At 48.1% G+C, this 232294-nt stretch overlaps 2 protein-coding genes and 1 long non-coding RNA gene across 8 annotated transcripts; 1 reads left to right on the top strand and 2 right to left on the bottom strand.

The window, feature by feature from the left end:
* Window positions 1-86005: 86005 nt before the first annotated feature.
* Window positions 86006-92764, bottom strand: LOC119870470. Of its 2 annotated transcripts, XM_038531810.1 has the most exons (5): window positions 92224-92764; window positions 91771-91853; window positions 90413-90658; window positions 89171-89333; window positions 86006-88671 (listed from the first exon to the last, which is right to left on the bottom strand). In XM_038531810.1, the coding sequence occupies exons 1-5, from the start codon at window positions 92289-92291 to the stop codon at window positions 88626-88628; spliced, it is 606 nt and encodes a 201-aa protein (XP_038387738.1). In that variant the 5' UTR covers window positions 92292-92764; the 3' UTR covers window positions 86006-88625. The 2 variants fall into 2 exon arrangements, with proteins under 2 accessions (XP_038387738.1, XP_038387739.1); XM_038531811.1 differs by lacking the exon at window positions 89171-89333 and having other exon boundaries at window positions 92224-92755.
* Window positions 92765-96982: 4218 nt separating this feature from the next.
* On the bottom strand, window positions 96983-229426 carry UBR4 (ubiquitin protein ligase E3 component n-recognin 4). 5 transcript variants are annotated; one of them, XM_038531798.1, is made up of 107 exons: window positions 229236-229426; window positions 221810-221907; window positions 220289-220392; window positions 219165-219294; window positions 218911-219050; window positions 218306-218408; window positions 218048-218189; window positions 217755-217879; window positions 214621-214745; window positions 214068-214127; window positions 213791-213981; window positions 209693-209792; window positions 209418-209555; window positions 208848-208965; window positions 207750-207937; window positions 206204-206363; window positions 205997-206082; window positions 199057-199226; window positions 197505-197787; window positions 196725-196860; window positions 195286-195365; window positions 194496-194624; window positions 193591-193773; window positions 193320-193442; window positions 193001-193230; window positions 190794-190915; window positions 189517-189614; window positions 187597-187754; window positions 186454-186663; window positions 185430-185531; window positions 185027-185127; window positions 184589-184787; window positions 183816-184004; window positions 183335-183398; window positions 181193-181384; window positions 180351-180421; window positions 180115-180262; window positions 179451-179678; window positions 178606-178776; window positions 177389-177571; window positions 176147-176305; window positions 175185-175337; window positions 174514-174741; window positions 174057-174214; window positions 172914-173085; window positions 172448-172649; window positions 171004-171167; window positions 170373-170589; window positions 169295-169511; window positions 168490-168522; window positions 167270-167333; window positions 166698-166832; window positions 165353-165527; window positions 164339-164479; window positions 163332-163453; window positions 162518-162629; window positions 160026-160156; window positions 159739-159916; window positions 159173-159277; window positions 157485-157622; window positions 156496-156670; window positions 151800-151896; window positions 151042-151149; window positions 150471-150587; window positions 149328-149537; window positions 146902-147051; window positions 145048-145275; window positions 144253-144331; window positions 143519-143764; window positions 142563-142731; window positions 141959-142103; window positions 141309-141394; window positions 140529-140616; window positions 140081-140274; window positions 137913-138152; window positions 137418-137556; window positions 136552-136677; window positions 136343-136471; window positions 134927-135270; window positions 133285-133375; window positions 132853-132937; window positions 132564-132691; window positions 128876-129005; window positions 128598-128755; window positions 127803-127912; window positions 126982-127123; window positions 126540-126621; window positions 126091-126264; window positions 123588-123709; window positions 122544-122741; window positions 121739-121819; window positions 118924-119011; window positions 118538-118665; window positions 117236-117343; window positions 116620-116739; window positions 115687-115877; window positions 115106-115279; window positions 114634-114733; window positions 110791-111009; window positions 109757-109870; window positions 108502-108644; window positions 107929-108054; window positions 106678-106872; window positions 103666-103890; window positions 100472-100562; window positions 99660-99822; window positions 96983-97368 (listed from the first exon to the last, which is right to left on the bottom strand). In XM_038531798.1, exons 1-107 carry the CDS (start codon window positions 229409-229411, stop codon window positions 97304-97306), a joined length of 15579 nt encoding a protein of 5192 aa, XP_038387726.1. In that variant the 5' UTR covers window positions 229412-229426; the 3' UTR covers window positions 96983-97303. The 5 variants fall into 5 exon arrangements, with proteins under 5 accessions (XP_038387726.1, XP_038387728.1, XP_038387727.1 ...); XM_038531800.1 differs by having other exon boundaries at window positions 157485-157616; XM_038531799.1 differs by having other exon boundaries at window positions 164339-164476.
* LOC102153307 lies at window positions 229414-230583 on the top strand. The gene is made up of 2 exons (XR_005356118.1): window positions 229414-229724; window positions 230247-230583. It is a non-coding gene; the product is annotated as an uncharacterized LOC102153307 (long non-coding RNA).
* The last annotated feature ends 1711 nt before the right edge of the window (window positions 230584-232294 follow it).

The raw sequence follows: 232294 nt of genomic DNA, 5'->3' as shown, positions 1-232294 counted from the left end.
CTAAGACCAGAAAGTCCCAGGTGAACCAAGACAAGTTCACGTAGCTCTGGAGGTTTCTGAGGCCGGAAGTCCTGCTCATCATCAATGTCAGCCAGGTGGAGCTCAGAGAGCACCAAGCCCAGTACTCTTACTTTACAGACAAGAGAATCGAGGTCCAGAGAGGGGGGATTAACCCAGGTCACCCAGTAGATTGGTGGCAAAGCCTGGTCTAGAATTTCGGCCCCACCCCCTGTCTAATGTTCAATCCTGCCCCAAGCTGCTCAGTGAGGTCAATGTTTCCATCGCCTCAGCCCTGGACACCCTCACCAACCTCCGCCCTCCCTGCCCCCGCCCATCCATCATCCAAAGGGAGCACAGGTGAGTCCTCACTGGGTGAGGGATTCACTGGCACAGACAAAGACATATCCCCAAGAGGGATGCCAGCCTCCATCTGCCAAACAAGGATGGATTCTCTCATCAGTGGAAAGGGCAGGGCTTCACCCATGAGCCCACCCTGCCTCCTGTCATGGCCCTCCTGCCTGCTCTGTCAAAGAGTTGGGGGCATATGGTAGGTTCTCGATAAACGGTAGCTGAATGAATGAATAAAAGCATTGATAACGAATGGACAAATAACTTCATTCTCCCCACCCCATTCCCCTGCGATTTTACCCGGTAACTACCCCTCTGCCTGCAGGTGTCAAACTCATGCATAAAACCTCTGCCCACCCCCAGAACCCTCCAAATCTGAGGGTGGAGCGCTTCCTTTAGGCCACATGAGCATGACCCCTACCCCATGACAGCCCCCAGGTACACTCTCTTGCCATTGCTGGCTTTTTCATCCTCATCTCTAACCCCATCCCCACCCCAACCTTCCAACTCTTGCTAGACCGTGATCTCCATCAGGAAAGCGACCTTAAGCCAGAACCAGGCCTAGTTCACTATAAACCCCATATCCAGGCGTGGTGCCTGGCACCTGGTGGCCCATGAAGATGAGTTCAGGTAAACAAAACGAGCTGTTAGGGCTAGAGAAGACTCCTGTCAAGTGCAGAAGAGGTTCTCAGTAAATGTTAGATTTTTCTCACCTTAACAATATGACTTTGGTTTACAACTATATTGAGGCATATTTTGTTGATCGCATGATTCACTCATTCCGGTGGATTTCAGTACATTTACGAAGCTGTGCAACCATCACTATAAATCCGTTTCAGAATATTTCATCTCTCCCAGTAACATCCCTGGTGCCCACCTACTCTTATTCCCTGTTTCCATCCCTTGCCCCAGGCGACCCCTAATCTTTCTATCTCTATGGATTGGCCTTTTCTGGTCAGTTCATATAAATGGAGTCATACAATCCGTGGTCTTTTGTGTCTCACTCCTTCCACTGAGCATGATGTTTTTGTCATGTTGTAGCCTTCGTGAATCATTCCTTTGCTCCTGACAACTTCTTTTTAAATTTTGGTCGTTCGGATTCTTCATTATTACCTTATTTTCTTTTCTGCACTTCAGTTCCTCAACTGAAAATAGGACCTTGCAGGGTGGTTGTCAGGGTTCAATGAGTTAATACATGTCAAATGGGCATGTAGTAAATGCTCAATAAAGATTAGCTATTAGCACCATTGATTGTTTTCCATTCTTTTGCATACGCACCTATAGAAAGCCCACAGATGTGTAAAGAGGCAGGGGAAAAAGCATCTCCCACAATCCCACACCCAGGGACCCTCTCTGGCATCTCCGCAGTGCTGCTGCCAGAGAAAATAAACTGCTCCCTCTCGCCTGCATCCCCACCCACCACCCACCCCCACCCCAGGCTGTAGCTTCTAGAACATTCCTATCTGGTTTCTTCCTGGTAAAATGAAAGGCAGGGCAGTAAATGACGGCACAGAAGAAAGGGAGTGTCTTCAAGCCCTGTATAATGCTACAGGTGAAAATTAATTCTAGCAGCACAGGCAAATTCTTGAGATGTCCCGTCTCTCCTCCTGGAAAACAATGACAACAACAACAGCCCAAAAAAAAAAAAAAAAAAGCTTGGCAGAAGGGCGACTGTGGCTGTGCCCGCAGCAGCAGCGGCAGCAGCAACAGCAATAGCAGCACCTTGCCAGGCCTCATCCCTCCTGGGCACCTCTGGGCTTATACGCGGCTTAAGCTGCATGTTGTGTCGACAATTATTCTGGGTGGGTTTGCCTTCCTCGGAAAGGGCGTGGGTTTCACCACTGCCAGGCGCCAGAGTGTCCCACTGGCTTCCCGGACAGCACCTGATCTTGGTCAGCAGCCTTGGGAGGGGGGAGCCCTGGTTGCTTCCAGCACCTTCTCCAGGCCTGTCTCACAAAGGCCAGCCTGGGCGGCACTGTGTCATCTCACGGTATGGCGGTGTGGTGATGAGGAGGGGATCCAGAGCCAGGCTCCATCGACTGTGCCTGTGAGCCAGTCACTCAGCTGCTCTGTGCCTCAATTTCCCTCACTGTAAAATGGGAGGGTAATCGTTGGTGAGGTTATTATGGGGATTAAGCACATCCACATGTGTGAAGAGCTTAAAGCAGTGCCTGGCATATAGAAGCACTGGCCATCATGAGCCAACATTCCTTGAAGCCCCGCCAGGCGCCATTCTAGGTGGTGATCTGAGCTCCTTATGGCAAGGAATCAAGGGCGGGGTGGGGGGCCAGTTTGCAGAGGCCTAACCGGCGCCAAGCTAGATCACCCTAAGGGGAGCCATGACTTGAGTGGCGCTCGATTCCAGGCTTTATTGACTGACTCCCATATGGCGGACATCTGTTGAGCATCTCCTGTATCCTATTACCAAAACTCCATGTGTTAAAGACCCTTCTTACAGATGGAGAAGCTGAGGCTTGGGGGGATGGTGAAGGGGCCCATCCAAGAACACACAATTCATAGCACCGTTGCGCTTTGAACCCAGCTTTGAACTCCAAGTCCTGCCCATGCTGCTCTGGCTATAGCTCCCTCCTCAACAGCTCGAAGATGGAACATGCTGACGTAGACCAGAATCATGAGCTGTTGAAGGGATTTCTGCCAACCTATTCCACAGTGGAGACCTTCAAATGAGTGGAAAGAGGCACAGAGAATGGAGGTGCAAGGGCATTATTAAATGAGCCCAGAGCCAAGTTGAGAAGCAACACCATGGACTCCTGCCTCGGGGCCTTTGCATATGCCAGCTGCTCTTCCAGGAACACTGTTCCCCTTTCCTCCTGGCCAGTCCTTACTTATCCTTCAGATCTTAGTTTGGTAGCACTTCTCCTCCGTTTGCTGTCTTGTTCTGACTTTGTATTGAGGTATATCTTATGTGCAATAATGTGCATAAATGTTCCACATCCAGCCCAATGCATTTCTTCACGTGCACACCCCTGTGGACCATTCCCCACACACCCGAAGGCTCCCAGAGGTAAATCAGATTCTCACTTTTCTCACCATGGATCCCCTGCCGGCCTCGTGTAAATGGAAGCATGTAGCACTTTTGGGGCTTCTTTTGCTCAGGGTTGTCTGTTTGAGATCCATCCATAGTTCTGTATGTTGTTTTTCCCCTTTGCTGGGTAGTTAATCTGGGATAGGAGCCCATCACTATACCCTTTTTACTGTGGATGGACATGATTCGCTGTTGGGGGTCTTTCAGGGTAAAGCTGCATGAACACTCTCATATGTGTCTTTTGGGGAATGTGAACACTTGCTCCTCTTGGGGATAAAGCAGGGGGTGGGATTGCTGTGCCGTGGGGCGTACGCGTGTTTAGAATTAGTACCGCTGCCAAACAGCCTTCCAAGCTGGCTACGCAACTGACACCCCCATCGGCAGCACATGAGAGTTCTGATTGCTCCATATCCTGGTTAATATTTACTATAATCGGTCCTTTTCATTTTTAAACTTTCTGAGGAATGTGAAAGGTAGCACGGCCCCTGGAAGCCACCCTGCACCCCCCAAGCCAGATTCCGGGCCTCTTGTTCTTCCCCAGTGTGGGTTCATTTGTCTGTGGTGTGGCATTGCCACCAGTTCACTGTCACCCTCATCTCATGGAGGGAGGGCTCCTTAAGGGAGAGGAGGACACCATCTGTCTGACCCATTGCTCCCTTGGGAAGGAGAATCCAGACCCCATCACCCCAGTCCCAGGTCACTCACTATCCTCCAGGGCAGCCAGAAGCCCAGGCCCAAGGACGCAGGGACCCTCTCTCTCAGGGACCCTGATTAATTCTGAGCCCAATGCTCCATGAGACGGCTCCTTAATGGGTACATGAGACCAGACCTTTCTGAGCCTCAGTTTCTCCACCTATAAATGGGAGAAGTACCTCTGCCCCCTAGAGCTGTGGCAAGAGGGAATTGAATTGCCACCTACTGAGTCCTAGGAAGGGTCCCCAGAGGGGGTGACCTCTCCGAGGTCACTCTAAAGCCTGCAGCCTGTCAGAGGAGACACCTCTCCTGGATCTTTCCTCTCATCATCTGAAAGCTCCACTAAGTGCCCAAGGGCACAGAGCGACGGGTCCATCTCTGTGCAAAGAGATGGGTCCCTGATCTCAAGGACCGAGAGCTACTGAGAGCCTTTTCCCTGCTCTCCATGCGGCCTTGTCTTCTTCTATCCCAGCCTCATCTATTTAGGGGAAGGACTGCCATTCCCCTTTTACAGATGGGGAACCGAGACTTGGAGTGGAGAAGCTAGATTCATTCCCCCTTTCCGAGCCCCAGAGATTGTCGGTCTGAAACCTTGGGCAGGGTCCTGCGTGGATACGGTATTGCCCACACTCACGTCAGGGAGCGGGGCCGTGCAGCCACGTGGGGGAACAGGATGCGTGGATTGTTGCAGGGAGGCCCTGGCAGCTCCAGAAAACACAAGGCAGGGCAGGGGAGTCCCCACCCACCCCGGGGTCCCTCCTGTGTTCGCCTCCACCAGCTGCTTTGCCCTCATTAGCAGGCGAGCTAAGTAAACCTGCAATCGGCTGCCTCACGTGGCCGAGAAAGCCCTCAGTGTCAGGCAGGGCAGGTCTTCGGTGGCCTCGTGGACTCATGTCCGCTGAAACAGATGTCCCAGCAATAGGGACACCTCCTCAGACGTAACTGCAAAAATAGGCTGAGTCAAAGGCCTCTTCCCGGAGGACTGCCCCAGTGCCACAAAAGAAGGAATGTGTCTGAGCTCATCCCAAGCCCCGATGACAGGATCAGCTCCCTAATTGTCCTAAGCGCGCAACTTCGAAATGACTCTCTGCAAAAGTCACTGTGTCAGCCTTGGTGACTTCCCGGATGGCTATTTCGTAACTGTAGGGCCTCAGCCAGCCGGAGGCCTCCTTGGTCTGCACCTGCCCTGCACCTTCCAGCCCAACTCAAGGACAACAGAGGACTAAGTAATTCATGGCGCATCCCTAAGAAGAACTATGCAAACAATCCAGAGGACAATACACAGCGACGAGTATCGGCACAGCACGGTAAGGGGTCCACCATTTAGCACTGAAGCGAAGAGGCACATGGTATATAAACCCATTTTAAAAGAATTCATCTTCTGTCTGTGGGGCTGCCTCTGTGTATACACAGAGAAAAAGCCTGTAAGGACATCCCAAAGGTCAGCTGATGGTTCTTACTTCTTTAAAAAATACCATTGTGTGTTTTCTGAATAATATAGCAGTTGTCACCGAGCTCTGCACCAGGGACAGTGGTAAGCACTTCACCAGCATTCTCTCCTTTGATCCTCACATCAAGACGACAAGGTCGGTAAAATTCTTTCCCCATTTTGCAATGAGCACATATTACTCATAAGGAGAAAAATGGAAACCCTATTTTCACTTTGCAATAGGAATTGATTGCATACAGCAACATAAAAGGCACCGGGCCGGGATGCCTGGTGGCTCAGGGGTTGAGTGGCTGCCTTAGGCTCTGGTCATGATCCCAGGGCCCTGGGATCGAGTCCCACATCGGGCTCCCTGCAGGGAGCCTGCTTCTCCCTCTGCCTCTGTCTCTGCCTCTCTCTCTGTCTCTCATGAATAAATAAATAAAATCTTTAAAAAATAACAAAAAATAAAAATAAATAAAAGACACCGGGCCAAGTGAGAAATCTAAAGTTGCGTGGGTCGGTCCTTGACTTTGAGAAAGTTCCAGCCTCCGGTACCTAAATAACTAGAATCCTAGTTCGCATCTGGTAAGCGGGACAGGAGACCCACAGGGCAAAGTGTTAAGAGAATATGGAACAAAAGACATAGCTTTGAGGAAAACGGTATGATTTATTGAGCACCTGCTATGTGCCTTCTGCTCTGAGCCTCTTATCTCATTTCAGGCTCCCAGTAACCCTGGAGATGAGCATAACTCCCTTCATTGCCCTCACAGGAAATCCAGGCTCAACGAGGCTCCAGAATCTTCCCAGAGCCATGCAGCTGGCAGCAGTGGAAACCAGATCTGGACCCCTGTCCCCAAAGCCTGCGCCTTCTCCGCCACTCCTACACCCCCACCAGCCAGCCCCCGGGGCGTGTTCAGGACAAAGCAGCTTCTAAGTCCAGACTGGCTTCCTAAGTAATATTTCCACAGCAGCAGAGGCAACAGAAGGCAGTTCTCTCCGCAGGCCTTTGTTTTCTCACCTTTAAATCAAGGTGATAATACCCACTTCGCAGGGTTGGTGGCACGAGGAAAGGGAAACCCAGTGTATTAAGAAGCAGAGGCGGTTGAGATAATTATGTGTGTAAAGCGTCTTGAAAATACGTCTGGTGTCGGGGGCTCTAGACTCAAGTTGCCTGGGCTTTGTCCCTTCTCTGCCACTTGCTGTGCCAGATGGGACGAGTTACTCAACCCTTCTGTGCCTGACTTCCTTCATCCATAAAGTGTGGGCGATGATAAAAGTCCCAACCTCATGCTTGCATTGGGATAATTAAATAAGAAGTATATGTAAGGGGTCCCAAGCAATGCCTGGCACATGGTAGGCACTTTAAATAAATAGCCGTTATTATTATTGTTGCTGTTTGGTACTCCGAAGACTTCTGAAGTCATCAGACTCCGATCCTTGCTGTTGGGCTTTTAAAGGACTCGTTTAAATGAAAGCACGCCTGGGAAGGTTAGCAGCCACCACTTTCCATCCCGACCTCTTGGAGACGATGGGAGACGGAGGCTGGGGGGCCAGCAGGCCCTTGGAGGGCAGGGGAAGAACCGCTCTGAGGAGAGCATCACTGGGGAGGAAAGACCACCATGTAGCACCTCAGCCAGCCCAATCCCAGCAGCTTGACCTCAGGCAGAAAACAGTAACGACCTTGCCTCGCAGCTGTTAGGGGCCCGGCACATTGCTCTGCTTTTCTCCTGCAGGAAACCTTTTAATCCTCATACTGATGCCATGAGCACGTGCTCGCCTCCCCATTTTACAGACGGGGACACTGAGGCCCAGGAAGCCCAAGCAACTTGTAAACGTGACACAGCTAATTTGTGGCCTGGCCAGGACAGCACCTTGAGCTCTGCAAAGTCCACATTCTCTCTCAAACCCCACACTCTTTCCCTTTGACTTTTCGCCCCGATGCAGTGGGTGGACACTGCAAGGGAGGAGGGACACACCTCCCTTTAGCCTCTGGCTTCTGAAAGTCAGACAGGTCCCCATCTCCCCTGCAGCTGAGACAAACCTGTGCCGTTGGGCTAGAATCCACCCACGGGACCTTCTGGCCTCCTTCGGGGACAACCACTGGGGTTGTCTGGGGCAAAGAGTTAGTCTGGGCAGCTATCAAGAGCCCCTGGATCATGGCCCTCCTCTGGGGGCCCCATTCGAGATTGGCCACCATCCCTACATGTCAGAGGAGATTGAAACCACCAACCCTCAGGCAGGATGGAGACATCTGTTTCGGAGGAGCCGTTGGGGAAGTACAGCTCATCCCCTGTGCCCTGGACACGGGTCAGCGGGCCTGGGATCCGGCCCTGCCTCCCAGTGCCCATCCGTGCTGGGGGTCAGATAAGAGGGTGGCGAGTAGCTGGGGCGGCGCTCAGGAGTCAGGAAGCAGGACGCCTCTGGGAGAGTTGGGGACCCAGCGATGAGGCCTGGGGCTCATGACACCTGCTTCCGCCCTGCTGCTCACTCGGGTGTGCAATTCCACCCCTAGGAATACACCCAAGAATCAAGAGCAGGGACTAAATGCCTGTTGGCACACCCATGTTCACGGCAGCATTGTTCACACCGGCCAAGAGGCGGGAGCAACCCGAGGATCCATCAACAGAGGAACAGATAAACAATGTGGAGTACACGTGCAATGGGGTATCAGTCAGCTTCCAACGGGAAGAAGGATCTGACCCATGCTATACCATAGAAGGACACGCTAGGGAAATAAGAAGAGACAATCAAAAGGGTTGCAAAAGGGTAAACATTGTATGAATCCACTTATGTGAGGGGCTTAGAAGAGGCAAATTCATGGAGACGGGACTGGAGCCAAGGTTACGGGGGGCCTGGAGCGTGGGGACAGGGAAGTGGGGACGTACTGTCTAATGCGTCCAGGGTTTCGGTTTGGGGCAATGAAAAAGTTCTGGAAACGGATAGTGGCGTCATTGTTCCATACTGGAAATGTACTTAAATACCACTGAGTTGTACACTTAAAAATGTTAACAACGATAAATTTTATGTTAGGCATATTTTTCCACGATTAAAAAAAAAAATGTCTTTGGTACCATCGGCAAAAAACTCACGGGAAGGTTACATGAGACAAGGTGTGTACCTGCTTGCCCCAGTTCATTGTCTGGCAAAAGAGATGTTCCTGCACAACTCGTTGCCAAAAAGGGACAAGAGATGCGCTGAAGTCCACCAACAAGAGGCGTGCGCTCTGCTGAGCTCTGTGCCAGGCTCAGGTGGGGGTCTGCAAGGCTCCACTGGACCCCTGCCCTCAAGGAGGCTCTGCTGCCCGGTGCGGGGGACCCAGCAGTCCCTCCAGTGCCACCCACCGCAGATCAAAAATGATGAGTGACAAGGTCCAGGGAGTTCTGGAAAGTCAAAGGTGTTCAGAGTTAGGAGAGAGTACACCGGGCTAGGAGGCGCGGCAGGTGCACGATGGGATGCTGTTCTGTAAACCAAAGTCCCCGGGGATTTAAAAGTAAGGACAAGAACCGTGGGGGCTGCAGGGAATTTTGGGGAGGCCTGCTGGAGGAGATGGGCTTGAATTGGGGGTTCATCCCCATGCTTCATGGGATCCTGGCTTTCTAGCAATCCCTCTGCTGAGGTCAGATGCAGAGGAGAATTATTTATGGAACATCTACCCAATACCTAGCTCGCTCAATCCTAAGAGTGACCCTGCTGTCATTGTGCCCCTGCTATATAGATAAATAGGGAGGCTGAGTCTCAAAAGACTGAGCCACCTATCCGGGGGGGGGGCAGTGTAAAGGTTGAAGCCCAAGCCTATCTGACCCCCTTACCTGTGCCACTCCCCAGGATGAAACTGCTCCCAAAGGGTTAGAGCAGGTCCCACTCCTAATCCCACCTCATGGTCTGGGCTCCTCCATCAGCTTTCTGCCCCACTTGCTACGTCACCTTGGGAAATGTACTCAAATTCTCTTATCAGGGCCCCTGGGGGCTCAGCAGTGGAGCGTCTGCCTTTGGCTCAGGGCGTGATCCTGGGGTCCCGGGATCGAGTCCTGCATTGGGCTCCCAGCAGGAAGCCTGCTTCTCCCTCTGCCTGTGTCTCTGCCTCTCTCTGTGTGCCTCTCATGAATAAATAAATAAAATCTTTAAAAAAATTTTCTGATCCTTTCTTTCCTTATCTGAAAATACCAAGCATAAGAGTCCTTACTTGGAAGGGTTTCTGTGAAGATTAAATGGGATACTGTATCTTATATGCTCAAAATAGTCCACGGCATGTTGTAAATACCCAACAGTTGATGGTTACTTTTATTATTATTATTATTATTATTATTATCATTATTATTATCATTATTTATGATGATGACAACTGTTTCTATTAAGAGAAAAAGCATCTCTAAAGCAGGGATCACCCCTTCAATGCCTGCCGAGGCTGAGCAGGTAACTCGAATCCGTGAACTGGGCTGTACAGATCAACAGGGGGTGGGGGGATCTGCAGCAAAGTGGAGCGTGCGGGCCCCTGCTTAAAGGTGGTCTGTGATCTAATACAAAAGACACAGTTGGTCTTTGTCCCAGGTTCCTGTTTCCTACAACCCTTGGAACTTAACTGTCCCTGTACACGAGTGAGTCATGGGACGGAGGCATGGGGGGGCAAGGTAACTTCACGACAGGGCGGGGTGCTGGTGGCCAGAAGGCCCCAGGCATGAGGTACTGAGAGGTACTGGGAGGGTGGTGCCCCTGACAGGTCCTCCAGGCACTTCTTCCATTTGGCTGTTCCTACGTTACATCCTTTACAACAACCCAGGACACCAAGGAAAGTGTCTTCCTAGTTCTATGAGTCATTCTGGTGACGTATCACACCTAAAGAAGGGGTCCTGGGAACCCTCGATTTAGAGCCAGTTGGCCAGTTGGTGGCCCCCAGGACTCACGACCGATGTCTGAAGTGGGGGGCAGTCCTGGGGACTCAGCCCTGAACTCCAAATACATAGCGTCAGAACTGAACTGAATTGTTGGGTGCTTAGCTGGTGTCAGAGAATTGCAGAACCCGTGCTGGAAAAACCCCACACCCCCTGGTGTCAGAAGAAAGATACCACATCATGAAAAGTTTTTTAAAAATTAAAAAAAAAAAAAAAAGAGTGTCAAGTGACGGGAAGAGGCACAGGGGGCTTCTGGGGGGCCCTCCATGCCGTGCGGTCCCTCTTGGCCCAGTTGGTGGTTACCCAGCTGCTCGCCATGTGACAGATCTCTGAGCCAATGGATTGATGACATGTTGTGCATGCAAAACACAGCCAAGGGCCAGATCTGGGCCCCAGGCAGTGGGCAGCCCCGGGGTTCGGGATGTTCTTCCAGAGGGAGAGCGCCCGGCCGTCGAGATGACAGGGTACAGCAGGGAAGAGCTGACAAGACTGGGACGGGATCTCGAGGGCTGGTCTGGTCCAGCCCCTTTCTCTTGCCCATATAGCATTATTATCTCCATTTTTCAGAGGAGACCACGGAGGCCCAGAACCCTCCAACAGGCCACATGTCAGAAGCCACTGTCTTACCCGGGGTCTTAAAATTCCCGACAACCTGACCGCTGTCTCAGCTCGGTGAACCTCCTGAAGCCCTACGTAGCCTCTGCCTGGAAGGGACCACGGGCATCCGCCGCTGGCCCAGCTGGGTTTTTCACTGGGCCTAAGCTGCTCTTCTGAACATGACTTACTCTTGCTGTAACTTTAATTATTATTTTGGAGATACTTTTATTTTTTTTTAAGATTTTATTTATTTCTTCATGAGAGACAGAGAGAGAGAGAGAGGCAGAGAGACACAGGCAGAGGGAGAAGCAGGCTCCACACAGGGAGCCCGACGTGGGACTCGATCCTGGGACCCCAGGATCACGCCCTGAGCCGAAGGTAGATGCTCAACCACTGAGCCACCCAGGCGTCCCTTTAGAGATGCTTTTAAAAGATGCTCTGAGGCCTTCCGGCACTAACATCTCAGCAACAGAATTCACCCACCAATACCGTGATTCATATTTTATTAACAATAGTCATCCCCTGCTCTGGACATCATCTTGTCTTCAGATGATTCAAAACAGTTCGCAGGGGTTGACTCGTGCCCGATGGGCTGGTCAGGGGCAGTATTTTTCTCCCCCAAAAGTTGAAGAACTTGATAAGCACTCAGGACCATGCTGCCCAGCACTGCACCGGGCACAGCACTAGACACACCAGCGCTGGGCCATATGAGACACAGTGATAACACTGGCTTCCACCATGAAGTATCCTCCCGTTCACCCCTTTTCCACTTTGGTCCTGAATTTGTCCCAGAGAAAGTCTCAGTGTTGTCCTCATTTGTCCTTGACACCTGTCTCTAGCTCTAACAAAGAGAGAACAAGGTCCCAGGCTCGGACCCTTGGGCTGGACCCAGTGAGAATTTGCTTAATGATGCCAGTTCGCTTTTTTGGGGACTATGTTTATGCTCACCTCCTTTTTTTAAAAGATTTTATTTATTTAGGGATCCCTGGGTGGCTCAGCGGTTTAGCAACCTGCCTTCAGCCCAGGGTGTGATCCTGGAGACCTGGGATCGAGTCCCCCGTCGGGCTCCCTGCATGGAGCCTGCTTCTCCCTCTGCCTGTGTCTCTGCCTCTCATTCTCTCTCTCTCTGTGTCTCTCATGAATACATAAAAAAAAAAAAAAAAAAAAAAAAAGATTTTATTTATTCATGAGAGACACACAGAGAGAGACAGCCCACTGCCTGTTTTTGTGCGGATCACAAAGCAAGAGTGACTTTTACGTTTTTAAGTGGCTGGGGGTAAAAATCAAAAGAATACACGGTGACTACTTGGGCTTCAAATCTCATTGTCTACACACACAGTTTCGTTGGCACACGCCGATGCCCATTCACTCACGTTTCATCTGGCTGCTTTCACGCTACGATGGCAGAGCTGAGTAGTTAGAACAGGGACTGAAGAGCTTACAATGGCCCAAAACATTTGTTACGAGACCCTTTATAGAAAAACCTTGCCAGCCCCTGGTGGAGGTGATTGGCCGACTCGCCAAAGATCCTCGTGATGGTACCAGGCTGAAGGAACCCCTCACCTGAACTCCGGGAGGTTACGGTCATCTGTTTCCACCCATTTTACAGAAGAGAAGGAAACAGCCTCTGAGAGGTTTGGTGGCTTGCCCGAGGTCTCCCAGCTGGGCAGCAGCGAGACGGGATTTGAACCCAGGTCAGACTGCAAAGGGCTTTAGGTAGGCAGGCCCGAGCATAACTTACGTTTGGCTGATCTTTCTTCCCATACCACCTGCCCCGTCATCTTTTCCATGTCCCCAGGACACACCTGGTCCTTTGGTACCTCGGGACCTTTGTCCATATGCCTCTTCTTCCCATTTATTAACCCCCAGCAAGATGGCACCTCCTCTAGGAAGTCCTCCCTATGGCCCATCCCTCTCAGACCCAGCACAGGCTCCTTCCTCTGCCCTCCCCACACTTGCCCCTGCAAGGCCATGGATTATTCATCATTTCCCGATGATATGGCTCAACTAAGGCCCCTGGAGGCTGAGGACTGTGACTTCTACAAAAAGCAAACAACTACACAGGACAGGGCAGGCCCTCCATGCCTAGGGCCTGGTCTAGAGCCTCACTTCACCTCTCCCCTGCTTATGCTTTATGCTCCAGCCATATGGACCCACTTGTAACTCTCCAAACCCATCATGCTAGCTCAGGCCTATCTACCTGTGCACAGGCTGTTCCTTCTGACAAGACACACTCCCTACCCATTCTGCATCCAACTCCTATTCATCCTTCAAAGCCCCAATCAGGTGTCAGTACGGAAACCGCTGTGTCTCCCACTCCTACCCCCAGCAGGACAGGCTCCCCTAGGTTGCTTCCGTGCCCCCGCTTCTGGTGAGGCGATTTAGAGGGGGATGCTTAGGCTACAGGCTCTGGAGCCAGCCCACTGGGGTTCAAATCTGGCTCTTCTCAGTTCTAGCTCTACTGTTGGACAGATGACTGAGGCTTGCTGTGCCTTGGCTGCTTTGCCTGTAAAATGGGGGCAGCAACAACAGGTTGTGGGTCAGTGTAAGGCCTGGATGACAAAATGTGGTTGAAGCCCCTACATCCAGTCAGTGCTCAATAAACCTCAATCCAGGGTGAAGCCCCTACATCCAGTCATAGCTCGCTGCTATGACTGCACCATCATTGTAATTGGCAGTTTCTCGGTTCCCCGGCCTCCAAGTGTCGGGGTTCTGTGGGAGTGGGAACTGGCTCGCGGTGCCTGATGCAGCAGCAGGTCTGGGCTATGTACACAGTAAAAGTGGGCTCCCTTGCACCTGTCCTCCTTTCCTCCCCCACAACCCCTGCTCAGCTGGACACAGTGCGCTGATCTGGCTGTGGGGCTGGAGAGGGGTTGGGACAGCTCTGCTTTCTCACAGAGGTCCCTGACCCGAAACCCAGGGCCTCAGGCTCCAGGGCCACGCCAAAGGCCGTCCTCACAGCGGCCCTTCCAAATCCAAGGATGGTGCCCTGTAAACACGGTTTATGGGCCGGGACACAGATTTAGAGGCTTGTCCTGTTCATGAGTCAGTGGGACCTCAAAGGAGGCCACCCTAGCACCCTGGTTCCTCATCCACTCCCCAGGTTCTCTCCCAAGAATGGGTTCCCCAGAACTATAGATCTGTGGAAAAACAACCCAAGCAAAGACACACCTGGATGGTGTCCTTACCAGCGGGCTCGGGGCCAATGCAAGAGAGTGCGGGACAGAGTGAAACCTCCCCAGTAAAACCAGACTCCCCATAAGTCTAAACAGAAAAAAAGGTGGGTCACTGCTTACCAGGGCTCCGTGAAAGGCCGAGTAGTGCGATGACAAAGAAGTCAGGCCCTGGTTTCAAGTCCAGACATCACAGCTCAATAGCTAAGTGACCTCGAGCAAGTCACTTGACCTCTCTGACCGTCAGTGGAGTGAAGCACAGAGCCGCTGTGAAGACAACACCTGGGAGGGACCGTGCATACAGTGCCAGGCACCCGTAAATCTTCAATTCATCCAGTCTGTCAGCATCTGGGAATCCTTGGGTCCTTCCCTTCCCCTCCCTGGGCCTCAGCTCCTTCCAGAACAAGATGTCCCTCCGCAGAGCAGAGTGGGACAGGGCAACGGACAGTGCCCTGGGAGCAGGAAGGAGATGGGCCAGCTGGGGTCACGAGAGTCAGCGCCACGAGGACCATGGTCACAGCCAGGGCTTGGGAGTGCAGCTGTAGACCCGATATATACGGATTCACTACCTGAACCCGGAGTATATTGGAAAGGCGACCCCCAGGAAATACTGGGAGGGGAGTGGGGAAGGCAGCCAGCTCTGGGCAGCTGGAGCTCAGCACCAACGGGGCAATCCTGGGAGCCAGCGAAGAACCAGGCGAGCAAGGCAGGGTCTTCGTACACCAACACCCCGCCGTCAGAAGTGTGTTGGGAAGGGGGGTTAATTCCCCAGCACCTCATGGCTGCTCTGGATGCGGCATGAGAAAGCCCCAGGCAAACCACCCAAGGGGCTGGCAGCTGGCAGTGGGGCCAGTGTGCTCTGGGGCGGTGAGAGCGAGGGCCTGTGGGGCACCCACTGCCCCGGCCGCCAGCACCTACTCCCTTCCAGGCACTCGCTTCCCTACACTCAACTGCTCACTCAGTCCCCCCAGCCTTGCAAGGTGGACGTCATTATCTCCCTCCCCTTCTCTCTCTCTCTCTCTCTCTTTTTAAATTTTTTCGGAGTTTCCATAGATCACAGCAAGGGTCCCTCCCCATTTAAATAGCCTTATCGAGGTATCATTTACACACCACAAAATTCACCCATTTTAAGCGTACGACTCCATGTATTTTATTGTATTTACAGAGTGGGACACTGTCTCCACAACCTAATGTTCGAGCCCACTTACAGTCGCTCCCCAGCGCCCCCGACCAGCACCCCCCACCAGCCCTAGGCAGCCGCAAATCCATGTTCTGTCTCCATAGAGCCTTCTCTCTGGACATTTCATATAAATGGAATCATATACCGTGCGATCATTTGAGTCTGGTTTCTTTGACCTCGCATGATGTTCTTAAGGGGATCATACCCTGAGCCAAAGGCAGACGCTCAACCACTGAGCCACCCAGGCGTCCCTCATCTATACCTCAATTAATATGAAAGGACAGATGATTTGAATATATATACATCCATCCAATACTTTGGATTTTCAATACTTCTCTTTTTTATTGCCACATAGCATTCTGCTAAATGGATAGGCCACATTTTGCTTCTCCATTCACCAGCTGACAGGCGTTTGCATCAGTCCCATTTTTTGGCTATTATGGACAACGTTGCTATGAACATTCACGTACAAGATTTGGGGTAAATACATGCTTTCATTTTTCTTGAGTAGATACCTAGGAGCAGGATCACTGGGTCGTCTGCTAACTTCATGCTTAGCATTTTGAGAAAATGTTTTTCCAAAGAGACTGTACCACGTTGGCCATCCTCACCAGCAACCCATGAAGGTTTCAATCCTGGTCTCTCATCCAGGGGATGCAAAGTGGTATCCCATTGTCGGTTGGATTTGCATTTCCCTCATGACTAAGGATTGGCTGAGCAGCTTTCCTGTGCTTGTTGGCCATGTCTATGATCTTCTTTGGATGTAAATATATTCAAATCATTTGTCCTTTCATATTAATTGAGGTATAGGTGAGGACGCCTGGGTGGCTCAGTGGTTGAGCGTCTGCCTTTGGCTCAGGGCGTGATCCCGGGGTCCTGGGATCAAGTCCCACATCGAGCCCTTGCAGGGAGCCTGCTTCTCCCTCTGCCTGTGTGTCTGCCTGTCTCTGTGTGTCTCTCATGAATAAATAAATAAAATCTTTTTTAAAAAACTATAGGAGACATACAAGATGATATTAGTTTCAGATGTACAACACACTGATTCAACATTTTTATATGTTACCAAATGCTCCCCACGATAAGTGCAGCTACCATCTGTCACCATGCAAAGTTACTCCAATATCATTGACTATATTCCCTATGCTGTACTTTTCGTCCCTGTGATTTATTTATTTTATACCTGGAAGTTTGTACCTCTTAGTCTCCTTCGCCCATTTCACCCATTGCCCCACGCTTACTCCTCCGGCAATCACCAGTCTGTTGTCTGTATTTATGAGACCGTTTCTAGGTTTTTCTGTTTGTCCATTTGTTCTTTTAGATTCCACATATAAGTGAAATCATAGGGTATTTGTCTGTGTCCGACTTCTTTCACTCAGCATAATGCCCTCTAGCTCCATCCATGCCGTTGCAAATTCCTTTGCCCGTTTTTAACTAGGTGAAGTGTCTCCTTCATCGTCCCCCTTTCACAGATGAGAACTGTGGCGCAGAGAAGCAGAGCTGTCACCCACAGTGCCACAGCTTGTGGGTGACAGGCAGCCTGGCCCCTAAGCTCTGCCCCTGGCACTACTCCAGGCTGTGTCCAGACACCCATTTGACCTCATTCCCCAAAGGCATGTTTGGAGCTGTTGGGAGCTGAACATTTGGTTCTTTGGAAATGAGGGGCTGTGGGTACCCCCACATCTTTTCTACCTTTAGAGAGCTAGGATTCCCAGAGAGAAAGATGCTTGGCTGCAGCCCATGCCCCTCCCCGGCACAAGGACCAGGTGACAGCACAGAGTCACCTCACCAGTTGCTCAGAGTTGGCAAATGTGTGTCATGGACATGAGGCTCCACCCCGCCCACTCCCCACTCGCTCCCTCTCGGCCCTACTCTTGGAAGCGTGGCCTGCTTTCTCCTGACCTCCGGCCTTGGCTCTGCTTCCTGGTTAATGTTCTTGTCTCTTCCCTGCAGTCCAGTGATCCCACTAATGGCCCTCTGGGTAACACCCCTGCTGGCTGACCCAGCTCTCCTCTAGAAGTTCTCAGTCAGTCCTCTCCGTAGACACTTTCTTAGCACCTGCTCCATGCAGGATGCCAGGGACACAGAAAGGACAAGAGGCGCTCTGTGCCCTCGATGAGGTAGACAAGACAGAACCATAAACAGTGACTGATAGCCATTGAAGTATTGTGGGAGCTTTATCAAATGAGAAAATTCTGTCCAGGGAACCATGGGGTGAGGGACGGGAGGCGGAAGTAAAGCAGAGACGCCTGGGTGGCTCCTAGGATTGAGTCCCACATCGGGCTCCCCACACAGAGCCTGCTTCCCTCTCGGCCTGTGTCTCTGCCTCTCTCTATGTGCGTCTTTCGTGAATAAATAAATAAAATCTTAAAGGAAAAAAAAAGGAAGTGAAGCAGACTCCTTAGGCAGACTCATCATTGAAGGGGAGCTCAGGGGTTGTGGGTGAGGCAGGGAAGGGCGTTCCGGGCAGTGGGAGCAGCAAGAGCTATGGCAGAGAGAAGTGTGGAGTCTGTCTGGCGAATTTCAGGTAGCTCCGAGTTGCTGGGGTGTAAAGGGCAGGACTGGGATGGAGTGGAGCTGAGGCCATGGATAACTTCGAATGCCACACAAAGGGGTGTGATGCAGGCGGGTGAATGAGGGTTTAAGCAAGGGAGGGACATGGTCAAATCTGTGCTTTAGAAAAATACACCCATGCTGAGCAGTCTCTCATTAAATTCAGCCCGCCAACATCCAGTGTGTTTTGTGCTGCTGGACAATCCACTCCATGTGAATTCCTACTCTCGCAGATGGCCATGTGACACCTCCTCTCTCTCATAGCTTGGACACCTCCTGCCCATCCTCCTTCTCAGCTGATAGCCTTCCTTCCTATTTACTGAGGAATCAAAGTAACCGGAAGAGATGGTTCACACCTATCCATCACCTCATTCCAACCTACCTGACTCTGTGCCCTGTCATTCCCTGGTTGCTACAAGTGAACTCTCCAGCTATACCTGAGCCCCATGCCTCCCCTCATGCAATGGACTCCTTCTGCTCTCCCCCACACAAGGACATAGCCCCATGAACTGACTCCTGCCTGCTAGGTCGTTCTCATCACCATATAAATTTCCATCTCCCCTCAACACCATCACCACCATCATCATCATCATTACTATGATTATCTTGACCCTATGCTCCTCTCCAGCTACTGGCCCATTTCTCTGATCATTTCCATAGGAAAGATTTCATAAAAGAGTGGTGAATTTTTCTCCAGCCACATTGAATACAAAGAATTGAATCAATTAAAAGGAGAATCAAACTGGGGTGCCTGGGTGGCTCAGGCAGTTGAATGTCTGACTCTTGGTTTTGGTTCAGGTCATGATCTCATGGGTTGTGGGATCAAGCCCCGTGTCAGGTTCCACACTTAGCAAGGAGTCTGCTTGAAGATTCTCTCTCTCTGTCCCTCCCCCAACTCCTACATGCACGTTCTCTCACTTGCTCACTCGCTCTCTTTCTCTCTCTCAAATAAATAAATCTTTAAAAAAATTTTTAGGGCAGCCCGGGTGGCTCAGCAGTTTAGTGCTGCCTTCAGCCCAGGGCCTGATCCTGGAGATCTGGGATCAAGTCTCATGTCGGGCTCCCTGCATGGAGCCTGCTTCTCCCTCTGCTTGTGTCTCTGCCTCTCTCTCTCTCTCTCCCTATCTCTCATGAATAAATAAAATCTTTCAAAAAAAAAAGAGTAAAAAAATTTTTTTAAAGAGAATCAAACTGAGCAAGGAGCATAAGATTATGAAAGTTACCATGGAGATTTGAAAAAGAACCAAAACGAACTTCTAGGAAAGTAAAATATAGTAAGTGAAATTGTAAGCATCAATGTCCAGCTTAAATAGTGGATTACACAGGGCTGAAAAGATCATCCAGGGAAATGGAAGCTATATCTGGGGAAACTACCTAGAACCTAGCTCAGAGGGACAATGTGATAAACTATGAAATAAAGACTAAAGACATGGGGGCCAGGAGGAGGGTGTAACACACATGTCATTGGTAGGCTAAAAATGCCCCCCCTCAAAGATTTCCATGTCCTAATGTCTGAAACCTGTGAATGTTACCATATATGGCAAAAAAAGGGGGGGTCTTTGCAGATATAATTAAGTTAAAGTTAAGTTATCCTCCTAGGATGAGGAGTTAGCCTGAATTACCCAGGGTCCCTAAATGCAATGGCATTTGTCCTTCTAAGAGAGAGACAGGGGAGATTTGACAACACACAGAAGAGAAGACAATATGAAAACAAAGTAGAGAGAGGTTTGAAGATGCTGCTGTTGAAGTCTGGAGTACAACTGCTATGATCCCAAGGGCACTGGCAGCCACCAGGAGCTGGAAGGGACAAGGAGTGGATTCCCTCTCTCAAGCCTCCAGAGGAAGTATGGCCTTGCTAATACCTTGATTTCAGCCTAAACATACTGATTAAAGGATTTTGGCCCCTAGAACTGTGAAGGAATGAATTTTTGTTGTTTTGAGCCAAGTTTGTGGCTGCAGGAAATGAATGCAATAGAGAAAAGCAATAATCAAGAAGATAATGGCTAAGAATTTTTCAAAATTAATGAAAGTTGTGAATTGTCATGAATTCAAAAAGCAAGTTGAAAGTTCAAATCCATCCATATAGAACATAATGAACCTACAGGAGAGCATAGTCAAAGAGAAAATACAGTCAGAGATAAAGAGATTTACCAACAAAAAAAAAAAAGACTTTGTGGACAGCTGACTTTTCACCTGTAACAACTGAAGCGAGAGACCAAGGGAAAATAATTATCAACTAGAATTGTATACCCAGCAAAACTGTCTTTCAAGAATAAGGATAAAATTTTCAAACAAGCCAGTATTGGGTGTGCTGACCACCAATAAAGCTTTGGCAAAGACACTTTTATTTTTTACTTTTTAAAATTAATTTATTTTTTTAGAGGGCAAACAAAGCAGCAAGGGTGGGCAGAGGGAGAGGGAGAAAGAGAATCCCAAGCAGGCTCCACACCCAGCATGGAGCCCGATGTAGAGCTCAATCCCATGACCCTGAGATCATGACCTGAGCAGAAATCAAGAGTGAGATGCTTATCCAACTGAGCCAATGAGGTGCCCCACAAAGAAACTTTTAAAGAATATATCTTAAGGGATGCCTGAGTGTCTCAGCAGTTGAGCATCTGCCTTTGGCTCAGGGCATGATCCTGGAGTTCTTAGATTGAGTCCCACATCAGGTTCCCTGCAGGGAGCCTGCTTCTCTCTCTGCCTATGTCTCTGCTTCTCTCTCTCTCTCTCTCTCCCCCCCATGGATAAATAAATAAAATCTTAAAAAAAAAAAAAAAAGAATGTATCTTAGGAAGAAGAAAAATTATCCCAGATGAAAGGTCCAAAATGCAAGACAGAACAATGAGAAGAAAAGAGACAACCATGCAGGTAAACATGAATAAATATTAACTCTATAAAATATAGTTTTTGCATAAATCCATTTTCACTCAGTGCAGTTCCAAATGAAATCCCAACAAGGTGCTCATGGCATGTGACAGTCTCTTTCTATACTTTATAAGGAAGAGAAAAAGGCCAAAAAGAGCTAAGACATTCCTGAAGAATTACAAGGAGTAGAGTTTAGCTTATCAGGTATCAATATACACAATATAAAGTAATCATTAAGACTTATTTTCAAGCATTAGTAATTGGAGTTGTGTGGGTTTGGCTCAGGATGGACCAGTGGATCCAACTAGAGAGACTACAAGCAGAATCAAGCATAAGTAGAAATGTGATCTAGAGAAGAGCTGGTTCTGCAAAATAAGGCAGACAAGGAAGTATTCAATAAATAAAGGGTTGCTTATCCACATGGAAAAAAACTGAAATTGGATCCTTATTTTTACATAATCAATTTTGGGTGGACAAAAAGACCTAAATGTGCAAGGCAAACTTTTGAAAGAGAATATAGGAGATGATCTCTAGGACCCCAGGGGAGGGGGAAGTTTCTTTAAAAAGACATGAAAAGCACACATGATAAGGAAAAACCTTAATACAGTCTCCTATGTTACGAATAAGAACTCCTGTTCACAAAAAGTCATCACTTAGAAAGGGAAAAGACAAGCCACCAATTGGGAAATGACACTTGGAATGCATATAATTTACAAAAGATCGGGATCCTGATATATAAAGAGGTCCTAAAGAATCAATAAGAAAAAAACAGCATGCTAGAGAAAGGACTAAAGACCATAACCAAGCATTGCACAGGCAAGGAAGCAATATTGCCAATAAGCATGAAAAGATGCCCAATCTCATCAGGAATGAGAGAAATGCAAGCCTAAAACCTCCATAATATGCCAACTTACACCCACCAGATTGGCAACAATGGAAAAGTCTGACAACACTAAGTGTTGTCAGGGCTGTGGAACAATGCAGGCTCTTATACACTGCTCGTGGGAGCATAGATTCATACAACGATTCTGGAAAGCAACTTGGCTTAGTCAGGTCAAGTTCAGATGCACCCAGCATTTCTCTTCCCATGTGCTTCATCTGGACACTCTTCCACGTGTGCATCAGGAGAAGTGATCAATGTGGACAGCAGCAACCCTGTGTCCATAAAGAGGAGCACCAATTGAGGATTTGTGGTTTATTCACACAACACAGTGCATTACGGCAGCAAAAAAATGAGCGCATTATGGCTGCACTCAATGGCATGGGTGAATGTCATAAACAAAACGTGCAACAAACACACACATACCATAGGAAAATGCCATCCGAGGTGATTTCTCTAAATTTCAAAGGCATGAGAAGCTAGACAATATATTGTTCAAGACTGCATCCAACTGTGAGAAAACTATAAAGAAAAAAGGTAAAGGAATAATTTTTTTTTTTTATGGTGAAAAAATTTATATTTAGATTTATAGCCGGCTGGACTCAGTTTAGATGATCCCAATTTTGTTGGCAACATCCAAAGCATCATAGTCAGGAGCCAGTCGAACATATGCTTTCTTCTCTCCATCAGGCCTGATCAAGGTGTTGACCTTGGCCACATCAATGTCATAGAGCTTCTTCACAGCCTGTTTGATCTGGTGCTTATTGGCCTTGACATCCACAATGAACACAAGTGTGTTGTTGTCTTCTATTTTCTTCATGGCTGACTCAGTAGTTAAGGGGAACTTGATGATGGCATAGTGATCAAGCTTGTTTCTCCTGGGGGCGCTCTTTCGAGGCTATTTCGGCTGCCTTCGGAGACGCAGGGTCTTGGGTCGTCGGAATGTAGGTGACGTGCGGATCTTCTTTTTTTTGTGACTGTGCACGCCTTTCAGCACCGCTTTCTTAGCTTTCAAAGCCTTTGCTTTGGCTTCGGCTTTGGGAGGGGCAGGGGCTTCCTTCTTCGCCTTCGGCGCCATCTTCGTGAAAGGGCGGTAAAGGAATAATTAAAACAAAATCCAGGGTAGTTATTGCCTCCAGATGGGAGGGAGAGGAAGAGGTGGGGACACACACACCGGAATTTATAACCTCAGCTCTCCCAAGATGGATGTGGGTATGTGAATTTATTAATATTATCATCATCATTATTACTAACATCTTACATACAAGGTAGGTTTTATGTGGATGAAATGTGAATTTCTTTTTTTATTTTTAAGATTTTATTTTATTATTTTTTTAATATTTTATTTATTTATTCATGAGAGACACAGAGAGAGAGAGAGAGAGAGAGAGGCAGAGACACAGGCAGAGGGAAGGAGCACGATGTGAGACTCATCCTGGTTATCCAGGTTCATGCCCTGAGCCAAGGACAGACGCTTAACCACTGAGCCACCCAAGGGTCCCTTTAAGATTTCATTTTTAAGCAAACTCTACACACAATGTGGGGCTCAAACCCACAACCCTGAGATCAAGTGTCACATGCTTCACCAACTGAGCCAGCCAGGTACCCCTGAAATGTTCTTAATTTCGAAAAGAAAATGCAATGGGGCGCCTGGGTGGCTCAGCAGTTGAGCATCTGCTTTCGGCTCAAGTCGCAACCCTGGGGTCCTGGGATTGAGTCCCGTATCCAGCTCCCCACAGGGAGCCTGCTTCTCCCTCTACCTGTGACTCTGCCTCTCTCTGTGTGTCTCTCATGAATAAATAGATAAAATCTTGGAAAATAAAAAAAAAAGGAAATGCAACTACCACACCCAGGCACCCATCCTCGGGCACACGTGAGGACTCAAAAGGACAGTGGAGATCGGCCGTGAGCCTGTTACCTCTCTTGGGTCTTCTGAGTATTAAGTGAAAACACAAATGCTACAGTGCTTAAAACGATGCCTCGCCCATGATAAGCTCTATGTGAGTCTTTGTCCTTACGGTGATGGTGAGGGCATGGCAGGGGTGATGTAGCGGGTACAGAGGGAAAGGGGATATATTTGAGAGATCTCTGTAGCTCAGGGTGACTGCAAAGTGATACTGTGACTCCATGGCATTTAGGAATACACTCCGCATTTGCAGAAAACCAAGCAGGGAACAGCAGAGGAAAAGCAGTTGGGGGCTGCAGGGGTGATGGCTGTTCTGGATGCATCGCTGAATCATGTGGGGATGGTTTGGGTTTTTTGTTTTTTGTTTTTTGCTTTTTAGAGAGAGAGAAAATGTGAGCAGAGGAAGGGCAGAGGGAGAGAGAGAATCTCACGCAGGCTCCACGCCCAGCATGGAGCCCAACGCAGGGCTGGATCTCACAACCTGAGATCATGACCTGAGCATCCTGAGTTGGATGCTCAACTGATTGAACCACCCAGGCACCCCTCAGGTTGGTTATTACTATTATTATTATTATTATTATTGAGGTAATTGACATGATAATTGATATATATCATTATATCAAGTTTCGGGTGTACAACATAATGATTTGAATCTGTTTACGCTGCAAAACGATCATGTGAATGGTTACTTTTATCAATATGTTCAGTGCACTGGACTGGAGATGGATAGATGGGGAGCTTGTACTAAGGATGGACAGTCGAGGATTTGCTGGAAAAGCTGCCCCCAAGCCAGTCCTGGCATCCAACTGCAGACCCCACAGCTCTCCAGCCTCAGGCAAACCCCGGGTGGGGGGGGGGGGTGCTACTGGTCACCTCTTGGACCCAGCAGAGCCCTTCTATCACATGACTCCGTCCTTACCTCTTAACAACACCCAGCACCCTGTTTGGGGAGGCGTACACACTTTGTATGGTGGCTACACCTGGAGAGACTCTGCCTTCGTGGGCCCAGAGGGAACTTGACTTCTGACCTGGGCCCTCCGAGGGCAGAGTCTTCAGATATCCACCCAGCGGCCTTGGCACTCCCAGCCAGGTGCCGAAGTTAACCTTGACACAGTTTCCATGGTATTCTTCTTGTCAATGGAACCTCAAATCAACTCTGGGAGGCACTTCAGGGGTCACCTGGGCAGCTCTGCCTCTGAGGACCAACCTGGACAGGCTTCCATGTCTTCCCTCTCTAAAGGTTTCCTATGAGGAAGACACCCCTGATTCTCCTGGGAGCTATTTCTCCCTTTGGACAAGAAGCTCCTCTTGAAAAATCTTGAGGCAAAGGGGACTGTCAGGTACATACTGTCCTGTTTGGCCTGCAACGGCTTCCCCTTCGTGGAAGGCAACTGGGCACTGCACACCAAGAACTTCCAGGGGCACCTGGCTGGTCCAGCCGGTAGAGCATGTGACTCTGGATCTCAGGGTTGTGAGTTTGAGCCCCATGTTGGGCAGGAAACTTACTTAAAAAAAAAAGAGCTTCCAAATCACCTTAACCCATATAGTTTCCTAACAAAATTCTCCTAAATAAACAACTGGACAACTGTATAAAGAGGGATTTAAGATTTTGTATATAATAAAGAAAAATTAGAAATGTGCTATGTGTCAACCATAGAGGATTTAATACGAAATGGTAAAACCCAGCAGCAAAAAAATAACGCATAAAAAAAAAAAAAAACTTGGCTTGAGAGAATATTTAATGACATGGAAAGTGTGAAAAAAAACACAGGTCATAAAATAGTGTGTTTAATAATAGAGTCGTAGTTTTAAAGCATGGGAAAGTACAGGAAAGATTTGGAAGCAAAGACCTTAATAATGGTTACCTTCGGGATGTAAGATTATGGGTAGTTTTCCCTCCTTCATTTCGCATAGCTGCATTTCAGAGGGTTTGCCATGAATATGTGTTTTAGTTTGAGCTTTTTAATTACACCAGTAATGCCTGAAAATAGACTCCTGTGAAGTAGTGAACCAAAACGCTGAAGGCCAGCGTCATCTTTAACTCCCACCCCAGGGCCCATCCCCTCCCAGCGGTGACCTCTGTGAGCGGGTTAATGTCACTCCTCTGAGTCCCTTGTGCATTTTGCACGGACACGTATGCACATTTAGAAATAAGCAACATTCTGTAGATTTTTTTTTTCCTTTTTTCTCATCATTGGTCTCCTAACGTGTACCGTACTGATATGTAACTTGTTCTTTCACTTACCCAGTGGCCTGGGAGAGCTTTCGGTAAGATAGCTACCTCGACCATTGTAACAGCCACATGGTGTCTACAGTATGGATGGACCACAGTTTGCCCATCTACCCACAACTGGTGACTATCTGGGGTGTTGGTTTACAGTTTCTGACTAATGCGAACACTGGTGCAGTGAAGATCCCAGTCCACGCTTGCACGCATGCAGGTACATACTCATTCCTTAGGGGGGGATCCTAAGAAGCCGAGTCTATGGTTATGCATAGTTTAAATGTAAATACATAACCCCAAAGTATTCTCCAAAAATAAGACTTGCCTGGCGTGGTTTTCCCACTGTTCAAGATATCTCTTTCTCCAAGTCCTTGCCAACAGCACGTGACATCATCAATCTTTTTACTTTTTTGTGTGCTACTTCAATGATAAGGAAGAAAATAGGGTTCTCACAGGTCACCCCACTTAACCCTTCCACATGGTGCTTGGCTGCGTCTCTAACACCATCCAAGGGGTCCACCAGCCTTTCTTGTCCACCTCAAACCCTCAGGAACACAGTTTTGTACCAAGTGCCCTGGGTGGCTGCTGTCACGCATCATTGCTACGTCTGAAGGCGAAGTGAGGAGGGTCCGTGAGGCTGTGGACGGGGGGAGATATTCCAGAAATGTGGGAACCATCTTCCATCACCAAACATGATTCCAGCACGATCCAATTCTCCCACTGAAAGAAATGTCAAATCTGCCCACCTCTTCCACCCCCATCATCAGCGTTCCACACCCGGCCATTCTCATCCAGCATGCGAACCCCAAAGTTGTTGGCCATTGTCCCCCACTTCCACTCGCCCTTTTGAGCCTCCAGTCTATTCTCCGCCCAAAAGCTAGACAAATCTTTCTTGAATCACAGCCCAGCCCCTTCCCTGGCCGCAGAGCCCTGCACCATCTGACCCCACCTGCTCCCTGACTTCATCTCCTCTGCTGTCCCCCTTGCTGCCTGCAGCCTGGGCACCCTGGATCCCTTCTACCCTGCACATACCCCCCCAGTTGTGCCCCGTGTTCAGGACCCACTCCCATCTCTTCCTTCCCATGCTGGCCCCCGCTCCTCTTTCAGGTCTTGGCCTGAACGTCACACAATCTAAGATGGCTCTTCCCCCATCTGGTTCTACTTTTCCATCCCTTGCCTTCATAGCTTCTGTCACTATCGAAACTCAGAAGCCAATCTGTGTGTCTGCGTCAGGCATTTCGGGTCCATCTTCCCACCAGCCTGGGAGCCCATCAAGGCAGAGGCTTCTTCCCTCTATCTCCAGCACCAAACATGGTACCTGATGTATACTCGATGCTCTGTGAGGAATGAATGAATGAATGAATGAATGAGACATGGGCCACCTGGGTGGCTCAGTGGTTGAGCGTCTGCCTTCAGCTCAGGTCGTGATCCTGGAGTCCTGAGATCGAGTCCCACATTGGACTCCCGCAGGGAGCGTGCTTCTCCCTCTGCTTATGTGGGATCTGCCTCTCCCTCTCTGTGTCTCATGAATAAATAAATAAATATTTTAAAATAAATTAATTAATTTTTAAAATTAAAAAAAAAAGAAAGAATGGGATATCCTTGGAAAGATGGAGGAGAGACAGCCTGCGTAGCAGGGAGGAACGGGAGAGAAGCAAGGAGGTACTTACCATGGAAGGAGGCTCCAGCGAAGCCTTGATCAAGAAGGAGCCCACGGAGGCAGGGGGGCCCGGAGATGATGAAGGGGAGAAGCATCTAGTGTCACTTTCCCATTGTTTGCTGTTCTGTGATGCAATCCTCCCCAGGAGCCCAGATCCCAGGAAAAGCCTGTGCCTCTCAGGTGAGCGACACCTTGAGAAGCAGTTACAGGAAAATAGGCAGCTCTTGAGTCCACGTGGGGGCGGAGAAAAGGAAACAAGCACAGGAGGCGACGCAGATCCGCCCCCCACCCCAGAGAATCCTTGGTGATTTGGGCCAGGTGGGGACCCCACGGGTCCTCAGGGTGGGGACTCACTGACAGGAACAGTGACCAGCCCCACATGGCTCCAGGAATCTGGTGATTCCACTTCTCTATCAGGTTCACCATCTAAAACTTCAGAAGAAAAGAACATTAGAAAAAAATCAGAAAGGACCCAAAGATAGGAGGCTTACTCCTCTGGGCAGGAGAGGTAGGCAGGCAGAGGAACAAGTCCGAGCTTCCAACTCAGTCAAGTTTGGGGTGCAGGTGCCAGGTCATCCTGGGCACCTCCAGGTCCCGATATGTAAAGTGGGCCTAATAGTCGTCGCTTACATCCGGACGTGGGCAGGTCGCACGAGATAACGAATCTCTAAAGCACTTGGCACTAGTTGCTGGGCTCCCCTGAGGGAAGGCACAAGTCCAGCACCCCGCGGAGACCTCGTGTGTGTTGCACGTGTGGAGGGTTGGCTTCCCACACTCGGGACTTGGGACCCAGGACCTGGGCAGTCGTACAGGGCCACGCGCTGGGTCAACACCCTGCTTTCATGCCCTCATCTTGAAATTCTTAATTTTGGAACAAGGGACCTTGAGTTTTTGTAGTGCCCTGGGCTCCCTAAGTTAAATTATGTAGCAACCGCGTATGCGTGCATGTGTGTGAGAGAAAGAGAGAGAGAGAGAGAGCCCGCACACAATGGTGAGTGGAGAGGAGGACGCTGTGGGTGCCCAGTAAAGAGATGTTCTCATCAACAAAGCGATGTTAGCTGATGGCAGACACCCCAGCCAGGACCCACCCCATGGTCCCGGGCCAACCCCACACACCAACGAGCTGAGACTTCACCTAACAATAGCCCCTCTCTGTTCCAAACATCAATAACCAAAACAACCCCTCCTAGCCTTTGGGCTGTCACCCAAACACCCCCACGCCCACAGGCCAAGGCCCAACACCCAGCAGTGCCAGGTGTGGGCTCCCCATGGATTTTCCCAAGGACTCAAGCAGCCCCAGAGGCTGTTTGCTGGTGGTTCCCATCCACGAGGCCTGCTATCTGCTCATTCCCAGAAGCGCTTGCCCCACACCATCCTGTGTGCACCCTCAATGGTGCATTTATCAGCCTGTCCCCCTTCGGCCAGGTGGTGAGCCCCTCAAGTGCAGGGGCTGGGCCAGCCTCATCTCCATGTCCCAGGGCTGGGTGCAGTGCTTAGAACACGGAGGTGTTCCATTTTGCTGATGTGTTTATGCACTCATTCCAAACACATTTATCATCCAGGGGCAGGGATGGTTACAGACAAGATTAGCATAAAATAAAGGAGCATTTCTTACAGTCTGAGCAAGAATTGGAGCCTCAGCAAAAGTTGGACTCCCACTACCTTCATGCTGCTTCCCTGATCCGTGCTCACTGACCTGCACAGAGCAGGGCAGGTGTGGGGTGGAGTGGAAAGCCCCTGACAGGATCAGAAGACCTAGGGTCTGCTCCTGCTCGGTTCAGGACCCTTGCAGGGCCGCTCCCCTCCCCTGGACGTCACTTCCACCTCCACCTGGCAAACACATTGGATCATTCAACATGATCACCACTTGCTTGAAATGTGGCTGGTGGGACTTAGGGAACTGCATTTGAAATTGTATTAACTAATTTTAATTAATCTGAATTTTAATTTTTTTAAGATTTTATTTATTTATTCATGAGAGAGAGAGAGGCAGAGACACAGGCAGAGGGAGAAGCAGGCTCCATGCAGGGAGCCCGATGTGGGACTCGATCCTGGGACTCCAGGATCACACCTTGGGCTGAAGGCAGGCGCTAAACCATTGAGCCACCCAGGGATTCCCCCCTAATCTGAATTTTAAAATGAACATACAAGTCCTAAGTCATTGGAGAATTCTCAAATACATTTGGAACAACGTGGGTATGGGAATCTAGTTTCTTCCATTGTAAATTTGATAAAATCTAAACACAGATCAAGTATTTCTGGGGAAAATTTAGATTTTGGACTAAGATGTTCTGTAAGTATAAAATACAGACTTTGAAGACTTAATATGAAAAAGAGATGTAGGGACGTCTGGGTGGCTCAGTGGTTGAGCGTCTGCCTTTGGCTCAGGGCGTGATCCCAGACTTCCCGGGATCGAGTCCTGTATCAGGCTCCCTGCATGAAGCCTGCTTCTCCCTCTGCCTGTGTCTCTGCCTCTCTCTGTGTGTCTCTCATGAATAAATAAATAAAATCTTTAAAAAATAAAATAAAATGCATTATCAAAATTAATTTCACCTGTTTCTCTCTCTCTCTCTTTTTTTTTTTTTTTTGTCTTTTTGTTTTTAATATAGGTACCACAAGATTTAAAGTTACATTTGTGGCTCATGTTCTACTTGTACTAGGGAATCTCTGTAGGAATTCCCGAAAGAATCTCACACACACACACACACACACACACACACACACTCCCTATTTTTTTTTTTTTAATATTCTGATATTTTACAAATCTATGCCCTTCCAGGGCTTGGTAATCATTAAATCCTATGAGTTGGCTTGTCTGGCATTCCCACCACCACCCCCCAACACACACACACACATACACACACCCTGGTCCGGTGTGGGCGCTTTGACTTTCCAGTGGGAGATTACGTCTGGTAGATCCATCCTCCCACCGGCTCCAGGGATGGGTCTATGACCCAGGCCTGGCCAATCAGAGAAGAGCACCGGATGGACAGACACCCAGATCTTGTGCCTCTGAGACAATGGCCTGCCTGACAAGGAGGGCAACACAGACAGAAGGAGAATTAAGAGTGAAGACAGCCCAAGTCTTGGACCTAAAGCCACAATCCATCCCTGGACTTTTCAGTTACAAGAGGAAAAAAGTCAACTAGAATTGGAATTCTCCCTTGAATCTTGAATAACACATGGACACTTACCCCTTAACCAGTTCAACACCCCTGGGCTGCCTGCAGCCTCTCAGCCTGTCCTCCCAGGGGCCCCAGCCGCATCTCTCTGGCCACTCTTTCCCCCTCCCCGCAGCTGGACCAACCTGCAGTGTTGGGAACCAGCCCCCCTTGTCCTCTGGCGTTGTCACATGCCATTCCCACTGCCTAGAGCATCCTTTCCCTCCCCACTCCCACCCTGCCCCCTACCTCACACAACCTGACAAACTCCGCCCCTTTCGAGGCTTGACTACTCTTGTCAAGGTCACCGGTGACTTCTGTGTCACCAAATCCAATGGTCAGTTCTCTGACCAGCTTTCTTGCAACTTCTGGACAACACTTAACACAACTAACCGTTCTTGTCTTCTTGAAATCTTTCTCTTTCTCTTGGCTTCCACGGCTGCTTGTTCTTATCTCATTGGCCACTCCTTCTCAATCTCTTCATTCATGCATTCATTTATTCTGTTACATGTTCCTTCCACAAATATTTACTAGGAGCCTGCTACTTGCTAAGTCCTGGGCTAGACACTAGCCAGTCAACAGAACAAAGCTCTACTCTGTAGAGTTTACATTCTAGGGCGTTCTTTATGGATTCTCCACCTCTACTCAACTTCTTAATGTTGTCATGTGCTGAGGCTCACCTGGGAGCCTCTTGTCTTTTCCATCTTATCCAGTCTCTGTGGCTTTAAATTCCATTCATGTGCTGATGACTCCCAAATGTCTATCCTGAGCCCTGGCTGATTTCCCTGAACTCAGACTCACGGATCCAACTGCCTATTTGATTTAACCTCTTGGATGTCCACAGGCTGTCTCAAGCTTCACATGTTGAAAACAGAAATGAACCAAAAAAAAAAAAAAAAAAGAAAAAAAGAAAACAGAAATGTTTATTCCCCATCTCTCAGCCTAAACCTGTTTCTCTATCTCAGTCAATGGCACCACCATCCACCCAGTTGCTCAGGCCAAAAACCTAAGAGTCATCCTGATTCCTATCTTTTCTTCTTGCCCCACATCAAATCTATCAGCAATTTCTGCTCCAAAATGTACTCTGGGACTGTCCATCTTTCTCTAGTTCCCCTCCTACCACTTTAGGCCGCCATCCTTCGTCCTTAGACCACTGTAATGACCTTCTAACCGGTTTACCCACTTTCACCCATGCCCACCATCCCCATCTGTTCTTCACACAGTAGCTAGGGTGATCTTTAAAAATGTAAATCAGAACATGTCACTCCTCTCCTTAAAAAACCCTTCCGTAAACAGCGTGGGAGAAGAGCTTTGCAACATTTGTAAAAGACAATGGATTAGTAACTTGAATATACAAACATCTTCCATCAATCAATTAGAAAGAGACATCCTTGTGGGAAAATGACAAGGGATGTGAACAGACAATTCACAAGAGACGAAACTCCCAAGAGCCAATAAATACAAAATTACACGTTTCACTCGCTAGTCATCATGGAAATGCAAATTAAAGCGAGTTACCATTTTACACCCAAAACATTGTCAAAACCTTAAAAGGCTGACCCTATCAACTACTGGCAAGGTTATAAAGAAATGGGAACTTCCGGACGCTGCTAGTGGGAATATAAATTACTACACGAACTTTAGGGAGTCATCTGGCAATTTCCTATAAGGGTGCAAAGGTGTGCACCCTTCAACCCACTGATCTTCCATTTCGGATTCAGTTGTAATCCTAAAACGAGATATAGCCTAGATGCCCAACACTGTGAGAATGGGTAAGTATGTACACCATATAACCCTACATAGCAGTTGAAGGTAAATTGATTTAACAGCTAGCAAACATCGTGGGATGAGAAAAAGGCAGCTGTGAAAAGAAATGTGCTCACTGCTTTCATTTATATAAATTTAAAATGCTGAACTGAAGGAGAAACAGGGTTTCCCATTACCCTGACAGCAAAATCCTACTCCCTGCCCTAGACTGCAAGGCCTGTATGATGGGTGAGCAACCTCACCCATCTCCCACCGCTCGCTAAGCTCCAGCCACACTAGCTTTCTTTTACACAGTCTTCCCGCCCTATAGTTTCGTGGTCACCTCAGGACCTTTCTATTAACTGTTCTCTCTGCCTGGCACTGCCCCTAACGTGGGCTCCTTGTCACCCCCAGACATCTCTGTGTTCCTCAATTTGTTTGTTTGTTTATCTATTTATTTTTTTATCTCTCTCCACTAGACCGTAAGTTCCAGGAAGGGAAGGACCTTGCCTTTTTTCTTTGGTGGCGCATCACAAGTGGATGGCATTTCACTCATGGAGGCCCTCAGGAAGTGCTTGTTGAATGAGTAGTAAGTAGGACTTCCTCCCGGGAGTCTTTCCCCAATTCCTAGGCCAAGGAGCATTCCTTAACTCTGCACCTCTCCAGCCTCCCGGCATGGCTCTCTCAGCAATTTTCCCATGATGATTGAGGAACTCTTGATCGGAGGTTCTCGAATAGATGTCTGGGGAATCCGTAAACATCCTAAAATCATAAGCAAAATTTCATGTGCGTGTGTGTATTACATTTCCTGAGAAGTTTCTTTATTTTTGTCATGTTCTTAAAGGAGTTATGCCACAAACACACAAAAGGGTTGTGGGGCACCTGGCAGGCTCAGTCGGAAGAGTATGGACTCTTCATCACGGGGTCGTAGGTTCAAGCCCTATACTGGGTGTAGAGATTACTTAAAATAAATACTTTTTTTTTAAGTTGTCGTAACACTGTTGTTTCAGTTGGGTTATAATTTGGCCAGGTCCTCCCAACCGTGGGATGCGTGAGGGCAAGCCCACCACTGTTTCCCCAAATGCCAGTACAGGAATCTCAGTGAGATCTGGAATGAATAAGTGAATGAACGCGTGCCTTTGGAGCAGGGGTACCAGGCTCATATTCACTCTTGAACCACTCAGCTGTTCAAGACATAGGGAACTGGAACAGACTGGAAGAGAATGCTGGTGTCAGAGCCAGGAAGGCTAAGCACCCAGATGGGCAGGCTCCTGGATGGGGCTGTCCCCTTGCCCATGTGAAGCCCAGCAGCACTGATCCGTTACAAGTTTTTGATCAAGGTCCAGCACTGGCTGCGCCCTCCTCCTCCTCCTCCCTCCCAAACCGGAAGGTGAGCCGGCTTTGGTACCAGGGGTGTTGCAGCTGAGATCAATTCAATCTTCAAGCTCAGTTTCCCCATGGAAACCCCACAACACGGCACCAAAACAGAGACCAAACCCTTCCTGGAAACTCAAGGGGCAAGGAGGGGTGTCTCCTTCACCGGTAACTTAGGAATCTAGAAATTCCAGTGGGGCCAACTGGGAGACAGGTGTGGGACACTCGTTCCATATAAAGAAATCCCAGGCTCCAAGACAAATCCCTGTTTGCCATGTGGCCAGAGTCTTTCTCCAAGGCCACCCAGGGGCACATGCTTCCCTGAGAAGTTCCTGAATGAAGTCCTCAGGTATCCTGAGGAATATTTAATAATACTATTGGCTGCAATCGATCGAGGCCTTCCACATGCCAGGCCTTGTGCTATGTGATCTTCCTTTTAGGAAATTCAAGCCTCATAATATCCCTATGAGTCCCATTTGACAGAAGAGACAGAGAAAACTGAGGTGGGAAAGCCAAGTGGCTTGCCGAAGGGCCCTTGGCCCACAATTGGCAGAGCTGAAATTCAAACTGGTCACCTGATTCCTGTGACCTTAACCTCCACCCCGTTTATGGAGCCCATCCTTGGCCACTCAGGACTACACCTGATTACATTCAGGCCTCACAGCAATCCTGGCAGGGGGATCGCCGTTACCTTCTGCCATTTTACAGCTGAGCTGTCGGAGACACTGAGAGGCTAAGTAGGGCGCCCAAGGCCACTCAGCCAGGAGGGTAATGGCAGAGACCCATAGGTGTCTGACTCCAACATGCTCAAGTGCTGCCTGGAACAGTTTCCCTGGGGAGGGCTGGGCTGCTGTGACCATTCCCACCTCCCCACCCCTCGCCTCTTCAAGTCTGGAGTGTAACGAAATCATTCTCGAGGTCAAATTGCCAAGACAAAAACCAGTGGCAAACACAGTGACTGGCAATGTATGAATGAATGAACAAATGAACTAATGAATGTTGAGTGAATGAATGAATGAATGAATGAGTGAAGAATGGATTTCTCTTGACTACATCCTCCCCAGTCAGAAGGAGAGTCTCCAATTCCTGCCAGGTGAGGCAGACCCAGGTGCGCACCAGACATTGTCCCTGGGGGCAGGGGACCCCCTCTGTGGTGTGGTGTAGGAGATGGGCTCACATGTGTTCCTGGAGAACCAACCCTACTGTCCGCACAGGAATTCCCAAGTTGCACCCAGGTTCTCATGGATTTCTCCCCATAGCCCCAGGGAGGGAAGTCCCTCACTTCCATTTTATAAGTTGCTGAGCCCACAGCTCAGAGAGGGGATGTGAGTTGTCACACAGGAACAGGTGACAGAGTGGGGGTCCCTTTTCCTCTGGCCTGTCCTGATGGATCAGGATCTGACCATAGGCAGTCACAGGCCAGGGACAGGATTATGGGATTGCCAGAGGTTGGCCAGAGGACCTGGAACTCTCAGGTCCACAGGCCAACAGGTCAGGGAGAAGCACCTGGGTCCTCATTTATGGGGAGATGAAATAGAAACAAGCCATTCCAGGGGACATGCCCAGAGGCCCCAGCCAGACAGCACAACCAGGCCCGGAGGACCTCAGAGAGCTGCACGGCCGACTCTCACGTAGGGTCAGGCCAGAAACCAGGCAAACCAGGGCCACCACCCAGGGTTGGAAAAACAGGCACAAGCCCAGCCGGTGGTGGCCCCAGGAACCTGGGGCAGAATCAGCAATGGGCCCCTGCCTGTCCTCGGCTCATCCCTCCGGGTAGTGCACATTCTCATCCTCGATAATGGGCGGGGAGGGCAAAACACCCCTCCAGCATGGGCACAATGCAGTGTTGCCCAGCACCCTCACGACAACCCAGCTGAACTTGGCCCAGCCAGGCCCTCACCAGACAGCTGAGCACAACGGCTCTCTCAGGCAGGCAAACAATTAAGCCCTTTCAGGCTGAGGGCGACCAGACTGGCATTCGCTGTACCTCTGTTTCTCACTGGCTCCCGCAAGTGAATCACTCAGATTAATGACCCTCGGAGCAATGAAGGAGGAGCAGGTTTGAGTCCTTGAGCAGATAGAAAGCTGGGTCCCAGGCACACCAGCATCACTGCTGATGGAGCTCAATGAGGTGAATGCTTCAGGGTCACAGAGCCACACAACAGTGTCCCAGAATTGTCACTGACTGTGGCCGTCAGAACTATAGAAGGTTAGTGGATCATTCAAGAGCTATGGATTGTTCTAATCACAGAGCCACAAAAAGCCGACGTCCCAATGCCATCAATTATAAACCTAGACTCACCAGCTAAGGCAATCACAGGCTTCCAGGACCATCAAGCCATCCATTGCCAGAACTAGCTCTTTAGAGCAGGAAAAGGCCTGAGAGACCTATTTGTCTGAGGCTTCATTTGCAGGTGGGGAAATTGAGTCAGCTGATTAAGGTCATATAGCTAGGGCAAGGACTCGAACCTTGTCACTCCCCATCTTTGCTCCATTTCCAGGGAAAGTGGGCAAGAGCAGCAACAGAGTTCCTGGACACTCTAGGACTTGCCCCTTGGGGAATGGTCTGGCCTCACTCTGGGGGATCATGTGACACTGTCAGGACACCTCTGGTCAAACCCTTCCATTATGCCAAGATCTGAGGCTTTGTGAGCTCTAATGTCAGGATGATGTATTTGACAAGTCTGTACAGGCTCAGATTCTTTTAACCAATCGCTTGGTCTCCTGCCTAATAAGGGAGAATTGTGCACCCTCGTGATTCTACCTGGGAGTCTGCCTACTGCTGATCACACAAGGGAGAGAGCCGGTCCTCCTGGGTTTCAGCTTGGGATACCCATTACTTCATCGGGGTCACTTTAGTTCACTGCCACATGAGGAAACTCGGCCTCACTTCCCAAGGGCCTATCATGTACTAGACTCAGAGAAGCCACTAAGAAAGACTCTGTGCTCACCTTCAAGGCCCCTATAGTCCACTGAGTCACATATGTATGTGATTACAAATCAAGGCAGAGTGTGATGGCATAAAACACAGAAGTTAAGAACTTCATGAGAGAGAGATAACATTTAAAGAGCCATTAGTAGGAAATATCAGAAAGGGAGACAGAACATAAAGACTCCTGACTCTGGGAAATGAACTAAGGGTGATGGAAGGGGAGGAGGGCGGGGGGTGGGGGTGAATGGGTGATGGGCACTGAGGGGGGCACTTGATGGGATGAGCACTGGGTGTTATTCTAATTCTGTATGTTGGCAAATTGAACACCAATAAAAAATAAATTTATTATTAAAAAAATAAATAATAAAAAATAAATTAAAAAAATAAAGAGCCATTAGAGGGGGCACCTGGGTGGCTCAGTGGTTGAGCATATGCCTTTGGCTCAGGTCGTGATCCTGGGGTCCCAGGATCGAGTCCTGCATCAGGCTCCATGCAGGAAGCCTGCTTCTCCCTCTATGTCTCTGCCTCTCTCTATGTGTCTCTCATGAATAAATAAATAAAATCTTTATTTTAAAAAAGCCATTAGAGAGCTTTTCTTTATATTAATTCCTGACTTCTGCTTCTGGCTGTGATAGACCAACAAGGATTAAAGTTACCTACCCACCCCAAACAGCTAGAAAGCTGATCAAGATATAGGAAACAACTGTTTTCCAACAATTAAAAATAGGTATGGAAGGATGTGATCCCTAAGAGAAGAGAAAAAATGAGGGAATCCTTTGATTGTCCTGGTTTTCTGCATGAAGTCATAATCCAGACCAAGGTTCTGAGAGAAGGATCCAAAGCAGATTATAGTAATATTGTTGATTTGAGGATTTGGAGACTGAGGTTCAGGCACCCAGCTAGAAGCTGTGTGGAGAAGTTCTAGAAAGGAGGAAGCTGTGCCCAAAAAAGAGCTCTAGAAATCTGTGTCTGGCCTTCTGGAGTCATTGCTGAGTACCAGGGTAAAGTTCCATGATCCTGGGCAAAGAGAAACTAGAAAGTTGCAAGATGAACAATCTGCAGAGCTCACACAGGACAGGAGGCATTTGTCTTGTGACCAGCCAGAGTGGTAAGAAGTCACTGAAAACCTAGAACATTCAGTAAAGACTGTAGATGTCATGCCTTAGCTGTAAGCTGAGCTAACCCTAGAACGAGGGCTAGTCCAGACCGGTTACAGCAAAGCTTAAAAACAGTCTCCAAAGAGAGCCAACTGATTTGTAAGTAACCCTGTTGATTGTTACAACAAACCCCAGCACTTTTTTTTTTTAAGATTTTATTTATTTATTCATGATAGTCAGAGAGAGAGAGAGAGAGAGGCAGAGACACAGGCAGAGGGAGAAGCAGGCTCCATGCAGGGAGCCCGACGTGGGATTCGATCCCGGGTCTCCAGGATCGGGCCCTGGGCCAAAGGCAGGCGCCAAACCACTGCGCCACCCAGGGATCCCAACCCCAGCACTTTTTAAAAGAAGACAAAGAAATTAAAATCTTCAACATAACTACATACCACTCATAATGTCCAGCATCCAGTCAGAAATTACTAGATAGTCTAAGAAGCAGGAAAATGTGACCAGAAGAAAAATCAGTCAATAGAAATGGACCCAGAAGTGACAGCAATGAGCAAATTAGCATACAAAGATGTTAAAATAGTTATTATAACTCATTGAAATATTTAAAGAAAAATATAAGCACAATAAGGAGAGACATGGAAGACATAAAAAAGAATCAAATGGAACTTCTGAAGATGAAAAATGGAGTATCTAAAATTTTTTTAAAAATCATTAAAGTTAAGAGCAGATTAGGCACTGCAGAAGAAAAGATCATTGACCCTGAAGACATAGCAATATTATCTATGTAAACTAAGGCACAGTGGGAAAAAAGATTGGGAAAAAAGAACAGAGCTTAGTGGTCTGTGATATGACATCCAGTAGTCCAACGTGTACTTGAAGAGAGAGAAGAGAGAGAAAGAGGTGGTTGGAGAGAAACAGAAAATGCGTTGGGAGAAATGATACCTGAACATTTTCTAAATTTGCTTAAAACTCTAAACCCACAGATCCAAGGACTTCAATAAATCTCAAATAGAACAAACATAAAAGCCCTACACCAAGATACATCATAATCAAATCCTGAAACCCAATAATAACAAGAAAATCTTAAAAGCAAAGAGAGAAAACAACCATGTTACTTACAGAGGAACAATAGTAAGATTTAAGAAGACTTCTGGGGCACCTGCGCGGCTCAGTGAGTTAAGTGTCTGATTCTTGATGTTTGCTTCTGGTCATGATCTCAGGGTCATGAGATCATGCCCCACGTTGGGCTCCATGCTGAGCACAAAGTCTGCTTGAGATTCTCCCTCTCCCTCTCCACACTTGTGCTCCAGATGGATGATAAATAGGTAGAGAGAGAGAGAGAGAGAGAATCTTTAAAACAAAGACTTCTCGTCAGAAACTATGCAAGCCAAGAGACAATGGAACCTCTCTAACGCACAGACAGAAAAAGCTCTCAATCTAAAATTCTAGGTTTTCAGCAACAATATCTTTTAAACAATGAAGGAGAAATAAAACCTTTTTCAGAAAAACAAAACCTGAGAGAATTTGTTACCAGAAGATCTTCACTATAAGAAATAGTAATGGAAATTCTTCAGGTGAAAGGAACATTATACTGGATGGAAACTTGAATCTATGCTATGTAATAAGCACATAAATAAATATGAAGGTCGGGATGCCTGGGTGGCTCAGTAGTTGAGTGTCTGCCTTCGGCTCAGGCCGTGATCCTGGGGTCCCCAGACCAAGACCCACATTGGGTTCCCATGCAGGGAGCCTGCTTCTCCCTCTACCTATATCTCTGTCTCTCTCTGTCTCTTATTAATAAATAAATAGAAATCTTTAAAAAATAAATAAATATGAAGGTCTTTTCCCCCACCTCATTTGTCAATTTCTTTAAAAGATAAAAAATATATATATTAATAGTGTATGTTGGGGTTCACAATGTATGAAAAAGCACAATGTATGACAACAATAGCATTAAAAGGACAGAATGGGGAATGGAAATGAACTGGCATTACAGGTTTCTTACCTGATCTACTATAGTGGATTTGTATGGGGTCAATTCAGCTAAGCTCTTCTGGGAACTTCGCTTCCCAGAAGTCCTCTTCCTGTATAGTTCCAAGTTAGCATGGGTCACAGAAGATATTTTGTGCAACATCTGGAAGGTGGAATAAAGAAGTTGCCCCTTGTTTTCTTTTTTTCCACTCAGAAAGTTGGTACAAGAATACCAGGTGCAATTCACACACAGTATCCCTTAACTGCTGGGTCACCTTGTCATCATGAGGTAGCAGTTGGGCTTACAGCTTCTCTACTTCTTGCTGGATTGTCCTTCAAGCTCTCTGATCTCTAGACTAGTTGTGTTTAGCTAAATGATGAAAAGCTCCAGTTTCTCCTATAAGTCATTCACAGCATTGATGTTGGCATCATGAGATGACAGGTAGGTACTGGTTTGTTCCTGCTCTCACCCACTCTTTCCCACATTAAATCCATCTCCCCTTCCCAACTTCCTTCCTTTCACTATCATAGTGTACCAACACCAGACATGGCCTTTTATAGATTGTTTAGCCAGCTCCATATAATTATATAAGTTCAAATTCCTATAATAAATCCCTTATCCTATATTATTCCCAGCAGCTCTGTTTTTCTGATCAGATTTTAATAAATATAGGAAGTGCCATAATATTATGCAAATATGATAAGATAAGGGAAGGTGCATTCAATGAACCCTAAGTGTCCACTAAAAATAAAACAAAGAGACAGAGCATCTGCATGGCTCAGTCGGTTAAGCATCTGCCTTCAGCTTAGGTCATGATCTTGGCGTCCTGGGATTGAGCCCCACATCAGGCTCCCTGCTCAGTGGGGAATCTTTTTTCTCCCTCCCCCCTTCCCCTTCCCCTCCATTCATGCTCACTCTCTCTCTTTCTCTCTCAAATAAATAAAAATCTTTTAAAAAAATAGAACAAAAAGTGAAAACAAAATGGAATAATAAAGAAATAATTAATCCAAAAGAAGCCAGGCAAAGGAAAATTAAGGAACAAAGAATAGGTGGGACAAATAGAGAGCAAGTAGCAAGACAGTAGTTTTTTTGTTTTGTTTTGTTTTGTTTTGTTTTTACAATTTGTTTACTTTTATTTAGATAAGCATCTTTTTCCATCATAATTTTTTATTAAATTTTCTATTTTAATTCCTGTATAGTTAATATATAGTGTTATATTAGTTTCAGGTGTACAATATAGTGATTCAACAATTCTGTACATTACTCAGTCCTCAGCAGAACAAGTGCACTCCTTAATCCCTATTGCTCCCATCCCCACACACATCTCTCCTCTGGCAATCAACACTTTATTATTCTTTATAGTTAAGAATCTGTTTCTTAGTTTGCTTCTTTCTTTCTTTTTTTTTTTTTTTTTTTTTTTTTGCTTATTTGTTTATTTCTTAAATTCCACATATGTGTGAAATCATTTGGTATTCCTTTCTCTGACTGAATTATTTTGCTTAGCATAAGAAAGTAGACTTAGGGGCACCTGGGTGGCTCAGTCAGTCAAGCATCTGCCTTTGGCTCGGGTCATGATCCCAGAGTCCTGGGATTGAGCCCCAGAACGGACTCTGCTCAGTAGGGAGTCTGCTTCTTCCTCTGCCTTCTGCCCCTCCCTCTCTCTTTCTCTCTCTCTCTCTCTTCACTATTTCTCTCAAATATATAAATAAAATCTATTTTTTTAAAAAAAGAAAGTAGATTTAAACCCCACCTTATTGATAATTATATTAAATATAAACTACCTAAACATTCCAATTTAAAGACAGAGATGGTCAATCTGGTTTTAAAAGCAAGCTTCAAGTACATGCTGCCTATGAAAACCCCAGTTTTAATAGAAAGATAAGTTAAAAGTAAAAAGATGAGAAAACATATAATAAAGAAACTAACTCTATTAATATCAGACAAAGTAGACTTCAGAACAAGGGATATGACCAGAGATTAAGAAGGATGTGTATATGTGTATTAATGAGAAATGGATTAACTAGTCCAGAGGATATAACTCCCAGATAGATATGTCCCTAGTAACACGTCTTCAAAATACATGAGGCAAAACTTGGCACCCCTGAAAGGAAACAGACAAACCCGCAACTAGAGTTGGAAATTTTAACACTCCCATAATTGAGAGAACACGTAGACATAAAGTCAGCTAGGATAAAGAAAACTTGAACAACCCTGTCGACTGACTTACCTAATTGACATTTAGAGACCACGCCACCCAACCACGGAGTAGCCATTATAAAAGACACACACCAAGATACATCAGACACTGGCCCATAAAACAAGTCTCAATACAATCTCAAAGGGTTGAAATACCCACACTGATTCTGGAGGGAGAAAAAATGATAAGGGCGTGCCCAAGTTTGTTTTTTTTTTTTTTTTTTTTCCAGCTAAAAGGTAAAGAAAACTTTCTATATAATGCAAATGAGTCATCTGGGGCTGCTTACAAGAGATAACAGTGGATTACTGCTGTGTGTCTTTAAACTTAACTCCTTTCAAACTAGGCCATGAGTCAGAAGGGACGCCCAGGCCAGTAGAGCATGTTGTTGGGTGTCTGGACAATTTTTCAAAGGGAGAGTGCTGGTCACAGTGGCTTGAGCAGAGAAACAGGCCTGTAGATAGCCAGAGTTGCCTGAGTTCCAGTGATCAATCCATCTCCTCCATTTCCTCCAGCATGTCCCACAGGCACGTCCGTGTGTCCCACACCAAGCCATGTGTCCCAAAGTAAGCCGACACCAGATCCCCAACCCCCCGCTCAAAACTGAATTCCTCCTCTCCCGAACTACCCATCTTAGTTAACAGCATCACGGGGGGAAACTTGTGGCTACAGCGGGTGGTCCCTTTTTACCCTGGTTTTGCCTTCTGAAGCTTCAGTTATCCACGGTCAGTTGTGGTCCAGAAACAGGTGATCCTCCCTCTGATGTTTTATCAGGTCAGTAGTCGCCTAAAGCTATGTCACATGCCTACGGCTTCATCTCATCGCACAGGCATTTTATCATCTCGCATCGTCCGAGAAGGGTGAGTACAGCACGATCAGATATTTTCCAGGACAGAGACCACATTCCCACCACTTTCATTACAGTATCTTGTTATAATTGTTCTATTTTATCATTGGTATTGCTGATCTCTTATGCTGCCTAACTTAAAGACTAAACTTTATCACATGTATGTATGTCTAGGACTAAACAGCAGGGACAGGGTTCGGTTCTGTCCCTGGGTCTGAGCATCCACTAGAGGTCTAGGAACAAATCCCTTATGGACAAGGGGGGATTCCCACCTCTTCTTCAGTTCCCATGGTTTAATTGGTCACTGACTCTGCCACTGAGTCCCACAGAGTCTTTCTCTTGCATTGATCTCTTAATCATGTCATCTCTCCTCCCTCCCCCCACCATTGCCAAATCCAAGGTCCCTTCTCACCCCTCACCTTGTTCTCTGACACCCTCTAACTCATCCCAGGACTCCTGCCTTATTCAGCCTCCCCTCTGTGCTATGCCCTGCACACAAACGGAGTCTCAATTTCTTGTTTTCTATGTTTTAAAAATCGTACAATACTACATAATTTCTCATGAGAAGATATTTAACACAGGCCAGCAAAACCAGAATTAATCCTTTAATAAACAGGAGTAAAATACCATCACCCAGTGATAACCACTGTCAATATTGTGGATGAACCGCCTTCCGATGCTTTTCTAAACATTCATTTATATTCTTTACAAAATAGGATTGTTCTAGACTACTAGGGTGACCCGGTGCACCTAGAACAATGCCGGGTTTAGCACGGAAGGTCCTGCATCACAGGAAAGCACTCAGTCCTGGCAAACCGGCATAGTTGTCACCCTGCAGTGTTTTTGCTTCCAGTGTTAATAATAGACAATTAGTCTTCATTTCAATGACTGCGGGGATATCAACATGTATAAATGTCATGATGACTTTTATTTATTTTTTTTTTTTAAATAATTTTTTTTTTTTAGTTTATTCATGATAGGCACACAGTGAGAGAGAGAGAGGCAGAGACACACACAGGCAGAGGGAGAAGCAGGCTCCATGCACCGGGAGCCCGATGTGGGATTCGATCCCGGGTCTCCAGGATCGTGCCCTGGGCCAAAGACAGGCGCCAAACCGCTGCGCCACCCAGGGATCCCTCATGATGACTTTTAAAGACAAGACTCCACTCTCTTCTACTGACCCTCCTTTGATGCACCCCAAGATGCCAAGAGGAGGAAGGGTGCATTCCAGGAAATGCACGAGAAGAGCCATTGGTTCAAAGGAGAAAAGGTACCAGAATTTCGACTTATATGCATTCTTTATGTCATACTTTAGATTTTCCTGTTGGGAAAATTGAGCAGCCACCTGCAGAAAAATGAAACCAGGTCCGCTATATCTGACACAACACACAAAAATGAACCCAAAGTGGATCAAAGACTTGAACATCAGACCTGAAACCATGAAACTCCTAGAAGAAAAAACAGGCAGAGTGAGCTCCCTCCCATGGGTCTGGGTGATGATTTTTTTTTTTTTTTTTATTTGACACCAAAAGCAAAGGCAACAAAAGCAAAAATAAACACGTGGGACTGCTTGTTTATCAAACCAAAAAACTTTGGCACAGCAAAGGAAACCACCAACAAAACGAAGAGGAAGTCTACTGAACGGGAGAAAATATTTGCAAACCGTACGTCTGATGAGGGATTAATATCTTAAATGTTCCTCTTTGCGTCTTATGTACACGGTGTATGTGCATGGTGGTACGTGTATATTATTTATTTATAGATACGTGTCCGTTTAATGGAGATTTCTTTTCTTTACGTCAAGCATGATCCTAAAAGTTGGGGACACTGGCCTCACTGATAATGTACTAGCTCTTCAGTAGTCCCGGAATACTCAGCAGAGTGAAGGCCCTGCTTCCCCCTCCAGCTCCATCTGCCACCTACCTGTCCCCCCACAACGAGCCAACCAAACCCCGTGTGCTCCCCGGACGTCCCGTTCTCCCCTCCAAGCGGATCCACAAGCCGTTCCCTCCGCCACAGTTTCTAAGCACCCTGCCCCCTCCACCTCCTGGCAGACACGGAGGTACCTGTGCCTCTACACCCAGATCAAGTGACATCCCGGCCAGGAATCCTTCCCGGACACACCCCCCACCCAGCCGCGGTGCCCCTCCTCTCTGTTCCCATGGCAACCTGAGCTTACCTGCACAACACTGACCACATGACTGCAATTGCCTGTTTATGCATTTGTGACCTCCTCGAGGTTGGGGATCGCCCTTCAGATCCGAATGCCTGGTGGCTGCCTGGCCCAGCACCTGCTACATCACCGTCTCTTAGTAAACGATGCCAGGGGAAAGAAAAAAAAAAAAAAGACCGACGGTAGCAAACATGAATGTTGCAGCTCGCAACTGCCAGGGATCGTTTTGAGCGCTTTACACACCGGAACGCGTGTAACACAAAACCCACCCCCCAAGGCAGGTGTGTGGCCTCCACTCCACGATGAAGAAAGAGAGACGCGGAGAAGTCAGGTAATTTGCTGCGGACACATAACTAGTAACTGGCAGAGCCAGGGTTTGCACCCGAGCAAATAAACCTCGGGGTCCACGCCAGCAAGCGCTGGGTGAACAGAGGACAGAGGGAAGAAGGAAGGAACGAAGGAATGAACAGGTCAGGAGACCGTGCCCGGCCTGCGTTGCAAGACCTCCAGCAGCCGCTGCGTCCGCAAGACGCCGTTGTGTGATTTCCCAGACGTTACTTGGTGCTTAAGAAGGTGTGCGACGCTGGGCTCCTTTCCCCAGGGTCCCTGGCACCATGGATCTTTCCCGTCCTCAGTATTTCCTCCAACAGCATCAGCCCAGGGGGGACGAGCATCTGAACCGTGGGATCACCGAGAGTCAGAGCTAGAAGGTGAACTTCGAGACCATGAGGCCCAACTCTCCACTCTGTAGATGGAAACACTGAGACCCAGGAGGCGAAGCGACTGTCCCGAGGTCACACAGCAAGCTAGTGGCGGAGTGGAGAGTGGGCCCAGCCTCCTGGTGTCCACCCCGGGGCTCTTGACTAACCCGCCCCCCTTCACTGCTTCAAATTTGTCCGTCAAAAGGCAGGGGCAGCTGCGAAGTCAGGTCCGCTGGGGGTCCCGGGCAGCCAAGCCTCCTGGTGTCATGCCTGGGGAGACAAACAGGCTGTTCTAGTCCTTTCTTCATCCCAGGAGGAGTCTGTTTACCGTGATAACAGCCTTCTTATCTCAGCCAGGTCTCTGGTTTCTTGTCAGACAGGGCAGGGGGTTAAGGTCTGAGACTGACAAAATCAGTCTCCCTGGGACCCTGGCCTGCTTCCTGTCCTCGCCCTGAAGCCTGGCTGGGGGAGGGGGGCCGAGGCTCCCCTCGGAGCTCAGGACCCCTGGGCCTTCCGTGCCACCAGGGGAGGGACTGCACGGTGGTCAGCCAGCGGCTGGAAGCCAGACCCCACACCCCCCGCCTCCTGTGCCTTCCCGCCGCCCAGAGCACCCCAGACAGGCCGCGTCGCCTCCACTTAACAGAAGAGGAAGCTGAGGCCCAGAGAGGGACGTCCCTCGCTGAGGTCACACAGCATGTTGAGGGCAGAGCTGTGACTTCAGCCCTCCCGGCCTCCCAAGCCTGGGTGCTTTCCTCGTGGGAGGCTGTAAAACGATGACAGCAAAGACAGACTCCGTCTTCAGGTGCGTGTCTGGGTGACTCTCGTCTCCCACAGCACACCTGCCTGGACGCTTCCCTCGGCCCCCTCCACCCGGCTGATCCCTCCTCATCCCGGCCACTAGCTCAAGGGCCGTCACCTGCAGTCAGCCTGCCCGACCCCTAGACTGGGCCAGGGCCCTGACCCCTGTGCTCCCAGAGGACAGGAGCTCATCCCCCAACCCCTGCGCACCGACACGTCTCTCGATGGAACACATGTTAAGTAGATTAATGAATTGCCAGGTGGTCTTTAGCTCTCTCTCCGTCAGGTGGCATCCTGAAGGCAGCACCCGCTTTTTAGCAGGTGCACCTGTTCCACCCACTGCCCCCGGGCGACCCCACTGACCTTCACCCATCACCTCACTTCTCGCAGGGTACGGAGGTCCCTGGACCCGCAGCATCAGCATCAAATCACCAAGAGCTTGTTAAGAATGCAGACTCCTGGCACCCAGCCAGGAGCCTGACAAACATCAGGTCTCATGAACTCGGTCATATTTGAACCTTCTTTACACAAACCCTACTCAGGGGCTGTGTCATCATCCCTGTTACGACAGACGAAGCCGGGGTTCTGGGAGGAGGCGGGGGTGACGTTCTCTAGGTTGAACAGCCAGGAAATGAGACGGGTGGGCTTCCGACCCAGGGTCTGTCTCTCTCCGGAGCTGATTGATGCTGACGACTCCATGCGGCAGGAGGAGGCGGAGAGCCTACATTTGTGGAGCATCCACGACCTGCAAAACCCTTTACCTGGTCCATCTCAGGTTGCCTTCCTGACGCCCTCATAGAGTAGAGCATCTTACATTCTCATTTTATTTTATTTTATTTTTTTAAGATTTTATTTATTTATTCATGAGAGACAGAGACAGGCAGAGACACAGGCAGAGGGAGAAGCAGGCTCCATGCGGGGAGCCCAAGGTGGGACCCAATCCAGGGAATCCAGGATCAGGTCCTGGGACAAAGGCAGGCGCTCAACCGCTGACACCCAGGGGTCCCCATATTCTTGTTTTACAGGCAGGAATACAAGGCTTAGGGTGAGGACGGGACTCTTCCAAGGTCTGCAGCTAGGAAACAGCAGAAATAGGATGGGATTGTGCTGTTCGCCTGAAATCAAAGCCACGGTCTGTTTCCAGCCCAAAGGAAAGAAGGCAGGGGACACTGCCCGCCAGGGGTTTGCTGAGTCACTGCTGGGCTCCTGCCGTCCAATCTCCCACCCGACAGTCTGCAGCCAGGGTCATAATCCACACTTCCTTCCGCTTCCTGACCCTCAGCCTTCGGCTTAATCATTATCCAACTCTGACCTGAGCAGAACAAGCAGAAACACATGCCAATCAACGGGTCACCAATGTGTGACATCACCCCCCCCCCAGTGATTTTTATCAGTTGGCAGGTGCCAGGAATTCCTGAGATCACCTTCGTGCATTCCTAATTTTCCTGCTGCAAGTTCTGCTCCAGCTGGTCCCAGATGTGAACCCCTGCGGCAGGCTGAGGTCAGGGGAGATGCTTCACGCCCCACAGGACACAGGACGGACACAGGACAGTGGGACCATTACCGCCCCAGCTCCGTCCCACCGGCTGGGAGATCTCGGTGGATTTCTCCTTCTCTGAGCCTCAGCTTCTCCATCTCTGAAATGGGTGGGTGATAATCCAACCTCCTGGGCTGTGAGGACTATGACGGGTGCATGGAAGTGGCTGGGGGTCCCCCCAGTTCTCTCTGCCTGGTTGAAAACACAGCGGGGGACGGTCTGATAGGTTGGCCAGCAAGAGTGGGCAGTGCACAGGCCTGGATCTGCTCTAGCGGCTCTCAGGGGGCAAATGTCACTTGAAAGAAGAGGCGGGAAGATGCGATCGGGGCCGTGGCACAGGTGTGTGTGTGCCCCGGGGAGCAGGTGCCCGGGCAGGGGGCCGGCTCTGCTGTTCGCAGGGACCCAGGCATGACTAGAGCAGTAAGAGCAGCCCTTCCCCTCCTCCTGCCACCGACACAGCTCCGTGGGCCCAGGGAAGGGGAGCTTTGGGAAACAGCTCTTGGCATGAATTTCCACATTCCTGCAGATAGCACTGGCCAGGCCCCTCAAGTGACTTCAAGGACAAAAGGCACAAGGGGGAAGGGAGTGGCCAAAGGCAAGGATGGATGGACCAGCAGGGGTGAATGGAGCAGGGGCTGAGTGCTCAGGCCTCCCAGTCCCCTGGGGCAGGGTTGGGCAGGGGCTGGACATCCCGAGGCGCCGCTGGCAGCCAGACCCACTGAGATCGGAGTGGGTGCTGCTGACCCGAGCCTGTTTGTGCACAAGGCAGGAGAGACGGGTTCCAGGCGGCGGAGGGAGGGGCAGGCCACGGACACACAGCTGGCCGAGCCGGGCCTGCAACCTGCGCTCACCCCACCTAGCCTGTCCCAGGCCCAGACACGGGGCACCAGGCACGCCCGGGGGACCCCAAGAAAGTCCTTATAAAGTGAAAACTTCTCATGAGTCAGCCAGAGCCCAGCAGTCCAGCTCATTCACTGCAAAGGTATTTTCTTTCCGGTTCTACTCTGCAAAGTCTCTCACTGTCCCGAGGTGACATCATCGCTGGTAAACACGCTGCCTTCCGGTAAATTCCCTCTGAACTCTTTTGTTTCTGTTAAACACTCCAGACCTCGAGGGAAGCCGGCAGCCTACAAGTGCAAAGGGCACCAGACTGAGTCAGAGGCCCGGGTTCAAACCCCAGCTCAGCTCCCTCCCAGCCACAGGACGATGGCCCAGGCGAGTCACATCTCTGGGCCTCAGTTTCTCCGTTTGTAAAACGAAGTCAGCCCTACCAGGATCCTAAAGAAACATGCAGCACTACGCAGTCATTCAAGCAGCAGGTATTTGTCGGGTGCTTACTACACGTCAAGCACCGGGCACAATGGAGATTATGGTGGTAGGAAGCGCACAGACGCACACACACACACACGCGCACACACACGCACACAATCAAATGAGTCCATAAACGAATATTAAAATGCAGCCGTGAGGGGCACCTGGAGGGCTCAGTGGTTGAGCATCTGCCTTTGGCTCAGGTCATGATCCTGGGGTCCTGGGATCGAGTCCCACGTCGGGCTCCCTGCAGGGAGCCTGCTTCTCCCTCTGCCTGTGTCTCTGCCTCTCTCTGTGTGTCTCTCATGAATAAATAAAATCTTTAAAAAATAATAATAATATAAATAAATGCAGCCATGATTAGTGCTGAGCTCTATGGTGCTATAAGAGCCCGTGATGGGGGTCAGACCCGGGGGGTTGGACCCAGCCTGGGGTGGGCAGGAGTGGGACGGGGAAGACCTCCCAAAGGAGCGACAACTGTGTAGGAGATGGGAGAGAGGCCAGGCAGAGAGAAGCTGTGAGCGAGGCCCCTGCGCAGAAGCAGAAGCACGGCTTGTCCCATGCGAGAAGGGCAGCCTGCCTTGAGCACAGGGGTGAGGGGTGAGCGGAGCACGGAATCAGGGGGCTGCAGGCGCAGGAAGGTGGGAACCCCTCAGTCCCTGAGGGCAGCATCCAGCTCAGGTATTCCAGGCCAGCAGCTCCCCAGTGTCTTCAAGTGACTTTGCAGAGAACAGTATGAAATATCAACGAATCAAACCGAATCTGGGGCTAAGTCGGATGCCCTCTGTATACTCGATTATGCTGCGGACGAGAGGCAGGAGGTAGGAAAAAACCTTATCACTGAGAATATTCTCTCCCTTTAATTTTTCTGTGATTTGAAAGCACAGCATCATGATTTGATTTGGTGATAGGAATCCCCAGCCCCACGTAGAGAACAGTGGTTTTCCAGGGGAGTCCAGTAGGAACCCAGCTAAACTCAGCAGCTGCCTTGCCCAGGACACAGCCTCCAAGGGGCCACCCGGCGGTGGCTGAGGAGGGGCAGACGGATCCTTGGGTGGCTGCCCCAAATAGACCACACATTGGTGATGGTTGCCCTGATTTCCCTTTGGGAACACAAGAAAATTGACGTCCAGGATCCTAGCGATACTTGTCTTATAAAGAACACGCTGCTCGGTTTGGCGCCTGCCTTTGGCCCAGGGCGCGATCCTGGAGACCCGGGATCGAATCCCACGTCGGGCTCCCGGTGCATGGAGCCTGCTTCTCCCTCTGCCTGTGTCTCTGCCTCTCTTTCACTCTCTCTCTCTCTCTCTGTGACTATCATAAATAAATAAAAAAAATTAAAAAAAATAGTTGAGAAAACCTTAAAAAAAAAAAAAGAACACGCTGCTTACAAGAACACATAGGGGGTAAGCTCCTTGACATTGGTCTTGGCAATGATTTTTTTTTTTTTTTGACACTAAAAAGCAAAGGCAACAAAAGCAAGAATAAGCAGGTGGGATGACCTCAAACGAAAAGGGAGTTCTGCACAGAGAAGGAAACCATCAGCAAAATGAAAGGCAAACCCATGGGGCAGGAGGAACTCTCTGTAAGTCATACATGTGACAAAGGGTTAATATCTAAAATGTTAACACACAACTGAATAGTGAAACATCCCCCAAAGAATCCAATTTAAAAATCGGCAGAGAGGGACACCCGGGTGGCTCAGCAGTTGAGTGTCTGCCTTCGGCTCGGGTCATGATCCCGGGATCGAGTCCCGCGTCGGGCTCCCTGCATGGAGCCTGCTTCTCCCTCTGCCTGTGTCTCTGCCTCTCTCTGTGTGTCTCTCACAGATAAATAAATGAAATATTTAAAAAATAATTGGCAGAGGAACTGACTTGACATTTTCCCAAAGAAGACATCCAGATGGCCAACAGGTCCGTAAAAAGGTGCTCAGCACCAGTCATCATCAGGGAAATGCAAATCAAAGCTACACTGAGATACCACCTCGCACCTGTCAGAATGGCTACTGTCAAAAAGACAAGAGATTACACGTGGCCAGGATGTGGAGAAGGCGAACCCTTGTGCTGTGTTGGCGGGAATGTGCATTGGTGCGGCCATTATGGAAAACAGATGGAGGGTTTTCAAGACACTAAAAATAGAACTACCCTGCAAAGCAACAATCCCACTTCTGGATATTTACCCAAAGGAAACGAAAACAGGATCTCAAAGAGATACCTGCTCTCCCATGTTCGTTGCAGCCTTATTCACAGGAGCCAAGATGTGGAAACAACCCAAGAGTCCATCAACAGATGAGTGGATGAGAAGATATGATGTGTGTAGGTATATACATGAGAAAGGAGGAAAGGGCATTATTCTCTCTTTTTTTTAATTTAATTTTATTTATTTATTATTTATTTTATTTATTTTAATTTTTTTATTTTTGTATATATTTTTTTTAATTTTTATTTATTTATGATAGTCACACAGAGAGAGAGAGAGGCAGAGACACAGGCAGAGGGAGAAGGAGGCTCCATGCACCGGGAGCCCGACGTGGGATTCGATCCTGGGTCTCCAGGATCGTGCCCTGGGCCAAAGGCAGGCACTAAACCACTGCGCCACCCAGGGATCCCTATTTTTGTATATTTTTTATTGGAGTTCTATTTGCCAACATATAGTATAACACCCAGGGCTCATCCCGTCAAGTGCCCCCCTCAGTGCCCGTCATCCAGTCACCCCAACCCCCTGCCCACCTCCCCTTCCACTACCCCTTGTTCGATTCCCAGAGTTAGGAGTCTCTCATGTTCTATCATCGGAAAGGGCACTACTCTAAGGGAAATAAGCCAAATGGAGAAAGATGAATACTGCGTGGTATCACTTATATGTGGAGTCTGAAAAGAAAGTGTCAAGCTCAGAGAAACAGAGAGTAGAAAAGTAGTTGCCAGGTGCTAGGGGGTAAGAGAAATAGAAAGAGGTGGGTTTGATTAAAAAAAAAAAAAAAAAGAGGTGGGTAAAAGGGTACATATTCTGAGCTCTAAGATGAATGAGGTCTGAGAATCCAGTGCAAACATGGTGAATATAGTTGGTAACACTGTACCATATAATTGAGATTTGCTGAGAGTAGAACTTGAAGGTTCTCACTATATATATGTATAGTTTTCACTGTATATATGTGTGTGTGTGTGTATATACACACACACACTTAGTGATGGATGTGTTAATTAACTGGATGAGAGGAATCCTACATATATCTAATCCTCACATTATACACTTAAAACATATTATCATTTTATTTATCAATAAGGCTGAAAAATAGTCTGCCGAATAGTGACCTCACATTGGGCGGGTTTTGATGCTTAGTGCCTGTCATCGTGACCCAGGGAGGATCGCCCAGAAAGCCAAGGCCACCTGCTTCCCCCTGGCCTTCGCAGCCTGGCGTTTAGCACAGGGAAACAGGGGCCAAAATTTGCCCGATCCACTTCGTGATTATTAAATATTGAACTATCTAGAAGTTTTATTGCTGTCTCTAAGACTGTGGTGGTTTTTAAGGGAAGAGTGATGTAGATAATTCGGGTCTCTCTCTCAAAAGTGCTGAACTACAGGGCTACAGATGAGGACATTTCTCCCCCATTCAGTACAAATGTGATCGTCCAATATCACTTCTTCTAGAGACAGAGAGGCGGAAGAAGGAAGGGAAAGGAAAAGCAAAGTGGATGTCCTCAAGCATCTCTGCACATCCTTGCTGTGCCCAGCCCCGTGTTTAGCCTGGGTCCTCCAGAGAATAGCAAGTGAGGCATCCGAGGTCTGAGATAATAATAAAATAAGACAGGTGCACAGACGACGGTTGTAAGCATGATATAAGCAATCGGTAGTGGAAGAAGACTCTGGGCAGGGCATAGACGCCACAAATGACCCTCTGGGACTGACATGGGTCAGCCAGTCTGGTCTGGACACTGGTGACCTGACTTCCAACCCTCAGTCTCTTGTTTTGTCATTTGGACAAGTTCCCACTCTGCTCTGAGCCTCAGTTTTCTTGGCTGTGAAGTGGGCCACCAATAGGCACGAGTGTTGAGGGAGACGAGGTATGCAAAGAACACCGTCACCAGTGCAGCCCTCAGGGGTAAAGAGACAAATGTGGACTGTGGGCATCTGGGGCGGTTTCTCCTGCGGGTTTGGCACAAGTCCTTAGAAGCAAAGGCAGGACTGAACAGGTGGCGCCTAGTGCCCACAGTAGATGCTCTATAAACACAGGTAAGGCTAGTTCAATGGTCCTTGGTGATGGTGGTGGAGGTGGCTACTCCCTTTGAAGAATGATTTATTTTGAATGAGAGCTGATCATAGACTTAGCCACTTCCTGCCTCAGTTTATTCAAACTTCAGCCAAGCCCTGGTTTAAATAAAGGTCACCAGGAAATGATTTCACTCCTATTAGCTTCACGTTTCACTGAAACCCATAAAGCCATTCATGCACCATTAGGGACCGGTAAAAGAAGGTAACTAAAGCCCTGACAGCACTGTAAACCCTGATCCAAGGCTGCCCTCTGATCAAGGAAGAAAATGATGGGCAGATGCCAGGAGGAGTCCGGCCAACGCGCACGCTCAGTCACAGCAAGAAGCAGGGAAAGGCAAAACTGAATCCGTTGCAGGGGCCCCCATCATCTTTGCCTGCCTCTCAGAAGCATGGACATCTGCTGAAAGGGGCCCTAATGTTGCCATCTGGAAGCTTTTACCAGCAGCCCCGCTGTTCCAAGATGGACAGAAATTTGACAATAGCTGTCGGAAGACTCATAAGTTTATGCCTTTGGACCGCATCATGTCCCCATCTTAGGCCTTTTCCCTAAAGAAGTCATCTGTGGTTTTAATATAATTTAGATGCAGAGATCTTGACAGGAGAGTTCTTTACATTAGAAACGACTGGAAGAGATTAAGTGTCCAACAATAGAATGGTTAAATAGAATTCATCAAAGACGCAGTCTAATGTTTCTGGATCAGAAGGATTTCTAATCATGAGATGGGGAAAAAGAGTTGGTGGGGGGAAAATATACAAAATTATATATTTATAATATGACTCCAAATCTTTTCAACACTCGTGCAAGGAGCTTATTTCATTCTGCCCTGTGTTGCCATTAACTGGTTGTCTATCTGCCCCCAACCCCCCAAATGTAAACTCCCAGAGGACCACAAGAGTGGACTTGTCGATGGATTGGAAGAAACGACAGATGGGTGTGTGGATTATTGGAAAATCTGAATGGTTCATTTAAAAATAACAGTTAATAGCTTACATTTATTGCGTACTTACTATATGCCAAATCCTGAACCAAGCTCTTCACACATTTGTCACTTATTCCTTACAATTCTACTACGGGAAGGTGATATGGGTTAGTTATCAATGTTCCCAGACTGTGATCCCTTGGAATCAACAGCATCAACATCACCTAGGAATTTGCTAGAAAGCCAACCTTGAGGGTTCCCACTCACACCTACTAAAGCAGAAACTCTGGGAGGTGGGGGCCACCAATCTGTGCTCTACCAAGCTCTCTGGGGGATCCAGACGCATGCTCAAGTTTGAGAAGCCCTGGACTAGGGGTGACATGCAGCCCGAGTTCCTCAAGGACAGCCTTGGAGTCAAGGCATAACAATCGCCTCCCAGCCCAATCACACTGAGGCCAAAACCCAGCCTTAGTCTGGTAAAGTCAGATTTATCAATCCATGGCTACGGGGAAGAGCACACACTGGAGGAACCAAACAAAAGAAAAGACGGAGGTACTATAGAACTTTGGAGAAGGGTGGAATTTAAACGAAGCAGTGTTTTCACCTCAAAGCAAAGCAGGACCGTGTTGAAAGGGATCAACATCAAGTCTGGGCCACAAGTGGACTCAGAGTCCTGTCTCCTTGGAAACGACAAGGTTGAGACAGCCGCAATGTGGTGTGTTCAGAAACCCCTTATCTGGAGCCCTGCGCTTGGGCTGGAAATGGGTCTGTTTTTCTGTGTCAAAGTGACTTAGATATTCAGGGCAAAGGGGCCGTTTCACTCTTACCTCCCGTTCTTCCTCCAAACTCCTGCTGATAAAATTTCGAGCAGCAGCAGTGTTTCAGGGAGTCTGTGCTCTCAGAAAGTGGTTTCTCAGCGCGTCCCTGAAAGACATGAGTTGTTACGTCATACAGCTGCAGAGGGTCCTGCTGCAAGGGACCACTCTTTCCTGGTTCTTGGCAGCTGGCCTTCTGTGTGTCTGCCTTTCCAGACGGACAAATGGCCACAGATCTGTACTTTCTCGGTCCCAGCTCATTTCACTCTCTCAGCCACAAAGTGTTAAATGAATTCACACTCTTAAAGTGCCCGGATAGTGCCTGGCAGATAAGGAACATAAATGATCATTTTATATTACGTAGAATATAAGTTAATACAAATAAAAGATAGTATATAAAATATGGCATGCGATCAATATAAATATGAATTACTTAAAGTAGTCGGGGTTTGAACTAGATAGAAAAAGAGGAAAGGGTTTTCCCCTTCTCTTCAGATGAGACTAGGGAACCAGAAAGCATCTCAGGCCTCTGATTGCAAAAAAAAATAAGACTTGGGTAAGAAAGACCCTGGGTTCTAGGCATGCCAAGAAGGAGAAGCATTTACTGAATGTTTGTTCTGGGTTGGGTTCAGAGCTGTGCCATTCACCCTACAAACTGAGTTACCGTGATTTTCCCTGTGAAGGGAGGTTAAGGTAGTTGTGTCAATGCATTTGGCTCATCGGTGGTGGAGCTAGGATTCAAACCCAGCCACGGCTAGGTGTGGGACCATTCACAAATCACTTGCACTGTGGGACCTTTTAGTTTTCCATTTGTAAAATGGAGGAGATACAGCAAAAGAGCTCCTTCGCCTGCCAATATTCTCTCTATAATTAAAACTCAGTGATGACTCCCCACCCCCAGAGAAAGGACATACTTGAATGGATAATGGTACAAGGATAGTCATCATGAATTCTTTATAATATCAACAATGGGAAGTAACCAAAACACTGGTTTGGTTACACTGGGAAGTAACCAAAATAGGTATTGATTAAATAAATTATAATATATCCACACAGTGGAGTATTGTGCAAACATTACGAATGAAATCATTGAACTCTGTCATGAACATAAAAGATTTCATGATATACTGTTCATATATTCATAATATTTGGTGAAAAAAGATAGTTTTAAAGCAATGTATATTATCTACAGATTCAGTGGAATCCTTATCAAAATCCTAGTAACATTTTCACAGAAATAGAAAAATCCATCCTACATATTGCATATTTGAAAGTTGCTAAGAGAGTAGATCTTAAAAGTCTTCATCACAGAAAAAAAAAATGTGTTTTTTTTTTTAATTGTTTAACTATGTATGGTGGCAGATGTTAACTAGACTTACTGTGGTGATTATTTTGCAATATGTACAAATATTGAATCATGTCGTATGCCTAAAACTAATATAATGTTTTATGTCAATTATACCTCAATTTTAAAAAAAGAAAGCCATTTATGCAGAATTTTAAGGACCTGAATAGCTAAACAATCTTGAAAAAGAAGTACAAAGTTGGAAGTCTATCATGTCCTGATTTCAAAACTTACTGCAAGCAGTGGTAATCAAAATAATATGATACTGGCATAAAGACTGACATATAGACCAAGGGAAGAGAAAGGAAAGCCCATAAATAAACCTTCACTTATATAGTCAAATAATTTTCAACAAAAGCCAAGACCACTCAATAGGGAAAGTAACCCTTCAGCAAATGGTGCTGAGGAAACTGGATATTCACATTCAAAAAATAATAACAAAGTTGAACGCTTACTTAACACCATATACAAAAATTAACTGAAAAATGGATCAAAGACCTAAGTGGAAAAGCCAAAATGATGAGACCTTTAGAAGAAAACATATGGGAAAATCTTTACAACATTAGATTTGGGAATGATTTATTGGATATGACACCAAAAGTACAAGCAACAAAAGAAAGAATAGATTATTTGCACTTTAGCTAAATTAGAAACTTTGTCCATCAAAAGACACCACTAACAGAATAAAAAGGCAATACATACAATGGAAGAAAATATTTGAAAATCATGTGTTTGATAAAGGTTGAATATCCACAATATATAAAGAACTCTCATAACTGCACAGCACAAAAACAAATAATCTGATTTTAAAATGGGCAAAATGAGCAGACATTTCTCCAAAGAAGATATTACAAATGGCTAACAAGCATAAGAAAAAACACTCAATGTCATTAATCATTAGGGAAATGCAATCAAAACCTTATTAGATACCACTGCATACCTATTAGTATTGCTATTTTCAAAAGCCAAAACATAATAAGTGTTGGTGAGGATGTGTGAAATCAGAACACTTGTGCATTGCTTCTGCAGCTGCTGTGGAAAATAATGTGGTGATTCCTTAAAAGATTAAACAAAATTACCCTGTGATCCAGAAATTCTACTTTGGGGTATATACCCAAAAAAAAAAAAAAAAAAAAAATGAAAGAGATACCTAGGGATGCCTGGGTGGCTCTGCCTTTGGCTCAGGGCATGATCCTGGGGTCCTGGGATCAAGTCCTGCATCAGGCTCCCCACAGGGAGCCTGCCTCTTGCTCTGCCCATGTCTCTGCCTCCTTCTTTCTCTGTGTCTCTCATGAATAAATAAATAAAAATAAAATCTTAAAAAAAAAAAAGAAAGAAAGCGATACCTATAGGCCTATGTTCATAGCAGCATTGGTCACAAAAGCAAAAAGGTGAAAGCAACCCCAATGAGAAACGACCCAAGATAGATACACAAAATGTGGTATATACATACAATGGAATAACATTATTCAGACCTAATGTGAAGTTCCATGTGCTACAATATGAATAGAACTCGAGGACATTATGCTAAGCGAAATATGACAGTCACAAAAGGACAAATAATTGTATAATTCCCCTTACATGAGGTACCTAGAGTAGTCAAATTCATAGAATCAGAAAGTAGAATTGAGGGTTGCCAGAAGCTGGGAGAGATAAAAATGTTGTTTAATGGGTACACAGTTTCAGTGGGGGAAGATGGAAAGTTCTGGAGATGGACAGTGGTGATGGTTGCAACAGCGATGTGAATGTACTTAATGCCACAGAGCTGTATACTTAAGATAGTTAAAATGGTAAACTCATGTGTGATTTTTTTTCAATGTTATAGTATTTCTTTTTTTTTTTTTAAGATTTTATTTATTTATTCATGAGAAACACAGAGAGGAGAGAGAGAGAGAGGCAGAGACACAGCAGAGGGAGAAGCAGTCTCCATGCAGGGAACCTGACATGGGACTCGATCCCGGATCTCCAGGATCACACCCTGGGCTGAAGGCGGCTCTAAACCCCTGAGCCACCCGGGTCACCCCTCATGTGTGTTTTACATAAAGTATACATCAAATTATCCCATTTAAAAATTTTTAATGTATATATTTAAATGTATATGAAAGGATATATCTACAATGTTAATTATCTCCTGTTAGTAGATTATCAGTGTTTTGAGATATTATCTTATTTTCTAAATACTTATGATGAGCTTAGTTTTGTTGTATAATAAAATAAAATCCTGAAAAACTGTAATGAGCAAGATTTCTAGTAATATAACATGAGGCCTTAGTAATTCTCCTCTATGGAAAAACAAGCATAAAACTGGACAAAATTATTTTGCTAACAAAGCACTGGAAATGACCTAAGGCAGGTAACAACTTGACTAGTCTTTACCAGGAAAAATCACTACTGAGGCTAGGAAAAGAGAATTTGTGACCTTTATGCCTGGGGGTGTTTGGGTTTCTCCCAGTACAGGCAGCAACAACCCACATCTTCACTGGCCAAAGGTGTTGGACATGGTTGGAGGGTTGTAACAGAGAGATTGTGAAAGTGAAAGAGCCAGTTGGTGGCTAATTTCTGTATCAACCTGACTGGGCTAAGGGATGTCCAGATAGCTAGTAAAACATTATTTCTGGGTGTGTCTGCAAGGGTGTTTCCAGAAGAGATTAGCGTTTGAATAGACTAAGTAAAGGAGATTTTGTCCTCACATCATCCAATCCATTAAGGGCCTGAACAGAACAAAAAGGCAGAGGAAGGATGAATTTGCTCTTTTTGCCTGAACTGGGACATCCATCTTCTCTTGCCCTCAGGCAGCAGCACTCCTGGTTCTTAAGCCTTTGAACTCAGACCAGAATGTACACCATCAGCCCCAATTCTCAGGCCTTTGGACTTAGATTTAGACCGTCAGCTCCCCTGGTTCTCAGACCTTCAGATTTGGACTGAATTGCATTGCTGGCTTTCCTGGTTCTCCAACTTGCAAGTGGCAGACTGTGGGACTTCTCAGCCTCCAAGATTTGTTGAGCCAATCCTTGTAATACATCTTTGCTTATTTATCTGTATCTATATATCTTGTTTTCTTTCTCAGGAGAACCCCGACTAATACACCATAGAAAGGTGAAGATAACAAATTCCTCATACATCTTAGGCTGTATGCTAAGCTAAGCATAAATGTGGAGAGCCCAAAGAACTCAAAGGAAATGGAAAGCCTAGGGACACTTGAACACTTTCTCTTTCTTCTTAGCTTACATGAAACTAGAACCATTGAATGAGCTCCTCAAACCACCCAGAGCTCACGTAGCACAGAATTTATTTATTTTTTAAGATTTTATTTATTTACTCATGAGAGAGAGAGAGGCAGAGACACAGGCAGAGGGAGAAGCAGGCTCCATGCAGGGAGCCTGATGTGGGACTTGATCCCAAGACTCCAGGATCACGCCCTAGGCTGAAGGCAGGCAGCCACCCAGGGATCCCCCAATAGCACAGAGTTTAAATCCTCATTGGCTTGAGATGGCCTAAGCATAACATTTGCCCAATCGTTGGTTGACCTTGAACTATTCAGACACAGAAGAGACCCCTAGGGAGCCAACTAAAAATAGAAAAAATTTTAAAAATTTATCTTAGCAGAAACATTAGCAGCTTCATACTGTGGGAGAGACAATTTGAAGTCTGAGTCCAGGTAAGGCCTTTGTTTTTGTTTTTAAAGATTTTATTTTTAAGTAATCTCTACACCCAACACTGGGCTCAAACCTACAATCCTAACATCAAGAGTCGCACACTCTATGGACCAAGCCAGCCAGAGTCCAGGTAAGTTAATTGCTTAATGAAAACAAAAAAAGTAACAACTTCAGGAAAGCCAAATAATCTAGAGTTGCCACAGTGTATTATCTACAGTGTCCAGTTTTCAGCCAAAATTACTATACACATACAAAAAACTGGTAAGTGTGATCCATATCAGGACCAAAAATAAAACAACAACAACAAAAATAGCAGTAAATAGAAACTGACTGAGTAAGCCCAAAAGTTTTTTTTTTTTTAATTTATTTATGATAGTCACACAGAAAGAGAGAGAGAGGCAGAGACACAGGCAGAGGGAGAAGCAGGCTCCACGCACCAGTAGCCCGACGTGGGATTCGATCCCGGGTCTCCAGGATCGCGCCCTGGGCCAAAGGCAGGCGCCAAACCGCTGCGCCACCCAGGGATCCCGTAAGCCCAAAAGTTACCTATAGATGAAAAACTCCAAAAAAGCTATTATAAATATGTTCAAAGAACTAAAAGAATATATTCAAAGAATAAGGGACTATATACTAGAAGGAAGTGAACAAATAGGAACTCTCAACAGAGGAAACAAAACTTAAAAATCAAATAGAAATTCTAGAGCTAAAAAGTACAATAACTGAAAAAGAATGTGTGGAGGCCGAGAAAATTAAGGCCATTCCACCTCAAGTTTAGCATTAGCACAAGTACAGCCATCTTAGGCCCCTGTGAATAAGAGCTGAACTTTACAGGAAAAACTGCAGAATGTCCTTGACAGGGAATCCCATATCAGAAAGACAACAGAGCTCACAATGCCCTCGGCAGAGAATCCCATATCAGATCTTAAGAAACTCCCCCACCCTTTCCCCCATATTGGAATGGAAAAAAATTCCTCCACCCCTTCTGAAAATCCCCCAGACGAGGCCATAAAAAACCCAGCTGTAACCCACTTCGGGGTCCAAGCCCCTGCTCTGCTGTGTGGAGTATACTATACTTGGACCCAAGCTCGAGCTTATAAATAAACCCTCGTGTACTTGCATCGGTGTCGGCTCCTTGGTGGTTTCTGGGATTCGCAATCTTGGGCAGAACAAATGTAAATCTACAAGATGGGCTCAAAAGTAGATGTGAGAAAATAGAAGAAAGAAACAATGAACTTGAAGATAAATCAGTAGCAATTCTCCTGACTGAAAACCAGAGACAAAAAGATTAAGAAAAATCAACAGAATCTCAGAAATCTGAAAGATAATATCAAGCATTCCAACTTATGCTTAATTGTAGCCCAAGGAGAGAGAAGAGAGAAGTGGGCCAAGAAATATTTGACATATAATGGCCAAAATCTTCCCAAATTTGGTGAAAAACATCGACCAGCAGATCTACAAAACTCAACAACAAAGCTGAACACAAGGGGTCAAGCCTAGATACATCACGGTCAAACTGCTGAAAGACAAAGACAAAATCTTGAAAGCAGCAAGACAAAAATGACACATCACATATAGAGGACTAATAATATGATAAGTAGCTGAAATAGAAATGATGGAGACCAGAAGATGTACTGGCACATTCAAAGTGATGAAAGAAAAACTTGTCGACAAAGAATTCTCTATCTAGTAAGAGTATCCTTCAAAATAAGGATGAAATAAAGACATTTGCAATAAAAAAAAAAAAAAAGAGCAAATGTGTTGCCAGCAGATCTGCATTACAATAAAAAATAAAGGAAAAATGGATTAAAACCTTTCAACAAAAGGGAAAAGGGAAATGCCACCTAATCCACAGGTTAAAGAGCACTGAAATTGGTGATAATGTGGCATATTTTTAATTTGGCTCTCTTAATTTCATTAAAAGATATATGACTGCTGAAAGAAAGAATTAACACACTGGGTTTATAACAAATATGGGGGTAATATATGACAACAATAACTCAAAGGAAGGTGGGTGCAAACAGGCTAGTGCAGAGTTGGTGGAAGTAGGTTATTATTTACTTGAATAAGATTGCAATAAGGTAAGGATTCATATTGTAGCGCCCACAATAATCACCATAACCCACAAAAATATTGAAGAGAATTAAAATCATACATTAAAGGAATTATTTAACACCAAAGCAGGAAGCTTAGAAGAAAGAGAGAAATAACTAAGAGACAAGTAGAAAACAAACAGCAAAATTGCAGACCAACTCTAACCAGGTCAGTAATACAATAAATATGAATGGGTTAAACCATTTTAACCACTTTTGGTTAAACCAAAAGGCAGCGATGCTTTAGACTGAATTAAAAAGCAAGATCCAACTATACACTGTGCACAAGAAAGTAAAATGATGGGAAAGGGTGTCCCATGCAAATGCAAGCATGAGAGGGCTGTACTGACCGTATTAATAACCAACAGAATAGGCTTAAAGATAAGGAGTACAAGATAGGAGATGACAAAGAGACAAGCAAAGATTAATACAATAGAAAACAGGAGAAAATCAATGAAACTAAAAGTTCGCTCTCAGTAAAAATCAATAAAATTCATAAAACTTTAGTTAGGCTGATCAACACAGAAGAGAAAGGAGTCACAGATTGCCAATTTCAATACTGACTAATGAAATCGAATTGGTAATTTAAAATCTTCCCTCAAAGGAAAGGCCAGGTTCAGATGACTTCACTGGTGAATCCTATCAAATATTTCAGGAAGAGGGGCACCTGGGTGGCTCAGTGGTTGAGCATCTGCTTTTGGTTCAGGACGTGATCCTGGGGTCCTGGAATCAAGTCCCACATCGGGCTCCCTGCATGGAGCCTGCTTCTCCCTCTGCCTGTGTCTCTGCCTCTTTCTCTCTCTCTCTCTCTCTCTGTGTGTCTCTCATGAATAAATAAATAAAATCTTTAAAAAAAAATAAAAAATAAAAAAAAAACCAAACACCACACCTGACTATTCCAAGTGTGAGTAAGGATGTAAAAAACTAGTACCCTATGCATTGCTGGTGAGAATGCCAAATGGTACAGCTACTTTGAAAAATAGCCTGATGGGTTTCTTTTTTTATATATATACATATTTTCTTTTTTCTTAAGTTTTATTTATTTAAGTAATCTCTACATCCAGTGTGAGGTTTGAACTCACAACTCACAACCCCAAGATGAAGGGTTCAAACTCACACACACCCCAACTTAGCCAGACAGGTGCCCCTTGATGGGTTTCTTAAAAAGCACTTCATCTCATGATCTAGTAATTCTAGTCCTAAAATCTACCTGAGCAAATGGAAAACATCTATGTGCACGCAGAGATTTGTATGCCAACGATCACAGCCACATTACTCATAATCCCCCCAAAACCGATCCAATGCAAATGCCCTTCAACAGGCGAACATTGAACAAAAAGCGATACAGCCTTATGATGGGAATATTATTCAGCAAAGAAAAGGAACAGCCTATGGATACAAGCTCCAATGTGGAGGAGCCTCCAAAACATTATACTAAGCAAAGAAACTGGGCACCAAAGATCACATACTGACTGATTTCATTTATGTAAAATTCTAGGAAAAGCAAATCCACAGTGTCAGGAATTACATCAGCATTTATCAGTATTTGCAGTGTTTATCCACAAAGGGGTACGAGGGAATTTGGGGGTGTTGGAAGCGTGCCAAACCTTGACCATGGATGTGGATACACAGTTGTGCGTATTTAATGAAATTCGCTGAACCAGGCGTTTTAAAAAGAGTCAAGTTCATGGAGTATAAAATTATAAAAGCTGTCAAAGAACCTTGGGGACAAGGAGCAGCGCTCTGACCCGTACCCACATCTCGCTCCACGTCGTGCACCACACACCGCCAACCTTCTGGGCAGGGTGGCTGGGAAGGTGAGGGCCGTGGAGACGGGGCCCAGGCCAGCGGGCCAGAAAGGCATGTGACCCAGTCACTGCAAAGCAATGCAATGAGGCTTCATGAGTGTCCCCAGTGCTGTGAGCATGCCAGGGAGGGAGCTGTCAACCACTCCCAGGCGGGGACAGGCCTCCTTGGAGCCCAGACGGTGGGGAGAGTGAACACAGTGGGGACAGTGGAGACTTAGACCTGTTGGCTGCTCTTCCCAGCAACGTCTCCGTCTTCCCACCCACCAAAGCACCAGAGTGCCATCTTTTCTCTTTTAATTCAAGTGAATTCAAATTAATCTTGCCTGGAGAGTTTCTTCATACCTCTTGGAACAATTAGGGTCTCCCTCAGGGTGTTGCCCCACTGGATTGGGCCTCTCTGTCTAAACGCTGAGGGTCTCCTTGGTGACATCTCCGATGCTGATCTGATCCCAGTGGGGTGGGGGCAGGGTAGGTAGCAAGAAGGAGAGTGTGGCGGGTGGAGAGAACCACCTGTCCTAGGGCCCCGCAGTGTGACCAGAGCATAGTTAGCAATGACCTAAAGGAGCCACCAAGGCCTGTGATGCAAACTGCAGTTTCCAAGGGCAGAGCAGAGTCTTGTGAGGTTATTCAGCTCCATTAGCATACCTAATTGTCCCCAAGGGCGTTGCTCTGTCCCCGTTCCTTGGGCAACCCCTTGAGGGCAGAGCTTGTGCTTCACACGGCTTCCTTATTGGTCTGCAAAGGATGGAAGGAATGTTTATTGCAAGCCTACTGTGTACTTTATGGCCATGATAGCAGGCAGTCCTTATATGGTAGCTTATTTCATTGTCCCTGCTTCAGAATAAGGAAGCTGAGGTCCAAAGAGGTGAAGTGACTTGCCTAAAGTCACACAGAGGCAGAGCTGGGATTCATACCACGGTCTGGGGACACCTGGGTGGCTACTGCAGTGGTGGAGCATCTGCCTTCGGCTCAGGTTGTGATCCCAGAGTCCTGGGATCGAGTCCCACATTGGGCTTCCTGCAGGGAGCCTGCTTCTCCCTCTGCCTGTGTCTCTGCCTCTCTCTGTGTCTCTCATGAATAAATAGATAAAATCTTTAATAACAAACAAAAACCCACGGTCTAAGAAAACAAACAAACAAACAACCCACGGTCTGCCTTGCCCGAGCCCTAGCACCCCCCTCTAGTCCCGTACCAAGAGCTAAGAGGTGTTCAGAAGTCCTGGTGGTGTCAGGGCATGGCTGGGCCCGGCCTATTCATCGGGCTCGTTCCCTGAATCCCAGCACCCAGGAGAGGGGGCAGGAGGCAGGCAGCCTGAGGTCAGAGCCTCCCAGTCCCCGTGGCTCCCTGCCTCAGGTCCCCTGGGTGCTAGGGAAGGCAAGATTATCTCAGGTGTGACTAAGGCTTGAAAGATGTACTGAAAGTAAGATCCAGTGACTAAGAGGAAGGAAGGGGTGTCCTCGGCCTACCCACCCTTGCCCCACTCAGCCATTTCCCGATTCTCTCTACTGGTTTGACTGAGTTGATGGGAGAGAGGGAGGAAAAGAGGGGTGGGCCTCCAGGCCCCGGCTGCAGGGAGCTGGCTGGGCAGGAGCAGGACATGGTTGCAACAGCCTCCCGCCTCCTGCCCTGCCCCGTACCGCCCAGCCCCTTGGGGCTCCCCTTCATCCCAGGACAAAGCCCAGCTCCCCAGCCTGACATTTTGCTGCTCGGGTTTCTAGGATCGGCCCCCATGGATCCCCACCTCACAACCTATTGCTCCCCCAAAATGCCTTTCCAAGCCCCATTTCACTTGGTCTTTGGCTGTGCCCATCCCCCGTCACCTCAACATCTGCTTCTGTTTTCCATGTATCGATGTTCGACTCTTAAAATCTTCAAACAAGGGGCCCCTGGCTCAGGGGCTGAGCATCTGCCTTTGGCTCAGGTCGTGATCTTGGGGTCCTGGGATCTAGTCCTGCATCGGGCTCCCTGCATGGAGCCTGCTTCTCCCTCTGCCTATGTCTCTGCCTCTCTCTCTGTGTCTCTCATGAATAAATAAATAAAATCTTAAAAAAAAAAAATCCTCAAACAAGCCCCTTTGGTCACCAGACTGATCTGGGGTGCTCTGGCCGGGGCCACTGGCATCTTCAATCACCTTGCCGAGGGCCTGGCCTGGCTCTTGGGTGATGGTGGTAAACCCCATGCTAAGTCCTCCTTGGAAAGCGCTTCACCATCTCAGGCAAAGCCAGTCCTCCCACCCCGTGACCTCTTGCCACGAAGGACCCACAGACGCACCGCGGCGCTTAGGCCAAGGAGTCAGGGTAACTTGTGCCTGGGATGGTCTTCCCATCAGGTTGTGAGCCGCCTGCCTTAGAAGGTTCCCGGGATACAGGGATATATTTGGATGTGGATGGGGGTGGGGGTGGGGGGGCAAATAAAGGGAAAGAGGGAGGGAGGGAGGGAGGCTCCCAGCACGCTGCCCACACCGTAAGCAAAAAGAAAACTGATTCTGGGTGCCTCTGTTTGCTAAAGGGGAATTTAACATTTTCACTAAATTTTAAATTAAGGACATTTCAGAAAGGAAGCACATGGCTGCGTTTACCATCACAGCAGTGATACGTGCTCGTGGGTTTGGGTTTTTTTTTTTTTTTTTTTTTTTCTAGAATGAGAGTTGGCAAATTTCTTCTGTATAAAGGGCCTAAATAATTTAGGTTTGGGGGCTCACATATGTTCTGTCTAATATACTCTTCTGGTTTTTGTTTGTTTTTACAACGCCTTCGGGATGCACAAGCCACTCGTAGCACATGGGCTGTAGGCAAACAGGCCCCAGACTGCATGTGGCCTGCAGGCTGGAGGTTGCCAAACCCCGTCAGATGCAGGTAAGAAGGGAAAAGGTGCCCGTAAACCTTCATCCAGAAGCAACGGCTCTCTGAGATTTTGGTGTGCTTCACTCTGGACTCTTCCTGGCTGGCTCTATTCTATGTATGTGACAAAGGAGGATGATATTCTCCATACTATTTAATCACTGAATCTTTCTTTTTATTTATTTTTTTTAAAGATTTATTCATGAGAGACCCACAGAGAGGCAGAGACACAGGCGGAGGGAGAAGCAGGCTCCCTGCAGCAGGACTCGATCCCAGGACCCCAGGATCACGAGCTGAGCCAAAGGCAGATGCTCAACCGCTGAGCCACCCAGGCATCCCTGGATCTTTCCTTTTAACAAAGCAATGTGGCCCGGGGTCCACGCTGCTGGATACGGATCTAGGACACCATTCCCACGGCTGTGTGGTCCCGCATCATCTGCGCCTCACCGGTTCTTTGACATATTTACTGAGGGCACACGAATTACTGCCTCCGAGTCCTCACTCACCTTCTTAAGAGACAGAAAAAGACAAATAAAGGGATGGATCTTGGTGACCCGGGTCCAAGGCTCCCCTCCCACAGCAGACGCGAAGAAGCGCTTCTGGCGGATGGTTTTATCACGCATTTACTCTCACCCACTTCTTGCCAGCGACGGCTGGGAGTAGCGGGTGGCGCTGACGCACAGAAGCAGCACCGACGGGCACCTGCTTTGATCCCGAGGCCTGGCCCGCGAGCGGACGCGGTCGGGAAGCCCGTCTCATGGGAGCCGGGTGCAGGTGACACAGCGGCCCTCGGGCACAAAGCAATTCGACGGTCTTTGGAGCCAGATACCTGTCACCCAGCATTTATCCTGCACTGGGGCAGCCGCTATTTAGAAGCTCCTGGAGACGCAGGTCCTCGCTGCCTAGGTGGGTGTTGGGTGACCTGGCAGACGCGGCCTCGGAGGTCGGGAGACCGGAGCCTTCCATACGTCTAAGGTACCAGGTAGTGGGAGACGGGCCAGGGGGGACAGGGGGCTGTGCTCGTGACAACCATATACACAGTCACCTGTCACCACTGTATCCCGGCTTCGGGGCCCTGCCTTCCCGTCTCCCATTGCCTTCAAGCCTCGGGGATCAGCCCACTTTGCAGGTGAGGGACCTTAAAGCACGGAGCAGTCGGGCTACTTGCCCAAGGTCACACAGTCGGGGACTGGGAGAGCCAGGCCCTGAGCCTGTGTCTGGCTCAGAAGCTGGTGCTCTCTCCTGCCGTGTGGGGCAGGGAGAGCCACGGGTCGGGGGGTGGGGACTGGAGCCCACCCTCCTCTGAGATGCTTCTCGGCCTCGGTAGGCCTGAAGCCCCATCTATTCTTTTCTTTTCTTTTTTCTTTTTTTTTTAAGATTTTATTTATTTATTAGAGACACAGAGAGGCAGAGACACAGGCAGAGGGAGAAGCAGGCTCCATGCAGGGAGCCCGACGTGGGACTCGATCCCGGGACTCCAGGATCAGGTCCTGGGCCAAAGGCGGCGCCAAATCGCTGAGCCACCCGGGCTGCCCCTGAAGCCCCATCTATTCGAGGGGTGCCTCCCACTCCCCTCCGTCCTCAGGGTGACATAGGGCTGGCACGCTGCCGGAGCCAAGCGTGGGGGACATAGTGGACCAGTGGCACGGAGGCCAGAAACAAGGGGAGGACAGCGGCAACTAGGAGAAGCACCTGCTGCTTCCCGGGACCCGGAGCCCTGGGCTCGCCAAGCCCATCTCCTCCTTCTGCACCCCTGACCCCCCTGATGACCGTGACCGTGTCTGGCTGGGCTTCCTGCCACCTGCCCCCATCCTGCCGCCAGCATCACTGTCCTAAAACCTGAACGGGGCCAAGTCTCTCCCACGCCTCGACTCTCTCCTCGGTCCCCGCTGTCCTGGCCTGAGCTCCTGCTGTGACGTGAGCCTTCTTCCTTCTGGAGCTCTGCGCTCAGCTCTGCCCGGGCTCACCCTGAAACCTGCTCGTGCTCCCCTAAACTTGTCTCCAGGCCTTTGTACATGCTTTCCCTCTGATGGATGCTGTTCCTCTGGGTAATCCACCCCCTCCCCTTTTCCTGGCAGCTTCTGGAACATCCTTCAAGATTCACATCCAGCATCACCTTCCCTGACCTCCGGGCAGCAGGGTGCTGCCCCCTGAGCGCACCCGCGCGGCTGAGCGCCAATGGTCCGGTGCCTGGAAATCTCTGTGTGCACATCTCCCCAGGCCCACGGGCCTTCCTCATCTTCACACCCCGGTGCCCACATCGGAGCCCAGCCCAGAGTCAACACCGGGTAAGGACAACTGACCACCTGCCCAGGGTCCCGGCCCACACGCCCGCTGGGGTGGAGCCGGGGTGCCAGTGGGAACTGGGCAGGCCGGGCAAGAAGGCGCTTGTCTGAGCACCAACCCAAGGGGTGACCTCACTTGCTGACTCGACCTCGCAAACATGAAGGTGGGGGCCGCCCTCCTAGGGAGGGGTGGCGCCTGGGACAGCTTTAACAGGCAAGGTGCATGCTTGGCGGCCAGAAAGCAAGGCGATGAGTCAGGGCAGGGGAGACGCCTTGCCCTAAAAAGGGAACAGCTTCCCTCCGTCAGGTCCATGCCGAGCATATTACACTCATTAAAAGAAAAAGAAAAGAAATAGGAGGGAAAAGGCTCAAATCCCACAGCTGGCACTTTTCCTCGGAGGTAATTAACGATCACTCGTAAAGAACGGATGACACCATCCCTGGTTGGAGCCCAAAAACAAGAGCCCCAGGTGTGTGCCAGGTGGAGGGCCCTGAACCCAGCCCAGGCCTGCCGTGCCAAGGACACCGCCCCACCCTCCGGACTCATCCCTCACCCCCCGTCCGTCATTCCCCAAACATCTGCCCCCTCCCAGCCCCCTGGGCGGGCTTTGTGAGGCCTCTGTACCTCCGAGGCAGATGGTGGCTTTCCTACCAGCGCACCTGAAAATGGGGTTCAAACGGCTCCCCCGTCCAGTGCCCCTGCAGTGTCCCCGGCTCTGCTGGCTGTCTCGGAAACAGCAGAACCGCCAGGCGGGCCCTGGTGACCTGATTATGCAGGTGGAGAAACAGAAACCGGGGGACGGGGGGCGGAGGAGGGGGCTTCAAGGTTAGTCCCTGGTCAGCGACAGCGCAGGGGACAAAGGTCCTGTCTTTCCACCGGACAGCACGGGCCCCACGGCATCATCCTTTTGGAAGAAGGGACAGCGTTGATTGCCCTTCCCAGGCAAGGGCTATTCCGAGAGCCCCTGCAGGACCCGCAGTGAGGACACAGAGGCGGTGGGTGCCCGCAGCAGAAGAGCGGCCACCACCGGGTGACGCGGGTGATGACACAGCCGCAGGATCCCCAACGAAGCCACGCTAGGAACTCTGGCCCTCTAGAGGCTCTCCGGCCACCACATCCTGGGAGCCAGCCTGCCTCCTTGGGAGGCCCCCAGGGGGACAGGAAATCCCTGCAGGGCAGCTTCACCTGCCCCTGGAGGGAGCCGGGCACAGACAAGTCTCTTAACGTCCCCTGGCTGAACTGGCCCAAAGGGAGGCTTTCGGGGGGACCCGGGTTATGGGTTGAACTGTGTCCCCCAAAAAGATATTTTGAAGTCCTAATGCCTCGTATGTTAGAATACGACCTTCTCTGGAAATAGGGTCTTTACGGAGGTAATCGAGTAAAATGGGGTCCTTAGGATGGGCCCTAACCCAACACGACCCATGGCCTCCCGTGGAGGAACTCTGGGGAGAGGCAGCCACGCTCAAGGGAAGATGCGGCCTCGGGGAGGGAGCAGATGGCCGCGTCAGAAGCTTCCACAGGCCAAGGACGCAAAGAGGGTGGCCCGCACCCAGCCCCTGAGAGCCCTGGGGCCGATCGTCCCCCCAGGGCCCAGAAGCAGCCCGCCCTGCCGCCCCTTCTGGCCCCCAGGACTGTGAGTCCTGCATTCCAGGCCTCCTGGTCACAGGTGGGACCCTGCACAGGCCCTGTGCCCAGTAGGGCCCCTGCTTGCTAGAGGGTTCAACGCCCCCCACCCTAAATTCTTAGTAACTTCTGAACAAAGGGCTCACATTTTCATTTTGCACCGGGGGCCACTGATTATGTAGCCGGTCATGTTTTCAGGTGTCCCTGGCAGGACTTCACCTGGCGCAGAGACCCCCCCTCACCCCCTACAGTCAGGGCCCAGCCCGGCACTGGGCTGTGGATGTGATGGGACACCCCCCCACCTCCGTGCCTGGGGCAGGGGCCTCCGGACACCTCGCTTCCCCAAGGACCTCCTGAGGGTGAGATACCCCCATCTGGCCCTTAAATCAGGACCCCTGGCTTCTCTTGCCAAATCGTGCGGGTGGTGAGCCAAAGCAAGGCAAACCTTAGATTTTGCCAAGCAGGTGGTCACCGGGAGCCAAGACCTGGCCACACGCCGCGGCCCCCTCCCCACAGCACTGTGACCTCTTTCTGCTCTGGCTACCTCGGTCGGGTCGGCCCGCTGGCCTTTCTGGATCCCGGGGCATCCCCAGGCAGGGAGGAGGGGATCCAGCAGGGAAGTGGGGGCTGCTTTTTCTGGGATGCCTGGGTTCCCCCCAACCCCCCCAAGCAGATATTATCACAGATAATCGTGTTAACTCCCTGCAACAAAGCCGGGAAGAGATGGACAGATAAACTGAAGCCAGGATAATTGAGGCTCCCAGATAATCCCCGGAGCTGACTTTAGCTCTGAATTTCACCGCAGGGCAGCCTCCCACCCTCCCACCGAGGGGCTGGCGAGAATTTCCCCTCCTCACCTTCCCCCCACCTGGGGATGACCTTGAACAGTGGTTCTGGGAGGAGGTGAGGGGCGTGCTGGGGGGCGGAGGGGAGAGAGTGACCCCGCAGGTGCTGGCCGTGGAGTCGTCCCCTGGCCCAGACTGTCTTTCACGACTCCTCCTCCGGGCTGCCCGCCCTGATTCCGCCATCGCCCACCCCACCCTGCCTCCTCCCGAGCCCCACTCCTTCACTGAACACGTTTCACCTGGATTATTCATTTACCCGTCTTTCTTCCTGACCAGGTGATGCCTCCTTTCAAGCCCGAGTCTTATGGATTTAAGGTTTGGCCTCTGTGCTTCATGTGGGACCTGATGCGGGGGGTGGGGGGTGAACACTGAAGCCTCCTGGGGGGCAACAGTCTCCTGGGGGGGGCAGGAGAGGAAACTGGACAAGCGGTGAGGAAGGCCCGACAGGAGAGCGCGGCCAGACCCCGAATGCACGGCTGAGTAAAGGCACGAATGGATCAACGAGGCAGAGAAAGATCGCGGGGCCCAGGAAGGCAGGGTTCACAGGGTGGCAGGCTCCGCGGCAGGTGGCCTGGGCCTCCCCCCTCCTTCAGGACTTGGGCGCACTGACATAGTCCCCCCGCCCCCCGCCGCCACCCACCCGAGAGCAGCCGTCAAGATAGTGACACATATTGAGTAACCCCTGTGGCTCTTTCGGGCCCCTTCCTGGCCCGGACCCTGCACCAGCGACAAGACAAGTTCCCCCCGCTGCCGCCGCCACCACCGCTGGAACAGCTCAGGCCAACCAGGGCAGCCGTGAGCAGCTGATGGGCAGTGCCTGGAGAACATTCCAGTGAATCCCAAGACATCAAAGTACCCCGAGGGGACAGGCAGTGCCGCGGAGGGGGCGACAGCCAGGGCGGGCCTTGCACAGGAATCGGAAATCATGCAGGTCGTCGCAGCCGTGCTTGGGAATTCTGGAAACTGCAGAGAAGGGATGGTGTATCCCCTCCTCCCCCCAAGACACCTGCTGCTTGGGTGCATCTCCTTCCAGCTCTTCGTCGGCACGGTTTTCTGCACCAGAGCGCAGAGGCAAGGGACCCCCCACAAACCACGGAGGAGGACGCTGTCCACTCCCCCCCGGCCCCCCTCGTTGGGTCCCACAGGCTCACGCTGAGAGGTGCTCAGGGTCCTGCTTGCAGAGCTATGATCCTTCCCTCCCTGGGCCCCCGGGCTCCGCCTGGCCTCGGGGCATGTTTTTACGCGGCCCACGTGGCCCACGGAACAGTCTGCACCTGCACTGACGTACACAGTCCTTTCGGGGAACTCAGGGACTCCAAGGACAGAAGCGGGAGGGTTTCTAGGCTGTCCAGGGCAAATAAGCAGGGAGCACTGCCTCTCTGGGGGGCTGCCTGCAACCCCGCACCTCCTCATTCATTCATTCACTAAGTTGGCCCATCAGTGAGTCAAAAGCAAACCTGGGGATACCGAGAAAACGGATAGAGTCCTGACCCATCAGGAGCTCCTGTCCGAGGGAGGAGATGAGCAACCAGAGAGACCATTACACCCGGGCACGCTGAAGGCACCGCGGAGCTGCCCCCCGTGGCCAGGAGGTTCCCGGGAACAGGGACTCTGCTTCTGTCCCCGTCAGGCACGCAGGTGGGCATCAGCTCAAGGACTCCCTACGTGTACTCAGTCACTGGGGCTCTCCCATCCGCCCAAGGATACCGGGGAGGGGAATTCTACAGAAAATTCTCCAAGGGTGGAAGGACGGTCTGGTCGAGCTGGCAGCTGGGACCCCATCTCCCCCACTAGACCCTTCACTTCATGAGGGTGGTGGACAGGAAAGCACTGGATGGGGACGCCTGGGTGCCTTCAGCCCAGGGCGTGATCCTGGGGCCCCAGGATCGAGTCCCACATCGGGCTCCTTTCAAGGAAACTGCTTCTCCCTCTGCCTGTGTCTCTGCCTCTCTCTCTGTGTCTCTCATGAATAAATAAATAAAATCTTAAAAAAAAAAAAGAAAGAAAGAAAGAAAGAAAGAAAGAAAGAAAGAAAGAAAGAAGAAAGAAAGAAAGAGAAAGAAAGAAAGAAAGAAAGAAAGAAAGAAAGAAAGAAAGAAAGAAAGAAAGAAAGAAAGAAAGAAAGAAAGAAACCACTGGATGAAGCTGGGAGCAGAGACAGTCATCTCTAAGCTGGCAGCCTCCTGATGGCGAGGGCTGTGCTGCCCCCATCAGCCCGGGAACCCCTGAGTCGGGGTCTTGGCCTCTCCCATAAAACAGGAGATTCCTGCTTTACTTGAGCGGTCCCAGAAGGTTCTGCATCCAGGCTTCGTGGACCCCCTTGAACCGCTTACGTGGCTGCCAAAGGGCCACTCACCTTCAGCATCAAGGCTTAGCTGACTCATCTGAACACTTTCTGCTTCTTAGAAAGAAAATCCAGCTGTACCCTGGCATCCGAGATCATTTCTTTTTTTTTTTTTTTTTTAAGATTTTATTTATTCATTCATGAGAGAGAGAGAGAGAGAGAGGCAGAGACACAGGCAGAGGGAGAAGCAGGCTCCCTGCGGGGAGCCCGACGCAGGACTCGATCCCGGGTCTCCAGGATCTCGCCCTGGGCCAAGGTAGGTGCTCAACAGCGGGGGCCACCCGGGCTGCCCCAAGATCATTTCTCAAACCGCTTCTTACACGGCCGCTGACTCCAAACCACACGGCGTAGGGGGTAACTTTCCCTTAAAGGTACACAAAGTGTAAATGACTTTGTAAGGCGGACGTGGGATCCTGGGGTAGGAAGGAAGGAAATGCCATGTTCTGTTCTCAACTGCGGGATCACCAGGGGCCTTTCGCAAATACCCACGCGGGGCCAGGGCCGCAGCAGACCAGCTAAGGCCGCACCCGGGGAGGGGGAGATGCAAGCAGCCAGCTCCCTAAGCTCCCGGGATTCTGCTAGTAGCGGGGGGTAGCGGGCTTCCAGAACAACTGGCTTCCCCATGCAAGGATCGCGGTTGTTTATTTATCCCACAGACGTGTACAGAGCACCCACTCGGTGCTGGAAACCAGGATCATCTTAACCTCTTCTATGATAACTCTGTTGGGTCTCTGGCTCGCTCTTTCTTTCTTCTTTCTTTCTTTCTTTCTTTCTTTCTTTCTTTCTTTCTTTCTTTCTCTCTCTCTCTCTTTCTTCTTTCTTTCTTTTCTTTCATATATTTCTAGTAATGGGGAACTCACTGCTTCATGTGGCAGATCTTTTCCCAAGCGCTGGTTTTTTTAGGGAATATGTAGGGAAGGGAGATGTGTTGGGAAGGGCCAACTAAGATGCCTTGGGTCCCACTATGTGCCGGCAGCGGTGTGGGGTGCTGCGCACGCACCCTTTCTTTAAGCCTGACACCCGCCCCCGCTCCGCCCAGTGAGGCGGGGGTGGGGGGTTGGGGGGGTGGTACAAGCAAGGGCTTACAGAGGAGGGAACCGGAGCTCCGAGGAGCCAGGGACCAAGCCGAGACCACTTGGCTCGTGTGTGTGGTGCAGCCAGACCCACACCCCAGAGTGTCACTTTGGTGGAAGGTTGGGGCTGGCTGGCCAGGCAGATGTGGGAGGCAGGGCAGGTGGCCAGAAAGAACCTCCCAGGTCTCTCCCCAGCTTCTTAACCCCCCTTCCCACATTCCAGGTAGAGTAGTGGGGACCTGGGAGCTGCTGCTCCCCTGACAAGGTGGACTCACACAATGAAAGGCTGGAGCTGGGCCGGGCAATGCTCCATCCCAAGGAATGACTATCTAATGGTAATACTTGAACACATCCATTCTAAACATCCAGCCTGGGCTTCCCAGATCACAGCCCAGGGGTGACGTCCCACCCTGCCCACCCTCCCAGCCGGGCTCATCCATGCAGCAGTAACAGCCGTCACCTGCTTCTGGTGCTCTTACTGTATGCCAGGCGCACCCCTTCCTTTATGCCCAGCCCTCATGACAGCCCCAAGTGCGGGATGATCCTGTTCCCTTTACAGACAGAAAGGCACAGAGACCTCTGTCTCCAAAGCCTGAGTTCTTGCCCGTGTAGACCAGCGCTTCTCAATCTGTAGATTGTCACCGTTAGTGGGTATGAAATCGACTTGGCAGCATTTTAAAAATAGAATCAGGTAGAAAAGAGTAAAACAAACAAACAAAAAATAGTGCAGATCGTAAGGGAAGGCTTGTTTCATAAACAAGGTGCGTGTGTGTCGTAGGCAAGGTCCTGATGAAAACTATGCTTATCACTGTGAGTTGTAATCAAATATTCAAAAGCCAATGGGCTGCACTGTGGTCTACATGACGTTACTGTAACGTGGCTTCCAGGGATGGGGTGACTCCCAGAAGTGAGGGCTCAGGAGACCACAGGGGGAGACCACCCCTGTTTGGCGCTTAGGGGGAGAGGGGGACCCAGCAGGCACCATCGGGGAGGTGAGCGGCGGCTCCCTCCGCCAGGACCTCACTGGCCAGACGTCCCCACCCAACCCGTTCTTGGGAAAACCCCCAGGAGCCAGCCTGCGGGGAAGAGGCCCACGGTGCAGCATGAGGGGTGTGGGTCAGACACCAGGAGGGCCCCGACGAGCCAGTGCTGGAGTCCGGAATGAGCAAAGCCATTTGGGCGATGGAGCCTCCCTCCCAGAACATCTTTGAAAGCAGAGACGGGTTTTCCGTCTAGAACAGCACGGCCAGTGCTTCCCGACAGCAGACTGGGTCGGTCACAGGGCCTCTCAGAAATCGCTGGATCGAGTGATTCTCTGACACCCGATGGGTGATTCTCTGACACCCTGTGAGCAGGTGCGGGCGGGGAGGGGGCGGCTGGTGAGGAAGGGACAGAGCCACGGTGGCCTGGAGAACACAGAGCTTGGTGGCCACACTCCTTCTCTCGTGGTGCAGCCTCCCTCCCACCCCCCAAAGCACCCCGGGATGGGGGGGACCCAGAGGCCCAGCTCGGCCAACAGAAACCCCAAAATTGAACAAGTCACACCTCTGAGCCTCCCTGGCCTCATCTGTAAAATGGAATAATGCCTCGCCCAGCACTGTCTGACGGAAACATAACGTGAGTTGTACATGGTCTAGAGGCCATATAAAGAGGTAAAAATCAACCGGGTGGAATTTATTTTAATAATATATGTTCTTTTTTAAAAAAAAGATTTTATTTATTTAGGGGATCCCTGAGTGACTCGGCAGTTTGGCACTTGCCTTCAGCCCAGGGCGTGGTCCTGGAGTCCTGGGATCGAATCCCGCGTGGGGCTTCCTGCAGGGAGCCCGCTTCTCCCTCTGCCTGTGTCTCTGCCTCTCTCTCTCTCTGTGTCTCTCATGAATTAATAAATAAAAAAGATTTTATTTATCTGTTCATGAGAGACAGAGGCAGAGACACAGGCAGAGGGAGAAGCGGGCTCCCTGCAGGGAGCCTGATGCAGGACTTGATCCCAGGACCCCGAGATCACAACCCGAGTCAAAGGCAGACGCTCAACCACTGAGCCACCCACGCGCCCCTAATATATGTTCTTTAACCCAATACAACCAAAACATTATCAGTCCAACACGTAGTCGATATCAAAAAGCAGCAAGATTTTTCATTCTTCATTTGCACTACAGCTTCCGAATCCCGTGTGCACCTCACACTTAGAGCACATCTGAAGTTAGACTGGCCATGGTCCCATGTGGCGGCCCCACAGCCACGTGGCCAGGGACCGCCACATCAGGCAGCGCCCATAGGGATGACCTCCAGGGCCTCCCCTTATGTGGCTGGATTCAAGGCCCGGCTGGAGTCCTTAAACATCCGCCTCCTGCTGAACACCAAGGGCCCGGGCCAGGCCCAGTTGCAGAAAGCCATTCAGGTGATGTACTGAGGGCAACAAAATGCCGCTCAAGTGGCAATAAAATGGGCCATTGATTCTGGAATGACACAGACCTGGCTGGCTCAGCGGTGTGCTCTGGGCAAGTTACTCATCCTCTCCGAGCCTCGGTTTTGCCATCTGTGAAACAGGGATCCCAACAATCGCCAACATTGTAGAGCACCACGCACGGGCCCGGCACTGTTGTCCTAAGCCCTTTAGTGTGTTAACTCCTCACCCAAGAGTCTGTTGGGCAGCATCCCAATTTCACGGGAGCACTGAGGCACAGAGAGGTTAGGGAAGTTGCCCCAGGCCATACAGCTAGCATGTGGCACGGCTAGGATTCGAACCTGGGCAGCCTGGCCCCGGGGTCCCTGTGCTAACCCCCCAGCCCACACTGCCTGCCTCCTGGGGGAGACAGTGTACATTAGCCCAAGACCGCCCTGAAAGTCCGTGGCGCGGTGCCGGGCACCCAGTGGGCAGGTAATGCATTGCTGCTGCTACCGCAGACTGGGGCACAGAGGTTTGTGGGAAGAGCCCCTGGGTGACCTGCAGCCACCTGGGGCACAGCTGGGTCATGAGGCAGCCCCTCCTGAGCCTTCCTTGTGCCACCCCCAGCCGGAGGCTGAGCGGGGAATTCGGCGGAGAAGGCATCTTCCTCATAGCGCAGGTGCACAGGCCTGTGCAGGTGGATGATTCAGGGTCTGAAGCGCCCCGGGTCGTGGCTCTGGGGGTGGTGGGTGGGCTGAGGGGGGGTGGCCTCCGTGAGAAAGGCAGCCCCACCTGTTCCAAGGGCGGGGCGGGGAGCCCCGTGTGGGCGCCTGCCCGGGTCCCCCTGCCAGCACCTTCTGAGGGTGGAGGATGAAAGAGGAGGGGCTCCGAGGTCAAAGGGCCGCGAGCCTGGAAGTGCCCAGAGGTCTTGGCAACATCCCAGGCCTGGGAAGTCGTCGCATCCGCAGGACGAAGCTGTCACTCACCCTGTGGGTCGCTGAACTACAGACCTGGCCCAGACTACAAAGAGGCCAAAAGTCAGCCAGCAGGTGAGGCTGGCTCCAGCGGCTCTATAAACCACCAAGACCCACTTTTCCCCATCACTACCGGCCTGCTGCAGAGCCAGCCCCCTCCTGGGGCTCGGAGCCCCAGGGCCCCCTCCCCACCACCCAGCTCGGTCCTGAGCTTCACTCTGATTGGGCCTGCTTTGGTCACATGTCCACCCTCCAGCCTACGCCTCCACCTGTAACCCGACCTGGAGACCCCGCCGGTGGAGGCAGTGACTGATCTCTACCGTGTCCGCCGCCAGCTGCATTTTGGCCAGGCCTGGCTAGGGACCTGGGCAATCCAATCCCCTCTCTAGGCTCCCTGGACTGGAGCAAATCCTTTAAACTCTGTTTAAAAGAAACAAATTTTTTTCAAAGTCTAATGTAAATCATATCTAAGTGGAGATGCTGGGGTCAGGGTCGAAGCCTGGAGGCGGGAGGCAGGACCCTCACCCTGCAGTCCCTCCCCTCCCCACAAGCACCCCAGGAGCCCCCCTCACTCCCAAGCCACCGGAGCCTGCACGGCCCCGCCCACCGTCAGGGTGATGGAACCGCCCAGGTGAGGTCAGGGAAGCCCGGACCGGACCAGGCGAGGCCGCGGGGTCCTGGGGTACACAGGAGAGGTGGGGGACCTGTGACCCTCTCGCACCGTCGCCCCCAGCACCGCCCCCCACACCGTCAGCACCCCCGGCCCCTCCAGCAAGGCCCGGCCTCCCACCGTGACCTCACACCCAGGGGGGAACCGTGAGCCTGGTGATGGCACAGTCAGGGCCTCTGCCTCGAGGGGCCAAGCTGGAGAGAGGGTGACCGCCACTACCTGGTCCCCAAGAGCAGGTGAGGCCAAGGCTGAATTGCATCACCACTGGCAGTTCGGTGGGTAAAGCGTTTTCCTGCCCTCTGTCTCCCTGGATTTTCTCGAGGGCCGCAAGAGGCGGTGGGCCCGGGTGCAGCAGCCTTCCTGTCATCGTGTCCTCGAGGGACAGGACGGAAGAGACGGTTGCATGGGAGTCCCGAGGACAGAACGACGTCCAGCACAGGGATGCTGCAGGGAAGCAGATTTCGAAGCGACCCAAGGAGGAACCCGGTGACCTTCAGAGGGAGAGAGGGAAGGGCAGCCTGGGGAGGGACGTGCGTCGGGTCAGAGGCAGAGGCTGAATGGTCACCGGCAAGCCCTGTGCCTGTTAGTGCTGTGTGACCCGGGGCAAATGACTTCTCCTGTGCTTTGCTTCACAGACCAAGCCCCCCGCCTCCAGTCGGGGCCGGGCCAGCCCACTCCCCACGTGCAGAACTTTCCAAAGCGTCCCTCTGACCCGCGGGAGTCCTGTGCCATTGCACCACCTCTGAGGGTTCCTAGTGCTGAGGATCCCAGTACCCAGCACTGAGTGCCATAAAACACCCGCGTTATTACGCTCAGGGTCTGGGGGCTCGCGGCCCCTGGGCACACGGGGGATGGCCTCATCCCGCTCTGTGCCGTTGGGGCCCCGGCTGGGCTCGAAGGCGGGGCTGACCACGGGGTGGGCCCGGGAACCATCTGGAGGAGTCTGGCGGTTGGTTGGCGCTGGCTGCCCGCGGGACCGGACTCGTCCACGCGGCCTCTCCCCAGGTGGACTCGCTGGGGCTTCCTCGCAGCGTGACAGCCGGGTTCAAGGAGCGAGCATCCCGGAGAGCGGGACGGAAAGGCATCTTTATCACCTGGCCTGGGTCAGGAGGTCAGACACAAAGCCCCGCCACCTACACAGCTCCACCCGGGTTCCAGGGAAGGGGACCCAGACCCAGCATCGGGATGGGAGGAATGTCAAGGTCATGCTGAACCAAGAGCAAGAGAGATGGGAGATAGTGTCACAAGCCGCCTCTGGAGAATTAGAACCTACCGCATGTCAGTTGGGGTCCGACCCCCCAAGAGGCCAGTTTGCATCACCAGCCTCAGTGTCCTTGCACCTGCTGTTCCTTCTGACCGGAAGACCCGTCTGCCCGGCCGGCCCCCGGCCCCTCTACCTGGCTCACCTCGACTCACCCTTCAGGGCTCAGGGGAGATGTCCTCTCTTCCCAGGAAGCCTGCTCTGACCCCCCCACCCCACCCCAGCTGAGTTGGGGCCCCTGTTGACCACCACCACATGTGCCCCTCCGAGCACTCTGGCTTCTTTGCTGGTTGGTCTCCAACAGACTGAGGCCCCCACGGGCCCGGGCGGTGTCCACCCTGTCCCCCGCCTACCATTCTATCCCCAGCACGGGGCCCAATTCCGCCCCCTCTCTGGATCCTGCCAGGGGCCAGCCAGCAGCCACCTCCCTCAGGCAGCCTCCCCAGACTGTCCCAGGCGGTGCACCTCCCCTGCAGGCCCCCAGCCCCCCCCAGCAGGTGTTTGGGAATGCGGGGATGAAAGGACACAGCCCCGCCCCCTGTTCCCAAGCCAGAGCTTGTTACTGCAGTAAAAGCAGCAGCAAATTACCAGGCGGCTGGAGCTGTAATGATTAAAACAAGGCCATTGTTCTCGGCTGCTAATTGCATACCTGGGGAGTGAGGCCGAGGCACCCCCCCCCCCCCCCCCCGCCCCCGCTGTTAACCCCGACCTCGGCCACAGGGCCGGGGCGGGTGCAGCCTGGCAAGGGAGCCCAACGCAGAGGTGACGGGGCGGGAGGGGGTGTCTGGGAGCAGAGTGTCCCCACAGGAGTGACCGCACCCACCTCACCTGGGGACCTGTTGAAAATGCAGATTCCCAGGCCCCGCCCGTGAGATCTGGGTCTGGCGGAAGGGGGCGGGGGGTGTCCGAGGGCCCAAGGACCTGGATTCTCCGTGGGCTCCAAGCCTGGGGTTTCAACCTGCCCCACCCCGAAGCCAGACAGAGCCCCGCCCTCACCTGACCGGCTCACTCGGAGAATGTGGCAAGATCCAAGAAAGTGACCCGGGGAGGGGACAGGAGAGGGAGGCTTCCCAGGAGCTTGGGCCGAAGCTTCCGCGAACTGAGAGACCCAGGACGAGTCACCGCACCTGTCTGAGCGCCGCCAGATGGACGGGGAGCAACCAGGGCCCCCCGGGGCCGAGGACGAGCCCCCACCGCGGGTTCGGGCTCTTGTGCGTTTTGCAGCATTTGCCAAAGCAAAGTATGTTTGTACTCGTTGCCTTGTCCCCCTCGAGTGGTCAGAGCTGTGGGCCCCCTAAAAACTGAAGAAAGTGATTTGGGCCTCCGCAGGGCCCTCCCGCGGCGCAGCCCCTGGGAATGCACCTGGCACAGGTAGCGAGGCCGACTGACAAGGCTCCCCCCCCCCACCCCTCATCTGTAGAACGGGGTGGAACCCCCGAAGCCTCACCCCGGGCCACCATCAAATGCACTGGCACCAGCAAGGCCTCTGTGGGTGCCCCCCGGGCTGGGCGCCCCCTGGGTGACGGCGGCCTGCACCGGCGGGTGAGGAGCCAGGGAGCCAGGGAATGTCACTGCCATGCTCCTGCCACACGGCCCAGCCATCGAGACCCCGTTTCCTGGAAATGCAGGAGGAAAGATAAGGCCCCCTTTTGCCAAAGCAGTTTAAGAACAGCCCTGCCGCGGGGCTGGGGAGCGGACTCAATGAGCCAGGTCTTCTGGGACTGGACCTTGACCTTGACAGGAAGGGCCTTGACCTTGACGCCGTGGGTGGGTGGGGAAGGCACCTGCTCCCAGGAACGGGGCCGACACCCCAGCAGAAGATGATGGAAATTTAGGGCAGGAGGAGAGCTTGGGGACACGGGGTGGGTGCAGGTGCATCCTGCGCTGTCAGCGGCTGTGAATGACAAAAAAGCAGGACGCTGGGACCGGGAGAGGCCAGGTGACCCCAGGCACTGATACACATGACGTCTTCTTAAAGGACTTCCTGGAGGAGGTGACTTTTGAGCAGGGAGGGAAGGGGCGGGGATGGGCAGAAAGAGCAGAGGAGGCCAGGAGTTAACAGTCCTCAGCGCAACTAGGGACGTTAGTTAAGCACATACTATGTCAGGATTTGCCCGAGGGCCACACTCACCTCACTGCACTCTGGGAATTTTTTTGTCGTCATTTATATATTTGTTTTTTTCCTTTTTTAAAGATTTTATTTATCTATTTGTGAGAGAGAGAGAGAGAGAAGGAACAAGTGGTGGGGAGGGGGCAGAGGGAGAAAGAGAGAGAAAAGCAGATTCCTGCTGAGGAGGGAGCCGGATGCAGGGCTTGATCCCAGCACCCCGGCATCACCACCCAAGCGGAGGGTAGATGCTTAACCGATTGAGCCACCCAGAGGCCCCTATGCTTTTCTGCTAAGCTTTTATTTTTATTTTTTTATTTATTATTATTTTAAGATTTTATTTATTTATTCATGAGGGACACAAGAGAGAGGGGCAGAGACACAGGCAGAGGGAGAAGCAGGCTCCACGCAGGGAGCCCGACGTGGGACTCGATTGCAACACCCTTTTTTTTTTAATTTTTTATTTTATTTTATTTATTTATGATAGGCACACAGTGAGAGAGAGAGAGAGGCAGAGACCCAGGCAGAGGGAGAAGCAGGCTCCATGCACCTGGAGCCCGACGTGGGATTCGATCCCGGGTCTCCAGGATCGCGCCCTGGGCCAAAGGCAGGTACTAAGCTGCTGCGCCACCCAGGGATCCCTGCAACACCCTTTATAGCAAAAGCCCCCCACCCCCACTCCCGTGTGGAATCCAGAGCTGTCAGGGCTTCTCGATCTGAACCACACACTCGTGCCTCCTTTTGAAGACATCCAGGTCCTTTTCTTCTGTAGAACGTGGCTTCGGAGGATGTTTCCTCGTGGGCCAGAGTCATTTGAGCTGGGACCATCCTGGGTGCCCCCTGCGTGGCTTGGAATTCCTTCCCTTACAGTGATGTCAGGTTGGGTGGCTTGACTAAGGTGGTGCCTGCCAGGGTTCCTTGCTGCCAGGTTACTCTTTCTTTCCTTGTAACTAATGCGTCTTTGTGACGACTCACTTTGAAACAGTGCAAGCATCCGTCTCTTCATCGGACCCACGCTTTATCCTCTTGCTGAGTTCTAGCAGGAGGGACGCACGGCTCCTTGCTGTATGCAGCACCTTATAATCCATAGCTAGCATGGCGCGTGATCATGAGCCAGGGCCCGTGGGTGCCCCTCCAAGTGGCTCCTGGGGCCTCGGGGCCCGGCTCCATCATTCTGAGAGCGTCCCCTTGCTTTCTGCCACAAGATATCCCAGCGGCATCTTGCGCTTTCCCTTAGACTCAGGTCTCCAAAGAACCCTGGTTCCTGTAGTCGAGAAGGGTACATAGAAGCCAACATCTGGGGGCCCAGGGTGCTCGCTGCAAGTGGGAAGGTGCTGCTCCCGGGCCCTCTCAGTGGACAGAGCAGGGGCTGGGGGCAGGACACCCATACGTGCATGTATACACACGTGCGTCTGCACGGGGAGAGCCTAAGGCACACGTTTAAATCTGTATTTATTTCTGTGTCTCTCATACTGAAAACCACACAGACTCTTGAAATTCCAATCTGACAGCACAGGGCTCGTCTCCCTTCTCTCCCTTTCTGTACCTGCAGCTCCCTTCTCGGACGTGCAAGTCTGGCTTCCTTTATCCTTAGCATATTGACCAGTTTGGGGGATCCCTTATGTGTAACAAGTTTCCCACCTCTGCTTCCCCACCCTCCACCCCTCCCACCCCCTGCGCACATACCGGGATGCCCTCCTCACCCCTCGCAGGCTCGGGCATCCCCTCTGGGCCGCTCCCCCACGTGGACAACCTCTGACCCTTTGGGCTGTGGCACCCACACAGGCCAACCCTCCACAGGGGTGGCCTTCTCCCCTTGCTCGGGCTCTTGTCCTCCGGGCCGCTGGTACCCCGCGGACACTCCCCTTCCCGGAGCTAGTAAGTAGCGAAGCTCGGATTCAAAACCAGATCTCTCGGCTGCAGACTCTGGGCCCTCGACCACTGCGTCCTCTCCAAAGTCCCGAGGAGGAGCACGCTTGGTGTCCAGGTGGATCTCCCCAGTTGGAGATCCGAACTGGGACGGAGGCCACTCTCAGCCTGAGCCAGGACAGGTTCTCCCGGGGGAACAGGCCGCCACCCTCCCCACCTCCAGCCCTTCAGCACGGCTCGTAGGCCTCGCCAGGGAGGAACTCGGGAATTTTGAGTCATCTGCCTGCCTGTGGCAGGTAATAAAAACAGCTCACCATGTTTTCAGCGCTGCAGTTTACAAAGTCCTCTGTAACTTGCTGAGTCTTCACACCGGCTCCGGGAGGGCAGGCTCAGCAAACCCGTTGTGTGGTCAGTGAAACCTGCGCTCAGACCGGGACAGAAATCCGATGGCTAGCGGGTGTCAGCCGGGGAATCCTCCCGGGCCTGACCTCCCCTTCACCGCACCCCACGCCTCCCCACTTCCCTCCGGGGGGACGGCTCGCCTCGCCCCTGAGCCCCTCCAGAGGACTCGCAAGTGTGTGGCTCCGGTCACACAGGGTGGCGCTGGCAGCTCTGTCCCTGCTCTTCAGGGCTCGCCGTCTGGGGCAGGCGTCCCAGGGGGCCGTGGGGACACGCACGCCCCTCTTCCTAGCAGCCTGGCTGCTGACTCTTTTTAACTGGGCCAGCACACCGAGGGGTGGCCCGTGCGTCGTGCGGGGTTCTCCGTCGCCTGCCCCATTCTCCTCGGGGAATGCCACGTGCGCCGGACAGACGGCCACCTCAAAGGCGGGCCCAGCCCCAACGCAGGACAAACCCCTGCGTCTGCGGGCCCGGGACCAAGGCCGGCCTGTGAGTGCGGCCAGCGCCCCGGCCCAGCACGGTGACTCCGCTCAGGCCGCATCCCGGGCAGGGGAGCCGGGTGGGCGGGGGGCGGCCCCCCAGGCTGCCTCGTGGGAGCCCCGGGCAGGCCAGGCTCCTGCGTGCATCAGCCCCAAGCCGAGCTCAGCACGGAGCCTCTTACCTGGCCGGCTGGGGACACCACTCCCCACGGTGGGAACAACCTTCGTCCCCCAAATTCCTCAGGAGGGAAACTGAGTCATGGCGCAGCCCCCAGCTATGCGAGACCGGCTGAGGCAAGCGGATGAACGCCCTCCCCTCCTCACAACCCCTTCAGAAACCCCCTCCCCTCCCCAGTGCATCCTGGGGGGCCCACCCTCTCCCCCTGGGCGTAGGAGAAGGTCGAGGCCAGCCCGCAGCCACCTGTGGTCCCGGTAAAGGGTGGGCCACACGCAAATGCCTCCCACTGGCAGACAGGGGTCCGTGGTAGCCGGGGCATGGCAAGGCCAAGAGAAGAGGCCTGTGGAAACGTCTGGCACTCCCCTGTCAGGCCTCAGTTTCCCCATCTGTAAAACAAGACTGTTCTTTTTTTTTTTTTAGATTTATTTATTTATTCATGAGAGACACAGAGAGAGAGAGGCAGAGACACAGGCAGAGGGAGAAGCAGGCTCCGTGCGGGAGCTCGATGCGGGACCTGATCCCGGGACCCCAGGATCACACCCTGAGCTGGAGGCAGACGCTCCACCGCTGAGCCACCCAAGGGCCCCAAGACTGTTCTCTCTGATCAGTGGTAGGTATTGTGTCCTGCATGCGGCCGTGGCCCCCTTGGGGGTGGGGCTTGCCCGGCAAGTAGGACTCCAGCTCCCACCGGGACTATGTCCCCAGAGCTAGACCTTGGGCTTCTCTTCATATATGGGGTGAGGGTGAGTTGAGGCGGGTGGGGCCCTATTTACAGTTTGGCTGGAAAAGAATAAGGTGTGAAAACCACGGACTGGGGGGAGCTCGGGGCCTCCCGCTGGCCGTTCCTGGCTCCCCTCCCTCCTCCTTATTAAGCTCACTCAGCACTCAGACGGCGCAGATGGGCCCTGGGAGACAGGGCGCCAGCTGGGCACTCGGGCCCGCTCAGGCCAACACCTGAGTGTCCCAGGGATACTCAGGAAGGCACCTGTGAACAGGTAGGGTCCAGCTCGGGTCCAGAAGATGGGGCTGCGGACGAAAATGAGTTGAGAGCTGCCTCAGTTTCCCTTGGGTGCTCATCCTTGTAAAGGCCAAACTAGCGGGGAGGCTGGGGGGAGAAGCATCCTCAGGTGTCCCCAGGTTAATGCCAAGAGTACAGAGAGAACAGGATTGTGATCTTGCCTCGGGGTCGCAGGTACCCAGGAGCTGATGCTTAACTGTAATTACACCCGAGCCAGAGAGCTGTGACCAAGACACAGCCAGACGGCACTTCAGGATGGGACACATGCCACAGAGACAGGGCGATGGGGTAGACGGGGTGGGGGCAGCACTGGATGAGTCCCTGGGGAAGGCCCCTGTCAGGGGGTGCCCCATGATCCAGCCCCAGGGGCCGTGAAGTGGTCCCTGAGACTCGGGAAGGGGATTCATCCAAGCAAAGGCCCTGGGGTTGGAAAAGGGTTTGGTTTTTTGGAGGAACAGAAAGGTCTCTATGGGTACAGCTGTCTCCTCACAGGCCTGCAGCCCCACTGCCTTTGGGGGGCACCTGCCTGACCCCCCTCCATCCCCACCCTGGGTCTAGAAGTGTGCACCCAGTGAATTCTCTGCTTCCTCCATCTCCTGACACTCAGCTGCCCTAACTCTTTTGGAGGCAGAGTCACAGGTGAGAATTCCTGCCCCAGGCCATCAGGAGAGGACCATGGGCCGCGCCAGGGCAGGCTGGGAAACTCAAGACACAGGGACCTCAGGATCCTGACTGCGTGGCTGCCTCCCTGTTCCCCCCCCCTCCACCCGCCTGGCTCAGGTGCCCAGACACGTGCCAGCCTCTTCCTGGTGGGGGCCCCGCCCTGGCAGACGAAGCTCGCCCAAGAGCAGGTGATGTCACTGCCTCGGGGCCGGGCACCCGCTGCCCTGGGAGTGATGGGCAGCCTGTCCTGGCGGTGGGGCAGGAAGAGCGGGCTGCCCCCCGACCGCAGAGGAAGGCAGGGCGACATGTGTCAGGTGCTTCCGTCACAGCTCCCGGCCCTCCCGCCGTCCTGAGGCCTTCCGCAGACACAGGGGCCGTCTCGGGGCCCGAGCCCTGTCTGCCGGGGGTCAGGAGCCAGGAACTGTCAGGTTTTGGCAGCCAGGCTCTCCTGAGGACGAGGTGCAGGGACGGCTGAGCGGGGGCGGCGGGGAGCACGTCTCCGAGCAGGTTTTACGGTGCCTGGGCTGGCAGGTGCTCCCGAAGGAGATGTCACCGTGGAGACGGGGTGGGGGGTCTGTGGGAGGCAGCCCCGCGGTCCCCAGCAGCCTCGCCGCCGCCTTGGGAAGGGGCGGCCGGGGGGTTCAGCAGGCCCCGAGGTCTCAGGGCGCCCGGCCCCGCCTCGGGGTGGACCTGGTGCTCCCCCCACGCCTGCGCTCAGCCGGCAAGTTGTAATGAGCGCCTCCCCCCCAATCAGGCCGTCAGAGCTGCCTTCCCGTTTGCAGGACACACGCGGTTACAGGCAGCAGCTAAATGACATTCCCTGGTGCACCCAACACCCAGGCTGGAGCAGCCTCCAAGGCCACGGACCCGAGCTCCGCAAAATGCCACGGCTGGAGGGAAAGGGGCCCGTGTGGGGCGGACGAAAGAGAACCGAAAGGCAACTGAAGGCTGTGAAGCAAAGAAAGAGGCACCGGCCAGACTCTGAAAGCCACTTGCTGAGCCCTGCCCTCAAGGTCCCTCTATCACCCCTGACCTGGGCCTCAGTTTGCTCACCTGTAAAATGGGGGAACGAGGCCGCATGAGGCCACGGACGGGCAGGCGGGGCAGGTGAGAGATGGCAGGTTCCCAGAGCAGAGGGCCGAGGCCGGGAGACCTTGGTGGCCGCCCAGGAGGCTCGGGACGGCGGCCCCCCAAGCTCACTCGGGAGCTGGGGCCATGGGACCACGGGAGCCAGGACTTTACCCCAAAGCAGCACACGCACCTCACATCTCGGGGCAGCCCGCAGCTCCCGGGGAGGGTGCCTGCCCCACTGTGGCCGGATGGCCCGTCAGAGCTCACATGAGGTGACTCATGGATCACTACGGTTTGGGTTTCGGAGGATTTTAACATGAGGGTCTCTCTCCCCGTCACCCGCGTTACCGGCAGGGGCGGCCTCGTCCACCTCGGAATCCCAGGACTTGGCTGCAGCCAAACATTTAGAGGAAGAGGAGTCGTATGATCACTCGTGCTGTGGGGCGGTCCCCACACCCGGCCCAGCCCAGGAAGGGGACGGGGCTGGGGGTGCCCAGGAACCTGCACCACCATCCAGCTCCCCTGACACCCCCTAGGGAAGGAGGGGGAAGTCTCTGGGGGCTCCCAGTGCCCTCGTGCTGCACAGGGACCAGCGGGGTCCAGAGAGGGCCAGGGGCTCGCCCTGGGTCACACAGCAGCCAAGCCACCCTCCTTAGCGTCCCCTCCTTCCCCTGCCCACTCCTCGCTGTCCCCCCAGCCTCCCCCCCACCCCCTACCTGCCCACCAGCCGCACACCTGGCAGCTGGGCTCTCCCTTCCGAGCACCGGGCTTCTGTGGGCCGCAGACACACCGCCCTCGGGGCTGGCCTCCCCCCAGATGTCTCCCCTGCGCTGTCCCTGGTCCCCCGACCTAGGAGCCCCCGCCTGGAAGGTCTCCGGCCGCCGCACACCTCACTGCCCTGACGATTCCACCCGCCCTGGGGCCCGCTGCTCCTTCCCTTGGTCCGCTGGGACTCAGGCCTGTGCCCCGGCTCCCGAGGACTCCTATCACCTGCCCTGGACGCCGGCCCTGCATCCCGTGAGCCAGAGGGCGGTGGCGGGCCCCGGGGACGGCTGTGGGTGGTCGGGGACAGCACAGAGCTTAGTGCTCAGCGGTCATACTCTCGGTCCTGCTGCCGGGGTCACAGGTCCTCGTGGAGGAGGGGACTCGGGCCAGCTGAGGAGAAGCTGCCCTGTGACGGGCACTCTCTGTCCCCCTAGGTCACTGCCGGTGTGTCTGGGGCGGACAGCTGTCCTTCTGTCTGGCCTCCGACCACCCAGCATCTGAACCCAGCTGTGAGTCTCGGGGGCCCCGCCTCACTGCCCCCCAGGCCTGCCAGGCTGCCTCCCGGCCTCCCTCAGCCACTCGGATGCCCCTGCCCAGACTCTGAAGCCAGAGCGGCGGGGCTGGCGGCGCCGTGGGGCACAGGCACATCCAGTGTGCAGGGTGGTGGCCTAGGTGACCGGTTCCCTTGGCAAGTGTGCAGGAGTGAGGCAGGCCGGGAGCCCCAGGATGGGCGGGGACAGGCACTGTCCCTGCCCACCCGACGGCATCGTGCCCTCCCCCTGCTTGGGGAGCCCCAGAGACACTCAGGCTTGTCTGAGCCAAGCTGGGCCGTCCCATGTCTCCAGACGCCAACGGAGGTCTCCCAAGAAGGGGACGCAGGAATCGCCACCCGGGCCCTGAGGCCAGGCTGGGCCGCGGGCTCTAGCAGCCCCGGGGCTCCCACTCTGGGTGTGCTGGTGGGCGCGACAGTGGGGTCCCCTGACTGCTCCCCGCTGGCACTCACAGCGGGAGCCTCTCCGCCGCCCCACCTCCCACAGCAGCGCCAACACCCCCTTCCCGGGCCCCAGGGTGGTCTCGCACAGCCTCGGGCCGGAGCCTGGACAGACGCGGGCTCAGGGGATGGACCCACAGCCAGGCCGGGGAGTCAGCCTGCAGGTGCTTCCCAGCTCAGCTGCGTGACCTGGGGCGCAGGATGGCTCGGGGGGTCAGGGACCTCGGATGCGGGGATCCCCCGCTCGCCCCAGGCCCGGCAGACGTGTCCTGCAGACACGGGCCTACTACGTGGGGCTCTGGCGGCCACATACGGCCTCTGTTACACATTTTTGTGTTTCTGCCAACCCTTCACAAGTGTGCCAACTGTTCTTACTCTCAGGCTGTGCAAGTGCAGGCCAGATGCGCCTCGCCCCCGGAAACCCTTCTGGAACGGATGTGCCACGTTGGGCCCCTGGGACAGTAAGAAGTCCTTCATGACGGCCCCGCGCAGTCCTGGCCACTCGAGTCCGGGCGTTTCCGAGACCCATCAGCTGGGGAGGTGGCAACGGGGTAACGACCGTGGACCTGGGCTCAGATCTTTGCTCTGCTGCTTCCGACACGGCGGCCGCGGGCTCCTTACCTGTGGGATGGGGATGACCTGAGTGGCAGCTCACGGGGGCGGCTGTGGGGATAAAGCTCCCCGGGAGCACTCGCCCGGGCTGACGGGCACGAAGCCGGGAGGCGTCCGGTGGCCCCATCCTGCTCTGGGGTGCCGGATACCCATGAACCTGTGCGAGTCCCACCCCTCTTGGGCCTCAGTTTCCCAAAACGTTGCTCGTTGGACAGATCTCTGCCTACCGTCCACCCTCCAGGAGTTAGGAAGATGAGAGCCTCCGTGCACGTGTGTGCGCCCCGTCCTGGCAGCTGCCCCAGGCCGCGGGCAACCCCGGAGCGGCGCAATGCAGCAGTGAGGGCAGCCAGGCCTGGTGCCCAGCCTACCTGTCGGGTTCGCGGCTGCCCCCCCCCCCCCCCCGCCCCAGAGCCCAGGCTCGGGCCCTTCCATCCCCCGAGGCTGCTGCGGAGACCCTGGGGGTGGGCGGGCTCTCTCCTCTGATGCGCCGTCTCCCCAGGGCCCCTCGGCCTCGAGATCGCCGTGGGGTCCTGCCCCGCGGCCTAGCCCCACCCGCTGGGGGACAGCCAGTCACCCGGGAGGGATGGGTGGCTCCCAGCAGGGCCCCGCGAGAGGCTGCTCAGAAGCCTCTGCTCCCACGTCAGGGAGACGCTGCTTAGACCCACAGTGCTCTGGGCCCTGCTCTGCGCTGGGCACTTCACGAACACGGTGGCGTTTATCCGGGGAGGCGGCACTGCGGGCCACCCTCACAGGGCCCCAGCAGGGCTGCCGGGGGAGGCGGCTGGCCGAGGGCCCACAGCATAGAGGAGGCCGAATGAGAACCCCGCACTGGGTGGCTGCAGAGCCCTCGAACTTCTCCCCTGCTCCCCAGCCCTTAGAGTTGGAAATGACCTTCGACCTCATCATCCCCCCCCGCCCCCCCGCCCCGTGCATGTCCGATTCACAGCAGCCGCTGTGGACCGCTGTCGGGATGCCTCCGATGACAGGAGACTCACTCCCTCCAAAGTGCTCTTGTCGCTGCAGGAGCCCCGCTGGCGGCTGCGCTTTCCTTCGATGGGACCCACACCACATCTGCGAAAGCCCCTCCTGGGGGTGAGTCACTCATAACCCCAACGACTCACGTTGCCAGAGCCTCCTCTGTGCCAGGTGCTGTGCAAGCGCCTTGTCAGCCAGATGAGACATGTCCATCCTATACAGGAAGAAACTGAGGCCCAGAGAGGAGAAGGGCTTGGTCCAAGGCTGCACAGCCAGCTGAACTCAATAGGACCCCAGAGCAGAGCTGAGCAGCTTCGGAGGGGCAGAGGAGGGTGGGCGGGCTGGGGAGGGATGGGGCCAGCCCCCCGGCGTCTCAGCACAGCAGGTGGGGGCCGGGGGGGTGGTCGGGGGACCAGGGGCGGCTGCCAGAGCAGGGAAAGCAGAGGAAGGGCGACCTGAAGGCTCGGGGACCCAGTATCTGCAGCCTGGGAGCCCCGCCTGTAAGGTCACCCTGGGGGGAAGCCGGAGCCCCTCTGGCAACCGGGGGCAGGGAAGGAGGGAAGGATCGGTGTCCTGTGCTGTGAAAAGAATCAGCCCACCGGCCACCATCTCCGGCCACCATCTCCGGAGCCAGGAGAAGAAACAAAGTGTCATTGTCCTGCCGCATGCAGTCACGTTCCACGGGGCTGTGACCTCATCCCCACGAAGAGACCAGGGCCGAGGGCAGCCATGTGACTGGGGACCGGGCCGCCGGCCACTCGCGGCTCCAAGCCCAGCACGCAGGCCCCACCAAACAAAAGCTACCTCCTAATTGCCCTATTTGCCCTGGCATTAGGGCCAGTGGGGCCCACGGATCCGCCCTGTCATCCCAGCCAGGAGCTCATTCCCAGGGCCTGCGCGTGCCTGTCCCGCCCTCTGCGTGGTTCCCAGCGCATGCCCGCCCCACCTGCCCGTGGGCACTTGGCTGGGCCCTGGCTCCCGGAGCAGAGGGGGAGCAGGCCCAGGGGAATGAGCGGGGCTCCTGCAGACCGACGGCGGCGGCCCCCCCTTCAGGGCTGTGCAGCCTTGGGCAAGTGCATCCACCTCTGAGTGAAACAGGACGAAGAACAGCGAGGACGAGACCGTGTCTGACACAGTGCTCGGCCCGAGCGGGTGCTCGTACAGGAGTGGGGGGCGGGGGGGCAAATATCTAAATTTGTGAACAGCCGGACGGGGGGCGGGCTCCAGCAGGAGCCCCCTTGTGGAGACTGAGCGGGCCGGGGCAGCTGAGGCAGGGGGGGTGACAGGGACAGGGGCAGAGGGGCAGAGGGACCGAAGAGCGACCAGTGAGACCGCTGGGTCCCGGCTCTTCAAGCCCGCCCACGCCGGGAGCGCCGGACCTTGGGAGGCAGTTGGGGTCCCTCACCGATGTCCCTGGGAGCTGGTCACCCCGGGCTAACGCTGGTCCTGTCCCAGCCCCCTGGCCTCGCCCGGTGGCTGTCTTCTTGCTGGGCATGTCCCAGGCGCCACCTCTCCTGCTCCCGAGGGTCCAGGCCAGCCCCCCACCTGCACCCCACTGGCCACGGGCTCTTCCCGAGGAGAAGGCCCCCACCTCCCAGCCGTCACCAGTCCCTCTGTCTTCTCGTCAGCCAACCTGGAAATCATTTTCAGGGGGGACAGGCCGGGAGTCCCTGAGCCTAAGTGCCCCAGACCCTGTTGGCCTGGGATGTGGGCCTCAGGCGAGCCCCTCGTCCTCTGCGCCCCACTGTCGCAGCCTAGAGTGAAGGGGTCGGGTGCGCCCCCGAAGCCGGCAAAGGAGCACAGGTGAGGGGCACGAGGATGCCAGCCCCGGCCGACGGTGGCCGGCCCCAGGCCAGGCGACCTCAGGTGGCACTGCAGGCGGCGGGGGCCTCCCGTCACAGGCGGGGCCCCCGTGCTCTGCACCCAGCCGGGCCTGGCCCAGCCGCTCCGGGCCCCAGGGAGGCCGCATGGGCGAGCTGGCAGCCCACAACGCCCGACCCGGCGGCAGGCAAGGACAGGCAGAACGGGAGCGGCGCTCGGGGCAGGGACCGCAGAGTGGCAGAGACACACAGGACTCGGGACGCAGAGGAGTCACCAAAGCAACGGGCTCCGGTGCGACGGCAGAACTCAGCACGTGCACGTGTGTGTGTCGGGGCCCAACATCTGCCCTGCAGCCGTGACACGAGGAGGGGAGACTCCCAAGGGCTCCGGACCCGGGACAGTCTGCGATTCTCTTAGGCGACAATACACTAACACTGACGATCAACTAGGGGGACCTGGGCCGGGGCCACACCGGGTCCCAGACCCTTCCAGGCTCAGGAACCAGGCAGAGCTGGGTCCTTACCCTGGAGTGAACCAGGTTACCAGGCTCTCTGCACCCCAGTTCACTAGTCTGGAAAAGGGGGGCCACCTGCCCCATGAGATGGCACTAGGGGCTGATGCAGGTGCTGCAGGTGAAGCGTCCGGTTCTCACGGGCACTTGGGAAAGGCCCGTCTTCATCCTCTTCTCGTTCAGGGGCCGCCCGGCTCCCTCTGCTGCATCGGAGCCTCGAGAAACAACCTTGAGGCAGAAGGAGGGTCGAGGTGGCCTAGGGAAGCTGAAGGAGCTCGTCCCCTGGGTGCTGCGTACTGCAGGGAGCAAGTGTGGGGAGTGGGGGGGATCGGGGGATGGGAGAGGCGCCCAGGCCGGGGAGGGAGCCGCCGCGCCACCTGCCTCTCACCTTCACCCATTCCTATCTAGCGCCCCTCACAGGATCCTGGGTTCTCCAAAGCCAGAGACGCGGACACCCCGTCACACCCTCAGCACGTGCCCAGTGCCAAGGGGATGGAAAGCCTCGCAGGTGCGCACAAGGCCAGTAGGGGAGCCCCCGCCGGCCGGACGCTCCCTCTGGGGGCCAGGTGGGATAAACGGCCACCTAACCCGCAGGCCCCGTGTGGGAACTACACGCGCAGGACCGGGCCCAGCCCCCGGCTTGCAGCAAACACAACTGGGGCAGAGAAGGGGGCCGCGTGAGGAGGGGGCCGCCCAGCGTCCCATTTAGCCCCTAACAGAGAACTGAACTCGGAGAGCCGGCCGCCAGAAGAGGCGCGACACAAACGGAGAAGCCCAGAGGCCTTGCAATCCGGGAGGAAGATGCCCACATGCCTCCTCCAGCTTTATTGCTGAACACAGACCTCAGGGGCTTAACCACTGCAGCCATGACGAGGCGCTGCCAGTCTGGAACCTTCCGAATTCTCCAACTGGGGCTGTCCGTTGAGGAAGGCAGGGACCCAGTGCCCTTCTGCCTAGGGTCCCTCGACACTGCTGTCAGGAGACAGGGGCTCTCCCTAGGCCAGTTTGTGCTCCTGCCCAAGCTCTGCCTAAGGTACCAGTCATCCTGGGACTGTCACAGACCTGGGCGGCCACACCAGCACTCTGGGACCAGGATGTCACCGCAGTGGTCCACATGGACACCAGGAAAGCTATCACATGGAGAGCAAGGGGCTGCGGTGTTTGGGCTGAAATCAGAACTCCCTGAGGCTTCTGCAAGAAATCCAGAAGTGAAGGGCAGAGAAAAATAAACCAGCACCTTGCAATGCGCTTTGGTGACTCTGGCTCTGCAGGCCAAAGGAGCCAGGCTGCGGATATGCTTGTGCAGGTGCCCGTCAACACTCCCGACGCCCTGAGGGGTCACCGTGAAGGTGGCTCAGGCTATGATGGTGTCAAACAGCAGGCCCGACACCCGGTTGGCAGGTGACATCGTGAGAGTCTCTCCCGGCCCCTTCCCCCGATTTCCATTCTGGCTCTGCCACCCCGGATGAAGCCGCTCCAATCTCTCCCTGCTGGGATGTTCCGGATAGCAATCCTGCACGTGAGCGAGTGTGTACCTGGAACAGGCCCTCGGGGGACCACGAGCCAGCGGGAGATGCGGGGTGAGAGTGGGCGTGAGCGTGCTGTGGTCGGTGTGAGGAGCAAGTGTCCCTAACACCAAGGTCCTTCATCCTCCTTCACTAGACACACTTGGACCTCAGCTGAAACCTGGAGCTTTGCTAAAGAAAAAAGCCAGGTCACGCAGACCGAAAATGAACTCCTTAACGAGAGCAGCGGTTTCCCGACTACAGAGCAGACGAGGAAGCCCACATATACCTGGCGACGTCCTCCCCCACGGTTGCCCACAATCCCATCTTATGGGCGAGGCTGCGAAGACACGTAAGGCGGCAAAGCTGGGATCTGAGCACAGAGAGAGCCTGACACACGGCTGTGCCCCTCCCCAGAGCCCGTCAGTCCCCCAGAAAGCTCCTCACCCAGCACCAACACTGACGTGCATTTGTGCACACGGGCACAGACGCACTCTCGCCTGCCAGGGCCTCTAGCTGGGCTCTTGCCACAAATCGCCTTTGTCTCTCTGGCGAAGCCCCAAGCAGGACACTCCTGTCGTGGCCGCCCAGTTAGGGACTCTGAGGGAGGGTCACCAAGTCCTCGGGATGTGGAGGTCTTCGAATGGGGTGGAGAGGGATCTCCTCTCCCCAACGGTCTGGCCAGAGGAAGGAGCCTCGACACAAGCTGGGCATCGAGACAGAGGAGGCGGTCTTCAGAGAAGCAACTGGCAGAGCGGCTCCCAGGGAACGAAAGATGGCCGTTAGCAAACTCTTCCTCCCCATGAGGCCACATCTGGCGTAGCCTTGCCCTAGAATCTGGGGAGAGGCCCTTGCAAGTCTTGCTTCCTCACTAGTAACAAGGCCACTGCCCAGGGGGACGGCAAAGCAGCTTTCAAGGCCCCCAGATGCAGCTGGCACAGCTTTGGGGGCACAAGCCCGCAGCCCCGGCAGCTACTTGTGGGGTGGCCCTGGGCAAAGGATGCCTGTTCCCAGGCTCTTTCCTGAAGACTGGAAGCACAGGAGCATGCACGCACGTGCACACACACATACACACACACACACACAAACCCAGCAGAGAGCAGCTCAGGGAAAGGCAGCCACTCGTTATTCCAGTGCGAAGACAGCCCCAGGCCCTCCCCTGACACGGCAAGCCCGAAGCAAAGTCGCCAAAAGCTCTCCGGTGCACAGCTGGCAGGATTACTCCACCACGCCAGCCTCCGGCCGAGGACCAACTCATCGGCTCCACGAGTCTTTGGGTTCCAGCTCTTAAGGCCAAAAAACTAAGAGAGGCTGAGGGGTCTGTTTGAGGAAAGCTCACACTCCGCAAACGTGCTGCCCCAGCTCGCCGGCCAAGAGCAGACGGGCTCCACTTGTACTACCAACGGCGACTCTGACACGGCAGTCGTCCTGTGCTCGCGCGGGAGGGGGCCGCGTGGCCAAGGAGAGCAGCTGGCCAGGGGCGCCGAGGGTGGGTTTAAGCAGCAGGCTACACCTCCTCTCTCAATGTGTACTCAGTCATTCGTTTATTTCTCAAGATGCGCACACTCAAGTGTTGAGTCGGCCAGGACAGGTCGAGGCTCCTAGGTATGTACACGTCCTTCCGTGGCTTGGGTTACAGACAACTTCATAGCTAGTGCACCACACACACAAGATAAAACAGGAAGCCTAAAAACCCCAAGCCACTCCAAGAAGACATGAGGGGGGAGGGAGGAGTGAGGCTGCAGCGTCCCGTGGGGGGAGTCAATGCACAGGAGGGAAGAACACGGAGGATGGAAGGCAAGCTAGCTTCGGTCTCTGCCAACGGCAGCTTCCGCATGATGTTCAAGGGATTGAGTTCAACAGGTCCTTCAGGAAGTTCTCGGGATCGGTGACTTCTGACAACAGGCCTGGAAAACAGGGGTGGGCAGAGGGGTGAGGCGCAGGCACGCAGGGCCCCCAGCCCCACTGAGTCACAGCTGCCCCATCCACGCAGAGAACACGGTGTGCCCCGACAAGCTCCAACACAGCCGCTCCCTGGGGAGACAGTCACCGAGCAAGCACTCTCGTTCTGGCAGAGGAGTCAGCTGTGTTCTAGAACGGGCACCACTGGGTGTTTAAAGGCGTTAATGTGGGGGAGGCTGACCCCATGGCCACCCAGGGCAGAGGCTCTAATCCGGGGCCATGGACCACTGCAGAGGGGGGCTCCAGTCTGACCCTGACTGCAAAGCGGAGGGGTCTTCTGGGGGGAGAGAGTCCACAGCATTCAGCATATTCTCAGAGGGGCCAGGGCCAAGGAAAAGCTAAAACCAGTGTCCCCAAGGGCTGAGAGGAAGGGAGCAGGACAGTAGGCCCCTGGGCTTAGCTGGGCTTCGTTCCAACCATGAGTCCCAGGGCCTGCAACGAGCTGCCAAAGCTCAGGAGCTCTGTTTCTGCAACCACCAACCGGACACAGTAACAAGTCCTGGTTCAGTCGCCGTGGGTCTAAATGAGGCCGTGTATGTGAAGGTGCCAGCGCACAGAAGGGGCTCAGTGGCCCTGTGGGCCCCCCACACCTCCCTCACCAAGCAGGGTGCTTCCATTTCACAGGCGTAGAGTGGCTAAGCCGGAGGCCTGGTGACATTCCCACTCAAGTCCCTTCCCCAGCATCTGCGCTGGCAGAGGGAAGGCTGGCACCGATCATTACCTCTTATTGGCTCTGGAAGGTGTTTCGCCCTTGCTTTTGAGTAGGGTGTGTCAGATGTTCTGAAATCTTCTACCAGTTTAAACAAAGTAATAAAATCATGCTGTAAAACCAGACCCCGGTGAGTGAAGCCACCAGCTCCCCCTGCCTGTTGGGCTCCCGCTCTCCCCGGCTTCTGGCCAGGGGCACTGCCACCAGCTGCAGGGTGGCTGGGAAGCCCTGAATGAGGCAAACACCTTCCTTCCCCTGCCACTTCCTCCTTCTTGCTCGGACTCTTCCATTCCCACTCACAGTCTTTGTTCGGACATTCCCTAGAGCCCTGGGCGACATGGCAGTACACAGGTCAGCTGCTCATTGGCAGGGACCACTCCTGGGAAGAAACGTCGAGGCTAATGTTTCTTCTGAACCGTGCTGGGCAGTGCCGACGCGGGACCGCCAGATCACAGGTGTGGCAGCAGGCCGACAGAGGCCCGTGGCCGTGCTCAGCTTCCACCCAGGCCACCCTAAAGCATGGACAAATGCTAGTGCAGGCTTTCTCTTGATAGTAGGGTCTGAGAAGAAGTTTTTCCTGCTTCCTTACACTTCACAAAATCCTCACAATGAACACGAGGGAAAAGTGCAACAAGCTGACACAGGAGTGAGGCAAGGTCCTGCACCCTCAGCCTTGGCTCTGGGAGCCTCCACCCCCCGACTTCAGCAAGGCCGGCAACAACAGGACTCTGGTGTCCCAGCATTCTCGGCCTGACAGGGCCCTGAGGTTTGCACCCTGGTGCATTTTCTCAACCACCTCCTCGGCTGTCACCCAGGGCTTGCTGAGGAGATGCAAACAAATTTTAACGTGTTTGTGAGGAGGATGACACATGTGTTGTACACAGCCTCCGTAGCCAGGAGAGAACTAGAATTGTCCTCAGCAGGTATGGGATGAAGGACTGTCTAAGGGTGTCTCAGGACAACAGTTCAAAGTGCTGCCCCTGTTCTTCCAAGCCAAGATGCTCTTTGCTCTGTTTTGATATTTACCATTTACCAAATGGTATTTAGAATCAGAGTTGGACTCTTCTCCATCTCCCCAGGGTAGCTGTGACATAAGAAGTCTCAGCCCCCAAGAGGCAGGAAGAAGACAGGTCAGCTCCATGTCAATTCTCTGAGACTGTGAGAAACAGCCAGGAATTTAAAAGAATTTAAGAGACTCTACCTATTTTCCAGGTATGCCCCACAGGAAACATCTAATGTCCACGCCTCAGTTACCCCATCTATGAAGTGGGGGCAACACAGTATCCACCTCAAACACATGAGCAGCACAGGGCCTAGGATGCAGAGTCCCCACATGTCCCAGCTGCTGTTCTTACTCCCAGGGGCCTGGTGTTCCCATCTCTCTTGCAGACCGTGTGGGAGGGACCAACAGGCTGGTTCTTCCCAGTAGTTCTGCTGCTGTGAAGATGCAAGCTAAGACCAGCCCCCCTGTGGCACACATGGGTTCTGCTGCAGGAGATCTCTGAAAGATAAAACCTTGACACTGACCAGCCGCATCAAGGAACTCCGAGAAGGTCTCCACTGGCATGAACTCCTCCTGGAAGGTCTTCAGGGCTTTGTCAGCAGCTTCGTAGATGGGCATGTCATTGTGGCGGATGTATTCCGCTAGAGAGCAGGACCAGCCTCCCTCCGTGTTACTGGTAGGCACCTTCTACAAGAAGCAACAGGAGACAGGCCCAGGGGCTGGATTACTTAATGTCCCTACCATCTCAATGCCAAAAAGCAGCCCTTCTCCCCCCGCCCCCTCCATACATCAAAGTTTCCCTGGAGGACGTGTTTTGCTTCTAGGAACAGCAAAGTCTCGTGTCATTCCTCTTGCAACCCCTTTATGATGCACCACATCATGTGACCTCTAAGCTACAAGTGACAGCTCTTCCTGCACAGGTCACACCTGTTTCCCCCCCAGGAAAGGGACACTCTCACCATGCTTCAACTGAGCTGTCCCATTCAGACTGTAAAAGGAACACCCTGCCAGGGTTCTCTCAAGGCAGAAGGCAGGGTCCCTATGAGTTGGGCTGCAGTGAGTCACACTCACACAATGCAATGAGGTTCCCCAGACAGAGGACACAAAGCAAACCAGGGATGACCTGCGGCAGGCCTGAAACTGGGTGACAGGAGCGGCCTTGGTTCCAGGTGTATGTCACAGACGGAAGGCTCTAAGGTACAGCGTAGACCCCTTCCACGGTAGGTGGTCTGCTTCCAGTGAGAGGCCAGTGGAGGAGCAGCCACCCGGACATGGGGCTGGCTCAGAGCCAGCAGCACAGAACTTTCACACCCTCGCAGAAGCCAGTCAGGCCTACCTTGAACATGTTGTAAATGAGATCGACGAGGGCCCAGAAGAGAAGGGAAGAGCGGTAGGCAGAGTAGTCCTTCACTGCCTTGTCTGTCAGCCTGGAAAAGAAAATCCCATAGCATGCCCATGAAGACCCCAGACAGATACACACAAGGACAGGCCAGAGCCCCATTACTCTGCACGCCACTCCACTCCAGCCACCTATCTCATCCGAGAAAAGCAGCTGTGGGCAAGAACCTCTGAAGCCTTGACCCAATGATCCATGAAGCACTCATCCTTAGTACAGACTCCCTTCCAAACCGGGGTGAATCAGAAGTGGGGGAACATAAGGGGCACGTGGCAACCAAAGACCACTGCCTGGAAGACATGCCAAGGAGACCCTCGCATCCCTGTGTTCAGTCCCACATAAGTTCTTGGACTTGACAGGACCTCATAAATGAAGCAGGAAACGGTTCTCTCTCAGTCTTGACGCTCCTCCTGACACATTTTCAAGAACAGTCAGCAGACCCAAACCAGCCCAATACAGGGATTTGGCAACCATGGGCTGTGTTTGAAAGATGGGGGGGGGGGGGGGGGGGGGGGCTAGTGCTGAGCAAGAGTAATATCTAGGACGGAGGGTGCAACCAACACCTCCTAAATCCTGGGGTAATCCCAGAGCTGCCACCACACCCCTCTGCCTCTGCCCAGGACCATCTCCACTTAGCCCAGTGATTCAGTGCAGGATAAAAGGCCAACAGGCCCTCAGAACACCAGGGGTGGCCTGTGACCCCATCCCCTGCCCGCTCAGCAGACTCTGCTGGTGTGAGGAACGATGACCCTTCATCATGGTGGTAAAGCCACTGTGAATACAGAGAACCCAGGACCTCCCCTCTGCACTGGCAGTGAAAGATCGGGGCTAGGATTCGGCTTCTACCACCCATGATCTACAAGAGATTTTGTTTGCAAACTGCGTTCACATCTGCATTAAGTGAAGGCCAGGTGAACCCTTATCACGGAAATTCTGGATCCTACTACACAGTAGAACAAAGCCCGTAACTAAAGGAGCTAAAATTTGGTATTAGAGTGTGTGTATGTATAAGAATCAGGAGGGACAGACAGGCAGAGAGCTTATTTATTATCACAGAAGCCCGGACTATCCTTCATGGCCTCAAGGAGAAGGACTGCTGAGCATGGGGTGGGCCGGCTATACCTACGTCCAGTAAATGTGAACAGTAAGAGAGTGAGGCAATTCTGTTTGCTACAATGCTCTTCCTGTTCTGTCCCTGCGCCCCAACAGTCTCCAGAGCACCCACTCTCCCCACCAGGCCCACAAGCGGACTCTACAGCTGACAGTGAAGTCGGCTGCAAGGCAGGCCTGGGGCCGAGGCGGACACCCGCTCCTCTGCACACTGCGCACAAGACACCAGATAAGGCTCTGACGGAAGCCTAAGTCCAAGGCCTAACTACCGGCAAGTTCCTGGCAGAGGAACCCTCCCTTCGATTTAAACATGCAGAAGAGGTCCTCTTCTCTTGAGCACATTCCTAGATTTTTTATATGGGCTACTGCCTTCCACCCCATCACTGACTTAGGACAAAGTCCCCTGCAAGGGACACTGCCCAACCACCAGGATGATGCCCTCTCGGTCTCTCCTCGGAGGGCATCCTAGTATGGGACTCATGCCCACCACCTCCCCCGCTCTGTCTCAGGGGCACCTGCTCGGGCCTCCACCCCACACCAGGTTTGGCGGCTGCTGTGCTGTAGTAAGCAGGAACCATGAGTGACCTGCCCAACTTAATTATTTCAGGCTAATTAGCAAAGGTGACTAAACTGCCACAGAGAAAACGGCAGCTCGGGAACGCAGCCCACACCGGAGTTCCTGAGTAAGCTGTGGCCACGCAGGCTTCTCCTAAATTGCCCGGGACAGTACTGAATTCTGGTCTCCTCACTGAAAGCAAAACAGCTCCCATGGGTTCAGATTTCACACCCGCCACTGAGAGCTAGTGTCTCGCAACAGCCACTTTTTGTGCCATGGATACAGGCTGAGCCTGGCTTATCAACAACCTGGTATCTTTCTGATCTAACTTCTGATTTCAAGCAGCTAGTTCAGCATGAATGCTTTGGACTCTGGGAAACACTGGAAGGTGATATGTCTGGAATGGGGGCAGAGGTCAGGTAGGAAGCTGGCAAGACTTGCCCCCTCCTCCTCTGCACAAAGCAGCTGGTACTGGCCGGGCTCAACAACAGAGCCCTGACCTGGTCTCTCTGAGGGTGGGAGGTGCCGGTGACTGGCAATGCTGGCTTTATCAGAGCCAGGTAGACAGAAGATACCAGGGGTGCCAAGGTAGGCTCACGGCTGCTCCCCCCTTGGTCTGCCATGGTCAGGGGCTGGAAAGCTCCTCCTCTGCTCCTTTGTTGGCCTGTGAATGTGGAAATGTTCCCTCAGATCCCAGCAAAAGCAGACAAGATGGATCTTCCAGAAGGGAAGTGGCAGAAGCAAGCTGACAAACCTACACCCTACGGTGGAGCCCAGGGGAGGCAGAGACCGTCAGGGTCACCATGGGCCTAGAGCAGCGCCCTTGGAGTCAATGTGTGGAGATCCATGTAGTCATCTCCAAGAGCTTCTTGTGGTTTACAGGTGTTTCTCTAAAGATGCCGCCCATTCGACCCAAATCCCAGTACAAGGTAATGAAAACAAAGACACTTCCTTCCTGAAACGTTCCTTCTTTGGGACGTGTCCACATGAACAGGAGAAAAAGAAAGGCTCGTGGAACATGGCGGAGATGTGATAGCAATGTGACCAAGGAGATGCGATAATGAACAGAAAACAAAAGATGATCAGAAAAGAAAATCCCCAGTGCAGCCATGCAGGAGCCCTCCCAGTTAATGGCCAGCCAGGACTGGGAAAACCCAGTTACCTGCCCAGCTCCCTGCTGGCCCTAATTCTCATCAGTCATCTCACCCTATGCCTGGCTGGCTGCTTCTCTGAACTCTTCCACAGACTAGAGCCTGGCTCCACCTTCCTAAATGGCTAACTCGAGACCCAGAGGTGGCCAAGCACCTACCAGCCATTGGGTCTAGGCTCTTGGCATGACAGACGGAGACTGAGAAGGGACAGAAAGGACTGAGTCAGACGAGCAGGCCCTTCACTTAGCACACACAGGGATATACCATGCAGACACTAGGCAGCCCAGAGGACCGTACCTCCCGAAGCAGGGACTGACCTGGTGGCTCCGCCTGGAGCCACTGCCCGGGCCTGAGAGGTCACCAGCAGCCTCCGCAGGATTTCCACACGTGTGGCTCTCCACTTCTCGGGGGGCAGGATGTGGAGGGCCAGGACTGTGAAATAGTGGGGCCCGTCCACTTCAAAGGCACTCTCCACCCACTTTTCCTTGGGCTGCTCCAGAAAGCCCTGGAGGTTCTTCTCCTCTCGGGAAGTTGCTCGGGTTCTGTAACAAAAGGGACACAATGAAACCAGGGTACAAGCAAGGCACCAGCAGCAAGAGGGAAGGAGATTTGGTCAATATCTCATCTTTCCAGCTTCAGCAATGCTTGGATCATGGAACACAGCCACCCCCTCTCCGAGAGCTGCTTCTCCCCTTCCAAGCCCTCCTTGGTGGCATTCTCCTTGCCTCCACCAACCCGCAGCTCGGCTCTGAAACAATTCCAAACAACTTCCTGGCTCTTGAGCCCCTGGCTATGGTGGGCACATACACAAACACTCCATCAAATGTCCTAACAACCCTGAAAAGTGACAGCTAGTACGTTTTTACCACAGTATCAGAAGCCCAGAGAAACGACGGGACCTTGCCAAAGCCAACAAGTCAGTAAGTGAGGGGGCCAAGGTGAGCCCAGAATCTGACTCTACAAGCCAGCCTGTGTTCTCACTTGCCCCACGCAGTCCTCACAGCTTGGCTATCTGTGCGACATTCCACCAGTTCCCTCCCTGGGCACTCTGCTTTGGTGTTTCCTTGTACATCTATGTCCCCTCCTCCATTTGAATAGCTAACTCTGGGCAAGCACTGCTCTGTTCTCCCTCTTGCCTAAAGTGATGACGTGATCACTAACTCACCACCAGGCACCCACTCTGAGCTTGAAATCAATCACCTTACCTAAACCCAGACAAGGGCCCTAGGACACAGGGGTACCAGCAGTACCCCAACTCCACAAAGGGGAAACAGAGGAGTTGAATGTGCAGAGAACGGAGCTTTCTGCACAAAGTCACAGTGGGGAATGGAAAAAATAGGCTTCGAACCCCGGCAGTCTGGATGCTGACCCAGCCCTCCATGTTCCGATCCTTGTAAATGCCACTCCCTCCCCAGCTTCCACAAGCAGCCACTGGAGCTATGTGGAGACGTCACTGTAAGCTTTCCTGATCACAAATTCCTGACCCTAAAACATGGATGATGCTCTCACACCAAAGGCACCCGACGGTCTAACCTCATCCTGTGGGAGAAGAAAGAAAACTCGACCCCAGTAGCCACGAGGATCAAAGTTACCAGGCCTGCAGGGACCACTGGCAGACACTGGACTATGGGAAAGCAGGTGGGGATGGTTTAAGGACACGCCGCTTCCTTCTGCACCTGAAGAACAGATACGGATGGCTCAGATGGACATACCCTACTTGACTTTCCGGAATTAGAGGAGTCGGAAGCTCTCCACCACTGTAGTACCTGCCCAACTCTGCTCCAGCTCACGGTGGGATCCACCTGGCTGTGTGCACAGATGTGCCACCCAGGCACTGCTATGACCACACTCACACCAGGAAGAAGCGACCAGCTAGGGAAGCGGTCAGTGGATGGGCAGCAGTGCCTCTCCATGAAACATCCAGGTCAGCCTCTGACCCAGACATCTAGGACACAGCAGACTCCCTCCCCGACCAAGCAACTTGAGCATGAGTTACTAGTATCTGGCACTTGAGAAAGCCAGTGCCACCCAGAGTCACTGGCTCTCTTCTGCCGGGCAAATCATGCTGCCTTTCTGGGGCTGTGTTTCCCCCTAGAGTAGAGCGGTGCACTCTGCCTCAGAGCTGCCAAGAGACAGGTCTCCACAAGGCCAAGGGCTCTGTCAAAGGCCCCACGAACACCGGTAATTAGCACTGCTTAGGCCTGCAGCGGTCTGGAGAGTGCGAGCATCTGTGCTGTTGATGATGTGGGTGTTCCTTCTGACGGTCCCAACAGCTTAGCAGCTGATGTCATGTGCTGACGAGACCTGCCTGTGCATCTTTTTCACAATGAGGGCTGCGGTCTGGAAGCCAGCCTCCTATCTCCCCAGGAAATGGGAGGGAAGAGGAAAACAATATTGCTGAAGACAGAAGACCAGAAAGGACAAGTGATGGATTGTCCTTGCCGCCCAAGCTGCCCTGCAGCTGCCTCAGGCGGACCGTGCCCGGCCTCTCTGTAGCCGGCCAGTTCCCCGCCCAATACAGGTGTCAGACTTGTTGGAAAACAGGGTAAAGCAGACAAGTGTTTAAGAGCTAAAGTATGTTAAATCTCCTAATTCGCTTTTAAAATCTGGGCTGAAAATGAACGAGTACTATTCTCTATCCTAAGTGCTTCTTTAAAATTACACTTTTCATTATCAGCCTCACAGCTCTATGTGGGACTCACAGATGAAAATACAAGCTCTTCTTCTGCTCTTCTCCTGGCTATTAGCTGACTTTCTCAGATTATCTTCAACATTCCCTGCCCCTTGACTTGCTAGAGCACTATTAACTGGAGAGGAAACAGGGATAGCAAGTCCGGTCTTCCGTTTATGAGAAGGGTCCTTGGTTCTGCCACAGCCCCTAGTTGTGAAACCTTGTTACACCCAGTGTGCCCTTGACAGTGACGGCGTGGGGCTCTGACCCACGGCCTCTCCCATCCATGAATACCGAGTCCCGCAAGAATTAGAGGCTACGGGGTAGTAGAAGCTAAGGAGGTCTTTTGGCAGGTCTGGCCTTGGCCAGTTCCAGCTCCCCTTTGGGATGAGAGTCAGTCCAAGGATACAGCCCTCGGATGCCCACAAGGGGAGCTGGGATTGATCTGGAAAGGAAGTCACCCATATTACCTTATTCTGTGTGACTCTAAAAAGCTGCAGATGAACATGCATGCTTTAGTAAAGGCTACCTTAGGTCAGCCATTGGGTCTGCAGCTAACTCAGGCAAACGTGAGAAAGCAGAGACCTTGCTGGGCAGAGGGGCACAGGGTGGGCAGGCAGGTGGGCCGGCCGCTGCCCATGGGGGGTGAGATACTGACGTGTTCAGGACGTAAAGCACAGTGTGAATGATGTACGGGATCAGGTGGATGTTGCTCTCCCGGCCGCCTCCGCCGGTGTCCGCGCTGAACGACTGTTCCATGGCGAAGCGCAGGAAGAGCAGCTTGATGTCGTGGATGTTGAGCTGGTACGTGGGCTCCCGCTGGCCCGTACATTCCTGGAGGTAAGTGTTGTGCCTAGCGGACAGCGGAACAAATGTGGTGAGCAAAGCAAGCTCCCTTGGGGAAAGCCCAAGTTGGAAGGCAGAGCCTCCCTGGGCGCCACATGGCCTGATGGCTGCAAAGGTCACATGAGCAGAGGGGTGAAGGGGAGAGCCAAGGACAGGAGCTGGAGCCCACAGCAAGATGGGAGCAGAGGACATTTCCATTTCTGCCGTGATAGAATGTGATGCTCTCAAAGCTTTGAGAACTCGCCAGTTTGGGGAGGAGGGCACTTCCTGATGGACAAATGTCACATAACATATCATGGCCAAGCCTGGAAGTACATTGTGGAAAAAGAAATGTGGAAGGCATGCATTCTGACAAGGTTATCTATCCCTAAGAATCTTTTCTTCAACCCCCAAATGAAAGATAATTTTCTACATCAATATATGCACTCTGCTTCACTCTGTGACCTCAGGTAATTTACTCGACCTCTCTATGCCTCAATCTCTTCATCCAGAGAATGTGTATAGTAACAGCACACGGTAAGCACTTCAATACACTGACCATCGTTATTACTGCCAGGTATCTTTCCATCCCTGAACCTTCTGAGAAGACTCAGGATTGGGCACCACTCCTTCCTCAAAGCATCGGCAAGAACGGGGACGTCCTCTAAGTTTTAGGAACTCTACTCTGGATTTGAGAATGAGGGAGGCTTCAAAGCAGCCTGATATCTCCCCATGCCACTGAGCTGTCTGCATTATTCAAACCTTAGAAGCACACACCGCAGAAGAGATATCTGAAAATTTTGGCTTTGACAACAAAGTCAGGGTCCTGTGTCTTAGGCACCAAGATGAAGAAGGGAGAAGAGGTAGCAGACAACCAGAAGTTCTAAGTGGTGCACCAGACACTGGGGGTGCTGGCTTCTCGCAGCCAGGTTCCTCCCTCTGCCAAACGGCTTCCCTGCCAGCATGCAGAGACCAGGGTTCCCAAAGACAGTGACAGGCCTTTAGGCTGAGCTAATTGCTGCTGATCTTCCCCCATCTCCTGGGACCACCCCCCTTTTCTGCCAAGCACACGCTCAACACTCACCTTGCCAAGCAGGTGGCAAAAGCTGATTCAGGGACATGGGGCCCCCAGACCGGAAGGAGTCCATTGCACTTAGTGTTGGCATTCTGAAGGGCAGCACTTTCCCACTCTTCTCGGCCACGAGCCAGCCTGGATTGGGAGGAAAGCAGGGAAAAGTGACCACTGGAATTGATTTGGCAACCAAGCACCTGGGCAAGTGGGGATGGAGAAGTGTTTGCTAACACTAAGGAAAAAAGTTAGGCTGTGCACCTGACTCCATAGAGAACAAGCTCTTTGCATTACAATATGGTAAATGCCAGCTTCACTGCTTCAGGGAAGCAAGGTTGCTTTCTCCACCCTGAGGCCAAAAGCCAAGTGGATTTTCTTAGTCATATAGCATGAATGGCTTACAGACCACGGTTTAAGGCATGACACCCTACTTCCCTGAGATGAAAACCTCACAGTTGGCATCCTATCCCCTCCTAGCACAGGGCCCTGGGCAAGCTGCCCATTCCTCTGAAGTGACACAGGCCTGGATGGAAACACCAGAGGAAGAAGCCTCCCGAGGGGCCCTCTGGCACAGGTGCCAGGGCCTACCTGACGGCAGCCAGGTGGCAGTCGTAGTGCACGATGTTGAAGTGGGACACGGTGCTGTAGCCCTGCTGTTTCCGGGGCTTATTCTCCATCTCTTCCAAGGCTACCCGCTTGGTGAAAGTATAAATGCCCAGGACTTTTGTAGGCTGCAAAGACACCAGTAAAAGGAGAGGTGAGACGAACTCCAAGGCAGGGTTTGGGAGGAGGCAAAGCAGAAGAGCAGGAACCCCAGGGCCTCCCCTGGGAAGAAATGCACCCAGAGAGGGGGTGATGGGTCAGAACCTCAGTTGCTGGGTTAAGCACCTGGCTGGGCACAACCCCAGTGAGAGGAGGAATGTGGGGGGACAACCACAATAAAGCAGGTGCTATGCCGATGGGAAGGCGGACATGGAAGCCTCCTCTGTCACTCTTTTCTCTTTGCTGTTTTATTTACTTTAAAAGGAAGAATAAAGGGATCCCTGGGTGGCTCAGCGGTTTGGCGCCTGCCTTTGGCCCAGGGCATGATCCTGGAGACCCGGGATCGAGTCCCACATCAGGCTCCCTGCGTGGAGCCTACTTCTCCCTCTGCCTGTGTCTCTGCCTTTCTCTCTCTCTCTGCGTCTCTCATGAATAAATAAATAAAATCCTTTAAAATAAATAAATAAATAAAAATAAAAGGAAGAATAAAGTATCTTCCTGGTAAGTCACTTGCTCGACAAAAGTTATCAGGCAGTTCCCAGGAGCCTGTGCCATAGCAGGATTTATGAGGCTTGCAGCCCTTCAGTAGCATGAATGCCAAGCAGGACATTCACGGTGGAGGAAGAGGACATCTTTCAGGCCTTTAGGAGAACAAATGGGTCACTTGCTCTGCTCCTCTCAGTCATAAATCTAATTTGGTATAAGACCTGATCTTCTGAAGCAGCAGGGTATATTTTCAAAAGCCCTAAGTCTAGAGTCAGAGAAGTGTGGGCTAGAATTCTGGCTCTGCCATGTGACCCTTATTTTCACATCCATAATTTGGGGTTTTGTAGGGTTACAGACAAAATTACAGAAAGCTCTGGGCATTGGGACTAGTATACAGAAGGCATACAATAAGTGGTGCCAAGGATGGTGATGAAGATTAATGTTCAGAGCAGTCTGCCTTCCTCCCTTTAGAGAGGACAGCCAGCCCTGAGACATGCCCTGACATCAGCCCATAAAAGAATGGGAAGGCCTGCAGGAGAGGACGCCACCGGAGCAAGCGGCCAGGCTGTGCATCAGGTTCGGGCTGAGCACATACCTGGAACTTGTACCCTTCCCTGCAGATGCAGCACGTGAGGCCTGGCTCCTCAATCAGCTCCTCCATCTGCTTCAGGAGCGCGGTCTTGGTTACCACCTGGCCCTTCTCGTTTGTCTGCAGGGGAAACCCAAAGGGCATGTCAGAAGGGGATATCTACCCACCCCCCCCAGCCTAGCCTGCGATGCTCAGAAACAGGGCTGCCCTTCCACAGACACTAGAGGGAGGATGCATGGAAAGGAAACCTCTGTAGGTAGCTTCTGATGAGGGTTAAGACCCAGATTCTTACGCTCTTCTCTTCCGAAGGAAGCGCTGAGGCAGAGGAAACTATCTGGCTGCAAGTCTGGCAAGCTACCACAGGATATAAGAAAAGCCCCCTTTCTTTGTGCCAGCACTCCCAAGTCTCAGCTGCCAAGGGCTGTTGCATGAGGATTCACTTGACAGTTCCCATGGGAGTTCTGAAACTGCTGACATCCAGCTTACTACTCTGGAGAAAGCCCTACTCATAGGGCCACTGCTTCCTCCAATGTGGGGCAACAAAAGCAGACTGTCATGTCCAACATATGTGGGTTCAAACTCTTGTCAACCTCTTATTAATAATATGCTTTGGCCTATTTCCTTTGCTTCTTGCCTCTATTACTTTAACCAGAAAATGGGTATAGTAGTATCACCCTCACAGGATCACATGAGGGCTTAAATGACATCTTACAAGCAAGGTGCCCAAGCATAGTGCCTGGCAAATAGTAAATCCTCCATAAGCAAGGGTTATCCCCATTTTTACTGTTTTTGTCAACTTGTTAAGTCACTTAACCTCTTGAGTCCCACATATGTAAAGGGACCATAGTCACACCTCTAAGGGTTGTCAGGAAGATCACAGAAGGTAAAGCACCTGGCACAGTGCCTGCCACACCTAGTTCCCTCCTTCTCGTCAGCCTTCACCTTCATTATCCTCAAACCAGCTCTGTCCTGAAAGAAGCACGGCTAGCTCCTCAACAGCGTAGACAAGAATGTGAGGGATTCCCAAAGAGTGGCCTTACCGTCATGCCCAGGGTGCCCAGAGCCTTCTGCCGCATTGCCATGGCCATGCGCTTCTTCTCAGCGCGGGTCTCCCTGCGGGCAGCATCGATCTTCTTGTTTACATCAGGGTGCTCCCGCAATGCCTCTAGTAGGTTCTCTGCCAGGGTCCCAATGCCCTCGTCACTGGACACCTGTTCCAGTTTATGTAGGTTTGTGATGGAGTCTGTTCCAATCAGCACCTATCAAGTAGAGACCAGAGAGATACATGCTTCCATTTAGGTAAACAAGCATTCTGTCCAGGAGCTTATAGGTTTATAACTCTCAACAGACTGTACTCAATCTCATGTCAACTGTTTAGATTCAAACAGATCCCTCTGAATGTGTGTTTCCAAAGTTTCAACAAATAGAGGAGGGTTTGGGTCTGTCACTGACCTCTGACTAGTCATTCTGCTCTCTGGCTCCAGTGCCCAGTCTATAAGGTGGGGATGGTGTCAGGGTTACAATGAAGATTAAAAATTAGTCACAAATGATTAGCTGTTAAGCACCCAATAGGATGAAGGAGAAAGGGGCTTGGGAAAGATTCCCTAGAGCAGCAGCACCTGATGAGGCCTGGGTGGTGGGGTCAGTGACCACACAGAGCAGAGCACACCTTGACATTCATAGGGACTGTGCTAAGTTCTTCCTCCAGGAGCCCTGTGTCCACCAAAAGCAGGAACAGGATTTTCTAGGCCTAGAGATATCAGAGATACAACTACAGTGGGAGTGGGGATAAGTGAGGATCTTGTTTAAAAATAGGTATTACGAAGAAATCCCTATGCTTAAGGCTGGCAGTTACCACACGACAGTGCCACGCCATCAACATGGATGGGAGAACAAATATGGAAGGCAGGGCCAGTCCAACAAAGCTCTCCGGGTGAGTGGAGAAGGAGCACTGTACTATTAAAATCCCCCATCCCCTGCATATGTGTATTGTATAATGCTAATTACTACCGCAGAGGTTTGACAATAAACAGAAAACAACAGAGCCAACTTTCAAGGTGAAAGCTCAACACTCAACTAAGACCACTCACTGGCTTATAAACCTGCCCTCAGGGCAGGTATGCTTCAAACCTGCACCTCAGCAAAACTACAGGGCATCTGATGTTTCCTGTTCCTAGATGCTGAGCCCACTGGGCGACTGCCTACAGAATGCTGCACAAGCACCCTGACCTCCTCACACTGGGTGGTAGCTCCATGCCGGTGCGTGCATGCATACACATCTGCGTAAAGCAGTGCTCTGGTGCCAGGGGGACAAAGTCCCAACCCTCCTGAAGCCTATATTCTACCTGGGCATGTCCAGTGTGACAGAATGAGCCCTCTTGCACCCTGCTTCAAACCTCCTAGGTTCTCCACCTCCTTCAAGGGCACCGCCACTCACCTGTCGTCCAACCCAGAAACTGAACAGAGTTCTCGACTCATCTAGCCTCTTGGCAACCCCCATGTGTAACCAATCTCCAAATCCCATTCATTCTGCCTCCCACACCGCTGCTGAAGCCATCTGCTATCCACCTCACACTCTAGCTCAGCTGGCTTCATCTCTTACCTAGATTATGATAAAAGGCATCCAACCATCTCTCCTGTCATCTATCCTCCTTCCAGTTCATGGCCCGGGTCACAGCCCTCAGGATAAAATGTATACCTCTCCTATTCAGAGAACATGCCCTGGAACCATGCTGCATCGGGGCCAGCTCTCACCACACCTCGCCCCCATCATGCAACTGCTCTCAAGCCCCAGAGCACTTCCAGCATCTTTTGGCTCTTGAGCCTTAACAGGTGCCATTCTTTCCTCCTCCCTTTGGCCCCTGTCATATTGCACTTAATCATCTTCACACTTCAGTTATCATGAATAACTGTGATCACCCTGGTCACCAACGTCACCTCAGCCTAGCACAGTACAGACACACAACAAGCGCTCAACAAAAATGTGTTGCTAGGAAGTGAATGGTCCCAAGTGTGAATGCCAAGTTCCTAACTAGATAAAGTCTCAGTCTAGAGAAAAAAAGTAATTCGACTTAGTAACTACAAAGAAGTCTGGAAAACAGCTGACCCGGGCTTGGCCACATCACAGCCCTACTCCTGGATTCACCCACATAGAAAACAGATGTTACAAGAACATAGAAATGAATATATGTGAAGACTCCCATGTAAGAAAAATTACTTCCACAAAGGTGTGCTAATTATGACTATCCCCACTGACCTGAACAAAAGTCTAGACAACAGAGAATGGAAGAGACACAGGGAAGAATCCTATAGCCAAGCTACCCTACCCTATTCTTGGAATGAGCCATCAGAACAGATTACAAGAGTGTTATACTATATGTCGGCAAATTGAATTTAAACTAAAAATCACGAAATGAGAATGTGGGATTCCATTCGATGCAGAACACGATATACAGAAAAAAATCCAGCCCCAAGACCTCTTCAAAGCTCATTAAAAAAAATCCATTTAGAAAACGGGCAAAAGACACGTGCAGGCAGGTCACTGAAAAAGACACGCAAAGCACATGGAAAGCTGTATAGCACCATTTACCATTAGGGAAATACAAATTAAAATCCCAGTGAAACATCACCACCATTCACTTTATCAAAGTGGCAACGTGCCACCAAATGCTGATGAGGATGCAGAGAAAGTAGCTCACTTGTGCACTGCTGGTTAGAATTAAAAATGGAGCAATCACTCACTCTAGAAAAAAGCTTGGTAGTTTCTAATAAAACTAACTCAGCAATTACTGTACAACCCAGCGACTGCATGCCTAGGCATTTATCCTAGAGAAATGATTTCTAAACATACACAAAACAACACATGAACGTTTATGGCAGTTTTATCTGTAACATCCAAAAACTGGAAACAATCCAGAAGTTCTTTAATGGGTGAATGGTTAGGCCACCTGTGGAACCCACACCATGGAACTCTACTGAGCAATAAAAAGAAAAGACCATCAATGTACATAACCTAGATGAATCTCCCAGAAAATTATGCTGAGTGAAAAAAGCCAACCCTGAAAGGCTACATGCTGTCTGATGCCATATAGAACATTCTTGAAGTGACGAGATTATAGCCATGGAGAGCCTATCAGTGGTTGCCAGGGGTCAGTGGCAAGGCAGATGTGGGTATAAAAGTCAACAGGGGGATATCTGTGATGATAAAACTCTCGTGAATCCTGACTATATCGATGTCAATAATCCCATGATATTACATATGGTTTTCTATGACATTACCATTGAGAAATGGGTACAGAGGATTTCTTAACTGCCTGTAAACCTGTAATTATCTCAAAATGAAAAGTTTAATTTAGAAAAATCTAGCCTGGCCACCTGTCTGGGCCACTCAGGATCTGTGAGGGGTACCAGATATACCAGTTCAGTGGGGACAGATCAGGGATGAGGAGCAAAATGGAATGGTGGGTCTCTCTGAGAACAAAGTTTCCAGCTGCCTGAAGCAGAGCAGGAAATGGTGGTGATGCTACCATAAATGTCCCAAATGACTCCAATGGCTATACCCAGAAATCAAAACTGTTTTATATTACACTCTGGCCAGCCATACCTTCAGTTGACCCATGAGATGATAAAGCCCCACTTAAGAATGAGTTGAATGAGGAAATCACAAGCATAGCTTACTCCTCTCCACACAGCTGAACCAGATGACCTCTGAGAGTCCCCTCTACTCTAGGGGTCTTACATGCCAGGGGAAGTCACATCCTGAGGCTAATTAAGGTGGTTATCTTCATTCAGCCACGGCAGATGAGATGAGAGTGTATGGTTCCTTCATCATACATGTCCTACTTCCAGAATAAAGTCCACAGGCATGCTGGCTACTCACTCACCTGGGTGGCAGGGTGCTGGACAGCCAACCCTCGAAGAAGCCTCAAGATGAATGGCAGGGCTGGGCGAGATAAGAACTTTTTCCAGATGTCAGCATCCAGACTGCAAAGGAAAAGAAGGCTGATTAGCAGGCTGGAGGAGCAACGTCTATCTAGAACCTGGTGTTAATTCTATTCTGGCTTACTGAAATAGAACTCTTCAAGACGGCCATGAAGATTCACATAAAGGATCACCTCGCTCAGCTATGTAGCCAGATAGAAGTGAGTATTCTAAATAGAAACCAACAAGCTGCCACCCGTTCCTCAGCCCCAAAGGGCTCTGCGGTAGCTAAGGGGTCACCTTGACAGTTCCTGGAAGGGGAGGGAGACCCTCAGGAGGGCCAGAGGGGACTATGTGAAGCTTTAGGTTACAATGATAAAGGGGAAAAGGAACCAGAAGAGGGAAAGAAAACAGCCATTCTAATAGAGTTCTCACTTCTTGGCACTGGGAATGTGTTTTTTCATATAGTCCAGTGCACTCTGGGTGATTCCCTTCTGGAGAATCAGATCCTTTAGCTGATGCCCATTGCTGCTGTTCTTGATGCCAGCTGCAATCTTACAGAAGCAGTCCAGGAAGACTTTATCATCTCCACTGTGGTCTTCATCATACCTGAAGCACAGAGCAGAGACTCAGAGTGTGAAGGAAATGACAAACATACATCTTGTTATTCTCTTGGTTAATGATCTTCAACAAGGAGCCTGCTGATCTGGTTCCTGCCACCCCCTCTTACCTGCTACGTCCCTCAAAACTCCCAACATTCTCTTGTGTTTTCCTGCTTTTGCACACGATTCCATCTTGTCATGCCCATCTCATCTCACCAGCCCCTCCATCATCTCTGCCTAGCCAACATAACACAGTAATATACTGACTCCCCAGTTACAATGGAACCCCTTAAACGCCGGAAAGGCACACAAATATCTAATAGAAATTCAGGTGATTCTTCCCTAAGTCTTACAGAACTAGCTCAGGGTATCAGTGAGGACCCTCACATAGCCATCTGAAATCCAAGCACTTACTTGTCAAAACTACAATATGGCTTGAACCGCTCCACCAAGATCTGCATTTTCTCCAGTTCGCCAAAGGATAGGTATGGGATGATACGAAGCAGGCCCTGGAGCACACTAGGGTTGGAGCGAACAAAGGTGCTATTAATCTGGTCCAAGAGCATCACAAGCTGATCTTTGTCGCCCGTCAAGAGAAGGTTGCCCTGCAGTAGAAAAGAGGACAGAAGGCTCAGTTACAGGGTTAGGACTCTGGTCAGATGATAGCTGAACCCCAGACGTTACCCCCACACTGAACCCCGATCAGAAGCAGCCCTCGAAGAATGGTTTTGGCACTTCCTGGGAAATAATGAATAGTATGAGTTCCACTTGATACCAGTTTTTAAGATCTTGTGTGGCTCTGTTTATAGTCTCAGACAAATTGTTAACATAATCTCTCCGCCCCAAGGGAATCCAGGCTGCCCGGTAATGACTGGATCATCCCTCTAACCAAAACATTAGTACCAAGACGGACAGGGGAAGGTAAGGGTGTGATCGGCGGAGAGAAACTGAACCGGGAGCTAAAGACCTGGGTTCTCCACCTGATTCTGCTGCAGCCAACTATGGAACACTAAACAGCTCCCTTCACTTCTCTGGGCTTAGAGTTCCCTTAACTGGGCAGTGAGGAGCTGGGCTAAGGCCCCTATCAGTTGGAACATGTCAGCATTCCATGATTCCATGAGCAGCTTCTGATTCAAAGAACATCCTTAGCAGCTTGGTTTCCTCCAAATCCAGATTCCATGCTTCAGTGTTGTCATGTCACCATTAGCTGAGCTTTGTCATTTCTGACCTGAGCTCATTCAATCAATCTTGGTGGACACAGGTAGACACACAAATAAGCCCACTGCTGCCAGTGAGATACAGTATGTGCTCCCAGTGTTTGCAGGTAGACAGACAGGCCCCACATACCTTGTCCTCACTCAGGGGCTCAGCGTTGGATTCATCCAGAATGATCTCCATGATGCTAAGTACCTGCTCAGCCACAGTTGCACCACCACTGTCCTTGCTTTCCTGCTCAGCTACCAGGGCCTGTAAAGGAGACCCAGTTACACCGGGAATAAGACCACAACTGCTCACTGCTGATGGGATCTGCTCCTTCCTGGTCTTACCCCCAATACGTGTATGTGTGTGCGCGCGCATGTCAGAGAGAGACACGTGTAGACTTCTGCAGACAATGAAATCGTGATGCTCCAGATCTCTATCTTGGTTGCCCCAAGGACGTTGGCACTACTTCTCCAACGCTGTACATCTGGACTGTTTTAACAGACTAACTTCCTCTGACCTCTGATCTGAATTCGGGAAAAGGACCAGGAAACTCCTGCATGTCCCAGCAGCAGCATAGGGGTGAGCCAGCAAGAAAAGAGACAATTTAAATGGTCCATACCTTGGGGCCAGTCAGCTAGACAGAGATAAAGGGTCTGAAAAGTCCACAAACCCATTTCATCTGAGACCAGAGCTGAGATGCCCCTGCCCCCACCCAGGACTCCTGAGGCTCACTCTATTGTCTGCAGCCCATACTCCTTACCAGGTTTAGGGTCCCCAGCATGACATTCAAGGTGTTCATTTCCAGCTTAACCAGCTGCTGTCGGTTGACTTTCACCTTTACGCAGTAACTAAACAATTTCAGGAGTACCTGCCAAGAAAAGCTGGTCAAAACCCAAGAGGCCATCTGAGAGTGTAAGACAGGACAAGCAAGAAAGAAATGTCTGAGGGGGGTCACATACAATCAGTAGGTACTCTTCTTGAAAAGTGGGGAACAGTACGGAGAAGTGTTTTCTGGAAAGGACATATAAGGTGGAGGAGGATCTCAAGCTAGGTTGGCATTTTATTTATTTTATTTTTTATTTTTTTTTAATTTATTTATGATAGTCACAGAGAGAGAGAGAGAGAGAGAGAGAGAGAGAGAGGCAGAGACACAGGCAGAGGGAGAAGCAGGCTCCATGCACTGGGAGCCCAACGCGGGACTCGATCCTGGGTCTCCAGGATCACGCCCTGGGCCAAAGGCAGGCACCAAACCGCTGCGCCACCCAGGGATCCCTAGGTTGGCATTTTAAATGGCAATATTCTCTGGCAATAGCCCACGTGGCCTCGGCAGAGCGTATCATCTCTAAGACTATGGCTATGATAACCAATTCCTTGGAACAGGTGATGCTTTGTTGTTTCAGGGAAATCCCAGTATTAACTCAGACTCTAATAGTAAACAGAAAGATTCCAAAGCTCATGGCCTGTGGGAGCACAGAATCACGTAGGTCACATACCTATACATTTACTTTTTTAAGTAACATTTTTCCTCTATCAAGAGGATATTAAAAATATATTTCTTAGATTTTAATTATTTTTTTAATGCTTTTTTAAAAACTACTTTAATTCTTTACATAGGTCATTTGAAATACGATTACAGTAATAGATGTTCTCCTATCCTCTGGAGTGAAAAATAATAGTGTAATGTTTATGGTGCCTTTGGGATCCTCTAGTCCTTAGAAAATAGTTGGATCATCACCCAAACAAGATCCTACCAAAAAAAATGAAAAAGCTACCTACAAATTCAATTTAAAAAAGCAACAGTGATAATAATGGACTCAAGTACAGTTTCACAGGGAAAGTCAGGCAGGCACTGGCTTTGCCCAGGGGAGGAAGGCCAAGAAGCAGGGGAGGGGGAGCTGATGGAACAGCAGGCTGAGGGAGGCTGCCAGCCCTTGGCTGGCTTGCCCTGGCCTGTGGCACCATGCCACCCTCTAGGGCTTCATAGCACAGTGGCCACAGGCTTCTCTTTACAAGGGCCATTCTCAAGGCAGAGGGTTGGTCCCACATGCTGTCCCCAACTCACGGTTAGAAGGTGGCGTCCCTGCTTGAAATCTTTGATCCCAGCCAGTCTGTTGAGCATGCACTCCAGGCCCCCACACTGGGCCATCACACCAGCCATCTTATATACTTCCTCTTCATCTTCTTCTTCATCTGAGGGAGGAGGGAAGCCAAGCAGAAATGGCAGGGAAGGGAAGGATGGAAATAAAACAAATAATCCTCTTCTGACTGACAGCTAGTTCCCTCTTTCTTATCTCCAAGAAAAGCATTGACACTTGGATGTTAAACTATGAGACTGAAGCCAATTATGATTATTTACTCAAATATATGAAAATATATACAACCACCATCACCAAAAAAAGCCAAAAACAAACCCCAACCCAACATGCAGCAGTGTCTGTAAGGGCCTACCTGTGGTGGAGTCCAGGGACTCAATAAACTCCTCAGTGGCATCACCCAATAGCCCACGCATGCGGTAAACAATCCTCATGGGTTCTCCCTGAACAGAGGCAGGTAGACAAAGGGGCTTGTAAACAGGTTCAGAAAATGCAAAGGACTTAATACCTGGCCTCGTTCTTCTACTTCTCTACATGATCTTAACCACAACATCTAGAATTCAAGCATGTTGCAACTCACGTAGTGGAAAGGAAGCCAATTTTATGTAGCATCTACTATGGGCCAGGAATTGTGCGAAGCATTTTATAAACACAATCTCATTTAATTTCATTAAAATTGTATGTAACAAAAATAATTACTATTATTTATTGAGTGTTTTACTCTGTGCTAAGTTCCATGCTAATCAAGCACATCTTACACTAGGTTAAGCAGCTTTTTTAGAGTTATCCAGTGATAAGCACAGTCTAATTCCAAGCCTGTGCCTCCTTCAGGAGCACAAATTCTCTCTAACCAAAGGGACCACAACCCAAAGAATCAGGACAAGCAAGATCAATTAGATTAAAGAGCTTTAGAAGATGTGGTATACGGGCAGCCCCAGTGGCTTAGCGGTTTAGCGCCGCCTGCAGCCCAGGGTGTGATCCTGGAGACCTAGGATCAAGTCCCATGTCAGGCTCCCTGCATGGAGCCTGCTTCTCCCTCTGCCTGTGTTTCTGCCTCTCTCTCTCTCTCTCTGTGTGTGTCTCGTGAATAAATAAATAAAAATCTTAAAAAAAAAAAGAATAAAATCTTAAAAAAAAAAAAAGATGTGGTCTATGTATACAATGGAATATTACTCAGCCATTAGAAACAACAAATACCCACCAATTGCTTTGACGTGGATGGAACTGGAGGGTATTATGCTGAGCGAAATAACTCAACTGGAAAAGGACAAACATTATATGGTCTCATTCATTTGAGGAATATAAAAATTAGTGAAAGGGAATAAAGGGAAAGGAGAGAAAATGAGTGAAAATATCAGTGAGGGTGACAAAACATGAGAGACACCTAACTCTGGGAAATGAACAAGGGGTAGTGGAAAGGGAGGTGGGCGGGGGGTTGGGGTGACTGGGTGATGGGCACTGAGGAGGGCACTTGGCAGGATGAGCACTGGGTGTTATGCTAAATGTTGGCAAATTGAACTCAATAAAAAATTTAAAAAAAAAGATTAAAGAGCTGTGATTCAAGACTCAGGAATCAAAAGTAAGAGCATAAGCTAATCCTGAGATCTTCACATAACCACACAACAAGGAAAGGGTTCTTTCCAAGTTACTCAAGTTAAAACCTCTAACCTGATGGAAGGATTAGAAATAAGTCTTTTGCAAACTAGAAGAGTAGAGCACTTTACTAGACTGGAGGATCAGGACAGGTCACTATATACTGTATACTAAGTTAGGCACTCTACTGTGTACATTACTCTCATTCTGGAGGTAAGAGAAACAGGGGTCTAAAGTCACCCTGTGTGAAATGAAGTTGAAGTGCAGGTACCACATTAATTCACGCTGCCTGCCTCTACGTCCGTGCTCAGTCTCAGGAGAGGAAAGCCTCATGGGAGAGAACCTGTCAGGCCACTTGCAGATAGGGAAGCCCAATGGCAACTTAAGAGAATGAACGGCCAGAGAACAGGGCAGAAACAGAGACACAGAAACAGACCAGGCTCTAGTCAGTAGCTAAGGAGAAAGGCTGTTTATCAGGAAACAGAGGGGTAGAACAAAAATGCAAGTTGATGAAGGCCCTCATAAAAAGGTACCACAAACTCTGGACTTTGCCAGAAGTCGTCCTCAGTGGACTGAGCAATAAAATGAAGGGCAGTGATCCTCAACTTCTACCTTGCCTCATGGTTCAAGGAGGAAGATGCCCATGTATGCTCTTTGGGTTCCATACCACCATTTACAAGGCAGGCATAGAAGCTTGGTGTTTATTTTTTGTGTACACCAGGGATCAAATCTGTATGTTTCTGTTTTGGTGCGTTAAGTGTCAATGACAAGATGCACTGGACCGGGCAATCTTCTGTGCGTCTCTCTGCTAACCAGCAGCAATACCTGCTGACCAGGATTCCCAGCATAGTGGGAGAACAGAAAAGAGAGAAGCAAAAACATGTGACAGACCAAAGGCCAAACATACCAGCAGATACCACCAATCCAGTGTCTTAAACTCTCCAGAAATATTTGGGACTCAATATGGAAAAGTTCACCGTGCTTTAATGGCACACTAGCTTGCCCTACTTCCATTACTTTGACTAAAAACTCCCCCTGATGAAGGGATGGGAAGAGGAGGGGAAACAGAACACCTAAGACCCTGACAGAGAGGCCAAACGGTATTAAGGGGGCCAAAGGACCAAAGCACCATGCTTCCTTCACTTCCCTTTCCTATCCTCAAGAACTGCCTGTCTGCGTCTCATTTCCCTGCTAGTAAGACAGAAGCCATGCTCGCTCCCTGAAGGCTCCACGTGAGCAGGCCCCTGAAAGCAGAGTGCTCATCTTAGTGGAGAGGTGCTCATGTAGAAAGGATCCAGGACAGCAAGCACTTCCTGTCACATGCCTCCTCCGACACTGTTGGCCTGAGGGGACCAAGCCAGACACGCTTGTCCTCCCCTGAAGCTCTTCTACCACTGGTCAGATGCCTCAAAAGGAGGACAAGATGACTGGCTTTCTCAACAACCAGAGCCAGGAAAGGCACGGCTGTGGAAGCACGGTGACAAGCTGGGCAGGGATGATTAAGAACGGTGCCTCCTGGTACAAGTCTGCATAAGTCAGAAAAGTAAAACCCCACCTCCAAGAAAACAAGCACATACCTCATTCGTGGTACACCAGACTTTCTTGTAAACCTCAGCCACAGGAAGGTCCAAACTAATGATCTTATTGTTCACTAGAAGCTGAACAGCAGAGGAGACGAGGCTGTTATTCCAAGTAATTATAATGCAAGTACATTTCAAGATGAAAGGGTACTTAATGACAGCAGTTCCTAACTCATCACTTTTGTGTTCTGAACTCATCAACTCTCCCTCTCTAAACTGCACACATGTGTGCACAACACACAGAATCTGGGACATAATTTCAGAGGGTACAAATACCCTTAACCCAGACCACTAACTCCAAGTTAAAATCTACTGCCGAAGATCTTCTCCTACCCGGAGTCCCTCTTAGGTTCTGCCAGAAAAACCATTTTCTCTATTTCCCTGAACAGGCTTTCCACCCCATAGGTGACAAAGCCAGATCCTGGAGTTGTCTGCCACAAGGTACTAGACACAGGGCCAGAAATCTGCACAGGGGCCACTGTGCCAGTATTTAGAGAGCTTAATTAACTTGGAACCCCTGGGAAATCTGTCAGAGCAACAAAAATAATAAAATCCTACTCTGTGACAAGCAAAACTCACTCACCATTTGCTTACAGCATGGCAGGCACTGGGTACCCTTTACAGGTAATTAACCTTAACACCAGGTAAGATACATAGGTGGGAACCACTGGCCCCATTTACAGAGGAAGAAGTTAAAGCAAGCTACCTGCCCAAGGTTAACCAGCTACTAAGTAGGGAGGTACCTGGATGTGACCCAAGCCCAAGTTCTTAGCCATGAGAGCAACAATCCTACACTTATTACCTCCATCCCGCTGTCATCCTCCAGGAGAGCCACCAAGTCACAGTCCTGGCAAATCTTGTTCTTTATATCCCTCATAAGTGGCCCAATGCCTGGCTCATTGCTACTATATGGGTTCCCGGGCATCCTGCCCTGTAAGAAGTCTTCTTGTTGGGGGTCCTTCTCCAGGGTTACAAAGAATTCAGTGACCTCATTCTCCTCCTAAAGGACAGAGAGAAGAACGCATTGGCAGGGATGGCATAAAGATATTACAGAAGGATGGCAGAGGTCTTTTGGATTCAGACTATGCTACTTCATTCCATAGAAACAAACACATGGAGGAAACATCTAGCCCCTTACACGTTTTAAGATATAAACAATAGAAACTCAAAGGTGATTCTACATACACTTCAAATAGCCTTCAATATCAAGCATCTCCTCTGAAACTCAAGGGTGGAGTAGGAGAGAAAGCCCACCATGACCAGCACATGGGCCCTGTTATCAAAGCTGTTACTGAACCAAGGAGAGAGGGCTTTCATCCTCCTGCTCGCCTCAAGCAATGCTAGCCCATCCGCAGTGGGACGACTCTGCCACTGATGACCCCCACACCAAAAGGAGGGTCTTTCTATTATGTAACACTCAGGCACACGAAACCCCAAAGAACTCTCATCATTAACTGATAACGCCGATATTTTTCAGCAGGAGAGGGTCTTTGGGTCATACAATGCTCTCGGATAGCTAGGTGAGAGAAACAAACACATGTACATGTGTGCGTGCACCAAACAGAGGTGGGGAAAGCAGAAAGAGAGGGAGCATTTCTTCACTCTAGCTCAATATTGTTTCTTTCACAGCATACTGAATGGGTAAAGCAGCAGGATCTTAGCAAGGTGGGGGTTAGACCCCATTCTTAAGATTGGTCCAAACCTTCAATCTAGGACATAAGACCAAGGAAGGTCATCAGATTTCCCATCAAGGAGCAAGAAAATTAAGACCACCCATAACTAACAGGCTTCTTGGCAGAATGGCGCACACGGACCCCTGGGAGGCACAGGAAGAAGCATGGCTTACGGGATAAATGATGCTGCAGAGCCTCTCAAAGATGAAGACCGGTGTCCGGTAGTCATCCAGGTTGTAGCGCTTGGCTGTCTCGATGCACACAGCCATGAAGGCCTTGGTTTCCGATTCTGTGCCTGCCAGAAATCAAAGTGGCCACGTCAGTTGGGAGAGAGCTTCACATACACAAACCCTGATGAGACTTTACATGAAGCACAATCACCAGCAGGTTCTTTCTTTCCAGTAAAATTTTAAATGCCCTGCATGGCAGTATCAATATTTCAATTGGAAACTTGAAGCTGACCGATTTCCATGCTCAGACCACACTCGGGCATTTGAAAGCCAGAGTGCCCAAGTCAACATAGTACATCTTGCTTCCTCTCAGAATGATCACTTCAAGGAGAGGAACTATGCTTTATTCAACTAGCATCCTTTTGGCCAAAACAGGTACTCAAAAACGTCAAATAACAATCCTAACTGTATTCCAGGCAAATCAAAGGGAAATTATAGCTTCAAGCTTCAACCTTAAGTGATAAAGGCGGACTACCCTCTACAAACCAGAGAGACAACTTCAAGTCACAGAAGGAATATGCGTCAAAAGGATCCACTGTGGGAGGCTTGGGCAGCTCAGTTAGTTAAGCATCTGACCGTCTGACTCTTGGTTTCGGCTCAGGTCATGACCTCAAGGTCCTGGGATCAAGCCCCGTGACAGGCTCTGCACTCAGCACAAAGTCAGCTAGAAATTGTCTCCCTCTCCCTCCATTCCTCCCCCTGCTCATGCGCTCTCAAATGAATAAAATAAAATCTTTTTTAAAAAGGGAAGTAGGGGCAGCCCGGGTGGCTCAGCGGTTCAGCGCCACCTTCAGCCCGGGGTGTGATCCTGGGGACCCGCGATTCAGTCCCACATCGAGCTCCCCGCATGGTGCCTGCTTCTCCTTCTGCCTAGGTCTCTGCCTCCGTGAGTGTGTGTGTCTCATGGATAAATTAATAAAATCTTTAAAAAACGGGGGGGGGGGGGCAGGGGTCCAACTGACATGGCAAGGTCACAAACTGGCTCAGCATGGCATGATGAAAATACATCAGGAATGTCTTCATGTTTGAAATTATGACAGACTACACTTCCTGATCTACTCCCACTCCTCACCACTTAAGTAACATTTATCAGTGAACTGTCACACTAGCAAAGACGAATCAAAACCCAAAACTAGGAGATATTCAGAACCTACAGAGGAAGTTGGTGTCTGAGCTTTGGTTTCCAGAACCTGCCAGGATTTGAGAGCTAGACACAAAGCCCCAGGTCTGCCAAGGTGAAGAATCTAGTGGGAACCCCTCCCCACACACAAAAGTCTGGTGCCCCAAAAGAGCTACACCATGGTACAAGGGTCAACTAGAAGTAACTCTTCCTCTTCCCCAGGCAAGTCACAAAAATGAAATGGTGTTCCCTTATAATCTGGCATTGAGTAGAGGAGAAAAAGATCTCCCTGGAAAGAACTCATAACAGGCTGCCCCTCCCCCAGGGGTCTGTGGCTCAAACTTCATACTACCTAAGGAGGTCTACAAAACCTGAAGCTCAGAACTTCATGAACGACTACCCTAGTCTTCGGCAGTACCTGGAGATGCTTTGCAGAAGCAGTTACAAATCCTCACTGGAGAAACCCATACTTGGCTTGGGCCCTAAAGAATTTTCACAGAGGGTGCCTGGGTGGCTCAGCTGACCATCCAACTCTTGGTTTTGGCTCATGATCTCAGAGTCTTGAGCTCGAGCCCCATGTAAGGCGCTGGCACTTGGCAGGGAGTCTGCCTCACCATCCCTGTCCCCCTCCCTGCACTCTATCTCTAAAAAAAATAGTTTTTTAAATCTTAAAAAAAAATTTTTTTTCCACAGAAAAAACCCTGAAACATGAGCTCACAGTCAAAAATCACAAAATACAAAAGATTTAAGGCATCAGAATCAAGAGCTGGAATAACAAACAGCAGAACTGGATAAATATTTCAAGCATTAGAATTATCAGACACAGAAATGTTTGCTATGTTTGCAAATTACAAGAGGAATGGAAAATGTGAGTGAAAAACAAGTGACCTATAGAGAACCACAAAGACTCAACAGGTAGACTACAGAGCTAACACAGTGAAAAAAAAACTAGTGAACTACATGAAAGAACTGAAAAAATCCTCCAAAGTCAGCATAAAGAGATGGTGAGATGGGCCCAGAACAGAGCAGTAAAGAGAAATGGATGAGAGGGTGGGTTCCACAAGGTTGATGGAGAGACTGGGGCAAAGACAACTGAGGAGATGATGGTGGAGAATTTTCCAGAAAGCAAAGACACCAATCTGAGGACACACACTTCCTTCTATTCTATGACCTTAATATAAAACGTCTAAATGGACTAAGCCCAGTTCTGGAATTTTACAGCTCCAAGCACCAGAGCTTCTCGCCCTCTTTCCTCAAAGTAGAGAGAAGCCTGCCATCGTCTTCTAGCAGGCATCCCCCCTGCTCTGGGCTGCTGGGCAGTGCTACCTGTGGTCATGTCCTCTAGCATCTCAAGCAGCATGTCCTGGGTCTCGTCGATCAGCTTGGTCCTCTGCACCACCAGCTTTCGCAAGCACAGGTATCCATTCAGCACAGTACCCACCAAACGACTTTTAAAATGTCTTTTGATGGACTCCACCTCAACAAAGGAGGAAAGAAGGCCTGTGGGGACAGAAAAAAGCTGCTGCCAGGGCTCTGAATGGGAATGACCGTAAGGAAATTCATGACTTCCAGAGATTATGATCAACTCCAAAGCAACTTCCAAGCAGAGCAGGCGCTCAAAAATGTCAGCCCACCAAAGAGGAACACACAGAGTTTAAATAGGCACTGAGTCAACACAAGAGAGAACAGAGTCAATCTCTGTGCCCTAAGAACAAAGGTCAGCCCCCAAACTATACCCAGGGTGCCTAAAGGAAAGACCCGGAGGCTCAGTCTACCTGTGAGACTTTTGAGGGCGTAACCCTGCTGCAGGTCAGTGCTCAGGGTGGCCTCCTCCAGGGCCAGCAAGCGGGCAATCTCCTATACAGAACAACAAGCAGAGTTAGTGACAGCACTGCTGACGATGTTGGCCCCCTCCAGTTGCAGTCCAGGAGCCCGCAACAGGAACTAGACACTCTGCAGTCACCGTTTTATCCCAATGACCCCTTGAGCTGAACCTCTACAGAACTCCTAAAAAGCTGGGGGCAGTTTACAATGATGGTAAGGATGGCTCAAAGACCAGTAACAGCCGAAATGCCCCCAGCAGGTTGCTGCCTCCTTATGATACACAAAGCTATAAAGATAAATTTTTCAACAAACATTTCTTCTCCGCCAAGAAGGATGGCATGAAGGATGAAAGCAGAAACAGAAAAGGGCTCTCCTGAGCAGAGGGGCGGCTACCTTGGTGATGAGGTTGCCGACGTAGGGCAGGACTCCCCGAGCTGCAAGGTAGACTTTCCAGTGGGCCGAAGTGATGAGCTTCTGGTAGAGAGCCAAGTACTCAGCAGCACACTCGCCAGCTATGCTCAGCTCGTCCAGGTAGCTGCCCCAAGGGACACAGAGCACTGTGAGAACTCCGCTCCAGTGGCTCCAACAGGCACTCTCCGCTCCTCCCACCTCGTCCTCTGCTGTCCTGCGCTCCCCCCCTTCTTTCTGGGCACCTCAGGAAACCCCGAACTTCCCACCGGGGAACTCCCCACATGTGGGGATAACACGCGCACACAACGGGGACACGATGCAGTGAACTATACTCATTTGGACCAACTGGCACCGAGATTTAAGAGTGCCTATCCGGGGAGCGAGACTGCAGTTCGGAGTGGCTTGTGGAGAAGGCAAGTGTACCACGGAGTTTAGTGGCTGATGGTGTGGGCTTTGGAACTCCACCGCCTGGATTCCAATCCTGCCTTCAGCTGACAAGTCCCTCAACCACATCAAGCCTAGGCTGCTATGAGGATGAAATGAGATGGGGCAGGCTGCACATTTATATGCTTCTACAACCTTAACAACCGTGAGCTACCAGTGCTGATGTTCTATTACCACCAGCAGCAGGACCACTCAGCTTTCTAGTCCTTTCCTGTTTTGTGCTCTTCTATGCAGCACAATATGGGTATGGAGCCCAGGTGTGCCTTCTATCATCCTGACCTATTGATTCCCCCAGGAAAATAGGGAAAGCTGACCCCAGGTGAAGCCTGAACACCCTTCCACCCCCACTCAAGCAGTACCTGGTGAGGAGGTCAAGGACCTGCTGTTTGCGGCTGGGAATGGTGGCAAGAGCTTCCACAATGGTGCAGGCTGCCTGCCTGGCTGCCTGCGTTGCTGGAGTGAAGAGCACCTGCAGGACACAGGAGAGAAGCTCCAGCTCAGGGGACAGCCTGCCTCGCCAGGCCCCCAACATGGCACAATCAACTGCCACCCTTCCAGAAGTCCTCTGGGCACTTCTCAGGGAAAAGATTAAAGGTGAAAACCAACAGCTAATGCCAGATGCAACCGTGGTTGCTCAGGAGTCCCCTTCTTCATGGAAAATTTCTTCCTCAAGCAATCTGGAGGATGCCCCTAATGGCTGAACTAGTCAAATAATCAAGTCTTTTTCTTAGCATACATTTCTTTTAACTCTATTTTTGGGATAGCTATACACTAAATACTTCTACCTAGTAAAATATTTCTCATTTTATGTATTAGTGGACAAGTGGATGCCCTTAATTACTTTAATCCTTCCTTATGTTTGACAGAACAAAGAGAGAGGGCAGCAGGAGGTAGGGATGAAAGGAGAAAAAGGGAAAGCAGCATTGAGGCTTTTTTCTGGTTAAGGGGCCAGGGAGGATAGTGGCAAGCACACCAGCTTGAGAAAGGCACAGGAAAATCCTGTCTTGACCAGTCTACCACACTGGTAGCTACAACCAAGAACCTCCCATTGCTTTCTATATCTGAAAGGAAGAGAGAGCAGAGCAGACACATGGGGAGGAGCAGAAATGGGCTGCCTGGCTCTGGGGCAGAGGGCCGAGCACGTGGTCACTCACTTGCCGCAGCCAGTTGTTATGGCCTAGTTTGAGATCCAAGGGGGGCGTCCTCTTCCCACGACGACTCAGGAACTGTTTCCACCTCCACACGTACTTCTCGGTCAAATAGAGGTGGCGGAGCTCTGACTTGCTGGGGGACTTCCCATTGCCATCTATCCCTGGCAGGCACAGGGGTTCACCAGGGGTAAGGAAAGGAAGTGACAGAAAGTAGGGATTGCAGGGCTGTCGTGATATGGGTAAGAGGGTTGACTTCCCCGGTCTTGAAGAGACAGACACACCTCTGATAGGAAGACACTTCTTCCAGGATTCATAGGATGCTTTGGGGTCTCTCTTGAGCCACAGCTGAGCCTGGGCATGGATCTCATTGCAGTACGGTTTGACTGTGGTGAGGGCTTCAACGGGGACGTCCTGCAGGTGGAAGGCCGAACAGGGTGGGGAGCTTCAGAGCATACCTGAGTTGGGCTCCAATACAACGGCACATACGCCCCAGCGGGACATACGCAAAAGCAAGGATCAGAAGGATCAATGTTTGTATCAGTTATGCCCAAATATGTGTTCCTGTTAAAGCATTCTGGCCCAATTTAGCAGCACCAACTCCATGCTTGGCTTCAAGTCACTGCTTTGACTGCAGAGGATAAGATGTAGCTGGCTTCCTATAGACCATCCTACAACCACAAACACCAATTCCTATCCCAAACCTGACTCGCAGTTTCCTTAACCTAAATCTTCAAGGAGTCTCTGAGCAGTCTCCAGAATTTCAAGAGCCACTACTAAGCCGAACTAAGGTGCACAGCAGAGAGATCCATACAGCACTCTAAGCTTGCCGTTCTCAAGCTTTTTGGCCTCAGGACGCCTTCACTCTTAAAAAATTACTTAAGACTCTAAACAGCTTTTGTACGTATGATTCTATTGATATTTACCATGCTAAGAAGCATGAGAAATTCTTAAAATATTTACTAATTTCATTTAAAAATGAGAACAAAAAAAAAAAAAGGCAAAAATAAAATAAAAATAAAAAATAAAAAAAATAAAAAATAAAAAATAAAAAATAAAAATGGGAACAAAGGGACAATGTAAATGACATTTTTTATATTTCCAAAGTAAAAATCATCTGAAGAAGTGACACTATTTTTGGTTTTTGAAAATTTGCCTAACAGACTGCCTTAGTAGGAGCTGGATTCTCCAACCTACTTCTGTGTTCCAACTGTTTGGGAGAAGTTGTTTGGGCTGAAGTGCATGAAAAACACCCAGCTGCATACAGATACACAGCTGGAAAGGAGAAGAATGTTTTACTAGACTGCTCATTTAATTGTGGGTTTCTTTCTTTCTGATACTACTATTAACAAGTTATAGGTTCTTAAAGATTGGCTGTTACATGGAAGCTGAAATCAATGGATAAACTTTTCACAGTCCTTTTTTTTTTTTTTCTTTTCATAGTCCATTATACTAAAACTCGTTTTACCTACTCATGATTCTGTAGCATTTGCTGGTCATTTGGAAAATACTGGCTCACTGAGTTATGCCAATGCCTCTAAAGTGACAGGCATACTTCATTCATTTTTAAAGAAAATGTCTGCTAAACACCCAATTCTGAATGACAACTAGCCTGGTGCACATTTTCCCAAGCACATTTTCTTACAGGGGCTCCGTAAGAAAAGCATCTGGCTCAGCCTGCATCTGAAATAATACCCCATGTGCTTCTCAAGACAAGTGCTGTAGCAGGAGCACTTCTGTGTACTTCCACACTGAATATTAAAAACACAAGTACACCAGAGTCAAGATTTACTAAAATTCACTTGTGCTGCTTCACCAAGGATCCCCTTGAGTCAAAGCACAGGACAGTGAAGAGCCCGGCCAGGAGGGTGGCTGGGAGCTGTCGCCTTTCCCACTGAGGCTCCAGCAGCCCAACCCACCACTGAATATGTGCCCTTAGCACCAATGGTGCCAGACCTGAAGGGGCAAACAGGGTCAGCGGAAGATTCTGCAACAGACATTGACCTCACAGATTCCCGGATAGTCTGGGCAACACCCAGGCATCTGGGAGTCCCAATGTTAGAACTGATGCTTTCTCTAGGCTGGCGTTAAGCACAGTGTGAACATCGATATGGGGCTCTGGTGCTTAGAGGGTAAGCAACTCTAGAAATCTGCTGCCTCACTCTGGAAAAAATCGATGGTTATCTGAAAGTAGGGTTCTTCTTCAATCAAAGGCCAATTTTATCTAAGAATGAGCTCTGAGGGGAAATAAACCTCACCAAAGGGAAGGAAGATGGATACTTAAGTCCTGCCTTTTTTTTTTTTTAAGATTTTATTTATTTATTCATGACAGAAACAGAGAGAGAGAGAGAGAGAGAAAGCAGAGACACAGGCAGAGGGAGAAGCAGGCTCCATGTAGGGAGCCAGACACGGGACTCGATCCCAGGTCTCCAGGATCACACCCTGGGCTGAAGGTGGTGCTAAACCGCTGGGCCACCAGGGCTGCCCACCCCCCCGCCCCGCCCCAGCTTTTTAAAAGATTTTTATTTATTCATGAGAGACATACAGAGACCTAGGCAGAGGGAGAAGCAGGCTCCTCTCAGGGAGCCCAATAGGGGACTCAATCCCGGATGCTAGGATCATGCCCTGAGCCAAAGGCAGATGTTCAACCGCTGAGCCACCCAGGCGTTCCTGCCCTGCCTTTTCTAAGGACTGTCTAGGAAAAGGAGAGTCAAAGAAAATTCAGTGAACTGTTCAGGATCCAGCTTCCTCCCTAGTGCTAACCACTCAGAAAGCAGTCTTCCTACAATGCTAAAGACTGTTCTCACCAAAGGATTCTATCAGGATGGGGCAGGAATCAAATAGCCCAAGGACCACAGAGGAGTAAGGGACAAGGAGCCTCAGGCATGGCCGTGAAGAAGAATTATGGTCCATGTTTTCCAAAGGCTGTTACAAGCACATCAATCTGGGGCTAGGCTATGGTTATTTTAGAATAAAACTTGGCTTTCCTCTCTCACTTAATGATTCACTGAGTGGCTATCATCTGCTAGATATTACACTCTGCCCTGGACATAAAATAAACGTCTAAACTAATGTCCCTGGGTTCAAGGAGCTCACAACCCGCCTAGCAGGGAACTGGATCTTCTAAGGAGCAGCTCACTGAGAGGGGAGATCCTACACAGTAGACAGCATGCAGCGGCAGCCACCATTTACTAGGGACTAACATGAGCCACACAGCATTCTGGGCATGTGACCGCATCAAGTAACTGATTCTTCACAATGTATTGTGCTCTCATTTCAGAGGTAGGCAATCTGAGGAGCCTGAGTCAGTAACTTGCCCAAAGTCACAAGGCTAGTAAATAGAAGAGCTGGGATGTGAAGTCTTGCTTCAGAGCCTAGGATCTTCACCAAAGCACCATGCTGCATGGTCAAAGTCACAGGGGCAGGAAAGAACACTGTGCTCTCTGGGAGCTGTGAGTCCTCTGTCCTCCAATGGGACTGGAAAGACAGTCCTCCAGTAAAGCTGTCTTGTTCAAGGCTCTTGATTTTCATGTTTATTTTACCCTTGAGACTTTCCTCTGAGAAACCTTCTTTCTCAAAAATCCCAACTCCTAATAAATAAAATCTATAAAAGGTGGGGGGGGGGGGGGGTCCCTGGGTGGCTCAGCAGTTTAGCGCCTGCCTTCAGCCCAGGGCGTGATCCTGGAGTCCCGGGATCGAGTCCCACGTCGGGCTCCCTGCATGTAGCCTGCATTTCCCTCTGCCTGTGTCTCTGCCTCTCTCTCTCTCTCTCTCAATCTCTCTCTCTGGGTCTCTCATGAATAAATAAAATCTTAAAAAAAAAAAAATCCCAACTCCTATCTGCTGAAGTATGGCGAAGGAAGTGCTGGTGCCCCACCACGAGCAGGCTGAGTGCCGGGTAAGGCAGGACACCATGCTGGCTGGGGCAGGAGGGGGCCGCCGCCTTGCTCTCTGTGACTCCCCACCCGGTACCTTGTTCTTCTTGCTGGTTGGAGCAGGTGGTTTAATCAACTTCTGCAAGATCCGCAGGCACATGAGGGTAATGTTCTCCACAACCACAGGAGTCTTAATGTTCACGGCCATGAGGAAAAGGCTGAGAGCTAGGGGCAGGGATAGGAAGGACAGGCCAAGTCTCAGTCATAGCACCCTGTACCTGCTCCAGCAAGGCTGTCCATGGCGGCTGCCCTGCCCCACCACCTCTGTGGCTAGAACTGCACCCGAAGCCCCCATCCCCTTTCTGAAAAGCCCCTAACCAGCTCACCACAGCGTAACCGGAGTTCCCAGCAGCTGTCCTCCTTTGAGATGGAATCTGTCAGCAACAGCATTTCATACTGAAGGCTGCTTGCCTAGAAGGCCAACGAGAGGAGACATGAAAAGAGGAGAGTCTGCAAGTGAGACCAGGACTGGGCCTCATGTCCAAGCTCTGATCAGGGAACTCAGAACTAAGATGTCTAGTACTCAGTGGCACCATCAGAAAGAGAAAGGAGGGGTAGAGACCCCTGTACTCCATCCAGCCAACCACCAATTTCTCTTCTCCCTGAGGCTGGCTCTGACCTGGGACAGTCATTCTAGGGTAAGAGCTCTCCAGGCTGCTGCTCCTTGCCTCCCTAGCCACGCCAGGGAGACTGATGGAAAGAAAGTGAGGGAACGCAGGAGAAAGAGGAAGGAGTCAGAGTGTGGCTGTCCTGCTTACCAGATCGGGATTGGCCCAGTGGCCCTTCAGGGCAGTGGAGACTTTGCCAATAATCAAGTCATTCATTTGCTGGGTGGCTTCTGGATTGTCTCTGGGGAAACAAAGAAATGGAAGTCCTGTTACCTACCTGAAGGAGCACAGAGAAAAGGCACTCAATGCCAAGGGCCACCTGGCCTCCCCACGGGCCTGACCACAAATTGGCCCCACAAGACCTGGATCTGGAAGAGAGTGTCCATCACAGCCACCTGCCCCACAGCAGTCACTGGGGAGAGCAACTACAGCATCTAAGAGATCTCCCCATGCACAGCCCAGGCTAAAGAGACCTCCCCAGGCACTGCCTGGTGCACCACATCCTCCAATCTCTGAATTCGGGGGACCCCTGCCAGGATGGGTTACAACACTTTCCTCATTTTCTCCATCTGCCTCCACTTTACCTCCCATGAGGTACCCACATTTCCCACTGACGCCTCACCATAAGAATGTCTGTATTAGTCATGACAATGTCAATTGTACTAGGTCACTTTCTCACTTCCTTCCCTGTTTCGAATAAAAACCAGAGTCCTTCCAATGGCCTAGAAGATCCCCCCAGGATCTGGCCCCCAGAAACGTCTCATTCTCCTTCCTGTTTCCCAGGTGGCCTCCTTCACACCACCTACACAGCTCCCGCATCATCCCCAGCACAGGCCTGCCTCTTGCTCTTAAATGTGAGGTTTCCTATGTGTGCAACCACAGCTGAGACATCTTCATGGCTTGTCCCCTTACTTCACACACGTCTTCTCTGACCACCTTCTCCCAGCAGCAATTCCTGCCACAGTCAGGGGTGCCACCCCAGCTGTACCTCCCTTTCACAACCCAATCTCCTGACACTGTACTTGTGCAAGTATCTTTCTACAGTTCTCCCCACCTGGACTGCAGGCTCCAGGAAGTAGGGACTCTGTTTCATTTACCACTGCACAGAGTCCAGAACAATGCCTGGCATTCAGCAGATGCTCAAAAAACACCCACTAAGTGAATAAATAATACAGCAAGAAACAGTTACCAATCACCTAACATGTCCCGGAACTCATGTCGCACACTTAGTAAATCTAGCTCTGGCGACTGCATCCACAATACTAGTACTCAATAAATACAAGTTATTGCCCACGAGTTATACCATTCCACCTTCGCCACAAGCCTTTAAGGTATTTACTATTATTATCAGTATTTTTCAGATGACGAAAACCTCAGCTCAGGGAAGGTAGGTAAGCTGTCCAAAGCACAGAGATCAAACACTGAGCCCAAGCTTCACTGCTAGGCTACACTGTTCCACTGGCCTCTTCCATGTGAGTCTGAAGTCCAAGTGCCCGGTCACTCCCTTCGCTTCCCTCACCAGAATCCAGAGACTGTTCAGGGAACTTCACTGGAACCAACAAAGTACAAGCCAAATATTCTTTTTATGAGGAAATCTGGTCTCAAATGCTCACAGAGTCTGCTCATCCAGACCCCTGGCCATCTCCTGCACTTCCGCCCTCCTAAGTAAGCCAGCCCGTCTGGCAGTGACAAACACCACACTTTGCACCCCCAAGCTCCCAGCATGGCTGCTACCACCAATTTCTGTGCCAGCAGGAGTTACTGTGTCCACAATCCCAAGGCAGGCGCTGACCGAGTTAGCAGGCACATGAGCTGGCGGACCTCCTCCCGCATGCCTGCAGAGCCCCGACGGAGATTGTAATCAAAGAGCTCCCGGATGAGGCCCTGAGAGACGAGGATGTGCCTCAGGGCTGGATTGGTGGCCAGGGCCCGGAGCAGTGTGATACAATGTTCTGTGACAGCCGAGGCGCAGCCGTAGCACTTGGTGGAGGATGTGTGGCCACAGCCCAGGACAGATAAGGCGCGGTACTGGCTGGCAGTGAAAGTGGGCTGCACGGAGGTTCGGGACGATTTGGTGGCCGCTTCCCTCTGTTGCAGGTCATATTCCAACAACTCTTTTCGTGAAGCAAAGACTTTCTAAGAAAAAAAAAAAAAAGATAAAAGAGATACAAATTAGCAATTAAAGGAAGGAGAAAGGGAAAGTTAACTAGAAATCAGGTTTGGTTTGAAAAAACACTTTAGGGGTGCCTGGGTGGCTTAGTCGGTTAAGTGTCTGCCTTTGGCTTAGGTCATGATCTCGGGGTCCTGGAATTGACCCCACCTTGGGCTCCTGGCTCCGTGTGGAGCTTGCTTCTCCCTCCCCCTCTGCTGCTCTCCCTGCCTGTGCTTTCTCTGTCAACTAAATAAGTAGGTAAAAAGATAGCTAGATAAATAGATACATAAATAGATATATATATATCTATACATAAATAGATACATGCATGATCTAATTTAATCTTTGTGATGACCCCACCCATTAAATATTTCATCCTTGTTTTACAGAGCAGGAAGCTGAAGCTTAGGAAGATTGGTGTGCCCAAGACAAACGGCAGAATCAGAACTCAAGCCCTGATCAGAAGCACATGTCCTTAACTTCCATGTAATGCTGTCTCATAAAGAACAAACACAAAGATCAGAGATGTAGGCCCATGAAACAAAGACAATTCTAGGGGGCAAAGAACCAGCTTGTCTGTGGCCAGCCTCCCATCCCACGGAGATTAGGTCAGTAATATTCCATTGGCCTCACAGCCCACCTTGGTTGACTGGCATTGGTGTGCCCTGCCCCTCCAGTCTACAAATATGGCATATCAGAAAAAAGAGGGAACAGAATCTTGACACCCAGTTTTTTAAAACTTGCCACCCCTCTGCTGAAAGATGAGTTGTGAATGGGCCAAGGAAAACAGATTTATTTATTTATTTATTTTTTTGGAAAACAGATTTATAATCATCTGTTATCCTTAGTCTTCTGGAACAAATTCAGGTCTCTGCCAAGCACCAGAAACTATAGTGGGAGAGAAGCTAAATGGTGCAGCGACCTAGACCTTGCCTTTTCAGCCAACTGAGCAAGGGAAACCCAAGATTTGAACTGCCGGAGCGGGGCAACAGGCCTGCTCTGAAAACAGGAGGGGTAACACTTGACAGAACACTAGAGCGGCTCCAGTTCCTCTACCTGGATGATTTTGGAAAGCTCATCAAACGAGTTCTTGCAATCTCCACAGTACTCCTGAGCCAGCTGCAGGATGTACCGATTCACGCTGGCTGAAGTGGAACTGATGCCCCCAGCTGTCCCCGAGTCATCCTGCAACCCAAGAGGTATGCTGTCAGCCTCCTGCTTCAGACCCAGAGCCCTCTCCAGATGCCCCTCTAGCTTGGGGTTACCTGTGGCTTTTCAGGGGCTGCCTCGTTCACTTTGCAGAGCAGGTTCTCCAGCTGTGGCCGGTGTCCCATCAGCTGGTGATACACTCGGTCAGCTTTGTCCAGAAGTGTATTAATGTTGGAAACAGCCTAGCAGGAGAAGACAACTGTGTGTGAAGGCTTTTCCTTGAGTGATCCCAACTGCTAACTGTTTCCTGAAACATTTCCTACAGGTCAGGTTCTGCGTTTCATACATTCATCACTTCTATTCCTCACAATAATCCCTGGGGTTGGTACATTATTTATAGTAACATACAATATGTATCTAACACAATATACATAAAAATACACAATGCTGAGAGAAGTCATTTTCATTAGGTCACATAGCACTAAAAAGACACAGCAGGAACTGGAACTTTGGTCCTTCTGACTCCATAGCTAAATGTTCTCTTGCTTCCCATGCTGCTTCTAGCAGCAATCCCAAAAGCTCCCCACTTTTGACTATCATCTAATCCCTAGTCCCACCACACCACACAGACTGAGAACCAGACCCTGGATAAGCAGACACTGCTGGAAGGCCAACAGCTGTAATACGAGACATCTCTGGAATAAATGCAAGGCACTCATCCGACTTCTTCCTGCCTTTCCAAATCTAAAGTTACATGCCCCTTGAGACATTCTAGTTCACTGCCAACATGCTCCAAAGTCCTATGTAAATCACATGTTCCAATGCCATTATCTGCACCCGCCTGAAAGCCAGGTCCTAAAGAGAGTGCTGAGTCAAGGAAGACTTGGGTGAAAAGGAAAAGCACACTGCCCTCCAATAGCCCTGCTGCCCAAAGCTCAGAGCAAAGCCACTGTCCTTGAGTATAGGACAGACCCAGCCTCACCTTCTTCCGGTCTTCTTCATTCTCAATGGGATCCACTGCACAGCAAGGCTTGGCATAGAGCATAAAATCGAAGCGAGCGTATTTACAGAAACCACAGGCATTGCAGAGGAAGGGATCTTTTTCATCGTAGTTGATGGACCTAAAGAACCAAAATGTTTCGGTCAAGGAGGGGCGGCAGCAGAGGTTTGGAGTGGTGTGCAGGGACTGTGAGTGCCACACGCATATTCTGGAACTGTGTCAGGATGACAAGAGGTGAGGATGCTTACACAACCAGGTAATGAGAAAGGATGACTTGGAACTAAGCTGAGGGATCCCCACCCCCAGGCTACCACGGGACAGGTGCAGGCACCGCTCTTTCTTCCACCACCTTCTAGCCTTGAACTCCACACACCCATAACCCTCCAATAATGATGAAGGCAGCAAACACCGAGACTCTTGTAGGGGATACAAGGGACATACGTGGCCCCAACCGGGGCGACACACTCTCCCCCTCACCTGCATTTGTGACACTGGTAGACATTCTCTCCACAGTTGCCACAGACCCCTGGGTTGGCAGGGACGGAGGCACTGCAGCGGGGGCACTGCAGGGTCTCTGTGGAGGCCTGATAGTTTTCGTAGAAGTCCGCAAACTCAATCATCAGGTTGGAGGCCACAATGGGCAAGGGCAGGTCGATCTTCACCTCTGTCTGCCCAGGGGTCAGCTGAACTTTCTTGGCCTTATGCCAGCGAGCCGGCCTAGGAGAGAGAGTGGCAGCTAGAGGGATAGAGGGCCGGGGAGCCACTTTCATACCCCTCCAGTGACAGAGGTCTGAGGAGACAAAGAGCAAGACTGTCCCCGTGTGTTCTCCTAAGGTAGTCATCACTTTAAGAAGTGAAGATACAGCAAATAATACCAACCTAATTTTTAAAACATTCACTATAGAAAAGAATATAAGCACTTTAAGGTGCTCTGTAGAATCATTTTTTCAGATTCTAAAAAAATAACAAAAGACATTACTCCAAAAGTATGCTGCCCTGAAGCCTGAATCCCAAGAGGTACCATGTGCCAAGTACAGACCAAAAAAAAAAAAAAAAAAAAAAAGCATGTAATTATTTAGAATAATCACATTAATCACAGGTAATATTTATTGGGCACTTAATATGTGCTAGGCTCTGTTCTCAGCACATTACATACACTAAACTAGTTCTAATCCTCAAAATAACACCCTAAGAGTGGACTTATCTCCATTTTACAGTTAAAGAAACAAAGGCAGCACAACTCCCATGTCGAGACAGGTAGGAGGGCGGGGGTGTAAACCCACGGTCTTACTACAGAGTCTGAGCTTCCAGCTGCTGCACCGATGCTACACGACACAAAATGAAATCCACCTCCTCCAAAGGCGGTGGGTTATCCCAGTGAGCAGCTTCTACTTGCAGGTCACCAATGTTAGCTACTCCTCAAAGGAAGAAAACTTCCTGCAGGCAGTGCTCCTAGCAGCCGTCCAATGATGTGGTAAACTCTAGCTTTACTCTGCCGCTCAGAGTGATACCAATACTTCCATTCTGTGCACAACAGCCCCAAAAGTCTTACTATTCAAGCAGCACCTCCCCACGTCCTCTGCCCAACAGCAGTGCCTGAGATTTCAACAAGAGATCGGTTTCTGGGAGTCAACACTATAACCCACGCTGATGCCTTCTTTGGCCCACAAACGACATGCCCCCACTCAGACACTGGAAGATGTGAGCTAGAAAGATCCAACTTGGGCAGATATAGAGGGAAGGTACATGTGGAAATGGAAGGACAGCCTGCGTACTAGAGGAGCTTCTTGAGACTTACTGCCTGCTCCATGAGCAAGAAAACAGTGTCTTAACTGAAAAAATGACAACTACTTCCCAATACAGATGTTATAGAAAACTAGAACTGCCCTAATTAACATGAGTAGGAGGAGCCTGAAGTTCCCTCACTCAGCTTCCCCTCCCAAGGAAGGCTGTGAATTGCTTCCTGAGACCCCAAAGGCTCCACTGGACATGATTTTATTATTTTTAATTTATTATTATTTATCTATGTATACACATATGTATGCATACACACATAGATTTTATTTATTTATTTATGAGAGACCCAGGGAGAGGGAGTAGCAGACTCCATGCAGGGAACCCGATGTGAGACTCGATCCTGGGACTCCAGGATCACGCCCTGGGCCGAAGGCAGACGCTAAATCACTGAGCCACCCAGGGATCCCCATCCATGGACATGATTTTGTTTTTTTGTTTTTTTTTTTTTAAAGAGAATGTCTCTTCTTTTTTTTTTTTAATTTTTATTTATTTATGATAGTCACACAGAGAGAGAGAGAGAGAGAGAGGCAGAGACACAGGCAGAGGGAGAAGCAGGCTCCATGCACCGGAAGCCCGACGTGGGATTCGATCCTGGGTCTCCAGGATTGCGCCCTGGGCCAAAGGCAGGCGCCAAACCGCTGCGCCACCCAGGGAGCCCCATGGACATGATTTTAAAAGAACCTTTGTCAACACCCTTAGGAACTGTGTCTCACTTTTGTCTGCGTCATGACGCAAGGGGGTAAGAAGATCCTACCAATCCCTACGGATATGCTGCTTTACCCGATTCTAGCAATCAGAGCCAGCAAAGCCTTACAAGCTGCCCCTTCCCAAGTCTGAGGAGCCCTTACTTGTTTTTTAACTCTACGATGGCCTGCACAGTCCGGTTGTTGTAATAGAGGTTGATGGTCCGCACCATCTTTGTCCGTTTCAGATCTCCAATTTTCACTGTCACTTTGCTGATGGTGTGGCTGCCGATGAGCTTCACAACCTGCTGGGTTGTGGTGTACCGCGTGTCCACTTTAATGGAAGACAGCTTGATATACTAAACACAGGAGTACACACAAAACATTGTATCAGTTCAAGGTAACTGGCTCATCCTGCCTTCTTCAAAACTGATCACTGTAACCCACTCTTCATCCATGGATAAAGTTTCTATTAAGGGTGGTTAAGTGTGGCAAGTAAGCATGCCATACCACCAGTGACCAAACACCTATGTGGCCACACTCAAGCTCCAGTAACAAGAAACCCACTAGCCCTGCAAGCCTCATGACTGCCCCTGTTGAAGACGGCACTTACACAGAACGGCACCTCTGGATTATTACACACCAGGCAGGGATCGCTCTCCAGGTAATAGCCATCAAATTCCACTAAGCCAGACAAGGTGCTAAGGAAGAAACCAGTCTCAGCATAAAGAAATCTTCATCTTAGAAAGCACTGAGCTTCACGAAGAAGCCATGAATGAGCCACTGCTCAACATTCCCTGAAGTGAGCCCCACCCTAGTAAGAACATAAGGGGAAGTGAGAACTCCCAATAGGGCTTAGACGTCACAGGAAGGGAATTTCAACCAATTTACCAAGATGGTTCCTATTTCTGAGCTGTTCTGAGGTCAGAGGAATCCTAAAAAGTGACATTAAAATTTGACTCCAAGAAGAGTCACAATTAGATTTACTAAAAAAAAATCACTGAATTGTATACTAAAAATAGGTGATTTTTGTGATATATAAATTATACCTCAATGAAGTTTAGAGGGAAAAAAAGTCACTATTAAAACTAAAGAAATAACAGCTTGTTTAACCAGCAAATAGTCTTTCAAAAGTTTTTTTTAATATAGCTATTTTCTGTAAACTTATCTGATTTAGACTTAGACACTTGAAATTGAGACATTCTCAAATTTCTGCTTACCAAGACTTAATTTAGCAGTCACATTTTGAGTACCCCATGGGCACATGGCCTCAGCTACATGGGAGGGATTCGAAAACCAACTAGGCAGAGATGTACTGATTCTTATGTAAAGGCCAACCAATGTGGAAATAGCAACTGGGACTTCAAACAGGGAGAAAGCAGAACAAGCTCACTTGTAAATATTGGAGTTGGGATGGTTGGTAAGAATGTGGTTTTGGGTCCGCAGAATTTCCACAGCCTTCTGTGAATACTCCTTCAACTGAAACAGAAGTCAATAAAAAAAGGCCACAGTTAAAGCCCAAGGGAAAGTCTTACTGGCAAAGACTTCTGTCTTCTGTCTAGCTGATACTGTCCAAGAAGCACCAGGCCTCTCAGCCCCCACGTAAAATCATACAAGGCTGGGCCTAACTCCTACAAGTGTCCAACAATCTTTAGTGACAGCCATCTCTCTAGACCCTGTACATGAAAATAATTTCTATTCCCAAGGAGAAGTCATGAAATGGTTATCCAATTGCAGAGACACTTTTAGGGATGTCATCAGGGCTGCCAGGAAAACCTGGGGTACACCTTCTTTCCTAAAGCAACTTTAATGGGTTGCATTTTCCTCCCCACCTGATTACCTCCTGTTGGCTAAGGCAAATTGAGCCTGTACTTATTTGCTAACATATGTTATCTGTGTGGTATGTATGTTGGCAGTGCTTACCATATACCTAAAAAGATTTCACATATGCACTCCCTATGCGGGTTGATGATGTTCTTAACTCAAAAGAAAAAAAGGTCAAATATGCCAAGTCAGCCCCTCTGACCATATGTCAATTGTTACCTTCTTCTCCGTTTGTGGGGTTTTCAAGGAGAAATATCCTAGTAGGTCCACAAACTGGGCAGCCTTACGACCATAGGCTGGGAGTTCTGGCCATATGGACCACATCAGATCTAACAGAAGTTCCTGTTGAGATTTACTAGAGTTTCTGTAGATAAAGGATAGTTCGTATTACCAATCAGCAGAAAACCTTGTGGTTCTTTTTATTCATCAACTAGGCCCAAGTACCATTTTTATAGATATACATATCTACCTCCCCACAACCAGGGGTTAAGTTTGAATTGTTTCTGCACTCTTTGGGCAGTAGATCCTAACAGGCATAGCTCCAATCTTTCCTATCTTCAGAAGGTAGCCTAAAGAGTGAAGCCTGGTCGCTTTACAAACTTGTAAACACAGCCCTCTCAGGAAAAATGATCATTTCTTACTTAAAACATCACTTTAAAGGCAGATAACTTGATGCAGACATCTATAATAGTCAAGAAGACCCAGGCTGATATAAATACTGACACTGGGACTGTGAATGTGTGATGTAAAGCAAGACAGAACTACATTGTCCACTGGGATCCTGGACCCATGCAGACTGCCAAAATGAACCCTGGGACCCTACCTGTAGATATGCAGGGTCAGACAGTGGGCCTGCCAGCGCACCGAAGAAGAATTGGACTCTAACAGGAAACAACGCAGGAACTGAACCAAGGTCTCCTTATCTGCAAATTTGTTCAGCTGGTTCACCAGAGCTGTGCACAGCTGGTCCTCCTGGCTGCCTGAGCTCTCACCTGCAAAATCAGGGGAGGACTGAGGACTGGAAAGCAGGAAATGTGCTCTAGGGTCTCAAAGCTGTTACTACCAGATGGAGACGGAGGCAGTTCAGTCCATTTCTAAGAGTTTCAACTAAATGATTTTAATTTGAAAACAACTTTAACTTGTTTACTGGAGAACAAAAGGCCAGCCCCATATGAGACCAGCAATAATACTGCTACCAAAAAAGCACAGGACGAAGTGCCGACACAGGCCTGGCCCTGAGCACACATACAGCTACCCTAGAGGGGGGAATCTCCTTTCAGGGGTTTGCTCCCTGAAACAGCTGTCTGAAGAATTAACTGGGAGAATGTAAACCGCCTGCACTGCTCTCCACCCTTAATCACCCATCCCAGGACTCCACAGACCATGAGAAACAGTAAAACAGAAAGGCTTTTGCCTTCCTGATAGTAAGAAATCAGCCAAAACACTTCCATGTGTAGAGATTTAACAGTTTACCAGGCATGTTTACAAGCATCATTTGAGGCTCACAACCTCTCCACAAGGCAGGTGTCCTGTATTACTTCATGGGAAAACTTGGGTTACTAAAAATGTTTAGTGCACTCTCACCTTTCTTTGGTATGGGAATCCACATGATCAAGGTGTAATTGACAATGGAACCAAAACTAGATACTGGACAGCCTCTGAGCTGTCAGGTCCTAGTAAATAGGGATAAAAGCCCTTTCCAAGGAGGACCATAAACCATGTGCTCCAAGAAATCAGAACACATTGCCCTGGTCACCAAGGTAAGAGAGTAACGTTTACCCTCTTTCTCCTTTTCCTTTTCTTCTTTCTTGCTTTTCTTTGTAGACGACTTGGACTGTGTCGTGGCCTGACCAGAACTGGCAGCCACAGGGGCTGTGGAAGAGGAGGCACTCGAGGAGCCCGCCGAGGCTGCCAGCGCGGCAAGGACTTTGCTGCCACACAGGGCACAGGAGAGCAGCTGCAGCAGTACTGGGGACACCCCCTCATCCACCAGGAAGCTGACTTGGAGGAGGAAGTACAGGACGGCTGCAGGCAGAGGAGACGGGTCTCAGCTCAGAGACAAATGTGCTGGACAGAGGTGCTGCAGGGGCCACATCAGCACATGCTGGGACTGCCCCCACCCCACCAGCTGGCGTTCTGAATCTTCTCTACCAGATGCTGCCCAGAATTCACACCTTGTGCACAAATAACCTAGTAAATGTCCTGACAGCTACCTAGCCCCACTTCTTTCAATAAGACGATTCTCTAACTCCACAGGCTCCTCTTTAGCTGTAGCTCCACAAACTGGAGGTCAGCTACTCCTACTGTGCCCCCCTAGAACCCCCATTTTTGCATCTGACCCTTATCAATCTCAAGTTTTGACTGGTCTTCTTAGCTAGGCAGAGTTCTAGCTATGTGTCTTGTTCACAGCCCTATCCCTGGCATCCAGTTCAGTGCTTGGCACAGGGCAGGCTTCAATAAGTAGTTCTCAAAGGGATGAACAAATAGGCACTGAAAGGAGCTGCCCTGCTTACAATCGTCTTTGATGCAGAATTTCTGCCAGTTGACGGTTCGCTGGGCAGCAATCTCTGCACAAGCCTTCAGGTGCTCCATCTGAAAGGGAAACCAATTGCCAGAATGAGTAAGCCCACCAATTGGCCTGTGCCATACCAAACATGCTCTCCCTTGAGGGTGATCCTGTGCCCCGGTGAGCCACCACACAAATACCCTTTGTTTTCAGGGACCCTTCACACCACTCATTAACACAGCAGGAAAGATAGGCCATGATGGGAAACTATGATCCAGTTTCCCTTTTTTTCTTTTCTTCCTACCCTCCCAGTTTACTTTTCTCTTGTTGAAAAAACAACTGTAAGGACAAGAGTTTTAGAGTATACGTGATACCAAAGATATTCTCATCTAGAGGCTCCCATGCAATATATTCAGTTCGATCCCCAAAATCTGAACATCTTCAGGCACATCATTTCTTTAGTATTCAAGGACAAAAATCAGAGATTTGCAAATTCCAGGTTGATCCTATCCTATCCATATGAGCCAATGACACAGGAATAAGCCCAAGCTACTCCTCCTCATGATGGAACCACTACCAAGTGGAGTGGGGATGGTGAGGGGGTTATCTCAGATCTTGAAGCCAACCACACTTAATATACATGTGATGCTTTAATATACATGTGATGGATCCACCCTGAACTCAACTGTGGCTGCTGACATTCTCTGAGTACATAAAAGCCCTATACCAATCCATCCTATTGCCTACCTGACTCTCATCACAAGCCCTCTCCCTATCCCACCATACCCCTCACCCCTCATACCAGGCTGATGAGTGTGTCATACTGCAAGGCAGAGCCTGAGCTGGCTGTAACCACACTTGCCCGGAGGAATATCCCTTGTTCCTCCAGCAGCTTCTTGATCCCACGCACGTGGGAGTCCAGGGTGTGCAAATCCCGGAGCTGGCGATACTTTTCCTTTGACCCACAGATGAAGAGCAGAAGTTTGCGGACTTGACGACGCACAAAGGGAGTTTGCTGGATCATCAGGTACTTGAGAAGAAAGGCAACACAAAGAATTAAGGGCTTAGGAAGTGTACCACCAGTGGCTCCCTGGGCTTTCATGAACTGTTAGTGAAAAGTGGTAAGAAACACACACCAAGCTATTTCCTCATGGCCAAGCTAGCCTCCAGTGAACTTCAGTATTCCTGACATGGGCATGAGAAAGCTGTCAAAGAGGGAGAAACAGTAATATTCCTGCTCTCTTACTGGGAAGGTTCTGGAATCTACAGGGAAGCTAGCCTCTGCTCCAGCATACCCAGAGTGAAATGGTCAGGAAAACATACTCAGAATCTCTCTTTCAGGTTAAAGAGGTGGAGAAGAGGTTGAGTTGTTCCATCCATATAACCTGAAATGGTCACCGCGGGTATGCTAATAGCCTATTCTTCCCAGAGTTAATCTCAAACTTGCTGTGATGGCAGCTAATCTTAAGCTCGCATCCCTCAGCTGCCTCTAACCCCACCCATCACACGCTGCTCTGCAATAGCCAGTCCAGAAGTGTACTAACTATGCTTCTCTGACAGCTGGCTCCCCCTCAAGTCCTGCCAATAGAGAACAAAAACAGGCATGAGAGGGTACAAGGAAAAACCATTAGCTCCTTCCTGTCTGCCTGCTATCCTGGTAGCAGCCCTTCGCTCTGGCAGCCTCCATCAGCTCTTTGGTGTTTAAGGACAAACCATCCACAATTGGTTCTAATCATCAGCATCTTCCCGTACTTCCAGAATCAACTGCATCATGTCCTCTCAGAGCTCCTGGGATACCAGCTACAGCACCCCTCCTCAGGCCCACCAGGCCGACTCCACTTCAGACACAGGGCTTCTGATGCCTGCTGCCTACAGTTACTGTTTCTCTGTTCACTGTGGGGTTTTTTTTTTTTTTTTGGTTCTTCAATGACCGTTCAACCAGTTCCCTGTGTTAAAATCTCTGTAGTTTAGTCTATTTTCTGTTTCCAGACAGAGTCCCAAATTATTAAACCCATCCCTTACCATCATGGCAAAAAAAGTTATATACACAGAATCAGAAACTAAAGCTATAGCTTGTTTTGACATCCACCTTCCATGGTTTCACCATTCAGCACACCTGGGAAAAGACCTAAACAGTGTGAGGGGTGCTACTGGGGGAAACACTTCTGCCGGTGAGGACGGAAGGAGGCCATAAAGGCTGTCAGAGCCAGGGTGTCTAGGTGGCTCAGTCGGTTAAACTTCTGCCTTTGGCTCAGGTCATGATCCTGGGTCCTGGGATCGAGCTCTGCATCAGGCTCCCTGCTCAGTGGGAAGTCTGACTCTCTGGCTCCTTCTGCCTCTCCCCCTGACATGCACATGCATGCGCTCGCTCTCAAATAAATAAATTTTTTTTAAAAAAGGCTGTCACAGGGTCACAGGGCAGCCCAGTGGCTCAGCGGTTTAGTGCCACCTTCAGCCCAGGGCGTGATCCTGGAGACCCAAGGTCGAATCCCATGTCAGGCTCCCTGCATGGAGTCTGCCCCTCTCTCTTTCTCTCTCTCTCTACCTCTATCTGTGTGTGTGTGTTCTCATGAATAAATAAATAAAATCTTAAAAAAAAAAAAAGCTGTCACAACTGATGTGTTCTTTCCTCCCCACTGCCTGGGCCTTCACTTACCTCTGAGAGAAAGTAAAACCATGAATGATCAAAGACAGGAGGCGGGATTCTAGAGTTGGTATCGGCAATCTTCTTGATTTGGTAAGGAAGCCTCAGGACCATCTCTGTGAGAAGCTGAGTGTAGGCCTCAAACACATCAGCAGCATGACCCTGTGGGAAGAACATCTGCGTAAGAACCTGCGACGGACAATTGTCCACAGCCACAGTTTGGAAAAGGGCTGGTTTACTGCTCATTAGGCATAGCTTATATTGGAGCTGGTAAACAGTACCTTCCAAAGCTGGGGCCATCACGGCCTGACAGCTTGGTTTAAAACTAGCAAGGACCCAGGGCTCCAGGGGACACAGATCTCACTTGTCCTCAAAGTTCCAAAATTTCACACTGTGGACTTTGCACTGATTATACTCTGCTTACACGAAAATTAAACTTCTAATGGGAAAAAATGGGGAAAACAGTGGTGGTGGAGGATTTCTGACTTTCTCTGAGAGATGCACGGTCTATTCCCTAGAACCAAAACCTTCTAGGATAAGAGACAATTAAATAAACCAGAAAAGGGGGACCTGGGTGGCTCAGTTGGTTAAGCAACCAATTCTTGGTTTGGGCTCAGGTCATGATCTCAGGGTTCTGGGATGGAGCTCTGCCTCGGGCTCTGTGCTCAGAGGGGAGTCTCCTTGAAGATTCTCTCTCCCTCTTCCTGTGCCCCTCCCCTCACCTGCATGCATGACCCTACACCGCACACGCTCTCTCTCTTTCTGAAATAAATAAGTCTTTTAAAAATAAATAAATGAATCAGGGTGGCTAGGATCACTTAAGTGGCAGTTGTCCTGCAGGCTGCATGGTTCTGGAAAGAGCCTGCAAGAGTTTGGGGCACAATGTGTCTCATATATTGAATCGCCAGTTACTCAAGTCTTTGCCAAGCACTGGGGGTGCAAACAAGGGGAAGCTTCCACATGTGTGCACAGGGCTCTCTGGGGACCTGGGGAAAAGCCATTTTGACCCCACTTGTAGGAAGGGCATTTTGGGGAGGGTTTTCCCAAGATCCAGTGCGTGAGCTGGGTCTTAAAGGACTAGCAATTAGCTTAGAGGGGAAGAAGTGATACAGAGGGAGAGAAATTCAGGAGAACAGAAAGCAAGAAGGCAACATGCCACATCTGGGGAAAAGCACAGGATAGGGGGCTGCGTGCTACTGGGGTGCTGTAGTAACACAGCTAGAGAAAGTAGATGGCTGGGTCCTCAAAAGAACTTTTTGACCCCAAATTCACTGAAAACCAAGAAAGGGTTAAAAGAGTAGAAGGACATGATGTGATTCACATTTTACACCTGTTATATACCCTGTCTTAGTAAAACCAGTTGGGAGTGTGCAGTGAGGAACATAGCTCGAGCCACCCCCAAATGCAAATGTGCAGAAGTGGCGGTGATGACTAACCCAGACCGGACCGGCAGGCGCCTAGCACTGGGCTTTACTATGTCACAGCACAACAACCCCACACAGGAGACCCCATGTGGAGTCTCATTTTCCAGGTATGAACCTGAGGCATGCAAAAGCTACACATAACTTGTCTGAGCTTCATGGCTAGAAAGTGGGAATGCCTGTTCTCAAACTCACCTGATCAGAAAGCCCATCTTCTATTTTTTTTTCCTTTTTTTAAGATTCTATTTATTTACTCCTGAGAGACACAGAAAAAGAGACAAAGATACCAGGGAGAGGGAGGAGAAGCAAGCTCCATGCAAGGAGTCTGATGTGGGACATGATCCTGGGAATCCAGGGTCACTCCCTGAGCCATAGGCAGATGCTCAACCGCTAAGCCACCCAGGCATCCCAGAAAGCCCATCTTCTAAACCAACTCCCTACTAAAGGGCCTCTGACACCAGCAGGGGGAGTCCCCCCCTCACCCCCCACACAGACATGATCCACCTCTGACATTACCCCGTGCCTTCTCACCTTTTTCTTTCCTTTTTTTTTTTTTTTAAAGATTTTATTTATTTATTCATGATAGAGAGACAGAGAGACAGAGAGACAGAGAGAGAGGCAGAGACACAGGCAGAGGGAGAAGCAGGCTCCATGCAGGGAGCCCGATGTGGGACTCGACCCCGGGTCTCCAGGATCGTGCCCCGGGCCAAAGGCAGGTGCTAAACTGCTGAGCCACCCAGGGATCCCTCTCACCTTTTTCTAATGAGCTTATTAATGTCAAAGGACAGGCCTGTCTGATTTCATTCAGTTCCACTTTACAAAGTGATAGGACTCTGAACCCCAGTAGGTTGGAAGAAGTGGTCATCCACTAAACTGCCCTGAAAGCAAAGTCCCCCAGGGCACACAGTCTGCCTCTTGCAACTCCTTGTCCTTGAATCCTTCACTGTACTCATGGAGAGTGAAGAGAATGCTCTGGAGGAAGGCAGGAGCAGTCCTCTGTTCAGGGAAAGGCCTCACCTTCACATACTGGCGGAGGAAGAACGGGCTCATGTCGGGTGGGGACGAAGTTGTGTGTGGTTTCAGCAACTGGCTAGTAGCCACCGGCTCCTCATCATTCTGCTGGCTCTTCCAGTATTCTAGCAGGGATTTGAGCACATGCAGGCAGTAGTCCACGGCGCCAGAGCTCAGCAGGGCCGCTGCTGTGGCGCTGGAGATGAGGGAAGATGACTGGGGGCAACAGGGAGGGGGTCAGACCGGCTTATAAGAGAACTGGGCAAGGGTGGGGGATAGAACTGGTGCCAGCCTCAGAGTGGGCTGTTGGGGGGAGTGAGTCTGTCTCCTGAGTTAGAAGTCTCCCCACTAACTCAAACACTCCCCACAAACTCTCTCCAATAAAGGCATGGTAAGAGCTGGTCAAAACCAGTCCCCAGCTCTACTCATCATCACACACGTGCTAGAGGCCAAGGGAACAAGGACTGGATAACCCTTCTCCCGGGAGGGGCAGGTTGTCTTCTTCCCTTAGGCAATTAGAAAAGAAGCCCATTTCAAGAAAGAGAGGGAAAACTTTCCACTATAAGCACCTTTCAGCACCCCACCCTCCCCATAGGGGCTCTCTCCCAGCAAACTGGCTTCTAAAGGAGATGGGGTAAGTGATCACACGAATAAAAAAGCAGGAGAAAAGCCACTGTAAATAAAACCATTAGGAGAGCCTTGCAAATCCCAGCAAACCCCACAGCTCATAAGCTCATTAAGATCGGATGCAGTTCAGTCTCCGTTTCTACCTTCTCTGCTTTGTGTTAATCTCCTTTCCACCACACACACCCTGCTTTCTCTCTGCTTTATTACCATACCTTATAGCAACACACAGTAGGGGAATCCTCTTAGCCACCCTGCGCCTTGCAGAACAGTCCCCACCTTTCAATAATAGAACTTCCAAAAACCCTGTAACCCTTCCATTGGAGGAACTGCTGGCAAAGATCAGGGCTTGGAAGAGATTCTGAAAAAGGTGGCAGCTCTGCTCTTAAAGAGGTGACAGCTTAGAATCCTTTTCCTCTAGAGTGACAACAGCATATTCTAACTATCACCTCTGCCCCTCAGCCCTAGCACCAACCAGACAAGCCTCTTACCTTCCCCACACCCCTGTGCTCAAAGTGATAGTACCTCACATATAGAAGACTTGGATCCGGATTTGGTCCGGGACATGAAGACACTCAGGAGTCTCATTACTACCAGATGGACTTCATTCAAGGCACTGCGCTCATTCTTCCTGGAGACGTCCTGAAGAAAGGAACAGAGCCCAGGAGCCCATGCTTACTTTAAGCTTGAGGCATCCTCTTAACAAGGTTCCCTTCAGCCTATCACCACTAACTGTTCCTCACATGAAATCAGAGTCAAAATGGGTGCCAACGCCTCCATGGAATACATCTGGATTACCTAGAGTCCAACACGCTTAAAAAGCTGTATTAAGATACAAACAACCAATTTACTGTTTTCAGCTTGGGGAGCTACAAAAGGTCTGTAGAGGCAGGGACTTGGTCCGTTCCTCATTTACGTCTAGATCTAACAGGAAATCTAGGCCAAACAGGCACTGCCAACATTTTTGTTGAACCAACAGAACTGGAGCCCTTAGTGGGTGGTTACTCTGAAATGATATGAAGTCCCTCTAAGAGAAGGATGACAAACCATGAACAGACATCAGTCTCTCTCACATGGCCGGACTCACCAGTCTTACCTTTTTGTCCATGCCCAGTTCAGCAATCAGCTGGGAGAGCAGGTTGTCCAGGGCCCCCTTGTCTTTCTCATCTTCTCCATCCAGGTCTGTAGTGAGCATCAGGATGACCTGGAAGTCAAGAGAGAGGTGTAACATGAGCACCAGGACCCTAAAAACAACTCTAAAGGCAGGGGGGTTCAGAAGAAATCCCAATCTTCCTGACTGCCCTGTCAACAGTAACTGTAATCCATGAAAAGGTCCTAAATCCAAAGTTTAAGTGTCCAGAGTCAGAAAAAGAGTCCAATTTTGGTATATGCCATATGTAGCATCACAAAAATGTTTTGCAAAGAGTGTGCAAAACGAATTGACTAAACTACATTATAACCAACCAAGGTGGCTTGACAAGGGCAGTGTGTTATGCTCAAAAGTAAAGAATTTTCTGCCTAAGAGGAAGGCAGCTAGTAAGAGAATACTACCAGACCACATTCCAACACTGTGTTAATAAAGTCTCACTACACACTAAGAATCTCTGGGGCGGACATCTGCTCCCAACTCTGTCAATAACTAGCTGGATGACTGCAGACATCTTTTTAAATTCTCTGAACCTTGGCCTTTTCACCTAGAGAGTTAAGGGCTAGAACTTACAATTCAAAATTGCATTCAATTACTCTATAACCTAACACCAAACAAAGCCTTACAGAGCTTCTAAAGGAGAGACGTGAACATGCTGAAGGATGGTCCAACCATAATGTGACAGACCCAGGGGAACTGTGGGATACCTGCATGTACGGGATGGCCCGGACACCTCCAACATTTCGTAACTGGGGCAAGGTTTGCAGTAGTCTCTCCAACAGCATCAGACGGACCATGTGCAGCCTAAAAGGCCAAGGAAAATACATGAGATGTGAGCTAGTTCACAACCACTAACCAGCTGGATATAGTTCTTTCCTCCTGCCACTAAAGTAAACAAGGAGTCTACTGCTTAGGAATAATCCTACCATTAGCAACACGTTCAGAAATACCTATTTGGTATACCACCAACACAGAAGGAGAAATCTCACTCTGTTAAAAGGAGCACACTATTCCAAAATACAACTGATGGCCCTGAAAACTTGATACAGGAAAAGTTAAAAATATTTTTCAAGCAATCAGCCCTAGTTGTTCTCAGTAGCAAAACCAAACCTTCAGTAGTACGCTCTATAGCTTTTTCCAACACATGGTGCAATTCTGCCTCCAAGCATTATCTTTTGGGATCCTTCCAACTACAAAGCCTACATCGTCCGGTTGCACAGTGACCCAGCCCTTCCTTTTTTCCTGCTTCCCGGAAGGACCAGCACTGCTTTACACCCTCTCAACTTGCCTACCTACCTTTCCTTTTTCTTAGTAGAAAATTCAATTTCAACACCACCCTTTCCACACTGGACCATGACTTCTCCCATGTATTCAGTTGGGCACTAACTAGCCTTCTTCATCTAAAGATACACAGCTGGGCTTTTCTACTAAATGTGTGCTTCTGGATCTCTAGTGAACATACTGATTCAAGAGAGGACCAAAATGATAATTCATTAGGGTCTTGCTAACAATCTGGTTGGCAATCTCACCTAACACACAATCTTACACAGATGAAGAGCTCATTTACTCAATGGCTTCACTCTCATAGTTTGTTTTTGCTTCATTTAACTTTACAGGCTGTATAAAATAAACCACAATACCTACACATGCATAAAAAAGTGATTTTCATGTATTAACATATCTTAGGAGATATCCAAAATATTTTCAAAATAATAAAAGCTTGAATCAAAGTATGGGGTCTTACTTGAATGATAAAAGACCATGATTCCAAAAATAACTCAAAGGAATGAGCTAATAACAGTCCCTCAGAATACAGTCACACATAAAAGCTCACACACACATCCGGAGAATAAAGCAAGCTGTATGGGTACCACAAACAAGAACAGCTCAGGAATGTATAAGATATAACAAAGAAGTAATAGAATAGTAGCAGTTCAAATTTAGCAGGTCAGTTTATACTTGCAGAATAAAACATAGCAAGCATTGAGGTGGATGAAAATCTTCAGATTGGCAGGATATACTTGTGAATACACATATATAAAAGAAAAAATCAACAAAATGCAAAGAATGTGGACCTGGACCAAGACATTGCCAGACTGTTGGCTTTTTAAACTCTTAGATAATACTCTTAAAAAATCTGACCAAAAAAAAAAAAAAAAAAATCTGACAAAAAAATTAACCTTATACCAAAAATTGCAATTTCCTTTTCTTTAGTGACTTCAAATAAAAACAAGTTAATTATATTATTTAAAACAAGTCATTCAATAATTGTTCAATTAACTTATCCCTGGGAAAAAAAGTTAACTTAAAACCACTTTAGAGACTTCTATTACTAATAGTTAAGTTACCTAAAATGGTCCTCCTAAAAAAAAGAACATCCTTTTTTCTTTTCTTAAAGATTTATTTATTTGTTCATGAGAAACACAGAGAGAGACAGAGACACACATAGAGGGTGAAGCAGGCTCCCTCCCCATGGGGAGCCCACTGTGGGACTTGATCCAGGGACCCCAGGATCACGACCTGAGCCAAAGGCAGACATTCAACCACTGAGCTACCCAGGCATCCCAAGAACATCATTTTAGAAGCAATGCTGAATCTCAAAAAACTTGAAAGGACTGAAATCACTTAGTATGTTCCCCAACCATACTAAATTAAACTATAAATTAGTAACAAAAATAATTTAAAAATCCTCAAAAGTTTGGAAATTTAACAACATACTTCTAAATATCCCAGTGGCTAAAGATGGAAGCTTACAACAGAATTTAGAAACATTCTGAACTGAACAGCAATAAAAATACAACACCTCAAAATATGTGGGGCCCCAGCCAAAGCAGAGTTTAAAGGGAAGTGCAGAGAGAAATATTTAGCTTCAAATATGCATTTAAAATGAAAGGTTTAAAATAATCTAAGCTTCCATCTTCTTAAGCTAAAAAAAGAAAAAATTAAACCCCCAAAATAAGGTACTATAAAAGCTTAGAAAGCACAGAAAGGAATATTAAGAATAGAAATAAAACAGAAAGCAGGCATAACACACACAAAAAAATCAAAGCTAAAGGTTCTCTTTTTTTATAGATTTTACTTATTCGGGATCCCTGGGTGGCGCAGCGGTTTGGTGCCTGCCTTTGGCCCAGGGCGCGATCCTGGAGACCCGGGATCGAGTCCCACGTCGGGCTCCCGGTGCATGGAGCCTGCTTCTCCCTCTGCCTATGTCTCTGCCTCTCTCTCTCTCTCTCTCTCTCTCTGTGTGTGTGACTAACATAAATAAATTAAAAAAATTAAAAAAAAAAAAAGATTTTACTTATTCATGACAGACAGTCATGCAGGGAGCCTGATGTGGGACTTGATCCTGGGATTCCAGGATCACACCCTAGGCCGAAGGCAGGCACCAAACCGCTGAGCCACCTAAAAGTTCCTTATAAAGTTGGCAGCTCCAAGCAAAACTGACTTTTGAATAGAGAACAAACATGTAAGTTACCATCAGAAATGAAAAATAGATGTATCACTACAGACCCTAAAGACGTTAAAAGGATGATTTTTTTTTTAAAAAAAGGTAATGGGGGCTCCTGGGTGGCTCTATCGAATAACCATCTGATTCCTGAATTTAGCTTAGGTCATGATCTCAGGGTCTGGGATCAAGCCCTGAATTGTGCTCTGTGCTCAGCATGGAGTCTGCTTGAGATCTTTTCTCTCGCTCTGCCCTCTCCTCCAACTTTCACATGCATGCATGCTCTCTAAAATAAATAAATCTTGGGATCCCTGGGTGGCACAGCGGTTTAGCGCCTGCCTTTGGCCCAGGGCGTGATCCTGGAGACACGGGATCGAATCCCACGTCGGGCTCCCGGTGCATGGAGCCTGCTTTTCCCTCTGCCTGTGTCTCTGCCTCTCTCTCTCTCTGTGACTATCATAAATAAATAAAAAAAAAAAATTAAAAAAAATAAAATAAAAATAAAAAAATCTTTAAAAAATGGTTATAAGCAACTTTATGCCAATAAAGTTGATAACTTAAATAAAATGAACAAATTCCTCAAAAAGCACAACATATCAAAACTGACACAGGAAGAAGCAGAAATAATTCTGTACCATTTAAAGAATGAATCTGTAATTTTAAATGTTCCCTTAAAGAAAGTCCAGACTCAGATGACTCTGCTGCCAAATTTTTACAAGAGTTTATAGATGAAATAATACCAATTATCACAGAAACTCTTTTTTTCTTCTTGCTTCCAAGAGTTGCACACTTAAGCAACTGAGCCACCCAGGTGCCCCCTATATATTTTTTGATGCTCATATAGATCTTAAAAAGCTATAACTAATTAAGCACAGAGAATTTTTTTTAAAGAAAAAAAAACATTATGAGACATGGAAAAGAGAATATGACGGTAAAACATCTACCTAGAATCCTTAGGAAGAAAAATGACAGAAAGTGAGGCAGAAGCAGTATCTGAGAAGATTAATAGGTAAGAATTTCCTACAATAAAAGACACTAACCCAAACATTCCAGATTCCCAAAGACCACTAAGCAGAACAAATGTAAAGAAATCCATCCTGGGGTACCTGGCTAGCTTAAACTCAAGTCATAATCTTGGGGTCCTGAGATTTATAGTCCCACATCTGGCTCCCTGCTCAGCAGGGAGTCTGCTTCTCCTTCTCCCTCTGTCCACCACCACTCGTATTCTCTCTCAAATAAATAAGGAAGGAAGGAAGGACGGACTCTACCCTAACTATATCTTAAAAACAATGACAAAATAAAGATCTTATAAGCAGCAATAAGGATTCTATTTTCAAAGAAGCAATGGTTGTAATAGTAGATGACTTCTAACTGGCAATAACAGGGGATATCATTTTCAATTTGGGAGGAGAAAAACTATCAGCACAAAACCATATAGCCATCGAAAATATGTCCACAAAATGTTAGCTGAATGAAGACATTTCCAGACTAGGAAAACCTATGATTTTATAAATAGTGGTCCTCCCCTAAAAGAAAATCTAAATGACACACCTCAAGAAGAAATGATCCCAGACAGAAAGTCTGAACATACAAGCAATGCTGAGCACAGAAAGTGGGAAATGTGTGAGTAAATCTGAACATTGACCACATAAACAACAGGAAACATTAACAAACAATCCATTGAAAGCTTCAAAAACCTTTTTGAAAAAGAATTAAAATACACAAAAACAGCTTAATTGGTACGAAGGGGCCAAGTCTTCTAAGGTCCTCTATATCTTGTAGGAAGAAGATGCAGCTGTGAGTTAACTTGAGTTTTGAGTTAAGTTCAACGTACATACTGAAATGATCAGGATAACCACCAGGAGACTAGAAACACTCCACCTTCTGCAACTAATCCATCATCTTAGTCCTGAAATATTCTCCCATAGCCTCTTGACTGCAAATGGCCAAGTCCTAACCTGTTGCTAGTGTGGACATCGCCTTCCCCTTCCCCTTCTCCTTCTCCCTCGGAGCCATCTCCTTCCTGGTGTCCAGTGGTGGTGCTGATGGCGCCAGTGCTTGAGCTGACACTTCCTGGTCCAGCTGGGTGCCCCTCCACTGTGGCATCACCGTAAGCACTGCTCCGGCCAGATACTAGAGGGAAATAGTTAAAAAGGTGGGAATCAAGTCCCCCAGCATGATGGAATCCAATGCACGCTCAAGTCAGTAATAGTTCAGAGATACCTGATAGCTTTAGAGAATTTTTTCTTCTGTGGGCAAAAGAGAATAAATAAGGACTTTCAAGATTCTGGCCCTACAACAGTACGCTAAAAGACTCTCGGGGTAGCCACTCATCCCTGACGGCATATAAGATCCACCTACTAGAACAATCTCTGCTGCTGCTAAATTTCCATCTCCTAACCCAGAGGAAATGTACACTGACTTGGGAATCTAGGAATTGTCAGCTACTCTTAATCCCCTCCATAAAATATTTTTACATCCAATTTTTAACCACAGACTGGTTTACAAGGTCAAACCAAAATTGCACACTTCCTCATTCTAGAGCCCTGCCCTATCAGCAGTAGACTATGAAAATGGCCTATGTTAACAGGACGACTGCCCAAAACAGCTTTCCCCAACAGAGGGGACAAAAGCCACAGTATGATGAACTTCAAGATCATACCATAACTGTTTTGGACTACTCCTGATTCGGGATTAGCATGTCCTTGCTTTCTTCCAGTAAGACACAGTTAAAAGCTCCCTATATAATGTTCAAACATTAACTATGGTGTGCCTAAATTCTTTTCGCTAAACATCTGAAACTCCAGGGTTGAGGTTAAATGAATTCCAGCAGAAGTTCGGAAGCCCTCAAAGCTGCCCTTTGCTGACACCAAAGCTAGGACCCAGGCAGAGATTCCCAGAGCATTCCACCCCTGCCCAAGGAGATCAGGCCCCCCAGCCGCATTACCACTGTGTTCGCCAGCCACCGAGTCCACTGCGCTTCCCCCACTCTCTGAGCCCACACTACCGCCGTGGTCAGCAGGGGAGGTCCGAAGGGTGGAGCCGTCAGTAGCTGCTGTGCTGCCCTCATCGTCCGAGGCTGGAGCTGAGAGAGTAACGAGAGCTGTTACAGGTAAAAACCCCTCCTGGGGGGTGACAGCATCAAACCACATAGCGCAGAGGACACAGTGCAGTTTATATATCCTGTCATCAAAGGAAAAAGGGAAAGATTTGCTTTGCTGGTTCATCACCAACAGGAACAAACACTATACACGGTGCGTAGCAAACGATACTGAGACAGAGGGAAACCCCAGTTCGCTGGGCATTTCCTTCACTGCTACACTATAGTGCAAGGAGACAGCGCAGAGATCCAACGAGAATCTGTGATATGATGGACGCTCAGGTTTCTAGCTAGAATGCCTCAAGGCCACCATTGTCTAGGTGTTACTGACACCTGCTGAGATCAGAAACTACCCATTATCATTCAAAGCGCAGAACTCTGAATTTTAATGAGATTTGTTTTTGCAATCAGTTAATTTGTGCTTCTGGTAGGAAATCACTTATCATGAGCTCTGGAATCAACCTCTGTTCATTTGTTTGTTTGGTCAGGTGGTCCAGAGGGGAGCTCATGGGGAAATTTCACCCCTCCTCAGACGCTAAGAATGAAGCAAGGAAATCCCCCAGAGACAGCCACAGCATCCAGGATCAGGGCTGAGCTGAGACAGGAGGAAAATGCTGGATGAGATACATGGGGGAAGAAAGCCAAGAGAGCCACAGAGCACAGGAGGAACACAATCGGCACACCACAACAGCCACCTCCAAGCCTGAGATGACAGCAGCTAACGAAAACTAAGAAAAGCAACACGCCATGGCAGCAGGTGAGAGGGGACAGCCAATGTCTCCCCTTTCTCTTCTACAGGGTAAAACTCCCAAGAGAAGAGAAAAAAAGGGAGAAAATGAAGAAAGAAATACAGGGGAGCAGCACTCTGGAAAACTCTAAATCAACCCGGACATTCCTCAGTTGATTTTCCAGGGGATTATTCAGGTGTTCCCTCTTCCTCTATTTGGTCCAATTCTCTACTCAGAACATTTTTTTCCCTTATGAGATCAGCAAAGAGATTGAGTGTAAAAAGCAAAATGAGGTCTGAAGAATTCCTATGCATTTTAACTCTCCATGAACCCCCCACTCCGAAGCTCACAGCCCCCTGATGGTGAGCCACGCTGACCTGGAGCAGGACTCAGCTTCTTGCAATTTCACTTTTATTTGTAAATGAAGAGAAAACAGTGAATGGTAGGAGCTCTATCTACTTCTCATTTCCCTTTTCATGTTGTCTAAAACATTTGGATTCTGGTGCAGACCCCTGAAAGCTGTTACTGAAGCCCTACAGCCAACCACCCAGCAAGCCACTCTCTCAGCCTCTCCTTGGGGAACCAGCAGGAGCCAGGCAGCATGCAAAGTGTAAAGAAGCGGAGCCATGAGTGCCTTTGCCGAGCTGCATCACTGTGCCCTCCATACCCATATTTCTAATGCAAAGGCAGAAGCAGGAAGTCCAGAATGGCCTGTCAAAGCAGCTGCCCGTTCCACTCTCACAGCACTGGAAACAAGGCCAGAGGGTCCTGGGGCCCTGAGCCGTGCTCCTTGCTGTGGACAGTTACCTGATGCTGTGGTGTCAGAGAGGGTTCCTGCGTCCAGAGAGGAAGAGCTGGGTGCCTGGCCGGACAGTCCCAGGCTCTGCAGGCCCAGGGCACTGCTGCTGCTGCCTGGGAAACAAGTGGAGAGTGAGCACAGCATTCCCTCCAGACCCCATCCACAGTGCTGCTTTGGTCACCTGCTGCCCTCGAGAGTCTAAACTCACCAGCGTGTGACCCCCTCTGGCCTAGAGGAAGTTAAATCAACAGCCACCGCTGTCTACCCGAATTCGGTTACAGACAGAGTGGAAGGCTTCCTTTGGCTCAAGCAGGACACAGGCCGGAGAAACCTAACAGATTTGGAAGGAAATAATCCCAAAGACCAAACTAACAGAAATGAGGAGATTGACACTCAGACGGCAAATCCCACCATGCCCCTCTCACTCTCCACCTGTGTCTCTGAACAGCTCTCACCCAGATCAACCTCTCCCCAAATCTGGGGACAAGCTAAGTCAGCTGGATATCAGTAACTGCCAAACCCTCTCTGCTGTGCAAGGCCACCGGGCGGCTCTGTTCCTGGCATTGCCTTCTACCTTGCTGGTCCTGCTGCAGGCTCAGGGCAATGGCTAGTTCAACCATGGTCTCGTCATCTGCATCAGGTGGGATGTCCAGCATGGGGGGGAAGCCCTCTGCACCTGCCAGCAGGGCCTCCAGGGGAGAGGGGTTGCCATTGTTGACATTTTCAGCTGTCTCCAGCACCATCGACTCAGACTGCAGAGAGAAAGCTCTGTCAGTTTCCCATGGTAAATGGCAGCTTTTTCAAGTCCACAAAAGAGCCGGAAGAGAATCTTCCTCCCCTTTCCTGCTGCCAGAGACTCACCACCATCTCAAAATCTCCATGGTCCACCTCACTCTGTTCCTGGCTTTCCTGACGGATATGACCACCATTCGGAATCCCTGATGACTGCATTTTGTCGTCTGCATCATCATCGTCATCATCATCCTTGTCTCCTAAGTCAGAGAAACCCCAGTCACCTGAAGGTGCCTATTCTTTCCTCCCTCAGCATGTGGTGCAGTAAGTCACAAAGCAACATAAACCCAAGCCAAGCTACCAGAGAGAGCCCTGTGCTTTAGAGGGTCATCCCAGCCTTATCTTCCCTATTCCTGGACCCGGCGGGATCTGGGAAGATGGCTCTGGCATTGACAGCTTGCCCCCTTAGGAAAACATTTTCCCAGTTGATGATGTGACAAAAACAACAAACAACAGTCCCCCTACCACCACCAAAAAAACCTTGGATTTCCAAGAGATCTCCACAGGCAGTGAAATCTAAGACCAGTATGCCCCATGAGCCCACACCAATTCCCAGGAGACTGGACAAGACCAGGAAAATAGTATACTGGAGATGTTTATCTGTGATGTCATGGCAGCTTGGAGTATAATTTCACTCCTGTCCAAAATAACTGGGTCAGTTTAGTTGTTTTCACACTGCATAATCCTCATGAGAAGAACCAGAACTAAAATGTAAAACCAACAAATGGAAGCTAGGGCAGCCCCAGTGGCTCAGCTGTTTAGCACCATATTCAGCCCAGGGCGTGATCCTGGAGACCCAGGATCGAGTCCCACATCAGGCTCCCTGCATGGAGCCTGCTTCTCTCTCTGCCTGTGTCTCTGCCTCTCTCTCTCTCAGTCTCTCTGTCTCTCATCAATAAATAAAATCTTAAAAAAAAACAAAACAAAACAAATGGAAGCTAAAGGACACCACTATAGGTCCTGTCCACGCTGGCTTCTGTGTGAAGTGAGAGGCCATCTGAGTAAGGGAGAAGTCAGGGTTAGACTCGTAATTGTCAGAAGATGGTGGAGCCCTCACCTTCTACTTATTGGGTTGTGAAAACATGTGACCATGGCCTGAACTGGAAACATTAACTCCCTGTACTCTAGCTTCCAGCCTGTACCTAACTGAAGCTTACATCAATAAGTGAGGATTATAAAGGAAGATTATCTGAAGATCACCAAGTTATACACATTCCTCTAGACCTGCAACCGTTACCACAAGGTAGCCACCAGCTACAGGTGGCTGCCAAGCACTTAAAATGTGGCTAGTCCAAGCAGAGATGTGGTGTTAGTGTAAGCTACCCACTAGATTCTGAAAACTACCAAAAACCATTTTCAGAAAGGAAAACTTCTCATTAATAACTTTTCATATTGACTCACATTAAAATGGTATTTTTTATATACCAGGCATATTTCTCTTTACTCTTCATAAAATGGATAATAGAAAAAAGTTAGGTATGTGACTTTTGTTAGAAGTTTCCTCTGGAGCCCAACCAAGTAACCAGAGTTACATAATAATGCTGACATTCAGACACTTCACAGAACTGCTTTTACTAAAAATGTTCAACTGTATGCCCTTGACCTGTATGCAAGTATATGGAGAGAAATCTCTTGAGCAATGTGCTAGCAAACTGACTGTAGGTTAAGTCCACTGGGGCTACTACCCCTTAGGCAACAAAATGGGTCCTTAATGAAGAGTTTTTTTATGCCAGGAAAAATAGAGTTTTTCCTGGAAAAGGGCCATTTTTTGTCTGTGGTCATGTGATTTTTGTGATTGTTCTTATTTTTGCTATAAGCTCTTAGGACACTTTCAGCCAAACAGAAGATCTTCACTTTAGCAATAATGCAAGACACGTAAGAATCTTATGATAGACATTTTCAGAACCCGGGGCACCTGGGTGGCTCAGTCAGGAGTGTCCAACTCTTGATTTTGGCTCAGGTCATGATCCCAGGGTCATAAGATCAAGCCCTGCACTAGGCTCTGGGCTCAGCTAGGGAGTCTGCTTGAGATTCTCTTTCCCTCTGCCCCTCCCCCTTGCTCATGTGTATGTGTACACTCTCTCCTTAAAACAAATCTTTAAAAAAAAAAAAAAGATTTTATTTATTTATTCATGAAAGACACAGAGAAGAGAGGCCGGCAGAGACAAAGGCAGAGGGAGAAGCAGGCCCAATGTGGGACTCGATCCTGGGTCTCCAGGATCACACCCTGGGCCGAAGGCAGACGCTCAACTGCTGAGCCACCCAGGCATCCCTAAAACAAATCTTTTAATAAAAAGACATTTCCTGCCATCCTTGACTTGCTTTTACTATTGTATCTTTACTTTCCTACGGCTTCAATTTATTTTATTTTTATTCTACTTACCATACGCATTTTCATAGGACACCTTAAATTCTTTATGGAATAAGGTAGATTAAAACAATGGATATACACAAAAGTTTCCAGGACATTGGTCAAAAGGAGCAACATCTCCTAAGGCTATACTTTCCTCTCCCAGCTCCATCACATACACACACAAGCCTAAACCCAGACCTCACATTACCCATTGGAGTGTTGCTTCGAGGGGAGGAGGGCAATGTCACATGTCTCCGCTTGTTTCTGGGCCTTAGGACTCGAATTAGAGCTTGTTTACAAGAGAAGCTCACAGCAGGATCCTGAGGTCGGGGGGGAAAAAAACCCAGCATAATTAGATTTTATATTCATCATGAAACTGTATTATAAAGATTTTCTTTCCTGGTCAGTCACTTAGACAAATGTGTAAGAGCTATCTATCTAATCTCACTTGCAACCCTGCTGACCAAGTTCAGTAGTTAATCCCATTTCCTGGCATGGCGTATGTAAGACCCACTCCCTGCATCCCTCAATCTCAGTTCTTAGCAATAGATTTGCAGGTCATTTGCTCCTGAAGTCACACTGGCTCCCAGCAAAAACAAATGGAAGCTAAAGCTAAATAGATTTTGGCTTTCATCAGATAGTAGGTTCATCTTAGCTCTATGCTAAAATCAATACTTCTAACACTAAGCTTCTATGACACAGTCACTGGAAACCGATCTTTGACTTTCATTCACAGATTTATTTAAGTAATACTAACTTAGCACTAACTATGTAGCAACTACCAGTACATTCCCTTGGGATTTAGCACTAAACCAGAAAAACAAAATCCATCTCCATTTCAAACTTTTCTCTAGCATGGAATGAACGAGATTATAAAGCTTTTATTGATACTCAAAATTCTTACTTTCCACGACCTTCCTTTAAGTCTATTGTATTTTGTTAATTTAACAAAGTTATTCTAAAAAAATTTCCAGACACTCCCAGGCCAATACAAAATTATCTGGGGCTGGAGTAATACGTACAGGACACAGTAGCATCTGCATGTAGATCTTGGATGCTGTATTAATACAGTCCAGCTCACAGGTACAGTAGCCATGAATTATGTCTACCAGGGCATTGACAGTAGCTTCAATATGAGTCAGGCCTACAGGGGAGGAAAACATAGTAGAAAGACTTCTAGCTACTTGTGAATCTATAACAAAAGTGCAAATTCTTATCCCTACATAAAGGTCAAGCTAACAAAGAAATGACAAGTGCTCACACACGACAAAACAGATGAAAAAAACATGCATACAGAATGCAAGTTACCAACATTATTTATGATTTGCTTTATTAACAGTCTCCTAATCTCCCAAACTGTCCTCAAAAGCCTTTCCAGATATCCTACATCACAGCAACGAGTAGTTGTCTACTCTTAGATAGTAAAAGGGCAGAAAAGTATGAAGATGTGAGCAGGCTGTACTTGTTCTCCACAATCCCCAACCCTTAGGTGATAATAAACTTGCCTCTGACCTGCCTTTTAGGCTGACTGCCCAAGCAACCTGCAAACACAAATCAGCGCCAGTGCTCACTTTACTTTCCTAGATGGCTATTCAGATCCTTACCTTTCCACTTAAACTTTGGATAGTGAGAAGTCAGATGCCAGATACAGCAGTAGGTTGGAAATAAAACAATTCTCAAGGTGATGCTTCACTTTTACCTTTTGAAGTGGCTTTACCCAAGGTTTCAAAAAAACAATTATAACTACCACTGAGGATACATGGAAACACAAAAGTGCCTCTTTACGTGAAATATTCAATCTCCCAGGAGAAGATACAGTATAAGAAAATCCCACTTCAAAAAAAAAAAATCCCACTTCTCTGCCACACTGCTAAGCTCCTGTGTCACGGAGAATGCACTGATCTCAAAGACTTCTATTTCCTGACTATTAATTCTGGAAGAGATGGATGACGAAGCAAAAGGATAAGGGATCGACCTGTTCCAAAACAGAAATTGGATCAGGCTTCAAGTATCCCTTTGAACATGATACCTGGCAGGCAGGCAGGTGCCAAGAAGGCATTCTTGGGTTTGGATGCATGGAGTTTCCAGAAGTGGTTCACCAGCTGGGTGATGAAACTACAGCAGTCTCCTTCCAGCTGCTTCTGAGGTTCTCTCCCCTCATCCACTCCTTCTAATAGAGCAGGAGAAAGAAAATGATTAACGATGGTAAATCTGACAGGGAATTTAATTTGTTTTAAGGTTAACTCAGGTCAAGGAAGCTTGCCTGGGGAGGGAGTTTCAAGTGGGGCCCCAATCAATATGCCAACTATCCCTAGACTCCAGCAGGCACATCTAGGAAAGAAACAGTCTGGGAAAGGAATATCACAGAAAACATTGTATGTTAGAATTAAGTAGAAAGGGGAGCATTCAGGATCTTTACAGCAGATTCAGAGATCTCAGGTCCAACTGCTCAACTTCTAAAAACTAGGGGAACATCTGAGATTTTCTGGCACAATTCCTGGATGAGAATATCAGAAGGAACCGGACGATGACAGCAAATGAGAGCATGTAAGTAACAGAACTGTAAAGGCATTGATAAGCTGTATTTGATAAAGCAAAATGAGTTAGGTACCCAGCCAACGTGAGGACAGAGGAGGAAACAGAATCAAGCACTGAGAAAGGCCACTGAACATGTTAATAAAAACATTGGCAAAAAATAGCACAAAAACAAGATCTGATCCTATTATTTTAAAGTAACCAGGGCACAAGCTTAGGTTTGCCCTGAAGATCCTAAGCGGTAGTTACTTCAGAGACGGATTATATCTGACATCCAAAGCACTAAATAAACTCAAGGATTTTCCAAGGCATAAACACTAGAAAGAGTATTTGCTTCTTAAATGGTACAATCTAAATGTCGAAAGTCTTAAGGTACAAAGACAAGAGTAAAAGCTCTGTCTCAGAGCATGCACTCAGGTGGAGGCCAGAGACAACAAGAAGAGGGTGAGAGGGTAGAGAGGATGTATCAAGCAGATTTCAGGACCACGACCACATAGGCCAAGTTCACCTGTTTCCATTGGGGGCAGCTTGGATTCCGTAAAGTGGACAAGGTTGTTAGGGCGCATGATGGCAATGGAACGAGCTGTGATCACCAGCCTCTGGAAGACCTCGGGGTCCAAATCCTTGCCCTCTCTGCTGGATGTGTTGAGACACTGCACAGCTTTGCTCAGCAAGGCCTGATCCTGTAATGAAAGGGTCGCAGAGGATGAAGCAAAAGCAAGGCCTTCATAGGATACTAAAGCCAACAGGAGAAGACAGCTGGCAGGTCATCAGGATGGCTATTTGGCTCTCAGGAGAACAGGTTAAGTACAGCCAACTACTTGGAATAAGTCTTCAGAGCAGCCCAGGACAGGTAAGCTTCATCATACACAAAACGTTAAAAGGGGTAGCCCTGGTGGCGCAGCGGTTTAGCGCCGCCTGCAGCCCGGGGTGTGATCCTGGAGACCCAGGATCGAGTCCCACATCGGGCTCCCTACGTGGAGCCTGCTTCTCCCTCTGCCTGTGTCTCTGCCTCTCTCTTCGCTCTCTCTGAATGAATAAATAAATAAATCTTAAAAAAAAAAAAAAAAAACATTAAAAGCACAAAGTTCAAAAGTTATTAAGTATCGAAGTAGAACAGGAAAATGTGGAATTGCCTGATTCTCCAGAACTGCAACAACCCAGATGGCTTTGCTACAGTAGAAGTGCCATTTCTCTGCAACTTCCTATCCCCCAAAGAGTCTGTTTCTAAACCTGTCTTTCCATGAGAGAATGGTTCAGCAGGTTAAACTTGCATTTTTCAAGCCTCTGGGCTGGAGGCACAAAAGCTAACCGAGGCGTCTGGGCTACTGGCTTCTTCCTTGTAGAACTGACTGATCACCTTGACTGGTCACCTTTCCCATCTACAGTAATTGGCCTAAGTTACTGCCTTTGGCCACTACTTTTAGTTATAGGTGAGAATCCCCCACCCCTACCCCATGTCCCAATTTCCCCCTCAGAGTCTCTCCAACTATCCAGCAATTCCCTCTCAAGTGAGTACACCTAAGCAAGGGTTCACAGTTGGAGGAAGGATCTCAGTGATTCCCCTGCTCTAGTTCTTTTCCAGAGAACCCTCCCAGTCTCTTAGATCTTGCTGAACCTACTAGAGAGAAAAAAAAAAAAAAAATCAGTGTAAGCCAGAGACCCCTTAGTCTGCTTGGCTTCAATTTTGGGGGTAGTTGTTCACTTCTCAGGGGACACTTTAGATGCTATGGGTCTCATCTCAATGACTTCACTACATCCTCCTCACTTTGCATGTGAAGAACCAACTGGCCTGATTCCCTGTCAGTACCACAACTTGCACTTCTACGGAAGGCATCTAGAGAGGCAATTACCTTGTGGCTGTGATAGGCTGAGCGGCTGGTGTGCAAGCTGGCCAGAAGGCTCTTGGACTGCTGCTGAACACTGGCAGGCGCTGGCAGAGACAGCAGCAGAGTGGCCAGCTCCTGAGCTGCATTCTTGTTTCTCTCCTGGTGCAAAAGACAGTAGGGTTATCACTGGGCCCACCAAATCCATGCAGAACCAACTATGTACACTCTGCCCTTCCCCATTCCTCTTTTCTAGACCACCAGGGCTAGGTTATGCTCCATGGACTGCTAAGAGCAAAATGAGGAATTTCAGAAACTGCTATCCTCCCATGATAAAGGAGCAGGAATCAAGTCCAAGCCTATGGATCCTGGAACAGTGTTCTTTTTGCCAGCACTCATCTTCTTCTATGAAACACTCTCACAATGGATCCCCCAGAAGTAGGACAGAATATCTTAAGCTGGAGATTTCTCTGGAGCTTCTTTGCAAATCAAGGTTATTCTACAAATATTCTTTAGCTGCAAGGCCTGGGGCCTCTGACAACTCCACTGACTTCCTGCCTCTTCAGAAACCTTCCACGTGCTTTGAAAAAGTCACTTGCCTTCTCGATGATTGGGCCAACAGCAAAGCAGCTTTCCAGGGCTTCTAAAGAACTCACAACCAGCCTAGGGAGACAGAAAAGCTGGCCTGAGTACAACCACCACCCTTCTCTCTGGTTGTGCTTTAGCCTGTACAAACTACAGTCAGGGGAACCTTGGGAACAGCTAACGAATGCCAAATACAAAATCAAAGCACAATAAGACCTGCCACAGGCATCATGCATATCATTTCCTTGCGTGACAGGCCAGAAGAAACCTGGCTCCTGCTTGGAGATCAACCTGAGGCCGTGTTCATAATCCGTAACTGAAAGACAGGGCTTTTCTTCCTCAAAGCGGATAAGTGTTTCCTTCTGCTGCCTGTGGCAGGGATCACTGAGAAGGGCTTAGCACTGATGCAATGGGACCCGAAGCTCAGGTGCCCAGAGATCAGGAGGCAAAGGGATACACAAAGGGAAAGGTTAAAGCCATCTTCTCACACTGGGAAGGTCCACGTTGTACTTTATTTACACCTCCAAGCAAATGTACAAAGGCACTTCCTGTGAGCCCCTAAGTCCGGGGAGAATACAGACTGAGTTTTCAGGAGCATGCCAACTGCCAACATTCACAGGGCACAACAAAGCACCTTTAAAAAACTGAGCCACTTTCTCCTGGGAAAGGAACCAGAAACCCAGCTGTTGAAGGGCACCTAGTAACATTCTCCCCAGGGCTTACTCCTGTGAGTTTAATGTAGCATGGTAAAAAGACCAACATCTTGATGCTGAGGCTCCAGGCATAGAGGGAAAGGCATGGAGAAGGCAGCTGGAGAGAAACAGGTCAAGGGGTAGCAGAAGGCAACAAAGAGCAAGGGAAGGGGTCCTGAGGCGTGAAACAAAGGTGGATGGAACAAGCTCTCCACTGGCTTGTCAGATGCTAGGATTTTCCCATCATCCCACTGCCCGCCCCTGCCCCCTTCTCACCCACTGTGGGGAGGGAGCGGAGAGGGACAGGGGATGGAAGAAAGAGCTAAGAGGTTCTGGAGCGGCCACCACCAAGTGTGCACATACAACCCTCCACATACTCCATTCTTACATGGGGATAGCTCCGCAGCCATGCAAGGACCAGAACAGAAAGAAGCAGGAGGACTCTACCACAGAAGCAGAACCAACGCGAAGCCACACCATCGGTTACACTGCTCTCTGACACACACTCACCCGTGCAGAGAAAAGAAAGAGGGCATACTAACCGGTCCAGCTTGGTTAGGGACTCAGTTTCAGAACTTGGGGGAGAAGCAAAGGAAAAAAAAAAAAGGAAAAAAAAGTGAAGCTCAGAAAAACCTGGAAACATATCCTAAGCAAACAATATAAGAATAGGGGAGGGGAAAAAAAAGAAAGAGAAAGAGAGAGAGAGAGAAAAGAGTGGGGGCAGGCTGCTGGTGGAAGGCAGTGATCCCAAGCCAGGCTATTCTTCCGACTTACAATGTAAGAAACTCAGCGTCTTACATCGTGAGTCGCCTCATCTACCGCACAAACCAGCAGCCGCCTAGCACAAAGAAGCCAAGCGCAATGCTTCAGAAGGCCACTGGGGGGAGCCTGGGGAGGCTCTGAACTCTGCCGCACGAGCGGCAGCCAGCATCTCGCCAGCAGCGCCATTACCACCTAAGTGGCCGCTGCAGAGAAAGAGAAGATGATGACATCAGAATGACCGGGAAGATTCTCCCCTCTAATCTCAGCAAGACTGGACCCAAATCTCTAATGCTGGCTTGAGCATCTTCTACTGGGCAGCCTCTGGCTCCTCCAAAGGGCGCCTGAGCATTAAGAGAAGACACAGAAGCCCCCAGGCAGGCAGACTGGAGTCCCATGGCTCTGAGCACGCTGTCAGGCTCCGTTTGCAAACTAAGGAGATGCAAGGTGTCAGGTGGCTCGGGGGCGAGCTGAAACTCACAGGCTACCCTTGGGACAGTTCTGAGGGATGGATGCTCTCAGGACAGGTTGTGCTGGGGGAGGGGAAAAATGCTGGGGACTGGAGTTACCCCCTGCCCAGGCAGGTACCTCTCCAGGACAGTTCCGCTGGTGGTGGCAGGAGCCGCAGGGTCGCTGTCTCCAGTGCCATTGCTCTGGTTCAGGTTGGAAGGACAGATGTTGCTGACAGAGGCAGAGGGGAACTCTTCTGGGGGTTCATCGGGCCAGCCAAACTGCTCTTTCGTTTTGCCGTAAATTTTTACCGCGTCAATCATGGTGACGCCTGCTGGATCCACCGAAGCCCCAACTGCAACAAGTTAGAGAAACCTCTAGGAAGCACATTCTCTAAAGGGCAAACGTGGCCACCTCCAAAGTGAAGACTAGACTCATGAGTGAAAAGCAGCACATCCCACTGATTTTAGTCATGGAGAAACTCTGTCTCCTGAGATTCGAACAGCGCTTGAGCCCTGAGGAGACACCGAGTACATATGAAGCAGTCCCACTGACCAGAGGCCTAGGAAGTCTACCTCCCAGAAGAACCCCTGAGCACCACAGCAGGAATCCTCTGGGGCTATCAGGGCACTGCATCCCCCAGCCTCCACCCTTAGGGAACTCAAAGCACCCCCTTTGTTCAAAACACAGATCATCATCATTCTTTCTAACAGCAACTATTTCTAAGAGCAAAAGCATGAGACAGGCAACCAGTAAATAGTAGAGAAGGATGCCAGGCTCGTCAAAGGGACAGTATTTATATTAAGGGTTTAAAGTGTCCGACACAGCAAAGCCAGGCGTTGCTACTCATCCCTCTCTTAGTGATGTGTGACCAAAACCCTTGTGCTGGAAGAACACATGCTGCTTTTGCATCCCAAGCTTGCCTCTTCTCTGCCCCGCCATGGAGACCACACCAGCAAGGCTGAGCCAGCCCCACAGATGTGGGACATAGAGGCAGAGTCTGCCCCGCCTTTACCCCTCGCATTCTTCAGTACACTCCTCTCTTGCCCCCCTGCCTCCTGTCCACCTCCGGTAAAGCTCAGAGGTCCAGGATGGCAGATATCACTGAGCAGCAGAGAGCAGAGGGCTCCTAGAATACTGGAGAGCCACAGAGAAGTGGCCCCAAAGTCAGCAGGCAAATGAGAAGGGCAGGCCGTGCCAGGGGCTGGCGACTCACTGAAGAGGTTCAGTTTCTTGTCAGCCTGTAGGGCTTCTTCTCTGGTGAAGGGGAAGTCAAACCAGCGGGAGCGACTCAGGTTAAGCTGCATGGTCCTGCCAAAAATCTCAATGTATGATGGGGCCCGTTCAATGGCCTGGGTCCCAATCTGGATCCGCATGCCTGTCATCACCATAGTGCTGTTGTTGTTACTGATCTCAATGGTGAATCCACCGGGCTAGAGGGAGGAAATGCACAAGTCAGAAAACGGAACACAATTTCTTTAAGGCAAACTTGGAACCCTTCGTCTGCTGGCACCAAAGTGTGCGACCCCAGACAAATCCTCGATCCTTCTAACTTCTTGGTAATTACTTATTTACTTCTGAGAACAGGAAAATAGAGGCAGGGAGTGGACAGTCTCCAATTTGTGGCTACTTCCTCCCTATCACAAACCACCTCCTGTTGCTAACATTGGAACAGGAGCCGTTCTATGTGGAAGTCGAGAATAACCAGCCATTTATTCCAAGGACCACTAACTAGAGTCCAAGGGTCAGTGACTGTAAGGATAGATTTCACACCTGCATTCTAAGAGCAGACGTGTCTTCAAACCATACTTCTACCCAGGCACCATACCCTACCCAGCAGTCCTCACCTTGGTGTTGGCCACATACATGCCGGTGGAATTCAGCCGGTGCTTTATCTGCTGCGCGTTGTACACCTGCAGAAGGTCGTTCCCACCAAACTCCACGTCCGTCAGCTGCTGGTTGTGTTCAAAGAAGTCGATGGGGAAGGTCACCTGACTAGATGTGCGGGTCGCTGTGGGGAATGGCACCAGTGTACAGAGACCTATCAGTGTGTTGCTCCTGCCTCTGTACCCACTCCACGGGCAAAGTCCCTCCCAGACCAATCCCACAATCAACACTCTAACCTCTTCTGGACAACTGGGATTATAACATTCCTATCAGCATGATGCCCACATGTGGCCAGCAACCCAATGGTCATCATTCCTTACCACAATTCAACAAGTGGGACAAAGAACTTGGGTGTGGTACTGAGTAGTTAGTAACAATAGGCTCTCTCGTGGATGGTTTGTTTAAAGTAAACAACAGTGGGGCACCTGGGTGGCTCATTGGTTAAGTATCTGCCTTTGGCTCAGGTCATGATCTCAGGGCCTTGCTATCGACCCCTGCATCAGGCTCCCACTTACAAGGGAGTTTGCTTTTCCCTCTCCCTCTGCTTGTTCTCTTTTCTTCTCTCTCACATAAACAAAATCTTTTAAACAAATAAATAGAAACTATTTCTTTACAGTAGGATGAGCTGCATCATTACCTCAAACATGGACTCTAAGACAAATTTCTTTTTTTTTTTTTTTTTTTTAATTTATGATAGTCACAGAGAGAGAGAGAGCGCGGCAGAGACACAGGCAGAGGGAGAAGAAGGCTCCATGCACCGGGAGCCCGATGTGGGATTCGATCCCGGGTCTCCAGGATCGCGCCCTGGGCCAAAGGCAGGCGCCAAACCGCTGCGCCACCCAGGGATCCCTAAGACAAATTTCATTCAGGGGATGATTCTTGCAAAGGTTTCTGCTTAGCTAGAGTCACTCATTCCTGAATTCAAGCCTTCACATCCTGAAGAGTCCTCTATCAGCCAGGAGCAAAACACCCAGCTCAGAGATCTATAATGGGTTCTCTGCTGCTCGGTGGGGAACTGCTAAGTGGAAGCAATATTCCCTCGGTTCCATCTTATACTTCACGTCAGGCAAGCCATGTTCCCCAAACCCAGAGAAAAATCTGTCCAACAAGGTCCACGAGATCATTCTTTTGACGGCACCTAAGAACCACTGAGCTAAAGTAGAAAGCTGGTGAATGCTTGCCATCTGTCCCATGGGTTTCTAAAAATCACAAGAACACTGCTGGCCTCAGAAAACTTGACACTGCTTTTGGGAAATTAACTAACACCTATTCCTCTACCTTTACAAAACAGGCAAGCAAGAGAGGCACTCTTTCTTCATGGAGATTTATCATAGTCTGTTCCAAGTCTTGTCTAAAAGACTGCCATCCCTGTTCCCCCACCAGTCTTTTCAGGAAGGGCCTTACTGATGGTAGCGGTCTTGCGCTTTCGCACAGGCTTCATGATACTGATAACACTGCTGGGCTGCAGGGACGGCTGCAGCCAATAGGAGGTGTTCTCCACGTTGGCCATGTAAATGCGCAGGCTGCCATCCTCACACAGCAGGATCATCGTGGTCCGCTGCTGCTCGTTGCAGGCCGTGTGCCGAATGGCAACCATGTCTTGGATCTGGCATAGGGGACAAAGGAGTGTAAGAGTTCTCACAACTATAGATCAGAATCTACAAAAAGAGGCAGAGATCCAACTAGTTCCACAGTTAGTCAAGGGGTGTAGAAGAGCAACAGGGAAAAGGCATCTAGGAGAAAACAGGTGAAAATTCTTTGACAAGCCTCTTCTACTGAAAGAGCTGGGCAAGGAACATAACATACAAATACGTAAATATAAAATTAGACCAGGTTTCACAGCCAAGTGATAGGAGCATCTGGCACTCACCTTTGCTTTCGCAGGCAGCGTCTTAATCTCTTGAATAAGGAAAGTGTCCGGCTTCACCATAACTACCAATGGCACACCTGTAGTTTGCTGGACACAACATACCAGGCCAGGGTGGTTCATCACCTCGGACCACTGGCAAAGGGCAGGAGATGTCTTACTGCCACCATTGGAACTGCAGACAACAAAATTGGCCACAGTCAGAGTGTCAATCACCCCTAGTCATTTTTTTCTTGACTTAAAGGCCATCCCAACCAAACACTTGACTCCAGAGCAATGCATCTTTCCAGGGCCTGGAGTTACCCATGAGTCTCAAGTTTATTCTGAGCCACATATATACTCTCACATACCCACTGTGTGGCCCCAGCAAGAGTCCTGGTTTAGAAATCTCCTCTGCTGGCTTCCACTGTCTGAGGAAAGAGGGGTCTCAATGTGCCTAGAGGTCGTCAACTGAACAGAGCTGCTTAAGGCACATGATCCCCAGTCCTATCAAGCATCTCCAAGTACGTGAAATTCTGTGTGAATGGTATCCCATTTGCTTTTCACAACGTTTCACAACACAGAGGCCAGAGAGACCTGGCCTACAGCACTTTTCTGGCTCCTCAGTGGCAGAAAGGAAAGACAGGAAGAAAGTCTAAGTCTCTTCCTCCTAGCTCCCTAAATACTCACCACCTCATGTGCACCTCTATTATCCGTACACCTGATGCAAGCCTCTACCCGCCGCCCCCCAATCCTGTGAACCATGCCCCCATTACTGACACCATGTTCTGTGTACCGATCAACTACTCCAGCAGGAAAACTTAAAGGGTATTTTGGTCCTGTCAGTGTCTAGGAGCAACTGATGCTCCCTTCTCAAAACTCCGTTAGCACACCCAAGCTACATGCACTGCCTTGACCATTGCTTCTTCCTTCTGAGTGACAGTGGTCCCCAAACCACCTCTTACAGCTTGGGGTCTGCATGGTGGAGGACAAACCATGCAGACAGCCAACCTGCCAACACTGGGTGCCCTCTGCTTGTAAAAGGGAAAGGACCGCTGGAGCAAAGTAAGGTTCACCAGGTTCCTCAGAGACGCCAGCACTGGGCCAGGGCATCTCCCCACTGAACACGGGCACTGTGAAAGCTGAACATGAAGTGCTCCTTCCCACCTTTTGATGTTGATGGAGAAGAGCTGCAATACTTCCAGAGTTGTCCTGCTAACGGTGGCTGCGAATGATCTGCCTTGACAATAGCTGAAGAACAACATCTGCAACACATGGGAGTAGTAGACGGACACACCGCCACCTGCCACCTGGCTGTTACTGTCCTGTCAGAGCAAAAATATGACACTTGCATTAATCTCGAGTGTTGCCTTCGGGACCAGCATCCGGTTTTGCTGCTTATTAGTTTTAAATCATGAATATGGGCTCTAAAAATTTAAGCCCTGTGGGTTAATCTTAAAATAACCTGAGAGTCAAGGAACTTCACAGTTAATCAGTTTGGTCCTCGAGGACAAGTATTTCTGCCATTAGGGGAAAAGTCAGAGACTAAAGAGAAAAGAACAACGGAAGAGCTGCTATGCTAATGAGATCTGGAACAGCAGGAGAAAGCAGTATCTGCCCAAACCTTCAAGTCCTCGTGGTTGATTTCCAGCACATTAGTGACGTAAAAGGGTCCCTGCTGGGCACTGCTGGCCTCTTCCATGAGCTGGGTATAGATGTAACCAGCTGAAGACATTATAACAATGATGTTCTTTCCCTCCTCGTTGAAGAGGAAGGTAACATCTCTTATCTTTGAGCTTGGCAGGAGAAAGTAGAAGGTCGGGCTCAAGGCATCAACAGACAGGTCATAAATCTGCAATACAGAAGGAAGGGAGATCTATTTCAGTCCCACCCCCCAAATTATCCTGACAAATCCAAAGACCTGCCACTGGTGAGTAATGGGTATTCCTTCTCCTTCCAACAAAGGTCTGGAAGTGTCAGGCACTGAGCATACAAAGATGGGTATCTTTTTATTCTCCCTCAAGGAATGACTAGGGGACAGATATGCATCTACAAATTCTATGACGAGTACAGAAAGAGCCATGCACGTGATATAGCAAGGGTAGAACCAGAATCAATGTCCTATCACCTACACAAAGAAAGCTCTTGCTCGGCACCATAACAAAAGGTGACAAAAATGTCATGATTGCTTATCTTTAATTCCTGGGACAAGCTAGCACAGAATGGAGATCAGACATTTTGGATTCAAAAACAAAACCATTCTAGGACTACATCATCAAAGAACAGTAACTATACCTTGACAAAGTCCGCAGTGACAATCGCTAACTCGGTCTGCGAACCAGGTAACCACACAGCTTTGATGATGAAGTTGCCTGTTGCCAACTGAGGGTGCAGCACCAAGTGATCCGAAACAGAGCCTGAGCTACTGAAGGTCAACACGTGGCAGTCCTGCACAGGGTTTAAGGAGCAGACTGGTTAAAAGATAGCAGGAGGCAGGCTAACTCATTTCAGCTCTTTCAAGTCTTCCTGAACATTCCCTGCCTTCAGATAGTGTTCCCACTGTCAGATAATACACTCAGGTTTCAAGAACACACACAAAAATCACTTCCAACACAAGAAAGATCTGCAAGAGCTGGGAGAAATTCAGAGAAAGATTTCTTTTATATTCCAAAAGCTTTTAAGTTTTCATCTCAACAATGAGTACAAGAAAGTGGCGTTGACTCGGTGTCCATCGAAAGATGAATGGATAAAGAAGATGTGGTTTATGTATACAATGGAATATTACTCAGCCATTAGAAACGACAAATACCCACCATTTGCTTCAACGTGGATGGAACTGGAAGGTATTATGCTGAGTGAAGTAAGTCAATCGGAGAAGGACATTGTATGTTCTCATTCATTTGGGGAATATAAATAATAGTGAAAGGGAATATAAGGGAAGGGAGAAGAAATGTGTGGGAAATATCAGAAAGGGAGACAGAACATAAAGACCCCTAACTCTGGGAAACGAACTAGGGGTGGTGGAAGGGGAGGAGGGCGGGGGGTGGGGGTGAATGGGTGACGGGCACTGAGGGAGGCACTTGACGGGATGAGCACTGGGTGTTATTCTGTATGTTGGTAAATTGAACACCAATAAAAAATAAATTTATTATTAAAAAAAAAAAAAGAAAGTGGCGCTGAGAACAAAGGAGAGGAGAGGAATGCGATCCATGCAGGACCTAGAGCAAGAAGTAATCAAACTTAGATCAGATTATTACCTTCAGCCCACACACAGCAAGGTAGTCCTCCTTACAGGGATTCCCAGTGAGGCTCAATACAGTAAAAGGGACGGGAGCAGAAGCCAGGCGGGTCAGAGTCAGCTTTCTTTTGCTGGAATCCGCTTGCTTCAAGAGTGCAGAGAGCTGCAGAACAGTGATCTGCAAGGGGACAATTGCCAGATTTCCTTATCGCCGTCCTCTTAGAGAACATAGAGCCCAACAAAAGCTCCTTCAGTGGGGTACTAGTCCACAGCTAAGCCTCTTAAGAAAACCCTTTCTCCCGGCTCAAAGAGATGGAATGCCTTTAATTTCCTCCTTCAAGTGACAACAAAAGAGAGGAGTAATGAAACCAACTCCTCCTTGTATAATCAGTTCACGAAGATCATTACCCCACTTCCTGTATGCTATCATCCTTTCTAGTTTTCTTTTTTTTTTTCCTTTCTAGTTTTCTGTACAAGTTTTTGTTTTGTTTTTAAGTATCTTAGAGGGATCTTATGGACTATTTGGATTTCTAGTTTGTTTTTCACTTAAGATAAAGTTAAAACAACTTTACTGATGATAAAGAAACCAGAATACAGAAAAATGTTAACATATCTGCCACTGTTCCAACCTCTACCAATTCTATAAAACAACCTAAGCTTCCCTGTGTCCACAGTGGGCCAGGAGGACAGGGAAAAACTAAGGAACACTGAGTCTTCCCATGAAGACTTTTATTCTCTTGACTTGTGCCCTCCCTCCAGCATGACCAAACCAGGCCAAGCCTGGGAGCCATGCTGTCCTAGGTAATCACGTCATTACCTTTCTCTGAGGGCTTGAAGGATGTTTTGAGTGGGAAACTACTAATGAGAAACAGCAACTTTGTTCTAGTCCCACTGCCTCTAAGTCTTATCAACAAACTGAGGGGTGGAGTAGAAAAAGCTCATTAAGCTCCATCCCCTAAAGCATTCTTAGAATCCAAGACTTTTTCCCAGAGGGCCAACCTGAGCATAGTCATCAGTTTTGTTTAGCACTTGACAAACACGACCAGGATGCCTGGGTGGCTCAGTGGCTAAGGGTCTGCCTTTGGCTTGGGTCGTGATCCTGGGGTGCTGGGATCAAGTCCCTCATTGGGTAGCCTGCTTCTCCCTCTGCCTGTGTCTCTGCCTCTGTGTCTCGCTCATGAATAAATGAATAAAATCTTTAAAGGAAAAAAAAAAAAGACAAACATGACCTAAAATGAGTAGGAAAGAATCGGAAACCCACCTTCCCTTTCTCATGGCTAACTGCCAAATGCTGGCGGCGCCCATGCGGGGAAGAGAGCACACACATAGCCACCCGCCTGAGCACATGGGCACTAATTAGCTGTCGAATAGTCTGGCCCTGGTCTCCGCTGTAATTCATCCGAACATTTTCAAAGGCACCTTCCTGGGAGCCTAAGGTGGGAACCTGGCAAAGAGGGAAGGAGAGAACATGCAATAGTAAGGCAAAGAGATCAAATGGATTCATACACTATTCATATGACTGAGATACTATACGATGCAGTCATTCAAAAGCAACAGATTCCAGTCTCTGATCTATGGACAGTTAGGTGAATCTCTCAAAGTTATTGTCAATCCAGTAAGAATAACATAATAATGTTTCACCAAGCTAAATTTAATTAATAAAGTATAGGCTTCTTGAAATGTTAAAATGCCTCTTTTTTTTTTTAAGTGAAATGATGCTAATGACAGAATGGTTTCCATTCATCTGACCTTGCAAAACTAAAGTCAGCAACTTTATGATCACCAATACTATCCCAATAATTAACTTCATCTTTAATAGCTCGAAGTCTAAAAGCCATTACCACTTTTACCAAAATATCAAAATATCTGTATGTATGTACGTGTGTGTATTTCCGAGGGAATATTTCTCCCTTAAAAACAGATACCCTCTAAGATCGGTTCCCATACCTTGTTCGTTTGTGCACTTCCTTTACAGAAGCACAGACACTTAACACTGGTTTTCACTACTTTACACTTGCTACTACACAGGACAAGCAGAACACACCAGAACTCCTAGCCTCAGTGCAAGCAAGAGGACTTAATGTGGATAATGACTCAGGACTTCTAAGCCATTTCATATGAAGAGCTAGGGAGAGTTGCCTGAAGGGCTATAAGCAGAAGACGACAAACATGAACTCTGCAAGCCAGTGGAATCTTAGGGAAGAAGAGGTTTTCTACTTTAGATTCAGAAGAAATTCTACTACAATTGCCCCCAGATGCTATCTCCAACATCTTGGGAGTTGATCTATTTTTATGAACTGAAAAGGGGACTTATTCACTGGGTTGGCCCAAATGACCTTTTCTGTCTCTTCTTTTGAAGATACCCTCACACATGGATCTTCATGCTGGATAGCTAGGGATTGGCTGTCCAAAGGATCCTCCTCAGAGTATCGGCATAACTTAGCATTTCAGTAAATATGCTCCTCCGGACACACTCACCATCAGCTGATCTGTCATCTCAACCACCTTGTCCACGGTATGCAGCTCCCGGAGGGCTTGCTGAGCCCGGCTGCTGCTCCCCACAGCTGAAGCCTGCTGAAAGTTGGTCTGAATGGCATCCATGAGGAAATTGAGCATGTCTAACACGAGAGGAGCGAAGGAGAAATTGGCCTGAGAAAAATCCAAATACACAAATGAAAAAAAAAAAAAAAAAAAGAAAGAAAAAAAAAATAACAAGTCGTACTCATCATAATACATCTTGCCAGTAACTCTACAATCTAGAATCCAGTTTCCTCACTTCCAATTTGATATTCTAGCCGTATCTCTTCCTCTCAATAACATTAGATTTGTGCTACAAACTCTAGAGCAATCTTTCTAAACCGGAAATCCCACCAAAAAAAAAAAAAAAAAAAGAAATCCCACAGATACCCTACCCTAATGCTAGAATATATCCATCACGTATGATTAAATTCTCTCCTGTGCATCTAGAATCATTCTAGTTACATGCCATCCTTGAGAAAACAATCACGTAAATCACTTTCTGTAGTCTGTACTTCAGATGAGGAACCCTGGCCAAGAAAGGTACTCTAGAACTAAAAGACACCCTCTCCTGCAAATTCCCATAGTACTCCTCAGTCTCAAATCCCTCCCTGTGAGGCAGGGGCTTGACAACACATCCTACTCATATCAGTCCTGTGAAAATGAGCCAACTCACAGAAAAGAGAAAGTAACTCTCAGCCCCTCAAGGCGCACTGCTATATCAGCCCTGCGCCTAGCCTGCTTGTGAACCAACCTGCCAGGCTCCACACACCACCCAGCATCCCAGGCACCACCAAAACGCACACCTGGTTCTGCAGCTCCTCCCGGCAGCCCTCTACTGTGCGGCATAGGCTGCTCTTCTTTGGCTTCTCTTCGTCAGCAACCTTTCCATCACTGATGGTGACTTTGGCCTTGTCAGCTGGAGAGGTGCTAGTGTGGCGCACCAGACTCTCAGAAACCCTGGGTTCACTCTGAAAGGCTGACTCCTTCATAGTGGAGCTCATGCCACTGCTAGGAGTTCGCTTCACCAGCGCCTAGAGACAGAAAACATCAGAGGCCCAAAGCCTGAACCACAACCCAGATGAAACACTGCCTGAGATCTTGGAGGGAAATCTGGACCAGGAGGAGAAATCAGCCAACCATTTAAATGATATCCAAATGCCTAAATTCTGATTTTCACGATACCCACCTAATAGTTAACACTTTACCCACTCACACCGACAGGTCTTGATTACAATATCCAAACCTGTGGTAGTAGATCTTAGAAAAAAAACTACAAGACCTTTTAATGACCCTGCATGTTCTAACATTCTAAGTGAAGCACTTAGGCCATGATCAGTGACAGACCCAACGTACTCCTAGACCCAGGCCACCATGAAGGTGACATGGCAGCTTCCCAATCTGGCTTTAGCATTCCCGTGTCACTAATAAGTCACCCTTCCTAGCCCAGGAAATGTTCCAAACTCTCACCAAACAGCTGCCATCTTCCTTGGCTCCACAGTCACAGAAGAAGGACCCGTATTTGGCATAGGAAATCTCATGATCCTTGTGGCACACCTTGGCGCAAACTGTGCACACACCTACTCCATCCACCATTTTGCAGGTGTGACAGTGGTACCTACAAAGAATAAGAATGAGCAAATAAGCCCAGCAGCCCCAACAGTCAAGACCCAACAAATCCTCACCTGAAAGAGAACTATTCTTACCAATGCTGGTTCATGAATTCTTTCTGAGTGATTGTGAAAGTGCAGAGTTTGTTACAAAGAGAATCTTCATCCTTCAAAGATAACAAATCTTTTTAATCAGAAATACACCCTTCTACACAGGCACCCCCAAAAGTATACCCTACAGAGAATAAACAGTCAATTCATAAATGACCAGTAAAACTTATTCCGGAAAATAATCTGCAGGCTATAAATGCGCTACAATTCCAAGTGAGAGCTTAATGTTGTAGGAATAGAAAAAAATAAACCTAGGGGCACCTGGGTGGCTCACTCAGTTGAGCATCTGATTCTTATTTTCAGCTCTGGTCATGATCTCAACCATGGGGGTAAGCCCTGCATCGGGCTTCATCCTCAGCGGGGACTCTGCCTGCTATTCTCTTCTTCTCCCTCGGCTCCTCCTCCTACTCATGCAAGCTCTCCCTCTCCTCCCCCCTAAATAAATAAATAAATCTTTAGGAGAAAAAAGTTTTTCCACTTTCTCTGTAAGGGAGTTCACACCATAACCATTAAGAATTCATCCCTAGGACTCCATTATGATACAAAAACCAAACAACTGCAGAGTAAGTGACTTCTGGATGGAAGAAGGCATATGCTTATTCAACAGCCCCTTTCCTAAGAGATTAGATCCCCACAGCTTGCTCTGGAGACCTGGAAAATTGGTCTGGCATTAGTCATATAAGCTGGGAGAAAGCAGACAGGAGTGGGAGAGTTTCGAAGCGCACAGGGCTAGAAAAGAGGGCCAAAGGCTGGTTAGCATGAGCTGTGTCAGTGCCAGTCAGTCAGCCACTAATAACCAGTTGCCTGGATGGTTACATGGTACTTACTGAATCTTCAGCCTGGGAGTCTTCCTCTTCCACTGCCAACTCCTCCACCCAGTCCGAGTCCACCTCAATGGCCCGCTCCTCCCCATCCACTGAGAGGTGACTTGGGCCTTGACCATTACTCTGGCTCAGGGCATTGGTGACATCAGCCAAGTAAGACATAATATGGCACGTGCACTCCAGGACTATCACGTGCTAGAAGAGAAGACCACCATCATACCAAAGAGACCTTAGCTTCTCCATACCTAATTATTATATACTGTGTTTTCTCAAACTTTTCCCAATAAAGCTGAAGATCAGAGAAATGGTTTAAAAGCAGACAAAAAAACATGTTTACATTATCTATTTCCTCAGCTCTGAGCACTGTAACCACATGTAGCCAGTCAATATGCTGTACTGAATTAATGTGATTCTTTCATTCTTAAGCACAAAAACCATTCTCCACAAAATGCTATAAAATGAGGCAAACCTGAAATCAGGAAAGCAGGTAAAACTGGAGGCAAAAATCATTCAAGAAAAGATGACTGATACAGAGAACAGAATGGTAGTTGCCAGAGGCAGGGAGAAGGAGGGGGTGAGTGGAGAACAGATGAAGTGGGTTCAAAAGCTACAACCTTGGGATGCCTGGGTGACTCAGGGGTTGAGCATCTGCCTTTGGCTCGGGTCGTGATCCCAGGGTCCTGGAATCGAGTCCCGCATCAGGCTCCTTGCAGGGAGCCTGCTTCTCCCTTTACCTATGACTCTGCCTCTCTCTGTCTCATGAATAAATAAATAAAAATCTTTACCAAAAAAAAACCTACAACCTTCCAGTTATAAAATAAATAAGTCACAGGGATATAATACACAGACAGTATAAGGACTATAGTTAACAACATACTGAAAAAAAAAAAAACATACTGTATTGCATATTTGAAAGTCACTAAGAGAATAGATCTTAAAAGCCCTCATTATTAGAAAAAAACATCTTGGAACTATGTATGAAGACATGTTAACTAGCCTTACTGTGATCATTTCACAGCCTACACAAACATCTAATGATTATGCTGTCCACCTGAAAATAATCTAGTGTCATGTTAAGGATACCTCAATTTAAAAAACAAAAGAGGGACACCTGGGTGGCTCAGCGGTTTAGTACCTGCCTTTGGCCCAGGGCTTGATCCTGGAGTCTGGGGATCAAGTCCCACATCAGGCTCCCTACATGGAGCCTGCTTCTCCCTCTGCCTGTATCTCTGTATCTCTGTGTGTGTGTGTGTGTGTGTCTCTCAAGAATAAATAAAATCTTTAAAAAAATAAAAAATAAAAAATAAATAAAAATAAAAAACAAAAGAAAACAAAAAAGACTAGATTAAAAGTATGAATGGGCTCTCATTGGCTTTTTTCCTACCATCAGTATTTTTTTAACCACTGGTGAAAGACACTTACATTACCAGGTTTTAAATTAATGCAATAAGAAAGGAACAGCCTCAGAAACCAAGCAAAAAGTCTTCCAGCAAACCACTACCAGTAGCTTAGGTTTGCCTAAAATCCCAGCACCTGGCGTCAAGGCCTCAGATTTCTAAGTTCCTTCCCTTTGCACTCTGACAGTTCAGAGCTGAGAGAAGAAACATGAAAGAAAGGAAAGGAGACATGAACGGTGCTGTGCTAGGTCTCAGAGGCCAGTTAGCTCTTTTTAGCCACTTATGTCCAGTTCACGGTAGGGCAAGTAGGAAAAATGCCTGAATGCAAGATTTCTGTCAGTTTAAAAACCCTTCTTCTCAGCAGTAAACAATACTAGCAAGTGGACTAGAGCTGAGAAGGCAGTAGGTAACCCCCTAAAACACATACTCAGAGCACAAAGTTCCAATGCAGGAGCAGGGAACAATTTTCCACAACATAACAAAATCTAAAAATAGCAAGAATTTACTAGGTTTTAAGGATTCAGTTGGATGTTTTGTCTATCGTCTTGTATTCCCCCTTCCCTCCCCTCATCATTCCTCATAACCTAGTAGAAGCCTGAGAGCAGGTAGTTCATGTTACACACCCCCAGGGCTTTGAAATTGTGGGCAGGCTGGCTAGGACCAGGAACCAGTCAAAAGGAGAGTCTTCTACATGACCACAAAGAAGACTCATCACTTCCTGACTGCTGTCAAGGTGCATTTCGCTTACCTTTCCATGCATCACATTGGCATTCAGTTTTTCAACCACGTTCTTCTGTGATAGGTATTTCTTGCTGTCCCAAAGGAAAAAAAGGGGGGGGGGCAGGAGAGACACAAAAATCATCTAAGGAATCAAAGAAAAGGAACCAGTTTCATGAATCCTGGTTTAATTTGTGACGCTGGGAAGCATAGTCATTCGGAGAAAGCACTGAGGTTTGGGGTGTTCTGGCCTGATCACCAACACGTGGCACACTTTCCCTAAGACTTCTCTTAGGAATAATGAACAAGAAACCCTACTAAGAATGGGACGAAGGTGGAATCTAAAGTGAACAGTTACAGGCCACTCCCTCAATCTCCAAGAAAAAGGGAGACTCAAGTTCTTTTATACTCACTCCAAGCTACAAAGAAAATAACCTGCAACAAATTAACCCCCTTTTCTCTAAGAGCAGTGCTGCACCGATAAATGGGCTCCTCCAATTTCATCATCTTACCATCTGCTCAGCCAGTCCACAGCAGCATTGTGGAGCTGAAGATGGCCAGCACCTTGACCTGCACTGGCCAGGGTGGCCATCACAACCATGAGTTCCGGGAAACCAGTCCCATCACCGTTGGCCAACATCTCTGTCGCCATGGGGATCAGGGTACCCAGCAGCACAGCACACACACCTTCCCCAACTTGGCTGGTAGAAAAGAAATAGCAAAGTATTAAATACACAACAGGAATCTGACTGTACTTTTAAATGTATAAAAATAACAGACGTTGGGCAGGCTGGGTGGCTCAGCAGTTTAGTGCCACCTTCAACCCAGGGCATGATCCTGGAGACCCGGGATCGAGTCCCATGTCAGACTCCCTGCATGGAGCCTGCTTCTGCCTCTGCCTGTGTCTCTGCCTCTCTCCCTCTATGTCTCTCATGAATAAATAAATAGAATTAAAAAAACAAAACAAGGATGTTGAAAATTAAACATTAAATATGTGACTTGCCCCCCCGTTTCCTCCCTACTCCATATATATGCACCCAGTTTTGGACTTCAGCTATTAGAGCACAAAACATTCACCCATGTGACAACTGATAGGCCAAGTCACTTCAAAACTTTTCCACAGGAGAAATTAAGGAGCTCTACTAGATTCCTTAAGTCTAGTGAGGAGAGTTCTGGAAGCACTCAAAAGGCTAAGGACCAATGCCTGAAGGAAAGAAATCAACAAATGGGTCTCAACGTTCACTTGGGGCTCTTAGGAACACATGACCCAATGTATTTGTTCTACCTGTTTTCCCGAACAATGTACGTAGTCAATAGCTGCAACAGCTGCCGGTTCTCCTGAATCACATCCAGTTGGTCGGAGTCTTTTGGGGGTGATGCGGTCATGCGGGTGAGCCAGGCCTGGAGGCGTGTAGGCTCCACACAAGCCAGCTGTGCCAGAGAGCCACAGAGATGCAGAAGGCTCGGGTTAGGGCTCTTCTCAGCTAGGGACAGACCAAGAAGGGTGGTCAGTGAAGAAGGGTAGGGACAGGAGGGAAGGCAACAACTGGGAGCCAGGAAAGGGGGAAGGAAGGCTTCAAGTAAGTTTTCAAATTCCTTTTCAAGTTCCTTGCAGGGATTCTCTGCACTTGTTATGCGGTAGTTATACTCGGGCAGAAGATATGCACAGTATTAGCTGGACATCAAAGTTCCCATAAGAAGATTACTAAAAGCTGTCACTCACTCAGCTGGAAGAGTTTGGTGAAGAATTTCAGAACTCGGTTACAAAATTTAGCAGAGAGGTTCTCATTGGCTGTTGCCATCATGATCTGCACGAGTTCTCCACTGGGAGGCAGAAGAGGGAAAAAATGGGAGAATCACATTAAGCCTCACATAAAAAGGCATCCGCTTCCATTTCTTCATGACGCCATCTCCCCAAGGGTAGCTGGTCACTCGCCAATCAACGACACCAGGTATTCATGAGGTAGACCCCTCATCAATAACCCGAAGGAGTCAGCAATTAATCTAAGTCCTCCCCATGGTACAAATACCTAAGCAGGCCTTAAGTTTTCCCCGAGAAAAAAATACCTAATGCTTTCAGGAGGCATTCAAAAAATGCTCACTGAGTAAAACAAAATACGGCTAACCTGTCAGAGAAAAATTCCTCCATAGCTTTACGAGCCTGGCTGCTTTCCAGCTGCTTTTCCAAATACTGGAGACATTCCTCCAAGATGGATTCATCCAGTCCACTGAGGATCAAAAAGAAAAATTTACTACCAGAATGAAGGTCTGTTTCAGTATCTTCCTATATTTATTTTTAAAAATCCAAAGTTTATGACTGACCCTTAATGGCAATATTCATTTTTTTTTTCCCAAAGCTTAGCATAAAAGCCTGGCTACACAGGAGCTCAGTACATGTCTAACACATTAAACTATAACAAAACAAAAAAGTTCCTAAAATCTCAGATAAAGCATGCAGTCAGTGGCTAAGAGTTCAAAGAATCATTACTGCTGTTTCATATTATAGAAAGAGAGAGAGAGGAAGGAAGGAAGGAAGGAAGGAAGGAAGGAAGGAGAAAGAGAGAGAGGAAGGAAGGAAGGAAGGAAGGAAGGAAGGAAGGAAGGAAGGAAGGAAGGAAGGAAGGAAGGAAAAAAAGAGAGCCCAAGACACTCTGGAGTCCTCAAAAATGAAGTCAAGAATGCCCATATTTGGACCCTTCATTTAAGAAGTTCTCTGTGGGACAAGCTACAACTTACTCTACTGGTCCTAAAGGCTTACCAACATCACTATGGCCTAAACTACCAAAGTCAAACAATGGTGAGAGACTAACTATTCCCCACACCCATCTTAGAGGTATAGTTCCAGAAATGTTACAAATTCTATGAAACTCCTCTGTACAGTTCATTACATCAAGTATGATACTTGATAAGTATCTGTTCAATAACTTAAAGTTTCCAGATGTGAACCATTTAAGCCTTCCATTTGCTCAAAGTTAATTCCTAACAATCAGAAAAGTGGGTTCCAAATAACCTTTTGTGCACATCCACAAGAAGATAAAATGCACACAGATATAGAACTTTCTGCTAAAAAACACAATAAGCCATTAACTAATGACATAGAGAAGCCAGCGTTGGTTCAGGAGCCTGAATGTCCCCCTCAATTAGGCTCACCTATTGGGATCTGCATGATTGGCCAGAATGTTGTAACAACCAGTGATCAGCTTCTCATATACTCGAGCCAAGAACTCCTCAGATTCGGCAGGACCCAGGATGCGCTCCAGGGAGTTGCTACTGATCTCAGCAACGCTCTCAGTGCTTGATTCCAAAAGAAGGGGAAGCAGGGTCCGAATTACCTGTGGCGGGTTCATCTCATCGGACCAACTTCAGCAAAGAAAAGGGAACCCTATTAGTGAATATACTCCCCCCGAAAGCTGCAAAAGCGAGGATAAGGCAATTCAATCATTTACTAAGGAGGGCATTTATTCCAGTCTTTTTTCCCTTGATACTTATCTTTTATATACGTGTAATCATTTGACTTCAGTTTCATTTTGCATTATGCAGAAACAAAAATCATTTCCATGGAAAAAGCTCATTCATTAAAATGTTCAATTAACAATAGAAGATATGGGCAGCCCCGATGGCTCAGCGGTTTAGTGCCGCCTTGAGCCCAGGGTGTGATCCTGGAGACCTGGGATCGAGTCCCATGTCGGGCTTCCTGCATAGAGCCTGTTTCTCCCTTTGCCTGTGCCTCTGCCTCTCTCTCTCCCCTCTCTGTGTTTCTCATGAATAATAAGTAAAATCTTAAAAAAAAAATAGAAGATATATTTTATAATATTCAGAAAAGAAAATTAACTGAAACCAGTGCTAGAAACCCATCCCAGACAACTTTTGTAGAACTCCAGGAATCTGGGTCACTTTTAAGGCCATGTGATAGAGGACTTCACCAATGACCTGTGTACTGGAAGACAAAGGCACTGGCTTGCCCCAGTTCCCACAAGAGCAGAATCTAACACTCACGAGGATTCTGGAGATGCATGGTTTGAAATACATTACTGCCACCTTAAAATTCCAATACAAAGCAAATTACAATAGGATTTAAAGCCTGCATGGCCTTCCCTGCAAGAGGGAAGGAAGTATTCTGCTACTTTTCACATCACATTCTAGGTAAATGCTCACACTCCACTCTGAAACAATAGACTCTCTCTGCTTATAAAAGCATTCAAGAAAAGGATTATTATAATAAACTCCATCGTCCTTCACCTATGACAGAAAACAGGCATAGAGAGTACACAGGGCTCCATAGTAGGTACTCACACAATAAGATCTCCAGTCAGCCTGACCAGTGAGAGGAGGGTGTGCTTCAGGGAAGCAGCCAGAGGCAGACTTTGCCCACAAAGAGTCCCCAAGTGAGCAGCCTGCACAGCACTGATGTAACTCTCTGAAGGGATGGTGTCATTAGCAAAGGCATTGCGCTGAAAGGAAACAAAACCGACATGAATGGACAGACCATCTACCCAGGATAAAATTCTCACATGGGGGAAAAAACAACTGGCATAAACTAAGACCTCACTGAGGTTTCTAGACAATGGCTCTACTCAGTATACACTATTATTCATCCTGGGGAGGAAAGTGGAGTGAACCAAGGAAACAATTAACAAATTTTAGTTCAAAGGTACTAAAAAAAAAGTTTTTTTTAAGATTTATTTATTCATAAGACACACAGAGAAAGAGGCAGAGACACAGGAAGAGGGAGAAGCAGGCTCCATGCAGGGAACCCAACCACTGAGCCACTCAGGCATCCCAAAGGTAACTCAAAATTTAAAAAGTTAAGGAGTGCCTGGGTGGCTCAGGGAGTTAAGTTTCCAACTCCTGATTACAGCTCAGGTATTGATCTCAGGGTCTTGAGATTAAGTCCCATTTCAGGTTCTATGCTGGCCATGAAGCCTGCTTAAGATTCTCTCTCAGGGCACCTGGGTGGTTCATTGGTTGAGCCTTTGGCTCAGGGCATGATCCTGGGGTCCTGGGATCAAGTCCCACGTCGGGCTCCCAGAGGGAGCCTGCTTCTGCCTCTGCCTTTGTCTCTGCCTCTCTCTGTGTCTCTCATGAATAAATAAAACATTAAAAAAAAAAAAAGGTTCTGTCTCAGGTGCCAGGTGACTCAGTCAGTGAATATCCAACTCGGTTTCAGCTCAGGTCATGGGATCGAGGCCGACATTAGGCTCCAGGCTAAGCAGGGAGTCTGCTTGAGATTCTCTCTCCCTCACCCTCCCCTCTCCCCCTCTAAAAAAGAAGTTAAAAGGTGGGCAGCCTGGGTGGCTCAGCAGTTTAACGCTGCCTTCAGCCCAGGGCCTGATCCTGGGGACCCAGGATCAAGTCCCACATCGGCTCCCTGCATGGAGCCTGCTACTCCCTCTGCCTGTGTCTCTGCCTCTCTCTCTCTCTTTCTCTCTCTCTCTGGGTCTCTCATAAATAGAGAAATAAATAATCTTAAAAAAAAAAAAAGAAGTTAAAAGGTTAGTTTGGTTAAAGAGTTAAGATACCTAATGCCAGTTTTCAAATAATTAAAATATATTCTATTTAACACTAAAACTACACTCTCTAATAATTAAGAAGGATGTGTATTTTGCAAAGTATCAGGTCTCCCTCAAAATATCTTCATTATCCTTCTGCTACAGCCCCCCGGGTGATGTAAACAGAGGTCACAATTATAAAGCAGGGATAACAAGATTATAGTACTTGGCTTTTCCAAAGAACAGTGACAAGGGAATAATCTGTTAATAGAGACAATTTGAGCAAAGCATACACAAAGGTCAAGTAAACAGCCTCCAGAACGTGAAAGCTACCCTATAAAACAATGACAAAACGAGCAGGTTCATGACATTATTTTCCTAAAAAGAAAATGAAAACAGTTCACATTTACTGAGAATCAGGGGCCGAAGACTGTGTCAGGCACCTTACATGTAATACAATTAATTTTTACATCTCAGGATTAAACAGACAAGGAAAAGGAGACTCCTGGTAATAAAGTGGTTGTCCCGTGACATGATAACAGATTGCTTAACAAAATGGCCACTTGGGTACCACCTGGGTTAAGCTGAGCCTGTGATTATCAATTCAGCCATAGCAGATATCCTGTGGCATACCAAGCCTCTTGGCACTTGGCTTCAGCCTAAGGAATAAGAACAAAACAAAGAATGGCTAGTGCCCATTTCTACTCTGAGAAGAGACACTCACCCAGGATCCGATGTTGGGAAACTCATTGGTGCTAATGTTATTCCAGGATTCACATACAGCCTGGACCCAGGATGGCAAATTCTGAACGAGGGTGGGACCTGGAGGCAACAGGAAGGACAAGGACTCACCACAAGATGGAAAGAATGACACATAGTATTTTAAAGCCAAGCCCAAATGCAGAAAGATACACCACTGCCCAAGCTGTCAACATCATTACTAAGATTGCTTAGATGGATCTTTCAATAGCAGTACTGCATCCAAGAACTAGCTAATTGCTTAATAGCTAACAATGCCAATTATAAGGTTTTCACGTCCTATCATAGTCACTTTCTAATCTTGCAAGTAAAGATGACAACTGAAAACAGGATGCAAGGCAGGGGCATGTCACTACAAGTCAGGCTAAAACTGCTACTCAGCATCTGCTACACCTTCTACTAACAGGTAGCACTTTGATCTCTTCTGTCCTCAAGATGAATCTAAGGGAAAGGATTATTATTTTTTAAGATTTATTTATTTTAGAAAGAGAGAATGAGAGACACGGCAGGGGTCGGGGGGCGAGGAGTGCAAAGGAGAGAATCTCAAGCATCAACTCCCTGCTGAGTTGGGACCTTGACATCAGTCTCGACCCCACGACCCTGAGATCATGACCTAAGCTGAAATCAAGAGTCAGACACTTGACCGACTATACCACCCAGGTGCCTCTGAGGGCAGGGACTCTTAATGCACATCAAGAACAGCATTCTATGAAGTAGGAGAATTTAATTTCCAAAAGTGTGCCTATCTGAACACTAAAAGGGCATTTAAAGCTTGTAATGCAGAAAATACAAACAGCTATAAATTTAGAGGGTAACTACTATCTTAACTGCTGAAGCCCTTTGCTTCCCCACCCTCCATTTTTACTAGATCATTCCTAACACGGGAAGGGGGTTTAGCCAGCACAAAGCAGCAGCTCGTTAATCTTCCCAATCTCTATAAATGAAAAGGAAAACAACACAGGCTAATGCTTTAGAATCAAATGACATTGGTTTGGATTCCAGCCTCATCTTACAAGATGTAGGACTTTAGGCAAATTAACTTCTTTAAGACTTAGTTTCCTACTGAGTAAAAGGGGAAAGTAATCCTTCGTAAGGCTCCCGAGAGGACTGACACAGATAAACCTATGTCAGCCTTTGACACTCACAAAGGTTCCAGGAAGTGGTAAATGTCAGTAGACCGGTATGGAAGTGGCAGGACTAGACCTATTACTAGTATAGCATTTCAAAAGCACATCCACTTACCCAGAGTGTTTGCCTTGCACCTACTAGAGCCAATAGCCAAAACAGCAGCAAAACCATGCAATTTCTCCTGGGAAGGTTTTTCAGTGGATCCTTCTTCATTAAAGTTCTGTAGCAAATAGGCTCTGAAAAAAAAAAAAAGAAAATAGGGGGATACATGAAAGCTGAAGAATCTATTCCTATCATAGTTAGAAGAAACTGCCCTAGACATATTGAAACACCAGTACCTCAGTTTCCTATCTATTAACTGTAGTTGACATTACCTGCCTCTGTGATCTCATAATAATTCCAATGGGTAGCTTTTTCCCAAAGAATATCCCATCCTTTGAAATGTTCTCAAAACACAATTTCCAGGACAAATGAGCCTGGCAAACAGTGAATACTACCTACCCACCTCTCCTTGGTCTTGGACGATTGGCAGTGCATATAACGAAAGCTCTGAGAAGTATACTTCTCAGGAAGTATACTTTGCACAACAGGAGTTTTAACTGTGCAGGTCCACTTATACATGGGTTTTTGTCAATAAATACAAATACAGCACAATTAACATATTGTCTTCCTTATGACTTTCCTAATAACATTTTCTTTTCACTAGCTTAACTGTAAGAATATAGCATATAATACATATATATGTAAAATATGCGCTAACAAACTTCTCAGTAACGCAATGACTGCAATAATTCAGGAAAATGACAAAACGGCTATAAATTTAAAGGGTAGCTTCTGCTCTTAACTCCAGCCCTATTCAATCCCTTTTTACTTCCCCATGCAGTCAATAGTAGGCTATCAGTAGTTATGTTTTGGGGGTGTCGAAAGTTTTATGCACATTTTCAAATGCACAAGGGCATCATTCCCCCAATCCCACGGTGTTCAAGGGCCAGCTGTACTATACTTTTTAAGATTTATTTATTCATTTATTTGAGAGAGAGCACACGAGAGAACAAAAACAGGGGGAGCAGCAGAGAGAAAAGAAAAGGTAGACACCCTGCTGAGCAGGGAGCCTGACATGAGACTTGATCCCAGGACCCCGGGATCATGACCTGAGCTGAAGGTAGACGCTTAACCGACTGAGCCACCCAGGTGCCCCTGTACTATACTTTTTCAAAACTAATTCAACTGTATTTACTCAGAACTTAACCAACTTAATTGCCAGGAACATTTATCACTAGCTTAGTACAGAGAGTTGGCCTAATGGGCCAGATTGGAGCCGAGAAGCTCTCAGAGGGCAGTGACTTGGTCAGCTTTGCTACTGTGATCCCCTTGGCACCTAGAAAAGTACTTGACACACTGCAAGCACCCCCATTTGCTATTCATGCCTACTGCTCAAGTATCATCAAGAACGGTACCTCCAGCAATGGTCCTAACTCTACTTACTGCAAGATATTCACACTTAGGCATTAGTTAAGCTTTATAATGATCCAAGTCCCTTTTAGCATAAAAGCTCCACAGAACAGGAGCGGCACAGTGAAATCTATAAGGACCAGATAAAGTAAATGAGCATAAAAGGGCCCAGGAGAACAGCTACACAGGGTAGCCATTCCTCAACGGTGCTGTACTAATGTCACATGAAGTCAGACTGTTTTGCCAGTTTTTTCTTACAAGAAAACACAGAAATCTTGTTTCGTGAATAAACTCCTCATTTTTATATACTGAAGGTAGATTCCACAGTATTTAAACATCAAGCAAAACAAGTCTATAGGACGTGCAATTTGCAACATGTATTATCTCAGAAAGGACTGGAATTCAAAATACAGACTCATGACAGAATGTGTTTTCTCTAACTACCTACCATGAAATTTAAAGAGCATTTAAAGCTTCATCTTAGTGAATAACAGCAATGATATGTTTGGGGATATTTCATGATCTTTCCTTGTATCCTACAAGTTAAATGCTAGAAAATATTTAAAGATTTATAGAAATCAAACTTCTTCTGACTCTTCCTGAACTATTTGAAAACTCTCTCATTGGGCACCCATTTATATTAGAGAAAAAAAACATTTTACCGAGACAAAAAAAAAAAAAACCAAGTTGACAAAAAGAAAAAAAAAAACAAAAAAGTTAAGATTCTGAGTCCTTAAGGATCTGCACAGTGAATGGTCCTAGAACCACTATGTTCAATTTGAAGAATTTTCAGGCTTCTAAAGAAAGTAAACAACCCAAGGATCTAAATTCCCCATTTCCAACATCTGTGGGCAGGCAGCCCATCACACCTAGTGAATGATGCATAGGTGTCAATGAGTTGTAGTGTGGCTGGAAGCAGGTTCTTGGTGATCTCAGATGACTTATGAGGATCGGTCTCGGCGGCCATCTTGGAAAAATGCTCATCCAGGGAGACCTGAACCTTCGAGATGGCAGCGTCAAGGGTGTAGATAGACTGCAGACTTGGAATTTCATGGAGTTGCAAGATGGTAGTACAGTCGATGCTACAGAATGATGAGATCTTTAAAAGTACCCAAGACATTAATTAGTTGTGGCAAAAGGCTGTGGCAGAAACTAAATCCTGTCGTTATTAACCCAAAATGAACATACCTGTCGAGCAAAGTATTCCTCTACAATTTCGACGTCGTATTTCACCGAGCTGCACTTGGTGGATGCCAGGTCTAGAAGAGAACCAGCATGTTCCGGCTTCATTCCCTGTTTGATAAGGTGATCCTATTTGGACAGCAAGAAAAAATGTTCAGGAGATTAATACACAGAGTCTAAAGCTTTCATTACCCTTAAATTGACAAGTTCCCACAAGTATAGAGCATAGTGGCTTTGGCCACCCCTCGGCAGCAAGCCCTATGTGACAGTGTGGTACCTTTATCCAGTTGACATAGGAGCTGATGCGGAGGCGGGAAGACCACCGCAGCGTGTGTAGGATGTCACATTCACTCATCTCAGGTGAGTTCATGGCCAGCTGGTTCATGTAAGTCTTTGATGGCGGCAAAATCCCTAGGATCCTCCACAGTATCAAGAAGTAATACTGAAGGGCACAGGCCTCCTAGAAGAAGCAAAAAGAACAATCACAGCAGCACTTGTGGTATTGAGTCACAAACTCCCTGACAGTAATACCTGTTCCAAATACAACAATTAAAGTAGACAGTATAGTCCTGATTTTCAACTGAGACCTGGCTCTCAAGTCTGTTCTATAGGTCTGTTAGGTCTATAAAATAGACATAGCTAATAATGCAGAAAATAGTAAAACACACATATAAATAATTTGCTCCACCTGTGCACATCTCACAGGCCAATATCATGGTTTTAAGACAACTCTGGCTCCCCAAGAAATTTAGCAAGTAACCAAAAGAGAGTAGGACATTCTGCCCTGCAACCCCATCATCAAGTGCCCCTTTCTATGGCCTGAACTGCTGTTATGGCTTCTAGAGGTAGAGACACATTAATGGGACCATAGAAAAAGCATGAGTGGGAGACTTCCACTGTCACATATCAACCACCCTTCACTGAAGGTATGATATTTAGTAGTCCTTAACTCTCAAAGTCACATTTTCCTAAATGTAACAAAAAAAGGACAAAAATGGTTCAAGTATCTCTAAAGTAAAAAGAGCCACTCAAACTACCTAGAAATACTGAAATATCAGCCAGTTCTGGAAATAGGTAATTCAAGAACTGATTAGATCCCAGAAAGAAATTCCCAGAACTGTTACCCAAGTATCAAACACATTGCAAACTCTCTAAAATCATCCCAGGCTGCAATGGTCTTACCAAGGCTGTTACGTTCTTGTTTTCCTTCCTCCTGACTGTATCAAGCTGGGACCCAGCTGCAAGCAGGCAAGTCAGTGCAGTGTAAAGCTCATCATACTTGACAAGCTTAGAGAAAAGAACATCACATGCCTAGTATTGAGGGGAAAAAAATAATTTTTTATTTTTTGAATTATTCTGTGTATTACTCGTATATTATCATTTAACCTCACAACTGGCAAAATAGCTCATTCAAATTACTGATAAGAATTTCTCATTGCAGCAAGATGCCCACTCAGGGACTTCTCTCAGTTTATGGGCTATTATGAAGCACACAAATGCAGGCGTTAGAACGAGGCAACTATTTTTGTCCATTAAAATTATCTGCACATGAAGATACTAACAGATACAGGAAGAACAACCCCCACAGTGAAAGTGGAGCCCAGCAAATAAATCTCAAAATAACATTTTCTTTCTAGTACAAGCTCAAATCCTAATACAGGCCAAATTCCCTCATTACAAAAAGCAAGTCATTTCCTCTTTCCCTGACAGACTGATTTTGGTGGAAACCATCTGATCCCACATGTAAAATGGAGTTTTAAAATTCCTGGTACCAGGGGCACCTAGGTGGCTTAGTCGGTGAAGCGTCTACCTTCAGCTCAGGTCAGGATCTTGGGGTCCTGGGATTGAGCCCCGAGAAGGGCTCCCTGCTCAGCAGAGCACCTGCTTTTCCCTCTCACTCTGGCTCCTCCCCATTCGTGTGTGCTCTCTCTATCTCAAATAAATAAGTAAAATCTTTTAAAATTCCTGGTACCACAGAATCGAGTCGGTTCAAATCATCCTCTGAGGCTTCTGGGGACAGGACACAGTAGAATCTGGGTTGTGGAACAGCATCTAAAAAAACAATGGGCTCATTGAAAGAATGGTCTCAATCTCAACTCTGTTTAGCACCTATAAAATGTAAAAACTAGGAAAATACTTTGGACACTTGAAAACACAATCTTGGCACTACTGACATTCGGGGCCAGATAATTCTATAGCCCTGTGCAAGACAGGATGTTTAGCACCCTCCCCATGGTGACAACCAAACAGATCTCTAGATCTCGCCAAATGGTCCTTTGTGGGGATGAGGCCCAATCATCCCTACCTAGTTAAGAACCACTGCTCTAGAAGATAACTAACAGAGGTGCCCTACAATCACCATATTAATCATCAAAATTGGGTCCTTAGACTAACTACATTAAAACTTAAAATGTTGGGGCAGCCGGGTGGCTCAGCAATTTAGTACCACCTTCAGCCCAGGATGTGATCCTGGAGACCTGGGATCAAGTCCTATGTCAGACTCCCTGCATGGAGCCTGCTTCTCCCTCTGCCTGTGTCTCTGCCCCTCTCTCTCTCTCTCTCTCATGAATAAATAAAATCTTAAAAAAAAAAAAACCTTATATGTTATCTCCCCGACATCAAAGGGACTGAGTAATAAGAGCTCCCAATCACAGAAAATTCATACATAGGCTTGATGAGAGTTTCCACAAAATACATTTAACAGCTAACAATTCCTCAGGATGAGCAAATACACACTAAAAATAAACACAAAAGGTACTTTATCAAAAGAATGGTGTTTCATGAGAAATACCACAGAAAAGGTCACAGTTCCCATTATTTTCTGACAGTATCCCATCATGACCCAAAAGGAAATTCAGCCTGTGGGTTAGAACCACATTCCTGTGGAAAACTAAATGTAATTACTCAGAGTGGAAGGAATCCATATATTGTACTCTATGAGCAGACACAAGAATTCCTAATTATGTCTCAATGTTGTTTTTGGTTTTGGCTTTTAAATCAATGTGGGAGGGACGCCTGGGTGGCTCAGTAGTTGTGCTTTTGCCTTCTGCTCAGGGTGTGATCCTGGAGTCCCGGGATCGAGTCCCACATCGGGCTCCTTGCATAGACCCTATTTCTCCTTCGGCCTGTGTCTCTGCCTCTCTGTCTCTCATGAATAAATAAAATCTTTTAAAAATAAATTAATTAAATTAAATTTATGTGGGATATGTGACAGTGAATTTCCAAAAATGTTTTGAATCCCTTGGTATTTGCCACCTATATGGAATAGACTGAATTTTAAGGAATCTCTAAAAAAATAAATAAACTAAAAAATAATAATAATAAAATAAATAAGTAATCTCTAAACACCAAATTCAATCCCCCCAGTGAGAACCAGTGAGCCAGTTTCTTGCTGACAATCTTCTTTCTGACCTGATGAAAAATGCTTAGACCAGTTCTCTTCTACTTCTTTGAACCCATGATAGAGAGGGGTGGTCACCCGGCGGCTGTTGCTGTCCTGAGATCCATTTGCCCACCCAAAAGGAGGACTCAGCAAGTTATGCTGCACCTTTTAAAACACAAATACTCAAATTAAGAAAGATACACAGCCACATTCCACATCTCACTATAAGCGTTATAACTGATCAATATATTAAAGCTTGGGAAATTCACAAACCAAAATGAAGTTTTAGATTTTTCTGTGACTTCTCTGGGGAGCATCTTTTTGCTGACATACAATGGGAACACTGACCAAGCAAACATTTTAGGAAATGCTGAATAATCCTTAACTGGCCCTCCCATCCTCACATTGGATCCCTACAACAAAAGAGTTTACTAATCCATAAAACTTACTGCCCAACCATCATTCAACCACTAACAAATACTCATGGAGCGCAGATGCTCAGGACACTGAGCTGGACACCAGCTAAAGTGAGGTAATTCAAAGGTCACCTGTGAACAGAACCCATAATCCAATTTTCACAAAAGTATCAAATCAAATAACCTATACTTACTGATCGTGGCTAAATACAAAGTATGAGCGCACAGATATAAGTAAGTCCAATGGTACTTCTAAAGTTAATCATATACCTACTACAACAAATGGCTAAAACTTAAAGTGAGCAGGTCATTTTGCTTTGGATCATGGCAACTTGAGAAGAAAAACTCTCTTGACAGTAGCAAGTAAAGCAAAAACAATGTATTAATCTGTACCTGCTCGAACAGATACACAGGTGCTTTGGAGTACTGATGAAGCAAATAATCAAAGATCAAAAGGAGGCGAGCCAGGATGAGAGGCACGGAGCGCGCCTGCGCATCCACGTTGGCACTCAATTCCTGGATGATCTGCACAAAAAGGGTCAGTATGGCCCGCCGGCCCTTCTCAGTGAAGTTGTGGAAAATGAGGAGGAGCAGCTGTAGGTGTTCTACATTCAAATCTTCCGTCTCATTGGGCACCACCCCTTGCAGGGCATTCTGCTTCATTGTCGACAAAAATCTGTCGCAGAGGAAATGAACATGTTTGGTCAAAGTCCTCAGAATATCCCCCAAAAGCTATAATGTCAAGTGCTGGAAGAGTTCAGTTTTTAAAACCATGCATTAAGATAACAAATCAAGGAAGACAAAATCTACATGTTAAGAGAAGATTATTAACTCAATCTTGGCTACAAAAAAGGTAAATTCAGCCAAAAATATTCCATTGACACTGGCAGTAGTGTGAACACCCATTCTGCCATTTCTGAACATGAAAAGAACTGTAAGTCCCCAAAGGGTGGCTTTTTTTTTTTCTTTTTTTTTTTTTTTGAGTTGATAGACCTGGACAGTTTTATACACTAGAAACAGTTCAATTACTTTTCACTATAATTTGACTCTACAGCTTATTTTTAGAGTTTACACTATAGATTATTATCACTGCGTGATAAGTCAAAAATAACTCAATGTACTAAAAAGCAATAAAAAAGAAATTATACTATTCAGAAAACTTGTCAAAAGAGCTTTTATGCAAAAAAGGAATGAATGTAGCCAACCGTTTCCATTGCCTTTGGCTATTAGGGAAGAGATTTGTGTTTTAATAAGGGCTTCCCTCACCCCATCCCCCATGCTCTCCCCCTTCCCCCACCTCCTGGCCTTTTTGCAAGAATCCACCAGGAAAAATACAGTGGGTCTTTGGCATTCAAGGAGGTTTATGATTTCTTAAATCCAGCATTAGAGCTATTTGATCATAGAATGGGGAAGAGAAAAGCAAAGCCTTTTAGTAAAACAAACTGCTTTGAAGACTCCTAACCATGTAAACAAAAATGGCAAATATAGGTCCATCTAAAGAGGATTTAGACGATTAATCTGAGCTTCCCCCAAGTAAAAAAATTCTTTAAAAGTTGTCCAAAAAAGACTGCAAGTCACTGAGTGGTTTTCATGTTGAAAGCAAAACAACCAAACACAGAGTTGGCTTCCCCGTTCCCTGTCTTTCAAAAAATCAGGTCAGGATAAAATTGGTTACGTTCAGGATTCAGGTTCTATCTCATAATTGCAACCATATCCCCCATGTGCTAAGGGGTGATTTTGTTTCCAGACCATAGTTTAGGTACTTCTGCTTCTTGAGCAGCGCATTTTCCCCCAACACCATCAGAAACCTACTCCTCCACCCTCACCACTGTACACTCTATTATCAGACACTGTCTCAGATCCCCAAGGCTAACTACAAAGAGGTCAAACAAATTTTAAAAAGTACATATCCTTCTCTGCAGGGCTTCTCCTGGAGTTCTCTTACCTGTCCCAAACTTTCAGGCATTCAGGGACATCGGGATCACCCTGAGTGCCGGCTTTATGTTGCCAGATGAGCAAAAGGCGTGAAAGCACAGAGAGGCTTTGAGGGTGAATGTACAAGGGCCAAGGGCCCTCAGAGAAAGGAGCTACTCCCAGCTGCTGCAACAGCGTGTTCTGCCAGGAAAGACATACAAGAGACCGTTAGAAAAAAGAGAATGAGGCCAAAGGTTACCCAGGAGCCCTAAATATTACTCTTTAATGCAAGAAGAGTATTTTAAAGAGTGAGCAGAAATTCAGATTTAGATGTGGTTTGGAGAAAGGTCATTTTGCTCAGCAAACAAAACTATAAAGGGAAAAGTACTAATCTAACCCCTTTCACAACTATAGTTAGTGTCAGAAGTGGGGTCCTGGAAAAGGAGAAATGCACTGAGAAAGCAGAATCTGGATAATTTTCCAAATGGGCTGACAGTTTTTCTTTCACAACTAGTCATATACTACTACAAGTAACACTCAAGGTGGGGAGGTCCTGCCACTTGTATTCTACAACAGTATTAGCAGAGAGTCTGCCTATTAGATGTCAAGGCACCCCGAATTAGTCAGGGTCGTTTTTGCCTCCAGTTGTAGCGTGTCTTTCAAATGAGCTTGACTTGTGCTCAGTTATCTAAGCTGCAACTTATCTTTTCAAACACACACACAAACTAAGCAGGATGCCAATGGAAAACCAGACAAAGGCCTGCTTTCTCACTTGGCTTCAGAAGACACAAATCACAGTTACCTCGGGATGGAGGATAAATTCCTAAGTCTGTCAAATTAAATTATATTCTTACAAAACATCCCAGAGGACCCCACTACTTGGAAATAATTATTCAAAATGTTGCAGATATGAAGAGTAGTTGACTCGTACTGGGCAGTTATCACAGGCTAAGCACTGCACACCTACTGTCACACTAAATGCTCAGAGTCAGAGTGTTAGGTGGGTATGTGCTCCATTTTACTGACGAAGGAAATAGAGCTCAGAATGGTTTAAGAACATGACCTAAGCCACAAAATTCCCAAGTATTCAAAGCCAGGCTTATCTCTAAAATCTTCATTCTTAATCATTTATGCTCCTCACAGTCTTAAAGACTTTTCTCAATTCCTGACTCAAGGAAATGATTCAAAAAAATTAATATGTCTGAGCTATAAAATACTGTAACACTACTGTAATAATAAAAAAAAATTTAGAAAAAACATCTAAGTATTCAAATCAAGGAACATGCAGTCATAACGGTAGCAGCTATAAAGACCAAGGTAAACGGTATCTGAAATAGTAAACTTTGAAAAAGTAAAAAAAAAAAAAAGAGAGGCATCAATGTTCTGATTTTAATTGTAAAACTGCAACTATACAGATAGGATCCAGAAACATGGAAAAATGGAAATCATGAATTTGTTATCCAGGTCATATTTTTTTAAAAGAGGGTTTTTTTGTTTTGTATCTGTTGTTTCAGGCCTCAGAGCCCTAAGAAATGAGTGAACATTCCTCAGAACCTGGTTTTCTCCTAATCCACTCCAACATTCATTATCCCTGAGTAAGAGGAACTGGCTTCCTAAGTAAAACTGAGTCACAGCACACCCACAAAGGCCTGGCCTGAAGTGTTCCCACCTGCCCTCCAGGCACCCTGTGCTGACCCGTGCCTTTAATCACTACTGGGCTCTCTGCCTCTGCCCTCCCCACTAGGGCCATCCCCCACTCATCTTACTGTTCTCATTACTTGAAACAACCACCTCTTAGTGGACAATTCTCAAAGCTTCGTTTTCAATTATAATTTTTTAAGCCCTGAATTTCAGACTCACATTTCCAACTACTTTCTAGATGTTTTCATCCCACTGGTGCCTCAAAATGTCATCCTCTTTAAAATTATTTTTTCTGGGACGCCTGGGTGGCTCAGCAGTTGAATGTCTGCCTTTGCCAGGAAGTGATCCCCAGACTGGGGATCGAGTCCTGCACCAGACTTCCTGCAGGGAGCCTGCTTCTCCCTCTGCCTGTGTCTCTGTCTCTCTGTGTCTCTCATGAATAAATAAAATCCTTTAAAAATAATTTTTTAACAGCAGTAGTGGGAACTCCTTATTTTAACTAAAAACACTGATAAAACTTCTATATAAAACTCTTATATATTAATTCCAGTATACAGGGCAGCCCTGGTGGCCCAGCGTTTTAGCACCACCTTCAGCATAGGGTGTGATCCTGGAGACCTAGGATGGAGTCCCACGTCAGGCTCCCTGCATGGAGCCTGCTTCTCCCTCTGCCTGTGTCTCTGCCTCTGTCTTGTGTGTGTGTCTGTCATGAATAAATAAATAAAATCTTAAAAAAAAAAATTCCCAGGCAGCCCAGATGGCTCAGAGGTTTAGCACCGCCTTCAGCCCAGGGTGTGATCCTGGAGGCCTGGGATCCAGTCCCATGTCCGGCTCCCTGCATGGAGCCTGCGTCTCCTTCTGCCTGTGTCTCTGCCTCTGTCTTGTGTGTGTGTCTGTCATGAATAAATAAATAAAATCTTAAAAAAAAAAAATTCCCGGGCAGCCCAGATGGCTCAGAGGTTTAGCACCGCCTTCAGCCCAGGGTGTGATCCTGGAGGCCTGGGATCCAGTCCCATGTCCGGCTCCCTGCATGGAGCCTGTTTCTCCCTCTGCCTGTGTCTCTGCCTCTCTCTCTGTGTCTCTTATGAATAAATAACTAAAATCTTTAAAAAAAAAAATTCCAGTATACACAAATACACGAATTGCTTTTCTCATTAGACCGAAGCCATGCAATCACATGGGTTATGCCACCGTTCACTGCCTTTAGCTTACTCCTTCATGAAACGAAAGCCTCGCACTCAAGCTCTACCACACAGTGGTTTCCAGGCTGGCCAACCACAAGTGACTACAAGAAAGTTGTTTGGGGTAAGCAAACACTGCTTGTTTTTCATAACACAAAGAAAATAGCACAATGTACCTCACATAGCTCAAGAACCCAGAGGATCATTCTGAGCAAACGTGCAGTAAATAAGTGATCCATGAGTAAACAGAACCCAAGCTGACTCAAACCTAGGAGAGTGAGCTCCCTGAACACTCAATACGGCTCCTTCTATCACCAAACCAACTCTCCTTGTTGATGTTCCCTTTCTATGAAAGACAACAGCACGCTTCTGGTCTCATTTGGGTTGAAAAGCCAGGCAAGATCTTAGACTACTTCCTATCCATGTCCTTTATCCCATTCAAATAATTTACTATGATCTCTACCATGGGTCCTTTATCAATACTGTATCTCCCCTTTCTCATGATCCCACACTAATTCAAGCCATCTGGATTTCTTCAGTGTCTACAATGTTACCTGGCACATAGTAGGTGCTCAATGAATGCTCAGTGAACGAATGAGTTGAACCGAGATCACTGTGTAATATTAAGTTATTGTAATTCTACATGTAATAGTAATAAATATAAGACGAATATAATAATCTTAATACTAAATGATAACAATAAATACAGATAGCAGCTAATGTTTAGTAGACACTATTACTATGTGCCAGATAGATTTTACTTTTTTTGTGATAAAATAATGTAACATAAAATTTATCACTTTAATCATTTTTAAGTGGAAAGTTCTGTGGCATTAAGTACATAAACACTGTGCAAACATCATTACTATCCATCTCCAGCACTTTTTTTTATTTTTCCCAATTCAAATTCTATACCCATTAAATACTAACTCCCTGTGATACGATAAAAGAAGAAATACATATTTGGTCTTTGTCCCATTCCTGGAACAGAGGTCTTAAAGCTGTCATTTCCTGACAGGGGTGAGAACGTGTATGGCATTCATAATAAGCTCTTCAATAATACCTGTATTTATGATAATGAGGCCCCTAGACAGCTTCAGGATGGGGGATGGTCGCCAGGGGAACCAACCACATGATTAAAGGGCTAGAACTTTCAGCTCCACCAACTGGGGCTAGAGTTTGAGTTAATCACCAATGGCCAATAGAGCAGAATGCCAACAGAAAACCAGACAAAGCCTGCTTTCTCATTTGGCTTCAGAAGACACAAATCATCTTAGTAGACTGTGTTATTAAACAAATTTGAAAGAAAACAGAGCCCATGCCAACCAAGCACATGGCCTTTCAGCAGAAAGTCCGCTTCCCAAGATGTTTGTAAGTCATCTTAAATAGGTTTCTTCTATTAAGTAGGGAAAGCCTACTGGTCTTACTAACTCAGAACAAGCTTTTTATTACCCTGACAAATGAAGACAACTTTTATGATGTAATTTATATTTGTTTACTTTCATAGACCGGACTCCATTCCATGAACTTCCCTTAAAGGACACTATGTGCATCTTGCAAGTTAGACACCTTGAGTAAATAACTTTGTACATGGAGCAGCTGGGTGAATCAGTCAAGTTAAGTGTAGGACTCTTGGTTTCAGCTCAACTCATGATCTCAGGGTCATGAGACTGAGCCACATGTTGGGTTCCACGTTGGTGTGAAGGTTGCTTAACATTCTCTACCTTTCCCATTGTCTGCCCCCCCCACCTTGTGTGCACACATGCACGCGCACGTGTGTGCACACAAACACACACTCTCCTAAAAAAAAAGAACATTGTACAGGATTCCAAAGAAACAATCATCAATAGCAAATAATTACACTAAATATCCTTCACTTTTTTTTCATCATAGCAATGAAATTTGGGGGAAGAATTTAAAGTCCCATGTTTGGAAATAAAATGAAGACTAAGTTTGATAATTTGCTCTGCATAAAGTCAGTGATATGGGCAGCCAAGCTACATGTCCACACAAGGTCTAGAATTATTTTTTTTTAATGCTAAGAGGGCACATCATTACAGGAATCCTATGAACTCCTATTCTCTACAGGAAAATATTTCTTCCCCCATTATTTGGACAAGTTTAAGCAGGAAAAGGCCAAGTCTATGAACTTTGAAACTTCTCTAAGTAAACTTAGATTTCAGCAAGGAGCTGATAACTTTGGCAGGATATCCTGACCCTATACAGTCTGGGAAGGTGCTGCAAGCCATATACTAATTGAAGCATTTTCTTCTCTTCATCTTAGGTCAACAACTTTACCACTCAAGTTATATTTCCTTTCCCACGAAATAAATAAATAAATATTGATTGACTGATTGATTTTAGAGATAGAGACAGCACAAGCAATGGGGAGGGAGAGGGAGACAGTATCTCAAGCAGACTCCACACTGAATGTGGATCACAACCTGAGCCAAAACCAAGACTCAGATAGATGCTCAACTGACTGCCATCACCCAGGCATCCCCAAAAGAATTTTTTTCATCTAACAGTAGGTATGTATAAATAGGTTTTGTAATTATCTTTTTAAACAATGAAATAAATTTTCAAGAATTTCTCAAAGACTATGGGATGGTAAGAATTAAGTTTAACCTTTTAAAATAGCTTCCTAGATCCTATCTCTTTGGGGGCAAGAGCAAATCCTTAAATTGTCTCCTGATTCTGAGAAATCCACTGAAATAATCTCAAGAGTAACAAAACTTTTCAAAACAATCTTAGGACAAAATATTGGAGAGATCTACAAATTTAATTCTTCTGGGGAGGTGAGGGATAGCTGCAAATAGGAATCTGCATTTATTAAACAAATTCCCCAAGGATCTTTATGCACACTAAAAGACTGACGAAGTCTGACCATGTTCAAAAAATTATCAAAATACAACACTGTCGGGGCACCTGGGTGGTTCAGTCGGTTAAGTGTGCGACTCTTAATCTCAGCTCAGTTCTTGATCTCATGGTCATAAGCTCAATCACCACATCGGGCTTAGAAAAAAAACAACCACCACACTGTCAAATGTTGGGAGAGAAAGTGAATCCACAAACCTGACACATTGCTGGTGATGATAAAACTTGGTACAGCTACTTTTTTTTTTCTTTTAAAGTAATCTCTATACCCAACATGGGGCTCAAACTCACAACCCAGATTAAGAGTGGAATACTCTATTGACTGAGCCAGCCAGGTGCCCCACCGTGCTGCTACTTTAGAGAGCAGTCCAGTATTACTTGCTTACAGTCACCTACTCTGTATCTTGTCAATTCTACTCCCACTTACCTGCCCAAGAGAACCCCTTGTTATCTCAGGGGACACATACAAGATCACAGTAATACTTGGAGTAGTAACAAACCCTGACACAATCAAAAGATCCATCAGTGGGAGCAGAGGGGAGATGAATAATTGGCATAGTCACAAACACAATGGCATAGCATGTAGTAGTCAAAACAAGAACTACAGAGTTAGCAATAGTATAGACGAATCTTGGCAATATGGTGTCAAATAATATTAGCTAAAATAAGAAAGCCTAACAAGATCATATAGAGCATGGTATCAGTTACCATAAAGCTGAAAACAATCAAATAATTGTAAAATTTAAGGAGTATATATGTAAAAATAAACATATATATGAAACTAATAGAGAGGAAAAACCCTAAGATTTAGAAGGTCACAATCAAGATCCTACACTTTATTTTGGTGGTGAGTTTGCAAGCAGGCATGTATCTGAGAGCAACTACCTTCTGTAATTTGACTCTTCAAAAAGAACACATGTCCAACGTGTATTTCTTAGATTACTAATGAAATTAAGCATTTTCTACATTTATTGGCCATTTATATTTTCCTGCCCTCTTGTCTATTTTGTCCACCTGTCTACTAGGACAGTAATTAGGAGCTATTTTTGTAGTTTTCCTTTCACTTTAAGCTTACTGAATGACTTGGGGATAAAGGACACATTTTCTCTTTTTTGAAATAATCTGAATGGGGCAGTGAGACACATTAGCATAATGTCTCAAACTCTTTCCAGTTGGGGGTTTCTACAACAAACTGTGTTTCTTCCCAACTGAATACTACAGCCTACTGGAAGCAGACACAGCGCATGGCCAAAGGTCACAGTGCACACAAACCTGCAGGTTGGGTGACTGAAGGTCAGAAGTTACCAGAGAGTGGTTGAAGTGATAGAGAGCAGCAGCAAATTCTTCATCTGATGAACCTTAAAGGCAATAAGGACGCTGATTACTCAAGCAGCCTCTTGATACATCATCATACTGCCCTGCCAACAGCCAAACTCCACTGGAGAAAACATCAACCAAGCCTTGATCCTGTCTACTGACCCTTGAGTCCATCTTTGTCCACCTCCTTAATGATGCTGGCCAGGGTGGCCATATGGTGTTCTGAAAGAGACACACTCAGGTAGTTTCGGATAAAATTGTTCCGTGAGTTCAGCATGGAAGAAGTGATGAAGTTCAAAATGTTGGAAGCCAGACCTAAGAACTAAAAAGAACAGCAAGAATCTTACGTCAGGGTCATAAGCCCAAAGTACTTCCAAATCTTGAATACAAATAAAAATAAAACACATCAAAATGGGACACCTGGGTGGCTCAATGGTTGAGACTGCCTTTGGCTCCTGGGGTCCTGAGATTGAGACCCACATCAGGCTCCCTGCAGGGAGCCTGCTTCTCCCTCTGCCTGTGTCTCTGTCTCTCTCTGTGTCTCTCATGAATAAATAAATAAAATCTAAAAAAAAAAAAAAAAAAAAAAAAAAAAATGCCTACAGATCTGATGCAACAAACTCAATGAATTAGTGTCAGATTTTAAATCACCTACAGTGGAATGAAGTTTAATTACAACAGTCTTTCCCATCATAATTCTACCAGTTACATGAAATGGCACCTGTTGAACACAAAAGACTTCAGAAAACACTGTGAAAACTGAGACTTCTAGACAGACTTTTTTCTGTCATTCCCCTAAGGTCCTGCATTTGTTCAGCTCAAGGACACTATTGAAATAAGGAATTCTGAAGTCTGATCATTATACACACATGGAATTCCCAGCTCCTTCCTTCTTTCTCAAAATGATACTGAATTATGGTGTAAATGTTTTATGCCCACAATCTTGACTAGAATAAGCTGTACTGTATGAAAGTAAGGTCTATATCTGATTTGTTTCCTGATACAGCTTTAGAACAGTGCTGATAATACGTCATCTAGAAATACTGTTTGAATAAATAATTAGCAAGCACTTAAGATGTACCACACCTATACTAGGGGCTCCTTAATTCTTCACAACACCCCTCAAAGCAGGTACAATCATTCCCATATGACAAAAGACAACAATGAGTCTTGGAGAGGTTTAGATTCTTGTCCAAAGTTTAGAGCCAGTAAATGGTAAGTAAAATGGCCAGTAAAAGCAGGATTCAAACTCACTTCTAACTCCAAAGGCTATGTTACTAACCCTCAATCAGAGAAACAATATCAAGAGTACAAATTATTTAATCAAACACAATTTGTACGCTTAAGTCCTAAGTAAAAATATCTTTAAAGATTTTTTTTTTTTAATTTACTTGAGAGAAAGAGTGCACGCACACAAGCACAGAGTGAGCAAGACAGAATACTAATGCAGGGCGGGGCAGGGGGAGTGGTGGGAGAGGGAGAAACAGACTCCCCACTGAGCAGGGAGCCCAATGAAGGGTGCAATTCCAGTACCCTGGATCATGACCTGAGCTGAAGGCAGAGGCTCAACTGACTGAGCCATCCAGACACCCAAAAATATCTTTAAATATTACAGTTGACCCAACCTACAAAATGTTTTAGTTCAAACGATCTACTTTTCACAACTCCCCATCTCTCCTTTCCCTTAACCTCAAAAATCCACTCTTACCAACTCAGGATCTTTGCGACTAGCCAAAATGTTGCCCTTTTCACCGGGAGCCTGTTTACTGGGGCTTTTAACTCGAGGAGAACTCTCTAGCGGAGGTGGCGGGGGAGGAGGCGGAGGTGCCACTTTCTCTTTACTGGGAGAGATGGTCTCCTCAAACCACTGCCCCAAAATAGGCTCACTGTCATCATCTGAAGAAAGAGATAAGTAATAAAAATAACACATTTTTAAAAAAAGTTTTAGTACATCTGTTTTATGGAAGTGTCTACATCAAAAGAAACACAAGGAAAAAGAAAAAAAAGGAACAAAGGGTTATCTTGATTTCAGGTGATAGTTACATGTTGCACAAATTTGTCAATGCTCATCTAAATGTACACACAAAACAGGAGCATTTCACTGCATGTAACCTATACATCAATAAAACTAGTATTTTTTTTTTTTATAAAGGAGCCAATGAAGAAACAGGAACAACCTCACTTTACTGGCAAGAAGTCAAACATTTTGAAAAACAAATTTTTATCTATCAATTGTAAAGCCCAAATTAACAGATGCACCTTTCACAATACTATACATGGCTCCCACCTGATTATAAAAGAAAAAATCTGATCATAAAGAACCTGAGCGATTTGTCTTACTCCATCTCTCTCCCAACCAAGAAAGGAGGGAATGCTTGTTTTGCCCTGTTGTTCACTGCCACGGAGTCTGGAGTTCCTCTCCCTATGCCTCCCCAAGCCACACATCCATGACAATAGCTGGAGCAAACCCCTCACACACAAGCTCTGGAGTTTCACTGGGAAGCTCAGAACAAAGTTCAAAGTTCACCAGCTGGGTCAACACAAACAGCAGCAGGAACTGAGATGGATCCTGATCTTGGAGGGGAAGGGCTGAAAAGCAATCTGGGTATCACTGGGAGAAGTTTCTATCACTCAGTCTTCAACAGCTCAACCTACTCTTCAACAATATGCCCCTTCGAGGACCCAGAAAATCAGGATCCATGCTAGGCAGGTGAAGACGGCAACAGGACACTAACAGAATCCACGCAAGGGAGCTCCTGTTGCTCTCTGCTGCCTGCCTCCCGGGACACCGAAAAGAGGCCTCTACCTTGGCTGCTGTCCTCCTCCGTGCTGCTGAAATCATCCTCATAGTAAGTGTTTGAGTCAGTCGAGGCGCTGGCATCGCTGCTCATGGAGCCCTTCCTCTGACGTTGCAGGACACAGGCCTAGGAAAATAGCAGCTTCCGTAACTGACAATGACAGACAAGATGCCACCCTGCTTCACCTCACTCACCATATGAGACATTTTCTCTGTGTCTTTTCCTTTCCTCTAAATCCAAGAAATCCTCCTAACAGTGTCCTCCTTTCCGAGCTCGGATCCCTTTATCCCAATGCACTCCAAACCCAAAGCTACAGACAAGAATTGAAACAGGAGTCTTTCCAGAGTAGCCTCTAAGTTTCTGAATCAGCATGACACCTGTCACAAAGCACCTCACAGCTATATGTATCACAACGCTGACAATAACAGACACAAAGTGTAGACTCATTCAAGAATTCCACTCGTTTTCAAAACCTTTACCACGAAATTTGAGTTTATAAAGGTCACAGTATACAATCTTATTCATTTTGAAAGGATTATATAAATGTTCCAAATTATCAGTGGTGTTATGCCACCTACCTTTCTGTAGGAGGTTGAGAGTAATGTCAACAGCAGGTTCGTCAGTGGGACTGAGTCAATCAGCCGTTGGATCCTCTGGATGGAGGTGCTCTGGGCCATAATGTTCAGGACTGCAGGGGGACCATCTGTCTCCCAGGCCTGAAGGTAACCATGGCAAAAGAGAATTAATGTTCTAGCAGAGCAGGAGGTAACAACAGGATCAGATGGCTCAAGGTAGCCTACCTAGAAGTGAAGCCAGCAGTCAGTAGGCTCATCCCCTGACAACAATCCCTCACCTTGTGCAGAGCTTCCACTTGAAGGTCTTGAAAGAGAGAGGTTAACAGCTTGACAGCATGGTTTGCCAGTATTACTGAGAGTACCCCAAATCCCTGGTGCCTATATAAAGAAAAAGGAAAACACAACAAATTACAACCTCAAAAACAGGGATCTTGCCATTTGGGGCCTAGACTCCTTTGAGAATCTGTGGACCTTTCCCCAAATGGAAAAAAACTATACACACAATATATGCATATAATTTCAAAAGCTCAGTCTCCCTGAAGCTCATCTGTAGCCCGCCTAAGGATCTACAGGCTTCAGGTTAAGAACTACAGAACTACAAGAAAGTCTTCCAGGATGTCTGGAAATCACCTGGGTGGCTCAGTGGTTGAGTGTCTGCCTTTGGCTCAGGTCATGATCTCGGGGTGCTGGGATCGAGTCCCCCATCAGGCTCTGTGGGAAGCCTGCTTCTCCCTCTATATGTCTGCCTCTCTCTCTGTCTCTCGTGAATAAGTAAATAAAATCTTAAAAGAAGAAAGTCTTCCAAATACATAACATTTTGGAATTTAAACTATCAGTTCACGACTAGGAGCCTCTGGAGAACAGCAGCCTTTGAGGGGCTCCTCTGGCAACCCCCTGGTGCCAGGGCTTGTGCCTGAACCTTTTCCCATGCAGCCACTAGGCAGCTTTTTAACCATCCTGGAGCCCTTTCCCAAAACGTGGACCAAATGGAGACAATAAAGCTTTTTGCAGCAATAAATAAATAAATAAATAAATAAATAAATAAATAAATAAATATAAACTATCAGTTCAAAACTACTGGATGAATTGAAGATGCTGACATTCAAAGGCTGGCTGAACTTTTTGAAGGTCATTCTTTTGAGATAGCTTCTGGGCCGGTGGATACAGGGAGATGTGGGGAGAGCAGTGCACACGGGAGGGCAGGGATGCTCTGTGCTCTTTCCCCACACCTTGCTCTAAGCATCTCTTCCAACTGGCTGTTTCAGGGTTACAGTCTTTTATAATAAATCCCTCATCAATAAAGTTTTTAAAAAAAGGCATTCTTTGAGAAGAAAAAAGGTAAAAATCACTTCTATATCTGGTCACAAACCAAAGAGGATGAAAGCAAAGTTTTACTCACATTTAATGTGTAAAACTTTTTCTTTCTGTCCAAATGACCACATGACAAAGAATTAGCATACCTAATATACAGAGAGCTCATGTTCATGAGAAAATGAAAAAAGGACAAATACCAGAGAAAACTAGGGCAAAGGACACAGGCAGTTATAGTCATCCTAACAAAAAAATACAAGTAGGAGTGATATAATAGCCATCTTTCTCCTTTAATATTAAAAAACAGGAAGATTAATGACAGCCACTGTCAAAGAGCACCTGAGGAAATGGGCACATTCGCACACAGAGCTAGTGAAAGTTCAATCAGAACAGGCTAGTAGGGGTGCCTAGGTGGCTCAGTGGTTGAGCATCTGCCTTTGGCTCCGGTCATGATCCTGGAATCCGGGATCAAGTCCCGCATTGGGCTCCCACCAGAAGCCTGCTTCCCCCTCTGCCTGTGTCTCTGCCTCTCTCTCTGTGTCTCTCATGAATCAATAAAATCTTAAAAAAAAAAAAAAAAAAAGACAGGCTAGTAAAACATTGCAAATTTTTACATAAAATAGGCGTGACTTTTGTCCTAACATTCACACTTCCGGGAATTTACCCCCAGTGGATAATTAAACAAGTTCACAAAGATTTACATTTTAGAAGATTTATCAAAACAAAAAATTTAATATAGCCATAACTGTTTTAATAGGGTAATTAGTTAACAACAGCATGTTTATACAGTGAATACCACCAGCCTATTACAAACACAGTGAATCTGCAAACAGCGCCACTGAAAAATTGTCTACAGTATATTCTAACGGCAATTGTGTTCTGTAAAGATACACATCTTATATACGTGCACTGAAAAATATCTGGAAGAATGTTTATCAATTTGGTGGTAGAATTTGCAATGACTTTTTCCCCCTTTCTTATGGTTTGTAACTTACACAAAGTACAGATATTCTTTTGAAATGTCAAGAAACGAGCCATTTTTAAAACATAACTATTTCCAAGGATAGACCTTTGGGCATCCTCCCATTTCCTGCTAGAGTGCTAAGAGTGAAGACAGAAGCTCACAAGAATCACAAACTACTGTTCTCTCTTACTTCCCTTCTTTGCCTGGTTTCTACTATCTACCAATGTCTATTTCAAATTTCAGCTAAGTGTTCCTCCTCAAGGAAATCTGCCTTGAGTTCTCCAACCAGGCCAAATACCCTTACTGTAATACTCTCTACATACAATTTGACTTATCTCTTCACTTCTCTCAGAAATGTGTCCTTTTCTTATATATCACAGCATTCCAGAACTGACAGAGAAGATACTCAATGAATAATTTGTTGAATGAGGTCCAGAATTTGACTTCCTCCTTGAACTCCTGATGCCCATACCAACTGCCTACTCAACATCTCACATAGAGAGGTCTGACAATCACCTCAACTCACCACGACAAAGACAGAATTCTACATTTCTTCCCTTTCCGGCCACCCAAGATACTCCTAAGCCAGTGTCTCCGGCCTCCATAAATTACACAACCCAGTTGTTCATGTCAAAAAATTCTGATGTCGGGCAGCCCCGGTGGCGCAGCGGTTTAGCGCTGCCTGCAGCCCGGGGTGTGATCCTGGAGACCCGGGATCGAGTCCCACATCAGGCTTGTTGCATGGAGCCTGCTTCTCCCTCTGCCTGTGTCTCTGCCTGTGTCTCTCTCTCTCTCTCTCTCTCTCTCTCTCTGGGTCTCTATAAATAAATAAAATCTTAAAAAAAAAATTCCGATGTCATATTGTTCACACTTAATATGCAAGCCATCAGCAAATCCTGTCAGCTGTACCTTCCAAACACATACATGCTGCTTTGACCTTTTCTCTCTGCCTTTCCCACCAATACCCTATTCCAAGTGCCTTCATCTCTTGTTTGGAATAATGCATCATCTTCCCAACTACTCTTCCTCCTTCCCACCTTATACACTGCAGTCTATTCTCTTCACAGCAGCTAGGTTCTCAGGTCACTAATAACTAACAGATTAGATCACTCTCCTTGGGAAAACCCTCTAACACACAGATTATACTTTGCCCTAGGAGATTTGGCCCCTAGCTACCTCTATAACCTAACTTTCTACCACTCTCCCTCCTGGAGGGCTCCACTTTAGCCACACTGACCTTACTGATTCCTAAAAATACCAATCATACCCCCACCTCCAAACCTAAACAATTCTACCCCCAAAATTTGCATGGCTCACTCTGTCACCTCACATGTATTCTCTACATCTTGTCCTTAAAGCCCATTCCTCACCATCCTAATTAAAATAACAGCCTCTATGACTCTCTAGCCCCTTGTTCTGGCTTATTTTTCTTCACAACACTCATATGAAAATCTATCATGAACCTATTAATTTGTTTACTGTTGCTCCAGTTAGAAATAAGTTCCATAGAAGCACAGATATTGAATACTTTCACATCTTCAATGCCTGGAAAGAACCCAGTACATGGTAGGAACTGAATGAATAAATAATATCCAGAAATGCCTAGACTTAGAAAATAAAACCTTGAGCCACATGGAAGTCCTATCTCTAACTCCTCTCCAAGCAAGCAGGGCTCATTGTCCAGACTTTGTCAAAATGGTAGCAAATGTTTTAGGAAGCAAGCCCAGAGGACCTGATTGAATCCTCTTTATTGGTTGAACATGCAAGTGAGTAATGAACTGTAACTCATACCAGCCCATCTTACAAAACAAAAGTACCCTTTTTTTTTTTGAACCTCATAAAAACCCTAGAATGTACATTACACAGACACTTTCCCCCTCTTAGAGGTAAGCAAACAAGCTTGGAAAGAATGAACAATATGTCCAAAATCACAAGGCTATGATATAGAGATAGGAGACTGTGATCATCACTTTAGTTAAATTCAATCAGGTATGGAGATAAATTGTTCTACTGATGTGAAGATGAGAGGGGTTACCCTAGCTCCCCATCAATATAAAATGGCAAAGACACAAAACAAAACATGAATCAAGGAGACACATACCCTTTCCCAGGTCCCAGTTTAGGAGAGCCCACTCCCTCTTTTGTACGAGAAAGGATGTCTCTAACTCGGAGTGCAGCCAGAGGGTCTTTCTCTTTCCCCTTATCAGCCAAGGCAGTAGGACTGAGGTTCAATATGAGGAACAAGCTGTTTAACAAACACCAGGCACCCAGCAATTGGAAGTTCTGATAATGCTGTTGAAAAAGCATGAAAGTAATGTATAAACACACGGATCTTAGAACTATGAGACAGGGATGGAACAGAGAGACCTACTTCTCACCTCTCCACCAGCCCGACGGGAATTGCTGATTGCTTGTCCAATCATGTCGTAGATTTCAAGCTGTCCAACAACAAACACAAAAATCTGAGCAAGCTGAGTACTTCATTACAAAAGCTAATCCCCATAATTAATTTCGCTCAAAGAATTAAATATCCTTAAAGCACTTTCTAAAGATATGATTCCATCACACTTTCCTTGACCTTCATAGCTCAAGGGTCACCTTCTCAAAGATGTCCACTCCACACAATCTAAAGCAACACACTCAGGCCCACATCAGATCGTGGTGTATCACATGGACTTGTCTTACACACTCATCATTCTCTGAGACTATCTCATGCACTGCAGGTCTTGCTAAAAGTGCACTGACACACACACACAGCAAGCCTTCAAGTATACATGCAGACTGAGTGACTCATCTTTCACAAGAACTGCTACCCAAGGGGATGGGTATGGAGAGTACTCCATGTCCTTTTCTCGACCTGGGAAGAGTGGACCTGGCACTATCTCCTCACTGAATGATGGGAGGCCCCCAGAACAAGGAGGCACGGCTTACACATTTCTGGACAATCGTAGCTGCATCACTCTCATAGTCTTCTTCTTTGGAGCTTGTGGACCCTGTCCGTACTTGCTGGGCACTACCCACATGCAGGATGGCCATGCAAGTTGCCACACTCACACCTGGGGGGGGGAATAAAAGAAAGATGCACAGATTCCAATCATGGCACAGTCCCAGGAGTCCACCAAAATAGAAATAGAAAACATAACCCACCCTGAAGCCATTCCATGATTTGACAACTGAGAATAATATCCACAAGAGCAAGACTAGACAATGTTACCATCAGGTCCAGCAATCATAAAAACCTGCTCACAAATACTTACTGTAGCTTTATTCCTAACTGCCACAATTGGAAGCAACTGAGATGCCTTCAATAGGTGGACGTACCACAAACTATGGCACACCCATACAAGGAATATTATTCAGCACTTTAAAAAAGTAAGCAATCAAGTCACAAAAAATCAGGGAAGAAACTTAAATGCACACTCCACAAGGAAGAAGCCAGTCTGAAAAGGCAACATACTATATAATTGATTCCAACTTTAGGGCATTCTGGAAAAATTAAAACTCCAAAAACAGTAAAAAGATCAGTGGTTCCCAGGAGGTGAAAGTAGGAAGAGGGATTACGAGGTGGAGTACAGGAGTGGTGAAACTATTCTGTGTCATAGTGACGATTAACACAGGATGCTATACATTTGTCAAAACCCACAGAACTGTCTAACACAGAGAAAATCCTGATTAAGCAATGGACTTCACAAATCATAATAATGTATCAAATACTGAGTTCGTCAATTTTAACAAATGCACCATGTTAATACAACATATGAAATAAAGGGGCGCCTGAGTAGCTCAGTGGTTGAGTGCCTGCATTTGGCTCAGGTCGTGATCCCGTGGTCCTGGATCAAGTCCCACAGTAGACTCCCTGTGGGGAGCCTGCTTCTCCCTCTACCTATGTCTCTGCCTTTCTCTCTCTTTCTCATGAATAAATAAGCAAAATCTTAAAAATGAAAAAAATCTGAACAATACGGAAACGGGGTACTGGGGAGAGAAGGTAGATGGAAATTCTGTATGACCTGCTCGACTTCTCTCTAAACCTAAAACTGCTTTAAAAATAAAACCTATTGGGGCACCAGGGTGGCTCAGTGGTTGAGCATCTGCCTTTGGCTCAGGGCGTGATCCTGAGGTCCCAGGATCAAGTCCCGCACCAGGCTCCCCGCAGGGAGCCTGCTGCTTCTCCCTCTGCCTATGTCTCTGCCTCTCTGTCTCTCATGAATAAATTTAAAAATCTTTTAAAAAAATAAAATAAAATAAAACCTATTAACTTTAAAACATCACAAGACGTCTTTCCATTTTTTCAAGACCATGGGGAAATACATTTCACATTCGGTGTTCCTCAAAGATACCAAGGCCAAATCCCTGTCTTTACATCAAATCCCAGGCCATCAAATTTCAACAAGCCAAATCTGGGATCTTCAATCCAACTAAAAAATGTTAAGGACTCTGTAACCAATACTAAGTACACTGAGGGCCACATGATGCTCAAAGAAATTCCCTAAAAATTGAAACAACCCCAACTTAAAACTGCAAAGATCAAAAGCAGAGGACGAGGAAATAAGCACCAGAAGTGAGCTGGGGGAGAACACATTTTCACACATACCTTTAGCTTTCTCTTCCTACCACTACTACCCTAGCTCACGTTCTTATCATGTCTCACTTGAACGACTACAAAAAATTCTCCTAACAGAGAATTCTCCTGCCTCCAAATCTCCCCACACCAAAATATCCTGCAAGTTGCTGCTTTGATATAGGTCAGAATCTGCAGTGGTTTCTCCTGTCATAGGACATGGTCCAAATGACTTAGACTGCATTTCTGAGACCCCTGTGATTGTTTCCTTTCTCTCTGGTTGCAGGATACCCACTAAACACATATCTTCTCCCTTCACCCCCCCCCACACACACACACTTACTATGTTCCCCCAAACTATAGTATACTTTGAGTCCTGCTTCTGCCTCTGCCTCAGGATAGCCAAGTTGCAATCCTACCTGCCCTACAGGTACATCAAAAGAACTCCTTCATTACTCCTGCTTTACCCAACTGAAGGCGCCTTCCTCTTTATATCCCTATTTGCATCCAGATGTTCAAATAAAGCTAGTGAAACAATGCAGGGAGATGACAAACCTCGGCAATTTCTTGGTGTTCCCAAGGTCAGGTTACTAAGGCTATACAAATCCTCATTCAGAGAACGAAGTAAACATCGGAAATTGTTATACCTTCCAAGACACACCAGGACTATAGTATTTAAAACCAAGGATCAGTGAATTGGATTAAAAAGTCACGGTCATCATAACGTAAAAGAGAGTAAACAGCAGCTGTCAGTCCCCACTTTCAAGGCAGCATGAGCAGCAGGAAGAAAGGGGACTTTGTGGGAGCATGAAGGATAACATCTCATGTACTTATAAACAGCACCTGTTCCGTGAAGGCTTCCTCAAACCTGCTCCCACAGCAAGACTCCATCCATCTCTCCCTTCTTTGTGCACCCAACTACACTAGCCTTCTGATGGCTTTTATCATCTCCTTTTTAAGATTTTTATTTATTTATTCATGAGAGAGACACAGAGAGAGAGGCAGAGACACAGGCAGAGGGGGAAGCAGGCTCCATGCAAGGAGCCCAATGTGGGACTTGATCCCTGGTCTCCAGGATCACGCTCCGAGCTAAAGGCAGACGCTCAACCGCTGAGCCACCCAGGTGTCCCTATCATCTCCTATTTTATATGATTCCACGTGGCCCTAACCGTTCTCGATGTAGGCTCCTTGAGGGCACAGATTACGTGTTATTTATCTCAATATCCAAACAGCACTTAGCGTTTTGCTTTTCCTAGTAAACATTTACTATCTGCGCATACTATGAAAATAAATATGCACATAACACACCACCAGCAGTGGTACAATTGGATAACTTACAAGATTCCTATGCAGACCTCATTTCACCTAGACGAGACTTTAGATGACCCTCAGGGACAAAGGCCCAAGTAACAGGGAGACAGCAGAGCACTCAGGAGGATCTCATGATTTTCTGAAAGTATACTTGTGCTTAACTGAAAAAATGAAATCAGACATCATAACCTCTCACCTGCATACAGACAACTTAGGCTGAGAACTGTCACATCCTGCAGACGAGAAGGATTGAGGGGTTCCAACACAGGCAGAGACAGAGTATCCAACGCCATGGTTACATCAATCACCAGTGAATGAAAACTAGAACATGAAGGAGAGGAGGTTAACCAAAGCATCTCTTTGAATCCCTTGCTTCTATAATATGATAATTAAAGAAAGTTGGCATGCCAAAAAAAAAAAAAAGACTAACCAGTTTCTCTTTTTGAGAGCAGCATTAGAAAAAAAAGCACACACCCTGGAGCACCTTACCCATTGCGAACAGCAGTGGCATCTGCTACTGTGGCCGGCATGATGAAGAAAGAATTGGCCGACACTGCATCCTGAAACCGATTGATGTAGCGCAGGAAATAGGGCAGGTTCAAACACACGCGCAGTAGCTTCTCTGAGCCACCTGCATTAATGACAGGGCTCAACTTTACCAACGGGCATCTGGCTGCTGCTTCTTTTCCACTTACGGAATTTTTGAAAGCAGAGAACCAGCTTTGTGACAATAATTAAGAGTCTTACCAAGCTCTTGAAGACTAGCCACATTCTGAGCTATAAACACATTCTTGGTTTTGATAGCAGAGGCTTGATCTGTGGATGACTGCTCATCATTTTCTCCTTCGGCCTAAAGAGAAACAAAGGATCTGAAAGGCCTATCATGATACTATCATCTGTCAACTGCTGCCCTGCATTTTGGAATCAAACCAAGTGCCCAAGAAGTTCTAAGGGGTACTCTGCAGACTCCCCAGTTAATGATGGGGGAAGGAAATCCCTCTCTAATGTTAGGGAAAACACAAGTTATTGTCCCAAGAGCAGGAGAAAAATATACAAAGATACATTCTACAACTAGTAGAGAGTGTGATGTCTTTCACAGAAAAGCACACGTGTTGTTTATATCTATTTATTTATATTGAGAAATTTTAGAAGAATGATCATCAGAATAGTATCAACAGTGGGCAGAAAGTTAGGGGAAGTTTTCCCCTTTTTTTGGATTGTATTTTTCTACTGGCTTTCTACCCTAGGCACATACATCATTCCACATCACAAATATAAGATACATGTTACTTTTTCTAGTATTATCTCTTAAAACTCCCATGGGATGAGGACACTTTGCTGGAGTAACTCACTGGAGTGTGTGGACCTCCAGGCGGTAATGCTACAGTTCTAGGGTTGAAAACTGATGTCAGCTGGTTCAAAAAATTCATCTGGACCTCCTTCTGCCTCAGTTCTGGGCTTACTGGTGAGGCCAGCTCTTTCTGGTCTTCCACTGCAAGTATAAAACCAACAACAGGAATGAGCATAGTGCCACTAGAAGGCAATGCAGGAAAACAGCTGGCCGGGGAAGCAGTCAGAGAACTAGGCCTGGCAAATAAACGCTCACCATCTGAGAGCGTCTTCACTGTCTGTGGCAGCTTGGCTGATTTCATCATTGCCGTGAACGTTATCATTTCAGTCCTGTCTAGTCGGCTACAGCCAGTACACAGGCCCTTGATGAGGAGAATCAAGTGTTTCTGAAAAGAAAATATATTCAATGGGACACCTGGGTGCCTCAGTGGTTCAGCATCTCCCTTTGGCGTGATCCTAGAGTCCCGGGGTCGAGTCCCGTGTTGGGCTCTCTGCATGGACCCTGCTTCTCTTCCCTCTTCCCTTGTCTGTCTGTCTGTCTGTCTCTCTGTCTCTCATGAATAAATAAATAAAATCTTTAAAAAAACAAACAAAAAAAAAACCTAAAATCAAGTATATCTTTCAGAAGATACTACTCCCCTGGGACTTCAAACTGGCGTACAGCCAAATTTAGGTTCTTATCAAGAACTGAGACTGGGGAAAACAATAAAGCAGAGATCACATGCTGATGGTCCTCAGACCATGTCTGGCTTGCAAATGTGTCTTATTCTCACAGTGTTGCTCTTGGATTTTTATTTTTTTATTTGAAGTTATAGCTAACTTTTTAAAACATGGAAGGTTTAATATACAAAACTAGATTTCTTATCTCTCAATAATGCACAAGACACAGTAACTGAGTCTCTACCTCTACCTCTACCTGGCAACAATCAGCTGATGCCACACAATGATTGGCCCTTTGTAGCTGGGTCAGGCACCCTTTCCAACTGGCATACTTCACTCATTTTACGTTATTTGCCTGACCCATGGAAACATGGAAGTTTGCAATCTTTGCAAAAGCCTCTGCAGCCCTCTATACAAGAAGCTGGCAAACCACAGTTCCAATTCAGCCCACTGCCTGTTTTTGTAAATAAAGTTTACTGGACCACAGCTATGCTTGCTCATTTATGTATTGTCTGTGGCTGCTTTCATACTACAAAGGCAGATTTTAAAAAGAGAGAGACTGTTGCAACAGGGACTAATGGTCAGCAAATTGTTCACTGTCTGGCCTGTTACAGGAAAAGTTCACCAACCCCTACCCTATGCCACCCTTCTCCATCATTCCACTAGTCTGTCACAGTCCTACCTTGAAATAAGGGCTGCAAATGAGCCCATCACTCTCACCTGGGACACAGCACAAGCCTCATCTGGATTCTCCAGACGCAGGAGAGAAAACTCGATCAGGACTTTACAGGCTGCTGCCACCGACTGAAGCTGGTTCCGGGGAACTAGGAAAGGAATGGACTTCAATTAACCTCAGACCACCACAGCTTGGTCAGCCTCATAGTCAGTATATCAAACCAGACAATTCCCAAGTGCCAGTGTCCAGCATTTCCAGAGCCATTCTATGACAATAATCATTCAGAACCAACAATCCAAGGGCCAAACAAAGGGATCCTGGCAGATAACTATCTACTACTTCTAGATCAACCTATCTTACATTTACTGGAAATTAATTATAATAGGAAATACATCACAGTAAGCACTGAGCACTTCAAATATATTATATTAACCCACTCAATCCTTAAACGACCATTTTGAAGTAGGTAGTATTATTATCCCCTCCCCCTCCTTTTCGCAACAGATCAGGAAATTACACCACGGAGAGCTTAAGTGACTTGCCCAAAGTCATACGGCTAGAATCAAATCCAGGAAGTCTGGCTCTAGAGTTCATGCACTAACTACTAGAATATACTACCTCTCCTTTTCCATAGATTCTGAATACCTTTTACAAGGGGCTTCCTACACAAAACTTCTCAAAGTTAAAAGTAATTCCTCCACCAGCAGCCAATGCCTATAATAAACAGCACTGCACACAAAGGTTATCCAGCAACCCTATAGCTTCCCTTCATTTTACTTACTTAGCAAACTATTTAAGTTAACAAATTAGCATTATTCAGAATTCTCTGAGTTAGGATTTTTTTAAACAAATAAAAGTGCAAAAATTCAGAAATAGTAGAAAATAAGGGTAAAAAAATGTTTAAAAGATGGGGAACTGGGCAGCCCAGATGGCTCAGCGATTTAGCACTGCCTTCAGCCCGGGACGTGATCCTGGAAACCCAGGATCGAGTCCCACGTCAAGCTCCTTACATGGAGCCTGCTTCTTCCTCTGCCTGTGTCTCTGCCTCTCTGTCTCTGTGTCTCTCATGAATAAATAAATAAAATCTTAAAAAAAGATAGGGAACTGAAACTGAAATCCCTTGACATACCAGAGAATACAAAAGTAGAATTTACTTTCTCATCAAAACCAAATAAGGAATAACAGAGCTTTCATGAGTGGCCATGAACCCTAGGTCAGTATCCGCCCATTCCCCTCAAGCCTCAGGAATTAACACACTAATAATTACATGTGCATGTATGAAATCAATAAAATGCTTTTGATTAAGATGGTAAAGAAAATTAACTTAATGGGTTATGAAGCAAGTGTCCAAACCAAGTCCTTTTTAAATCCATCTTGGTTGGCCTAGGTAAATGGACTTCCAGAGCCTTATCAGACTGACAGTGGTCTGCCCTGCTGGGAGGACAGCTCAGGAGTGCTTAAATACAGACTTCATTCACAACCTGTTGAGACACCCCACAAAGAGGAGACCCAACCACCACCCCTCCAAGCCTTCAGAAAGGGAGTGACAAGAATGGAATACTCACTGAGGCTGCAAACTGTTGTAATATAGTGTGTGGAAAGTGCAACAAAAGAGGAGTAGAAGGGCTCATACTGCTTCTCGTGGTGCAGGATTTCGGATTCACTGCAAAGAAGATAATTCAGCTAGCATTTACTTAGTGCTTCCTATATGCCAGATACCCCATCCTTTTATAGGCATTACTATACTTAATCCTTACAACAGCCCCATTTGGGAGGCACTGTTATCATCCCTATATTCAAGACGGAAAGTGAACCTTAGCAAATTAAAAGTAAACACCTTGCTCAAGGTATCAGGCTTAGGGAGTGACAAAAGCTAATAGGCAGGGAACATTTTCAAACCCATTTAGAATTAAATAAGTACAAGTAAAAACATTACAGGATGCCTGTATTTTGTCCTGTATTACTGGTTGGCAAAGACCAAAAGCTAATAGTGTCAAGTGCTGACCAAAAGGGAGGAGACTGGAGCACTCAAAATACTGTTAGTGGGAATACAGGTCACAGAAATCCATTTTGAAGACCAAAGACCAGTCCACAATGCAAGAATCAATAACCTGGGGAGAAATCACCTGATCAGTGCTAAAACCCAAACTTCACCAAGTATCATCCCACTCCCAACCAAGACACAGGTAGATCACAACAAATTCAGGGGTTTTAATCACATCCCTTATCTTGAGCTGAGGAAATTGCCCTCTTCTGTGAAAATCTAGAGCCCAACTAGATCTTAGAGATAGATACACATTTATGTCCTTCTGTCAAATCATATGCTAATCCACAACCCATGAAACAAAATGACAATGTAAACAAAATAAAACAAAATGTATTTTATTAAAGGTAAAGAACAGGGAGCCTGAGTGGCTCAGTCCCTTGAGTGTCTGCTTTTGGCTCAGGTCGTGATCCCAGGGTCCTGAGGTTGAGTCCGCCTCAGGCTCCCTGCTCAAGGAGCAGGCTTCTCCCTCTTTCTCTGCCCTTCTCTCTCTCTCCCCCACCCCCGTCTCTCATGAATAAATAAATAAAATATTTTTAAAAGGGAGGGGGGGGACAGAGGGCTGTGGCTAAACAGTTTCCTTAGCGAATTAATTCTCCAACCAGAAGTATCAGCCTAGGAAGGGAAATGTACACAGTCAGGACTCTATTCACTTGCCAAATGAACACAAGAGCCAAAAAGACAAGTTCAACACTGGGGAGGTGCCAGTGTGAGTGATGAATCACCTCAAATAGCACTTAAGAGTCTGGCATTGCGAACACTTTGCTATGTGGGGATTTATCTAGGATAAACGGGGATTTAGCAAAGATCAGTTCCTTATCTCAGAGTAACTTTCACCAAGAAAAAATATTTATGGAGCATCTATGATGCGCAAGGGTCTTCCTGCCCACCAACGATCATTTCTATTTGTCAAATGGACAAAAAGGAGGAAACGAAAACCTTTTAAACACCAAGTAATGCTCAGTTTCTGGTGGCCAACACACTGGTCCAGGTCATATTCTACTCAGCAGAAAAATCTCTACTAAATCCCCTGCTTCTACCTCATATACTTAGTTGTTCCTTCATTCCATCCTTGTATTTTCTTAGTCATTGTTCTAAGGTTTTCTCACCCTGTAATTTGATATATTTCACTGAGTCATTTACTGTCTTATTTCAAAAGTTCAGAGCTGCTTATCCCCGTGTTTTTCAGCTGGACAGGCTTACTAGAATTAAGACAAAAACTGCCCACCCAGAGGATGAACTTACTCTGTTGCTTTCACTTCCATTCAGATAGTGAAATACATCCAATATGCAAGAATAAACTCATTTAATTGCCTGGTTCAATGAGGCCCCACTGTGATTTAACAAACCTTGGTTCTTGGTTCCTGCCCTAGAAATACACAACTGCCTTATTCCAATAAAGAAACAAGAATGCACTTTGAGGAAAGATGGACACTGGCATCCAAAAAAATGGAGCACTCTCAAACTGCACTTATAATTTGCTCAGGGCAACTAAGGATGAACCTGGGAAAATTAATTTGAAAAGACTTGAAGGAAAAAAAAAAAAAAAGAAAAGACTTGAAGGAGTAAGGAGACGTGCGGATATGTGGCCCAAAGGACAATATCATATCTCTTGATTTTAAAGAAGCAAGCATGTATGAGTCACCTAATAAAGACTTGCTGCCACCCTCATTCCCCAAGAATCTGACAGACACCAAGATACCAGAAGACGCAAAGAAATAGAAAAAATGGGACAAAAGGCAAGAAGTTAGGTAGGAATGGGGAAGAATGAAGAACTGCAGGCAAATATAACAAAGAGAAAGGAAAATAAGACTTCTAGGTAAAAATACATCTCTCCTCTGGGCAGTCAAGCTATCTTCCTCAAACATCTGCTTCTTCTAACAAACATTCCAACCACACCACCACTGGGGCTAAAACACTGCTGAGAGACACAGAATTTTTCTAAAACGTTTATATTCCATACAAAATAAATGTGAGGCAGAGTACAAAGAGAAACAGCAGCTACAGTACAGCCAGGTCAGAGAAATCCAATTTGACATGTAAGTAAAAAAGAACTACCTCAAGTCTGGAAATATCTAGCCTTTTTTTAGGAAGAGGTGGAAATCCAAGAGGACAAAATAAAGACTACAGATTCACCTCCCTTCTCCCCCTAGATACTATTTACATCTCTTTTCTAAACTGTGGAAACTCCACAAACCCCTTTCCCTTCATCAGACTCATAAACCCCCAAGAACAGAATCTATTATGATTCCTTACAGCCAGGAAACAAGCAAGCATATTAAATATACTTAAAGAATAACAGCATTAAAAAATATATGCTGACTGAACATCTGCTGTGTCACAGAGTAATACACATGTAACCAAAGAACTAAAAGCTTTCAGATCCCCATACTCCTGACAAATCTGTGGTGAATGTGACACTAAGAAATTAACCAGCCATGAGGACTAATCTCACAATTACACTCCATCACTTGGTGGCAGGCTTTTCTTCTTCCTGTAAATCAATCATGAATTTCTGTCCTGCAGCATGTAAATTCAGAAGACTGGCATTTGTGTATCCCATTCTCCCTTTTAAGATATTTAAGAAATAGATGAACACTATCTAATATGGATTTTGTAACAGCTTCCACCTTCCCAAGTAGGTCTCTCTGGCCTAAATTTTATTAAACACCTGGGAGGCAGAGACCGAAACAGACTTATCAGTAAGGAGGCCAGGACAGCCTAGGAAGGACTGGCTCATGGGAAAGGGGTTTTTTTGGTTTTTCTTTTTTCCTGTTTTAGTAATCTACAAAGAGTCAAAGTGTTCGATGACAATCATGATCACCAACCTATCTTACAAAGAGTTAAGAAAGGAATTCTGTATTTGATAGTACCTTAAAACATAAGATTACATTCAGCAATTATACTAATTAATCCCAAATATGGCATGTGCTCCATTGAACTAGTTCTAGCTCCATTTCTGGTCTGGAAAAGTAGGGACACTGTAAAGATTTTCAATCTTTAATACTAGAAGACATGCTAGCAACAGGCAGTAAAAATAAAAATGAACATCTCTTTTAAGTAAACTCACATATGTTTTTCTTTTAAAAGTCAAAGGACATTTTTGAGTATGCTTCCCAATTTATCTATGCTAATCTATTCCTCCTTTGTTTCACATTTTGGTTACAAAGTCAAACTTAATAAACAGGGTCTAGACCTAGAAATTGTATCTACCTTTTCTTCAAACACCAAGTTCAATTCCAATTATAAAGCTATGAAATAAATAAATAAAAATCTTTATTTTAAAAAAACATAATAAAGGTATGAAAGACTACAGATGGCAAGCGGAACGGTGGAGCACGAAGCAGTCTCAGGGCAAGTCATCATCCCCAACAGTCAAATGGGGAGGAATTCAATGGACAAGCAGGCTGTCAGATGGAAAGGTAGAGCTGGCAATGATGGAGCCAGGATATCTAAAAGGGAAACAGAGAGTAGTAGACTGCAACAGAAAAACAGAAGGTCCCTAGAGGCAAGGAAGAAAAACATGGCAGTCATGACAATAAAAAGGGGAACCCCAGATGGGAGCAGCAACCCCAGAAATAAAGTAGCGGCCTAGACACCTGAACCTTTGATTACCTACAAAATAAAGCCCACAATAGTACCTGTACAGTGCTGACTCTGATCTGGTTCTAAATTTGGTGGCCATAACTCTATAGTCAAGAAATACTTCCACAGGGACGCCTGGATAGTTCAGTGCCTGCCTTCAGCTCAGGGCATGATCCCAGAGTCCTGGGATCAAGTCCTGCATGGGGCTCCCTGCATGGAGCCTGCTTCTCCCTCTGACTGTGTCTGTCCCTCTCTCTGTCTCTCATGAATAAATAAAAATAGTCTTGAAAAAAAAATACATCCACAATTCTGACACCCTCGTTTCACTTTTTAAGACTTTATTTATTTATTTAGACAGTGTCAGAGCAGGGGATGCAGAGGCAGGAGAGAGAGAATCTCTTTTTTTAATTCTTAAAAGATATTTACTTATTTATTTATTCATGAGAGAGAGAGAGAGGCAGAGACACAGGCAGAGGGAGAAGCAGGCTCCATGCAGGGAGCCCAATGGAGGACTCGATCCCAGGTCTCCAGGATCAGGCCCTGGGCTGAAGGCGACGCCAAACAGCTGAGCCACCCGGGCTGCTCAGGAGAGAGAGAATCTCAAGCAGACTCCATTCTGAGCTCCATTTCACCACCCTGAGATCATGACCTGAGCCGAAATTAAGTGTTGGATATCTAACCGCCTGAGCCTTCCAAGTGCCCCTCATTTTTTTTAAAAGGCAAAAAACTTATGAGAAAGTAACAGGGTACTAATTTTTGTGCTCTAAATCAGGGTTTGGCACTGTTTTTGTAACAGCCTATATTTAAGAATGTTTCTGCAGTTTTCACATGGCTGAAAAAAATTTTAAAGCTATTTGGTGACATGTAAATATATGAAGTTCGTATTTCAGTGTCCATAAATAAGATTTTGGAAAAACAGCCACAACCATTCATTTACTTACTGTATAAGGCTGCTTTTGCTATACAATGACCAAGTTGACTACTCCACACAGAGAATGTATAGCCTGCAAATATTTACTCTCTGCCTCTTTACAAAACAAGTGTGCTGACCTCTGCTCTACACCAAGCTGAACAGTAATATGTTTGTTTTTTTAACTGTAAAAGAACGTGAAAGTCAGAGATTTCTTTTGAAAAGTTTTCTTAGGATTATATTACTCTCATAGAGCCTCGGGAGGACACATAACAGGCTTTCAAAGTGAACTTAGCAATAAAACCAGAACCAAGACTTCAGGGATCTTGCCTTACAACAAAAAGTTTTTGTCACTAAACATCCACTAGTTTGGATTTCTTTTCTAAATGGTGAAGAGAGTTCTTACTAGTGTCTACAAACACAGGCAACACTTGATTATCTTAGGGTGCAGAAGGAAGCAGTCACTTGTTTGGCAAAATTCACATCTAGTTCATGTATTGGGTTTTGGGTCCTTTTACAAGCCGGACAGAGTTGCTAAACCATTATATAGTTTCAAAAAGATGACTTGAACACGGGATGAACAGGAGGCTGTCAGCAAATGACTTTGTAACCGACTCAACTCCTGTCCAGAAAAAACATAAAAGCAGGAGTGCCTGGCTGGCTCAGTAGGGTGAGCCGCTCTTGATTTCAGGTTTGTGGATGAGTCCCACGTTAGGGGTGGAGATGACTCAAAAATAAAATCTTTGGGGTGAAATAAATAAATAAAAGCAAATGTTCTAGAGTGAAGCAGTGTCCATTACAAGTCACCTGATGAGCATAATGCAGGAAAAATGCCGCCAAACCAAATGTTTGAAGCAAGTTAAAGAAAAGAAATAAAAAAATAAAAAAATAAAGCAAGTTAAAGAGAGGCCATAACCTGAGAGCGGTATCTTGGTACTTGGTTTCCATCTTTAAAACATTCCCGATTTGGGGATCCCTGGGTGGCTCAGCGGTTTAGCGCCTGCCTTCAGCGCAAAGGTGTGATCCTGGAGACCCAGGATGGAGTCCCACGTGGGGCTCCCTGCAGGGAGCCTGCTTCTCCCTCTGCCTCTGCCTCTGTATGTGTGTGTCTCTCTCATGAATAAATAAGTAAAATCTTAAAAAAAAAAAAAAAAAAAAAAACTTTCCTGATTTAATAATTAGGTAGGAAAACCCATCTGTAAAGCAAACTGTGAATTTACCAAACCCAGTCGTCATTTTATTCCAACTTAATAAATAAACAAACAAACGTGTACCCAAGGCACCACAAACCTAACAGCAGGCACTATCATAAACAATTTGTCAAGTCATGGGGCCTCCCTTGAATAAGAATAGCGATTTCCAACGTGGAGAACACTGAGATACACCCTTGTTGGCCAGAAGCTAAAGTGACCCAGGCAGCAACTGCGGGATGGCTGAAGTAAGGTTTGAGTAGTAAAATAAAAGTGAGACTGCCTTTAAAAAAAAAAAAAAAAAAAAAAGAAAGAAAGAAAAGAAAAGAAGAGAAGAGAAGAGAAGAGGAAAAGAAAAGAAAAGAAAAGAAAAAAAGAAAAGAAAAGAAAAGAAAAAAGAAAAGAAAAAAGAAAAGCACGTCTACCATGAAACCAAAGAACAGACTCCTCTGAGCAAGGTCGAGTCAGGAAGACAGGCGTTCTGGTATCCCCGGCCTCCTAGGAACACAAACTATCACGATCTAGGACCTCGATACAAAATGACAAAACCATGTTAACACCAAACCAACAGAGGAGGGTTCCTGTCTGTAACAAAATCTAAGGATATTCTATTGCGAGAGGGAGAGAGAGGGAGAGAGAACGCGGAGGGCACGGTTTCCGTGGGAAAGTGACCTCCGACTCCCACGGACACGGTTTCCTCCTAGACCGTTACAGCAGCCACAGACACCAAGCGCGGCCTGAAGACACATCCTGCGTGGTCGCCGGCGGCTCCAGGCACAGGAGCAGCACGTGCCCCCGGCGATCACGGCACCGCGGGGAGACCGTTACTAAATCGTGCGGCCCACCTCCAGCTTGCACCCCGAGGCCCCGCTCGGGCGCAGGCCAGGGGGGTGAGCGCGGGCGAGAACTGCAGACTCATCAGCGCTGTGACCTTAGCGCAGGGGGGGCGGCCCCGGGGACGTTCTCCGCCAGCAGCGCCCGGCGTCTCAGTCACTCGCACACGGGGCCGGCCACGCCCTCTCGAGAAGGCGTCTCCAAAAGTTTTGCTCAGGAGGGAAACCGAGGCACAGATCATCTACCCGGGCCGGCGGGAGGAGCCCCCGGCCGGCCCTCGTCCGCCGGGATCCCGGGGCCCCGAAGCCGCGGCCGGGGGCCCGGGGTCGCCAAGCGGCGCGCGGCGGCCCGGGGACGCGGGTGCAGACGATCCGGCGCGGCCTCCCCTCCCCCCCCGCGCCCGCCTCGCCGGGGCCGCCGCCCGGTACCTCTCGATGACTGAGGCCACCAGCTGCGGCAACTCCTTCATCTCGAAGGCGGAATAGGACGCGGACAGCAGGGGCCGCACCGCCACCTCCCAGCCCGGGGTTGTGTCCGCCCCCGTCGCCGAGGCCCCGGGCGCCGGCGCCGCCGCCGCCGCCTCTTCGCCGCCGCTCGTCGCCATCTTCCGTCGTACTACTGCGGCTCCCTCCGGGGGCTTGCCACCGGCCCAGCGCCGCCTCCCGGGAGGGGGCGGAAGTGACGTGACAGACACGTCAGACTGCGCGACGCGGTCGCAGGGCAAAACACGCAACGCGCGGGGCGGTCAGCCTTTGCTCTCGGGAGAAGCTCGGCGCGACGCGGAGGCGGGCCGGAGCAACTGCGCCTGCGCAGGACTTACCCCTTCGGGGGAGGCGGGGGCGACCTCCGCGCCTGCGCGCTGGCAGTCGTTTCTGAAAGTGGGAGTGATGGATGCGGCTTCGGGGCATCAGGGAAAGGTGAGTTGGGGGTTTGCTTGAAGGAGGGGAGACCGGGGCCTCGGAGCAGGCTGTGCGTCTGCGGATGGAAGGGCCACCGCCGGAGACACCTGAAGACGAGAGTCGGCTCGCTCCCCTTCCGAGAGCCCCGCCCCGCGCCCCGCACGGTGATACTTAAAAAACATGCAGTCACTAGTCTTACCGAATTTGGGCCCACATCCCCGTCGTGTGTGTGTTTTTTTAAAAGATTTTATTTGTTTATTCATGAGAGACACAGGCAGAGGGAGAAGGAGGCCCCCCGCAGGGAGCCTGGTGCAGAACTCGAACCCAGGACCCCGGGGTCACCAGCTGAGCCAGAGGCCCCCCGGCGCCCCCCACCTTGTGTCTTGATTACCCGCACTATGTTGCCAGCCCTGACTGTTCACCGCTGTCTGCAATTTGATGCGGCAGGTTGTGTTTCCCCACTTTAATGCTAGCAGAGAAAGAATGGAAGGTTTAATAAGGGCCTTTTTTTTTTTTTTTTTTTTTTTTTTTTTTTTGCAGATAAACCGACCTGGGTTCCAGATCTAAGAGGGGAAAAGCAGTCTGACTTGACAGTTGACTCAAGGAAAGGTATGCGTGCTTCGAGAACATTCTTGGGCGGCGCATGGGTGTCGGCGCAGGACGTCAAGCCTGTGGCCCGCAGGCCCCTTCGCAAGAAGTGTGGATGGTTTGAAAACCCTGAAGCCCTGAAATTCTTCCCCAAGTTCCAAGGAGGAGCTCCTTTTGCCACCGGTGTACCTCTTTGATAGCTAAACGGGTGACCTGGTGATCGATTTGCACTTGTAGTAGCAAAAGGGCTATTTTACATTAGGAATAAAATGCAATCAAGTCAAAGCTAGTGTTGGAGGAAAACGTGGCTTTAATGATAACGGTAGAGATTTCCCTTTGTTTTCTCAGGGGGAAATAGTGTCAGTGGCAGGTTTCTTAAACATGAAAATATGAAAAGTTAAAGACAGAGAATGAAGCCTTTCCATAACAGTGAATTTTTTTTTTTAAGAATTTAGTTGTTTTTGGGATCCCTGGGTGGCGCAGTGGTTTGGCGCCTGCCTTTGGCCCAGGGCGCGATCCTGGAGACCCGGGATCGAATCCCACGTCGGGCTCCCGGTGCATGGAGCCTGCTTCTCCCTCTGCCTGTGTCTCTGCCTCTCTCTCTCTCTCTGTGACTATCATAAAAAAATAAAAAAAATTAAAAAAAAAAGAATTTAGTTGTTTTTTAAGATTTTATTTATTCATGTGAGAGACAGAGAGAGAGAGGCAGAGACACAGGCAGAGGGAGAAGCAGGCTCCATGCAGGGAGCCCGATGTGGGACTCGATCTCAGGACTCCAGGATCACACCCTGGGCTGAAGACAGGCACCAAACCGCTGAGCCACCCAGGCTGCCCTAACACAGTGAATATTGCAGTAGTTCAAAATACTGAACCCAGTGCCTGAAGAAGAAGGCTTAAAATTTTAGAGTGGCTCTTGGGACATTAATTTTATTTCACCCAAAGGACAAAATTAATCTGCAGAGGTTCTCTTGGAAAGGTTTCAGGAAATAACAGAAGATCAAATGTTTCTACTCCCTTCTTTCCCCATCCATCTGCTGCTGGAAGAGAGAGTAAAAAGGCAAATGCAGACTATCACAGGGAAATTTGCTCCTGTACCAAACTCATATTACTTTTTTTTTTTTTATCTCACATTACTTTTTAATATTTCTGGCTCATAGATTTGGAGAAAGCACTCCAGATTAAGATTTTTCTTTATATATATATATTTTTAAAGATGTTATTTATTTATTCATGGGAGACACAGAGAGCCAGAGACACAGGCAGTGGAGGAAGAAGCAGGCTCCGTGCAAGGATCCTGATGCAGGGCTTGATCCTGGATCCCAGCATCATGACCTGAGCCGAAGGCAACTGCCCAACTGCTGAGCCACCCAGGCGTCCCTTAAAAAATTTTTTTAAGTGAGATGTGTTGTGTGCCCAATGTGGGGCTTGAACTCAGGACCACAGCATCAAGAGTCTCATGCTCTACCAACTGAGCCAGCCAGATGCTCCTCCACATTCTAAATTTAAACAAGAAAGGAAGGCAATACATAGAGGACTAAAACAGACTTCTAGATGAAACATAAGGTTCTAATACTCTGGTCCAGAAAATAAGATAGAAACTAAAGAATAGTCATTTGGGGGGATTATTAACTGAAGGATTTAAAGTATTAGTTTCCTTCTAATCCCAAGTGGCTGAGTAAGGAACTAAGATTTTTAAACTTAACAAGAGATATGATATGATCATATTACAAGAAATGCAGTGAAAGAAAAAAATTCAGCAGCCATGATTGAATAGTGTCAGTGTGGGAATACAGACAAGGAGAAAGCGTGAAGAAACCCACTGGGTTGGGGATCCCTGGGTGGCTCCTGCCTTCAGCCCAGGGTGTGATCCTGGAGTCCCGGGATCGAGTCCTGTGTCGGGTTCCCTGCATGGAGCCTGCTTCTCCCTCTGCCTGCGTGCCTCTCTCTCTCTCTCTCTCTCTTTCATGAATAAATAAAATCTAAAAAAAAAAGAAAGAAAC

The sequence above is a fragment of the Canis lupus genome, chromosome 2 (assembly GCF_011100685.1).
Source record: "Canis lupus familiaris isolate Mischka breed German Shepherd chromosome 2, alternate assembly UU_Cfam_GSD_1.0, whole genome shotgun sequence".
In the NCBI taxonomy this organism is placed as follows: domain Eukaryota; kingdom Metazoa; phylum Chordata; class Mammalia; order Carnivora; family Canidae; genus Canis; species Canis lupus.
Note: the sequence above shows the minus strand (reverse complement) of the source record. Positions and strands in the feature narration are given on the sequence as shown.

Excerpts from the sequence above, each read along its gene's own strand:
- LOC119870470 (XM_038531810.1), bottom strand. The coding sequence starts at position 92,291 with ATGCGGCAGGACAATGACACTTTGTTTCTTCTCCTGGCTCCGGAGATG. Across the intron at positions 91,854-92,223 it reads GTGGCCGGAGATGGTGGCCG|TTTCTTCCTGTATAGGATGG; the intron begins GTGGGCTGATTC and ends TCTGGGCCTCAG. Across the intron at positions 90,659-91,770 it reads ACAGAGGAGGCTCTGGCAAC|GTAAGGAGCCCGCGGCCGCC; the intron begins GTGAGTCGTTGG and ends CCCATCCCACAG.
- UBR4 (XM_038531798.1), bottom strand. The coding sequence starts at position 229,411 with ATGGCGACGAGCGGCGGCGAAGAGGCGGCGGCGGCGGCGCCGGCGCCC. Across the intron at positions 218,409-218,910 it reads CTGGAGGTCCACACACTCCA|GCCGAAGGAGAAAATGATGA; the intron begins GTGAGTTACTCC and ends GTTTCTCTTTAG. Across the intron at positions 180,422-181,192 it reads ACTCCCAGGCTGAAGATTCA|GATGAAGATTCTCTTTGTAA; the intron begins GTAAGTACCATG and ends TTATCTTTGAAG.